Genomic DNA, 288,358 nt, shown 5'->3' with positions numbered 1-288,358 from the left:
CACATAAACACTAATGATTCTTGGATCATAGATAGTGGATGCTCACATCATATGACAGGAGATAAACACAAGTTTGTTATATTAGAAGATTATGATGGAGGCTATGTTAGATTTGGTAATGATGCACCATGTCCGGTGAAAGGTAAAGGATCTATAACACTTCTTGACAATGCAAGATGCAATGATGTTTATTGGGTTGAAAGTTTGAAATACAATTTGTTGAGTGTAGCACAGATAAACAACACAGGTTACAGAATAGAAAGTTAGCTGCTACCGGGACACAAACAAAAGGTAACACATTTCACCTTCACTCAACTCGTAACAAGTGTTTGTATGCAAAGATAGATGATACCTGGTTATGGCATAAAAGGTTTTGTCATGTAAATTTTGATAATCTGATCAAAATAAGTAAGAAACACCGAGTAAGAGGTCTACTGAGTCTTGAAAAACCTGAGAATGCTATGTGTTGAGGATGCCAGATGGGTAAGATGACAAGGTCAAGCTTTACAAGTAAGTCTTACACTTCTAAGGGAATTTTAGATCTTGTGCACACTAATCTTTGTGGTCCTATGAAAGTTCAAAGTTATTATGGTGATAAATATTTCATATTATTTGTGGATGATTATTCAAGGATGATGTCAGTAATGTTTTTAAAAGAAAAATCAAAAGCTTTTCAAATGTTTAAATGGTACAAGGCAAGAGTTGAAAATGAAACAGGAAGACAACTGAAATGTCTTAGATCAAATAGAGGAGGAGAGTTCACATCTGATGAATTCAACTTATTCTGCAATGATCATGGTATTAAAAGAAAAGTCTCTGCACTGAGAACTCCACAGCAGAATGGAATAGCTGAGAGAAGAAATAGATCTATTGTGGATTGTGCTAGAACACTGATGATTGAAAAGAAGGTGCCACAAATATTTTGGAGAGAAGCAATAAGCACAGCAGTTTACACCCTGAACTGAGTACAATTGAAGAAAGGTACTTTGAAGACACCATATGAAATCTGGTATGATAAGAAACCCAATGTAAGTTATTTTAAAATCTTTGGAAGTAGATGCTATGTTCACAAAGATGATAGAAATGGCAAGTTTGATCAGAAAAGTGAAGAAGGAACATTTCTAGGTTATTCCTCTAGAAGCAAAGCATTTAAATGTCTGATCAAATCATCTAAAACAATAGTAGAAAGTGCAAATGTGAAAATTGATGAATTTGCAGAAAGAAATGATGAAGGAAATTCCAAGGAACCAGAAGACTATGATGAATTTGTCTATGTTCAACCGAGAAGTCTTACTGAGAAGACTGTTGAAGAAAATGAAGAAAATATCCAATTACTGAGTGATGAAGAAGATCATACAGAGCCTACCGAGCCTGTATTAGCCAAGTATGTCAAAAGACATCATGCACCAAGTCAGATTGTAGGAGATAAGGATGATCCAGTGATGACAAGGAACAAACTAAGACAGAACACATGTTTGATATCTAAATTTGAACCGAGAATCGTGAAAGAGGCATTTAGCAGTGAAGATTGGATAAATGCTATGACAGAAGAGATTGATCAAATCAAGAAGAATGACTCATGGACACTAATCCCAAGACCGAAGGACAAAAATGTAATCAATACAAAGTGGATTTTTAGAAACAAGCTAAATGAAAAAGGAGAGGTCATTTGAAACAAGGCAAGACTAGTTTGCAAAGGTTATGCTCAAGAAGAAGGAATTGATTATGGTGAAACTTTTGCACCTGTTGCTAGACTTGAAGGAGTAAGAACATTGTTGGCATATGTTGCTTTCAAAAACTTCAAGGTATATCAAATGGATGTCAAATCTGCATTTCTGAATGGAATATTAGAAGAAGTTTTTATTGAACAACCTGAAGGATTTGTGGAAGACAATAATAAAGATCAAGTATGTAAATTGAACAAAGCTTTATATGGTTTGAAACAAGCACCTAGAGCATGGTATGAAAGATTGCGCTCTTATTTGATTAAGATTGGTTTTATAAGGACAAGTGAGAACAGTAATATGTACATGAAGAATGATGAAAATGGAATACTGATCTCAGCCATATTTGTCGATGATATTATATTTTGTGGAAATGACTCTTTATGCAAGAAATTTGGAAATGAAATGAGCAAAGAATTTAAGATGTCATTAATCGGTGAGATAAAGTATTTTATAGGTTTACAGATACTACAAATGAAAAATGAGATTTGTATTGCTCAATCCAAGTACATAAAGGAAATCTTGAAGAAATTTGGAATGGAGGATTCAAAACCAGTAAGTACTCCTATGACTACCAACTGTAAATTATCAAAAAATGATGAATCTGCATCTGTTGATGAGACACTTTACCGATCCATGATTGGAAAGCTACAATATGTTGTTCACAGCAGACCAAACATAGCACATGTAGTAGGTATAGTTGCAAGATTCTCTGCAGATCCTAAGGAAACACATATGACAGCAATCAAAAGAATTTTTAGATACTTGAAAGGCACAAAGGATTATGGCTTAGTATATCAAAAAGGAAATGATTTTGATTTAAAAGTTTATACTGATGCTAATTGGGCAGGCAACATTGATGATAGAAAAAGCACAAGTGGAGGAGCTTTGTTTTTAGGAGAAAGACTAGTGAGATGGCTTAGCAAGAAACAAGGATGTGTTTCACAGTCAATAGCAGAAGCTAAATATGTTGTTGTAGCATTGAATTGTACCAACATTGCATGGATCAAACAACTGTTGGAAGGTATAAATGAGAAAGTTGCCAAGCTAGTAACTATATTCTGTGACAATACTAGTGCCATTAACATTTTAAAGAATCCTATAATGCACTCTAAGACAAAGCACATCTCTATCAAATATCATTATCTTAGAGAAGAAGCTCAAGAGAAGAAAGTGGTGTTGGAGTATGTAAGCACAAAGGAACAAATAGCAGATATCTTCACCAAGCCATTACAAAGGGACACTTTTGAATATCTCAGAAGTAAGTTAGGGGTCCTACCCCTATCTTCTACTCACTGACCGAGATTGGTGAAAGCATCAATCCGATGACTCTTTTGAATATCTTTTAGGAGTTGATGTTGATTTACACACTTTAGGATGTTTTCTAAAGGTGTACAGGAAATATTACAGGAACCAATACAGGGAACAAGAATTGAAGACAAAATGCTCTGACCGAGACTGAATTGACACATTATAGCAAGAATTCACTTCATACAGGAAGAAATTATGTTTTAGTTCTTTACTTTCTGGCATTGTTGTCAAAGGGAGAGAAGACTAATATAAAGGGGAGAAAACTGAGAAGACAGATTGAGAAGACTGAGAAAAGAGGAGAAGTCTAATGTATGGGGGAGAGCATTTCAGCATTTCAGAATCACAGCAATTAGAATCTTTTAATGTCAAATTAATTGGTTTTTCCATCAATGCCAAAGGGGGAGATTGTTGGCAATATAGCATTATAACAGACAATGAAGGATTGTTGACATTTCAATAAGGATATTGAGAAGGTTGTTGACGATTATGGATATAACTGATTAAGGATGTTTACTGTCTTGATATTATTATTTTGTCATTGATGTCAAGAAATTTTTTTTCTAATTTAGTATGATGTTGCCATATCTTGAGAAGTATGATTTGAAGAATATAAAGATGTCGGTAAAAGACACAAGAAAGATTATAATGAATAAGAGGATGAATAAGGTATTCAATGGGCAACTATTACCGAGTTAGACAATGATGAGATCATTATGTTTAGATTTTTTTAACATCATACATATGTTGTAAATTCCAAGGTTAATACTATACTATGTCACCAAGGAAAGAACCTAGTCGATAAACCCTAAGGAACCTAGTCGGTTAACCCTAAGGTTATCGCTATCGGTTAATGAAGGCGGAATGTCTACCGAGTAAATTTTAGTATCTACCGAGTTGTAACCAAGTTGTAACTGAGCTATAACAGAATGCATTAAAAGGTTACATGTGATATTTAATGAAGGAAGCTGATGAGCTAGAACTGATTAAATGATTGGTATGTCATGCATGAAGTTTGTTAATGAATCTAAGGCAAAGGAAAGTTGGCATGAAGATCTACAACGCAGATTGAACCACAATACCCTAGCACAAGTTCCAAGAAATATATGCAAGTTCCTAGGCGAGGTAAAACATTTTTAGATCGAAAGATGCATTGAACCTGGACAAGATTGATGATCTGATGGCTATGATTGATCATGGCAAATGTGATCAAGGAGATTACGTTGTTAGCTAATTGTTTATAAATAGGGAACTGTTGATAAACAATGTATGTGGGCAAGTGTATGCACAGGGATGCTACATAGTGATTACTGAGCACAGAAGCTTGAAGACCTATTTGAATAACAGAGTATAGAAGCCCAGCAGATGGACAAGATTAGTTCTATGTCTAGATTGTATTGAACATATAAGAATTTGCTTTAGCATTTTAGATGTGAAGTTGTAGATAGATTTTTATTACTATTTTTTTGTGAAAGTGACAGAAAATCTCTTAACCAAGTGGACTTAACAGTCTTATTTGTAAAACCCTCTAGCAAGGTGACATTCTGATTGACTGTTTGAAATCCTTTAACAAGGTCACTTCTAACAAGGTGAAGATCCTAACAGATCTGAGGGAAATCCCTTAACCGGGTCACATCTAGCAATGTGTTTGTAATCTTTAATAGGATTTGTTTTTAACTGAGCATACTCTAGAAGAGTATATTTCTTAGTGGGTCCGAAATCCCACAATGGTTTTTCCCTATTTGGGTTTCCACGTTAAATCTGGTGTTATGAGGTTTATGATGTTTATATGCTTTTGAGTTTGCATGTTTAATAGTTTTGGTTATATTACTGAAGTATATGTTACCGAGGTTGAATTTGATGTTTTTATAGAAGATTAAGTTTGTATGATTCACCCCCCCCCTCTCATCTTGTTGGCTATTGGATCTATACTTACACTTAGTACCAAAACTATCATATGTATCTATAAAGACTCTAACAAATTGATAGGATATGAATCTAATGAGTCCGCTAACAGAAAAAGGGAAGAGGAAACTAAAGAAGAAGAGAAAGAAAAAGAAACTTGGGATGCTCCAGTATCGACATCCAAAATCCTAAGGTATGTACAAAAGATTCACTTAATGGATCAAATTATTGGAGATAAGAATAGAGGAATTATTACAAGAAGTAAAGAAACTCAAGAATAAGTTCTATTATGTTTATTATCCAAGACAAAACAAAAAACAATAGAAGAATCTTGCAATGATCAAATTTGGATAAAGGCAATGAGAGAAGAGCTAGATCAGATTGAGAAAAATCAGACATGGGAACTAGTTCACAAACCGACAAAACAAGAATATAGTTGGAACAAAATGAGTATTCAGGAACAAGTTGGATGAGGATGAAAAATTTGTGAGAAAGAAAGCAAGTTTGGTTTGCAAAGGTTACACACAAGTTGAAGGCATTGACTTTGATGAAACATGTGCTCCTATTGCCTAGATGGAGGTTATCATGATGTTTTTCACTTTTTCAGCATTTAAGGATTTCAAGATTTATTAGATGGATTTAAAGTCAACATTTTTTAATGGAGAGTTGAAAGAAGAAGTTTACAATGAACAACTAGAAGGATTTATGTAGAGAGATGATCCAAATATTGTTTGCAGATTGAAGATGACTCTATATGTATTAAAATAGGCTCCTAGAGCTTGGTATGGAAGGATAGACAAGGACTTGATTGATCAAGGTTTTCAAAAGGGATTTGTTGATAGTAATCTATTTCAAAACTAACTCATTCAAAATCTTGATTGTTGTAGTGTATGTTGATGACATAATATTTGGAGGAAATGAAGGCATGTGCAGAAAATTTGCTAATGAGATCCAGAAGGAATTTGAGATGTCCATGATCGGTGAGTTAAATTTCTTTCTTGGTTTCCAAGTAAATCAAAATAACAAAGGAAATTTCATTGACCATCAGATGGAAGTTAACAAACGATGATAAATCCCCTAAAGTTGATGCAAATTAGTACATATCGATGATTGGAGGATTGTTATATTTGATCGCTACCAAACCGATATTATGTATGCAATTTGTTTAGCGGCTAAATTTTATCAAGAACCAAAAGAATCACGTGTTGTGGTAGTAAAAATAATTTTTAGATATTTAAAAGGAACATAAGAGTTTGGTTTGTGGTATCCCAGAAATTCAAAATTTATTTTGATAGCTTATACAAATGCAGATTGGGCTAGAAGTGTTGATGACAAGAAAAGTACAAGTGGTGGAGTATTCTTTCTTGGCTCCTGGTTGGTTGCCTGGTCAAGTAAGAAGCATGAATCTGTGTCTCTATCTACAATTGAAGCAGAATATATTGTAGCATCTTCATATTGCACTTAGATACTATGGATGAAGAAAACTTTGAAGGATATCAGTGTATTGTTTAATAAACCCATCTTAATCATGTGTGATAGTACTAGTGCAATAAACATTTCTAAGAATCCAATACAACATTCCAAAACAAAGCATATATCTATTCACTATCACTTCCTAAGAGAAAAGGTGTTGGACAATGAAGTAAAGATTGAGTATGTACCTACAAAAGAGAAAACTATAGATATATTCATAAAGGCATTGTGTAAGGATACTTTTGAGTATCTTCAATAGAAGTTAGGAGTATTACCCTTTCCTAATTTGAACTAATGTATATTTGGATGTGCATTGGTCTAGTGAAGTGCTTGAATATTATTATCTAGACTAATTCTTGGGTGCTTCCTCTTAGGGGGAGAAGAGTAAGTTTCATAGGGGGGGTTATGCATGTCTTTGTCCTTGATGTCAAAAGGGGAGAGATGTTGAGATGTGTAGAAACATTGTTCTAAGGGTTATGCATGTCTTTGTCCTTGATGTCAAAAGGGGAGAGATGTTGAGATGTGTAGAAACACTGATCTGATGATGCAAAGAGAGTTGTGTGTTTGTCGTTGATGTGTTAATGATGGATTTATGGATGTTGTCATCAATGACGAAGGGGAATATTGTTACAAATGTGATGTTGATGGTTTTCATTAATGATTGTCATTGATGTCAATATATTGTTTTGGGATTGGCTCCTTAAGGTTGGTAATCTGGAAGATGTGAACTCCCAGAATTTTTGGTGTTCCTGAAGATGTGTTATAGTTTATATTCAATGTTGTTTGTTTTGATGGTAATTTAGATTTCTTTGTTTACCAGATATAGCTTGATTGATTGTATTCATGATTATCTTGGTTTTATTCTTTTTTTTCTAAGATGGGTAGTGTTATTTTGGGTCCAATTCTATCTGGAATTGGATAATGTGTAACAACATTTGTGTAGCGTATGAGTCAAGATTTGGGTCTAGTATTTATAATGGATGTAACATGTTGATCTGTCCAATGAAGTGTGTTGTAGTATGGTCTACTTCTCATTTCTTCCCACCACCAAATGTTTAGTGCTAACCTATTTCAAATCTTTATTTGGGCGACTTAGAAAATTATGTGGTCTGGAGATAGTATCAATAAGATGATGATTCAGATGAATAATGGTAATGGCATAATGAAGATGTGTGATATTGAAAAGGAAAAATCCAATTGATGTTGATATGTGTAGTGTGTTTTTGCTGAGAGGCACTAAAAGTAGTTCTGCTATGACAGATTATGTCTCAGTGGTGGATTCTCTTTTCTTTCTTCTTCCTTTGGCAATGAGCCACCCTTTTGTAAAAATCACCTTAACCAGTGCTATATATTGAGAATTAACATTCTTTGTGGTTGTTTCCCTTCTTGGGTTTTCCATGTCATGTCTAATGTTCATTGTGTGATTTGTTTTGTGTGTGTATTTTTATGTTATATTTTCTTTAATCTATTTTGTTGGTTATTACATATCTATGAAAGAATTGAATAAAAAGTTTAGTTGTCAACTGATTCACCCCCCCTCTCAATTGCTTGACTATTTAACACATAGGAGAGAAATGAGAGATTGTATAGCTCCCCAATATTCTGATGCTTGTAGATGCTCGATATTGGATGTTGAAGATTATACATACTCATTGAATAACACCACAAATGTGTGCAAGATGACTTCCCATTTTGGATATGTAGGAAGTAAGATCAATGTCTTTGGAGTTTGCACATGATCCAAAGACTAAATATCGTGGTTCCCAAACCTATAGTGTTGAAATTTTTTACACTTATTTTTTTGCAAGGAATTACTCATACTTTCTATGAAGTATTTTTGGATTCATATGTAGTAACAATTATTGAGATTGCAATGCATGTCAATGGACTATATTGTTCATATTCATATAATGTAGTTGTCATTAATAGCTTTTCCTATTTGAAATATCTTCAAAGTTTTTGTAGTTGCAATTTTGATGATTTGTTTTTTACCTTTTGACTTCTTAGATGTTCCCATAGAGCTTTGCAAATGCTTCAATGGGTTTCTTCAACCTCAAAACTTCCCAATGGGTGTTTTCAAGGTCCAATTAGAGGTACTAGGAATAAATACCTACACACTCTAAATGTCAGTGTGTGATTGAAAAATTTGAAAGATAGAAGGAAATGATAAGCATTGACAACCCCCTTTGATGTAATGTTTGGTGATGCCCCTAGATTTTGGCACTTTATATTTTAGTGCTTTTACAATGTATCTGTAGCATCCTAAAATTGCGACACTTGCAATTTCGACTACATTTCGGTCTTCACGATGGCGACGCAACACGCAACCTGAATGGAGACCCTGAAACTTGCTCACGACACTGAAAACTGCATTTTTCAAGCACCCTGGCCTGAACCTCCTTGCACCCTGCTGTCTCGGGAGGTGGGACCAGAGCGCCCAGCGCCCTAGTCCCTCAGGACCAGGGCGCCCAGCGCCCTGGTCCCTGGGTCCTATTTTGGGCCCGGTCTCCTAAGGGGCTCAGGTCTTTTTGTTTGCAATTTGGAAATTAACTTTCCCTGGTCGGCCTAAGGTCGGGAAAATCAGTCTATCAGCCCTAAATGACAAGTATATAAACTACATTTTCCTCTCTCATTTGGGTAGATGGAAAAAAGGGCGGAAGCAAGATTCAAACATTCAAGCATTCAAGCATTCCTTCTAAGTCTCCATTCAAGGCTAAGTGTTGCATTCAAGTCAAGGATTCAACCATTGAAGAGGAGATCACATACAACATATTACTACAACATACAACATACAACATCTAAACCTTCGCATATAAGGATACCAACATCCTTAGAACAAGGTATTAGTACTTGTTTTACAGTCATTTACATTTACAGCTCTTGCTCATTTCTTGGTTAATTCCAAAACCGGGGTTTGACCTAAAGGCAAACCCCCAATCCCTAACCCCCCAATCATCTTCGCTTTTCTGTGTGTAGGTTGCAGGCACACGGCTGAAATTGAAGATCTGGAATCCTTGTGCAGAGACGAACAGATCCCCCTTCGTTTCGCGGATTTTTCGGGGGACCGTGGCGCCGGGCGCCATCGTCCCGACAACTTTTGCTCAAATTTGCAGGACAGCGCCGTATCGACATTTTACTGCTAATTCCAGGTCCGCAGCTTCATCCTATAACCCGAACTCAGTTTATAAGCGAATCTTTATGACTTTCTATGCATGTTTAGCTTAATTTCCTTAACAACATTCTTTACAAAAGAGGGTAGCCTTGCTTTCCTAACCCTTGAAATTCATTTAGCATCCAATCTTGCATTGCGTGGGATTGGATCTTATGAGTTTCAACCCCTCTTTTGAATGTAAAGTCTCTCCCCTAAGTGAAAACCATCGAATCCTAGCGAACCTCCCTTCTCTCTCCTCGAAGTCGGAAGAGGGGAGAACAACTAGGGTTTGACCGTGATTTTCCGCTTTACATTTTGGTGAACCCGACGTGAACATCCTTTCTGATTTTTCATGCTTATTGATTACATTTCCATGTTTGATCTTTTGCAAAATTTTAGAGGTCATTGCATAAAAACCCTAAATTTTCTTTTTAGTAATTGAGCTTGTGAAATGTCTAAATGTTAATGCCTGTTTCAGATCTGCCCTTCTATTACAAATTATCAATTTATATATGTGCTTTAATTCTGAAAATTAAGTGGTTAAATGTCAAAACCCTAATTTTTGAAACCCTCTTAATTCAACCTTTGTCCGACAATTTGACCAATCAAAACATCTCCAAATCAGCTGTAACTTTGGATTCTGCAATAAAATCACAATATCCTTCATCCCTGAAAATTTGGAAAAAAGTTGTGAGGACCGTGTTGCACTCCGAGCGCCATCGTCCCCGACATTTTTTCCAAAATTTCGGGAGCAAGATCTTGCTGTATTTTCCTGCTAAAATCCAGAATTTTGGCTGATTTTGTCAATTATAACACTTTCAAAATTACAGTCAAAGTTGATCTTGTGATTGCTTGGATTAAGGCTTCTAAACATTTAAAAATCATTGAAATTGAAATTCTGTGTCAAAATTGCGTTCTTACTGTCATAAATCTGAAAATTGTGTTTACATTCATTCGAAATTTCAGTGCTTTATTCAAATTCTTGCATTTTGTGACTTTTGAAATTAAGTGCTTAATTACAACAACTTTGATTTCCGCTTTCAAAATTGAATTTTGCGTGAAATTGAGTCAATTTTCAAATTTCAAAATTTGCATTGCTCTTGACATTCCCTCTAAAATCATAAAATTCAAAATTTCAGTTTCCCTCTCTTTTTCAAAATCCAAATTTTGCATTTTTCGACAATCTTGATAGGGTTCAATTTTGAATTTGCAACTTTAATTTGGCCTATCTACAGATTGTAAAATCACTCAATTTTTTCAGATTAGCTCTAAAATCATCATACCTTTCATCCCTGCAAATTTCGAAAAAAGTTGCAGGGACCGTGTTGCACTCCGGGCGCCACGGTCCCGGACTTTTTTTCCAAAATTTCGGGAGACTGTTGTGACTGCATTTAACAGCTTAAATCCAGAAAATTGGCTGATTTTATTGAAAATTACTACCTCTAAATTCAAAATCTTCTCTCTCTTTCTAGTGCATGAGTTTTACAACAATAAGCCCTACTTACACTATTCCCGTTAAGTCTTTCCGAGGTTTAACTACTGAGGAGATGGAACCTAATTTGAATAGCCTTTTTAACGAAGACATGGGTAATTCCTCTAATCCTCCTAATGATGAAGAAGCTCCCCATGAAGTCTCCGTTGAACAACTTTCGAAGTTGGATAACCAATTTGATGATTTTCACCAATGGATGTCTCATGAGTATCCCGATAGTCAAGCTCTTCCTTTAATTGAGGGTCTAAAATGCATGCTTCAAAGTGATAAGAATGGAATTGATGTTTTGCGTGGTATTGCACACATTGTGGATTCGAATGTGATGCCTATGAAGAGTTGTGCTGAAAATTTAGGTTATACACAACCTCCTACACAAGTCAATCATTCTATTCCTTTGACAACTCCTATTGCTAGTATACCTACCTTTACATCAAACATAATGGCTACCTCTATACAAGATATTCCCCCTGTGATCACCAGTCATGGGGGCAACCCTTCTTCTTCAATTAACCCTCTTCCTTCATTCAATCCGACTTCTTCATTCATTCCTTCAATGAGTGTCCCTATTATATCTCCACAAATGAACATGACGCAAGGGGGCAATTCATTCAACCATTCCATTCCTCCTTGTAGTGTTCCTCCTATCCAATCCTCTCCTATGGCTAATTATCATAGGGTCCCACCACCTTACTCTCTACCTTCTTTCAATAACATAACACCTCCATCTCAATCTAACACATCCCATATGAACTCTTCGACTGAAGCGACCATTAGCAATCTTGCACAAACTGTCTCTTCTTTACAGCAACAAATTGCCTCTATGAATCAATCTAAGTTCAGTGTGATAACATTTGACGTTGCGAGCCCACTTTCTCTTGACATTGTTCGAGTTATCCCTCCTAAACATGTTGAAATCCCGCATTTGGAGCTTTATAATGGTAAAGGAGATCCTCTAACACATGTTAAGACTTTTCAAACAATTTGTACTGATTTTGCTTATGACCAAAGGTTGCTTGCAAAACTGTTCACTAGAACATTAAGAGACAAAGCCCTACAATGGTATTGCTCGTTGCCTTCTTATTCTATTACTTCTTTCGAACAACTTGCAAATGCTTTCATTCAACAATTTCAAAACAATATAAGTCCTAAAGTTACTTTGATTGATTTAATGCATTGTAAACAAGGTGTTAAAGAAAAAGTGACTGATTTCATTGGTAGATATAAGCATTTGTATGCTCAAATTTCTTTTCCAGTGCCTGACAATGATATTCAAAGAATCTTTATTTCTAATTTACAAAAAGATATTCGAGACAAACTTCTGTTTTCTGAGTTTACTTCTTTCCAACAGTTGTGCGCCACTCTTCACAATTATCAACTGACTGTGAGTCAAATGGAACAATCACATCCTATGGCTCCGAGTGATAAGGGTGATAGCAGTCAACAACCATTTGGGAAGTTTAAACCAAACAGAGATTCCATCAAATTCAATGAAAACATCATCAACAACAATGTGAATGCAGCATCAGGTGTGCCTCCTATTTCTAAATTTTTCAAGAGAGAAAGAAAGTATACTCCTTTGAATGAATCATTGCATGGTAAAGGGGAGATGTGAAGAGAGGGACTAAAATAGTGTTGAAAAACTATTTTCTACCAAATGTTGAAGGGTTTGACTTGGTCTTCACACCAACTAGAATATACTCTTGAGAATGATTGCCAATAATGAGCAAGAAGACCTATGTGGAGGAGAACCTTTGATTTGGGGGGTTATTTGAAGTGGATCTAGCCCACATGGCAGTGAATGCAATCTCCCACCAATGTTGGAGTTGGAGTTATGGAGAAAAAAAAGGAACATTGTTTGTTTTTGTGGGGCTTGAGAAATCTATTGTCAATAAAAGATAAAATAAAATAAAAAACACAATATTTTCTTCCCTTTGATGAAAGATGATCAATAGAGAAATTTTATGCCTACATTCTATCTTCAAATCCTCGTACTTTTCTAAGCCTATAATTTTTTTATTCATACAAAAACTTGAGATTATTGCTTGTTGATTTTAAGCTGCCAATGAAGGGGTGCAATAGAGAAGATTTTTTAGGTCCATATAAGGGGGAATAGAGACGTTGTAACTGAGAGAATTTGAAGGCTTTTGTTGAATGGTGAACCAAACAAGTATATTTGGTGGTGTGGAAGCTCCAATAAATTCAAAACAATGGCTAAAATCTAGCAATACATAATCTCACACATGCAAAGGTCAAAATAACATAAGAAAATCAAGTCTACAATTAGCCCTTTTATGCTAGATCTAGCCTCTCAGAATGAAGTGGCCTTCCAAGCTATACAAATTTATATAAACAAAGCACATGGATATTCAAATGACCATAGGATCCTTTTATATACCTTGATTTGAATAAAAAATTATCACAGATATAGATTGATAGCCTCTCACCATCAACTCAAAATAAGACCCAAATACACACAACAACCAAATTGCATGCAATCAACTTGTAGAATGGTACTATGTTGAACTCTTAACTAGGTTAGGTATAAGATTTTGGGAAGGTTTTTGATAGCATGGCTAATATTATGTTGGGATTAGCTAGAATCTAAAAGAAAAGACCAAACCACAAACCATTACCACACAAAAAGCCAAATGAATATTATCAAGATTTAACTAAAATGTACACAACATACTTGCATATATAGTCAAGCAAGTGAAGTAATAAGGTAGGGAACAACTATTGACTACCCCTACATAGATATGAAACTTGTGAACAAAGTGGTCCATATGCTCATTCAAGTGGCAAGATAAGATGCAATTGCTGAACACTATCAAAACTTGAGAGGGGGAGTGAATCAACATGTACAAAAACTTGATCTCATTAAGTTACTTAAACAATAACATTCATCCAAACACTTATGCATAAAAGTAAGCAACTAAATCATCAAAAACATCCACACAAGAACACCAATATTTTTACATGGAAAACCCAAAATGGGAAAACCATTTGGTGAGAATCTAACTCACAATTTAGATCAACTATTTAAAATGAAAGGCTTCCTTTCGAAGAGATTATATCTCTAAACTTGCAGACTAGGTGTACAACCTTGGGAAAGATACAAAATAAGGACTAGCACAATTGAAGATCACTTCTTTAGATCAATTTACAAACTACTATCCAAATACAAAAATAATAGATTGAACTGTATACAAAATAGTATCTGTCAAAATGCAAATAATAGTTCACAATTTTATACTCATTTGTCTGCTCTGCACAACTTTTGAACCACTGCTACATCATATTTGCATTGCAATCATGATACAATATTAAACTATATCAATACACACTCTCTCTCATTTCTATTATCCCATAAACACAACTAATCTATTCATTATATACCAATCAAATTCTCAATAATCTCTACTAGGTTGACCAAAAGAATAATGTAATGTGTACATAGCATCGACCTAAAATATATCATCCAGAAGGTAGAGAAGAAATGTGAGGGCTCACACCAAGTTAGCACACCTTCCTATCATCATCAAAAATATTTGCATGCAATCACTCAGAGCAATATGCATAAGCCAATACAAATTGATCTGCTAAATCCAAAAAGTCTTAACCTAGACCCAAAAATAGAATAAATTGTTGGCAATTAACACTCATTGGATTCATTTTGTTGTCATTGATGGCAACAAGATCAGATAGAAGGAAACAAGACTTGATGGAAGTCACAAACTGGCACTAGGAGGCATATACCGGTAGATATCAGCATTGGAAGCATTCAGAGCTACACCGACACCGACACTGACACCGACATCAGTACTTCAAGGAAGCTGGCATCAAGAAAGATTTATTTTAGTAAATCATTTTGTAATTATTGTCAAGACCAACATTGAATATTCTTTGTAAATGAATTGTAAGCTTACATAAGGCATATCATATGTAATAGGTATATAAGTTAGTCTGCTAGGTCAATTTAAAAAAAGAGATGATGGTATTATGATAATACAAAGATAGACATATAGCTGAACTGTGAGATGCGAAATATATGTATGGAGATCATTTTTGTATGCGAACATTATATCATACAATGAGCTACAGATAGTGAGGAAAGTACTCTTGGAGGAGAAGTAATACCGGTAATAGTTCAAGATTGTGAGCCGTACAGAGCAAAACTAGAACCGGAACTCTATTTGGCATAGCAGATGCATTCTTGAGTTCATTTTAAGTAATTTACTTTAGCAGAAAGCTTGTATTCAGTGAGACTCTTTAGTGATGAGCAATATTCTCTAGGCAGTATGCCTTCCTGCAAGTGCAGGCCCCTGTTTATGTAATATATTTTCATATGGCCAGTGAACTGATATTGTGGGTCACAAATCCCACCATGGTTTTTCCTCATTGAGGTTTTCCACATATAAATTCTATGTGTTATGGTGTTCATTTATGTGGATGACTTATTTGCTTCTTTTTATATGCTTGTTTGTTTACTGGTACATACATGCATGGTTTAGAAAGTTAAATATTGTTGATTCTGGTAGAACACTGATTCACCACCCCCCCCCTCTCAGTGTTATCAGATCCCAACAATTGGTATCAGATCTTGGTAGCTCAGAAGAAGTTTAACAGCTTGAGGAAGAGCCTGAAACCAAAATCTTTGAACATGGCTATGGAGAAACAACTTGAGATGGCTCTTGAGGATTATGATGCTGAAAGGATGAAGAACTTGAAATTGCAAGAAGAGCTAAATTTTGCAACTGAATCCATTTCTATTCTACAAGAAAGGTTATCATCTCCTCAAGTCAAAATAAAAGAACTTTTGCAACAACCAGATGATGAGGAGAATAATTCTCTTAAGGAACAATGTCAGAAACTAAGCCAAGCAAATATGCTCATGAAGAATGAAATGCAAGATCTGACCATGAGGTTATCAAAAGATATTGAGGATAGAAAGAAGAAGGAAGATATTATTACTTTATCTTTGAAGAACAAGTTTGATGAATGTGGAAGATTGACTCATGAAAATAATCTATTGAGAACTGATTTGGCACACTCTTGGAACAATGAACAAGAACTTGAAAGGAAAATAACTACTCTAAGAGATGATCTGACTACTGCAAGCGAATATAAAGAAAAGTTTAGGATCAGTGTTGCACAATTGGATAACTTATTGAAAAGACAGATTGATGATTCTAGAGGACTTGGATTTGTACAAGGTGAAAGCTTTGGTACTGCTAATGAAGATCAGAAAACCAGTATGCAGAACTCATCAGAATAAAGGAAACCGGTAAGGCGATCTAATGCTTATAAATTCAATGGTAGATGCTTTGTTTGCAATAAATTTGGGCATATGGCTAAATAATGTAGAAATAAGGAAAATCAAAACTAAAATTGTGTTCCTGATCAATGCACAAACTGCAAAAAATATGGTCATAAATCATAAGACTGCAAAATGAATGTTAAATGTCATGCATGTGGAAAGTTTGGACATTTTGCTAATCATTGTAGATCAAGAAATAATAATAATACCAGATATGTCAAAGAAATTCAGAAGAACAATGTTATGTGTTATGCATGAAACAAAATAGTTCATATTGCTAAGTATTGCAAAAGCAAGGCTCAACCGCCTAATAATGATAAAGACAATGAGAAAGGGAAGCAGAAGGTAGATGAAATACAACAAGATCATACCAAGAGATGGGTTATAAAATCTGAAGAACAAAGTGGAGATGGATCTATATTGGTATATCTAATGGTAGAATAGGGTAATCCTCCACCGGCAGGAAATTCCATCAGTAACTAAGGCATAAGCCTTAGGGGTTGGCAAAGTCACTGCTAAATTTTGCATATTACCCTGAAATAGATCTAAGTGTTAGATTCAATGACAATCCCAAAGACACTGAGAGGGGGGGGTGAATCAGTGTCTAACTAGTTAGCAGAATATTTAAACTTATTTATAACTTTGCAACCCAAAACAATGTACTAGTAAACAAGAATTAATGCAGTAAACAGAAATAACAGAGATAGCATAGAAACACACCATAACACAAGATATTTAATGAGGAAACCCGATGTGGGAAAAACCTTGGTGGGATTTGTGACCCACAATATTTACTCACTGGCCAAAGAAAAAATACTACGTACAATAGGGGCCTGCACATGCAAGGAGGCCAACAGCCTAGAGCTCACTGCTCAATGAAGAGTCACAATGACTACAAAATGGATAATTAAATCCAACGCAATGTACTCCTCAAAACATCATCTCTAATGCTAGGTTCAGTACCGGTTTAAGCTCAGATGGATATCTCATCCAAAAACCTTCATTTTCACTAAACAATTATTTCTACCATACATATCATCTCTCTCCTCACAAAATGACCTATAAGATCTCATACATATATGAGTATTTTACAATATACCATGTTGTCTTACAAAAGATAATTATATCACAATAAACAAAAGTTTATCCCATGTCAGCTGGAGTGTCGATATGCTTTGTTGTCGATGTAATCTGAATGTCAGTGCCGGTGTATGTCGGTGTATGAAGTTTGTAATGTCGATGCATGTAGAAACCAATTGTCGGTGAGTTGCCAATTGGTTGCCATCAATGACAATATCAACTATTCTCATAAGAGTGTAGAATGCCAACAATCTCCCCCTTTGGCATTGATGGCAACACTCATGAGAAAAATCAAAACTGTTATCCCAAAAACTGAAATCCAAAAAGATGTGCTCCCCCTGAGCAAGTGATCTCCTCTGTACATGTATGCATTTTTCTCTCTAATACTTCCCCTTTGACATCAATGACAAAAGATGTCATAAATAATCAAAAGAGTGCAAAAATGCTACCTCAAGATCTGTAACCGGTTGGTTACTATCTGAAAGATGTCCGCCAAAACTAGATTCAGACTCTGCATAAACTTGTTGATGTCAGTTAGAGTTGCCTCAGTCTATTGGATCATATTGGTGAGATAGTGCATTTGTTGCTCCGATGTTCGTTCTCCTTGAACTATTGCCTTAGATAACTCAACTCTCTGAGTAATCAGATTATCCAACCTCAGACCAAGTTTACTTTTAAGTTCCCAGGCATTGGACCTTATCCTTGCCTTCTCTTTCTCAAGTTTCTCCAACTTTTCCTCAAAAACTGTCATTTCCTGCTCAAAAACTAATATAAGTCCAAATGAACCTATTATATTATCCGCAATGTCATCAATTTCCTTTTGTGTCTTTTTAATCTCTTCTTCAATGTCCTCTGTCAAACAGCAAGGCTTACATGCTTCTCTATATAACTCCTTATACTCCAAAATTGTAGAATTGAGTACCGGTAAAAGTGTGTCCAAGTGATCGGTACATTTCTTTATGGTGTTATCAAAGAATGTATTTTTCTCTTTGTCAACTCTCTCCTTAATGGTATACTCATTCACTTTATCTATAGTTATTACATTATCAGCAATAAATTTGGACAATGTGTCCAATTTCCCTAAAGAATCATTAATGTGATCTATCTTGCAATTAGGTGCAACCATCTTTAGAATAGGTAAAGTGTTATCAATTGCCTTAAATGCGAAGGCATTGCAATCAGTAATCCTCTTAATGGAATCCAAAAGAACCTCTGTAATGTTAGTAGGTCTAAATTCACCTGTAGATGTGCTCAGTTCTGCTATAGGTTTCTTCTCAACAAATGTCTGACCAATTGCCTTCACTATATCCTCTTTACTTCCATCAGATGCATCCACTTTACTTACAGTTTCTTCTGGTGGATCTGTCTGTGTTTGTACCTCTACCTTTGATGGTTTTTTAGTTTGATTAAGCTCCTCAGCAACTGTCAATTTTCCAGACTCAACATGAACCTCTACCTCAGATTGTTTCTCTGTCTATACCACTGCTGGTTTCTCAGATTCTGGTGGCCCTGCTTGGGCTGGTATCTTAGTTTCCTGAGAGTCAACAGTCTATGTCGGTTTCTCTGAAATCTTGTTGTCCTCAATACTATCTACCTTAACCTCTATAGTCTCTTTGTCCACAACAATGTTTATATTTTGAGTATCTACATTCATTGTAAAAAGTATCTCACACTCTGGGTTAGTATCATGGGTTATACCTTTAGTAGCCATATCCAGTGGATTAGCTGTATCAATCGGTGATGAAGGTTCTAATGGAGGGGTGTCCTGAGGTGGTGGAGGGATGTTATATGTTATTTTTATAGAAGGTACACCACCTATTTTACCTTTTCCCTTATCTTTCTTATATACTTTGAATGTCTTTTCCACTTCACGTCTGCTTCTTTCCTCTTGCTTTTCCTTCTCTACAAATAATATGTCCCATTTATCTGCAGTCTCATCTGCAATTTCTTTAACCCTTCCAGCCATTAGGCTCACTTGTCAGTGTCCACTATCAAATACTGACCGGTTAGCTTCAGAAATAAGCTCATATATCTCTTCCTTAGAATTTACTAAATGTACAGCCAAGAGTGCTTCAACTTTCAACTTCTTGTCCAGTTCCATCACAAATAGCCTTTTAGCTTCCAATCTCATGTACAAATCATTGGGTAACTCATCAATCAAGTTCTATCAAAAATTTCTTGTAAATATCTAAATGTAGAATAATGCTTTCTTCAATGGTGCTTTTGTCAGAATCATTGGAAGAACTATACCATTTATTTACATTTACCAAATTACCTTCCTGTGTAATTTTTGGCATATGTGCAGAGTTTGATGACATGATGATATTGTATGTTGTCATTGATGTCAATATATTGAAGCAAGAAAACTGGCAAGTGAACCGGTATGATGGTATGAACCGGTATATGCAAAAAGTGAACTGGTATGTTGGAGTGTGAATCGATATATGCAAAGTTTGTACTGAGGTCTCATTTGATATGACTACCGGTTGGTAGTCTCAACTTCAGGGTTTTTGGTTGATGCATTCCAAGTCTATGTGATTCGAATGATGATATCCTATGATGAGTCAGCATTGAAATAAAGATTAGATAGTGTTGCCATGTCAGCCTTGTGTACGTGAAGAATCTCCTTGAGGATCTTGCATGAAGAAGATTGATTCTATCTACCTCACAAATGTGCAAAATCTTAGTAAACGGTGGAGAGCGCATGATGGGTTATCAGCTTCCAGAAGTGGTGAAGAACGGACGATGGAGAACGTCTTGAGATTGGTTCAAGATTGTTTTACCCTATTTAATGTGTTTAAACAGTCAGGATTGGACCGACTGTATTGTTCACCTAGATGCTTAGGGTTTTAGGTTTTGGTCACCGACCTAATTGTTGTCTATAAGCTTGATGATGATTTTCATTTGAAGTTGTTGGCAAATGAATGTATGTGAAGTGATTCTTGCCAGCCTGGAGAAGTGAGTAGAGATCTGTAGAGTTTGATTACAGATGTAAAGGAACTAAAGCGGATCTGCCTTGGCATTAAGTGTTGTTATCAGATCAATGTATTACCTGTTGACTTCTAACCATTTCAGCAGATGGAAAATCCCTTTACCGGGTAGCTTTAATAGGATTTTTGTAAATCCTTTAACAGGGTGACTCAAAATCATTGATTTCTTCAAATCCTCTGACAAGGTAACCTTTAACATGGTTTTAACCTCTAATTGGGTATTTAGCCATCCCTTAACTGGGTGATCCCTAGCAAGATCAGTTCCTAGCAAAACCTATTGTAAAGTCTTTAACCGGACTAGGCTCCTAACAGAGCAGACTTTAGAAGAGTTCAAGAACAACTTGTGGGTATTCATCCCCACCGTGGTTTTACCCAATTGGGTTTCCACGTGAAAAATTAGTGTGTTATGTGTGATTCTTTTCATGTGATGTTTTAGTGTCTTCTGTTAAGCAGTAATGCAAGTTGATCCAATGGTTATTGCATTTCTGATGTATTACTTGCTTAAGAATATGGGTGAAGTTGAGATGAGATATTAGGTTTCGAGAAGATCTAGTTGTTACCCGTTTATGTCTTTCATAGTCTTACTATGTTTAACCGATAGTGCCTTGATTTAGATCAGTGATATTGTTTACTAATTAGTACAGTATTTGTAGTTTAAGTTGTTTAAGAAGTTTTTGGCTATACTGATTCACCCCCCCTCTCAGTATCGGTTGGGTATTTACTATTCATCATTATTAATCAATTAGTATCAAAGCATCCTCCAGGTTCTCTGTGTTATAAGCTTAACCGCTTGAGGAAAAGATCCTATTCTAATGATGAAGAGGGAAGGTCCTAAGTTCAATAGAGATAACTTTAAGATATGGAAGCATAGAATGAAGATCTACATTAAAATCATGGGTGCTCAACACTGGAACTATGTTGAGAATATTTATGTTGTCCCTACCGATACTCTCATCGATGATCAAAGAATAGAAATTTAGGAGAATGGGCAAGTCATGGACACTCTTATCAGCAGTCTATCTAATATTAAGTGTAGCTAGGAAATGTGGAAATCATCAAAGCAAATCAATATTAGTCATAGCTCAATCACAAAAGCTCAAATGCAATGATCAATCCCAATTACATCCAATAGAGATATGAAAACAAGATATTCAAGATTGAAAACTTAAGAAAACCAAATGCAGACTTGAATGTCTCCTTCATGTGGCTCCATTGCCCTTCTTTCTTCTTCAAATAGCTTTGTTTGTGGATCTCACCTACAAGTGCATACACATGAGATGAAAGAAAGTAGACAAGATAGTAGCGCAAGAATACTCGAAGCGTGATTGATTTGACAAAGTGATTCGAAAAAGTGATTAGTTGGGATTGAAGAAAATCATCCAATTTATAGACAAATTGGAGAGAAGATCAAATTAGCATGAAGAGATTCGAATGGAAATTGCAAATCAAGAATGTCAATTATGACAAATTATGACAAATTTGCACTTTCTATGCAAGATTGATTGATTGATAATTATGACAAAATTATGACAAATTTCTATGTCAAAATTGATTGATTTTCAATTATGACAAATTATGACAAATTTCTATGTCAAAATTGATTGATTGTCAATTATGACAAATTATGACAAATTGAAATGTCATTCCCATGAAATTAGGAGAAAAATAGGAGAGAATTGAAAAATAGATGAAATAGAAATTAGGAAATTAGGAATTAAGAATTAGAAATTAATGAAAAATTAGGAAATTAGGAATTAGGAATTAGGAATTGATGAAAAATTAGGAAATTAGGAATTAGGAGAAATTAGGTAAATCAATTAATAATTTGTCGTTTATTAATTAATTCACAAAAAGAGGAATAATTAATTAGCCAATTAAATAAACATTTAATTGTGACATGAAGACTTAGGATAAATAAATTATTTATTAATCCTCGAGGGGTCCTCGAGGGGGGAAATGACAAATAGGTTAAATGAATAAAATCATGAAACCCTAAAAGATGAATTAGAAATGCAAGGATGACAATTAGGTCCTGACAAAAGATAATTGATGATGATTCAATCATGATTCTGACTTGATAAATGACCAATGCTGATAAATGATTTGATTGAGAAATGCACCAATTGACGAGGAACAATGACTAATTGATCCAAATTGACATGATTGAGAAAGATGACGATCGATGACAAATCGATCGCAAAATGACAAAATTGACAAGAGAACAAGGATTGATGACAAAATAGATTGCAAAATGACAAGATTGAAAATGTCAACGATCGATGACAAATCGATCAGAAGACGACAAGATTGATGACAAATTGATCAAAGGACAAGGATTGATGACAAATCGATCGCAAGATAATAAGATTGAAAATGACAACGATCGATGACAAATCGATCGCATGATGACAAGATTGATAAGATGACAAAACCCTAATTAGGATTGACGATGTCCAAAATGATGACAAAAGAATATGCACATTGATGCGACAGGATAAGATTGACCAAAATCATGACAAATATTGCTATCGACAAGACCAAATTCGAAAGCAAGACAAATGAAGAATACAGAAGAAAGACTCTATGCTCGCAAATGATAAAGACCAAGTGAAAATCATAGGAGAAATGTTAATGCAACGCAAAAACCTTAAAATAAGGCAATGCACAAATGTTAAAGTATGATTCCACAAGCATTGACCATTTTTAGATGTCTACATTTTGCCCCTCTTTGAGACAATGCGATTTTAAGCGTTGTTTCAAAGAACAATAATGAAAATGCCCTAGACAACTAACAATGACATACGCATGCCCCCTCGATGAATTGGCCGGAAACATGCAGAAAAGAGGCCAATTGATCGATGATAGGATCGAATGGACCGACAATCGGAGATCGGATACACAAAGGACAAGCAATTGATGATGCAAAAGACCGTGACCAGCATAAGATGGAGAGGGTGCACGTCCATCTATGCACTGACAAAGATCTATAAATGAGACAAAGAGAATGAAAATTGCTCATTTGCACTAGCCAAAGAGGAGGATTTGTTGTTCTGGAAAAGGACACGTGCAAAGAGATGGTGAACATTCCAAGGGTAGATCACCTTGGAGAACATGTATGAACGTACAGACAATCGGATGATGCGGGAGCAGCGGTATGTATCTCAAAAACCCATATTTTCAATTTTATGAATTTGACTTGCTTGCAGGACATTGCGGGGCCCACAGAAAATGCAGAAAGTGACTTTTGCGCTTGTGTAGGGTGAATCCTATGCTTGTGTAGGGTCTTCTACACTTGTGTAGGGGACATAGGTGCAGGTTGTGTTACACAGGCGCAGGAGTGAGCACACAGGCACAGTTGTGCATTGGCAACCCTAATTTGGTCAAAATTGGCATGCGAATGATCCCAAAAAGGGGGATAAGAATAAGATAGGTCAAAATAGAGTAAAAACACCTTGATTTGGACATGAAACAAGGAAATGCAGCCCATAGGAGCAAACCCTAAAACTGACAAAATGTACCCCAATTGTGATGCAGAGTCGACAGTATCCATTGATCACGCGGGAGAACCGACCTAACTGCTTCATGTTACGACATAGACTCAGGAGCACGGATAGAGATACATTAGTAGGACTTGGGATATACTATATCACATTCATGCCTGAGATTAGGGCAAACATAGGACTGCTTACCGCATTGGCAGAGCGATGGCATTCGGAGACCTCCTCATTCCATCTAGCGACTGGAGAGGCGACTGTGACACTAGAGGATGTATGGCGTATCCTCCACATTCCGATTCATGGAGAGATGGTAGAGTATGACCCAGTGATAGGGAGAGATGCGTTGTGCAGATTATTTGAGTGCGATGCAGATGATCTAGATATCGTAGAGAGGGAGACCGACTGGGAGACCATGGCATCAGAGTACGATCGATGATATGTGGTGATAGCAGTGGTGATAACATGTCTACTAGCAGGAGATAGACGAGGACATGGATTCCCTATTGGATGGGGAAGAGTGCTGGAGTGGATGGCGATAGAGGGGACGGTGTACGCATGGGGACCATGTGTGCTTGCTATGCTATATTTTTAGTTGCATCAGATAGCATATCAGGGAGTGCAGACTTTGAGCTGTGGAGTCACATTGTTACAGGTATGGGCATTCGAGCACATAGCCATATGTTGACCGATTGCAAAGAGTCAGGTATTACCACACTAACCATATGTGTATTGCTATGGAGGAGCACTGAGACAGGGTCCTTTCGTATACATATTGTATTCGCGACACGAGCTAGACAGACTGAGAGAGTTCACATGGAGGCCATATTGTGATTGCCCCGGATGGTCGGATGATAGTGATGAGCTACCATATTGTAGATAGGAGATGTACCTGATTGGGTGACTAGTGAATCACCAGAGAGTGATTGAGATGTACCTACCAGAGAGAGTCAGACGACAGTTTGGAGAGAGACAGGATGTACCTAGAAGGACTGCACACTTTGCCCGATCTCACAGAGAGACAAGTAGTGGGGGAGTATGATTCAGCCACACATAGCATATGTTGACTTCACATAGCTACAGCAGAGACAGTGGGATTGGAGATCAGATGTGGAGGATACTGAGTTGATAGAGGAGTATGAGAGATGGTTTGCACGACGACGGCCAGTGCCATTGACAGATCCTAATATTCCAGTACCGAGGAGACAGGAGGACTTCCCACTCATAGGAGAGGAGGAGGGAGATGATGAGGACGAGGAGGATGAGGGTGGTGATGAGGATGAGGGGGATGATGAGGATGGAGATGATGATGGGAATGATGAGGATGAGCCAGATTCAGGTGAGTAGGAGGCATTGCAGGATATACCCATAGAGCCGGAGACAGCCAGGATAGAGGAGATGGAGATGTGCAGGGCTACCATGGTGAGTCAGCATGATCACATTGCGACTTTAGAGAGACAGAATGCCATCTTGAGGATAGAGTAGGATCACTTCAAAGTAGAGATAGCCAAACTTACTGCAGCTTGAGATACAGCAATAGCTCAGGCACAGCGAGAAGAACAGAGAGTCGTTGAGTATATTGGGTCGATTAGGGATGCTAGTGCACGTGAGATGGCACAGATGTTGGTAGAGACCAGAGAGGAGATACGCCATTGGAGGACATTATATGAGAGTGCAGTCCCACCAGAGCAGAGAGCAACATCATATTGGGCACAATCGAGGACAGAGAGTAGGGCATGCTCTCGGAGGTCAGTAAGCAGCATGGGGGTGAGTGGACCTATGAGACCGCCATAGCCAGGACTAGGAGGGACATCATCCTTGAGACATGGCAAGGATGAGGAGGATAGAGGGAGCACCCAGTGATAGAGGCACATGCTCCTTATGACAGACAGATGACATTATGTAGTTTGACATTTTGTAGTCAGCCTGTGGGCCATACTTAGGACAGACAGTCCAATTTTGTACTCCGATATTATTTTGATATATGATATGATATGCATCTATATGATGGGATGCAATGTGTTATGACTTATGTTATTTTCCATGTATGGATGACTCATGCACTGTTTATTGTGGAACATGTATGGATGGCGTATGCACTGTTTATTGTGGAACATGTATGAATACATTTTGATGTGTTTTTGATGCATTTATAATATGAAATGGATAAAATGCTTGATGTGATGCTCGATGTAATGCAAATGTACTAACCAAATGGATGCAGGATGCAGCATATGTGTGTGGGGGAATCGGAGCACTAGACCAAACTGACTATTCGAACTAACAGAAGAAATGTTAGTAAGAAGAAATGAGACAGAAGACAGTTAGTGACGAAGAAAAACTTGCTTTTAGTAATGCACTTCGTAGGTGAGAACCTTTATTTTAATGTAGCAAAATGGATGCGTAGCATCATGGCATTGAAGGCCAGAGCTGAAATGCAACCCTTTTTGCAAAAGACAGACACATCGCAGACAAACAGTAATCACAACAAAAAAGAAAGGGACCATGAACCATCCCGGTCACTCTAAATCACTCAGTGGCATCATCTAGCAACATAGGAACATGATCGAAGCCAAAGATAAATTGGTAAAAAGATAAGATGCACAAATTCCAACAAGTCAAACAAACATCTTGATCTTTATTGTCAAAAGTTGAAAGTGCTGATAGGACGATCATGCTGTCTGGTTTCAGGACATGCGGTACCCCGTCTAAGACAGGACACAGTCTGGTTTCGAGTATACCACACCCTATATAAGACCCATGATAGTAGTGATAAGGACAGATGATATTGATGTTGATTGATATGACAATTTTGATCAGTTTGAATGTCTGGTTTGAGTGAAAAAGTTTATCTGTTAATGCATGATTGCATTAAAGCACAGCATTGAATTGCGTGTCGTTGGAGGTATGCTCAGTGATCTGTCTATGCTCAAAGGGATCATTTATTGCACAATGCTTGTTTTTGGATTTTTTACCAAAAAAAAAAAAAAATTGTGTGCATTTTTTTTCAGGACTTTATTTGACTTTTTAGGGATTTTTTTTTTCAGGACATTATTTGATTTTTAGAGATTTTTTCAAGACATTATTTGATGTTTAGGGATTTTTTTCAAGACATTTTTTGATTTTTAGAGATTTTTTCAGGACATTATTTGATGTTTAGGGATTTTTTTAAGGACATTATTTGATTTTATTTTATTTTTTATTATTTCAGGACGTTATTTGATTTTTAGGGATTTTTCTCAGGATATTTTCAATTTTTATAATTTTTTCAGGACATTTTTCAATTTTTATGATTTTTTTCAGGACATTTTTCAATTTTTTTGGATTATTTCAGGACATTTTTCAATTTTTTTTGTTTTTATTTCAGGACATTTTTCAATTTTTTTGTTTTTATTTTAGGACATTTTCAATTTTTTTGTTTTTATTTTGGGACATTTTTCAATTTTTTTATTTTTTTTTCAGGACATTTTCAATTTTTTTGTTTTTATTTCAGGACATTTTTCAATTTTTTATGATTTTGCCCCCAGTGTCTAGCAAGGCAAGGAATATGACAAGTGAATAAATAGGCTCTTTGAAATGTTGGTGGATAGAGGGAAGACAAAGGCCTTTTATTATGGAGACAACGCAGATGCAATTTTCAAGGGCTATTGCGTGATGGGACAAGAGACTGGATATGACAATGTAAATCAGTGACATAGCATGAGGGACATGTCAAGAGGTTTTTGAAACCATATTTAAATTTTGCATCCTTATGTCAGATCAAGATCAAGGAATGAAAAAGAGTGTATGGATAGTGATAAGATGTGAATAGGATAAGCAAGACCAAGAATGGATAAGGGACATGGACTGAAAGTCGAGATTGGCTAAGGGATAGTGGCAGAAAGTTGCAATAAGCTAGGGAATATGGATGAAAGGTTATAATAAGAAAATGGATAAAGACCAAAAGCTATGATAGACTAAAAGCTGCAAACAAGATGCATGATGCTCATGATGATCCTCAGCCTTGTCAAGATCAAAGGTGGAAAGGGAAATTGGACATGAGGGACAATAGGATATGAAGGGTAATGACAGGGGTTCAATAAGATAACGAAGGGCAATAGGATATGAAGGAGGAAACCTGCCCCCAAGTGTGGTGTGGAAGAAGTTCATAGATTACACATGATGCCTGTTTGCCAGGTTTTCATCACGGTACTTGCCCAAGGCACCTGTTTGCCAGGTTTTCACCAATGGACGAATTATTTTTCTTTACTTTTTTTCTTTTGTCTTTTTTTTTTCACCTTTTTTTTTTGTATTTTGACTTTTTCAATAGAAGATGGACACATGATAGGGGATGGAAGAAGGACTCAAACATCTTTTTGTTGGGATAATAGCCTTGAAAAAAATGGATCATGACCTTTAAAAGCATGCTCAAAGACGTTGGTAGGATAAGGACATGGAAAATGAGATGAAACTAAGGCAAGGATTTATGCAAAGGATTGGACTAGAGGGATCGAAGGATGAAAAATATTTATTGGATAATGGATAGGGTATTGGAAGAATTAATCTTGATCAGATGGAAATGAAGGCAAGATCAACATTGGCACACACCTTGACGGGTGGTGGACTGATGGAGGAAAAATGTATCTCAGATTGTGAGATTTGGATGGAGGAATAGCTTGGGATATTGGGACATAAGGGCCCAAAATAGATGAAGAAGGTGATGGAGGAACAAATTTTAAAGGTTTGGATGGAGGAATAGCAACTTTGGATGCCAATTGTGATGTTTCTTTAGGCTTTTGTGCTTCAAGAAGCCTCTTAGGTTTTTCATGCTTTTGTGGTTCCTTGGAGTGCATTGCCAAAACAAGGGATTTAGGAACCCATATATATTTTGAATTTTGTTTTTGAGCAATGGTCCTTTGTGACCTTTTGGATATTTCTTTTTCTTTATAGATCATATTGTTCTTTGTTTTGACATGTCAATTATATTGGACATGTTGATCCTTGAATACATGTGGATTTTTAGACTTATGACTTTTATACTTGGCATCCAAATTGCTTGGAGGGGGAAAGGAATGCATGGATGGATAGGAATGAAGTGGACTTCTTTTAGATTGATGAAATTTACTCAAGGATGTGTGCCTTTGCTGACCTTGCATAGAGGACGAAGGAATATAAGGACCTAAGATGGATGGAAAGTATGATGGGGAAGGGATATGTTTGGATTGTGATGGAGGGATGTTTGATTTACTAGGGGTATCCACGTCTTGAGGAATTTCACTGAGGCCATGACCCTTAATATTTTCTTTAACATGAAGGGATTCTTGCTTATGAAGATTTACTCCTTTGCCTTTATGAATATCTTGACTTGTAGGATACTCTTTTCTTTGGGAAGAAGACGCGAGTCCATAATGAGGTGGATATGATATGAGAGAAATAATGAGATCTTGAAGTGGATCAGATTGCACCAAAGTAGAAGAACCCATTGTTAATGTCAGGGGTTCATGAACATCTTGCACTGACACATTAGAATCATGAGGGGGACTAGGATTGTGTAGTGGACATGGTTCAATGACAGGCTCTTCAAGAGATGGAATGGGAGAAATAATGGGATCATCAAAAGAAATGAGATCTTGGAGTGTATATGGAGTATTAAGACAAGGAGATGGAGAAACAAAAGGATCTTGCGGAGGATCTGAAGGAATGATTTGATCTTGACAAGGAGGAAGATCATTGGAATCCTCTTTAAAGGTGCTTTGCTCTTGACTTTCAATGGGATCATCATAAAGGATGGAAAGGATATCTTGATCTTTCTCAAGAAGTGGAATGTCAATGGGATTTGAAAGGACATTGTGTTCATGAAATGGAAGGGGATCATTTGGGATTGGATGAACTGGGATATCTTGATCTTGCCTAGGGAATGGAGTGTCAATAGGACTTTGGATAGGATGGACAAGAATAGGGGAATCATCATGAGTTTTTGGGAAGATGAGATCCTGGTCAACAATTGGATGGGATGATAAGGTTTCGAGATCTTGATCTTGATCTATTTTAACACGCGTTTCTTTATGCTCTAAATTATCCTCTTGACATGGGGTTAGACTTTGGATATGCATGGGGGATTCTGACAAAGGATCAATGGTTTGGCATGAAGGAAATGCACTTTGAACATTTATGATGGATTCTGGCAAGGAATCAATGCTTGAACATGAGGAAGAGGGACTTCGAATGGGGTCCTCTAAAATAGGTAATGGCAATAAAGTGCATGGTGGCATTGGGTCTTGTATTTCTAAAACATGACAAGGGTGTGCATCATGAATTGGATTATCGTGGCAATCAATTATGGATAGCCTTTGGGTAATTTCATCCTTGGGTGTATTGTTTGATGAGGACAATATGGAAGGTTCTTGTGAAACTTCTAGAGGTGTAGGGATAGATGCCACTAGAGAGTCAATTTGCTTGCGAGGGGATGAAGCATTGCTAGACATAATTGTATTATTTTGATCTTCCTCAAAGAACTCACTTGGTAATTTCCTTAAGATCATTGCAATAAAGCCACCTTTCTTTCGAGGTTTTGACATAGTTGTATCTGGAATTTGAACTTGTTTGGCAAGGAGTTGGTTCTGATCTAATGTCATGTTTTGATATTGGACTTGGTTCAATTGTTCTGACATGTTTGAAACTTGGGTTGGTGTGTGCTGCAACCTTTGTTTTTGAATGTTTGGTTGTGGTTGTTGATATTGATATTCCACCACTGGTTGAACCATTTGTGGACATTGTATAGTTGGTTGGACATATTGTTGAAATTCGACCATTGGTTGTATTGGTTGTATATGTTGAACAATTGGTTGAACCATTGGTTGTATTGGTTGAAAAACTGATTGATAGTAAACACCTTCTTGTTCTTGTTGTGGAGGCACATAATGTTGAAATTGATGTTGTCTCCTTTCTTGAAATTGTTTCATCATCTCTATTTGGGAGAGGAGAGCTAGTATGTCTGATCATTCAAGAAGAGATCTTACATCAATTGGCTCAATCTTTGGATTTCGACCAGGAAATTTTTGAAACATTTTGGACATTTGTGATCTATTCTTCTCAATGTTTTTCACTCTTTGTTCCAATATCTCCTCTTCTTGAGCTAGTTTCTCCTCTAGTTTTTGTATTTGGACATTTACATCATCATGATAAGTTTGATCCAAGTTCTGAGACATGTAGAGATTGGATTGACATGATTGATTGCTCAATTGTGATGACATGGCTTCGTAAGAAGGTTGAGACCTCATTTCAACAAACATGTCACTATGCAAATGCAATATTTTTGGAATTTTTTTTTTTCAAGGATGATGTATGATATGCAACTAAATGCAAACTAAACAGACAGAAATGCAATCTATGGCAAGAATGCAACCTATGCTTTTGTTCGTTTTTCAAGATTTTGACAAACTTATGAATGAAATTCTAAAAATGAGACCCTTAGGAAATTGAAATGATGTCTAGACCTCAAAGGACAAAGGACCAAATGACAATAGGACAAAATGAAAATGTCTCCCCTATATGCTTGGATACTAAGCTAGGTTTGACCAAATGACATTGAAGACAAAAAGACAAAAGTTTGATAAGGTCTAGACTTCTTAACAATTACTTAGGGTTTATCAAAGATTTGGATTACTCAAGTATGACAAAACCTAGTTTTGACACTATATGCAAAGGGAAAACTACTATGCAAATGACCCTAATATGATATGATAATGACCTAAGCTTAATGAAGAGACCTAGGGTATGCAAATATGAATGTAGGACAATGGTATTACTCTAATGCAAGAGGACACATGCAAATGAATGACCCTTATTGATATGCAAAGGAGTATGACCTAGGTGAAACTTAACCTTGGTAATTGACAATGAATTTGCAAAATGCAAACCTAAGATGAACCTATATCTAAGTGACATGAATGTTGAGACAATATTTTGAAAAATGTTTGACAACCATGTTTGAAGATGTTTTGAACTTTGTTGGATGAAATGTTCTTGTGTTTAGCCTTGTTTTGAATAAATTTGTCTTGTTTTTGAAATGAGATGCAATTCAACTTTTGACAAGCAAAGAAGACAAGATATTTCAACTTAGACTCAATACAATCATGCTCATTCACACATTTCTTATGGTAGGCAAGGACATTAGATACTTGAGAGGTAGACTCATTATGGGATTCAAGGAGAATGCATAAATGCTTGACCCCACGGGCTCCCCTCCATGGCACTCACTTCTTAGGGTAGCCAAGCATCAGTCCCCATGGAAATCTCCCCATGGAGAACTTAGTATCTCTTCCAAGTATCCGAACTTGTCCTTCTCAAGCAACTAGAAGGATTTTTGGCCTCTAAATACAAGGTGTTTAGTTAGGATTTCTATTAAGTGTTACTCCTTGGTGTCACACAAGCATGATTGAGACATTAAGCCCACCAAGATACCAAACAAATGTAGTTGTGCAAGCACGATTTAGACCTTAAGGCCCTACTTAGATGTTGATATGAGAAAGAGTTCAAGGGTCATCATTTCCCAAGTAACTACAATTCCCACGTAACCCTTCCTTCAAAGCTTTCGCCCATCAGGTATTTGTTTATAGTGAGTTAGAATGCCAAGGTATTCTAGTCATACTCACTTTGAGTCATTCCCTTCTCACAATTGTCACTTGCTTGCAAAAGCAAATGGTCGGGAAGGCAAGCCCTTTAAAGGTAACACACAATCAAGACAATGAGAATGGTATTGAAGATCTATCACCCTAAGAAGGATGAGAGCATACTCTCCTACTCCGATGTCAAACTCAACAATCAAAGAAAACATACATTCATTCCATCCTATTTAGAAATCATACTAGGTGCCTAAATATTAATTAATAACACAAAGTTTAGTTGTAGCCCAAGGCAACCTGCAAAAACCCAAGTCAGAAGTTTGATATGTTTAGTCTTTGAATATCGAACCTGCATAAAATGTTTTAGTAGTTTCATTTGTTGTCTTTGTCATGTATATGCCAAGGTGCTGCATAGAGAATCAATACCAAAAAACCAAAAAGAAGAAACATGCAAAATAGAACAATTTGCAAGTAAAAAAACACTGCCTTTTACCTCTATTTCTGTCCCTACACAGGCACAGAATGCTTGACACAGGTGCAAAATGCTTGACACAGGTGCAGATTGTCCTTGACACAAGCGCAGATTGTCTCACACAGGCGCAGAAGTTCTCAGAAAACCCTGCATTACCCTGTTTCTTGGGTTTTTCACCTGCAAATCAACTCAAAAGCACTCAAAAGCATGATTTAGGGGGTTAGTTCACGTCGAGTTCACCAATTAATGTAGCTAGGAAATGTGGAAATCATCAAAGCAAATCAATATTAGTCATAGCTCAATCACAAAAGCTCAAATGCAATGATCAATCCCAATTACATCCAATAGAGATATGAAAACAAGATATTCAAGATTGAAAACTTAAGCAAACCAAATGCAGACTTGAATGTCTCCTTCATGTGGCTCCATTGCCCTTCTTTCTTCTTCAAATAGCTTTGTTTGTGGATCTCACCTACAAGTGCATACACATGAGATGAAAGCAAGTAGACAAGATAGTAGCACAAGAATACTCAAAGCGTGATTGATTCAACAAAGTGATTCGAAAAAGTGATTAGTTGGGATTGAAGAAAATCATCCAACTTATAGACAAATTGGAGAGAAGATCAAATTAGCATGAAGAGATTCGAATGGAAATTGCAAATCAAGAATGTCAATTATGACAAATTATGACAAATTTGCACTTTCTATGCAAGATTGATTGATTGATAATTATGACAAAATTATGACAAATTTCTATGTCAAAATTGATTGATTGTCAATTATGACAAATTATGACAAATTTCTATGTCAAAATTGATTGATTGTCAATTATGACAAATTATGACAAATTGAAATGTCATTCCCATGAAATTAGGAGAAAAATAGGAGAGAATTGAAAAATAGATGAAATAGAAATTAGGAAATTAGGAATTAAGAATTAGAAATTAATGAAAAATTAGGAAATTAGGAATTAGGAATTAGGAATTGATGAAAAATTAGGAAATTAGGAATTAGGAGAAATTAGGTAAATCAATTAATAATTTGTCATTTATTAATTAATTCACAAAAAGAGGAATAATTAATTAGCCAATTAAATAAACATTTAATTGTGACACGAAGACTTAGGATAAATAAATTATTTATTAATCCTAGAGGGGGAAATGACAAACAGGTTAAATGAATAAAATCATGAAACCCTAAAAGATGAATTAGAAATGCAAGGATGACAATTAGGTCCTGACAAAAGATAATTGACGATGATTCGATCATGATTCTGACTTGACAAATGACCAATGTTGATAAATGATTTGATTGATAAATGCGCCAATTGACGAGGAACAATGACTAATTGATCCAAATTGACATGATTGAGAAAGATGACGATCAATGACAAATCGATCGCAAAATGACAAAATTGACAAGAGAACAAGGATTGATGACAAAATAGATTTAAAATGTCAACGATCGATGACAAATCGATCAGAAGACAACAAGATTGATGACAAATTGATCAAAGGACAAGGATTGATGACAAATCAATCACAAGATAATAAGATTGAAAACGACAACGATCGATGACAAATCGATCGCATGATGACAAGATTGATAAGAGGACAAAACCCTAATTAGGATTGACGATGTCCAAAATGATGACAAAAGAATACGCACATTGATGCGACAGGATAAGATTGACCAAGATCATGACAAATATTGCTATCGACAAGACCAAATTCAAAAGCGAGACAAATGAAGAATGCAAAAGAAAGACTCGATGCTCGCAAATGATAAAGACCAAGTGCGAATCATAGGAGAAATGTTAATGCGACACAAAAACCCTAAAATAAGGCAATGTGCAAATGTTAAAGTATGATTTCGCAAGCATTGACCATTTTTAGACATCTACATTAAGTTTATAGATGTTTAGGATAAAGACAATCCCAAAGATGTATGGGATACTCTGGAGACTATCTATGGCAGTGATGAGCATGTGAAGCAAGCTATGGAAGAAATCCTTAGAGGAAAATTTGAAGACATGCAGATGGTTGAAGGAGAGACCATTCAACAATATGGGATAAGAATTAAAACTGTTGTTGGAGATATCAAGAGTGCAGGAGGTACAATGGATGATCCCACCATTGTTAGCAAGGTTTTGAGATCCTTGTTACCGGTCTATGCAATAAGGGTTGTCACTATTTAGGAGTTGAGATCTATTGACAAGACAAAGGTATCCCTAGACTCCATCATTGCTAAGTTGACCGCATATGAGCTAAACAGTTATGATGGCAGTGTTCAGAAGATTGAATCAGCCTTTAGAGCATCTGCTACACTATCCAGAAAGGGAAAAGAGGTTGGTACTAGCTGTGAACCCAGACAAAATAGAGATATGGATGATGAGGAGATCCTGATGGAATTTGAAACTATTCTTCCCAAGAGACTTCCTAAGTGAAATGGATAATATAGAGGTAAGCTCCCTTTGAAATGTTTTTCTTGCAATAGGATAGGACACATTGTTCTCAAGTGTCCCAACAGTGATAATAAGGACAAACCAGAGAATTTTAAAAAGTTCAAAGGAGGAAATAGGAGAAACTATCTTGTTGCAGTCAATGGTGTCACTATTGATGAATCATAAGATGAAGAAAGTGAAGACATAGTGTTTGTAGTCATTAAGGAAGATGTGTCAGACAAGAAGGCTCTTGTCTCCCACTTTGATAATTCTAATGAGTGGATTATTGATAGTGGATGTTCTCACCACATGACTGGTGACCGGAGAAAGTTTCTATCACTGAAAGAGTACGATGGAGGTGTAGTCCGATTTGGTAATGATGCACAATGTATGGTAAAAGGAAAAGGGTCCATCTCTCTAAATGTAAAAAGTAGTGCTGATAATGTGCATTGGGTAGAAGGTCACATGCATGACCTTTTGAGTTTTGCCCAGCTGAACAAAAAAGGACTCACTCTGGAATTTAAAGATGGAGTGTGCAAAATAAAAGGAAAGAGTGGTGAACTGATGACCACCGGTATGCAGACCAAAGGTAACGTATTTCAGTTAAATACAAATATCAGTCAATATATAATGGCTAAGTTTGATGACAGTTGGATATGGCATAGGAGACTCTACCATGTAAATTTGATAATATTGTGAAGGCCAGTAAGATCAAGGCAGTTAGAGGATTGCATGTCCTGAACAAACCAAAGAATCCTTTGTGCAGAGAATGTCAACTGGGGAAAATGTCTTCTTCAACCTTCAAATGTAAATCTTTTACAAAAGATAATTTACTTGATCTTGTGCATATTGATTTGTGTGGTCCTATGAAAACTAGGAGTGTTCAGGGAGATAGGTACTTTATGATTCTCACTGATGATTTCTCAAGAATGATGTGGGTCACATACTTGAAAGACAAGTCTGAAGCTTTTGGAAACTTTAAAGCTTTCAGAGCACTAGTTGAAAAGGAAAGCGGTGAGAGAATCAAATGCCTTGGAACTGACCAAGGAGGTGAGTTCACTTCTGGTGAATTCAATAAGTACTTTGAAGAGAATGGCATCGAGAGGCAACTGTTTGCCCCCCAGACTCCATAATAGAATGGCCTAGCAGAAAGGAACAACCAAACTATAGTTGAAGTAGCCAGAACAATGTTGATTCAAGAGAAGGTTACTCACACTTTTTGGAGAGAAACAGTGAGCACTGCAGTCTACACTATGAACCAGGTACTCATCAAGAAAGGTAAGGATAAAACTCCTTATGAGTATTGGACCGTTAAGACTCCAATAGTAAGCTACTTTAGAGTGTTTGGTAGAAAGTATTATATCAAGAGAAGTGAACACCAGAGCAAGTTTGGTGCAAAAAGTGATGAGGGAATATTCCTAGGATATTCCACCAAGAGCAAAGCTCTCAAGTGTTTTAACAATAGGACTTAGAGAATTGTTCAAAGTATCAATGTTAGAATTGATGAAACCTCTGAGAGACCTGAGAAAACCAACAGCGAGTGAGCGGTAGATGAACTGGATGTAACCTTCTGGGAACCGGTTGCAAAACAACCAAGTATAAGTAACAGTTCTCATACACTAGTAGATGCTAATGAAGATGAAGATGAGGATGAAGAGGAATCAGTTAAGATCATTCCTAGGTATGTAAAGTTGCATGATGATCCAAAGTAGATCATAGGGGATAAGGATGCAGGAATACTTACAAGAAGAAAGGTCAGAGAGAATTCTTGCATGATTTCTAAATTTGAGCCCAAAACATTTAAAGAGGCACACAAAGATGAAGATTGGATTAAGGCTATGGAAGAGGAACTTGACCAGATAGAAAAGAATGGTACATGATCTTTGGTACCCAGACCTAAGCACAAAAATGTTATTGGCACCAAATGGGTATTTAGAAACAAGTTGAATGAAGATGGCACAGTGATAAGAAACAAAGCAAGATTGGTGTGTAAGGGATATGCTCAAGAAGAAGGAGAAGACTATGGAGAAACCTTTGCTCCAGTAGCTAGATTGGAAGGAGTTCGAATGCTACTTGCATATGCAGCCTTCAAGGGATTCAAAGTGTATCAAATGGATGTGAAATCTGCATTCCTGAATGGAATACTTGAAGAGGAAGTGTATATAGAGCAACTATATGGGTTTGCCCTATCAGAAGACAGTGATATGGTGTGTAGGCTACATAAAGCCTTGTATGTATTGAAGCAAGCACCTAGAGCATGGTATGAACATTTACACTCCCATCTTGTGAAGATTGGATTTGAAAGAACAAGTGAAGATAGCAATATCTATCTGAAGTTAGAAGGAGATCAGATTTTGATCTGTGAAGTGTTTGTTGATGACATAATTTTTGGTGGAGATGACAAGATGAGCCATGTGTTTGCACATGAAATGAAGAAGGAATTCGAGATATCACTAGTTGGAGAGATTAAGTTCTTCATTGGACTATAGATTCAACAAATGAAAGATGGTATCTTTATCACTCAATCCAAGTATGTCAAAGAGGTGTTGAAGACCTTTGGCATGGAAGACAGCATACCAGTTGGTACACCGATGATAACCGGTTGTAAATTGTCAAAAGAAGATGACTTGGTGTTGGTGAATGAGAAGGAATACCGGTCAATGATTGGTAAGTTACACTATGTAGTACACAGCAGACCAGACATTGCACATACAGTGGGCATTGTTGCATGTTTCCAAAAAAGTCCAAGAGAATCCCACTTGGTAGTAATCAAGCGGATTCTTAGATATCTGAAGGGATCTATAGATTATGGATTGTGGTATCCATACAATAATGATTTCAATCTCAAAGTATTCACAGATGTTGATTGGGCTAGTAATGTGGACGACCGGAAGAGCACAACCAATGGTGCATTATTTCTTGGTGGTAGACTAGTCTCATGGATGAGCAAGAAGAAGAGTTGTATCCCTCAGTCCACTGCAGAAGCAAAATATGTAGCAGCATTTATGAACTGCACTTAGACAATTTGGATGAAGCATGTATTAAGTGGTTTCAAAGTCCCTGTATCTAAACTGGTGAGTATATTTTGTTATAACACAAGTGCAATTAATATTTCCAAGAATCTGGTATTGCATGCTAGAACCAAGCACTTCAAGCTCAAGTATCATTTCTTGAGGGAGAAAGTTCAGAACAAAGAGGTTGTATTGGAACATGTTTCCAGTAAAGAGCAGTTAGCAGATATATTCACCAAGGCTCTACCAAAGGCTAAATTTACCTATTTAAGAGGTGAATTAGGGGTGCTACCCCTTCAAGAGGTGAACTAAAGGTATGTGCTCAACATCAATCAGATATTGCATTGTCAAATCTTTTTAGGATTTATGTGTTGAAGGATGATACTCCTCAGGGGGAGAAACATAGTAGATCATGGATGTCTGTGCCTCCACTTTGGTATTGTTGTCAAAGGGCGAGAAGATGTGAAGCAGAGAAGATATCTGCAGTATTGAAGAGATATAATATGGAAGAAGATATAGAGATATCTTTGTGTATTGCCATCAATGCTAAAGGGGGAGATTGTTGGCATATGTGCATAGTTTGATGACATGATGATATTGTATGTTGTCATTGATGTCAATATATTGAAGCAAGAAAACTGGGAAGTGAACCGGTATGATGGTATGAAACGGTATATGCAAAAAGTGAACCGGTATGTTGGAGTGTGAACCGATATATGCAAAGTTTGTATCAGGGTTTCATTTGATATAACTACCGGTTGGTAGTCTCAGCTTTAGGGTTTCCATTTGATGCATTCCAAGTCTGTGTGATTCGACCGATGACATCCTATGATGAGTCAGCATTGAAATGAAGATTAGATCTTGCTGCCATATCAGCTTTGTGTGTGTGAAGAATTTTGTTGAGGATCTTGCATGAAGAAGATTGATTCTATCTACCTCAGGAATGCGCAAAATCTTAGTAAACAGTGGAGAGCGCGTGATGGGTTATCAGCTTCCAGAAACAGTGAAGAACGGATGATGGAGAACCTCTTGATATTTGTTCAAGATTGTTTTACCCTATGTAATGTGTTTAAATGGTCAGGATTGGACCGACTGTATTGTTAACCTAGATGGTTAGGGTTTTAGGTTTTGGCCATTGACCTAATTATTGTCTATAAGGTCGATGATGATTTTCATTTGAAGTTGTTGGCAAATGAATGTATGTGAAGTGATTCTTGCCAGACCGGAGAAGTGAATAGAGATCTGTAGAGTGTGATTGCAGATGTAAAGGAACTGAAGTGGATCTACCTTGGCATTAAGTGTTGTTATCAGATCAGTGTATTACCTGTTGACTTCTAACCATAGCATTTCACATTCATTCTTCAATTTTCTGAATTATGACCAACTTTGTTGCATTTGGAACATTGACTGGTGGGTGAGTTTGTATTCTGATTATTTCTAAATCTACACTAATTTTCTCTCTGACCATATTTGTTTCAATTAAAACATTTTCCATTAAACTTATAAGCATTAGGTTGTCTTGCCAGTTTGTTCTAATCTTGATTATTTGCAATACCAAAACTTTCTCCAAGTTCAAATCCAAGTCCATTTGTATCTCCATCAAGTTTATGTCTTTTAAGCATATCATCAAGTTTTTTCTGAACTTTTCTTGAATTTGTCTTTGTGTTCATTTGCAGTGACCAACTCATTTTCCAAAATTCCAACTTGTCTCACAAGCTCATCTTTATCATGTTGCATGTGAATCAAATCTATCTTTAACATATCATTTTCATGACCAAGTCTCAGATTTTCATTTACTGCATCATTAAGTCTCCTAGTCAAGTCTTCTTCATTCTTCTTCCTATCTTCAATATCCTTACATAACCTCATATTCATATCTTGCATTTCATTCCTCATATTAGTGTTTTCTTGTCTCAACTTATTTGCAATATCTCTAAGAGTTTCCTTTTCATCATCATCATTCTGCATTTTCTCATGAAGTTCATTTCTCTTATTTTGTGCTATAACAAGGTTCTCTTGAAGTCCTTTAATGAATTCATGTGCAATCCTCATATTATCTTCAAGTTTGATATTGTTCAAATTTTTTACATCAAAATCTTCAAGAGCTCCTTCCAACTATTTTCTTAAGTTCTCCATCTATACCGGTTTTAGAATCTTCCTCAAGTTGTTAGGCTTTTGCAAATAGAGGACCAACCTCTGATACCAATTGTTAGATTCAATGACAGTCCCAAAGACACTGAGAGGGGGGATGAATTAGTGTCTAACCGGTTAGTAGAATATTTAAACTCATTTATAACTTTGCAACCCAAAACTATGTACCAGTAAACAAGAATAAATGCAGTAAACAGAAATAACAGAGACAACATAGAAACACACCATAACACAAGATATTTAACAAGGAAACCTGATGTGGGAAAAACCTCGATGGGATTTGTGACCCATAATATTTACTCATTGTCCAATGAATAAATACTAATTACAATAGGGTCTTGCACATGCAGGGAGGCCAACAACCTAGAGCTCACTACTCAATGAAGAGTCACATTGACTACAAAATGGATAATTAAATCCAATACAATGTTTTGCTCAAAACAACATCTCTAATGCCAGGTTCAGTACTGGTTTAAGCTCTGATAGATACTGTATCCAAAAACCTTCGCTGTCACTAAACAATTATTTTCTACCATACATATCATCTCTCTCTTCACAAAATGACCTATAAGATCTCATACATATATGAGTCTTTTACAATATACAATGTCGGCTTACAAAAGATAATTATAACACAATAAAAAAAATTTCTTCCCGTGTTGGCTGGAGTGTTGGTATGTTTTGTTGCCAATGTAATTTGAATGCTGGTGTAAGTGCCTATCGGTGCTGGTGTCTATCGGTGTATGAAGTTTGTGATGTCGGTGCATGTAGAAACCAATTGTCGGTGAGTCAATAGTTGGTTGCCATCAATGACAACATCAACTATTCTCATAAGAGTGTAGAATGCCAACACTAAGGAAATCTAGAAAGAAATCTGGAGAACCATGTTTATCATCGATGAAGGTTACCCTGGCACTTAACTATGAAACCGGCATCCGTAGGGTTCTTGGTGAAGCATTAATAATAAAAATTGGGGTTTTATTCACTGATAAAAGAAGATAAGTGAATTCATTTTCACTCATCGAACATTCAAGCAATCAGAGCGAAGTAAAGGTGAACTAAGAGCGAGCAAAGAATTGAGAGAGGATTTTGAGCAGTTATTAGAAGCACTCTTTCACCAGCATTCACTCAAGTATTTTCCAAAATGGCATCTGGATCTTTCATTCCTACTTTTATTGCAAATCTGACAATCATCAAAATTAAGGATAGGTTAAGGCCAGTCTTTAAGGAGGTTCCCAAAATTGCGAAGAAGGAAGACTCTACGGGAGCATTTTCTAGGGTTCTTGAAGGAGTAATGTATGTTGAAGATGTGAGGGCATACATCCACTGCACTCTTGAGGATCTAGGCACCAAAGACATAAAAACATGTATCAATCAGTGATACTAGGAGACACCGGAAACATAAAACCAAAATTCAAGGCAATTGAGGATCTAGGGTTAACCAGTATTTTGTATTTACCAGAATTCAAGAATGAAGTTATCAAATACGTCCTGAGCAGGGTTCACAGTGAATTCATTTGGTTAGACAGACCCTACATGATCACAAAGGAAGCTATTCAAGCTGTCACCGGCTTACCTAGGGTTGGACAAGAACCTGGTAAGAAAAATTCCAACACAGAGGTTCAAAAACTCACTGGTTCCACACCGGATAATAGATCAATGAGGATAAGCACAATCCCTGACTCAGACATAAAATTTGCAAGCATGATCATAGGATATAAGGTAACTCAATCAAATCGCTTGAATTTTGTTGCAAGTTCTATTGGCATATGCACACTCCAATGAGACATTGTAGGTGATTGAAGGTTTTGTCATTGATGGCAACCTTACAATCCTATGGCACTGGCAAGGCATTACACTGGCACTAGCAAGATCAAACTCTACACCGGTACTCAAACCACCAGCACTGGCAGAGAAAGGAAGCATACCGGCACAGAAGCCGACATGATTTTTGTTATATTATATTTTATTTATTATTGTAAAATCTTTGTAAGCCGACTTGGCATCATTGTAAAATGACTCTTATATAAGAGAGATCACTATAGAACATTTGTAAGAAAGTGAGAAGATTATATTTAGGTGAAATAAGGTAGACCTATTATGTGAATTATAGGTTAAGGGTTTATGTAAGAAGCAAAGTAGAAACCGATACTGGATCTAGCATTATAGATGTTGTTTTGAAGCAGTACAAGATACTAGATTTATATAATCCATCATTGTAAGTTAGTGAAACTTCCCATTGAGCAATGAGCTCTAGGCAGTTGGCCTTCCTGCATGTGCAGGCCCCTCTTGTAGCAGTAATATTCTCTTATTGGCCAGTAAGTGAATATTGTGGGTCACAAATCCCATCGAGGTTTTTCCCACACCGGGTTTCCTCGTTAAATCATTGTGTTATGGTGTGTTTTTCATGTGGTTGCTTTTAATTTTGTTTATTACATTATTTCTTGCATACCGGTACACTGTTATAATATGTTCTACATGTTTTAAGTTAAGAAACTCAATTCACTGGTTAGATACCGATTCAACCACCCGCCCCCCCCCCCCCCTCTCAGTATTTGTGGGAATCCTAACAATTAGTATCAGAGCTTGGTCCTCTATTTTCAGAAGCCTAATAGCTTAAGGAAGATCTTGACACCGGTAGATATGGAAAATCTAGTGAAGCAACTAGAAGCAGCTCTTTCAAACTATGATGCAAAGAAATTGAAAAATATCAAACTAGAAGATGATCTAAAGGCAACCCAAGATATCATTCAGGAACTTCAAGAAAATCTTACTATTTCAAGAAACAAGCGAAGAGAACTTTGCGAAAAGATGCAAAATGAGAATGATGAAAAAAAAACTCTTAATGATATGATAAACAAGCTGAAATAAGAGAACATGACAACAAAGAATGAGATGCAGGATATGAAAATGAGATTTTGTAAAGAAATTGAAGATAGAAAGAAGAATGAAGAAGATTTGACCAGAAGACTAAGTGATGTTGCAAATGAAAACACAAGACTTAGCTATGAAAATGATTTGTTGAAGACAGATCTGATGCATTCTCAGAATGACTCCAATGAACTGATGAGGCAGAAAGAAGTCTTAGAAAGAGAACTAGATACTGCAAATCCACATAAAGAAAAATTCAAGAAAAGCTCAGAAGAACTTGGTAACTTGCTGAAGAATCAAACACCTAAAGGTGACACTTCTGGAATTGGCTTTGAAGTTGGTGAAAGCTCTGGTACTGCAAATACATAGGATCATAGCAAACCGGTAAGGTAACCTAATGCTTATAAATTCAATGGAAAATGCTTTAACTGTAATAAGTATGGTCATAGAGCAAATGAATGTAGATCTAGAAATTATCAAAATATCAACACACCCATCAGTCAATGTTCAAAATGCAACAAAGTTGGTCACAACTCTGAAAAATTGCAGAATGAATGTGAGATGTTATGTTTGTGGAAGATTTGGACACCTATCTAATCAATGTAGAACACAAACCAGCATAGGTTATGGGAAAGCTATTCAAAAGAATAATGTGACTTGTTATGCATGTAACAAGATTGGGCATATTGCAAAATTTTGTAGAAGTAAAGGATCACCGGCAGAAAACAAAAGTTCTAGCTTCAAAAAGGTAAAGAAAAAATTGAAGAGGTTAAGCAAGAATTCTCAAAACAATGGATTAGAAAGTTCGACCTAAATATTGTTGGGAATACTCCTCCACCGGTAGAACCAATCAACACTTCACTGGCAGGACAGAGTGATGTTTCACTGGCAGGATAGAGTAATACTTCACTAGCAGGAAGCTCTTCATCAAATTGAAGAAAATTTTCTTGAGGGTTTGGCAATCAATGAGACATATGCTATAATTTCCTTGGTTAATGGTGAGAAGTTGGAAATTACTTCTATACCGGCAAACAATGTTAAGTGACTACTTAACCGACATACATTAAATGTGGTAGATGGTAAATAAACATTATAAATTTGTGGTTTTGGCTCCATTTCACTTCACTAAGATTTCAAACATTCAAAGAGCGCAAAATTTGCAGAGCTAAGGGATTTCAAGAAAAGAGGCAAAGCACTTCGGCAATCAATCCAACCAAAGGTAGAAAAAGGTATTTATCATCATGGCATCCTCCTCTGTACCTGAATTCATAGAAAACCCTATAGTAGTCAAGGTTATAAAATGCCCTAGGCCCGTATTTCAGCTGGTTCTTAAGGTAGCTAAGAAAGATGACAATGTAGGTGCTTTTTCCCAAATTCCAAAGGGAGTTGTTTTCGCAAAAGATCCCCGAATATATATTCATTGCAACATAGAGGAATTAAGAGATGAAGAAATTAAAAGTATGTATAAGACTGTTATATGTGACAATTCTGGTAATTTAAAACCTAAACATAAAATTGTTGAAACCCTAGGATTCACTGAAATCCTCTACATTCCTGAATTTCCCAAGGAGGTGATTAGGATAGTTTTAAGCAGGGAACATGGTTCATTCTTTTGGCTTGATTCAGTACACAAAATAACAAAGGAAGCTATGAAAGCAGTAATAGGGTTACCTTCCACCGGTAACAAACCAGACAAGACTAAGAAGGTCTCCAATGACCTAGTAATGAACTTAACTGGTGCAACATCAGACAGAAGGTCTTTGAGAGTTAATGATGTGACCAATATAAATGTGAGATTTGTTAGCATGATTTTAGGGTACAAAGAAACTCATGCAAACATACTTAACTCAGTTTCCAGTTTATGCATTAAAAGTGCTTATGACATGGTTAAAGACAATGTAAAAATTGATGTATATGAATGGTTAAAAGATGAGTTGACTGATAACTTAGGAAAAATCAAGAAGGATAAGAAAGGAACCTTTAGATTTGGAAATCTATTTGTATGCATGATGCTACACATAACCAAATAGGTTCCCGGTATAGGTAGTAAGAATCTTGGATTTTATATACCAGTAGGAAAACAGTTAACAGACCTATTCAACAACATGGGTGAAAATAAAGAAAAGAACATTCATGACTATTTTCAAGCACTAAATGTTAGGATGAACAAAAGAATCAAACTATCACAGAAAATTGTCAACAATTACAAGGATGATATATGTTTTGTAATAAAAAAGGATGAGATCTGGATGGAAGCAGTCATCCCTAGAACAATTTGGGTAACAGGGATGGGTTATGAGACTGATGATCATATAATTGAAACTTATGCTAAAGCACTTCTGGAAGCACCAAATGAACCAAAGGAAGAAGTATTTGGTAGTGTTGAGACCATAGAAAAACAAATTCAATCTAAGAAGAGAGTGAAAAAGGTTGAAGCAGTTGTGAGAAGAGGTTCTAGACAGGCTAAGGCTATTAAAGAAGATGTCTTAAAACAAACCGGTATCACCAAGGATGAGTTAGGAACATAGCCTGAGACTCACCTATCACCGGTAGCTACTTCTTCAGAAAGTGACATGCCTATAGCTTTCAAAAGAGTTGTAAGGAAAAGGGATCCTTCACCAACATCCACACCTTCTCCTAGAAGGACTAGACAAAAACAACAGGCAGTGAGGTCTCCGGTTAGAAAAACAACACCAAAGAAAAAGTTGAGACCAAAGAAGAAGAAGACTAAACAAAACATGGCCCCTCTTGACAAATTGCTATATGAAATCACAGAGGAAGGGAAACTCAAAAACATAGGATACGATACACTGTCAGCAGATGACAAAGAACAAATTGAAAACAGTGTTATTTTACACATGGACATCTATAAGAAGTTCTTAATGGAAGTAATAGATGATCTACCAGATGAATTGTTCAAAAGACTGGAAGCAAGAAGACAAGTTGTTGTAGAGCTTGATAAGAAAATCAAAATTGAAAAGTTACTTGTTGTTTATCAAGTAAACTCACCTAAGGAGATACATGACTTAATTGCAAAAGCCAACCGGTCAATATTCTCTACTGCACACCGGCATATTGCATTAATGGTTGGAAGAGTGAATGAAGTAATAGAGGAAATAGAAAATGCATGGGACATATTTCTTGTTGAGAAAGAAAAACAGGAAGAGTACAGGAACCTCAAACCAATAAAGGTATACCAGAAGGAGAGAGACAAAGGAAAAGGAAAGGTTGGTGGACCTCCGCGCATCAAAGTAAAAGATAACTTATCCCCACCGCCTCAAATTACATCACCGGTAATAACTACTGAAGATCAACTGGAAGATGAGAGTATGGACATAGAGGATACAAATCCTAATCCTGAGGTACTATACACAGTCGATGTTGATACACAAAAGGTCAACATTGTGATAGACAAAGAAACAACCAGCAAGACATATATGGCTAGTGAGCCATCGGCAACTAACAACATTGACAATACTGAAAGGAAAGTTGAAGTTGATAACACAGAGCAACAGGTAGAGACTCGGACTGAGACTAAAACAAAGCAACAAACAGAGAGACAAGCAGAGCAACAGGCTCCAAAACAAGAATAGGTTCACATGGAAACAGTGCCACTTGCAATAGGAGAAGATCAAAAACCATTGCTAGAAGAAATGGAAACATAGACTAACCTACCAAAGGTCACTGCAAGCTTGGTTACTTCCTCCACCGATGGAATTCAGAGTGTTGGTTCCTCCTCAACAGGTTACAAATCAACAAATGTAACTGAAGTACTTTTGGACTCCATCAAAAAGATAACAGATTGTAGTTCACGGGCTTATAAAGTTATAGATGACACAATCCCAATTTTGCAGGTGATAGCTCCTAACTGTAACAAAGACAATAAGGATTCTTTAAGACAACTTGACACTTTGTGTAAATACATCACTGAGAACACAGTGACTATTGAGCAAATAAAAGAAGAGACATTGAAGGATAAGGTAGAAATTGAAAAGAAAAAATTCTTTGAAGATCAGATAAAGAAGTGTACTAGGGAATTTGACACACTTCTACCAGAACTATGTAACTTATTAAAGGAATTTAAAACTCTGTGCAAAGATACTTGCAAGACAAACTTTTTGACAGTAGACATGGATAAGAAAATGAGCAAGGTATAGGATGAAATCAATAAACTTGCAGACAATTTTGTTAACTCACCTGATACATTATCAGTTTTTGAGCAAAGGATAACAAGTTTTGAGGAAGAATTACTTAAGTTAGAAAGAGAAAAGGAGAGAATAGTAAATAAGGCAAAGCATTTGAGACTAAGACTGAGTCCAAGATTGGACTATCTAGCATCATTACAGAAGGAAATATCTGAGGCACTAGTATAGGGATAGAGAACACCAGCAAAGCATATGCAGCACCTCACCGGTACAGTTCAAAGAACAAAGACAACAATAAAGGACAGCAAGAATTTTATGGAAAGTATAAACTTGATTTTAGCAGATCTTTTTCAAATTGTAACCACCCAGTTACAAGGTTGAGTGAGACTACAACTCTACTGACATCTTGACAACCTTTGTCATTGATGCCAAAAGGGGAGTAGTAGTATGAGAAAATAACCAACAGAAGACTTATCTACTCAGGGGGAGCTCTTATATTTTTGGTAATATATTTTTGGAAACATTTTTGGATTACAATTTTTGGATACACTTTTGAATTTTCTCATGAGTGTTGCCATCAATGCCAAAGGGGGAGATTGTTGGCATATGCACACTCCAATGAGACATTGTAGGTGATTGAAGGTTTTGTCATTGATGGCAACCTTACAATCCTATGGCACCGGCAAGGCATTACACCGACACTAGCAAGATCAGACTCTACACCGACACTCAAACCACCAACACCGGCAGAGAAAGGAAGCATACCAGCACAGAAGCCGATAGGATTTTTGTTATATTATATTTTGTTTATTATTGTAAAATCTTTGTAAGCCAACTTGGCATCATTGTAAAATGACTCTTATATAAGAGAGATCATTATAGAACATTTGTAAGAAAGTGAGACGATTATATTTAGGTGAAATAAGGCAGACCTATTATATGAATTATAGGTTAAGGGTTTATGTAAGAAGCAGAGCAAAAACCGGTACTGGATTTGGCATTATAGATGCTATTTTGAAGCAGTACAAGATACTGGATTTATACAATCCATCATTGTAAGTCGGTGAGACTTCCCATTGAGCAGTGAGCTCTAGGCAGTTGGCCTTCCTGCATGTGTAGGCCCCTCTTGTAGCAATAATATTCTCTTATTGGCCAGTAAGTGAATATTGTGGGTCACAAATCCCACTGATTTTTTTCCCACACTGGGTTTCCTCGTTAAATCATTGTGTTATGGTGTGTTTTTCATGTGGTTGCTTTTAATTTTGTTTATTACATTATTTCTTACATACCAGTACACTGTTATAATATGTTCTGCATGTTTTAAGTTAAGAAATTCAATTCGCCGGTTAGATACTGATTCACCCCCCCCTCTCAGTATCTGTGGGAATCCTAACAAGTTCATGCATTCATGTCATATATAAAATGTTAAGAAATAATGTGAACTGTGACTTATGTGACTGGATGAGGAGTGAGTTAATGTTAAACCTTAAAAAGATCAAAAGAACCAAGAAAGGCACATACAGATATGGAAACTTAATTGTCTATTTGATGCTCTATTTCTTGAATGAGCTACCCAGTTTAGGAAATAAACAATGGGCTCATGACATATCGGTAGTTATGCAAATCAAAATGGCTATCACCAGTCTTGGTACCGGTAGGGATGAGAAGCTCTATGGTTACTTCAAGAAATTTCAGGAGAACATGAGGCAAAGGGAAAGAATCTCTAAGAACATTATGGAGAAGTATTCCACTGGCATATGTTTCATGGTGAAAACTGATGAAACACTCATGGAAGCAGTTGAACCCAGGCAAATTTGGATCACTGAGCTTGGATATGAGGTAGATGATAGTATTTTTGAGCTTTATGCCAAGATGTTGTTAGATGCCCCATTAGATGATAAGATAGAGCACTTTGGTACAGCAGGAGAAAAGGCTCTTCAAGTGAAAATAGGTTTCAATAGAAAAAGGATAGAGAAGAAAATTGATAAAATGTTTGCATATGTGCAAAATGTGATTTACAAGATAGACATTCAGCTAGGTTCCAAATCTAAACAAGTAGTCAAACCAATAGAGGTTGCTATTGAAGAAGTAAAGAAGCCACAAGTTCACATTTCCCCAATCACTTCTGACTCTGACCCTGAGGATAATGAGCCTCTGGCTTTTAGAAGGGTGCAAAGGAAGGATGTAGTAAAACCACCGGTAGAGAAATAAAAGGCATAACCAAGGAGGAGACTTGTCAGAAAGGTAGCTCAGCCTACTACACCTCCACCACCGGTAAGGATGCCTATGCAGAAGAGGAAACCAGTCACAGCAGCAACAACAAGCAAAAAGTAGAAGGGTGATGATACCAAATCTAGTAAGACAACAATGACCTGTGCTGAAATAATTGATGAAGTGAAAAAAGATGGGATATTAAATAATTTATGAAAATATTATGAAGTTTTTGAAGAGCGTGAGCAAAATGAGTTAGAGGAAGCTATTTTATTGTATATAGATATCTAGAAGAAGGCATGAGTTGAAATTTTGAAAGAGATACCTTTATCTCTATACAATAAACTTGAAGCTAGGAGACTTGATGCTATCAAGAGGGATAAGGAAATCAAGGAAGTTGCACTTTTGGAACATTGTGGCATTATAAATATTGAAGAGATGAAAAGATGTATAGATACTGCTAATAGGACAATTTTTAGTAGTAAAAACCGGCAGATAAGTCTTATGATGGGTAGAGTGAATGAGGTGGTAAATGAGACAAGGGGTGGACAAAATTCTTTCAGAAAAAACCCAGACTTTCTCACATTTCAGGAATAATTTGCAAAGGTAACATCCCCTAAAATTCCTGACAAATCAAAAGGAAAGAGTATTTTAGGCAGTTCTACTCCAAATTTGACACAATCACAATCGGTTGTAACTAAAGGCACACATCCACAACCGACAGTCACAGAGAGTGTATAGTTTATAGTGGCACAAACCAATTTTGAGCAAGAGAGTGTACAGGACACTGGAAACACTGTGGATAATACTCCACCGGCAGTAACCGACACTGCACCAAGTGGCAAAGCAACCGGTGCAAAAGAGGTTGAGATGGACAAGGTTAAACCAAATGAGTCCATACCGGCAGGAAAAATAGATTCACCGGCAAGAGTTTTGGCAATTGACACTTCTCAGATTGAGAAGAAATCAGTTTCTAAGTTAAGTCCAACAAAACTAATGATGATGGCCACTCAGAAATTGTTAAAGGAAGGAACTGTAGACAAAGGGTTAATTGATCAATCAGTCTCTGTATTACACAGAATAATGTCTGACTGTCAGATAGAGGATGGAGCAAGCCCTTCTGGTAAGCTAAAAGCTTTAACAGAAAACATATCAAATAACTATCAATCCTTGAGATAGATTGCAGACCGACGGGCTTTGGACAGTTTCTCTACTACAAAAAGAGAAGCTTTTGATCAGCTTATAGAAATTGGGAAGAAGAAGATAGAGGAAAAACTTATCTCTATTGAGGTTTGTTTGAAACAATGCACCAATATTTATCGAGTATGTTGTAATATAGGAAGTCTAATAGCCAATGTAAATGACAGATTGAAAGAATTATATGACAAAATGGCTACTATTGCTAATTCTTTTGATGGGCTAACTACACTAACTACATCTGTTGATGGACAAATTTTGTCCTTGGAAAACCAAGTTTTTGCTTTTGAGAAAGAAAAAGATAAAATACTAAGGAGAGCAAGAAATTTAAGAGGACTGGTGAGTCCAAGACTTGACTATTTGGGTGTTCACAAGAGAGAATACATGGATATGCTAGCAAAACCCACACCGGTCAATACCTAGGAGAAGGAATCACTTTCCCACTTACTTAGTGGACTTGTATCAGTATCGAACACTTGCAAATCAGGTTAGGACACATATCTTCAGTTGCTGCAAAAAGCATACCCAGAAATTCTGAAGATGACTAAGCTCGAATGACTCTAACTGTATTCTTTCATTCTTTACTCTTTCACCGGTCTTTGACATTAATGTCAAAGGGGGAGTATGTACATTTGTGAAAAATATCAGGGAATATGTTATCAGTTGAAGTGTGTTGCTCAGGGGGAGCACACCAGCAGGGAATCCATTTTTTACATGAGTGCTGCCATCAATGCCAAAGGGGAAGATTGTTGGCAATTGACACTCATTGGATTCATTTTGTTGTCATTGATGGAAAAAAAATTAGATAGAAGGCAACAAGATTTGATGGAAGTCACAAACCAGCACTAGGAGGCATATATCGGCAGATACAAGCATTGGAAGCATTCAGGGCTACACCGGCACTAGCACCGACACCGACACTGACATCAATACTTCAAGGAAGCAGACATCAAGGAAGATTTATTTTAGTATATCATTTTATAATTATTGTTGAGGCCAACATTGAATATTCTTTGTAAATGCATTGTAAGCTGACATAAGGCATATCATATGTAATAGGTATATAAGTCGGTCTGCTAGGTCAATTTAAAAAAAGAGATGATGGTATTATGATAATATAGAGATAGACATATAGCAGAACTGTGAGATGCGAAATATATGTATGGAGGTCATTTTTATATGTGAACATTGTATCATGTAATGATCTGCAGATAGCTAGGAAATCACTCTTGGAGGAGAAGTAATACCGGTAATAGTTCAAGATTGTGAACTGGTACATAGCAGAATGAGAACTGAAACTATATTTGGCATAGCAAATGCATCCTTGAGTTCATTTTTAGTCATTTACTTTATCAAAAAGCTTGTAGTCGGTGAGACTCTTTAGTGATGAGCAATATTCTCTAGGCAGTATGCCTTCCTACAAGTACAGGACCCTATTTATGTAATATCTTTTCATATGGCCAGTGAACTGATATTGTGGGTCACAAATCCCACCATGGGTTTTCCTCATTGAGTTTTTTCATGTATAAATTCTATGTGTTATGGTGTTCATTTATGTGGATGATTTATTTGCTTATTGTTATATGCTTATTTGTTTACCGGTACATACATGCATGGTTTAGAAAGTTAAATATTGTTGATTTTGACAGAACACTGATTCACCCCCCCTCTCAGTGTTCTCAGATCCCAACATAAATGGTCCACCACAAAAGAAGTAAAAAACCTTAAGAATAGTAACATTTGACCTACATGATCATCTGAAGCATATCAGGTACAAACATACAATCTGAAACATAACATAGTTCACTGGAGCAGCCAACAATGGTAATAGAATAATTTCAAGGCCAAGTAGGGAACATTCAAGCTTTCGAAAACAACTCGAATCAATATCCCATATCATTTGATCAACACAATATACGTCTGCAAATAACTCTACAACATAGCATCATTAAACCAGATATCTAGATCAAGAGAAAATTGAACCACATATTTCCACTATAGACCTCTTCTGATACATGCTTAACACTGACATCATAATACATATCTGAACCAATATCATCACCAACATCTAAGCCACACTACATAGGTTTGACATCAATGACAACAAAGACACTCACAAGTGCAACAATCTCCCCCTTTGTTATTGATGACAAAACATTAAACTTCTCAAAAGAAAAATATTTCTCAACAATATTTCTCCCTGGCAATATTTCTCCCCCTTTGACAACAATGACAAAGGGAAACTCCTTAAACCAAAAACATATTGAACAAAACTGCAACTCCCCCTAATAGAAATCTCTAGAATGCACAAGAAAAATGAAAAATACCTATCAAACATTTCTAAGCCAAATATCCTTGAATTTTTTCCTCAAACTCGAAGGGAAGAATTCCATGAACAAATATTGGCAATCAAATTTTTGCTCTGATACTCTTAATCAATACACAAGTTCACCGCAACATCAAAGACATCAGCATTAACCACACTTTGTTCAACTTCTTTAGCTTTAACCATTAATCTGAGAAAAGTAGACAATTGTAATTTGATGGTATCCATGAGTCAACAAAACAACTTCACATATTCATCTCTTTCCTTTTGTCACAATAATAACTGAGAATAAAGATCTCAAACCTTAGATCTCATTGCACCATTAGCATCTTTGTAAATATTAAAAGACTAAGATAACTTAGTAAGTTGAAACTCAATGGAGTCTATCTCATCTTTAAATTTATTTGTAGTCATAGGCCACCTTAAGCAATACTTATACAGTCTACAACATTATCCATCATCTTTCTAAAACCAAACAAATTAAGCTTAAGATCTTCATGTTCCCTTAGGCACTTCTTTGCCATTTTCTCTGTCACGTTTATTTTTGTAAAGGGTTCACTAGAATCATTATCATTATTACCAACTTTAGCCATATGCTCAATTAACAATTCTTTCAGCACTTTTGGAAGAACATCAATGGGAACAAGATTATTCTGGAGCAAATATGTTACACATGCATGTTCAATGGTATCTTGGTCATAAGATGGAACAGTAAGATACAACCCACCAACACTTTTTAGGCCATCTGGTCTCCCAAGAAACTCAAGTACTTTGTCTTCATCAAAAGAACTTTCCTCTAAAGAAACAGGGGAAGAAATCACCTTCTTTCTTGTTGCAATATTTCTTTGCACACTAACCTTCTTTGGTTCTTCCTCACTTTCAACAATTATTGCTTCTTCACACTCTTCTCTGACTTGTTTAGATTCCAATGCCTTAGATGCAGAAGAAGAAGAAGCTTCTGCAAATAATTTCCTTACTTTCTTGCCTTTTGGCACATTCTCAATTTTCCTATATTTCTTTCCAACACATCTTCTCATAATCCCATCATATGTTCCAAATATCTCTCCATTCAAATCCTTTGACATTTTAAGAATTATCTCTATAGTACTCATAAATTCATCTTCTGACACTTCATAAGGAAGATTAACCACCCATCAAGTCCTTGAAACAACAGCTTAATGAAATAATTGTATTTGTCAATTAAGAAAGTAATATCATATTTGTACCATTCAACAACTTTTAGAGGAATTTGATTCTTCATAACCAACTCTTTGCGAATACCCTTTAAGAACTTGTGACAAGCAACATCACAATCAACCAAATTTTCCAAATATTTCTTAATCAGAGCACCAACAAAAACATCTCTATTTCATACAATATTATTTATTCCATGCAATGCACTAAGAAAATAAAATACCAAGTGATGCAGCCATAATCCAGAGGGTCCTCAAAGAAAACAGTCCAGATCATGCAGCAAGAGTAACACAACAGAAGCAAAAACAACACATAAACAAAATGCTAATTCAGGAATCTGCAACATCATACATTCACCATAAACCAATTGACATCATCCGGTGTACATACAGATTGTAGTGTCCCTCCTAGACTCACATTTTGATTTATGCTTTGATAGACCTATATAGACACATAGATGATGTTTTGATGATTACTAATGGCTTTACTTCTATTCAGATGAAACTGATGATGCTAGATATCTTATATGGACATATGCTATTTGATGATTCATGATAGTGATGATACATTCTAGATTACCTGATGGATGGATTATATGCACTAGATACTCCTATGTGGATTATATGATTTATGATGTCAAGATGATTCTAACTCCTATTTCATGATTATGGTATTATGCGATGTGTTGATGTTGTATTGTGTGATTGTCTTTATGAAAGGGATGATGCCTTATCACTTGTTGCGGGCATGATAAGGTATTGTGATTCTCTTTTCACTTGCTTCTTTATCATTATGTATATATATTATATATGTATCATATTGTGTTTTAGTGGTGATTGCAAGATTGCAACTACTGGACATCAACTCCACCTGGTCTCACAGGTCTGAGCATGTCCTATCCCAATGGCAAGTTGTTGGAGATGGCAAGAGTTTCTCTCACTCACTCTAGGATTAGTTGTTCACCATGTCAATCATGTTGTGGCATAAGTTGGTGGCTAGTCTTGTGTCTGTGTTTCCCTTTCATCAGATTGCTTGAGTATGTGAGTGTATGATTAATATTTAATTAATTAATCAGATAATGTAATTTATTAAGGTCTAAGTTAATTTATCCTATAGTATGATTTTGGTTATTTTATTGATAATTATTTATTAATGAGGGTTGTATTTATTTAATTAAGATTAATTTAATTGATTTATTGTTTAATGGTTTATTTATTATTTATTTATGATTTATATTTTATTAATTTATTTATTGTTTTGATTTATTTAATTATCAATTTATTGTTGAAGATTAATTTATTTGATTTAATATAGTTGTATTATCTATTTATTGCTTTATTATTCAATTATTATTTAATTTAACTATTTAATTTTTTATCATTGATTAATAATCAATTTGTAATTATATTATTACATTAGTATTGTTTGTATAAACAGATATAATATAAAGTTACCTACCCTTGTATTCGACTGGTTATTTTCGAATGGGTAAGTAAATAATATTTACATTGTATTTTGTAATGGTAGGTATGAAATATTATTTCTCTGAATTTTCTTATTGGTCGGAATTTTTCTATAGTTTGAGGTTTAATTTTTATTTATTGAGCATTCTGTGAACGTTGTCGGGTTACCATACAAAATTTTTCGAGTTACATTTGGGTTTTCTGAGTTTAATTGGGAGCTTGGTTGAAGATTGGATTTGCTTGGTGTGTTAGATTATTGCTCTTCTTCAAATCTACCATTATTGCATTGCAATTTCCAGGTTGGCTTCTTCATCTTTAGCATTTGATTTTGGGAAAGAAAATGTCTGCTTTGTGTTTGTTCAAAGGTTGTCTTCTAGAATTTGTTTACAGATTGTTGGGGAGTATAGATTTGATTTTAAGAATTAATTTTACATTTGAGAGTAGATTTGGAGAAAGGGATTTATTAATGTATTTTATTTTTGGAAAATTTGGATGTGATTGTCGAGAGTACATTTCCTGTGTCTTCCTTTGTTTAATTCTTATTCTCAGATCCTTGTGTTATAGATTGTATTCCATATGTTTGGAGTTTGTGTTGTTATTCCTAGTTGTATTTTGCAACTCCCAGACTCTGTGATTGTGATTTGTCATTTTGGGGAAATTTGTGGTTATTGGGTGTTTGGTTTTGGTCACCAATGATTGCAATCTTTGGTTCTCCCTCTTGTAAGAGTATTGAGTCATGTTAACGGATTGGGAAAGCCCTTTTGATGCAAAGCCAGGCCACAAACTAGGTGAAAACCTTATCTCACCCACAATTACTATGTCCAAAGCAAGTTCTTTTGTTTGTTCAAGGTGTGAACAACACACCTACCAAAATCTAAACTCACACAACAATTTGTGTGACCAGATCCATATTGGTTTAGTGTCTTCTCGTACCGGTATGATGAAAACACTCTACCCTTGTGTGAATAGGTTTAGTATCTTTCGGTACCGGTGGGATGGAAACCTATTGGATTTTGACTATTGGTGTTCCAAACAACACAAAACACCCATAATATCTGGCAATCAGATGTGTTAGGGACCACTTTCCTCACAACTATCCTATTGTCTAGTAGCCCTACAGGTAGCCTAGTAACCCTATCGGTTGAGTTTTCCAAACACAACTTAATAAAATTCCAAAGGAAAAGATAAAATAAAGGTATATTAAAATACCCTTTATCTAGTTACACAATTCTCCAAAGTCTTAGACTCTAACCACAAGTTGAAAGGTATGTACCCTTACTATCTTTCTAGACCTAATTAAGCCAATTAGGCCCAATTTACAAAGCAAGTAACCCTTGTATTAGTCCCCCGACTAAAACAACACTTTTTCAAGGTGGGTTAAGGTTTCAAACCACCAAATAAAAGGTTTCAAGACTTGATCCCATCTTCTTTATCTTTTGCAAGTGATTTCCACTTCTACAGTTCAGGCGGTCACATAGATATGCTTGCCTAGGGTCAATTCAATCTCTTCGGGCTTGGAGTCTCCCTGAAAAACAACACAAAAATATTCTGATACAATGTCCCTTCTAACATTTTCCCACAGGTTGTTTGGTCCTCTAGTGAAAATGTCAGATTAAGGGCATCTTTATAGTGAAACCTTAGGTGTCGGCAAGGTTAATGACCAGTCTCGTTAGATTTGGATGGATCCCTACAAATTGATTGCTAAAAAACCTCAAAATTGATTCAAACTAAAGGTAATAGACTTCCCTAACTCATCCAATAGGTTTTATGCATCCACCAATCTGTACTGATCAGAAATGAACAACAAAAACACATAATTTTAGAAAACTCCAAGTATATTGTATTGCTCCAAACTCTTAAACATCATCAAATTTCATCAACTTCAACAACTACGCCAACAACAACTTGGAATAGATCCAAATGTGCATAATATAGCCTCTCTAATGGTTTACAACCACTTTTCAAACTTTGGAACCGTTGGAGGATTAGTTATCCCTTTTTACAACATTTTGCAATGACAACAAAAGTTATCAACTTGCACTTTTCAAATTTGGTGACTCCAAGGTGTATTCGATCTATTCCAAGGATTGTTCTGATGTTTCTAAGACCAATGTTTATTTTCCTGACTCGTGCCTAGACTCCTACTGACCCACATGATCATTATCCTTGGTGGCTTATAAAATGCAACCATGACAATGTCTTACATCAATTGGGTCTTATTGACTCACAAAACTATCAACCTATTACAAATGATCATTTTCATCTCATGGGTGATATTAGGCTCTTTTAGACTTCATTTGTTTCTTGATTTGTGTCTTTGGATTCTCCTGCACCATACTCCCCAAGTGATTGGATCTCGAGTCCACTTGAGATGAGTTTTGACAATGTAGTCCCATGTTTCTTCATCTGGTCTTCATCCATTCATATTGCATCTGCTTTAGGGATTCCTTGTGACTTGATAAGGTATTGTTTGTAGACCTTATTCCTAGTTTTCTTCACAATCTTGGTGTCCAATATCCTTTCAAGTTTTGGTGTCCCTTGACTTGGAAAGTCTTTCACTATGTTGGTAACATCCTCCACCAAAAATGTATCATCTTCCTACAATGTACCTTTGAATGGCGTTAGATCTGCAACATTAAAGATTGGCGATATACCTATATCTGAAGGTAATTGGATTTCATATGCATTGTTCCCAAACTTCTTGAGTATTGGACAAGGTTCAACCTTTCTCATCATGAGCATTGTGTGTTTTTTATTAAGGAAAATCAGGTTTTAAGGGACCCAAAACCTGCTTACAAAATGAAGGATATGCATGAAGGAAACTATAGAAGACAAAACCAAGACAGAAAAGCTGCAAAAAAACAAGCAGAAAAACTAGCAGCTAGGAAAAAAGGACAGCATAGAGCCAGCGAGAAACTGGCATCCAAAAACTAGCATTACATATCAAATAAAAACTTTAATGGACTCCTCTGCATTCATAACCAATAGCATCATGGCCTTCGCGGCTTCTCTCAGATCATTGTTCTCCTGCTTTAGCTGAATGTCTTCCGTCTTTGTCTCCAAATCACTGGTCATCTACATAGTCCTTCACCTGGAGATTTGTGGACTAGAGCTAGAAGTCGGCAAATCATCATTGATAACCATATCCTTATTTTGATTTTCCTCTCCAAGTGATCCACCAAGGCATTCATATTTTGAGATGAGATCCTCAAGGCCTCAATACTGTGGTTCATAAAATTCTTCAATGCCTTCTCAGTTTTAGCAACTCAATTGAGGATAATTTTGTTATCGGTCTCGGTCTTGTCTTTGACAATTCTAATCACATCTTCTAGGTGCTTCAAGTCACCTTTTATAAGATATTTCTCTGACCAGACCTGCATTTCAATTTCATCCTCTGCTTCGCTAGTTTCCCCCTCCGCACTCTTTTTCCCCGAATTAGTATCCTTGATCAGATTGTGAATCTTATACTCCAGGTCCCTCAGTTTACTTTGTATGTTGGTAATATTTTCAATAACCCACTTCTAAAAATTAAAATACTCCAACATGCAATTTCGAGAAGCATTCAAGATGGTGTTCATCGTGTCCCTTCCCTGCTCAGAGCTTACAGAGTTAGGGTTAGCTTCCTCCATGGAATTCTAGTCAACATTCCTGCTATCCGATGCCATAGGGTTAGAATCAGGGTTTTCAATATAAACATCTCTTTTCCCTTCCTCCTCTTCTCCAGCATCCTCTTTCTTCTCACTTTCTAGATCAATATCTGCCTCCTTCCCCTATTCCTCCTCCATTCCATCAACCACATCTGTGTCCACTTTGTCAATGTTGACCCTTCCTTTTTTATGGATAGGAACATTAGACAAATCATCTTCAGACTCAGAGTCATTACAACTCTCTAAAATATGAGCATTTGTCACCAGAGTATCATATTTGCTAACCCTAGCTTTTTTCTTCAAGTGTTCGTAAATGAGGAGAATAAGCCCCTGATGGGCTATAAGGTAAGATTTGGGCTTTTTGGCATGGTCAGCCAAGCTCTCATTCAAGGAGGATGCTAAATAAAAGGGCAAATAAATCTTAACCCCATGGTGGAAATGATTAAGTATAGCAAAATGATAGTTGTAAACTTTAGTAAATCTACCATCAACAGTCAGGAATTCCATCAAAACCCTTAGCATTTTCTACCAAAAGGACTTTACCTGATGAGGGAGATAGTAAGAAACGTTGTCTTTCTTGGCAAGCTGAGCCTTCTCATCATCAGTTTTCAGGAAATTTTTAATTGCTTCAGTAGGAAACTTTCGGTCTTTGTAGAACTTTTTGCCCTCCTTTTACAATCCCGTGACCTCCGCAACCAAATCCTCATCAATCTTCCAGGTTTCCCCAAACACCATAGCTTTGTTGTTGTTCCAACCCTTAGCAAAGCCTTGAGACACCAATTTTTTTCTTCCATGCAGCTTTTCCATATAGTCTGTGAATCCATGTCTATGGAGCCTCTTCCACACTTTCCGCTCACTTTTCTAGTTCTCACAATCAGATGGCTCATTCCAATTTAGGTTACCTCCCATGTTGAAAAGCAAGTCAAGGTCTTCAGTAGTATATCTCACAAAATGCAGACCAAGACTTAAACACAAGCTCTTGAGCAAAATACTGGATTTACAACATAGAGTACCTTCTGTGGTTTTAAGAGAGTAAATAATAATGGCCACAGAGATCCAGGACTTATTATTATAATTCTCGTCACACCATTGATCATAAAAATGATGCCTAAAAACAATCATTAATTGACATTTCACATACCCCCAATCTCTGCCTTTGATTTCTGGATCCCAAGAGGTAATCATGATTTTAACTTGAACCATTAATACGATCAAAAGATAATTGCTCCCGAACATCCCTTTTACATTGGGCTTCTCCAATGTATTTAGTTTCCACCTCTAAATAGACCCCTTCATTAGCTAAAAGGTCTGCAACCTTATTGCCTTCTCTTAGAGTATGGGTTATGATAATACTTTCATAGTGATTTAATAACTTTTTAGCACTTTCAATATTATTAGCTATATTCCAAGATGAAGAACTAGTACCTTTAAGAGCCTGAATGATATTGAGGGAGTCACCTTCCAACCATATTTTTTAAAATTTGAAACCTTGAGCCAGCTGGAGGCATTTCAGCATAGCCTGAGCTTCAGTAGCATGATTATTTTGAACTCCAAAGGGAGAAGCAATAGCAGCAATGCAGACACCTTGAGAATTTCTGATGACACCTCCCCCTTCAGCCTTCCAAGGGTTGCCTTTAGCAGCCCCATCAAAATTCACCTTGACCTAGTCATAATCAAGAAATCTCTAGACAACATTACCTCTCCTAGTCTTATTTTCAGATTTACAAACTTTGTGAATCAGATTCCATTCAGTAAGGATACCTTTCTCAAAATCATTCATGTCAACAAAAAATCATTGCTTGTTGTTTCTATGGGGAATATTTATGTTTTCTTTTATAGCCCTACAAATTTTATCAAAGACCACCTAAGATGTGCACTTAGCTTCCCTAAAGATTATGTTATTTCTCTCTTTCCAGATATACCAACAATTCATGGGAAGGATCAAGGACCAGAGATTCTTGATGAGAGGAAATTTGGTGGGAAAGGTCCATTGCCAAATAGTTTCCTTGAGACTGTTGTGCATAACCCAATCAACTTTCCATTTCCCCCAAAACTTACTCCAGATTTCCCAAGTGAAGGAGCAATGGATGAACAGATGATCAACTAATTCTTCCTCTTTCTGAAAAAGCTCACACATGTTAGGAAACATAAAACCTCTTCGGGCCAAGTTATCAATAGTTAGAATTCTATTATGAATAGCAAGCCAAAAAAACATGTTAACTTTAGGAATAAGAATTCTATTCCACACTTTTCCTCATATTGGGTTGTTGATTTGGGTAAATATTTTTTTATAGGGTGAGGCAACAGTGAAGTTACCCTTAGGATTACTCTTCCAGAGGAAAACATCATCAAAATCTTTATTAATAGAAAAGGACATCAGATCCTGTTGAAGCAGCGAAAACCTAGCATATATAGCATCAATCCTTACCCATCTATTCTCCTTCTAGTAGTTACAAACCATAGACCCAAACCTTCTTTTACATTCATCAATGAATTGACTATAGTCTTGATTAAAGAGAGGTTCATCTTTTATCCAAGGATCCTCCCAGAACCTAATTTTGTCACCTTTGCCTAGGACCCATCCAGCTCCAGCTTTGGTAATTTTAGTGGATTTGATAAAACTATTCCATATGAAATACCCAACGGGGATGTCATCAGAGTATAGGAGAGACTGGAGAGGCTAACCATGAATATATTTATCAAACCAAACCCGGTTCTAATCTTTCTTAATGCCATAAGCCCTCCATATCTGTTTGGCAAGTAGAGCTTTATTAAAAGTTTTGAGAACTTTAATACCTAAACCTCCCTTTCTCTTTGGCTTACACACTTTGTCCCAGGCAACCAAGGCCATCCTTTTTTCTTTTTCTTCTACCCCTGACCAAAGAAATCTTTTCTTAATCCTCTCTAAAGCTTCAGCAAATTTAGCTGGAATACCAAATAGACTGGGAGCATAGACAGGGAGATTCTGAAGAGTAGCTTGAAGGAGCTGCAATTTTCCTGCTTGATATAACATGGATCCTTTCCAGCCAGCCAGTTTTTTGTTGGGTTTATCAATTAATAAATTCCAGAATGAGTTTGGGGGAACTAATCCCAAAGGGAGACCCAAATAAGTGGAGGGGAGCATTTCCACCTTGCACCCAATAATTTTAGCAATTCTTTGTTGTCTTATGATAGGAGTATTCATGAAATAGATAGCAGACTTGTCCCAATTGACTTGCTAGCCTGTGCCAATGAATATGAGCTAAGAGCGCCTTTAAAGGCAGCAGCCTCCCCAATAGAGGAATATCCCATTAAAATTGTATCATCAACAAACTGTTGGTGAGTACAAGACACATTAGCAGAAGAAGGTTGAAGACCTTTGATAGTTTTATTCTCTTTCATTTTTTGGATCAGTCTACTCATGCTCTCTACCAAGATGGTAAAAAGGATAGGAGATATGGGATCTCCTTGCCTGAGCCCCCTAGAAGATTTAAAGAATCTAGATGGAGACCCATTGATGAGAATAGAAAACATTGGGGTGGAGATCAACTCTTTAGTAATTTTGATTATCTTCTCATCAAATCCAAAGGCCTCCATAATTCTGAAAAGAGCTTGTCATTCCACTCTTGTCATATGCTTTAGCCAGATCCAAATTTATTAGAAATCCTTCTTTATTGGCAGCATTAAGAGAATGAATATTCTCATGCACAAGGATGATAGAATCCAAAATCTGCCTACCAGGGACAAATCCTTTTTGCTCCTCGGAGATGATAAGGGGGAGGATAGCCAAAATTATAGATGTCATAACTTTAGAAATGATCTTATAAAAGGAGTTGCATAGACTTATTGGCCTGAATTTTCCCATGGAATCGGCCCCAGCCACCTTAGGAATTAAGGCAATAAAAGTAGAGTTGATTTCCTTAAGGATTCTTCTTTAACCACAAAATTCTTTAACAGCATTGACCGTATCTTTTCCCACAATATGCCAATATTCTTGAAAAAAGAACATGGGGAAGCCATCAAGTACTGGAGCCTTATCCCCCTGAAAGGACAAGACCGTGTTTTTAATTTCCTCAGCAGAAGGGATAGCAGAAAGGGCCTTATTATGGTGAGGTTCAATGATCTTGGGGATGTTGTCAACCAGATCCTCTTTCTTAGCAAAATCAACCTCCTTACTACCTCTGAGGAGCTGAGAGAAGAAACTAACAGCTTCATCCCCAATGTCATCATCTTTAAGAAGAATTTTGTTCACAACAATTAATCTAGATATTCTATTTGCAGCTTTATGTTTCATAGAAGTCATGTGAAAAAATTTAGTATTTCTATCCCCATCTTCCAGTCAAATAGCCCTGGATCTCTGTCTCCAATAGATTTCCTCCCCAGATATAATGTTGTGAAGTTTGACTTAAATATCATCTTCCTTAGCCTTGGGATACTTTTCATATCCATCTTTCTGTATAGAGTTTTGGATCTATTCTAATTCCTCCTTCAACTTTTTTTTGGATTCAAAAATATCACCAAAGACCTTATTTATCTTTGATGTTTCTAAGCTTTTTGGCAACTTTGTGCATGGTTGTTCCATCCACATCAATATTCCACCAATTGGAAATGAATTTTTCAAAAGAGGGGTGAGAAATCCACATTTTCTCAAACTGGAAGGGGAAACACTGTTTACTCTTAATAGACTCAGCAACAAAAGAAATGGGATAATGGTTCGAGCCTATTCTATTAACAACTAACAGGGAACATCTATGAGAAAGGATCCAATCATGAGTAATAAGGGATCTATCAAGCCTTACCTGAATGATATCTTTTCCATCCCTTTGATTAGACCAGGTGTAAGAAGCTCCAGTGAGATCAGTATCAATAAGAGCATTGACATTAATGAAGTCCATCAAATCAATTCTGCTTTCCAGTTGGGCTTGAGTTCCTCCAAAGTTTTTAGTTCCTTGCAGAGGAGTATTGAAATCTCCCATCAACAGCCAATTGTCCTGAGAGAAAGAGCCTCTTTTCTGTTGGATTTTATCCCAAAATTTACTCCTAGCATCTTTGGAATTAGGGGCATAGATATTTGTAACCACCCACTCCTTTCCTTCAGTGATGCTTTTAACTTTCATAGATATAATATTACCATCTTCATCAATCATATCTCCTAAAATAGTTTTCTTGTTCCAAAACATAGCCACCCCACCTTAAGCCCCATTCGAGCTACAACCACAAACTCCTCCATTTTTAAAGAATTTTAGATTCTCATCTTTTTCCTTAGTCATTTTGGTTTCCTGCACAAGGATAATATCCAGCTTATGATCTCTAATGAGATTCTGTAATATATCATGTTTATTGAGACCCTTTAGTCCTTGAATGTTCCAGGAGATTACCTTCATTTGGAAACCTACGAACAGGATTCTTGTATAGTTTGTTGCCTTCCATCAGCTATGTTTTGCTTACTTTCCTGGTCCCTATGCCATTTAATGGTTTTACGACCCTGAGGAGATTTGGAAAGACCAATATATACTTTAGATCTGGTCCTAGTTTTCACCCCATTAGGGCATCCTGCCTTCTTATTTTTCTTTTTTGGGAAGAAGATGGCGTGTCAACTCCAACATTCTGAAATAAAGAGTTTAGGTTAACCTTAGGCCATCCAAACTTGTTCTTCCTTCCAGAATTAACTTCAGGTCCTACAGAATCATTTGGGCAGTCTTTATCACTTTTCATTACTGAGACTTGAAGGGCCTCATGTTGGGATTCAATTATATCATCAATCTCACATTCTTCAAGAATCTCTTCAATGATTACATTCTCTTCCTCCTGAGTTTGTAAGGCTTCAAAATTATTGACTGTTTTGATTTCAAATCCATTAATTTCATCCTTTTTATCTTCCTTCAAAAGGGACCCCTTAAGAGGGATAGCATTTCTATCATCTTCTGATAAATCTTTTAGGTTACTAGAAATTTCACTTCCTCCTTCCACTCTACTATCTTCCTTAATATTATTCTTTTCTTTCCATACCTGTTTATGAGGATTATTAACCTTCATAGGTTTTTTGGGGTTACTAGGGAAAGCCTTAGCCAAATGTCCAGCTTTCTTACAGGAGAAGCACACAAAGGGGAGGGACTCGAACTCTATTGTCTGTTCCCATAACCCAAGTTTGGAATTTATATCAATAGAACTAGGAAGATCCATCTTCTGCAAGATATTGACACAAATTCTCGCATAAACCAGTCTCTTTCTAGCTGCAGTCATTGGATCTATTGCAACAAGCTCCCTAAAGGAATTTGCTATACCTGAAAAAACATCCTCAACCCAGAATTTCAGTGGTAAGTTGGGTAACCTTACCCAGACTAGAGCAGATTCAAAGAAGGAATCATTGAGTTCCATGTTTGGAGACCATTTTCTAAGGGAAGGGAAGATTTACCAAACATCCATGGTCCACCGCTTAATGTTGCTTCCAAATCTGCACTACAAGAAAAGGAAAAAACAAAGAAACCCCTTGACAGGGCTGAAACATCAACCTGACCTTTCAGCCTCCATTTTCTCTTTACCAAGGATCTAACATCCTCAATATTGGGTCGTGGTCCAACAAAGTTTCCCACTAGAAAAAAAGCCATTAAAGAAATGCTATGATCAATAACCAAATCTGGAACAACAATAACTAATTTACCCATTTTTCTATCAAAGATGTCTTCCACAGAGGGGAAAGATGATTTTCCAGTAGATTTGTTTACAAAAAGACCACTCCAAGGTTTGAGAGCCTTCACTTTTGTAGTCTTTTCCAAGTCAGCTTTCACACCCTCGAGACTCGATTTTGGAGAATCTTTCATCTTTTTACGATCAGAAGGAGGGTCCCGATGTCATGGATCCCCATCTAATCTCCCATCCTCATCATCCAACACTTGTCCTTGAGCTGCAGAGGCAACAAAACCAAAGGAACCAACATCGCTACTCCCTCCATTTCCAAAATTCAAATTTCCTTCTGCTTGCGTTGTTCCCTCCATTGTGTGTTTCTCTTTTGGCAATCTCTTTTTTTTTTTAGATTTGCTCATACCATGTCTCCAACTTGGAATAGCACATCTCTCTTTCTTCTATCAGCCTACTCCTTGTACTTCTTTGTACTTCTCTACAATTGCATCCTAACTTGGTCATGAATCTCCTTTATCCCTTCAGCAAATTCTTCTCCACAAGCACTGATATGTTCAGTTGAGGGTAGATTTCTCAATTCCAGCACACCTCTTGGATTCAGTCCATAGACAATTTGGAAAGGGCTCCTTTCGGTACTCCTACTGACAGAATTATTATAGGCATATTCTTCTTGGGAGATGATGGAGTCCCACTTTTCACCATGCTGCTTGGTGAGGCACCTTAACAAATTTTTGAGTGACCTATTGACCACTTCTGTTTGGCGATCCATTTGGGAATGATAAGCTTAACTAAAAGACAAGTTTGTGCCTAACTTCCTAATGTCCTACAAATTTCACATCTCTATCAGACATAATGCTCAAGGGTAAACCGTGTATTCTTAGAACTCCATTAAAGAAAAGGTTTGCAACATATGGAGCATCACTTGTGCTCTTGCATGGCAAAAAAATGTGCCATCTTGCTAAACCTGTCAACAGCCAAAAAAACATTGTCAAAACCTTTTTGAGTTCTTGGCAAACCCATTACAAAATCCATGCTCACACTTTCCCAAGGTCTTGAAGGAATGGGCAATGGCTGGTATAGTTGTACATTTGTTGTTGTCCCTTTGGCCTTTTGACACACTACACATGAATCCACAAATTTTCTAACATCTGTCTGCAATTTAGGCGAGTGATAAAATCTTCTCACCAACTCAAGAGTTTTGTCTAATCCAAAGTGTCCCCCCATACAACCATTATTCTTCTCCTTAATTATGTTATCCCTCATTGAACATTTAGGAATGCATAACTGGCATCCTTTGAAAAAAAGACCATCTTGAATCAAATAATCAAAATACTCTAAATGATACTCGCTACCAAATTCAATGCATACCTTGTAGATGTCTTTGAAATCTTCATCTATAGCATACATACCCTTGAGGGAATCAACTCCTACACTCTCCAACTAGATTTCCGAAATTGTTAGTGCCCTCATGCTAAGAGTATCTGCAACTTTTTTTGAGACACCTTTCTTGTGTTTGATTGTAAAGGTGTAGGCGTGAATGGACACAACCCACTTCATATGCCTATGTCTCAATTTCTCCTGACTATTTAGGAAACTTGGTGACTGATTATCTGTATACACAACAAACTATTTGGGAAGCAAATAATGCTGCCAATTCTTTAGTGCCTGAACTAATGCATACATCTCCAAATCATAGGAAGAATATTTATTTTTAGCATCATTCAATTTTTCACTAAAAAATGGAATTGGCATACCTTCCTGACTAAGTACTACACCTATTGCCAAATGACTTGCATCACATTCAATCTGAAATATTTTGTCAAAATATGGTAAGGTAAGAACCGGTTTCTATGATACCTTTTTCTTCAACATTTCAAATGCTTCATCTGCCTCCTTGGTCCATGAAAATTTGCACTTCTATCCACCCCTTATGGTCTCTAACATGGGAGCACAAATCTAACTAAAATTCCTGATAAACTTCCTATAAAAGGTAGTTAGGCCATGAAAACTCCTTACATCACCAATTTTTCTAGGAGTTGGCCATGTGAGAATGGAATTCACTTTATCAACATCCATTTTCAGATTTCCTCTCGAATTCACAAACCCAAGGTTAGCCAGTTCTTCTTGAAAAAACACACCCTTTCCATGTTTATTATTAGTTTCTCTTCATTCAACCTTCTCAAGACCATATCCAAATGTTTTAGGTGCTCCTCCTTTGTCTTTCTAAACACTAGGATGTCATCTAGATACACCATGACAAACTTACCAATGAACTCCTTCAACACCTCATTCATGAGTCTCATGAAAGTGCTAGGGGAATTTGACAACCCAAATGGCATCACCCTCCATTCATACAATCCTTCCTTTGTTTTAAAATAATCTTCCCATTCATCACCAGCTCTAATCCTTATTTGGTGATAACCACTTTTTAAATCAATCTTGAAATAATACCTTGCACCTCCTAAACAATCAAGCAAATCTTCTATTCTAGGCATAGGGAATTTATACCTGATGGTTATCTTGTTAATGGTTTGAGAATCAATGCACAATCTCCATGTTCCCTCCTTCTTTGGTGCTAAGACAGTCGGGACTCCACAAGGGCTCAAGATATTTCCTATCAAACCTTTATCAAGCAACTCTTGGATCTGCCTTGCAACTTCTCCATTTTGTAGGGGAGTCATTTTGTAGGCTGGCTTGCTTGGTAAGGTGGCACCAATAATGAAATCAATGCAATGGCTTATCTCCCTTATTGGTGGTAGGGTTCTTGGCAACTCTTTTGCAACTGTGTCCTTGTATTTTCTCATTATTTCATCCACCTCCTCGGGGACTATCATCCTTTTCTTTTCTACCTTGCCATCTAAAATGGGCTCTTCTTCTTGCCTTGGTACTAACATCACTGCAAAAAAAGGTGTTCCCTCTTCCTTGATTGCCTTGAGGAACTCTTTTCCTTCCATGATCATGATCTTGTCCTCCTTCTCCTTCTGATCCTCACTGTTATTAGGCAGGGGTATCAATTCAATCACTTTTTCATCTTTGGTGATCGAGTAGGTGTTCTTGTGTCCATCATGATGGGCCTTGAGGTCATATTGCCATGGTCTCCCAAAAAGAAGATGACAGACATCCATCTCAACAATATCAAACAAAATTTTGTCTTTGTATGCTCCTATTTGAAATTCAACCCATGATTGCTCTTCTACCAAGGTATGTTTTCCTTTAGTAAGCCAAGAAACTTTATATGGAAATGGATGAGGAATTCTTCTCAATTTTAGTTTCTCTACCATTTCTAAGTATACTAAATTTTCAGTTGAACCTAAATCTATTATAACCTTACATACCCTGTCTCCTAATTTGCATGTGGTCTGGAAGAATGTCTTCCTTTGTGGAGAATCAGTATTGCTTGGTACATTCAACAATGTTCTCCTCATCATCAAGGCTTCTCCTCTCTCTAAAATTTTGTAGGAATCAGGTGAATTCACACTCTGACAATCAATGTCTTGAACCAAATGTGTTCTCCTCTCTCCTTGGGAGCTTGATCTAGTCTTCTCAGGGCACTTAGTTGCGGTATGACCTACTTGATTGCAATTGTAGCATCGGAAAGGCTCTGAGCTTATTCCACCAAATCTACCTCTATAATTGGGTCTTCTTCCTTTGAAACCCCCTCTTGTGTTACCATCTTCATGTTGACTTACTTGATTACCCTCTCCTTATGGCCTAGGACTCTATCCTCTACCATTCATAGGGCCTCTTCCTCTGAAGTTTTTGCCCCCTCTACCTCTGTTATTCTGATCATTCTTTCTCTTTAGCTTCTCCTCTGCTCTTAGTGCTAGCTGAAAGAACTTGTTCACTGTCTCAGGTGCTAGTATGCTAATCTCATCTTGGATACTATATTTTAATCAACTAAGATATCTTGCCACTTTCTCCAGTTCCTTCTCATGGTCTTTGGTCCTTAGACTCAACCTATGGAACTCCTCAATATATATACTCACATCAAGGTCTTTTTGCCTCAACCCTTGCAACTTCTTGTATACTTGGACTTCATAGTCTACCAGGATGAATTGCACCTTCACTTTTTCCAACATTTATCCCATGAGGTTATCATACCTCTACATTCCTTCATCCTCTCACCTTGGAGGTAATTCCACCAAGTGAGATTTGCTCCTTTCATCTTGGACTTAGCAAAGATAACCTTCTTATTCTCAGGGGTCTCTTTGCATTCAAAATGGTTGTTCAATGCCTCAATCTAATCCATCACTTCTTTTGCATTCATTTTTCCAGTAAACATAGGGATGTCATCTTTACCTGATGAGGATTCTCTGCTAATGGACTTTAGGACCTCAACAAATTCTCTCTGATCTACAGGTAACTCAGCTTCCTGCCTTGGGGTCTCTTCTTCTCCCCCTTGTTCTTCTTCTTCATCAGATTCACATTCACCCTCCGTTCTTTTGCCTTTGGCCTTCTCTAACTCCCTCACTCTGTTTTCAAACATCTCTTCAAAAAAATTCTTGATGGCATCTTGGGAAATATTCTTAGGAGACAATTTTTTAGCCTCTCCCTCACTTCCTTCCATGGACATACACCACAAATCACTTTCCCCAAGCGATCCAACTCGTACTCCGATACAATATGATGCAAAGCCAAGCCACAAACTAGGTGAAAACCTTCTCTCACCCACAACTACTATGTCTAAAACAAGTTCTTTTGTTTGTTAAAGGTGTGAAAAACACACCTACCAAATTCTCAACTAACATAACAATTTTTCTAACCCGATCCATACTGGTTTAGTGTCTTCCGATATCGGTATGATGAAAACACTCTACCCTTGTGTGAATCGGTTTAGTATCTTTCGGTACCGGTGGGATGTAAACCTATTGGATTTTGTCTATTGCTAGTACAACCAACACAAAACACCCATAAGATCTGGCTATTAAATGTGTTAGGGAATACTTGCCTCATAATTGTCTTATTGTCTAGTGGCCCTACTGGTAGCCTAGTAGCCCTATCAGTTGAGTTTTCCAAACACAACTTAACAAAATTCCAAAGGAAAAGACAAAATAAAGGTAGATTCAGATACCCTTTATCTATTTACACAATTCCCCAAAGGCTTAGACTCTAACCACAAGTTGAAAGGTATGTACCCTTACTGTCCTTCCAAACCTAATTAAATCAATTAGGCCTAATTTACAAAGAAAGTACCCCTTGTATTAGTCCCCTGACTAAAAAAAAATTTTGAAAGATGGTTTAAGGTTTCAAACCACCAAATCCAAGGTTTCAAGACTTGATCCCATCTTCTTTATCTTCTGCAAGTGATTTCCACTTCTACAGTTCAGGCGGTCACATAGAGATGCCCATCTAGGGTCAATTCAATATCTTCGGGCTTGGAGCCTCCCTGAAAACCAACACAAAAATATTATGATACAATGGCCCTTCTAACATTTTCCCATATTTTGTTTGGTCCTCTGGTGAAAATGTCAGATAAAGGGCATCTTTACAGTGAAACCCTAGGTGTCGGTAGGGTTTGTGACCAGTCTGGTTAGATTTGGATGGATCCCTACAACTCGATTATTACAAAGCCTCAAAATTGATTCAAATTAAAGGTAATATACTTCCCTAACTCATCCAATTGGTTTTAGACATCCACCAATCCATATTGATCATAAATGAACAGCAAAAACACAAAATTTCAGAAAACTCCAAGTATAATATTGTATTGCTCCAAACTCCAAAACATCATCAAATTTCATCAACTTAAACAACTACACCAACAACAACCTGGAATCAATCCAAGTGGGCATAATATAGCCTCTCTAATGGTTTCCAACCACTTTTCAAACTTTGGAACTGTTGGAGGGTTAGTTATCCCTTTTTACAACATTTTGCAATGACAAAAAAAGTTGTCAACTTGCACTTTTCAAATTTGGCGACTCCAAGGTGTATTCAACCTATTCTAAGGATTGTTCCAATGTTTCTAAGACCAATATTTATTTTCCTGACTTGTTCCTAGACTCCTACTGACCCACATGGTCATTTATCCATGGTGGCTTATTAAATTCAACCATGACAATGTCTTACATCAATTGGGTCTTATTGACTCACAAAATTGTCAACCTATTACAGATGATCATTTTCACCTCATGGGTGATATTAGGATCTTTTAGACTTTATTTGTGTCTTCATTTATGTCTTTGGGTGCTCTTGCACCACCTTTTATTTCTTTTTTGCTTCCATTACTATCTTGTTGTGTCTCTTTTGTTAGACAGTTCAAATAACCAGAAGACAACTGAGAGGGGCAATGAATTAGTTGTCACCATATTACCGGAACCTTAAGAAATTAAAACTTTAATACCATAACCCAAAAGATCAATACCAGAATGCATAAACAAATTATTGAAATAACAGATAAACCAATTAAGCATAAACAACAATTGAAGAATAAATAACATCCACATGACACCAAGATTTGTACGTGGAAAACCCTGTAAAGAGAAAAACCACGGTGGGAAGCCTACCCATAGTCAGATAATACTTATGAAATAAGTATGTGATTAGAATTGAGGGGCTTTCACTTGCAGGAAGGCCAACATCCTAGAGCACACTGCTCATCACAAAAGGAGTCTCACTAACTACATAGAAATCCAGACTACAATGTGGAGGAAAAAATAAACTGCAAAGATAGCATCTCCTATGCCTAAATACAGTTCTAGTTAAGCTCAATACTAGAGGACTAAATCCTCTTACATAAACCCAATTTGATCACCAATGATCAACCAAATCCTCTGTGTGAATGATTATTACATTACTCTCTCCTATTACATTCTATATCCCTTTCCTATATATTTCATATCATGATCTACAATGAGATCTTACATCATATATATACAAACCCTCGACCATAAACAATAAGGTCGGCCACTAGACAATAAATCATTTACATAATTACAAAACATGTTGGCCATAGACCAAACAAATAATGTCTAACCCATAAGAAATCATGGAAACACATCAAGAAGTCCAATCCACGCATTACATTAAGTTGGTCCGTAACCTAGATAATACTGGGATCCAATATAGGTCCACAAATGCTAAAGAAATGATCCCAATCAACTAAGTCTCGAACATGATCACCATCAACATCTTGAATCTCCAATAGAAGCCACACCAACACCACTTATGCATATAATCAAAGATTTTCAACAAATCTCTGCCGGTGAAACCCTTGCCGGAACAACAAACCAAGCTTGCCAGCATATAGGATAGCATTCGATCACCAGATCAAAACCAACTGACTAAACATGAGCATGAATAAGCCAATTTCATAACCCAAACATACCAGAGCATACCAGATCATGATGATCAAATCCAACAAGAAACCAAACAACCTACCAGGACCGGAAGAATACCAGTAAAGCAACCAAAATAGCTAGTGTTGACATCAATGACAAAACATCAATGCAACACATAATCAATTCCTCCAAATGGCCAACATCTTTTAGCCATTGTGAAATCTAGGTACTCTCATATGCACTTTTGAGTGTAGATATGATCATGTAACTTTTTTGAATTCTCTTGGATTGTTATGATCTTTGTTTATAATGGTGTGTTACTGTTATTTTCCTCCTTTTGCACCTTTTGGGTGCGTAACTTAGTCTATTTACGAACCCAGGAACCACACTGGGAGTTTCCGTCAAGTTATGGGATCATTTTATGCCAAATTTTCTCTCTATTTCAAAGGTGCCACAAAACTTATCAAAGGCACCATCATGTGTCTCAAATGTGCCAAAGTGTGTTGAATGCGCCAGACTATGGCAATTTTTCAGAATTTAGGGTTTTTGTGATCTGGGGTTTGTCAGTTTGATTTGGGGTCCTTCCAGAGGCTTTGAATGATTGATTTGAGGTTCTCAGTGATGTGGATGGTTTCATTTTAATTTTATTATGATGTTTTATGCTTCAGTAAGTGGGTTTGAGCCCTACCATTGAGGAGATTGCATATGTGTTATATTGCTCCAACAAGAGGAAGAATTTCCTGTTTGTTGAGGAGAGCTTATTATAGCTCTTGTGGGATGTGTTATGCCCCACTATTGAGGATTTGATATGGTTATGGAATGGCCTTTACATTATCTTTATGCTTTAGCTCTTGATTTTTATACCTTGGTGAAGGTTTGTGCCTTGTATGTGACCTTACATATCCTTTTATGATCAGTATGTTTTCAGCTATGCTATGAGCACTTTTATGTCTCTTGTGAGCCTTCATTATGTATTTATGATGTTATTAAATATTGTATTTACCTAAGGTCTTGGAATATGATAGAGGGAGTGGGCTTTCATGTGATCATCGGGGTCATTTGAGATAGGTTGTTAAGCACCTAGATAGCCAGGGCACATTGAAAGTTTTGTTGATCATAATAAGTGGTGACAATATTAATCAAATTGATTGGGTTGGAATTCACTTAATAAGATAATAATAATTGGATTGAGGCCATTGAGATGGCAATCTAATCTCCCTTTTTCTCACATAGGTTGAGATGGCTCCACATGTCTATCAGGGATTGTTTTTACCATTTTGTGTGAGAGTAGCTTGTATGTATATCAGGAGTATGGATTACTCTTCTTTGTGATGATAGAATGCATGTCTACTATGGGTTTATATTTACCTTCTTTGTGTGGATATCACATAGAGACTTATCTATCAAGGTTGGCCATATTCCCTTCTTTGTGAGGATAGCATGTGATGACACTCCGATTCTACATATGACCATGGTCCTTATGCATTGATTTGTTCTTACGCCTTTAGCATAGTTCTTTGATTTGTTTTAGCCATGTGGTATGATTTGGTTATGGTTATTGTTGTATATATTTGTATGTCATGTTGTTCCCTTGGTTAGTATGTGTCATCCTAGGTCTTGAGTTTGAGTTGGAACCCCATGTCATCTCCTAGCATGGGGGGTGGTTCCTTTGGTTCCACATGGTCGGGTGGTTTGATGCCTTCTTCCATTGGGATGTTCCTCGTTGGTGTTAGAATTCATGGATATGGATTTTATTGTTCATCATTATGTGAGAAGACTTGTATCTGAATTCTATGTATTGGTATAACTTTGTATTCATGATGTTATTGTAATGTAAAGAAGATTATGTACTCTTATAATTTTAACATCATGTAATATGATGTTGTAAGACTATGATTTGGAATGTAATAAGAGGATGTTACTTCATATGGTTTATGTTATAAACATCTTTATGTATAGATTAAGGTGGACTTGTTATATGTAACCTAGATGGATTAGGAAAGGATAATGCTTGTGGTTATAATTCAAGTATTTGCATATGATTAATAATATTGATGATATGTAATGTGATTCTTAAGGAAACAATATAGTCTTAATCGTAGTAATGGTTGTGTATAGATTCATAATGTATTGCATTGAATGAATGATGTAAGAATGGTAATTTAGGAACATTTTGGTTTGGTGTGGTAAAAATAACTTAGAGAATTGAGGATAAATGGAAGTTAAAAAAGTATTTTATGGAGATGTTACTCATTAAGTAGTGACATTGAGATACCCTAGGGGAATGGATGTTTTTTTATCCTATTTCTGCTTGTGTTATCATGTTTATGATGTACTATGCATTGTTGTAGATAGAAAATGATGTAATTGGTATGTTCATGGTAGTTCTTTATAGTTTCTTATGTTGTTTAGTAGATGTTATTGTTGGCATTATGTGAACCGGTATGAGGACATAATGACATTGTATGTTGTCATTGATGCCAATATGTTGAAGAGGAGAGAACCAGTATATGTGAGAACTGGTATCACTGTGAACCGGCATTTGTGCCAAAGTGAAGCGGTGTGTTTGTTTAAGGTGAACAGGCATGTGGTTATGGGAACCGGCACATGGAAGCTTTGTATGACAACCGGTTGGTAGTCTCAACTTCAGGGTTTCTGGTTGAAGTGCCTCAAGCCTGTGTGACTCAATCGGTGACTTCGTGTGATGAGTTAGCATTGTAATGAAGAACAGATCATGTTGCCATGTCAGCCTTGTGCGCGTGAAGGATCTTGCATGAAGGAGATTGTTCCTATCTACCTCGGGAATGTGTGAAGTTTGTAAACGGTGATAACATGTGATGGGTTATCAACCGCCATGAAATCGGTGGAAAAAGAATGATGGAGAACATCTTGAGATTGGCTCAAGACTGTTGTATTTAATGAAATGTGCTCAACGGTCAGGATTGAACCATTTGAATTGCTTAACCTAACAAGTTTAGGGTTTAGGGTTTAGGGTTTATGCTACCGACCTATATGTTTCCTATAAGGTTGATGTTGTGTTTCTTTCTGAGGTTGTTAGCAAAAGTTGTGTGTGAGTATCCAAGTGAAGAGATACATGATTCTTGCCAGACTAGAAGAGAGAAGTGATACCTACAAAGTGTAAGTGCAGAAGGTGAAGAGGAGCTAAAGCGGATCTGCATTAGCATTGAGTGCTGCTACCAGATCATTGTAATACCTGTTGATCTCTAACCACTTCAAAAGTTGAGAAATCCCTTAACAGGGTAGCTTTAACCAGCTTACTATAAATCCTTTAATAGGGTGACTCAAAACCATTGAGTTCTTGAAATCCTCTAACAAGGTAACCTTTAACAGGGTTTAACCCTTAACCGGGTATTCTAGCCATCCCTTAACCGGGTGATCCCTAATAGGATCGGTTCCTAACATAACCTATTGTATTAGTCTTTAACTGGACAAGGCTCCTAATAGAGCGGACTTCTAAAGAGTTCAAAAATAGCTTGTGGGTATTCATCCCCACCGTGGTTTTTCCTAGTTGGTTTTCCACATGAAAAATCTGTGTGTCATGTGTGGTGATATTCTTGTGATGGTTTGAGTAATTTGTGTCTGAAGGTAAATCATGTTGATCTAGCTGTTTATATATCTTTTGATGATAGATTACTTGTTCATGCACTAGGATGAAATGGAAATGAAGTATTAGATTGTATGAGAAGATAAGTGTCAACCAGTTCATGCTTGTCTTAGTTATTCTGGGTTTTGTCGGTTGTACTCTGTTTAAGACCGGTGTTACTATTTATCTGTCAAAGCACGGTGTCTGCTAACAAACTAGTTTAAGATTGTGTTTTTGTCTATATTGATTCACCCCCCCCCTCTCAGTACTGGTTTGGTACTATTCATTCATCATTGAGTTATTAATTGGTATCAAAGAATCCTCCAGGTCCTCTATGTTATAAGCTTAATTGCTTGAGGTAAAGATCCTAGTCTAATGATGAAGAGGGAAGGTCCAAAGTTCAACAGAGAAAATTTCAGTATATGGAAAGACAGAATGAAGATATACATTAGAAGCATGAGTGCTCAACACTGGAGCTATGTTGAGAATGCCTATGTTGCCCCTACCGGTACTCTCATCGATGACCAAAAGAGAGAGATGCAGGAGAATGGGCAAGTCATGGAAGCCCTAATTAGTAGTTTATCTGGCATTGAGTTTATTGATGTCCAAAATAAGGTAAATCCCAAAGAGGTATGGGATACTCTTGAAAATATCTATGACAGCGATGAGCATGTAAAACAAGCTAAGGAAGAAAGCCTTAGAGGGAAGTTTGAAGAAATGTGGATGGTTGAAGGTGAGACCATTCAATAGTATGGAATAAGAATCAAAACTATAGTTGGAGATATCAAGAGTGTAGGTGGTAAAATGGAAGATTCCACTGTGGTAAGCAAAGTCCTGAGATCCTTATTACCGGTCTATGCAATAAGGGTTGTTGCTATTCAGGAGTTGAGATCAATAGACAAGACTAAGGTATCCCTATACTCCATCATTGCAAAGTTGACAGCCTATGAGCTAAATAGTTTTGATGGCAGTGTTCAAAAGACTAAATTAGCTTTTAAAGCTTCTGTTGTACCATCCAGAAAAGGAAAAGAAGCTAGCACTAGTGGTGAACCAAGATAGAGAAGAGAAATGGATGATGAGGAGATTCTAATGGCATTTGAATCTCTTCTTGCCAGGAAACTTCCTAAAGGAACCAGCAAATATAGAGGTAAGCTCCCTTCGAAATGCTTTTCTTGTAACCGGATAGGACATATTGTTCTAAACTGTCCTAATGGCAACAACAAGGAAAAATCGGAAAGGTTCAAGAAATTCAAAGGAGGAAACCGGAGAAACTGTTTTATGGCAGTTGATGAAGGTGTCCTAGATGAGGAATCAGAAGATGAAGAAAATGAAGATATTGTGTTTGTTGTTGTCAAGGAAGACGTGTCAGACAAGAAGGCTCTTGTCTCCCGCTTTGATAATTCCAATAAGTGGATTATTGATAGTGGTTGTTCTCACCATATGACTGGTAACCAGAGCAAGTTTCTATCCTTGGAAGAGTATGATGGTGGTGTGGTTCGCTTTGGCAATGATGCACCTATATGGTCAAAGGTAGAGGGTCCATCTCTCTGACTGGAAAGAGTAGTGTTGACAATGTGTATTGGTTGATGGTCTCAGACACAACGTTCTGAGTGTGGCCCAGCTAAATGATAGTGGTCTCACTCTGGAATTCAAGAATGGAGTGTGCAGAATCAAAGGAAAGAATGGTGAATTGGTGGCCACCGGCATGCAGACCAAAGGTAACCTATTTCAGTTGAATACAAATATAAGTACATGTCTTATGGCTAAATTTTATGATAGCTGAATATGGCATAGGAGACTCTGCCATGTAAACTTTGATAACATTGTGAAGGCCAATAAGATCAAGGCAGTTAGAGGGTTGTCAGTGCTAAGCAAACTGGAAAATACCTTGTGCAGAGAGTGTCAATTGGGGAAAATGTCTTCCTCGACCTTTAAAGGTAAACTTTTCACTACTGACAATTTGCTTGATCTTGTGCATACTAATTTGTGTGGTCCTATGAAAACTAGGAGTGTGCAAGGTGATAGGTACTTCATGATTCTCACTGATGACTGCTCAAGAATGATGTGGGTCACATTCTTGAAAGATAAGTCTGAAGCTTTTGTAAAGTTCAAAGATTTCAGAGCATTAGTGGAGAAGGAAAGAGGTAAAAGGATCAAGTGCCTGAGAACTGATCAAGGAGGGGAATTCACTTCCGGTGAATTCAACAAGTACTATGAAGAATATGGCATCAAGAGGCTACTGTCTGCCCCCCAGACTCCACAGCAGAATGTCCTAGTAGAGAGGAATAACCGGACTATGGTTGAAGCAGCTAGAACTATGTTGATTCAAGGAAAGGTAGCTCACACCTTTTGGAGAGAAGCGGTGAGCACTGCAGTCTACACAATGAACCGGGTACTCATCAAGAAAGGTAAGGATAAAACTCCTTATGAGTATTGGACTGGTAAGACACCTGTGGTTAGCTACTTTAGAGTGTTTGGTAGCAAATGTTACATCAAGAGGAGCGAACACCAAAGAAAATTTGACACGAAATGTGATGAGAGAATATTCCTAGGGTATTCTGCCAAGAGCAAAGCTCTCAAGTGTTTCAATAATAGTAATCAAAGAATTATGGAAAGCATCAATGTAAGAGTTGATGAAACCTCTGAGAAAACTGAGGAAATCGACAGTGAGCAAGTGGTAAATGAACCGGTTGTAACCTTCTGGGAACCGGTTGCTAGTCAACCAAGTGCCAGTAACAGTGTTCCTACACCAGTAGATATAGATGCTGATATTGATGGAGATGAGGATGAGGAAGAAAAGCAAGAGGAATCTATTAATACCTGTAGACACCCAAAAATGGTCAACGCTTGCGAAGTCATACTTTAACATTTGCGCATTGCCTTATTTTAGGTTTTTGCGTCGCATTAACATTTCTCCTATGTCACGCACTTGGTCTTTATCATTTTGCGAACATCGAGTCATTCTTCTATATTCTTCAATCATCTCGTCCTCAAATTTGGTCTTGTTGACAACATTATCCAGTCATGATTTTGATCGATTTTATCCTGTCGCATCAATGTGCATGTTAATTTGTCATCATTTTGGACATCGTCAATCCTAATTAGGGTTTTGTCCTCTTTTCAATCTTGTCATCATGCGATCGATTTGTCATCGATCGTTGTTACTGTTCGATCTTGTCATCTTGCGATCAATTTGTCATCGATCGTGGTCATTATCAATCTTGTCGTCTTGCAATCCATTTTGTCATTGATTCTTGTCTTCTTGTCGATTTTGTCATTTTGCGATCATATCGTTATCGATCATTGTCTATCTCAATTATGTCAATTTGGATCAATTTGTCATTGTTCCTCGTCAATTGGCGCATTTATTAAATCGTTTATCGCATTGGTCATTTATCAATCCAAAATCAAATCAAATTAAGTCAATTATCTTTCAAGACCTAATTCGTCTTCCAAGGTTTTGTGATTTAATCATTTAACCTTGCTTATCATTTTCTTCCTTTAGGATTAATAAATTACTTATTTATCCTAAGTCTTCTCATTACAATTAAATAATCATTTAATTGACTAATTATTCCTCTTTGTGAATGAATTAATTAATAAATGAAAAAATTATTGATTAATTCACTAATTTCTAATTTCATTATTTCCTAATTCCTAATTTCCACCTATTTCTAATTTCCTATTTTCAATTTCCACCTAATTAACTTGTCTCTAGTTCTCCCTATTTTTGTGCTTCATGTGTCATACTCTTGACATAGCAAGATGTCATAAGGTCCTAGTTCTCTAACCATTGCATTGGAAATATGTCATAATTCATGACATAGAAGGTGTCATAACCTTCCTTTTTCCACTCAATTGTGCCATTTTTGAGATCAATTGCCAAAATATCAATTTCATGCTAATTTGTTCTATCTCCAATTTATCTATAAATTGGATGATTTTCTTCAATCAAATCCCTTCATGAATCCGAATTTCTATCAAACTACCGAACTTACGCTTCTAGTACTCTTGAGCTTTTCATCAATCTTGCTTTCAATTGTGTGTGCACTTGTAGGTGAGATCCACAAACCCATTGAAGAGGAAAGAACAACAATGGAGCCGCATGGAAGAAGCATCCGAATTGTTATATGGTTTGCATGATATTCTCTTTTAGATGCTTTGTTTTTATACCTCTATTGAGTGTGCTTAGAATTAGGTTCATTTCAATGAGTGTTCTTTTGATTGAGTTATCATGTCTTGTGTTTTGTTTTGATCTACTTATCTTGTGATGATTCCTAATTTCTACGCTACAATACCATTCCTCGGTATGTCAAGCTGAATCATGATCCTAAGTAGATCATAGGAGATAAGGATGCAGGAATCCTTACAAGAAGAAAGGTCAAAGAAAAATCATGTATGATCTCTGAATTTGAGCCTAAATCATTCAAAGAGGCACATAAAGATGAAGACTGGATCAAGACAATGGAAGAGGAACTTCACCAAATAGAGAAAAATGGTACATGGTCTTTGGTACCCAAACCGGAGCATAAAAATATCATTGGCACCAAATGGGTTTTCAGAAATAAGCTGAATGAGGATGGCACAATGGTTAGAAACAAAGCCAGATTGGTGTGTAAAGGATATGCCCAAGAAGAAGGAGAAGACTTTGGAGAAACCTTTGCTCCTGTAGCCAGATTGGAAGGAGTTTGTATGCTTCTTGCATATACATCTTTTAAAGGATTCAAAGTATATCAAATGGATGTAAAATATGCATTCCTAAATGGTGTACTTGAAGAGGAAGTGTATATAGAGCAACTAGATGGGTTTGCCCTATCTGAAGATAGTGACATGGTGTGTAGGCTACATAAAGCTTTATATGGTCTAAAGCAGGCACCTAGAGCATGGGATTGGATTTGAGAGAACAAGCGAAGATAGCAATATCTACTTGAAGTCTGAAGGAGATCAGATTTCGATCTGTGAGGTATTTGTTGATGACATTATCTTTGGTGGAGATGACAAGATGAGTTGTGAGTTTGCAGATAAGATGAAGAAAGAGTTTGAGATGTCACTCATAGGGGAGATTAAATTCTTCATTGGACTGCAGATCCAGTAGATGAAAGATGGAATCTTTATCACTCAGTCCAAGTATGTCAAAGAGGTGTTGAAGACCTTTGGAATGGAAGATAGAAAATTGGTCGGTACACCAATGGTGACCGGTTGTAAACTATCCAAAGAGGATGACTCATTATTGGTTGATGAGAAGGAATACCAATCAATGATTGGTAAGTTACATTATGTAGTGCATAGAAGACCAGATATTGCACATGCAGTTAGCATTACTACAAGGTTCCAGAAATGTCCAAGAGAATCCCACTTGGTTGTAGTCAAGCAGATTCTTAGGTATCTGAATGGAACTATTGATTATGGATTGTGGTATCCATATAGAAAGTATTTCAACTTCAAAGTATTCACATATGCTAATTGGGCAGGTAATATGGACAACTGGAAGAGCACAACCAGTGGTGCATTCTTTCTCAGTGGTAGACTAGTCTCATGGATGAGTAAGAAGTAGAGTTGTATCTCTCAGTCTACAGCGGAAGTAGAGTATGTTATAGCTTTCATGAACTGCACTCGGACAATTTAGATGAAGCATGTATTGAATGGCTTCAAAGTTCCTGTATCTGAACCGGTAAGTATACTTTTTGACAATACTAGTGCAATTAACATCTCCAAGAATCCAATTTTACATTCTAGAACCAAGCACTTTGAGCTTAAGTATCATTTCTTGAGGGAAAAGGTTCAAAACAAAGAGATTGCACTGGAACATGTTTCCAGTGAGGAGCAGTTAGCAGCCATATTCACCAAGCCTCTCCCAAAGGCTGCATTTATGTACTTAAGAGGTGAATTAGGGGTGATGCCCCTTCAGGAGGTAAACTAAAGGTATATGCTCCACATCAGTCAAGTATTGCATAGTCAATTTTTTCTTCAAGATTGATGTGTTGAAGGATGCTACTCCTCAGGGAGAGCAGCATAATGGGATAGGGAAGCTTGTGCCTCCACTTTGGCATTGTTGTCAAAGGGGGAGAAGAAGTGAAGCGGAGAAGATATCTGCAAAAATTGGGGGACAAGATGTGAAGCGGAGAGATATCTTTGTATATTGCCATCAATGTCAAAGGGGGAGATTGTTCGCATTATGTGAACCAGTATGAGGACATGATGACATTGTATATTACCATTGATGTCAATATGCTGAAGAGGAGAGAACCAGTATATGTGAGAACTAGTATCATTGTGAGCCGACATTTGTGCCAAAGTGAAGCGGTGTGTTTGTTTAAGGTGAACCGGCATGTGGTTATGGGAACCAGCACATGGGAGCTTTGTATGACAACCGGTTGGTAGTCTCAACTTCAGGTTTTTCAGTTGAAGTACCTCAAGCCTATGTGACTCAATTGGTGACTTCGTGTGATGAGTTAGAATTGTAACAAAGAATAGATTGTGTTGCCACATCAGCCTTGTGCACGTGAAGGATCTTGCATGAAGGAGATTGTTCCTATCTACCTCGGGAATGTGCGAAGTCTATAAACGGTGATAACATGTGATGGGTTATCAATCACCATGAAATTGGTGGAAAATGAATGATGGAGAATGTCTTGAGATTGGCTCAAGACTATTGCATTTAATGAAATGTGCTCAACGGTTAGGATTGAACCATTTGAATTGCTTAACCTAACAGGTTTAGGGTTTAGGGTTTATGCTACCGACCTATCTGTTTCCTATAAGGCCGATGTTGTCTTTCTTTCTGAGGTTGTTGGAAAAAGTTGTGTGTGAGCATCCAAGTGAAGAGATAGGTGATTCTTGCCAGACCAGAAGAGAGAAGTGATACCTACAAAGTGTAAGTGCAGAAGGTGAAGAGGAGCTAAAGCGGATCTGCATTAGCATTGAGTGCTGCTACCAGATCATTGTAATACCTGTTGATCTCTAACCACTTCAAAAGTTGAGAAATCCCTTAACAAGGTAGCTTTAACCAGCTTACTGTAAATCCTTTAACAGGGTGACTCAAAACCATTGAGTTCTTGAAATCCTCTAACAAGGTAACCTTTAACAAGGTTTAACCCTTAACCGGGTATCCTAGCCATCCCTTAACCGGGTGATCCCTAATAGGATCGGTTCCTAACATAACCTATTGTATTAGTCTTTAACCGGACAAGGCTCCTAACAGAGCGGACTTCTAAAGAGTTCAAAAATAGCTTGTGGGTATTCATCCCCACCGTGGTTTTTCCTAGTTGGTTTTCCACGTGAAAAATCTGTGTGTCATGTGTGGTGATATTCTTGTGATGGTTTGAGTAATTTGTGTCTGAAGGTAAATAATGGTGATCTAGTTGTTTATATATCTTTTGATGATAGATTACCTGTTCATGCACTAGGGTGAAATGGAAATGAAGTATTAGATTGTATGAGAAGATAAGTGTCAACCGGTTCATGCTTGTCTCAGTTATTTTGGGTTTTGCCGGTTGTACTTTGTTTAAGACTGGTGTTACTTATTGTCTATCAAAGCACAGTGTCTTCTGACAAACCGGTTTAAGATTGTGTTTTTGTCTGTACTGATTCACCCCCCTCTCAGTACCAGTTTGGTACTATCCGTTCATCATTGAGTTATCAGTTATAAAATTTATCTCAATTTGTGGTTAGTTTGTGTATATTTATCTAGGGTATTTTGGCAGGCATTACACAGGCTTACAAGTCTAGAACAACTTACATTCCAGATTACAATCCATCTGGACCTCCAAGAGGTATCCAAATTACATAACATCAATTCATCCTCATAGAATCTCTCAATGTCCTCTAAGGATCAATTACAACAATGTATATAGCATCTGGAACACATGTGGGTTGGCCACAAAAGATCACATTTTCCAAAGATAGAAAAATGAAACGTGTAAGATAGGTCAAACCCAAAGCATGAAGATCACCTTCACCAAATACAATAACGAAGTGCAAACCACCAAGGAAGGTCGGCCAAGGGCCTAGGAACATTGTACGTGGTGCAAATTAGATCTGCAAGTCGGGAAATGGCTCTGCAGGGGAACAAATCTCCAACTAGCCAATACACTAAAAAATGCTCCGGGAACCAAGTAATAGCCAATCCAAAAGCAATAACTTGCCAAAAAAATTCCAAATAAACTTGAAATCTAGAACAAGGAATAAGAAAACATTTGGAAGCCAATAATATTATCTGCAATGAAAAAGGAACAACTACCAAAGAATAATGGAAGTAACACAGAAATAACAACATAGGACAGGAAAAACTGAAAAGCAAATAGATTTTTGGTTCATGTGAAATTTCTCATCGATCATGGATGCTCCTGCATCAGACACCCCAAGTGGAAAAAAGATGTTCCATGAGAGACAACTCATGAACATCAAAAAGGATTCGGAATATAGACCCCATGCTCAATTCTAATCCAAATGTCTTCTTTGCCTACAAAGTTCTTCCTCCTTACCTCTTTCAATAACTCATCCGAATTCCCCAACTTCTTTTCTTCTTCTCCCCTTTTTCCTTTCTTCTTACTTGCAAATTGTCTCTCATCACTGCTCTCTTTCCTCCATAAATATGATCTATTCCTTCCATTAGAACTCATCTTATATGCCACCACAACTCTAACTTCACTGCCATCCGGTACAATCTTGCTAACATACACATCCACAAGATCCTTCCTCAAATCTATGTCATCATCCTGTATAACCTCTGCATCCTGCTTCTCAACACTATAACTCTTCACAAGACTTAAGCTCTTCACTTCCTTCTCTTTCTCCTTCAAAGAAGCCAATGTAAAATTTCGTCCATCCTTCTCAATGGTGATCAATTTTCTTCTACAATCACAGATAGCTCCTCTATCATACTGCAAGGGTCTACCTAGCAATAGATGACAAGCACTCATAGGCAAAACATCGCACAAGACTTCATCTTTGTATGATCCAATATTAAAATTCACTAAGCACTGCTCTCTCACCTCTACCACACGATCATCTTTCAACCAACTCACCTTATAAGGACAAGGATGGCCAAGCCTCTTCAAACCAAGCTTTTCTACCATCTCCTTTGATACCAAATTTGTAGTACTACCACTATCCACAATAACCTTACAACACTTACCACCTAATTTGCATACATTTCAAAAATGATTCTTCCTTTGTATAGGTCTAGTTTCTTCTTTTCTCTGCTCCACTAAGACTCTTATAAACATAAGGGATTCTCCCTACTCCGGTGCTATCATGCTCTAATCTGCAGCTCCAATATGCAATTCCTCACGTGCTATGAAATTCATTGTGATTCCTTTAGCAATCCCCAAGGTACACTCATAAGATTTGTGTCTGGTTTCTCCATACTTGAAAAATTTGCCCAAGAATTCCCTACTACTACCACCATTCCCTTTTCTTTGTGTCTTTTGATCCATTTTTTTACTCCATTTAGATCTTGACTCATCTTTAGTAGTATGCTTCTCCATACTGCCACTCATCTGCCCTCTATTTATTTCATATCTATCTCTTCCCTTAGGGTTATTTTGTTGTCTTCTTTTCACTTTATCTTTAGCCTTCAAAGCATATTGGTAAGCCTCTTCCACTCTAGAAATCTTCAGCATACTCATCTCATCTTGAATGTTAAACCCAAGTCCATTTATGTATCTAGTCACCTTCTCTCTATCCATCTCTCTATGTCTAGATCTGATCATCACCATGTAGAATTCCTCAATACACTCCTTCACACTTATGTTCCTCTGCTTCAAGTTCTGAAACTTCTTAAACAATTCCAACTCATAGTCCCCCAAAATGAATTTAGCCTTCAATCTTGCAACCATATGTCTCCACCAGGTGATTTTCATCTCACCATTATCCACTCTATCTCTCTGTAACTCTTTCCACCATAAAGAAGGATGCCCTTTCAACTTAGTTTGTGATAACCTAACCCTTTATGGATCTCTAATATCCTCAAACTCAAAGTAGTCCTCCAATTCTCCGATCTAGTCTATCAGGTCTTCCAAATTTAACGTACTTGAAAATTTAGAAACCTCCACTTTATGAACCTTGCTCACTTGTGCCACCACTCTAAAGAGTTTTTCTTCTCTTTCATCTTTCATTCCTTCAGCCTCTTCGACCTCCATCTCCTCTCCAACCTCTTCATACTCATCCTCTAATTCTGGATTCCTCCACAAACCAGCTAGCGCATTTTGGATCTCATTCATCATCTCATTTTTGAAATCCCCCATCATCTGGTCTACCCTTTGAGGGTTCATCCTTCTCAGTGGCATCTCCTCCTTTTCTCTGGTGCAACAACCTCAACTTGGAGATCTGACTACAAGTTTTAATTTCCTCTTTGTCAACGATCTATTGAACACACTTGCAACCTGCCTCAAATCAACGATATGTTCACCCAAAGGAATGCCTCAAGGTTTGCAACCAACTCTGATAGCACTTGATGCAGCCATAATCTAGAGGGTCCTCAAAGAGAATAGTCCAGATCATGCAACAAGAGTAACACAATGGAAGCAACAATAACATAGAGAAAATGCTAATTCAGACATCTGTAACATCATAGATTCACCATAAACCAACTGACAACATCTGGTGTACATACAGGCTTATAGTTCTAGAACAACTTACATTCCAAATTACAATCCATCTGGACCTCCAGAGGTATCCAAATTACATAACATCAATTCATCCTCCTACAATCTCTTGTTGTCCTCTAAGGATCAATTACAATAATATATATAGCATCCAAAACACATCTGATTTAGCCACAAAAGATCGCATTCTCCAAAGACAGGAAAATGAAACGTGTAAGATAGGTTGGACCCAAAGCATGAAGATCACCTCTATAAAAGACAATAACGAAGTGTGGACCACAAAGGAAGGTCGACCAAGGGCCTAGGAACATCGTACATGGTGCCAATTAGATTCACAAGTTGTGAAATCACTCTGTATGGGAAGAAATCTCCAACTAGCCGATACGCTCAAAACTACTCCAAGAACCAAGAAACAACCAATCTAAAAGCAATAGCTTTTCGAAAAATAGTCAAAATGAATTGTAAATCTAGAAAAAGGAATAAGTACATGTCAGGAACACAAGAATCTGATCCGCAATGGAAAATGAACAACTACTAGAGAATTCTAAAAGTAAAACAAAAATAGAAACACAGAACAAGAACAACTGAAAATCAAATATATTTTTGGTTGATGCGAGATTGTTCATTGACTGGGGATGATCCTGCATCACCAAGAATACAATAAGAGATCCATATCAGAAAGGGTACATCTGAGTCTTTTTCAACCTAAGATTGTCCATCAACTATCACCTCAATAATTCAAATAGATCATAATCAACATTTTATCTTATCATTTTATAGGCCACATATACTATCGTGGAAGAATATGAACCTTCCCAATTTTTATAATACACCTTGTATGAAATTCCCATATTCGTATATCTCATTCCCAAGTCAACAATATTATAAATTTGAAGGGATCTCTTATCAAACACAACACCAATCAGTCTATTCACTTCATCATTCTTCAAAGACTTTGAAGCTGGTATAATTTCTATCGAGCATAAACCAGTCATATCCCTTAGGGCTTCCTTTGAAATAAAATATGGTCAATCCAGCCATAAACAATCCTCATGAATTCTACTTAGCACAATCTTAATTGTTTATTCATGAGCAAACACAGATAAATTACTCCAAGCATCCAAATCCTTATGTCGTAGACTAGCATAATTTGCCTTAAATCTATACGCACCATCTACTAAATGAATTCTCTTAAAGCCATTAAGCTTGTTGTGATTATACTCTTCCAATGAAACATGAATGTAGCTAAAAATATGTTCTTCATAAATCACTTTTTCAATAATAATAGAAAATACACCAACAAGGTCACTCATCGCCAAAATAAATGGTTGAATCTCAGCACTAGGTCTTGCTTGATTATGAACACTGATAATCTTAGAATTTGCCATCCAAAAAATCACAAACGAGAGAATTAAATTTGATTGATCTCCTTCGCAGTTCTTTGCACTCTGTAGCTCTTAGATCACATTTGCACAAATGAATTTGAATAAGCAATATATAATTGTCATCTAGGGTTTCCTCAAAAATTCGATACACTGTGTACCCAAAGTCACCAAAATAGTTTCAAATCATCAATTTCAAGTTTACAATCCACTGGAAATGTCTTCCAAATATCTACCATGTTGACAATAACTCAACACCACACCACGAGAAGACAAAAGATAAGAATTAAGATCTCCCCCTCAGACACAACTGTCTAAGCTAGTTACCAAATGAAGGGTCTGCACCCACGAAGGTGTCAAGATCCATCCTCAATATTCTCTTCAATCTTATCATTTGATTTTTTTACCCATTTCATCTTCATCTTCTCCTTCTCTTTATTGATATCGATTTTTTTTTGGATCATTAGGCTTCTTAGTTTTGCTTTTGCAATGTTTCACAATGTGTTCCATTCTATTATAATTATAACATATCGGACCCCTCTAAGGTTCACTGTCATTCATTTTGTCATTTCTAAATCTCCAATTTGTTATGCAATTAACAAATATGTGCCTATAGGATTTGCACATATAATAGTATCCACTAAAATATTGAACACCTCTATTAGTATTGGAATTTCCATTCCATTTCATCTTACTTCTACACTCACTTACTTTATGACCAAAATTATTACAATTATGACAATTTCCATTAAAATATCGATTTCTGATCTAATTTCTACATTCACCGTCTCTATGTACAAATCAATTGCATGAAAACAATTACCATTAAAAGATGAATACTTGCAAGTAGGAACAAGAGGAGGTCTCCGAGAATTCTTCAAATTTTTAAATCTTCAGTTTGGAATAATTTTTTTTGTAATCTTTGCTAGAGTTCTTAAAATTATCATAAATCTTGTCTTTTAATTTATCCCTTTTTGAACATTCACCTTCCTCAAAGCTAAGTCCACTTTTGTATTTACTTTGTTTCTGAGAATTAAGAACAACATCTAACACTTCACTGCCACCTTTGAGTTTCAATCCATTGTCAGTTTGTTCTTTTGCAATTTTTAGTTCCTCCTTTAGTTTGGTTATTTCTTCTTCAATCCTTGAACATTCTTTAGTCTTCTCATTAATTTTTTTTTCAAATTCATCAATAACCTTCTTTCCTTTATCAAGTAGACTTCTCAGAAAAGAAATCTTGCCAACTGCCTTTTTATGTTTCTCTTTGCTATCATCTAGGTCTGTCAATGCAGATCTCAGTTGGCCTTCCATATCGACATTGTCATCCACATCATTCCAATCATTCTGATCTATATCATCCATGTCATTCAATTTTTCTTGAAATATTGTGTTTGAAATCTAAGATCTACCTTAATGGTTAAGTTGTCTCTTCAGGAACCAAGGCTTTGATACAAATTGCTAAACATTATAGAAAGCTAAGAGGAGGGGGGAGGGGGTGAATCAACATGTACAAAAAATTGATCTCATTAAGTTACTTGAATAATAACATTCATCCAAAACACTTATGCATAAAATTAAGCAACTGGTTCATAAAAAATATCCACACAAGAACACCAAGGTTTTACGTGGAAAACCCAAATTGGGAAAAACCATGATGAGAATTCAACTCACAATATATATCAATTGTTTACAATGAATAAGGCTTCCTATAAAAGAGCTTACAACCCCAAACTTGCAAACTAAGGGACACAACCTTAGGCAAGATACAAAATAAGGACTCACACAACTTAAGATCACTTCTTCAGGGCAAGATATAAACTATTATCCAAGTACAACAATAATAGATTGAATTGTATACAAAATAGCATCTGCCAAAATGTGGATAACAGTTCACAATTTTATAATCATTTGTTTGCTCTGCACAACCTCTAAACCACCGCCACATCATATTCACACTAAAATCATCATACCATATTACACCATATCAATACACACACACACACTCTTATCTCTATTATCCCATAAACACAATTGATCTGTTTATTCTATATCAATCAGATCCTCAATAATATCTACTAGGTCGGACAAAAGAAAAAGTAAAGTGTACATACCATCGATCCAAAATATATCATCCTAATGGTAGAGAAGAAGTGTGAGGGTTCACACTAAGTCGGCACACCTTCCAATCATCATTTAAAAATATTTGCACACAACTGCTAAGACCAATATGCATAACCTAGTACAATCTGATCTACTAAATCTAAAAGTCTTAACCTAAACCCAAAAATAGAATAAGCGGTCCACCACAAAAGAAGTACAACACCTTAAGAATAGTAACATTTCACCTACATGATCATTTGAAGCATATCTGGTACAAATATACATTCCAGATCATTATATAGTTCACTAGAGCAAACAACAATGATAATAGCTCATTTTCAGACCAAGTAGGGGACATTAAAGCTTATGGAAATAACTCGAGTCAATATCCCATATCATCTGATCAACACAACATATGTTTTCAAATAAATATGTAGCATATCATCATTAAACCAGACATATAGATCAAGAGCAAATTGAACCACATACTTCCATTGTACATCTGCTCAACATTGACATCATAATTGATGGGAGGCTACCTAGTTTGCCATCAATTAGGTTTCTTTGATGGTTTTCTTCTATCCCTTTCCGGGTTCCAAGTATACCCCTCTAGACTTCTAAGGGCTTCCCTACCATTTATTTTCTTATCTCACCTTCCTCAAGCTCACAAAGTAACCTTGTTCACTAAATCCTTGCAGGGATGAAGGACACACACATTCTTCTCTCTTTGCAAACCCACCCATCTTGTTTGGTTTAGCAAACTTTCCCCCTTTGGTTACACAATATCTCGATTTTAGGTTTGTAGCCTTCTAGATCTTCTTCTAGTTCTCAGTAGTTTCCTTCCCCTGCAAGTTATCTCCTTCAAATTACTGATACCTAGTCGGACTATCACCAAGCTTGCCTAGGCTCAGTATGCAGAAATGGCAATTGCCATTTCCTGGTCTCTTTCAAATGAAAACCTACTGTACATATCTAGCTCTACTTGACAATCTCCAATGATCTTGTGGAGTTTCAAGTCAGAGCCATATGATTATTGAAACCAGGGAACAAAAACTGAAAAGGAAAGCTTTATTTAGAGACCTCAAGTTTATTCACGGGTTCAAATAGTAACTCTTAGAACAGAGAAAAGAAACAATTACATTAATAGTATACGTAAAACGAACAGAAATTAATCTCTAATTGAAAACCAAAAAATGGACTTGTCTATTGCATTTTAGAAAAACAAATGTGTTCTCCAAGGCAACCGACAATCAACGATTAACGATTCACCATTAGCCTCTTATAGATGCCCATTGGGTCTTCTATACATTTACTCCTCTATTGGGAACTCCTCCTATTAGACAAGATAAATCTCATTACCAATGGTTTTCCATTTGCAACTATATCACAAGTTCCATCGGAACATCGGGGTAACATCCAAACAAGGTTACCAATGTCCGATAACAACCTCCAACTCTTTGCACTTCCTATCGGGTCTTCAGCATAACAACAAATACAGGATTCCAATGGTCGATGACAACTTTATGCGCTCTGCACTTCTTATTGGGCGTCAGAGTAACACCAACATGGGGTTGTCGATATCCGATGGCGACACACACACCGCTTTGCACTTTCCATCGAGTCATCGAGGAAACTTTACAACTGGACTTTTGATGGCCGATGGTAAATTAGCACGGGAGTCGGTCTCATCAGATTATCGATGTAGGGTGAAAACCCCTCTTGCTGATCTTCGATACTCCATCCAGCAAACGTGCTCCAAGACAATGTTAACTCATCAGGTCATTGGGGTAACTTGATATGGCTCTTTCCGATACCCGATGGCTTCACTCCACGCCTATGCTTTCTCATCGAGTCGTCGGGGTAACTTGAAACTACTCCCCTCGATACCCGATAACAATACTCTGAGCATTGACGACTTATCAGGTCATCGGGGTAAGTGTGAACCACTCCTACCGATACTCGATAACAACACTCCAAACTCTGGTGACCTCACCGGGATAAGACTTGTCGATCGGGGTAGGTCTTGCCGATAAGGAATTTAAAAAAAAAAAACTGCAAAGAAACAACCATACAAATGGACTAGAGCCAGTCTTTATATATTTACATGACCACTGGAAGGTCTCATAAGCCAAAACTAGTTAAGGGCATTTCAACCCTTAGGTGCTCTTGCACCATACTCCCTCAAAAATAAATAAGTCAAGTAATTGTGCTTGGCAGCAAGGAAAGATCAATTCTCGACTTAACAAAGTCTGATTCAAGGACCCACGTCGCTTCAAAATCAGGTTTATGCTTCCACTTGACCAAATGTTCCATGTAGACCTGTTGTCTAGTCTTCTTGAGAACACGAGAATCCAACACTTTCTCAGCCTGAGGCATGGAAGGAGAAAGTAATGGCAGGTCGGCAAGTGACTGTTGAACATCTGAAACTCATGTATCCTCTTTAGCAAGTTGCCCCTTATAGGCAACCAAGTATGCAACATTGAAAATGGGAGACAAAGCAATATTTGATGGCAAATCAATCTTATAGGCATTAGAGCCATACTTGGCTAAAACTTTACATGGGCCTATTCGCCTCATTTGTAGCTTGCTAGGAACCCCTTTATGAAGTTAAGCCTTGTTCAAATGTACCATCACCAAATCTCCAACTGAAAATTGCACATCTCTTTGTGTGGTATCAACTTTGGCTTTAACTTGTTGTGAAGAATCTTGGAGAGCTCGTCTGACTTGCTCATGAACCTCCTTCATAGATTGAGTGGCATCATCAGCTTGACCACTTCTGTGCGATAGACTACCAAGATCTTGTAATTCCATAACACCTCATGGGTGCATACCATACACTATCTCAAAAGGACTCTTCCCAGTAGACCTGTTAAAACTATTGTAAAGCGGAAAATCGTGATCGAACCCTAGTTGCTCTCCCCTCTTCCAACTCCAAGGAGAGAGAAGGGAGATTCACTAGGGTTGATGGTTTTCACTTAGGGGAGAGACTTTACATTCAAAAGAGGGGTTGAAACCCACAAGATCCAATCCCACGCAATGCAAGATTGGATGCTAAATGAGTTTCAAGGGTTAAGAAAGCAAGGCTACCCTCTTTTGTAAAGAATGTTGATAGAAGAATTAAGCTAGGAATGCATAGAAAGTGAGAAAGATTCACTTATAAACTGAGTTAGGGATATAGGATGAAGCTGCGGACCTGGAATTAGCACTAAAATGTCGATACAGCGCTGTCCTGCAAATTTGAGCGAAAGTTGTCGGGATGATGGCGCCCGGTGCCATGGTCCTTCGAAAAATCCGCGAAACGAAGGGGGATCTGTTTGTCTCTGCACAAGGATTCCAGATCTTCAATTTCAGCTGCGTACCTGCAACCTACACACAGAAAAGCGAAGACGATTGGGGGGTTAGGGATTAGGGGTTTGCCTTTAGGTCAAACCCCGGTTTTGGAATTAACCAAGAAATGAGCAAGTGTTGTAAATGTAAATGACTGTAAAACAAGTACTAATACCTTGTTCTAAGGATGTTTGTATCCTTATGTGCGAAGGTATAGATGTTGTATGTTGTATGTTGTAGCATGTAGTATGTGATCTCCTCTTCAATGGTTGAATCCTTGCCTTGAATGCAACACTTAGCCTTGAATGGAGACTTGAAATGATCAATTGCTTGAAGGAATGCTTGAATGCTTGAATGCTTGAGTATAATTTCCATGCCTTTTCCATCATCATCGAATGAAAGAGGAAAATGTAGTTTATATACTTGTCAATTAGGGCTGATAGACTGATTTTCCCGACCTTAGGCCGACCAGGAAAGTTTAATTTCCAATTTGTAAACAAAAAGACCCGAGACCCCTTAGGAAACCGGGCCCAAAATAGGACCCAGGGACCAGGGCGCTGGGCGCCATGGTCCTCGGGGACCAGGGCGCTGGGCGCTCTGGTCCCACCTCCCGGGACAGCAGGGTGCAAGGAGGTTCAGGCCAGGGTGCTTGAAAAATGCAGTTTTCAGTGTCGTAATTAGGTTTCGGGGTCTCCATTCAGGTTGCGTGTTGCGTCGCCATCGTGAAGACTGAAATGCAGTCAAAATTGCAAGTGTCGCAATTTTAGGACGCTACATTTAGCCCCCACTTTAGCGGGAGTATGTATGCTCATACTTCCGGTAAAGTACAAGGAAACAATATTAAAAGACTTTCACCACGTCAAGGAGGCAAGACACACCAAGCCCCTAGTGGACTAAGGATCTTACGACTTCGATTGACAAAGTAAAAGGGAAGATCACGAGGGAGAACCATGACTGTCAGTAGTAAGGTTCCCTCACTATGAGTCATGCAAGAAAGATATCAAAAATTTTCAAGGCAAAGCTAAATTTGTCAAGAAATTTTCAAGTATCTTGAAAAGATATGAACGGGATGTATGCCCCCCTACGTTAAAGCGATCGCACATGCCTCACCGGGGGTGATTGCTTTAAGGTAGTGATAGATATAAGAAATGAGAAAGGAGCACGTTATCACAAGGATTTAGCCCCCAAGTGTGAGATAAACCCAAGGATAATAGACACAAAACACAAAGCACGAGGTGACTTCGCTTTCCTCGGGGTCAGTATGCTGTATGATAATTCATGTATATATATCATATGTATGTATGCATAATTGTTCTTCATTCCCCAATCAAGGAAGGTCACCTAGAAGAAGGGAACACATGTGTCTTTTGAGTCAACATGAGAGAGATCGAGAGATCTCAATGCTTTGCATCATCCTCAAGTAGACAACACTAAGGACAACAAATAGAAGAATGAGAATAACATATAGAAGAAGTAACACAAGAGAGGAGGAGAGAATCTGCTATGCTAATGTAACTAGTCTAGCACGTCATCTACCCCCCGATCTTGTTGATCAATGTTTCAGGAAGGCAGGGAACACGCTAGAGGAGGAACATCCAACACAGCAGATGGAGCTATCACAAGATCCAAACAAGGGCTATGTTCATGTTCCGAGCCACATTGTTCTTGTCTAGGAGCTAGGATAAGTGCTTTAGAAAATTCATTAGATAAATGGTTATCAATATCAACAAGTTCATATTCACTATCAGAAGCAAGAGAAGTAACATTTTCATCATGAATAACATTTTCATCTATATCATCATCAAGATTTATAAAAATAGGATCTTTAACTCGCACAGGATCAAAACCATCATGCATCTTATGTTTTGGAGATTTAGGCTCAATGTCCGGCTGAGGAGAAAATGGAATAATGTTTGTTGAAGGTGTTTTTGGAGATTGCAAAGTTTGAGCAGCAGCTGCTTGAGCTCTAAGATGATGCTTTCGTCGGCGTTCACGTGCAGAACGATTTCGTCTAGTCTTAGTAGGAAGTGGAGAAGATTGAGGAGGAGGAATGTTCTCATCCTTATCACTTGGGTGTTTAGGTTGTGGTCTCTTAGGCTGGATAATAGGAGAAGAAGAAGGTCTCTTCTCTCTATAGAAAGAAGGAGGAGGGACTGCTCCATACAAAGGAGGAATATTTGGTTTAGGAAGGAGACCAAGTCCATCATGACGAGGAGGTATAGGTCTACTTTTAGAAGGTTTATTAGGCATAGACATAGTCACATCCATAGGGATGGGTTGGGAATCTTCTTGAGGAAAGACATTAGTTTTATCTTTCAGAGGAAGAACTTCCTTCTCAAGAATGATAGGAATATCAAGTTTAGATGTTCTAGGTTCACTTAGAGATAGGATCATATCTGTTTTCCACTTTTGATAAGATTTGAAAAGATGATCACTTCGCGGAGGAAGAGATTGGAATTGTTTAGGCCAAAAGTAATCAAGAGGAATGCTAGAAGTTCTTTCAGTTGGTTTAAAGAGACTATGATTGACAGTAACAACTTCACCATTATGGGGAAATTTCAAACACTTATGAATAGGAGAAGCAATAGCTTTCATGGAAGATAGCCAAGGATAGCCAAGCTTCACACGAAATTGTTCGGATGAAGGAATAATAGCAAAGTTCACATCAAGGGATTTGTTATGGACCTCAATAGGCAATGTAATAGAACCAATTGCAGGAGAAGAAAATGCATCAAATAGTTTCACAATCACATCTGTTTTGTCATAGATAACTTGATTCAATTGCAAAGTAAAAAGAAATTCTTCAGTAATGACATTAACCATACAAGAAGGATCAATAAGCACTCCACGGCAAGGTGTGTTCTTGACTTTTGCAACTATGTATAAAGGACCATCAGGTGCCCTGATAGTTTCACTAGAATCAAATGTGATGGAAGGTTCTTTAGGGTTTTCTTGCTGCTCTACAAAGTTAATCACATTCGGAGTCATAGACACAAGACCATCAGATGAGAGAGAGGAATCATTAGCCTCAATTGCATTAGAGGTATGAGAAGGTAATGGATCAGTGAAAATCTGAAGATTTTGGTTAGGAGGAGCTACAGATGTGTTGCCTTTATCATTCACTCCAGAAACAGAAATAGTATTATTATCAATCAAATCTTGAATTTTACCCTTTAAAGAAAAACATTTTTCAGTATCATGCCCAGGCTGACGATGAAATTGACAAAAAGCTTTGTTATCAAAATAAGGTGAAGTAATCTTTGCAGGATCAATTTGTCTTATAGGAGGAAGAGTAAGCACATTTTGTTCCAATAACTTATTCATAATACTATGCAATGATTCATTCAAAGGAGTATACTTTCTTTCTTTCTTGAAAAATTTAGAAATAGGAGGCACACCTGATGCTGCATTCACATTGTTGTTGATGATTTTTTCATTGAATTTGATGGAATCTCTGTTCGGTTTAAACTTCCCAAATGGTTGTTGACTGCTATCACCCTTATCACTCGGAGCCATAGGATGTGATTGTTCCATTTGACTCACAGTCAGTTGATAATTGTGAAGAGTTGCACACAACTGTTGGAAAGAAGTAAACTCAGAAAACAGAAGTTTGTCTCGAATATCTTTTTGTAAATTAGAAATAAAGATTCTTTGAATATCATTGTCAGGCACTGGAAAAGAAATTTGAGCATATAAATGCTTATATCTACCAATGAAATCAGTCACTTTTTCTTTAACACCTTGTTTACAATGCATTAAATCAATCAAAGTAACTTTAGGACTTATATTGTTTTGAAATTGTTGAATGAAAGCATTTGCAAGTTGTTCGAAAGAAGTAATAGAATAAGAAGGCAACGAGCAATACCATTGTAGGGCTTTGTCTCTTAATGTTCTAGTAAACAGTTTTGCAAGCAACCTTTGGTCATAAGCAAAATCAGTACATATTGTTTGAAAGGTCTTAACATGTGTTAGAGGATCACCCTTACCATTATAAAGCTCCAAATGCGGGATTTCAACATGTTTAGGAGGGATAGCTCGAACAATGTCAAGAGAAAGTGGGCTCGCAACATCAAATGTGGGCACACTAAACTTAGATTGATTCATAGAGGCAATTTGTTGCTGTAAAGAAGAGACAGTTTGTGCAAGATTGTTAATGGTCGCTTCAATCGAAGAATTCATATTAGATGTGTTAGATTGAGATGGAGGTGTTATGTTATTGAAAGAAGGTAAAGAGTAAGGTGGTGGGACCCTATGATAGTTAGTCATAGGAGATGATTGAACAGGAGGAACACTACAAGGAGGAATGGAATGGTTAAATGAATTGCCCCCTTGTGTCATGTTCATTTGTGGAGATGTAATAGGAACACTCATTGAAGGGACGAATGAAGAAATCGGATTGAATGAAGGAATAGGGTTAATTGAAGAAGAGGGATTGCCCCCATGACTGGTGATCACAGGGGGAATATCTTGTATAGAAGTAGCCATTATGTTTGATGTAAAGGTAGGTATGCTAGCAATAGAAGTCATCAAAGGAATAGAATGATTGACTTGTGTAGGAGGTTGTGTATAACCTAAAGATTCGGCACAACTCTTTATAGGCATCACATTCGAGTTCACAATGTGTGAAATACCACGCAAAATATCAATTCCATTCTTATCACTTTGAAGCATATGTTTTAGACCCTCAATTAAAGGAAGAGCTTGACTATCGGGATACTCATGAGACATCCATTGGTGAAAATCGTCAAATTGGTTATCCAATTTTGAAAGTTGTTCTACAGAAACCTCATGGAGAGCTTCTTCATCATTAGGAGGATTAGAGGAATTACCCATGTCCTCGTTAAAAAGGCTATTCAAATTAGGTTCCATCTCCTCGGTAATTACACCTCGGAAAGACTTAATTCTACGACTTCGTCTAACGGGAATAGTGTAAGTAGGGCTTATTGTTGTAAAACTCATGCACTAGAAAGAGAGAGAAGATTTTGATTTTAGAGGTAGCAATTTTCAGTAAAATCAGCCAATCTTCTAGATTTAAGCTGTTAAATGCAATCACGACAGTCTCCCGAAATTTCGGAAAAAATGTCCGGGACCGTGGCGCTCGGAGTGCAACACGGTCCTTGCAACTTTTTTCGAAATTTGCAGGGATGAAAGGTATGATGATTTTAAAGCTAATCTGAAAAAATTGAGTGATTTTACGATCTGTAGATAGGCCAAATTAAAGTTGCGATCTCGAAATTGAACCCTACCAAGATTGTCGAAAAATGCAAAAATTTGAATTTTGAAAAAAGAGAGGGAAACTAAAATTTTGAATGTTATGATTTTAGAGGGAATGTCAAGAGCAATGCAAATTTTGAAATTTAAAAATTGACTCAATTTCATGCAAAATTCAATTTTGAAAGCGGAAATCAAAGTTGTTGTAATTAAGCACTTAATTTCAAAAGTCACAAATTGCAAGAATTTGAATAAAGCACTGAAATTTTTAATGAATGCAAACACACTTTTCAGATTTAGGACAGTACGAACACAATTTTGACACAAAATTTCAGTTTCAATGATTTTTGAATGTTTAGAAGCCTTAATCCAAGCAATCACAAAACCTACTTTGACTGTAATTTTGAAGGTGTTAAAATTGATAAAATCAGCCAAAATTCTGGATTTTAGCAGGAAAATACAATAAGATCTCGCTCCCAAAATTTCAGAAAAAATGTCGAGGACGATGGCACTCGGAGTGCACACGGTCCTCGCAACTTTTTTCCAAATTTTCCGAGATGAAAGATATTGTGATTTTATTGCGGAATCCAAAGTTACAGCTGATTTGGAGATGTTTTGATCAGTGAAATTGTCGGACAAAGGTTGAATCAAGAAGGTTTCAAAAATTAGGGTTTTGACACTTAACCACTTAATTTTCAAAATTAAAGCATAGATATGAATTGATAATTTGTAATAGAAGGGCAGATCTGAAGCAAGCATTGATAATTAAACATTTCACAAGTTTAATTACTTAAAAAGGAAATTTAGGGTTTTTATGCAATTAACCTCTAAAATTTTGCAAAAGATCAAACATGGAAATGTAATCAAGGAATCCATTTTTTTAGATCTAACCATGAATAATCAGAAAGGATGTTCACGTCGGGTTCACCAAAATGTAAAGCGGAAAATCGCGATCGAACCCTAGTTGCTCTCCCCTCTTCCAACTCCAAGGAGAGAGAAGGGAGATTCACTAGGGTTGATGGTTTTCACTTAGGGGAGAGACTTTACATTCAAAAGAGGGGTTGAAACCCACAAGATCCAATCCCACGCAATGCAAGATTGGATGCTAAATGAGTTTCAAGGGTTAAGAAAGCAAGGCTACCCTCTTTTGTAAAGAATGTTGATAGAAGAATTAAGCTAGGAATGCATAGAAAGTGAGAAAGATTCGCTTATAAATTGAGTTAGGGATATAGGATGAAGCTGCGGACCTGGAATTAGCAGCAAAATGTCGATACGGTGCTGTCCTGCAAATTTGAGCGAAAGTTGTCGGGACGATGGCGCCCGGCGCCACGGTCCTCCGAAAAATCCGCGAAACGAAGGGGGATCTGTTCGTCTCTGCACAAGGATTCCAGATCTTCAATTTCAGCTGTGTACCTGCAACCTACACACAGAAAAGCGAAGACGATTGGGGGGTTAGGGATTAGGGGTTTGCCTTTAGGTCAAACCTCGGTTTTGGAATTAACCAAGAAATGAGCAAGTGTTGTAAATGTAAATGACTGTAAAACAAGTACTAATACCTTGTTCTAAGGATGTTTGTATCCTTATGTGCGAAGGTATAGATGTTGTATGTTGTATGTTGTAGCATGTAGTATGTGATGTCCTCTTCAATGGTTGAATCCTTGCCTTGAATGCAACACTTAGCCTTGAATGGAGACTTGAAATGATCAATTGCTTGAAGGAATGCTTGAATGCTTGAATGCTTGAGTATAATTTCCACGCCTTTTCCATCATCATCGAATGAAAGAGGAAAATGTAGTTTATATACTTGTCAATTAGGGCTGATAGACTGATTTTCCCGACCTTAGGCCAACCAGGAAAGTTTAATTTCCAATTTGCAAACAAAAAGACCCGAGACCCCTTAGGAGACCGGGCCCAAAATAGGACCCAGGGACCAGGGCGCTGGGCGCCATGGTCCTGGGGGACGAGGGCGCTGGGTGCTCTGGTCCCACCTCCCGGGACAGCAGGGTGCAAGGAGGTTCAGGCCAGGGTGCTTGAAAAATGTAGTTTTCAGTGTCGTAATCAGGTTTCGGGGTCTCCATTCAGGTTGTGTGTTGCGTCGCCATCGTGAAGACTGAAATGCAGTCGAAATTGCAAGTGTCGCAATTTTAGGACGCTACAACTATCATTGTACGCAAACTTTGCCTGGTGAAGAACCTAATCCCAACTCTGTCCATATTCTTTTGTCAAGCACCTTAAAAGGTTTCCAAGTGTCCTATTGACCACCTCTATTTGACCATCTATTTGGGGATGATAGGCTGAACCAAAAGACAAATTAGTTCCCAGTCTTTTCCAAAGAGTTTTCCAAAAATGCCCAAGGAATTTGACATCTCTATCTGAAAAAATACTAACCAGCAAACCATGGATTCTTATAACCTCTTTGAAAAACAAGTGTGCAATGTGACTGACATCATGAGTAGTTTTACAAGGAACAAAATGTGCCATTTTACTAAATCTATCAATAACAACAAAAATGTTATCACAACCAAGCTTAGTTTTTGGTAATCCAACCACAAAACCCATACTTACACACTCCCATGGCCTTTTAGAGATAGGTAATGGCTGAAAAAGACCAGCATTAGTAGTTGTACTTTTAGCTTTCTAACAAACCATACACTGTTCGACATACCTTTTGATATCCCTCTACATTCTGGGCCAATAGTAGAACCTTCGAACAAGTTCCAATGTCTTATTAAGGACAAAACGACCACTCAAACATCCATTGTGTTTTTATTGGATCAAATTTTCCCTCATCGATCTTTTGGGAACACACAACTGTCCACCTTTAAACAAGAAACCATTCTGTAAAGTAAAATCAACATATTCACTATGAAAGTGATTCTAAAATTCTTGAAAAACCTTGTAAATGGTTGCAAAATCTTCATCATTGGGGAACAAATCCTTGAAGTAATCAACTCCAATGCTTCGAATCTGCACTTCTTGCACTGTTAGTAGCCTTCTACTCAAAGCATCTGCTACTTTATTACACTGTCCTTTCTTATGATTAATAGAAAAAGTCTATGACTGCAAATACTCCACCCATTTAACATGCCTATGACTCAACTTATCTTGTGAATTCAGAAAACTTAAAGCTTGATTATCTGTGTAAACAACAAACTCCTTAGGTAACAAGTAGTGTCTCCACTTCCTAAGAGCTTGGACAAGAGCATACAACTCGAGATAATAGGATGAATATTTCTTCTTGGCATCATTGAGCTTCTTACTAAAGAAAGCTATAGGTCTATTCTCTTGACTCAAAACAACACCAACTGCTATATTACTTGCATCACATTCAATTGTGAACAACTTATCAAAACTAGGAAGAATGAGTACTGGTTGTGTAGCTACCTTTTGTTAGCTGCATTGGTCCACTGAAACTTAGTTTTAACTCCTCCTTTGATGGTATCCAACATGGGTGCACAAATCTCACTAAACCCTCTGATAAACTTCCTGTAGAACTATGCCAAACCATGAAAACTTCTTACTTCACTTGTTGTCTTTGGTGTTGGCCAATTTGTGATGGCTTCCACCTTTGATGTGTCCATCTTCAAATCTCCTCTTGAAACTACAAATCCAAGATAGACAAGTTCCTGCTTCATAAACTCACACTTCTCCAAGTTTATTGTTAGTTGCTCATCATACAATTTTTGCAATACAATACTAAGATGATCTAGATGTTCCTCTTTAATTCTACTGAAAATCAAGATATCATCTAGGTATACAACAACAAATTTACCAATAAAATCTTTCACCACTTCACTCATGAGTCGCATGAATGTACTGGGAGCATTACTAAGACCGAATAGCATAAAAAGCCACTCATAAAGTCCTTCATTGGTTTTGAAGGTTGTTTTCCATTCATCACCTTCTTGTATCCTGATTTGGTGGTATCCACTCTTGAGATCAATCTTAGTGAAATACTTTGCACCTCCCAAGCAATCCATCAAGTCTTCAATTCTTGGGATAGGAAATCTATACCTGATAGTGATTCTATTTATGGCTCTTGAATCTGTGCATAGCCTCCATGTTCCTCCTTTCTTGGGTGCCAACATTGTAGGTATGGCACAAGGACTTATGCTCTTCTTTATCAACCCTTGGTCCAAAAATTCTTGGACTTGTCTAGCCACTTCCTTGTTATGTTCCAGAGTTATCTTATAGGCTGCTTTGTTGGGTAATGATGCTCTTGGAATGAAATCAATCTGATGACTAATGGCTCTAATAGGTGGTAGGGTTGTTGGTGCTCCATCACTTATGATCGCTTTGAAGTTGTCTAGTATTTGTTGCACTTCATGAGGTATTTGAACCTTCTTTTCTTGCTTTGCTTCCTTTGGTTTTACTATAAGAGCAAACCCCACTCCTTCTCCTTCCTTGAGATTGTTAATGAACTCTTTTTCACCTACCAGAAACACATTTGGGAATTTAGTTTTTCTGCCCTCTCCTTCATCACTTAGGGACTGAATATGGTATGTAACTCCATCCTTCTAAAAAGAATAAGAGTTCTTCTCTCCATTGTGAATGGCCTTTCTATCAAACTGCCATGGTCTACCAAGAAGTAGATGGAAAGCATCCATAGGCAGGATGTCACACAAGACTTTATCCTTATAACTACCTATGTTGAACTCAACCCATGTTTGTTCATTTACTACCACATGTTGCTCCTTGTTGAGCCAAGTGACCCTATATGGATTACTATGTGGGATTCTTTTCAACTTCAGTTTACTTACTGCTTCCTCTGACATAATGTTGTCAGTAGATCCCGAGTCTATCACCACTCTACAAACCTTACCAAGGACCTTGCATTTGATTCTAAACAAATCTCTTCTTTGAGTTGGTTCTTCTTTGATTAGTTCCTTAATTAGGACTCTTCTCATCATTAAATTGTCTCCATCTTCAGGAGCAAAACTCACACCTTGTGTCTTGCTGCTTTTGCATCTTCTTGCGCATATGTCACTCTTCTTTCACTTTCTTGTGATGAAGATTTCTCTAGATATCTATAAGCAGGGTGACCCAACTTTTGGCAATTGTAACACTTCATGGTGGAGAAGTAGGATCCTCTTCCTGGTCCACTAGATCTACCTCTTCCTAGGTTGCTAGATGATCCCCTTCCTCTATAACTGCTCTTGTTATGTGAATCCTCACTTTTCTCTATAAGTTTGGACTCTCCTTGGGACCTTTGATATGCTTCTCTTCTATCAAAACTGCCTCTTTGGCCTCTACCATCTTTTCCTCTGCCTCTTCCTCTGTTTCTTTGTTCTTACTTATTTTTACTCTTTTCCTCCACCTTCAGTGCAAATTGATAGCACTTATGCACTATGTTCGGACATAACAAACTCAACTCCTCTTGAATATTCCATCTCAAGCCATTCAAGTATCTGGCTACCTTGATGCTCTCATCCTCTACCACCTTGGATCTCAGACACAACTTCTGAAATTCCTCAATGTAGCTACTCACATCCAAGTCTCTTTGCCTCAAATTTTGTCTCCTCTTGTGCAACTGGATTTCATAATCTTTAGGGATGTATGCCTCTTTCACCTTGGCTAACATGCCCTTCCAAGTAGCTATGGGGTTCTTGCCCTCTTTTTGCCTCTCTTCTGGAATAAATTTCCACCAAGTCAAAGTTGCCCCTCTCAATCTAAACTTGGCCACCTTCACCTTTTGTGCCTCATTGATTCCATCACATTCAAAGTGATTCTCCAATCCCTCTATCTATTCTAGGACTACCTAAAGCTCCATTTTTCCACAAAAAAGCGGCACTCCTTCTAGGGATTTTCCTCCTAAGGCTTTAATTTCTCTAAGGAAAGGTTCTCCAGGTAGAATAGGGTCTGATTTAGGAGTCCTATCCTCTTCTACAACGTCTTTTCCCTTTCCCTCATTGATTTTGATTGTCACTTTCTCAATTTTATCTTCAATTGTGTCTAGTTTTCTCTCCAATTGTAATAACCTTTCTTTGAGGAGCCTATTTTCTTCATCTTGGTCTTCTACCTTCTTGGCTAACTCTACATTGGTCACCATTCTGAGACTGTTTTCTCCTACTGATTCAGTGCCTAACATCAACTACTTTCTTCCCAAGTCTAAACTTTCTCTAATACCAATATGATAGGGAGGCTACCTAGTTTTCCATCAATTAGGTTTCTTTGATGGTTTGCTTCCATCCCTTTCCGGGTTCCAAGTATACCCCTCTAGAATTCTAAGGGATTCCCTACCATTTGTTTGCTTATCTCACCTTCCTCAAGCTGACAAATTAAGCTTGTTCACTAAATCCTTGTAGGGGTGAAGGACACACACATTCTTTCTCTCTTTGCAAAACCACCCATCTTGTTTGGTTTAGCAAACTTTCCCCCTTTGGTTACATAATGTCTCGATTTTAGGTTTGTAGCCTTCTAGATCTTCTTCCAGTTCTCAACAATTTCCTTCCCCTGCAAGTTATCTCCTTCAAATTACTGATACCTAGCCGAACTATCACCAAGCTCGCCTAAGCTCAGTATGCAAAAATGGCGATTGCCATTTTCTGGTCTCTTTCAAATGAAAACCTATTGTACATATCTGGCTCTGCTTGACAATCTCCAATGATCTTGTGGAGTTTCAAGTCAGAGCCATATGATTATTGAAACCATGGAACAAAAACTGAAAAAGGAAAGCTTTATTTATAGACCCTGAGCTTATTCACGAGTTCAAACAGTAACTCTTAGAATAGAGAAAAGAAACAATTAAATTAACAGTATACGTAAAACGAACAGAAATTAATCTCTAATTGAAAACCATAAAATGGACTTCTCTATTGCATTTCAAAAAAACAAATGTGTTCTCCAAGGCAATCGACAATCAACTATTAACGATTCACCATTAACCTCTTACAGATGCCCGTTGGGTCTTTTATACATTTCCTCCTCTATTGGGAACTCCTCCTATTGGACGAGATAAATCTCGTTACCAATGGTTTTCCATTTGCAACTGTTTCACAGGTTCCATCGGAACATCAAGGTAACATCCAAACAAGGTTACCGATGTCGGATGACAACCTCCAAGTCTTCGCACTTCCTATCGGGTCTTCGGCGTAACAACAAATCTAGGCTTCCGATGGCTGATGACAACTTTCCACGCTCTGCATTTCTTATCGAGCATCAGGGTAACACCAACACGGGGTTGCCGATGTCTGATGGAGACACACACACCGCTTTTCACTTTCCATCGGGTCGTTGGGGAAACTTCACAACCGGACTTCCGATGGCCGATGGTAAATTAGCACGAGAGTTGGTCTCATCAGGTTATCGGTGTAGGGTGAAAACCCCTCTTGCCGATCTCCGATACTCTATCCAGCAAACGCACTCCAAAACAATGCTAACTCATCGGGTCATCGGGGTAACTTGAAACGGCTCCTTCTGATACCTGATGGCTTCATTCCACGCCTATTCTTTCTCATTGGGTCATCGAGTAACTTGAAACTACTCCCCTCGATACCCAATAACAATACTCTCAGCACTGATGACTTATCGAGTCATCGGGGTAAGTGTGAACCACTCCTATCGATACCTAATAACAACACTCCAAACTCTGGCGACCTCATCGAGATAAGACTTGTCGATTGGGGTAGGTCTTGTCGATAAGGAAAAAAATAAAAAACTGCAAAGAAACAACCATACAAATGGACTAGAGCGAGTCCTTATGTATTTACATGACCACTGGAAGGTCTCACAAGCCAAAACTGGTTAAAGGCATTTCAACCCTTAGGTGCTCCTGCACCAATAATACATATTTAGATCAACATCATCACCAACATCTGATCCACACAACACAGGTTTGCAATCAATGACAACAAAGACACTCATAAGTGAAACAACAATAGGTGTCTCCAAAAGGGGGTACACATGTCTTAACTAGATTAAGTGAGACAAAAGACTACAATGCCTAATTAAAATTAATCTTATGTTTTGTGAATAGGTCAATCTAGAGAGTGTGTTAGTTAGGTAATGACATAATTTAGACTAACATGTTTCTCCAAAGCATTGGTATTTTTCTTTTCCATTTAATTGTCTTAATCCATGAAAAATATTAAGTATTTATAATCATATTTACTATTATATCAATCCGCACATGTATATGGTGATTGATGCTAATAGTAAATGTGTGTTATAATTTTTATCTATAAAAGTTTAGCTTCATTTTAAATGTTTGTAGTGTCATAAATTGTACTCCTTTATTTATGAGTCCAATTTCACACTCTCCTAGCACTCATTTTAGTTTCCTTATTCCATTAAGCCTTTTAGGACAATTTCTTGTCTTGAATTCATCATCGATTCAAGAAAATGAATCGTATTCTATTTTAAATAATCAACACATGCTTATTTGGATCCTTACTTTAAGTGTGCCCTTTTTCCTATGTCATTTCAAGTCTATATGGTTCATCTCCTATTTTAAAGTTCAATGCACTTTTTCCCCCACTTAAATGTCATCAATCCCAATATAAATTATAGATTTTGTATTAGAGCCTTATTATCTCACTTCTCTTAAAATTTGGGCCTATTTTATTGGGACACTTCAGACAAGTCAAAAGAGTCTTAACACTTTTAGACTAACATTTTGAGATAGTAATGTGTTGGCCTTGATATTTCCATATCTATCCTCAAAGTTGGGATATGATTGTTGTATGTTGGTCAAAAAGTGAAATTACCTTCAAAACTCTATGTAAGACATCATCCTTAATATATTTTATCATTTCTTCAAAAGATACCATTCCAATTCAAGACTAATTATTATTCTTCAAGAGAAAATATGTGTTTAAGGAGCATCAAGCTACAACAAGGTTGTCTTCAGTTATATTTTCACGATGGATTCGTGATGATTTATCAAGTTATTGCATCAACGCATAGAGGATTGATCCGAAGAGTATTGCATCATCAATATCAGAGATAATATTGTTTTATTTTAGAATATTACTTCATATTTAGATTTCTTTACTAATCATCATTGTTTTAGGGTTAATTGCAAATTAAGGTTTGGCTAAGGCAAGCTCCTCTATAGCTTGACACCATTTTCCTCTCCTTTTGTGCATTTGCAAGCTAAGAAATAGGTTTCAGGTTTAATATGAGGATACAAGAGGACTCAAGACCCAAAATTAGTATCTCTCTGCCAATTTCATTAGAAAACACCTGGACACTGGTAACTTTAGTCGTCTAAGACTAGGGCACCTATCATCATAGTCCTCCTCGTTCAGTCTGAAATTTGGCAGGAAGATAGTGTAGTGCCTCAAAGTTCCAAATCTGATTTTTATGATCAATTGATCACCTAAAAAGACTAGGGTGCCTAGCTACAATGTTCACCCAGTTTCAGCTCAAAATTCAAGTGCAGGTTCCTCTTTGCATCCCCTTTTTAGTTTTGTACATGTTAGTTGATTTTTAGATCTACATTTGTTTGTTTATGGTGTTTATTACCAATATTGCAGCATTTAGTGCAGTTCTTGCATCCAACTATCCAATCAATTAAACACACAAAGAGAACAATCAACCATTGTGCTCAGCCCTCCCATGGGTTTGTAGTTGGGCCTATTGGTTGTTCTCCAATTTAATTGATGGTATTGGGTTTGATTCCTACTTTGCACGTTTAGACTAGTGAATACCATCTCCACTACATTACAATAAGTTAATAATTTTCATGTTAATGAGTTGAATTTGTTAATGTTTTCCAGTTTTTGTTGATATTATTGGTTTTAAAGATAATATTAAGCTTTTGTTCTCTTGAAACTCCTACCCCATATTTAATATTTCTTTAAATATGGTTGGACTAGGGGTAGAATAGGAATCATAACGTCTGATTTAAAATTTCAACCAACATGCGCCTTGTTAAATAGGCCACAACATACCATTGAGTTATCTAATGCCATCATGAACCAACCAAATAGATCTTGGGAGGATTGAATTATCATCATTTCTACCTCTTTTGGGAGGTTGAATGGAAACACTCAGCCTATGTTGTGTGTGAGTTTTAGGCCATCAACAAATTAAATATTTTTTCAGTACTAGGCATTAGAAATTGGGAAGCAATATATGGTTTATTATTTGGCATCTTGGAGCTGACACAAGTTTTGACAAATGGAAACTTGCATTTGAGGTTGAAGAAATTGAGGAAAACTTGGTAGAGGGAGTTACATGCACTTCATGTAAGGTAATATCTCTCATTGGTTGATACCCAAATTCAATTTTGGAGTGGTTTTCAATAAAAGGGGTTTTTGGCTTCATTTTGCATTCATTAACTTGTTATTTTGCGAATAAACTTTGATATTTTTCAGAGGCTGATAAACCCGTGGAGAAGGAGGCTCAAGAAAAAGAGTTTAAGGGTTTCTAGGTGGAATAAGGATGGAAGTCAGAGGCTCATCATGGTGTAGTCTCACTCAAATACTACCTTGTGTACAAAAGTTTAGATTTTATAGTTTTTTCAATGTAGTTTGTAAGGGTTTGTGAGTAGATTTGTTTGTTTAGTTGTGGGATTACATTTCCAGATATTTGTAGTGTTTGATAAAAGTATGGTATTTTTTCATTGTTATTATTTAATTTCCTAGATGTATATTTTATCATTAGGTAAATAATTTGTATGTTGGGTGAATTTTATCAAATATTGTGTGGTTCTGCAATGCTTGTTGGCACCTTGTTTGAGAATATTTTGGGTTTTCTTGTAATATAAGTTGCAAGAGTTAATTTTCTAACTCAAGGCCATGGTATTTATATTATTATTTTTTCATTCATGCATGCATCAAGATCATATAGTACAAGTCTGGAAAGTTTTTAGTGTGTTTCTACACATTTCAAGCTTATTGGGTGTATTAGATTTGATAGTTTTGCATGCAGATTTGTATTCAAAATAAATAATAATAAATCTATGACACTCAATAGATTTCGGCCTTACATTTATGGTTATTTTATGATCATTTATACTAATGAGATTATCAAATTAGGTGCAAAGTTTATAAGATTTCCTGTTAAATCTTTGTGGGAATTTTAGTTTAATTTTAAAGAATAAATTTTAGAAGGTTTTGGATTGATTAAGTTAATTTAATTTGTTGTTCCTCACTACAATTTGATTAAATTAATAATTAATTTACTCTTGAATATTACACATGTCTGAGGCAACACTTTCTAAGGAACATGGAGGCATGTGAATGGCTTAGAATTTCCACATTAATGCCACCTTGTCTAGACATAATGAACCAAAAATAGAAATCGATATTCCTCTAGTACTTAGTGAGTCTACAAGACAAATGGTTTTCAAATAGTACACACTATATTACATATGGTGAGTGTCCTACTCATTTCTCCCCAAAGAAAAAGAGCAATTTGAAACCAAAGCAATCAAGTGTGCATTTGGGGAGATACACTATACAAAAGAGCATTAGATGGGACTTTTGTGAGGTGTCTGGATAGAGATAAATAGGAGAAGTTTCTCAATTCATTTCATAATGAAGCATGTGGTGGGAATTACTTTTAATCAGTAATGACCTTCAACCTACTGAGATAGTGCTACTACAAGCCAAACATGTTCAAAGACATATATCACTAGGTGGCCAAATGTGGAAAATGCAAGCAATTTACAGTCCTTATTTAGTAGTTTTTCCTTTCAGACATGTGCTAATTGAAAAGCCATTTTAGCATTAGGATTTGGATTTTATTGGGCCTATCAATCCATATTCAATTGTTGATCACACCCACATACTTACTATGATAGATTACTTTACCAAATAGGTAGAAGCTATATTACTAAAGTACACAACTTTTGAGGTGGTTTTCAATTTCATAAATATCTTGGTACATTTTGTCGTGCCTCAAAAGTTGATAATAGATAATGCTAGCAATTTTTGTCATTGAAAATAGTCTTATTTTTCTATGAGCATGGAGTCACTGTAGCCCATTTGTCATATTATTATCCTCAAGGGAATGGGTATGTTGAATCTATTAACTATAATTTAGTATCTTTCACAAAAAAGTTGATGGATGAGAACTAAAAAAACTAGCACAAGAATTTGTATGTTCAGATTTGTGGGAAGAGAAGATCACACCAAAGAAAGCAATGGGAATGTCTCCTTTTCAATTGGTGTATGGGATAAGAAATGCACTTCCTTTACCATTAGATTTTTCAACCATTACGGTACAAATAGTCATAAAAGATCAACAACTTCAAAACTCCTTAGAAAAAAAGAACATGTATCTTAGCAAGATTGAGGAACAAATAGAAGATATGGTGGACATAATCACTCTATACCAAGCCAAGGTGAAGAATATTTTTATCAAAAAAGCTAGGGTAAGAATTTCATGATTGAAGACTTGGTGTTGTTGTGGGATAAGAGAAGAGAACCTAAAGGTGCACATGGGAAATTTGATTCTTTATGGAAGGGTCCTTTCAAAATTTCTCATGTATGTGGTATAAATGAATTCGCGTTAACCTATCCTAATGATACAACCTTGCCTCTTCCTTACAATGGGCAAGACTTAGAGCCATATCAAATATAAAATGAGTGTTCCTTGTCCTTGTACATGATAGCTAGGAGTTCTTGGTTTCACCTTCGATTTAGTTTTGACTTGTGTCTTTCTCTTACCTCCTTTTTAAGTCACTTTCATTATGAATCTTGACTCTATTTCCCAATAGAAAAGGCTTAACCAAAGACTCTAAGTTAATCATGCATCCTTCTCATCCTTTCTCCCTAGTTAGAGCCAGTTGTTGCATTGGTTTTTGTCAATCCCTTTCATTAAGGATTTTTAGTTTATTAAAACATTAACCAAAGAATTTGAGTTCATCATGCATCCTTCTCATCCTTTGTTCCTAGCCAGAGCTATTCATTGCATTGGTTTTTTTCAATCCCTTTCATTAAGTATTTTTAGTTTATTAAAGCATAGATTTCTAAAGTTTCTAAACCTGTATTGGTCCTTGACCAATTTCTCAAAACCCCATTAAATTTTAATAAACATTTTCATAAATAAATTTTTGTCTTTACCTTTATCTCAACATTCTCCATTGTTTAGAAAAACCATGGTGGTAGTCGATGAGGTTCTCACAATGACATTGACTTCCTATAGAGTTATCAAAACTATCTCAAGTTTTAGAAAACCTTGCACTTAAAATTTTTAAGTCTATTTCTTTTTTATGTCACCATGGATTTGTTTCCAAAATCATGTTACGAGTCAACAAAATTCTCACAACATTGTTAATCTCCAACAAGGTTTTCAAAATCTTTAAACTTGTAATGAAGTGCCACTTATCAAAAGCTCAAAACTCATTTCTCTCTTTATTGTTGATCTTTAAACATGGTTTTGAAGCTGTTGTCAAGATCTAACAAGGTTTTCATAACCACACCATGGCCAAACACATAAATAATAACTTCAAAAGTGTTCAAGCTTTTATAAAGTCAAGTCCTTGGAGACTTGCAAGATTAAGCATTAGACATGGTATACAAAAGATTTTTAAACCTTTGGAGTTCGATAAGGTTCTAAAAATTTATAAAAAGATTGCCCAAATTTTTCAATCCCTTATTTTCTAGAGTATGGCCCGAAGTATTAATCAAAGGAAAATCTCACCATCATCCATAATTAATGCTCACCATTAATACTCTCTAACATAACATAATTGAATGTGAAGGAATTTAAAAGAACAAAACATTCATAAGTACTTCATTTTAACAAGCATTTGAAGGAGATTGCGTAGAGAACAAAGGAAGAAAATAGTAGATGACATGCATAAGAGAATTAAGGTGAAAATTCAAGTTCTCGTATAGGTATGGTAAATTATTAGCTCTCTTATCTCACTATATATCAGAAAACAATTTAAAGGGGGTTTTTTAAATCATTTCTCCAAAAGAAAACATATTTTTAATATCAAAACTCTGTCAATTTGTTTCTCAAGTGGGAATCTTCCTTGCCTTCACTAAATCTCAGCCACCATGAAGTATAAATATCTAGGCTATTAGCATTTATTTGATTTATCTATCACTATGATTCAAATTGGAGATACGAGGTTTAGGCATGTGAATTTGAATAATTTTTAGGAAATGATTAACAAAGAGGATAGACCCTTGATTACATAGAGAATGATAGATAGTTGACTATTGAAAGTAGTTGGTTTCCTAATAGTTGTATAATGCATAGATTTGGTGATTGAATGTATAATCCATTATGAATTAGATACCAAAGAAATAAGAAAAAAGAATAAGAATTTGCTAATCACCATAAATAGAGACACTATTAGTTCATGCTTCCATATACTAGAAAGTGTAGCATCATAAATTGTACGCACTTGCTAAAGCAGTACAATTTCACACCTAGTTTAGCACCCGCCTTGGCGCAGTTTGCATTTTGCATTGCATTTCTCCTTTAGCACTTAATTAATCAAATTAATTAGGTCTAAGGTCCTATTTCATTGTCCTCCACATCATAAAGTTGGGCCCTTTCATTAAAGTGTGCCCCTTTCATTTTATTCCTCCAATACATCATTTAATCAAAAACCCTAATTAGGCCCTATTTTGAACTTGGGGGCTTGATTTCGGGGGTCAAAACATCTCGAAATCACCTGTAACTTCGGGATTCTCTCTAAAATCATCATATCCGACGGCCCTGAAAATTTGGTGAAAAGTTGTCGGGACCATGGCGCCCGGAGTGCACACAGTCCCGGACATTTTTCCTGAAATTTTAGGAGCGCGATCCAATCATAAAATAAAGCTTAACCCCAAGAAATTGGCGGGATATTCAATCTCTAGGTCGGCCAAAAGTTGGAATTAAGACCTAGGGTTTCATGTATAAAGGCTCTCTTTCTTCATTTGAAAGGATCGGAATTTTGGTTTTCAAGGACCTTCTATGCAGCGAAAGAGCAGATCTTTGAAGACTTCAACAACATTCAACATCCATCTATCAAGCATCTATCAATTTCATTCATCCATTTAGGGCTTTGAAGGCATTGAAGAGCAATAAGGGATCACTGACTGAAGATTGGCTTGTACCCCTCCCTTGGGGTTGGGTATGATTTCATGTTGTTTTCATGTCTTTGCATAAGTCTCATTATATCACTTGCATTCATGCTTTAGATCTCTTTACATCTCGATTTGGAGCATTTACATTATCATTTACAAGCAATTAGGGTTTACTTTCTAGGTTGCTCTAGTTTGCTTACTTGCATTTTAGGATCTTGCACACACACAAGGTCTGCACACACACTACTTTTACAATACAACTTGGCCATTCGTGGAGGTGGAAATCACCAAAGCGGGGGTTTGACTAAGGCAAAACCCTATATAGCCGCCCAAAACATCTTTTTCAGATATAAGTGCAGATTTCGGGATTCAGACGACGCCACAAGTTGTAGATCCGAAAGAAGCAGACGGAGACTGAACCATACACCAAGTTTCAGAGCAGAAGACCGGGACAGGGGCGTGGGGCGCCCTGGTCCTGCCAGGACAGTGGCGCTAAGCGCCCTGGTCCCTGGGATAGGGGCACTGGGCGCCCTGGTCCTCCTGACAGACAGCAATTTTTAGCATTCCTGACAGTTTTCCAGGTTGCAAAGTAGCAGTTTCAGGTGTAGTTTCAGGAACAGAATCAGGACAGTGGCGCCCGCGCCCCCGTCCCGAACATTTTCACTTAGATTTTAACTCTGGGTAGGCATCTGCATTCTTGTCTTGTCCTTGTGTTTGTAGCTTTCCATGGTTTAACTTCAATTCTGCAATTTTGTTATTAGTTCATACTTGCACTTTGAGGTTAGGAATTGAACTTGCATCATTTTATCTTTCAATTACAACAGAGGAATAGAAACCCTAATAGGTAGCCCGTGGCTCTCTCTTTCACAAAAAGAAGTAGCCAATTGTGTGATACCTCTAGGCTCTTTCGTATTCCGTAATGTGTGTCAAAAGGTAGGATTAGGACATGTTAGCCTAGTCTCACTTTTTCCCCTACATAGAAAGAGAAGCATAGACAAATTTTATTCTTCATTTTTTATCAACAATTCATTAAGAAGAAATCTCAATATAGGAAGTGATTGCATGAAATTTGTTTTCTACCCCCAAGAAATGAAAATCATAATTGCTAAAACAAACTGTGCATATCTCATTTGTAGAAGAAATCTCAAACATGACAGTATAGATTGAAAGGTAATGAGAACACTCACGATTTTGAAGAATGGATGTACTTATTCATCCAAATAATCAACACTAAAAATAATACTTGGACTAGGTGTTGGATATCATTGGCATATGATGAACCGATATGTTGATAAGATGATAATGTATATTGTCATTGATGTCAATAAGTGTAAGTGAACCGGTATGCAGATTGAAAGAAGTTGGTGAACCGGTATGAAGAGGTATGAAGAGATGTAGTGAACCAGTGTCAGGGTTTCACTAAGTGTGACTACCAGTTGGTAGTCTCGGCTCTATGGTTATCAGTATGGCGATCCAGCTTGTGCGATGCAACCAATGATACTCTATGATGAGTTAGCTAAGAGATGTGAATAAGATCAAGGTTCCACGCCAGCCTTGTGCACGTGAAGGATTGAAGTATGAGAAGATCGACTGTGTTTGGAGTCTACCTCGAGAATGATCATTCTTCTTAGTGGTATGAGAAGAAAGCGTGATGAGTTACTGATTCCCATGTGTGGTGAATAATGAATGATGCAAATTGTCTTGTGATCTGTTTGAAATTGTAATACTCTATGCAATGTGTTTGGACGGTCAGGAATGGACTGCCTGTGTTGTAAACCTAAGATGCTTAGGGTTTAGGGTTTATGCTACTGACCTGACTATTATCTATAAGGTCAGTGATGTTTGTTATTATAGATTTGTTGGCAGATGTTGTGTGTATCCACATGATGAGATACTTGCTAGACCAGTAAGAGGAAAACCGCAGAAGTGGGATTGCAGAGTAGAAGAAATGAAAAGGATCTTTCTTGGCATGTAGTTTTGTTATCAGATCAGTAGTTTTTCCTGTTGTCTTCTAATCATTTCAATAGATGAAAAATCTCTTTACTTGGTAGCTTTAAAAGGCTTATTGTAAAACCTGTAACCAGGTAACTCAAGATCATTGAGCTCTTCAAATCCTCTAGCGAGGTAACCTTTAATAGGGTTTCAACCTTTAACAGGGTATATAGTCATCCCTTAACTGGGTGATCTCTAACAGGATCGGTTCCTAACAGAACCTTATTGTAAAGTCTTTAACTAGACTAGGCTCCTAACAGGGCGAGCTTCAAAAGAGTTCAAAAATAAGCTTGTGGGTATTCATCCCCACCCTGGTTTTTCCCATTTGGGTTTCCACATGAAAAATATGTGTGTTATGTGTTATGCATTTTTCATGTGATGTTTATGAAGTATTTGGTTGAAATATTATGTATACTGAATTAATAGGTTATGGTATTTCTAGTATACCACATGCATATGTTTATGGGTGAAGTTGATGTCAAGTATTGATCGTATTTGAAGTGTTCGAACTTATCAGTTTGCGGTGTTTGATGTCTTACTATGTTTAACTGGTATTGCCATGGTTAAGTTCAGTAATGGTGATAACCAATTGGTATTGTGTTAACTTGATAAGTTGTTGAGAAAGTTTTTGCCTGTACTGATTCACTCCCCCCCCCAATTCAGTACCAGTGGGGTATCTGTTGTTCATCATTATTCATTAATTGGTATCAGAGAAACTCTAAGTCCTTGGTGATATAAGCTTAACCACTTGAGGTAAAAAATCATGTTGTAATGATGAAGAGGGAAGGTCCTAAGTTCAATAGAGATAACTTTAAGATATGGAAGGACAAAATTAAGATTTACATCAAGAGTATGGGTGCTCAACACTGGAGCTATGTTGAGAATTCCTATGTTACTCCCACTGGCACTCTAACTGATGATCATAAGAGAGAGATCCAGGAAATGGGCAAGTCAAGAGAAGCTCTTACAAATGAAGACTGGATTAAAGCAATGGAAGAGGAGCTAGATCAGATAGAAAAGAATGCAACACGGTCTTTGGTGCCCAGACCGAAACATAAAAATGTGATTGGTACCAAATGGGTCTTCAGGAATAAGCTAAATGAAGAAGGCATAGTTGTAAGGAACAAGACTAGGCTTGTATGCAAGGAATACGCTCAAGAGGAGGGAGAAGACTATGGAGAAACCTTTGCTCCCGTGGCTAGACTAGAAGGTGTTCGAATGCTACTTGCATTTGTAGCATTTAAGAGATTTAAGGTTTATTAGATGGACGTGAAGTCTGCTTTTCTAAAAGGAATCCTAGAAGAGGAAGTGTATATAGAGCAACCAAAAGGGTTTGCTTTATCAGAAGATAGTGACATGGTGTGCAGATTACACAAAGCCCTGTACGGACTGAAACAAGCATCTAGGGCATGGTATGAAAGACTACATTCTCATCTTGTGAAGATTGGATTTCAGAGAACAAGTGAAGATAGCAACATCTACTTGAAATCAGAAGGTGATTAGATTCTAATCTGTGAAGTGTTTGTGGATGACATAATCTTTGGAGGAGATGATAAAATGAGTCACGCATTCGCAGATGAAATGAAGAAAGAGTTTGAGATGTCTTTGATAGGAGAAATAAAGTTCTTCATTGGTTTACAGATTCAACAAATGAAAGAGGGTATCTTTATTACCCAGTCCAAGTATGTCAAAGAGGTATTGAAGACTTTTGGCATGGAGGAAAGCAAACCGGTTGGTACACCGATGGTGATTGGCTGTAAACTGACCAAGGAAGATAATTCAGAACTAGTGAATGAAAAAGAGTACCGGTCAATGATCGATAAACTGCACTATGTGGTGCACAACAAACCAGATATTGCTCATGCAGTAGGCATAGTAGCTCATTTTCATAAATGTCCAAGAGAATCTCACTTGGTAACGGTGAAAAGGATTCTTAGATATCTGAAAGGAACAGTTGATTATGGATTGTGGTATCCATACAAAGGTGACTATAATCTTAAGGTATATACTGATGTCGATTGGGTAGGTAATGTGGACGACCGAAAAAGCACAATCGGTGGAGCATTCTTTCTCGGTGGAAGATTAGTATCATGGACAAGTAAGAAGTAAAGTTGTATTTCCCAATCTACAGATGAAACAGAATATGTGGTAGCATTTATGAACTGCACTCAAGCAATTTGGATGAAGCATGTATTGGAAGGTTTCAAGGTACCTATATCTGAATCGGTGAATATATTCTGTGATAACACAAGTGCAATAAATATTTCCAAGAATCCGGTATTGCATGCTAGAACTAAGCACATTGAGCTTAAATATCACTTTTTGAGAGAAAAAGTTCAGAATAAGAAGGTTGTACTACAACATGTTTCCAGTAAGGAGCAGCTAGCAGATATATTCACTAATCCCTTACCGAAGACTACATTTACCTATTTGAGAGGTGAATTAGGGGTTCTGCCCCTTCATGAAGTCAATTAAAGTTGTGTGCTCCGCATCAATCAAGTACTACAGTGACAAATCTTTCAGGATTGATGTGTTGAAGGATGTTACTCCTTAGGGGGAGCAACATAGTAGATTTTGAAGCTTGTGCCTCCACTTTGACATTGTTGTCAAAGGGGGAGAAGATATCTGATGTATGGGGAGAAGATATCTGATGATGCAAATACACTGGTCTATGATGTCTACAGTTGCAATGCTACATTGAGTATTGCCATCAATGCCAAAGGGGGAGATTGTTGGATATCATTGGCATATGATGAACCAGTATGTTGATATGATGATAATGTATGTTGTCATTGATGTCAATAAGTGTAAGTGAACCAGTATGCAGATTGAAAGAAGTTGGTGAACCAATATGAAGAGGTATGAAGAGATGTAGTGAACCGGTGTCATGGTTTCACTAAGTGTGACTATCGGTTGGTAGTCTCAGCTCTATGGTTATCGGTATGGCGATCCAACTTGTACGATGCAACCGATGATACTCTGTGATGAGTTAGCTAAGAGATGTGAATAAGATCGAGGTGCCATGTCAGCCTTGTGCACGTGAAGGATTGAGGTATGAGAAGATCGACTGCATTTGGAGTCTATCTCAGGAATGATCATTCTTCTTAGTGGTATGAGAAGAAAGCGTGATGAGTTACTGATTCCCATGTGCGGTGAAGAATGAACGATGCAGATTGTCTTGTGATCTATTTGAAATTGTAATACTCTATGCAATGTGTTTGGACGGTCAAGAATTGACTATATATGTTGTAAACCTAAGATGCTTAGGGTTTAGGGTTTATGCTACCGACCTGACTGTTGTCTATAAGGTCGATGATGTTTGTTATTGTAAAGTTGTTGGCAAATGTTGTGTGTATCTGAGTGATGAGATACTTTCCAGACCAGTAAGAGGAAAACTGTAGAAGTGGGATTACAAAGTAGATGAAATGAAAAGGATCTGCCTTGGCATGTAGTGTTGTTATCAGATTAGTAGTTTTTCCTATTGTCTTCTAATCATTTCAACAGATGGAAAATCCCTTTACCAGGTAGCTTTAACAAGCTTATTGTAAAACCTGTAACCAGGTAACTCAAGATCATTGAGTTCTTCAAATCCTCTAGAGATGTAACATTTAACAGGGTTTCAACCTTTAATAGGGTATATAGTCATCCCTTAACCGTGTGATCTCTAACAAGATTGGTTCCTAACAGAACCTTATTGTAAAGTCTTTAACCAGACTAGGCTCCTAACAGGGCGAGCTTCAAAAGAGTTCAAAAACAAGCTTGTGGGTATTCATCCCCACCATAGTTTTTCCCATTCGGGTTTCCAAGTGAAAAATTTGTGTGTTATGTGTTATGCATTTTTCATGTGATGTTTATGAAGTATTTGGTTGAAAGATTATGCATACCGAGTTAATAGGTTATGGTATTTCTAGTATACCACATGCATATGTTTGTGGGTGAAGTTGATGTCAAGTATTGATCGTATTTGAAGTGTTCGAACTTATCAGTTTATGGTGTCTGGTGTCTTACTATGTTTAACCGGTATTGTCATGGTTAAGTTCAGTAATGGTGATAACCAGTTGGTATTGCGTTAACTTGATAATTTGTTGAGAAAGTTTTTGCCTGTACTGATTCACCCCCCCTCTCAGTACTGGTTGGAATATCTGTTGTTCATCATTATTCATCACTAGGCACAACTTCTTAGTGAACAATTGTATTCAATGATAACTAATTTCTCATTAATTAAATTATTCTACATGTCCTCCAACTTGTTTTATGCATTATCTTGCACTAGATAGTAGTTGGGTCTACATCTTGCAAAAGTCCATGATGATATTGATCTAGATTTATGACTACTACACAAAACTCCAATTGGAGAACAATTATAAGATGTTTGGGAGAGTGAATGATGTATTCACTATGAAATTAGCAAGGGAGATACAAGGGGATATGTGCCTAAGAATATCTCTTGAAGAAATCCAACTGGTAAACACCTCTGGTAGTTATTTTATCCAATTTAAAAGGCTTACCTATATCATAGTAGGAGATTTTGATGGACTTCTATACAAATCCTAAAGTATGAAAAAGAAAAAAGTTTCCTCATAGAAATATGTAGACAAGTGGCATAAGTAAACTTGAGAGATGTGAGGAGAGAAAAAAGGTAGGCATATAGCTCCCTATTGGCCTTGGCTACTATTCTTGTAAATCCATGTTTGATGCTCTCAACATAGAGAGAGAATTGGTGAAGTATTTGATGTGAATTTATGAAATGATATCTCCTTTTGATAGAAAATATTTTGTAAAGAACAATTAACAATTAGGTCCAACTCCATCATATCCTATCTAGAGGATTATTGGGGAGATTTTTGCTAATGAATATGAGGTGAGAAGGATAAGTTGAATGAGAACGACTTTGAGATAAATTGCAACTTTTAAACTAAATTGGTATATCTCATGTATAGATGATGATGAATCTGATTTGGTGGATCCTATATTTATTAATCATGTGCAAATACAACCAATAATTTCAATTCATTAGAACATCAAAGAAAACGAAAATATTAAAATCAAAACTACAATTTTATTGAAAAGAACACATGAGTGGTTAGTAAAGAAAACTACAAAGAGGTAAAATGTGAAACCATGAGGATCATAAGATGCCATAGGATAGAGTGAAAGAGGTCAAACTCAAACTCCCTTGGCCTCAATCCTAGATTCATCTACATCTCAATAGGTGGACTCTACTGGTGGAGGGGGTGATGGAAAAGAGCATCCAAAAAAGAGAATTGTCACCTCTAAAAGATAAAGGAAAATAAAAAGAGAAGGGGAAGGAAGTGGTAGGACAAGAATTTGTACATGATACCTAATCTAAGTGTCAAGCAGATGATTCTCCTCCTGTTGGCAATTGACACTCATTTGGTGGATATCGATGCTTGATTAATGGTTTAGGGTTGTCATTGATGGCAACTCTTCATGAGAATCCTATCCGGTAGCTATAGTTTTTGGTGAAGTGGTCCAGTAACCGGTAATTTGGCTCTGGTAATTTAGGTTAAGAAGAGCAGTTTTGGTCCGGAAGCTTTTTGGTGATTGTGGTGATCAAATTCATGCATGGGATGATATGAATGACTTGTAGAAGTCATTTTAACATCTTTTGATTGATACACATATGTTTTTGATGATCCGGTTCAAGCCGACTCATGATTACATGTTACATTACAAGTTGACTTGACAATTGTTTATTTTGTGATTGCAAATATATAAGATCGGTGTAGAAGATCTTTTTGGTGTATGGTGTGATGTGATATGAGTGAATAGTGATCAAGAAACATTTTTGGCATAGTTTCACATGCGCATTCTTGATCCGGTGGCTAATTGAGACAAAAAATAGAGTAGGATTGTAGAGAAGATACAGTCAGAGTTTTGCACTTAACTGAAACTCATCCAGGCATTCATTGATTCTATTTTGGAGTTCAATAATTGTAATTCATATTTGTAAATAATTTGTAAGGTAGGGTGCCTTCCGAAGTTGTAGCCCTTATTGTAATTGAGTTGTAATCTCCAAGCACTGTGCTTGAATGCTTGTGCGTTCCCCTTTTGTAATATTGTTTTGCTACTGGCCATAGTGGAATAATATTGTGGGTTCAAATCCCACTGTGGTTTGTCCCATTTGGGTTTCCACGTAAAAATCTTAGTGTTATGATTTTATGGTTGATTAGCTTGTGTGTCTGCACTTTACTTTCTTACATATGCTTCTGGTGGTTTGAAATTAAGTCATAATTTTTTTTTCCGGTAGATCACTAATTCGCCCCCCCTCTCAGTGATCCTTGATTCCAACAATTGATATTAGAGCCTAGTTCCTCTAAGGAAGCCTAACCACTTGAGGAAGGTTCGAGAGATTGAATCAATGGATTCCGGTTTGTAGAGACAACATTTAGTAGCACTTGAGGATCTTGATGCAACAAGAAATGAAATAAGTTCCCTAAAGAGAAACCTAAATGCAACAAAAGACTTCATTAAGGATTTGAAAGATCAGGTCAACACTTCAAGAAACAAGAGGAAAGAGCTGATGGACAAGATGAAGGAGAAAGAAGATCAAAGAATGGAAAATTAAGACAAAGCTAATGAATGTGATAAACTTGATAGAGAGAATGTTGTATTGAAGAATGAAATGCAATCCATTGTGATGAAGCTGACTAAGGAGATTGAAGACCAGAAGAAGAATGAAGAAATATTGACTCAATCATTGAAAGACATATCAGATGAATGCTTCAGGCTTACTTATGAGAATAATTAGTTGAAGCTTGAGTTACAACAATCAAGGAATAATGGTCAGGAACTTGAGAGACAAATTGTTGTCCTAAGAGATGAACTTGCTACTGCAAATGAATACAAAGAAAAATTCAATGCTATCTCAATAAGGCTTGATGAGATACTGGAAAGTCAGAGACATGGAAAAGATATGAGAGGACTTGGATTTGAGAAGGGAGAATCCTTCGGATCTGGACAGGGCAATGCAAAGCCTAATCACAAGAAGAGCAAGAATCCTCCGATAAGACAACCTAATGCCCATAAATTCAATGGTGGATGTTTTACTTGCAATAAGTTTGGTCATTATGAAAAATCGATGTAGAAGTAGGATGAATAATGGAATAAACAATGTGAACAATTTGTTCCTACCTTTATCGGTCAGTGTTTCATATGCAATAATTTTGGTCACAAGTCAAACATGTGCATAGCGGTAATGAATAATTTTCAGAACAAGAGATTATGCTTGTGGGATGTTTGGACATATCTCTAATCAATGTAGGATGAGACCAAATCAAATGAATTTTAGACCTATATAGATAAATGTTGTTTGTCATACATGCAACAAAACCGGTTACATTACAAAGTACTACAGAAGAAAGAATAATGCTTCGGTAAACAAAGTCAAATTAGATGAGAAAGGCAAGGCGAAGGTAGAAGAGATCAAGGACAAGCATGAGAAGATGAGGGTTAGAAAAGATGGATCCAAAACTAAAAATGGATCTGCACCTAAATTTGGTGCAAGATCTTCATTCGGTAACTAAGACTTTTGGCCTTAGGGGGTGGCATTTTCATACAAAATCTTGCAAAACCCCTTGGAGAGATCTATGATCAATCAAGGTTGATTGCAGATGATTGGATTGTAAATGATTGGAGATGATAATTTAGATTCTTCATGTCAATCTTGGAATCTGGTTGAATGGATTATGCTAAACGGGGCATCCTGTTGAACCTGAATAATGCATTTATGTCAACTTAAAACTAGGGTTTGTGAGGTTCTAAAGGGAAAATGTGAATCATTTCTCACATTGTAAGCGAAGAGTTGAAGCAATGCAGAGCAAAGAAAACTAATTTCCAAGGTGATTAAAAGATTGAGGCAATCTGACAAAGGTTATTTTGCATCCGTCAAGAACAAGAGGTATTTATAGAAGCATATTTTGAACCCTAAATTTCTTGAAATGACATCTTCTTTTGTTAATATGCCTTTGTTAGTTGAGGTTTCTAAAAGAGAAAGGTCACAATTCAAGAAACATCCATTTAAGTCAGTTGAGGATGATCCAAACAGTACTTTCTCATCGGTACCATATGGAGTTCTGCATGTTGATGATGTGAGAGCTTCTATTCACTGTGATATTGAAGAAACCAGAAATGATGCAATCCTAGCACTTTATAACAAACATATCTGGGACAAAGATGGAAACCCCAAACCAGAATATGCTTAGTTGCAAAGGAAGGGTTTCATGCAATTTGTTCACTATCCATTGTTCGATGAAGATGAGTGGGTGAGATACATTCTAAGCCGTGTGCACAATGATTTTATTTGGCTGGACAAACCATACAAGATAACCGAGCAAACCATCCATGCGGTAACTTTCCTGAATCAAACCGATGACAAACTTAATTTGAGGAAGGTAACGAACCCTACTATTACAAAGCTAACTGGTGCTTAGTTTGATAGCATATATATGACCATTTATGATATAATAGAGCATGATGTGAGATTTGCATCTATGATAATTGGATATAAAGTTTACCAGTCTAGAAGATTGAATTCGGTCTCCGGTACTGCAAGTTATGCAGCCTATTAGATGGTAAATGAAGATACGCAGTATGATTTGTGTACAATTCTTCTTAAAGATCTTCCAATAATATGAAGAAGATTAAATCTAACAAGAAGCATGTATTTAAATTCGGTTGATTGATTATCTGTCTGGCACTGTACTTTATGAATTAGATTCTCGGAATAGGCAGAGTTCAATGGGCATTTGACATGCTGACAGCCACCCAAATCAAGCAATATTTGCATAGATTGGACAAAAAGGAGAACTAAACAGCTACCTTGTGGAGCTTCTTCAAGACTTTCCAAGGCAGGATAAAGGAAAGGGAAATGTTTCCTAAGGGGATTGTGGAAAAATATGAAAACTCTATCTATTTCATGGTCGACAAGGACCAATGCCACATGTAGGCAGTAGAGCCTAGGACAGTTTGGATTTTGCCAATGGGTTATGAAGTTGATGGCCAAACCCTTGAGGTATATGCTCAACATCTCTTAAGTAAACTGATGGACCCCAAAGAGCCCGGATTTGGTACCTTCAAGGAGAAAGATATGGAGCTACATAATAAGTTCACCCAACCGACAAGAAAAAGAAAGGTATCCAAAATGGCTGAAGAAGTGGTTGTGTAGATGGGATTCACTAGAGAAGCATTCAATAAAGAAAGGGAGAAGCATGCTCAAATGGAAGCGAAGGAGGACTCAAAGAAGCCTAAGGTTGAACCAATTCCTTCCAAGGCAAATCCTAAGGAGACCAAGTCTTCCCCTACTCTGGTGAAGCCTTTTACAGCTCAAAGCTCATATGAAAAAGGAGTTATGAAGCAGAAGGAGAAACCAAAGAGGACTTATGTTGCAGTGTCTCTAGTGACATCTGACACTAAGACAAATGAAGAAGCACTAAAAGCAAAATTTGTTAGAGTAGAAAGGAAACCTCAATCCGGTGGAGCTGAGTAGAGCAAGAAGGCTAAATATGAATCTACTATAATCGAAAGATCTAGGAAAGAAAGAAAGCTTAGGACCAATCTTGATGAAGATCTTGAATTCAGTAATTTGTAAGGTAAATATACCTTTGTTCCCCCATTGACAACAAAGAAATCGATTGATGAAATAATTGTTGATGGTAATCTAAAAAACATTGGAGCACATTATGAAAATATTGTTGAAGATGATCAAAGGAAAGTTGAGGAAGTTATTGTTTTGCATTTACACAACTTCAGCAAATCCTTGATTGAATTGGAATGTAGCATCCCAAAGGATCTGTACAACATTCTTGATGCGAGGAGGTTGACCACCAACAGAGTAGATAAAGAGATGAAAGAGCGTGAACTGATAAATGTATGCACTTGTATCTCTCAAGAAGAAGCACATAAACTCATTGAACAAGCTAATAAGAAGTAATTCAGGAGCAAAAATAGGGTAAACAGGTTAATGATTGGCAGGGTTGAAGAAGTAAGGAAAGAAACTGATGAAATATGGAAAAGGATCATAAAGAACAATCCTTTATATAATGATGCCACTCAAAAGGAAGACACTTCTCATCTGAAAGTACAGGAAGGTGTCCCAGGTGATCAGAAAGATGAAACTCAGACTGAGACACATCCAATAGATCAACAAAATGTAACTCTTGATGCTGAGATCAGTGAGAATCCTCTGGTGGAAGGGAATATTGGAAAAGTTCCTAAGGTTCCAAGGGATGATATTGCACCAAGTGGTGACACCAGTGCACAGGATAAAAGGGGATGATGTAGAGAAAGGAGAACCGGAGAAGACAATGGTGCAGGATAAGGGAAAAGAGGTGGATAAAGGAAAGAAAATTGTTGATACTCCGACAATTAACACTCCAAAGGACAAAGGAAAAAAGTTCCTACCTCGGATTTCAATTAATCTTGATCACCCTTTGGATATTGGGCAAATGTCTCTAGCTAAGAAGTTGATGGTTGCAACAGCAGTTTAGGCCCAAGCCAGTCAAGACCTGGTTAAATCTGAAAGTGAAGATAAAAATCTTATTCATATGTCTATTAATGTTTTGTAAAAGGTGGTACCAGACTTGCAACTAAATCCCAACTCTAACCCTTCTGGTAAATTATTGCAGCTGATTAATAATGCAAATACCAATTTTGAATCATTGAAGAAGTCTACCACCAAGCGGGTATTAGATAGATTTAAGGAGATTCATATGCAAACATTTCGGAAGATGATAGAGGATGACATAGTGAGATTAAACAAAGGTCTGCAAACTATCTTAGAGGCATTAACTGAAGGTGGTAAGATATATAAATCTTGTCTTATTTTGCCCAAATTTACAGTTGATGTAGACAAATAGATTAATATTTATCAAGGCAAGATAGCTAGAATATCTCATTCATTTGATTCTAATGTAGCCCTAACCAACAACACAGAAGGGCAAGTAATGGATCTAAATGATCAAATCTCGAGCCTTAATGCAGAAAAAGACAAAAAAAAATGAGGAAAGTTGGTGAAATCCAAAACCTAATTGCCCCCTGGATGGACACCATGTTGAGTAATAAAGTAGATTGTATGAAGGCTATGACACAACCAGTTTCGACAGACCTAAAGGAAGTGGAAATACATGCCTATATTTTCAGTGCATTCATTAGAATTTTGGAAAACTTGAAGAATGGGTGGGATACCCACTTAGGATTTTTGAAGACCATTTTTGTTGACATCTTCAAGTATGTATAAAGTGTCTGGTAGATATCCTTGTACATAAGTTTTGGACAACACCCCTACTTTGGCATTGTTGTCAAAGGGAGAGAGAGAAGGAGTGAAAAATGCACAATGAATGACAAGTTTTGAGTTTTTGATCTAAGGGGGAGCCTTAGAAATTTTGATCTGGTATCCAGGTTGTTTCAACACTTAGTCATTTTTCATGTGTGTTTCCATATATGCCAAAGAGGGAGATTGTTGGCAATCGACACTCATCTAGTGGATATCAATGTTTGATTAATGGTTTAGGGTTGTCATTGATGGAAACTCTTCATGAGAATCCTATCTGGTAGCTATATTTTTTGGTGAAGTGGTCTGGTAATCGGTAAAATGGCTCTGGTAATTCAGGTTAAGACGAGTAGTTTTGGTCCAGAAGATTTCTGATGATTGCAGTGATCAAAATAGTGCATGTGATGATAGGGTCAACTTGTAGAAGTCATTTTAACATCTTTTTATCGATCCACATATGTTTTTGATGATCTGGTTCAAGTCATCTCATGATTACACATTACATTACAGGTCGACTTGACAATTGTTTATTTTGTGATTGTGGATATATAAGACCAGTGTAGAAGATCTTTTTAGTGTATGGTGTGACGTGATATGAGAGATTAGTGATCAAGAAACCTTTTTGGCACAGTTTCACGTGCACATTCTTGATCTAGTAGCTGATTGAGACAGAAAAAAGAGCAAGGTTGTAGAGCAGATACAATCATAGTTTTTCACTTAACCAGAACTCATCCAAGCATTGATTGATGCTATTTTGGAGTTCAATAATTGTAATTCATCATTGTAAATGATTTGTAAGGCAGTGTGCCTTCCAGGGTTGTAGCCCTTATTGTAATTGAGGTGTAAGTTCTAGGAAGTGTGCTTGAATGCTTGTGCATTCCCCTTTTGTAATATTGTTTTGCTACTGGCCATAGTGGAATAATATTGTGGGTTCAAATCCCATAGTGGGTTTTCCCATTTGGGTTTCCACGTAAAAATATTAGTGTTATGATTTTGTGGTTGATTATCTTGTGTGTCTGCACTTTATTTTCTTGCGTATGCTTTCGGTGGTTTGAGATTAAGTCATAAAATTTCTTTTTTGGTAGATCATTGATTCACACCCCCCCCCCCTCTCAGTGATCCTTGATTCCAATAGTTCCTCCACCTAATATGCCATCGATATCACCACCAAGAGCTAGTCCTACTCCTCCATCTTCACTTTCTAATGAAATTTCTAAAACAACCCCCCTTAGGAGAGTGTTGTACTTCATTTCCCTTGGTTCAAAATTAGTAGAAACACTTCTTCTCCTTCATGGCTTGAAGAAACCATCTCTAAGAAAAGTAAAATAGTGCAAGTGAGTCTTCCAAATAGGGATGTTGTGGGCCAATTGCTACAAAGGACCCTTAAAGTTAAAAAGTTAAAAACCATGTCTAGGCTAATAGAGGACAATAGCCTTGGGAGCTTGTATGTAGAAGTACTCCATCCCTCTGTGCAAAAGATCCAAGCCAAGCTACTTCTAGAGACTTCAATGCAATGAAGATCAATTTGGGGCCAACTAGTAGAGTTTGCAATGTGCACAACTTTTAGGTGACAACTTCAAAGCTTGTGGTTGAGTTGTAAAAATTGGTAAAAATTTTAACTGATTGTTTGAAGTCTTTAGTAAAAATTGGTGACAACTTCAAAACTTGTAGATGAGTTGTAAAAATTGGTAATTTTTTTAGCTAATTGTTTGAAGTCTTTAGTTAATACATCTCCAAAATCAATAAGCCAAGCAAGTGCCTCATTCAACCCAAATTCCACAATTGGAAAATAAATGGTTGGGACAGTTCACAAATATAGATCATATGGAAAGATCACATAATTTTGGGTGAAATATATTATGATCAAGAAAGTCTATGATGATATTGAACCACTGAAAAAGGTTGTTGGTACATAAATTGTGAACACTAAACACGATGAATCTATGTGAGAACAAGAAAACAATGAATTGACAAAAATTCTTGATCGTGGGATAGATAAAGTAGTTGCAGGGAAAATTATTCTGAGTGCTAATGACACCAAATGAATTATGTGGAGAAAGATCACATTATGGAGATCCACATTCTTGAAGGAAAACACCATAGAATAAAATAAATTGTTAAAGGAATGCAACTAAATCAAAGCTGACATTCAGAAAGAAAGACAAAATAGAAGATGGAACAACAAAGGTGTTGAAGAGTGAATTTGATAAAGCAATTGAAGAGTTTTTAATGAACAATCATTTAGCATAGAAAATATCAAGAAAATAGCAATGATCAATTCTACTCTAGGAGAATGTGTACATCATCTAGCAACCTTCACAAACTAAATTGGACAACATTAAATGGAACGAAACTCTTTGAAAATTCTGAACCAAAATTGTTATCATTCCTCAACACGTTGAAATACTAATGATGACTCAAGCACTCAAAGACTATAAAGCCAGGTGGGCAACCTAGTTAGTGTAGGGAGAAGATGACAATGTGGATTCAACAAATGTGCTACCTCAACAATACTCTTATTTACTTGATGAAATGTTTGAAGACTTTAATGTTTTATAATGTTAAAGCTTTTTAATGTTTTAAAAGACTTGTTTAAAGATTCAATTATGCATTTACATTAATTTTTTAAAAATATGCAACCAAAAGATATTACAAAGATTGATTATTATGATTTTTGGTTACATGACTAAGAGATAGACAATGATAAAGTTTTGTCAATTTTTGAAGAAAGTTTGTGATCATGTATGCTTGTAGATTTTGAATGTTTAGATTTTAAGATTTATTGTGGCTTGTGTGCAATGATTAATTTTTGTGTTATCAATCTTCTGTGTGGATGCGACAACTATTTCTAAACATTTAATTTATTCTTGACATGGCAAGCTCTTTGATTTAACCAGATTTTATTTCTCATCTGATATCTTGGTTTATGCTATGAAATATCATTGTGGGATTCATATATTTATGCATAGTAGAATTTTGAATTTTACTTATTTTCTTATTTTGAAGAAGTGTTGGATACCTTTCCTACTTTTTGGTTAAAATCAAATCGTGGTTTTATTATTCAAAAAATTAAAAAAATGATCTTACGAGGGAGCCATGCCTCTAAAATTCGGAGGGAAGTTGATAATCGTACAAATTACCCAACTGTTGGTAGAGATTGTTTTTATTAATAGGGCAAATAGAGTTGAAAAATTATAAATATCATATAAAGACAAATATGTTAACCAAAATGTATATAAAAGATAAAATTTTGGTGAAGGAATTGACATATAACAACTAACTAGTTGAAATTGAGTAAACTTGAACCCACAATAAAATTTACAATTTTAATTTGTAGTTCAAATCCACATTATAGAATTAAACCAAGATAGTGTTACATTACACTTGAAAATTCAACTTGAATAGAGAAATTGATCATTTGAAAACAAAATTTGTTCTAAAGAAATTTTTTTGTTTTATTTTTAAAAATTAATTATAAAAATATTAAATAAAGGTCAAAATCAATTGAAATATGTCCTAAAATAAAATATTTAAAAGACCTATATAAAATTATAGAAAACAAAAGATATGTTCAAGTAGAGCTCACAACAAGCTTAGTTGGGAATGCGGAGTAAAAATAATTCAAGGGGCCTGAAAATCTTTATATTCATTACACAATAAATGTAAGAATACAAAATTATGGGATTAGAAAACTAAGAGAATCCTGTTTGGTTTGTTTGTCACTTTGGTAATCTTTTGTAGGTGTGAAATTTGAGACAATAACATGTTAGATCATAAATGAAGGCAAGTGGAAATAATTAAAAAATATTAAATTATAAGCATCCTCAAAACTAAAACTTCAATTCTATATGAAATTTTATAAGTTGAAACAAGTGCTTTTGCTTTAGAAGCATGATGATCTTGTTGTTAAGCTACCAAACAAGACTCAAAAATACGAAGAATCATTGTTGGCCTAGGCTACTTATTAAGGATAAGCTAGGTAAAAGAAATAACACATGGCTGAAACATAATGAGAAATAGATAAATAAGCAAAACATTAATTTGCAAAAGTATCTAAATACCCATGAAAAAATACCAAAATATGCCTAACAAAAATTTAAAGATGTCATGTGGACAAAACAAATTGGTTGGAAGAAGACTTACTATATTAAAGAATTTAACCCCGCATGGAACAATGATGAAAAATATTATATAGGAGCTAATATTAAGTGGAAAGAAAATAAAATAATAGTCCAATTAAAGACTACTTCACATCATTTTAGTTGTGAAATCGATAAATAGTTGATATTTAAGGAATGAGAATGAGAACATGCCTATTTTACAACAAGGATGTGGTGGAGAAATAGTGACACGTAATGGAAAGAATAACCTCCAACAACATCTATATCAAAACTACAAAGACACCCTACAAAACTAAACATCTTATTTGAAGAAACAAGATTGAATTAAATTATACTTTTTTTTATCAAGATCCACTCCACAACATTGAAAATATTATTAAACCTAATACGTGAGTGAGAGAGAATTCCTCGGGAAGTAATCCCTTGATTGCACCCACATTACTGTGGAAGCTCGGTTCAAGACTATGGAAGCTGCGTCCGAGACGGTGGTGGTGGAAGCTTCATTTTTCTTTTTTTTCCTTGACCGTGGGCCCAAAGTAGTTGCTGGCGGGAACAGGCCTGCCTTTTCTTACTTTCCTGGAGCCGTTTATTTTAATCTTTTCTGTCTCTTTTGTCTCTCCAAATGACACTTTGTATTCCGCATTGCTTCGTGTTACTTTCTATTTGGGGTCTGCAAAACCTTCTTAGTCCTTTCTCTTTAAATGACTTTCTCGTTTCCTGGAATCTATTTCAATCAACAATGTTGGGTTCAAAAATCATGCTCTAGCTTACCACTAGGGTTCACAAACCTTCTCGCACTTGCAAGATGGGTTAGGGTAACCGCAGGCTATCGATAAAACAAAACATGGCTAATTTAGATCAAACGGTAGTAGGGTTTGGAGAACTTTCTTAAACTTGCAACTGGGGTTTGTAAAATCTTCTCAATTTGGCAAACTGGGGTTTGGGTAACCACAGGTTACCTAAGTTAGAACCATCAATGAGTGAAATGATACAAATAGATCTACTAGTGCTTGGTGAATCTTAGATAACCAGGTTTCATGATGACAATAACATTTTGGCAGTTCAAACAACTGTGATAGAGCAACAATCAAGTATAGCAGTATGTGGAGTAAATAAGATCTTAGAATCAAGTTCTGCAACAAATGACAATTTGATAGCAAAAGAAATGTTTCAAAGAGATGGTTTAGTACAAAACACCATTTCTGGTATGTTAAACATGGTCACGCAATCACTTGTCATAAACAGTCACAAAATCCCTGTGCATTTTGAAACCAATCTATTGGGCCAAGTAAAAATTGCCTCACTAGGCAATATTGGTAAATGGCTCTCGATTAATGTGAGATAGTTCAAAGGCATTCTAAAATGCAGACTTGCCAGACTTTCCAGAGGGTCAATAAACAAGAGGTAAGGAAAAAGAGTGGCCTCAAGTTGCCCCCTCCTTCCTACTTAGATGGCAGTGCAACCTTCTGTGTGATAATACTAAATTTGTTGATTCTTTCTATTACAACCCTACTTCTACACCTCTCACTTGGAATTTTGAGTTATATGTGCAAGAACTATTGATGTTCAAGGAGAGGTTATAACTTCTAGAGGCTAAAGAGAAAGAAAGAGACCTTAAAATGCATGTTTTGGCTGCAACAAATAAATCCCTGGTAGACATTAACAATGCTCTAAAAGAAAAAAAATTATTGCTACAAAAATTAATCTCAGCTAGGCAACTTGAATGGAAGATCATGAAGGACGCATGGCAGAATATGCAGGTTTAATGGCAAAATATGAAAGTTTCAATGGAAGCAAATAAAGCTTCAGCAGATGCTGAGGCATTTCATGATAAGGAAAAATCGATTCACCATGCTAGTGTGTTAAGAAAGGCAGAAATTGTAGAGGAAAAAAGAAGTTTCGCAGAGGTTACCAAAACTTGGGATAAGAGTAGTAAACACTATGCTTGTATGGGTGTGGAAGCAAATACTTGCATAGATCATACCCGAGAGAGAGAGAGAGAGAGAGAGAGAGAGAGAGAGAGAGAGAGAGAGAGAGAGAGAGAGAGAGAGAGAGAGAGAGAGAGAGAGAGAGAGAGAGAGAGAGAGAGAGAGAGAGAGAGAGAGAGAGAGAGAGAGAGAGAGAGAGGCAAGTCAGGCCATCTAACATAATTATCAAAGGTATACAAGATTATGGTGAAGGTGAACATACTCTTGATTTAACAAGGGACTTTCTAAGCGAAGTACTGCTTTGGCAAGGTCAAATCTGCAAAGAATGGAGGGTTGGCAAGTTATCTGATGAAAGGGATAGGCCCATAAAAGTGGTTATGTCTAATATCCATGACAAACAAAATCTATTAAGAAAGAAACAACTCTTAAGGGGTTCTCATTTCCTTCTAGAGGAAGATCTAACTATGAGACAACAAGAAGAGAGAAGGGTTGAAGTGGCAAAAATCAGAACAACTAGAAATGAAGGAAAAAGGGCATGGTTTCTCAAAGGTAAAGTAGTTATTGTCCATTTTGGTCAACTTTCCAATGCAGTGCAACAAGGATTTGGCAAAAAAATCTTCAACATGGAACTATACGACAAGGTCAACATTCATTCATAGGGGTGAAAACTCAACTTTGAGTCTTCCACATCAAAACAAATAGAAATTAGACTTAAATCAGGTTCCTTTAAGTTTAGTATGTTGGAATTGAAGAGGTTATCCTTGGAGATGCGGGCTTGAGTTAGGGCCTATTGCGGAAGGCAAAGACATTATTTGTCACATAGAGACACATGAGCATGAAGGATGTAAGACTCCCTTGTTTGAAGGCTATTGGAAGTTGGCAGTTTGGAATGAGGCAACGAGAAATGGTAAAGGTCATGGAGGTATAATGGTTCTAGTGAAAGAAAAAGAAGGACATGTCATTCAGCTGGAAAAGGTTGACTCTAATAAACAGTTCATATGGTTCAAAATCATGGAAAACAATAGTCTTCTCAGGATCGCAACATGTTATTTTGGTCCTCAAGTCTCTAAAACTTATAAAAAGTGCGATTTAGATCACAGAGACCCTTTTGCAGCCTTAAAAAAGGATGTTGTTGTGTTTCGCAGTGAGGAGATGTTCTCCTTGTCAGAAATTTCAATGCTAGAACAACAAATGAGCAGGCTAGTATACTCAACTATAAAGAAAATTGTAATCTTATTTGTCTAATAGAAAAGAGAAAACATCAGTGGGAAAGAGTCTCAGAAGATGCTAAAGGCTGCAATCATTTTGGGGAAGAATTGATCAGTTTATGTGGCACATTTGATTTAATAATTTGCAATGGTTTGTCTAGATGGTCAAAGTTAGGCAATTTCACTTGCAACACTTACAATGGTGCAAGCGTGGTTGATTATGCAATCCATTTGCATAATTTATTTGAGAGAATTGAGGAAGTTGCAATTGGAAAACACATATGTGATCTCAAATCTGATCATAGACCACTATACATAAATTCGTTGTAGGCTAAAGAAAAGCAACCTGGGGCAAAAACTCAATGCCCTCAACAATCACTTTCACAGGGCATAATCCTTTTGACCTCTAAAAATGGTAACATCTTCAAGGCTACACTTGAGAGACTTTGAAAGGGGGAGAAAATGCACGTGCATGATGTTAATAGCCATGCATTAACAAAGCTGATCCATGAGGCTCTTTCAAAGTGCAAAAGAACAAGGAAAAGAAAGTTTGAAACTAATTGTTTTCCAGTTAATGCATGGTTTGATAAGGAATGTAAAATGGCTAGGAGAAATCTAAGAGAGTCAAATAAAACAAACTTTGACATTAAAGCCTACAAGCAGATTCTAAAGAAGAAAAAAGTCGATTTTATGATCACAAGGTGAGAGGAGCTAATTTTCCTTGGCAAAAATAACCCCAAGTTATTTTGGAAGGAGCTTCAACCAAGAAAGAAACACAATGAAAATAATATCACAACCACTCAATGGTTTGATTATGCTAGGAAACTTTAGGAACAAGATGGTGAGGTGGACCCACCACCCTTGGTCAATAGTACGACAAATCTTTTCCCCATGGAGGAGGTTGAGATAGGTATAAAGAAGTTAGGTGTTGGTAAGGGAAAGGACTTTATGGAGCTTCAAGAAGAGTATCTCAAGTGGGGCATGATATCACTTGTTCCTCACATTACAAAAATCTTCAACAATGTCAGCCAACAAGGGTTCCCTAAAGATAGGACCATTAGTCTTTCAATACCTCTTTTTAAGAGTGGTGACGTCAATAACCCCTCCAATTACAGGATAATAATGATTAATCCTTTATTTGCAAAACTATTTGGCAACATGATAGAAAATAAAATCAACAAATGGGCTGAAGAAAATCATAAACGTGCTAAAGGGTAAGCTGGTTTTAGGCCAAAACACTCGACAGTTGATCACTGTATCACTCTGAGGCACATTATCGAAAAGGATGGGAGAACAAAGATGAAACTTTTTGTTGTTTTGTTGATTTTAAAAAGGCTTTCGACACTATCCTTGGGGACAAGATTTGGCTGAGAATGGAAGAGTTGGGGATTCCTATACATCTTAGAGCTGTTGTTCATAGGATGTACGAAGAGGTGAAAGTCAAAATGAGAACTTCAGCTGACATTTCAGAATGTTTTAGGTGTGATATCGAGGTCAAACAAGGTTTCCCTCTATCACCTACTCTATTTGGCTTATATATTGACAAGTTGGAAGAGTGGTTAAACATGCCTAATGGTGAAGGTATCCAGTTGGGAGTATTTGTTATAAGGTTGCTCCTTTATGTAGACGATCTCATTCTGATTGCCAAGTTTGCCTATAGTTTACAAGAACATTTATTTGTCCTCGAGCAATTTTGCAGAAAGGTGGGAATGCAGGTTAATATCAACAAGACTAAAGTCACGATTTTTATAATAGTAAAAAACAAAATTAGCATAAGTTCTATTTTGAAGGCAATATAGTTGAGGAAGTTGCGGAGTACAAATATCTTGGCATTGACTTCAACAAAAAGCTAAGCTGGGAAGGTTGCAGAAAGAAAAGAACGTTAGGCGGATGGAAAGCATTTTATGCTCTTCAAAATAGGTGCAGAGAGGCCGAGGTTTGGGATTGGAATATTACTCAAACTTTGTTTGGTCTTTTAGTTTTGCTAGTTGTCCTTTATGGGTGTGAATTATGGGCTAGAAGCACTTCAACCTCAAAATGGAAACAAATCGAGGGAATTCAAAAGTGTTTGATCACTAGCAAGTTCAAAATCAAAAGTAGTGTCTCATATGATATCATGCTAAGTGAAATGGGGGCTGCCCCTATTGAGGCACTTGATTTGGTGCATCATAAGCTATCTAAAAAGAATCGAACAAATGGAAGAAGGTAGATGGTCTAAAGTGGTCTTCAATGATATATTATGCAAAAGGAAAAAGACGTGGATGCAACAAAACATCAAGTGGATGAGTAAATGGAATATCCATTTTAATGTGTCCCACAAATAACAAAGACATCATAAAGGTCTTTGTTATGGATACATTCTACAAGAGGAATTGGGAAAATGGGTTTGGAAGGAAGAAAATTTATTATATCAATGAGTTCAATCCCACATGTGATCAACTTCAAAAAGCGTACATTAGGGCCAACATTTTATGGAGAGCTAAAATTCTTATTGCTCAGCTAAGAACCAACTCTCATCAACTACGTTGTAAGACTGGGCGTTGGAAGAGGCCAAAAGAGGCTTGGGAAGAGAGAGTTTGCACTTTTTGCAATTCTGGGAACGTGGAAACTGAACAACATTTTAGTTTAGAATTCGATGCTTACAAGGATAACAAGGACAAAATTGTTAATATTTTATTTGATTGCTCTTGGCATAGCCTATTCAGTGAGGAATGCATTGAAAAGTTGGGAGTGCTCATCGTCAACTTGCACAAGAAAAGAAATGAGTTGCCGAAATTGGTTTAACTTGACAGACTGTTTCATAGACTATGTTTAGCCTCGTGAACGTTAAAAAATAATCTATCTATCTATCTATACTTTTTTAAAGATTTTGTATTCTTAAGCTCCCCTTGTGCCTCCACAATCGGCATTTTCAGATAACTGGAATATACAACTCGTTGTATGCTTGCCAAAATTAGCGAGGAAGAGATAAAATATATCATTTAATAAAATATATCATTTAATTACTCCAAGAAACCTCCATAACTAATATTTTTCTAGGTTGGGCGATGGAACCCAAGAGACTAAAAGTTTGTGATCTTTCAGTTTCGTTACATCCGGGTAGCACTATCCGTAGTGTTTCTGTACATAGAAGGGTACGTTAGAGGTGCCAGGTAGCACCACTTGCTTCAACGAAGTCAAGGACATGGCCTCCATGATAATGTCAATACCCTGCAGTTGCAGGCTATTTCCCGCACGCCAACTTCATGTTCAGGTATACATACATTTTAAAGACGTGGATTAGATGCGATCCGATATGGTGGTGATCTATAAGTCCATATCACATATTAATGCAGTGTTGTGTTTGGATATGACAATGATCTATGTGAATGCTGGAATGCTTAGCAGGGCTGGAGAGCAGGAGAGGGGAGGGCTAATGTTAGTGTTTTCTGTACCGCTTCTTCTTCTTCTCCCTCATCACTTAACACTGGTGGGTGCATTCGTTTTATGCCCCTCTACAAGTTTTGGCTCTGTTTTCATACTTTGCATTAGGAAAGAAGAGTCCAATATGAATTCTATTTTATTGGGATAGTTGCCATCAGTGAAGAATTTAATTGATGAGTGCAGTAACAGACACCTTAAATCATGAATGCCCAATAGAAGGACTGTGCATACACTGGTTTGCTACATGCTTTTGATCATTTGCTGATGATCATTAATGTCATTTTTATGCAGCCCAGGAGAAGACGGAACTGGATGCAATCAGTGAGTTTAGTGAGATTGTGCCTGACACGATGATTTTTGACGACTTTGAGAGGTAGACAGCTCATTCTTGCTCCCTATTACTGTAGCAGTGGTTTTAATTTTTTAATGTGATTTTGAACTTATCAGGTTAAGGTCTCCAACACTTCTCCATGCCTATTAGGACTTCTGAGTTTTAAGCTCAGTTGTCGTAAATCTCTCTAGTAGGTTGGTACATACTGGCCGCCTAAGGCAAGGCAATCCCGAATCACAGGATGAATACCCCAGGCCTGCAAACAGTTAAAACCCCATTAGTACTCCTTCTACGTGGCAAATAAGTAAGATGTCTGATTCATAATTTAGTTACTATCTGGTTGATTGGGTTACTGCAGGTTTCCTCCCACAGCAGCCACTGTCAGTTCCTCCCTGCTACTGGGCATTTGCAGCCTTCCGAAGACCCAATTTGGAGTGAGATGGGTTTTGATTTTTTTTTTAATTTGATCAATTGAAGCATGAAGGAGATCTCCTCTCCGTGTTAATTGATACATATCCTTAATATTCTCTATCTCACAGAGTGTGATAGAAACGGCTCTGGCGGACAGCGAATGTTATGCGCGTGAAGAGGGAAGCGATCGGCTGTCCTGTATCTTTAACAAGGTCTGCCCACATTTTATTAGTCTTTAGCATTTTGTACTGGAAGGTACTGGAAAATGTAGCTTTAATATATTCCTTTATTTTGTTCCCAGGCTGTTGTAAATGTGGGAGCTCAATTGGCAAAAGTAGTACCAGGACGTGTGTCTACAGAAGTGGATGCTCGCTTAGCCTATGACACTCATGGAACTATAAGAAAGGTATTACTGGATATAACAACCATACTGTTTGCATTCTAATTCTCTATGCCCAACTCCAAGATTTTGTAGATTGATTAAATTGGCTAAAATATCTGGCTTATTCTCTTGGTTCGTTCATACACACGTAGAGTTATGAGAATCATATCTGGATTCAGTTGACAAGTTGACTGAATTGAGCATATGTAGGGCATTTAACTTTTGCAGTTCCACGGGCGCCTATGTGATTGACAAACCTGTCAAGTGGAAGAAGTGAGTCACTAAATGTTATCTGTGATATAGGTGGCCAATTGCTTATATCTTGATAAGTAACTTGTAACATTTAAGACACCATCAATTAAATGAACCATCGAGCTTTTAACACCTTTCCACTTAGAAGTTGCGTCTGAGGGCTTTCTTATGCACTAAAATTTACTTGGGACTTGATTTTAACAGCTTGAACATTGATAATCAGCATGGCAATAACTCTCTTTTACTACACTACACTGTGGCCAAATAGGCAGAGTTGGCCAAACGTTGGAAGTTGTGTAATCGGACAAATCTTTTACTTATATTCACAACAGCCTACTTCATAGCCCTTTACATTTGCTATTCTGTGTTGTCTAATCACGCAAATCTTTTACTTACATTCACAACAGCCTACTTTATAGCCCTTTTCATTTGTTATTCTGTAGCAAGGCCAGCCTTTGAGACAACCTAAAGTGATTCTTAACTTAGAATAGAATATCTAAAGATCTCCTTCTCAATACTTATGTTTGAAAGATAACTATTGAATATGCCTCAGGCCAAATAAAATGCGTCTTCTGAAATCAGACCTGAGTGGAGAAAGCTTCTCTATAAGTTAAATATGTTGAATGTGTTAATTCCCTTGTGATTATTAGTGGTGTGGGTGGACATACAATTAAACAAACAATTCCTAAATATATACTAGCTTAGGTTTAATATTAACATATCTAGGTTACTGAATTGGCAGGTTTCAAGTGTACCTGGAATTGGAATTTGATTTCAATCATCTGTATATTCAAACAGGATTCAGATTTTTTACATTCAAAATGTTTGGAATTGTCACCCAACAAACCCAGCTGATTTTAAGGCACGCTATGCGATTCTGACTTGATTCGTGACTTTGACAATGATTTCGAAGTGTTTGTTTGACTTTTTGAGTCTTCGACCCCTGTAAAATCCTAAATGACAGTATTGTTTGCTATTTTGTGGGTTTCATACACCATAGAAGGAAAGAACAGCAACAAAAAATGCGACAGATTTCATCAGTACTGACAACGGACAACAGACAAACGGCAAATGCCACTGACTCATAATAGACAAGCATTTATCATTTAAATTTATGCTGAACTTGTCTTCAACGATGACAAATTTATGTTGCCATATTCACAAATAGAATGAATACAAAGAAGTGACAATGGAGTTGTGGGATGTTATGACCCCTTTTTTACAGCCATTTCAACATCTTTGGAATCTCCAACTTTCTTGGAGAGTGCCCTCCTTTTTGGATTGGTATATGCTGTTCCAAAAGGATAAATTAAACGCTAACAAAAATTTCTACTACAATCCATCCTACTCACTAACAATCTGTAGGGTCAAACAGGTTGATCTTACAACCTTGTTAACAAGACAATTTACAATAACCTTCACCATCACACCCTTTAAGTATAGTGTTCAATGTGGCATCAGTTCACTTGGTTGTTCTAAGCTAATCCTTGGGTATCCTTATCAATATGTGGAGCATGGCATTCACGATGGGGGACAAGGCACTAACAAAATTCAAATGTGGTGCAGTCACAGCAGGAGTAAGTCCTCAAAGAGAACAGTCTGGACCGTGCAGCAAATCAAACACAACACAAACAACTCAATGCGATGGAGGCAATGCAGAATCAGACATATTATTTCAAAGAATTCAAATACAACTGGCCAGCAACATGCGGGCTTACAAAATTTGGCACACAGGCCCGATTACAAACATGCTCTAACACAATATCCGGGCTCATGCAAGAATGCGAGCCAACTTCGGACCTCCTCAACTTCGGACCTCCTCGTCTTCAGATTGAACTTCTGTATCTGTTTGATTTATGTCTAACTGCTTGATTACATTGATTTATATGATATTCATAGCTCAAGGATGATCTGCATCGGCCCAAGATGAAAACAATTGCCGATGAAGAAGATGTAAAGTGTAAAACAACAAGGTCGGCCTCTGCCAAAGGAATCGCTCCGGAAACAACATAGAATGATGTGCGGACCTAAGGGAAGGTCGGCCACAAGCCAAGGAATGTTGGAAGCAACGAAGTGAAGCTCCGCAAGCTACGAGAATGATCTGCAAGATTCTCCATTAGCAAAATAGGTCCAAGTGGCTCCAATGCTATGAGCTAGAAAACTATTTCAGATTCCAGAAGCGATAACTTGCCGGAAAAAGATCCAAACGTCCCGCGGATTTAGGATAAGGTAGATGAACATGTCCACAAACAAAATCTAGCTCCACAAGATCCGGTGAACAAATGCGGCAAAACACAGGATGAAATGTTGAACTGAATAGAAAAACAAAACAAAAAAACAAATTGGAATGTAAATGTTTTTGGGTGATGCAAGATTGCCAAGAACCAGTGATGCTCCTACATCAAAATGGATGTTAATGTATATAAGCTCTCCTCTTCATTGTCTTATCCAAACTGAAATAAGTTATATCAGCAAGTACTTTAATATGTTATGCTGTCCAAAAAGTAAAAGAAGATAATATACGTAAGCTTTATTTCACTTCAGTTTTCTTGCATACTTCACCAACCCTATTATGAGTGCAAAGATGAAGCAATAGTTGTGTTGGTGTCTGTTTTATCATCTTCCAAACATTAGAATAAAGTACCCAAAGATAATTTATCCTCTCTTGAAAAATCACCGCGTATGCTAAGATTGCTAGAAGATCATATAGCGATTCCAAGGTTTCTTTTGTCAGGTCTTGACGTGTGGATAAGCTCAATGGGCATTGTGATTTGCTGGTAATACACAAAGGGACTTACGCTTGGATTGTTCATTTCACAATGAAGGTTTAGACAATCAAACTCTATCATTTGGGACTTGGATCATGGAAAAACTGAAAAGGAGACAAGGGTTTAGAAGTTCTAATCTATTCCTAGGAATTCAAGAGACGATATTGGTTTGATGACCTCAATAAACCACACTTTGCTTCGCCTCATTCACGACAACTACACAAAGTGGGTGCAATCTTCAAAGGACGTGCTTATGATTTGGAAGTTAAACATGCACAAAGGAAAGCTCAGACTAACTTTGCACAGTGAATGAAAATCATCCATTCACCAAAAGTATGAGCGGAGATACACCATAAACCAATACCTATCAGATCTTTCATTCATCTAACAACATAAAATAAATTTTAAACTATTGTGTTGAAGAAATTGAAAACCTCGCCAATCATTCAAATAATAGAGATTACAAAGCCTTAAGAGAAAGCACATGAGTAATATATTATCTGAAAATGATCTTCTTGCGACAATGTTTCAAAAACCTCACACTCTCCAAATGAGAGGAGGCAGCCTTATATAGGAGTCCAAAAATTTTGAACGACCGAGATTGAACAATGATCAAGGGCTCAGATTAAAAACTCAAAACCCTAATTAGGGTTTCCCAAAACTAACTACCCTTTGACCAATGAGAAAATTACATTTGGGGACACTTTTCCTTCTTGCTAAATATGAACCAACAATAAAAATAGAAGGTTGTTGCATTGTGAAGTGTGCCATCTAGAAGCTTCTGTGGATAATTCAGGGTCATTGAACTTGGACATGTTGACTTGGAACAATCTGATTGGTTGGAAGATGACAAGACGCTACCTCAGTGTGTTGGATATCCTCCCGAATTCTCCAATTTGTGCGAAGAAATGGTCTAAGTATGGAAATTTGTTTCTTCTTGTCACCATCTGATTCTGATTGGGAGCTTGTCATTAATCTTTCAAGAGATGAAATCCTTCAAGAAGTTGTCCTGATTGCTTCCATAGGTCTGGGATTGTAGATGAAATTCCCCAAGAATTCTGAAATTCTTTTCTATATTTTCACCAAGTCTGAGAACTTTTTTTTCTTGATGCCTTGAGATTCTTTCAAGTGCCTTGAATTTAGGAAGAATCCCTTCGTGAAGTATTTCTCATACTTAGCCAAATTTTGGCCATCTCCATGCTTGGACAAACCTTGCTTGTGGACTTGTCTTCAATTCTGAATTTGTCTTGAAACTCCATTTGTATTTTCTGCAATGATCCCGCCTTAGCTCTCATCAAAAACCTGCAAAACCAAAAGAAATTAAGTTAGAATCCTCATTTTGAGCGTTGATTTTGATGGTTTGATAGCTAAGTATATCATGATTTTCACTCTTTCTCCAATACTTAGCCTTAAAATGGGGTTTTTAAACACTTGGATATTCTGGAAATCTCAAGAAAATCCCTTGAATATAACCAAACTCAGGAAGCTGCATGTCTGATTTCAATCGAAAATCAGAACTAAGTCCAAGACAACTTGATTGAGATCATACTGACTTGTCCACAAGGCAGAAAATGAGAAAGAAGAGAAGGATAATCTGTTGGATTCATTCTTTCTTTTTAAAACTTTGAAGAAAACCAGGTTGAGAACCCAATAGTCTGCCCATAGAATCCATTTTGACCTTTGGAAGAATGAGGAAGAAGGGAAAAGAAGCTTCCAAGGAGGTAAAATCAGAAGTTTAACTCAGAAAATTAATGAATATGCCCCTCCAATCAATCAAGGTTCTTCCAAAATCTGTGTGCAAACTCGTGGAAAATGGTTGAAAACTCAGACTTATACTTGAAATTCTCTTGAAATCTTCTTTCAACCTGCAAAACTCTTAAAAATTCTCTCAAAATGTCCTTCGCCTGCGTAAAACCTCTTAGAAACTCTCTCCACTTGCTATCTAAAACTCGAACTTCATGTGAGAAAATGAAAGAATGAATTGTATTTGTATTGGAGTTCGAATTCTTCACAGAAGATCTTCTAAAATTTGTTTCTAATTTGTCCTTCATACATCGAACTTGGACATTCAGTTAATGAGCTCGATTTGAATCACTTAAAAAGTTTCCAATTTTGATGCTCAGTTGAACTCAGTCCTTTAAAGGCAACTTTTGTCTTCATTTTGAGTCTGACTTGATCCCTTAAGAAACTTTCTATTTTGAATTTTGAGTTGAGTTGAATCACTTATGAAAGTTCTGATTTCTAAAATGAAAGTTTCTATTTTGAATTTCAGTCTGCAAATCGAACTTAATCTTCAAATTTCCATGTTGAAAAACTTTCTAAATTTGCCTTAGTTCAAATTTGATCAAGATCTTTGCTGACATCATATGGGAATATTCCTTTATTCCAAATTTAACAAGTTCCTCATAAGGGCGGACTTCATTGATTTCATTCTCCAAACTTGGGCGGACTTGGTGAATTTGCTGATCAGATTTATCAATGTAGGGCGGACTTAGTCAATCCTTTGCACCTCTTTGCTTGTTGCCTCCTTAACCATTGGGGGGACTTGAATTGCTTCTCTCCTTTTTCACCTTATACATGGCGGACTTTGTGAGTTTCTTTCTCCATCATGGGGCGGACTTCATCAAACCTGTGCACTGTGTGCACCTCTTCAAGGCAGACTTTGCTTGACTTGGGCACCATCTTCATATTGATCAAGGGCGGACTTTACTTGTCTTAGGCACCATCTTCATATCCTTGGGCGGATTTTGTGATTATTAGGAACCAAGGATAAGCGGACTTCAAGAATCTTGTGCACCAAGGTAAGGGCGGAGTTCAAAATGTTGATGACCCACCTCACCTTTTCCAAGGTGAACTTGGTGGATCTCAGGAACCGCAACCTTAACCAAGGGCGGACTTCATCATTGTCAGGAACCCCTTCATCATGTTCAAGGCGAACTTCATGGATTCCACAACCTTGACCAAGGGTGGACTTCATGAACTTCAGGAATCACATGATCAAAACTTGAATTCTCCATAACTTGTGCAATTTTTTTTCAGATTTGCTTGAAATTTGAAATTCGTACATCTTTCATCCATTGAATTCCTCAAGACCCCTAAAATTTAGGAAATTGGCTTTTTGGGTCAAAACTTGGATTTTAGGAGGAATTTGATGATTGTTTTCAGTGCATCTCAGTGTCGGTTGTGCAAACCCTAGATCTCCTTTACAAAAATAGAAAAAAGCAAGGTTCCCTAAAAGATAGGAAAAACTTTCTAAAAAAGGCCATTTCGGGATCGTGCTTAAAGTGCCAAAATGAATCTTCCTAAAAAATAGGAAAAAGCAAAAAAAGTAAAACTTTCCAAAAATAGAAAGTTGTCCAAATTGACCCAAATCAATTGCAATCTTTGTCCTTCGGACTTTCTAGGCACTTTGATGGTGTCTAGACTCTGTTCTACCCTTGGCTTACACAAACTGACTCATGACTTCCAAAACTTAGACCATTCAAAACTAACAATAATGGCAATACTGATGCAGGAAGGTCAAAAGGCTCTAACAAAAACCCTAGAAAGCAAGAAAAAAGGAGGGTCCCCATTTGCAACGGGGCGATGTGTGAAAAAGGTCACAACAAGTTGCAAGAAAGATTCTTCAAGACTATAAAATCCATCTTAGCACTTCCACATGTGGTTCTCTAGCCCAATTGTACCCTACATTGTAATGTCCCCTTCCTAATTTGCTCTAGAATTTGCCATAAAATCACAATTGCAACAAATTAGGGTTAGAGTTATAGATTATCAAATAAATATTTCTTCAATAATGAGATCCTGAATTTGAATCCTGCAATCACAACATGACAACATTGTTGGCCCTCACAACTTGAATGGCAACTAGGTTATAAAAACTCAAATTCAGGGATTGGACATCCTTACTGAACAACTAGCTTTCCTGTAGCATAGGCTCATTTACTTTATCGACTAGGGACGTAAACTTGAAACGGGCCAGCATTGTATGTGCACTAAGTTCAAATCGCAACCGTTCTATCCTACTGTTGGAAAGGAAATTCTCTGAAATAAATGTGCAAAAACATAATGAACTAATACTTAATCAGAACTCACAACTGAAAGTAACTTAAGCAACTGCTACCAAACAATAAGGTTCTAGCTAGTGGATAGGAACTACTTTGCCCGCTGTTTAGTCCTAAATGTATAGTTGGTGAATGATCAGATAACACAGTATTCCCCGCATGTACCAAGTATTCATGAAACAGAACAATTGTACATCATAACATAAATGACAAATGATAATAATTAGACTAGAAAGTTATATCTTTATTCCAGTGTCTAGATTTGTCCATACATCCCCCCCTTGTCGAGGTTCCATCCAAACAACATATAGACCCGACGGTCGGCCAAGTTGCCAACCGTCACCAACTCCCAACTACCCGACGGAAACCTCTCACCAACAACATAAACATAAACACACTTATAATTATTATTCATAATAACATACGTTTTTACCCCTAACATTAGCCCCCCCAAAAACGTAGTCGTCTTCTAGACGACTCAGACAAGAGAAAAAAACATAGCTATGACCGGGAAGAGGGAGGAGGCGTCCCTGTAGTGATCGCAGAAGGAGGCTGCTGTTCGGCCTGGAGTTTCAGGTTCTTTTCTGCCATCGACTGCCATTCCTGTGCTTTCTTTACCATGTGAGCAACTTCCAGTAGCTTTTTATCTTTTTGTTCCAGCTGTAAAGTGAGCTCTGCCTCCTGGGCCGCTAATGCCTGTGCCTCCTTCTCCTGCATGTTGCAACGGGCCTCATATGTAGTCATCTTCATTTCCATCTCCTTTCTTAAGCTCCTCTCCACTGTGGCCAACTGTGCTTGCTTCTCACCTTCCTTTTCTAGTGTTGTTATGTACATCCGTTGAGCCTCTTTTTCCACCTGGTGCTGCCGCATCTATAAGTACACCTCCCGGAAAGCCCCCTCCATGCTGTGGAAGGTGGTGCCCAAGGTGCCTATGCCTCCTATCAGGTGCCTGTGGGTTCAGTTCTGAATCATCTTAGGCGTACTATGGTCCGGCCACCCCTGCTGCTCAAAGTGCTGTGTGAACTCATCCTTGCACCCCTTGGTCATGAAGTGACACAGCTGTGTAGCGTCGGCTGAATTGCCGACTTCCATCTGTCCAATAAGCTGAGCCATGCTGCGTGCAACATCAGAGAGCCCTTGTAGCTCCTCTAGGAATCGTTCGAGTGAGCCTGCTGGGTCATTCGGATCGGGTGATGTGATGTGGAGTCCTGTGAGAGCTCCTTCCGGTCCATTGCTCTGCTTGTCCCTTCCTTGCTGTTCTTGATCAGTGGATCTCTCTCTGTCCAGGTCTGGGACAGTGATATCTCTATCTGTGGTCATGCTTGGCCCAATGGCCATGTTATGCGGTGCAGGGGAGGGGGGAAGGTGTGGGGCGAGTGCGAACTGCCCTAGCCATCCATCCAGCAAGGCGTCTATATCTTCATCTGTCAGAGTATCCAAGGTTGTTGCTGCCTCTAAGTTGCCCATACCAGTTTCTGTTGGTACCGTACCGGTACCTGCTGGTATCATACCGGTTCCTGCTGGTACCGTACCAGTTCCTATTGACATCGTATCAGTTCCTGCTGACACTGTACCAGTTCCTGTTGACACCGTACCAGTTTCTGTTGGCACTGTACCGGTTTCTGCTGGCACTGTACTGGTTCCTGTTGGTACTGTACCAGTTTTTGCTGCAAGTACAACTAGGCTCATTCCCCTTCTCCAATCTTTTGAAACAATACCTCCACTGGTCGTACATCTCCCACTGGGTTGGCTACTGCAAGTGCCTCTTGAGGTACCAGGTGTGCCGAGGATAGTTTCAAGGGTGTGAATTTTACCCTCGTACTTTTCCATTGAGCCCGCAATCCTCCGTGTTGCTCCTCCTCGTCCTCTTCTTCCTGCTGCCATGACTTTGTTTCCTCTTCCTCCTCTACAGCTGTGTGGTCCTAATAGATGGAACCCCTCATCACCGCTTTCCTGTTCTTCCGTTTCTTCCACCTCCTCCGAATCCTTTGCGCTGCTTACCTCTTCAATCTCCACAGATGTGTCCAGTTTCCTCCTCTTCCTTGCTGGCTGCGCTGTGTCGCCAAGGGTGTCCAGGTGGATGTAGTAGTACATGGTGGGTTTATTTGGTTCTACCCTTCTGCGTGGTTCAAATGTCCCCCATACTTCTGGTGGTACCTGCAGGCGTACGACATCCAGGAACAAGCTGATAGCATGATGGCACATGTAGAATGTTTTGTGTTCCAGTCTCAGGAAGTCGTGGATTTGGTTTGCCAGGAGTTGCCCCCAATTGTACACCTTTCCGCATCTGATCCCATTCATTAGTCCTATCATCCATATAGCTATGTCAGAGGCACGGCTAGCTCCCGTAAGGTGGCTTTTGACCAGGTCCATTAACATCCTTCATTCACCAGTTGTGATAAAGGCATGCTTCATTCCTCTGTTGTTGGCCCAGGCACTTTTCCATTGCTCCTCCGTGAGGTCGTCTCTGCACACCAAATCCATCAACCACTTCTTTTCTCTGGTGAGTTTTTTGGTTGGCTTGGCCGCAGATGCTCCTTTCTCCGGTATGCCAAATACTCGCCTGAAATCCTCAGGTTTGAACGAAACTCGCTCTGTGCGCCCTTGGAACTGGATGACTGAAGCTCGTTCTTGTGGATTATAGCCCAATACCATGGCTCGCAGGACTGGCTCGAACTCTTTAATATTGAATGTAAGCATTTGGACGACGTGGTCGACCTGTGCCCTCTTGAGAGATTCCTTCGTCACATGGTCTGGGGGTTTTCTTCCCACCAGGTACGACATTCATTGCCGGTCACACTCTCAAATGCATTTGCCGCTGTGAGTCCCTCTGAGTCCTTCGGTGGCTTCGGTCTGCTCTTGGTTTTCTTGTTGCTGGCTGGCTCTGTGGCAGTCATGGCTACACTGCAACTGCCTTTTTCAGTTCGTCTTCCCATACTCCTTCTTGAGTCGTTATTATAACTGTCTGACAGATTGTCTCGCTAGTTTGTACGACCCATTGTATCACTTTCAATTTCCCTGCCGTACAGCTTCTTCCTCGTGTTCTGCCAGACAAGCCCTTTGCCTCTTATACTTGCGTGCTGTCTCCTTAATTGGCCTGTCAAGTACCTGCCATATGGATAGGGTGTTGCTGCTGTACGTCGCATGCTTCTCTGTCTGCCTTCTTGATACCGTACGCCGTACGAATTTTGTCTTGTGCGAATTCTTCTGCATGTGTTGGTAGGCGGGGACCATACACCGTACGGTGAAGGTATGTTGCTTCTTCGGGCTATGTTCGTACGGTAATACCGTACGCCATATGGTGCCACACATTGGCACTTCCCTGATTTCCTTACGCCGTATACGTACGGCGAAAAATAGCTTCCACTTGCATTTCCGTACTCCAAAGTCTCGAACGCCGTACATGTACAGTATGTGTGGACCGTACGTCGTATGCCGATCTTTGTTGGCACTTGCACGAACTCCATACGCCATACACGCGCTATAAGATTATGCTCTTCCTCCTCGTGCTTCGTACGCCGTACGGCGACTCCTGTTCTTCAGCTTGCTTGTACCCTGAATCCATACGCCGTACGGTGCGATTTGCTGACAACTCTCTACAATATGTACGCCATACGTTGCAGCTTCCTGGCACTCGTGCTTTCCTGACTGTGCTCAACTCCTCTTGGTTTTCCTTGGCGTCTGTACAAGTGGCCCGTACAATTGGCATGTACAATCGGTGTGTTGCTTGCTTCCGTCTGCTCAATTTCGCCTGGCTGCTAGGTTCACCTTGTACTCTCTTTCCTGCGCTGTGCCTAATGGGGTCTCGTGGAAATTTTTATAAGCACTTTTCTTTGCCAGGGTTAGGGTTAGGTATACATGTTTTATTAATTTAACATAAAATAATTGCTTTTTCAGCAGTCTTAATTTTTCCTTACTGTTTTTGCTTGTACTTGCCTGATATTCCAATTTTTTAATATCTGCCCACTTGGACTTCCTTGCTTTTTTCCTGTATTTCTCCTCCTCACCCTTTAAGACCCCTTGTTTTTTCAGTCATCTTCTTTTATCTGACACGACTTTTTCAATATTAACTTCCTTGCCTTTAATTTACCCAGGTACCCCTTGGCCTGATTGTGCCCTCTAGTTGGCCTTCTGTAGGCCACTGGCCAGTTTATTGTGTTTGTTTTTGCAGTCGAAGAGTTTCCCTATCTCCTTTGTTTCCTTCTTGCTGGCCCCTTACCTTGCTTTTTTCTCCATTTCTTCCCTGGATCTTTTTACTTGATGGGTTTATCCTGTTCAAACTGGTGGGCTAGCGTGTCGTCCATTCTTGCCATTCCCTCTTGGTATCTACTGTACTCCGGGGGAAAGGATTGTTCTTCCGTCCTACTGCTTGATTCTCCTATCTCACATATTTGTAGCATGTGACACTCCGGGTGGAAGACCTCATGGTCCTCCATTTGCCAATGAAAAAGTCCCGCCAGTGAACTGGTTCCATCCTCGGAACATCCGTCCAATTCCAACACTCCCTCCTCGTCGGGCTCTTTCCCTCCTCTGTCTCCTTCAGAACCCCACTCCCATCGATTTGAATCTTCTGAGTCGGAGTCCGATGATGTGAGCTCTTCACTAATGGACTGGTTCCTTAGATCAATTACATACTTATGGCCGTCATTCTTGATTGAGAGCGTATTCCTTTTCCAGTTGTGGTTAGCTTTGGCCATGATCAGCCACCCCCTTCCTAGAAGAGCGTCGTACGCTTTCCTTTCCAGTGGAATGACTACAAAATCCAGAAGGAATTGTTGCGTCCCAATTACCACTTTTTGTGCCATGAGGGTACCAAAGGGTTTGATACCGTGTTGATCCGCACCGACCAGGTGCAAGGTTGGTGGCCAGAGTGTCGGCTTTCCGAGGCTTCTCCAAGTTTCCTCCGGTAGTACGTTGACTCCGGACCCACCATCAACAATGGTGTTTGTCAGCTTTTGTCCCATTATGTCCATCTCTACTACTGCGGGTTTCCGTCCGACGCCTACGGCCAATAGCATCGGGTTCATGGCATCCGTACCAGATTCCTTCACCGGGTCCATGCCAGATTTTGCCCTCGTTTGGTGTTCCTGATCGAGGGTAGTGTCCCCGGTTACATTTGTCAGAGCCATCCTTAATTGTGGCATGGTCTGTAGAAGGCCAGACACCCGTACGGGTATTGTGGTTTGTAACATCTGCTTGATGATAGTTTTCTTTGGTTCCGACCGAACTCGTGTATCGGCAGCCAGGTGCGAGGCTCTCTGCTCTCTAGCCATCGCTTGCTCGATATCCGCCCTTGCTTCCTGGAGCCTTTCTTTTAATGTGCGAGGGTCCGGGTACATGGCTTTCTTGTTCTGCAACCTTGTGATTGCTAGTACGTCTTCTCTTGATCCCTCCGCATCGAGCATGTTCACCCCTTTTTGCTTTGGACAATCCATTTCCTCGTGATTTCCTGGACCGCACCATCTGCATAGCAAACTTCCTGCATCATCTTCGTTTTGGCATTCTCGGGCAAAGTGACCCCATTCGTTGCACTTCCTGCATTGAATCATGGGTCGCCCTTCCCGTCATATTGAATTCTACTCCTTTGTGTGTTATTATTGGATCTGTTGTTACCTCGCCGATTGTTTCTGTACCCTCCAGGTGAGGCGTCAGAGTTTGCTGTTGGCTTCGACGGTGTCGCCGATAGTGTGGCTTGGTCGGGTTGGGCGTAGAGCACTTGTGTGCTCCGTGCTTTCAAGTTGCACGAGCATTCCTTAGTGGAATGTCCCATTACTTGGCAGATGTCACAGAAAACTTTACGGGGACAACTTCCTTTAGTGTGTCCTTCAGTCTTGTAGTCAGTACACCATAGTTCTTTTCCTTCCCTACCACTTTCTTTGTCACCTTTTAACTCCTTCATCATCCTCATCATATCCTTCCGGAGTGCTTGCACGGTTTTGGATCCCTCGTCGCTATCTTCGTTCGTGCTGTCACCATCGCTGGTCCGTCGCTTCCCCCGGGATGTCTTGTTTTCACTTTCAATATCCATGGCGCGGTTGTATGCTTCATCGTACGATGGCGGAGGGACCACTTTCATCGTCCTTCTCAGGGATGGTACCAATCCTTCCACAAACCACCGCTTCTTGAGGCCATCTGCCGGCTGGTTCTCCATTTTGTTAAGTAGTTCCCTCAGCCTTTTGTTATATGTGCGCACACTCGTTTTTTCCTTGTTTGGTGTTGTAAATTTCTGCCACAATTTCGTTGTCATCCTGTAGGAGTTTGAATTCTTCCTCGAAGGCCTTCTTTAGATTGCTCCAGGATGTTTTATGCTGAGCATCGAGGTTTGTGTACCAGTCAATAGCTATTCCTCGCAGAGTGGCCGGAAATGCCTTCACCCAGTAATCTCGGTTGTCCTGGCCATTTGCTTCCCAGATGGTGACGCATGTCTTGCAATGCCATACGGGGCCCTCTGATCCGTCGCCCATGAATTTTGGGAGTTTTTGTTTCTCCGGAGTGTGTGCCATCGTTCTTTTCTATACGGTTTTATGCAGTGCCTGGAAATGGCTATATGCTGGAAAGGTACTATGTGTCCAGGAGGTACTGTGCGCTCCTGGTCTGGTCGGGCCCCTCCCAATCGGGCTTTGGGTACCTTTGCTTCTATAGTCCCTCCTTCCCGGGGTTTCTGGATCTGATCTTCCTATTTTGATGCCTTCTGACAAGGACAAATTTTTAATGCCAGACAATGTTGCTTCAAAAATAGTGGCGATTTCCTCGTGCAGGTCTCGTACCGCCTCCTCTCCTTGTTCAGAAAATTCTGATTGGGTGCTTTGTGATTCGGCTCTGGAGTCTTCCTCACTTGACGTCAAGTGTGGGGCCTGGTCGGTGAGATCTTCCCCCACTACATCTGGAAGTGGCAGGTTCCTGGCGACCTTGGCCAACTCCTTCCACGTACACGGTTTTTGCCTCTCCCGACTACGACTTCGACTCACACTCCGACTTCTGCTGTGTTTCTCGGAACTCCTCAAGCCGGCAACCTCCCTTAGTCGCCTTGTTCTTTTATGCGGAGAGATCTCCGTACAGTTCCCTCATTTACTCCTTCGATAGCAGTGGTATGTCTGTCTTTGTTTGGCCGTAGGGGCATCAAGTGCTAGAGGTACGGCGCCGACTAGCCTCCCTCTCCTCTTCCTCCCTACGACTTCGTTCCTCGTACCGTCGAAGAACTTGTTGCCACCAAAGTTACTTTGCCGTTTCCTCCCTTTGGTCTTGGAGTGCAATCAAATTTTTGGCGAGTAACCTTGGAATACTCTCGAGTAGGTCAAAGACGGGGGTGCTGACGGTGAGTTCACCACGTACCGTGCTCTCTCTTGAGCCTCTCGCTGCACATACTGCGTGACCGACACGTCCCACAACTCCACCAAGTCTGCCGTCAACTGATCCTTTCATTCCTCTTCCGCGGTACTCTCTTCATGCGTGTCGCTGTTCACGACAATTAATTGTTGGTTAAATGGTCGGCCCATTAATTGCTTCAGCCTACCGCCATAGTTATCTCCAGGCTCGTTTAGGCAACGACGCCAAAATGTTTAGTCCTAAATGTATAGTTGGTGAATGATCAGATAACACAGTATTCCCCGCACGTACCAAGTATTCATGAAATAGAACAATTGTACATCATAACATAAATGACAAATGATAATAGTTAGACTAGAAAGTTATATCTTTATTCTAGTGTCCAGAATTGTCCATACATCCCCCCCTTGCCGAGGTTCCAACCAAACAATATATAGACTCAACGGTTGGCCAAGTTGCCAACTGGCACCAACTCCCAACTACCCAACGGAAACGTCTCGGCAACAACATAAACATAAACACACTTATAATTATTATTCATACTAACATACGTTTTTACCCCTAACACGGCTGTGGCTGCAGGAACAGACACAGGAATTGTTTCCAGTGGTTGCAGGAACTGTCAAATGCCAAAACAACAACTATTGCAAGATGGAAATTAATTGAAAATCACAAAGGGACTACTCACCAAGTGGGCCCCCCTTGAGTGAGTATATCTAGAATTCTTAGATTGCAACTGATAAGCTCAAAATAACATTGACTTCTTTATTCCAAATTGACTGCAAAATACATAAGTCTGAAAGCTAGGTATTACAAATTCTATGGTCGTTCTGTGTCCTCAAGAGGAGATAGAGACCTTTTATTTATATGGAAACTTATAATAGATTCCTAACTGATCAACCCACATTCCAACAGAATAGGCGAACAGGTTTATTATTCTAAAGAAGAAGTCGGCGCAGAAAAACAGAACAACATCTGTCCTGCAGCTGAGAAGATATAGCATGATTTCCTTCCTAGATTTAAGCTCCACTAAGAACAATTATGAATGTCCCACAAACCACTCTGCTGAGGAAGCGATCAAGTGGTTACGATCTTCTTCAATGCTGCTTCACTTTGACTGGGTTTGCATCGTAGCGGCATATTGATGTTCCTTTAAACCGCCAACTTAGTCTTTCCTTCTTCTTGGTTGACCCTGCATCATGGTGTTAACGTGCACAAAAGCATGTGTATCTACTAATGTTATCATCACATAAATTAAACCACATTTTAAGATTTATTTAGATAATTTGCATAGATGAACCATTTAGAAATTATTATATAACAACCTTAGGTATGTGATAAATCAGTTCCAGAAATACTTAAAAAGGCATCAACTAGGAAAGTCTTCTGACCCAAATATTATCCAGACACACGACCTAAGCAGGAATTCTATGACAAAAATCCATCAAAACAGAGCCATTATTTCGGCTCATCATTGCTCCCCCAACCTAGCTTTTTGTTGATCCTCCAACAACAAGAAAGTTTCAAATTCTAGCATTGATTCTGAAATTGCCAGGGATAACCTGCCCAGAACCTCCTGTAGACAAACTCCAATAGAATCCTTTCATCTTTTCCAATCGTGTCCACCTGGAGCATTCTATTGCTTCATCATATGGTGGGTCATTATTTCTGCATCCCATTAGTGGCCATAGGAGAATTGGTGGCTGGAAACTGAGGGGCAACAAGTGTCTTCCTTTCGTTCTTCCCAAATGTATATATTTGGGTGCCCTCCTTAGCGTTGCATGATAATTTGATAAGGAGTGTGGCTCAGACTGTTTCAACTCATCCGACAGGCTATTGGACCAAATGTCCTATTGCTACCTATCCTTCTCCTGTAGCCATTTGCTCATATTCCTTATATATTTCTTCTCTTAAGGGTAGAATGTCTTTCCCGAAATCTGGCTGATACACAATTTTCTGCCAGTCATAATAAAAGTCTTCTTGGATTTCTTGACTCATCTCTCAACAGAAGTGAGAGATCAAGTTCTTCCTTTCTATGTATCTGGAATTGTTCTCCCCTTGTAATTTCATTTTGAACCCATGACACGAGAGCTCTCAACTGGATATCTCCAATGTAGAGGAGAGGGTTCCAATCAACATCATCAGGAACAACGTAATTATGTAAATAAAATTCACAGAGCAAATTCTTGATGGCTGTAGGAGATGTCTGGTAGACATGATAGAATTCCTTAGGTGTCTTTAAAGAGGGGCTTAGATCCCTAACAATTCTCATCATTTGGAAACAAATATGCTGTTCCTTTAAATACAAAGAGTAAACTCGAGGCGGTGCTCTACATTGCATTAGCTGTAGTACCATGGTGGCTACCGTTTCCACCTTAAATTAAGCTGAGCAATCTCCTCATCTTTCTGTTCATTGATCTTCTTCTGTTGGTCAATAAGCCTCTACATTTCTGCTTTTTCTAATTCCATTCTTGGTAGAAGGCAAGTGCCACTGCATGACTGGTAAGAGAAGATGGTGGTCTATGAATAGGTGCTTTAGGCTTCGACTTTCCAACTCCGCTTCCTGTTTCAACAATCTGCTCTGCGGCAGATGCCAAATTGTTAAGCCCATCAAAGCCTTCTTTTGCCTGTAGCTGCTCATGAGGGTTCTGCAGTTCTTCTTCCTCATCTTTTTCTTCTTCCTTACTGAGCTCCTTAGGTGAGGATGAAGGGACATCATCCTGGTGAGGACTGTGTGGCTCGTGTTTTGGAGAATCAACCAGAATGCTGACATTCGGCTCCTCTGATTGCTTTTGATCTTTAGGCTTTTTCCGAAGTCTATCGCTTCTTCTCCGAGACTTTTCTTTGGTGGCTGCAGGACGGCTTCCTGTACCTAATTCCTCAGCTGCTTCAGTGGTTGCAGTAGAAACCTTTTTTGCAACAGGAGAGGCTAAATCCCCACTTTTTCCTTTCTCTTTCTTCTTTTCTGTGCCAATCTGTTTCCCTTTGCCTTTTTCCCTTCGTGCAACAACCCTAGTTCTTATTAGGATTTGAGAAGGAACCCCTGCTGAGGCTTCTTCTGCTTCAGATAGGGCTTCTCCTTGTGAGGGTTCCTCTGCTGTAGGAACATTTTGTTTTGGCGATATCCCGAAGGTTGAGGGTTCAATAGGAGGACCAAGTCTTTCAAAATTTTCCCGCTCTTGAGATGGGAGCGGTTCCACTGGAACCACATTATCTACCCTAAATCTTCTAATTTTCACAAATTCATCCCAGGACATCGGGGAGACATCTCTTAAAGACCTTTCAATCAATAGCTTAATCAAACAATGATGAGAAACAGAGTGAGGCCGACCTTTCTGCGTTTTTGCTGCGCTAATGGAAAGAAGATTGTACAATATGTTCGGAACATTTATCCTTCTCCCGTGGTTTAGATGACTCAAAAGCTTGAAATGATGGGAATGTAGATATGAGAATCTCCCTTCGCAAGCTAAATACTTCAAGACATATAATGCTATTGCTCTCCATTTAGGCGAAAGAGTTTCTCGTTTGGCCCCCTGTTTATCTATTACCAAAGGTGGGTCTCCGTGTCGTGTAAACTCTGCTCTCGCACTTCGTGCGTCCTTTGATTCAAGGTATTTTTCCCCGTCTGCTGGCAACCCAGTTACTTCCGCAATCTGTTCCTCTGTTGCTACAACTCTCAACCCTTTCACTTGGGCTTCTCCATCTGAAAATGTGCGGGTGAATTCTCTTGCAACCTCCTCATTAAACTCAGTTAGCTTCAGAAAATAATCTAACCACCCACTATTGCAGAATGCTGGCTCACAATCCTAGTCTTGGAGAAGGATATCATGGACTATAGGTTCATGACGAATAGGTAGACCACCCATTGTAACAATGAAACTCTCAACTCACCAATGGCGGAAATATGCCCAATTCTGCAACTTTCAAAAGAAATATGCTCTATTTGGTCAGAACTCAGGTGCAATTCCAAAATAGCTCAAGGCAGACAAAAGGAACAAAGTACATAATATCACATCAAACCAAAAAGTGAAAAATTTAAACTCAATCTGAGATGACATAAGAATTATCTGCGAGAATAATTCACATCGTACTTCCCCCCCCCCCCCACCTAAGGTTTAACAAGTGTCCACACATGCGGAGGATGACTGAAAGAAACACTATGCAAATATCATGATGATATGAAATATGGTTTAATTATATGTATGCGTTGATGTGTTTTTCATGCACATGCGAACACAGAATAAAATACCAAGGTATCTTAGCCTCTCTTGAACAAAGTTTCCCCGAATGCTGAAGATTTTACCTATGGATCAATTGAGGCAACTCCAAGGTTCTGGTATGTAGGATCTCTACGTGTGGATAAGCTCTATTTGGTCTGATGTGATTATGTTGGAATCACAAGGGGACTTACATTCGACTGCTTGAGCGTTTTATCTGCTGGAACTTGAATCCTATCTACTAGCTGGAAGATAAAGAAATATTAAAAGATATAGGGTTTGAAGAATCTAATCTAAGACCTAGAATGCAAGAAGATGGATGAACGACTAGGTGGAGTCCTACTGGGCTAGGTCTTACCATCAAACTGAACAATCCGACACCAACTCAGTGCGATCTTCTAAGGGAATTTTGAAGATGTTCAAATCGTTACACCATTAGACACTGATCACCATTCAAGCTAATGCATGAACAATAGACGCGTAACGACTCGAGATTAAACTTATTCTATGCCAGTTGACCACGCAGGGCGCACTTATAGTCAACAAGAGACTAGTGGTTTTGACTAGGTGGATTCCACACGAGTGCATTAAAAAACTTCATTCAATCTAATTAACCATCATCTCAAATGAAGATTCAACAAGAGACCATGCATATTACAAAGAAACGACACATTTCACCATAACTTCAATGAAATTGGAGTTCATTTACAATTTAGGCAACAATTTCTTGCCTTCTCTTCCTAATCTACTCTAATTGCTATTCTATTTGCTATTCTATCTGCTAACTATTCACTAGTGACTATTCTCTAACTATTAACCTTTTACAAATGAAGAGCCAGAGCCTTATATAGGGAGCTCTTTACAATTTGATGGCTTTGATTGATTTAGAATGAATGGCTAGGATTACAAGGTAGAAACCCTAATTAGGGTTTGTTATAACAAACTCCTTTAGCCAATGATAAAATTACATTCCATGAATGTGGACCAATATATGTTAGGGGTAGGTGCCTCGAAGTTCGTGCCATCATTGGTGAGTCAGGTACATTGAATCTAGACATGCTGAGGTGGAGCTATCTGATTGGAGGAACAGTGACTGGGATGCCACCCTGTCTGGTACTTGCTCATATCTCTTTTGATACTCAATTTGGTGAGAAGCTAACTTTGATTAACTCTTCTGAAACTATCTGCTTCTTCAATGTACCCTTGCACTGACCTTGGTCGATCCTCCTTTGTCTTGTACCTGATGAATGATGTACCTCTCCATGACTCTCCTGTGTTTGATGAGGCCTCTTCATGGTCAAGTCACTCCTCCTCTGGTAGCTCACCTTGCCTTGAAGTGTTTGTAAGCTCTTTCTTTTGATATCTTGTGGTTTCTTCGTGTGGTGGAATGAAGATCTTGAAGGTAGCTTGCAATTCCTCGAACACTTGAAGTCTTTCAACGCTTTCCTCGAACACTTGAAGTCTTCTAACGCTTTAAAAGCACCTTGAGTCCTCCTCCATGCACTTGAAGTATCCTTGATGATGATGGAACTTGAATAGGTCCTCCTTGTCTGGGCCTGATCCCCCTCCATCTTGATTTTATTAATCTGCAAAACAAACAAAGGATGATTAAGTATACATGATATATTTGTTCTAACATGATATTTCTCACCTTAAATCATCAACAAGAGGGCATTAGAATGAAATTCGCTCAGGATCCTCTCCAGGTACAGGCCCTATAGTGAAAATCGCTCTGGACCCTTTGGAAGGGTCAGGAGTGAAATTGGTAATCTCACTTAATTCCCTATTCATAACCCCTTCTTCTAGGCATTAAATCTCATAATTGTGGTCCATTGAAGAAGTTTGCTCTAGACACTTTGGAAGGGTCAGGAGCAAAATTCTTCCTCTAGGTTGAATTCCTCCTTCTCACTTCATTTTGCCTTGATTTTCACCTTTCAATCCCTCTCTCATGAATACATCATTTATTTGACCGCCAGGAAGGCCTAAAAGAAGGATTTTGCTTTGGGCCTTGGCCAAGGACAGGACCTATAAGGAATTTCGCTCTGGACCATTTGGAAGAGTCAAAAGCGAAATTTGCATTTCTGGACAAACTCTTCACATTTTGTGATCACAACTCAGTCAAATGGATGCCTAGGGTTAACTCTAAGTTTAATCAACCTCCATCAACGTTAGGCTTGACACAAAATTGGGAGAAAAAGGAGGTTTTAGGAATTTCGCTCTGGACCATTTGGAAGGGTCAGGAGCGAAATTTGCCATTTAGTCTTAATTCCATCATTTCCTTTGCTCCAATCCACCTTGCAAGGCAAATATGCACCAATCTTCCCTCAACTATGCCATAGGAACTAAGATTTTGACCTCAAACAAGGAGAAAATAGGTGTTTAAGAAATTTCGCTCTGGACCCTTTGGGAGGGTCAGGAGCGAAATTTGCATTTTAGGCCAAAATCCTTCACCCTTTCACCCCTCACTTGCTTTCAAGCCATGATGACATCCTAGCTAAGGCTTCAAGGCACAAAAATTAGTTCAAAAATGAAGCAAAGAGAGGATTCTATGAAAATTTGCTCTAGACCCTTTGGAAGGGTTAGGAGCGAATTTTGTCATTTAGGCTTAAATCCATCATTTCCTTCACTTTCATTCACTTCTTAAGGCAAGAATATATCAATCTTCTCTCCACCATGTCCTAAGAACAAATATCTTGGCTTGAACAAGGAGCAAATAGAGGTTTTTAAGAAATTTCACTCTGGCCCTTTGGAAGGGTCAGGAGCGAAATTCTCCCTTAGGCTCATTTCACACTTCTTTTCCTCTCAACTCACCTCAAACTTGACTTATCAAATCTCCTCTTTTCATAATCAAGTCAATTCGCCATCTATTTAGCTCAAAACAAGGTCCTTTTAGTGTATTAGGCAAAATAGAGAGTCAAGGAATTCGCTCTGGACCCTTTGGAAGGGTCAAGAGCAAAATTGATGTTTTAGGCTCAAATTGACTTCATTGACTTCACTTCCAAACTTTCCCTATCAAAACAAGGTGCTTTGCTTTCAAAATTGCAAGGGAAAAGGATTAGTTCATAGGTTTGAGCAAGGTAGAATGCTTTATGAAGAAATTTGCTCTGGACCCTTTGGAAGGGTGAGGAGTGAAATCTTGCTTTTTCGGCTAAAATTCCCACCTCTCATTACTTCACTTAGCTTCACACCTCAATTCTCTCTTTATAACGTCTTAAGGACAAGGTTTTTGATGCAAATTAGGACCAGGAAGAGAGATATTAGGAAATTCGCTTTGGACCCTTTGGAAGGGTCAGGAGTGAAATTGAGGAATTAGGCTTAAATACCTTCCAAACACTCAATCTTCACCCTTTCTCACATTATTTTCTCCTCAAGACATGCCAACAAATCACTTCAAGGAGGTGCCTAGCTCAAAAAAAGTGCATTTTAACCACTTCGCTTAGGTACCTTTGGAAGGACAGGACCTATCCAAGAATTTTGCTTTGGACCCTTTGGAAGGGTCAGGAGTGAAATTCATGTTTTGGGCTAAATTTTCTCATTTTACCCTCAACTTTGTTCTTAGACTTGGTTTTTAGATCCTTCCTTCATCTTAATCAAATCCATTTGCCTTCAAGGTGATGTCAATTCAATGCTTTTGATGACAAATTAGGTCTTACTAAGGATTTCGCTTTGGACACTTTGGAAGGGTCAGGAGCGAAATTTGTCCTTTAGGCTCAAATCTTGACCTTTTCATCAAATTTCCACATCCAAGCTTATCCAAGGCGTCTCCAAAGGTGAACTAAAGCTTATTTCCCTCAAATCCATGCCTTAAAGTGAAAGTTTTGTCTAGGATAGGAGTCAAAAGGGAGCTAAGGAAGATTTCGCTTTGGACCCTTTGGAAGGGTCAGGAACAAAATTTGCAAAAATGTTGCAAAAATGCTCAAACTCTTATCCTTTTTCCAAATTTCAAAGTCTAGGCTTGATCATTAAGTGTTTCCAAGTGCAAAATAGGCCAACTTCACATCAATCAATGCCTAGAACTTTATCATTCATCAATTGGACCAATCTCAAACCCTCAAAAATGATATTCACTCACAAAACTTAATTGACTATCTCAAACTCAAACAAGACATCACCTAGCAACAAGAGCAAAGCCTGACCTAGAGAAGGCTTTCACAGAGAACCTGATTTAGACCACCTACTGACTCACTTCAAGTTACGCAGAGCCTGCTATCCTAATGATCTCTCTGGCAACTTTCCAATTCAAAGGTTAATAGCCAAGACCAGGCAACCAAGCAAACTAAACTAACCCTAGCAAGCAAAAAGCAGGGGTCCCCATTTACAATGGGGCGATGTGTGAATACGTCACAACAACATGTAACAAAAATAAATACACACGAGCGTACCTGACATTGTGCGATAATGACTGCAGTTGAAGAAATTTATTATGTAGGAAGTTGACCCGCTATGCACGGAAAGCAAGGTGGAAATGAATGACGGGAGTGGAAGGGAATGAGCGAAGGCAGAAATGGAATATTTATTGTGCAAAAATGTACTTCCATCGAATATGGAAGTATTTATTATGAGCATGTGGCAAATATTTAGGAAGAAGATGTAATGGCAAAGCCGCTGCATGTTGCTACAGGAATCTTGACATTTTTTGGATTAGTGAACTGCTGCAGGAATTTCTCCTTGGAAAGAGGCTTATGATAGAGGCGTAAGCGATGACCATTTACTAACAATTTGAATTTATCAGGATCAATTGTGGATAATCGTACTGCACCGTTAGAGAATGTTTCAATCACCTCATAAGGCCCTAACCAGCGTGTCTGCAGTTTTCCCAAATTGTTTTGATACCTTGAATAATAGAGAAGGGCCCAATCGCTTGGCTTGAATGGTTTGTCTTTTATATATCGATCATGCCACTTGATGCGCTGATTTTGAATTGTTTCTCTGTGTTGCAGGGCTGACTTTTTGATTTTGTAGGCATTAAGCTGTAGGAGCCTTTCCTGTTGTGCTGCAGAGAGAGTCATATCCAAGGCTATGGCTGTTCTCAAGGTTTTATGCTCAAATTCCACAGGCATCATAGCTTTTGTCCCATACAACATTTCAAAGGGTGTAAACCCTTTTGTGGTTTTCTAAGTGGTTTGATAAGCCCATACTGCTACAAATAACCTGCTAGACCAATCCTTACGATGAAGAGCTACTGTCTTGGTTAATATAGATTCAAGTTCCGTATTGGTGATTTCAGCTTGTCCATTTGCCTAAGGATGGTAGGGAGTGGATTTCCTATGCCTTACATTATATTCATTGACCAGGGTGGTGATCAAAGTGGAAGTGAATTGTGCCCCTTGATCTGTAACAATCTCTCTGGGAACTCCATATCGAGTAAAGATCTCTTCATATAAAATTTCTGCTACCTTATTATCCTTGGCATGTTTGAATGCTTTGACCTCAACCCATTTTGTAACATAGTCAGTACACACAAGAATGTATGACCTACCATTTGATGATGGATCAATTGGCCCAACAAAGTCTAACCCCCATTTGTCAAATGGTGTAACTACCACTTGTGGATGCAAAGGCATTTCATCAGATCGAGTTGGTCTTCCCATTTGCTGACATCTGTCATATTTCCTAGTATACTTGACTGCATCTTTGTGCAAAGTCAGCCAATAATATCCTGTAGTCAGTATTTTGAGAGCCGTTCTCTTGGCAACAAAGTGACCCCCACAAGGCTCATCATGGCAAGCATGAAGGATATCATAAGTTTCATCTTCTCTAACACATTGCCTCATAACTTGATCTGGCCCTGTATAGAATAAGCAATCTGCTATCCATGAGAAATTGAAACTCTTTTCTACCAGCAACCTTCTTTCTTTGGGCGAGAAATAAGGAGGAATCTTGTTAGCTGCTAAGTAGTTAGCTATGTCAGCATACCATGGAATGTTCACATTAATTGAAAACAAATGCTCATATGGAAAGGAATCATCAATGGTTTTAGACTATCCCATGTTTGAATTTTGGATAGAAAGTCCGCCACTACATTTGCCTTACCTAGCTTGTCAATGATAGTGATGTCAAATTCCTGCATTAACAACAACCATCGTGCCAACCTACCTGTAATGAAACTTTTATTCATAAGGTACTTGATGGCTGCATGATCGGTATGCACAAAGATTTGATAACCAGTGATATAGTGCCTGAACTTATTGAGGGCATAGATAACAGCTAACATTTCCTTTTCGGTGACAGTATAATTTAGCTTAGGTCCTTGCAATTTTTTGCTGATATAGTAAATTGCATTCTCCAAAACTCCTTGTTTCTGCCCCAAGACTGCTCCAATTGCAAAATCTGATGCCTCTGTGTGAATGTGAAAGGGAAGAGACCAATCAGGTCCTTTAAGCACAGGAGCCTGGGTTAAGGCTCCCTTAAGTTCAGAAAATGCCTCTTCACATGTTGGCATCCATTCAAACTCAACATTTTGTGTTAAGAGAGAATACAAAGGTCCTACCATCTTATTGAAGTCCTTGATAAATCTCCTATAGTACCCCGCATGACCTAAAAAACTTCTTACATCCTTTTGTTTTGCAGGGGTAGGAAGGTTAAGTGTTACCTCAATTTTGGCTGGATCAACTTGAATGCCTGACTGAGAAATACGATGCCCCAACACTGTTCCTTCTTGCATCATCATGAAGCATTTTTCACTTTTTAGGGACAAATTATGATCCTCACACCGCTACAATACTTTGGCAAGATTTTGCAATGCTTCCTCAAAGGTGGCCCCATAAGCAGTGAAATCATCCATGTAAATTTTCATACAATCATGGGAAATATCTGAGAATATACTGAGGACAGCCCTTTGAAAGGTTGCAGGAGCATTGCATAGACCAAAAGGAAGAACTGAATAGGCATATGTTTCCCAAGGGCAAGTGAAGGTGGTCTTTTCCTGGTCTTCGGGAGCTATTCTGATTTGATTATAACCACTAAACCCATCCAAAAATGAAAAGTATTGCTTGTCTGCTAGAGAATCTAATACTTGATCGATGAATGGAAGTGGAAAATGATCTTTTTGAGTAACAGTGTTGAGCTCTCTATAGTCCACACAAACTCTCCGTTTTCCTCCTTTCTTAGGGATTGTAACTAGGGGAGATACCCATTGACTGTCTGAAATAGGGTAAATGAATCCTGCATTAAGTAACTTTTGTAATTCCTCCTTGACTATTTCCCTTAATGCAAGATTAATCCTTCGCTGAGGTTGTCTAATTGGTTTACAATCTTCTCTGATATAAATTCTGTGGGTACACAATGTAGGATTTAATCCCTTCATGTCATGATAATCCCATGCAAAGGCTTGTTTTTGGGTTTTGAGTAGTTCTATTAATGACAACCTTTGGTCTGCTGTAAGTTGACTATTGACGTTGAGGTTCCTTCCTGGAGCAACCTCTACTTGAGTGATTGACTCAACATTAGATATTTCAGATAAACAAGAGGTTTGGATTGCCTGCGGCAATAAGGTATGAAATATATCTGTGGCTGCAGGAGAATCCAAAGAACTTGTGGACGGAAGAAGAGTATGCAAAGGACTTGTTGGTATACCAGATGATTGTTGAGCTGCTCCATAATGATTTCCTATGATGTTAGAGAGTACCTTATCATCTTCTTGGAGTTCTATGAATGGTTCCTCGGCAACGGTGCCAAAAATGTTGGTCCTCACAACTAGAATGGCAACTAGGTTATAAAAACTCAAATTCAGGGATTGGATGTCCTTACTGAACAACTAGCTTTCCTGTAGCAAAAGCTCATTTACTTTATTGACCAGGGACGTAAACTTGAAACGGGCCAGCACTGTATGTGCACTAAGTTCAAATCACAACCATTCTATCCTATTGCAGGAAAGGAAATTCTCTGAAATAAATGTGCAAAAACATAATGAACTAATACTTAATCAGAACTTACAACTGAAAGTAACTTAAGCAACTGCTACCAAACGATAATGTTTTGGCCAACAGATAGGAACTACTCTAGCAGCTGTGGCTGTAGGAACAGACACAAGAATTGTTTCCAGTGGCTGCAGGAACAGTCAAATGCCAAAACAACAACTGTTGCAAGATGGAAATTAACTAAAAAACACAAAGGGACTACTCACCAAGTGGGCCCCCTTGAGCGAGTATATCTAGAATTCTTAGATTGAAACTGATAAGCTCAAAATCACATTGACTTCTTTATTCCAAATTGACTGCAAAATACATAAGTCTGAAAGTTGGGTATTACAAATTCTATGGTCGTTCTGTGTCCTTGAGAGGAGATAGAGACTTTTTATTTATATGGAAACTTATAACAGATTCCTAACTGATCAACCCACATTCCAATGGAATAGGCGAACAGGTTTATTATTCTAAAGAAGAAGTCAGTGCAGGAAAACAAAACAACATCTGTTCTGCAGCTGAGAAGATATAGAAGGATTTCCTTCCTAGATTTAAGCTCCACTAAGAACAATTATGAATGTCCCACAAACCACTCTGCTGAGGAAGCGATCAAGTGGTTATGATCTTCTTCAATGTTGCTTCACTTTGACCGGGTCTGCATCGTAGCGACATGTTGATGTTCCTTTAAACCGCCAGCTTAGTCTTTCCTTCTTCTTGGCTGACCCTGCATCAGGTGTTAACATGCACAAAAGCATGTGTATCTACTAATGTTATCATAACATAAATTAAACCACATTTTAAGATTGATTTAGATAATTTGCATAGATGAACCATTTAGAAATCATTATATAACAACCTTAGGTATATGATAAATCAGTTCCAGAAATACTTAAAAAGGCATCAACTAGGAAAGTCTTCTGACCCAAATATCATCTGACACAAGACCTAAGCAGGAATTCTATGACAAAAATCCATCAAAACAGAGCCATTATTTCGGCTCATCAAACATATGCAAATATACACACACACATGTATATACTTAATTGTTAGGGTTAGGCAAATCAATCATAATTATAGACTACTAAGCACATTAGAGTTTAGAGGAAGAGACATGATGGGTCTGCTTGAAGCCATTTCTACACCAAGCCCAAGGGGATGTCAACGACAGCCTTCTTGCTTGCTTGGCGGCTTTTACTTGCTTTCCCCATTCATGTCTCATCTTCTTGAAGACACATGCCCTCTTGCAAGATCGGTGGGAGATTGTAAGGGGGTTACTTGACTCTATAAGTACCCTCTTTGTCCTAGGTCGCAATGGTCCTACTAGGACAGCCTCCTTACAAGCCTGCTCGCCACCCATTTCTTACGCCTCAGGCCTTCTCTCACAAGAGGGATTTCAGACAAGTATATCTACCCTATATTCTTTCATAGGAATATATACTTAAACATTACCTATTAAGCAAAGCAACATGTATACCATATATATATGTAATTATTTTACAAATATATATAAACATTATTTATACCCGAGAATATAGGGAGATAACGATAATCTAATGAAGTTAGAGGACTGTTGCAATCTAGTTCAGTCTGAAGTCTCTTCCTTCCAAGGGCTGTTTACCAATCTGCTGCTTTGCAATCTTGCTCTTGTTCAATCTGATGCTATTGTCTGATTTTGTATTGCTGCTGCTGTGAAATTATTATTTATTGATGCTTCCATGATTTGATTGCTATATGTTTTCTGGTCTGCCTTATCATCCTGATCTGATCTTTATTTCCTGATTCAATTAGACAATCCTCCTGATTGACCCTTTATTAATGGTCTGTAATTCTGTTCTGTTATTCTTCTCCTTCCCTTTGGGGTCTGTCTTTATTTTCTGGATTTAATTCCCAATTCTGAATTCTTATTCCTTGATCAATCTTTTCATAGGACTTGAATTACCGATCTGCTAATTCCATTTCCAATCCAGATTTTTATGCCCTCCATCCCCTCTCCAATTGAGTTTTTGCTCCCCTTTATATCAGGGATTACACCTCTTCCTTCATATCTAAAGAGTCACACCTCTTCAAAATGGAGCACTTCCTTTTACATGCTATTTTATTTAATTATAATCATCACTGACTAATCCTAGTTGGCCCTCCTTTTCTTGGTATTTTAGCTCTTTAATTCTGGTCGGCCTTTTTAGTTATTTGCTATTTTCTTGAGTTGGGCCTATCATTTCTAAGAATTTTACTGCCTCAGTTTATTATTTATAATTGTTTGTGATCTGCCTTAAACTCTACGATTGCCCTTACTTGATTATCACTTCTGTGACTAGGGTTTAGTCTATGATGAGGCATGTCAATCTGCCCTTCTCGAGATTGCTTGTGCTCAAGAAAATTCAGATCGATCATGGAGACTAATTGTAATCCACCTTTCACTGCACTACTCTGATATTATCGCATGTTGCAAATGGAACTAGTTAACTCAACAACAAAACCAAGAGTTGGGAATTGGCAAGGTCCATGAGTCTTTAGGAAGGAAGACCATCAATTCTGAGAATTGATCACTTATGTTTGCAAGAAACTATCTGATTTGATCCACCAGCTCTTTGGAGTCAAGCAAGGGATGGGCTTCTTTTATATCACGATGACGATTAGCAGCATGACACCATCTATGACCTTACTTTGGCTGTTTCCCATGAATGCATGCTGTTCTAGAATCCTTCATCCGAACATTAGATACTTGGTTTTCCTTGAATTAGAAAGTAGCCCAAACATTAATCATGTTGAAGGACGCGACTGAGAATTACATAAAACATTTGAGGTTGCACATGCTCCTGACAGCAATGTTTATTTTCTGGTATCTTGACCTTAAGTAATTTGAAGGCACACTGGAATCCCTTATCTACTACTGATCCTAGTGACTACTTGTTGAATGCCATACACTTGAATTCCAAAATAAGTTTGTATACTTGTCCATATCTCTTGCTGTCCCAACAACTTGTCTCCTTTTGATCAGCTATCTTTCTTAATAGTGAATAATCTGATCTCATTAGACTGACATTTCAGTTTGGATACTGGGGTGTTTTTATGTATCCGACTATTTATGCTGACCCATTTTTCTAATGGTGTCATTTACGCACATTGTGACCTTTGCCATTGTTACTTATGGTGAGTCATGGCTATCATATGTTATTCACCTGTACCTTCACAAGGGTGTCACTGCATTTGATACTACCAGGAGATGTTATTTTCATCTTTGTTAAGTATGCGTAGAATCATAAGACAACAAGCGTACATGAGAACGACACACTTGTAACACACATGGGATAAACATGCTGAAAACACATTAGACACAAAGCAAATACACATAAGTTATGAAGCATATGCAAAACACAAGGCATAATTTAGAAAGGCGCATACACACATGTAGTAAATACACTGGAAAACATGTCAGACATAAATATTTGTAAGACATGAAGCATACACATAGATACACATAAGTCACGAAGCATAAACATTCATAAGATATGAAGCATACACATAAATACACATAAATACACGCAAATACATGTAAATACGCGTGAGGTATGAAGTCATGTAAATACACGCGAGGCATGAATCATGCATGAATCGTCTATGTAAGGCATGAATGCACGCAGGGCATGAAGTATACGCTTGAATACATGTAAGGCATGTATCATACACATGAATACATGTAGGGCATTAATGAATATTTAAAGCATGAAGTATACACCTAAGGCATAAGCATACATATAAGGCATGAAGTATCCACATAAGACATATAAGGCATGAAGCAATACGTAAATACACATGAATACACATAAGGCATGGATCATATGGATACACGTAAGGCGTAAAGCATGATGTAAAGGTATGAAGCATACATGCGAATACACGTAGCACATGAGCATGAATTCACTTAAGTTATGAAGCAAACACATAGCACGTAAAGCATGACGCATACACATGAATTCAATTAAGTCATGAATCATACACGTGAATACACGTAGCACATAAGGCATGAAGCATACACATGAACTCACATAAGTGATGAAGCATTCACGTGAATACATGTAGTGCATAAGGTATGAAGAATACACATAAATTCACTCAAGTTATGAAGCATACATGTGAATACACGTAGCACATAAAGCATGAAGCATACACATAAGTTCTCTGTTATCTTCATTGATGATTTTTAAGGGATGCTTGCAAATATTTATCCCTTGATGATGGTTAACCTATCGACTCCTTACAACTTGAACTATTTTGCTTCTCTTGGAGATCTGAAGTCTATTTATAATTGTAGTAGATATGCAACTAACTAAAAATACTATGTACAATATGCTATTCTCTAACTCCTAACTAATTGTGAATGCTATTAAGGCTGCCACTCCTGATCACATGATTGTTTATTGTTTGTTAACTTCTAGGTTAAAGACGGGGACATTACAGTTTACTACAAAACATAAAAATGGAACCAAATTTATTCTGGAGAAAATTCCTTTCCCACCACCATAGGTTCCATATTTAGTTTTCAAGCTCTAGGTGGCAGTTTGTGACAATTTTTTGTAGGTTATTGAGAAACTAGTAAGTCACCTTGCTGAGGGTACAATTCGTTTAATGTTGAGTTGAATTCAAAACCATTAATGTGTTAAGAAGTTTGGGTTATGCTCTAGACCAACCAAAATGGCTTAATTCATATACATTTTGGCTGGAAAACTTTTTCCCGCAAGAAATGCTCTGAAAGGCTTTGGAATTGTGAATAATGAAGCAACAAAGCCTTTTATTCATAAATTATTCTGTGTGTATTTGCTATTTTGATTTATTCATGGTTCATTTCAAAGAAGCAATAGTCTGCAATAAAATGCGATTATACCTGATTAATCCTGAATCCTGGAGCCAGCTGATTTATTCCTTAAGAATCCCGATTCATGAAAATATTGTTGACCCAATTTCCAACCATTTTTTGCATTTAAATCACGTTAAAATCATGTTAAAAACCCCCAAAATTGGCAAAAGAAGTGAAAAAAATCGTTGTTAAAACTCCCAAAATCCTAGAAAAACTCATGAAATTATTGAATTGCTAAGAAATAGGGCCGATCCGAGACGGAATTAGAGTTAATGTGGAATCAACATTGAAACAATTTGTTATTTTGTCCTTTAGTTTTCTTTCCGACCTTTGAAAATCCCTAAAGAAGCGGGAGGAGCAATGGCAGTCATCAATCGAATTTGAAAGGGCCTCAGTTATCTTGAATTGTGGGGGGGCATATGAGATAGTGTCGAAGCAGCTAGCAAATCTGCTCTAAACTGTGCCTTTGATATTACTCAAGTTCTCTGCACACTCCGCATCATGGATTCTGATGCGAACAAGTATATAATTAATATTGTACACTAGCTTTAAAATTAATATAATTATGCACTATTATAGGCGACACTTTGACGGGGAAGGAGCGAACTCCTATAGTTTATAATTAATACTATAAATTCTAAAGTAGTTTAAAAAATTTAAACTATTATAGACTATGAATGTATATTAATAGTTTATAATAAACTATAAACTAAAAATAATGTAAAATTTATAATATACATATTTAATTTTTAATATTATATATATACAGATTTTTTTGATGGAGGAAACTTAGGATTTTAGCTTGGTCTAATCCCAGAGAGACCACTTATAGAGGATCTCTTCCCACAAGGCCATTTTCGGGGGGTTCATCATTCCCCACAGTTCACTTGTTCAAATTTGTGAGCTCAACGACCCAACAAAGGTAGAAGGCCTGTGAGTGTTTGAACCTTGGTGGCTGCCTCACCAACAAAGTGTTTCTACCGGGACACTAAACGTCCAAAGACATATATAATATATATAGATATAGATATATGATTTATAATTTATAATTTATATTTGATATAGTTAATTTTTGCTCAAACAAAGATATACAATTCATTATGTGAGCAATATATCCAAAGTGCTCCATGAAATAAATCTGAATGACAACAAACAAGCTTACATACTTGTAATAAAACAGCCTCCAACACAATCGTTAAAATTTGTCTCTACCTAAAATAGTAGTTGCAGGCTAGGTATTGCTAAAATCAATAGCTTGCTAATCTTTTACTTCAACTAAACAAATGGCTTTTGTTGAATTCTACCCCACATAAAAGACTTACCAATTGCCATCATGGAATTTAAAGGATTGCAACTGTGGAATGTGATTTAATAAACTTTCTCAAATTTTGAACTACCCCTAGAAAACTCCTTGCCTCAATCACAATGAAAGTCTTCAAAATGGTTTTTACTTTTACTAAATTCCTAACAATAACTGGATAGCTGTCTAATAAATTTTGATCTTAGCTACTTCATAGACTTAGCTAATCTTTGATCTCAAACTTAGACAACATTTGGTGTATTTGGTGCTACCCTTTTAAAAAGTTAACACTCGCTAGGCCACCAAGGTTCAAACACGTGAACCGAACACTGGGTCGCGTCTCTTGCACCGGAGACCCGTTGGGAGACATCTCTGGACATAGGAGACTCCACGTCAACAAACCCTCCCATCTCTCGCCGTGCCCTACAAACGTGGCTTAAAAAAACCTAAAAAACACGTGTGAAAGTCAAAAATTTTGATGCGACCGAAAAAAAACCCTGAACGCATGCAATAAAATTTGATGGGACGCATGGGCAGAAACAAAATCTGCCGACGCAACCTCCATTTTCAGACATTTGTATGACATTTTGATTTGACTCATTTCACATTTGTGTACTTAAACTTCAAAGTTAATGTTAATTTTTGTTTTGAAAGTTCAATGTCTTTATATTTTTCAGGTTTTCTATAAATTATTAAATTATATTATAAAAAAATTTGGCGTCTCCAAGTACCCCCGGTCTCCTATTTTGAAAAAATAGACGTACCGATACTGGTACCAGTCTCCGGTGTCTCCAAGTATCCCTTGTTAGGGGCAAATAACGTATGTTAGTAATAATAATATTTATAAGTGTGTTTATGATTATGTTTGTCGCCGAGAGGTTCCCGTCGGGTACTTGGGAGTTGGTGACAGTTGGCAACTTGACCAACCGTCGGGTCTATATATTGTTTCGTTGGAACCTCGGCAGGGGAGATGATGTATGGACAACTCTGGACACTGGAATAAAGATATAACTTTTCTGGTCTAATTATTATCATTGTCATTTATGTTGTGATGTACAATCGTTCTATTACATGAATACTTGGTACGTGTGGGAAATACTGTGTTATCTGATTATTCACCAACCATACATTTAGGACTAAACATTTTGGCGCCGTTGCCTGAATGAACCTGGAGATAACTATAGCGGTAGGCGGAAGCAATTAATGGGCTGGCCATTTAGCCAACAATTAATTGTCGTGGACAGCGACACGCACGAAGAGAGTACCGCAAAAGAGGAACGAGAGGATCAGTTGACGACAAACTTGGTGGAGATGTGGGACGTGTCGGTCATGCAGTACGTGCAGCGAGAGGCTCAAGAGAGAGCCGTCTTGGAAGGCACAGTACATGGTGAACTCACCGTCAGCACCCCTGTCTTTGACCTACTCGGGAGTATTCCAAGGTTACTCGCCAAAAATTTGATTGCACTCCAAGACCAAAGGGAGGAAACGACAAAGGAACTTCGGCGGCAACAAGTTCTTTGATGGTACGAGGAACGAAGTTGTAGGGAGGAAGAGGAGAGGGAGGCTAGTCGACGCCGTACCTTTGGCACTTGATGCCCCTATGGCCGAACAAAGACAGACATACCATTGCTATCGAAGGAGTAAACGAGGGAACTGTACGGAGATCTCTCCGCATAAAAGAACAGGGCGACAGGAGACGGCGACTAAGGGAGGTTGCTGACTTGAGGAGTCCGGAGAAACACAACGGAAGTCGGAGTGTGAGTCAGAGTCGTAGTTGGGAGAGGCAAAAATCGTGTACGTGGAAGGAGTTGGCCAAGGTCGCCAGGAACCTGCCACTTCCAGATGTAGCGGGGGAAGATCTCATCGACCAGGCCCCAAACTCGACGTCAAGTGAGGAAGACTCCAGAGCCGAATCACAAAGCACCCAATCGGAATTTTCTGAACAAGGAGAGGAGGTGGTACGAGACCTGCACGAGGAAATTGCCACTATTTTTGAAGCAACATCGTTTGGCATTAAAAATTTGTCCTTGTCAGATGGCATCAAAATAGGAGGATCGGATCTGGAAACCTCGGGAAGGAGGGACTATAGAAGCGAAGGTGACCAAAGCTCGGTTGACAGGGGCCCGACCAGACCAGGAGTGTACGGTACCTCCCGGACACATAATACCTTCCCGACATATAGCCATTTCCTGGCACTGCATAAAACCATACAAAAAAGAATGATGGCACACACTCCGGAGAAGCAGAAACTCTCTAAATTCATGGGCGACGGGTCGGAGGACCCCGTACGACATTGCAAGACATGCGTCACCATCTGGGAAGCAAATGGCTAGGACGATCGAGACTACCGGTTGAAGGCATTCCCGGCCACTCTGTGAGGAATAGCTATTGACTGGTATACAAACCTCGATGCTCAACATAAAATGTCCTGGAGCAATCTGAAGAAGGCCTTCGAGGAAGAATTCAAACTCCTATGGGATGACAACGAAATTGTGGCAGAGATTTACATCACCAAACAAGGAAAAATTGAAAGTGTGCGCGCATATAACAGAAGGTTGAGGGAACTACTTAACAAAATGGAGAACCAGCTGGAGGGTGGCCTTAAGAAGCGGTGGTTCATAGAAGGATTGGTACCATCTGTAATGGGTACCCTAGAATGCCCAAAAACTAAACCAACTGCTGATAGGAATTTAGTCAAACAGTTTGCATCCAACTCTTTATTTCTCCGTTTAATGTTTAAACCCCTTATGGCTTCGGAAATGAAATGTTTGTTTGTTTTTAAGTCTTTGCATAGGTTTGAAATCACATAACATGAGCTAGAAGGAAATTACAATAATATGCAACATGAAGATTGAACTACTGCTGATATGATATTATTTCCAGAATTAATAAAATCAAATACATAGCAGATTTTTCAACTCACTAAATACTCCAACTTTTTTGACATAATGTCCCAACAATGACTTCCCATCCCGCTGCTACAGTAACATGAATAGTGCCATGCTACAGTAACGTGAATAGTGCTGCGCTATAGTGATGTGAATAGTGTCGTGCTACAGTAACGTGAATAGTGCTGCGCTACAGTGCTGCTATAGTATTAATTAATCTTCAATCAGTCCAATATCTTCATAAAATCATCCCTTCAAAATGGCATAAGCATTGGACAAGAAGTGAAGAAGGTATGAGCAAAACACCAAATCTGCCTGTAGCTGGAGATGCACCCAATCTGCCTGCTAATGAAGATGATAGCAATGGATTCCAAAGGCCAAACCCCAAAGGAATGACGTCTAGAATGTCACAAAAGAGGATAGACGTCCCCTAATGCTAAGAACGGATTTGCAACTCACACATCAATTTCTTCTCATATTCAACATGCCGAATGAAGCCACAAAAGCTTCCTTTTATTCTTTCTCCAAGGGTCGACCCAACTCACTTGAGCAATGTGGGATAAAAGATGTGCAATATAAAACATATTAAAATATCCACTTATGTCTCCCTTGGGTGCCCCTTTGATTTGCACACATCCCCATAAAAATAAATATTGAACAAAGTTGCATGGACACGGATGCGGTATCGGATACGGATAAGGTATTGGATACAAATACCGCCATTTTTTAAGACCCCAATATGGATACGGCCGAATACATCATTCATAAAAAAACACACACACATATTTAACACAGTTTTCTAAGTTATTTGAGGAGATTTTCATTACTTCAAAAGTAATATAGACACATAATTGCTACATAAATAATGATAAGTTGATTTACCATTTTACAATATGCAAAAATAGTAGAGTTGCATTGGAAGATAACCCCAAAAACGGGTCACTCAAATAGAAAAACATTTCATTTGTCTTTCACATTGGGTGAAGGTTTTGTTTATACCAAATATATATTTTTTAAATGCATGAATGAAGTTTATATCAAATCACATAGTATCTAGCATGGTTAGAAATCAAGGTTTTCTGGGCACACGTGGGTACATTATTCAATGTGTATCCGGGCTGTATTGGATACGTATTTGTTTCGGATCCGGGAATGGATACGGGGATACTCATGCCCAGGGAGGGACAAAGGAGTTTCCGGCTACTCTGATATTAAAGTAACACTTTAATACTTTACAATTAAATTAAATGTTACTTTAATAACACTTCAGGTATTAAAATATATTAGCAATCGGACTCCGAATAGTGTGAGTAATAGCTCGTCGGAAAGCTCTCGCTAAGGAGTATCGAATCCAATCACCAAAGCTAGCCTCCGTTGTGTCCTGCTGACTCACTAAAAATAGTAAGTACGCCTGAAACTAAGTAAATCAACTCCGTTTTAGCCCAAACTAGAAATGACTAGGCCAAAACACTCCAGGATCCCCTTAAACCCTTTGTTAGCCCTCGGGACCATGTAGAGCTAGGCTAACGCACATACACTTGGTCAACTGCTAAAGTGGGGACATTACACCATCCCTTAGAAGGACAATGAAAGTGGTCCCTCCGCCATCGTATGATGAAGCGTACAACCGCGCCATGGATATTGAAAGTGAAAACAAGACATCCCGGGGGAAGTGACGGGCTAGCGATGGTGACAACACGAACGAAGACAACTATGGGGGATCTAAAACTGTGCAAGCTCTCTGGAAGGATATGATGAGGATGATGAAGGAGTTAAAAGGTGACAAGGAAAGTGGTAGGGGAGGAAAAGAACTATGGTGCACTGATTGAAAGACTGAAGGACACACTAAAGGAAGTTGTCCCCGCAAAGTGTTCTGTGACATTTGCCAAGTAATGGGACATTCCACTAAGGAATGCCCGTACAACTTGAAAGCACGGAGCACACAAGTGCTCTACGCCCAACCTGACCAAGCCACACTGCTGGCGACACCTCCGAAGCCAACAACAAACTCTAACGCCTCCCCTGGAGGTTATAGAAACAATCGGTGGGGTAACAATAGATCCAATAATAACACACCAAGGAGTAGAATTCAATACGACGTGAAGGGGCGACCCATGATTCAATGCAGGAAGTACAACGAATGGGGTCACTTTGCCCGAGAATGCCAAAACGGAGGTGATGCAGGAAGTTTGCTGTGCACATGGTGCGGTCCAAGAAATCACGAGGACATAGATTGTCCAAAGCAAAAAGAGGTGAACATGCTGGACGTGGAAGGATCAGGAGAAGACGTACTGGCAATCACAAGGTTGCAAAACAAGAAAGCCATGCATCCTGACCCTCGCACAGAAAAAGAAAGGCTCCAGGAGGAAGTTCGGATGTTGAGCGGGCGATGGCTGGAGAGCTTAGGGCCTCGCACCTGGCTGCCGGGACACCAGTCCGGTTAGAACCAAAGAAAACCATCATTAAGCAGATGTTACAAACTACAATACCCGTACGGGTGTCTGACCTTCTGCAGACCATGCCACAGTTAAGGATGGCTCTGACAAATGTAACCGGGGACACTATCCTTAGTCAGGAACACCAAACGGTGGCGAAACCATGTAGTACGGACCCAGTGAAGGAACCTGGTACAGATGCCATGAATCCTATGCTACTTGGGGTGGGCGTCGGACGGAAACCGGTAGTAGTAGAGATTAATATAATGGGACAAAAGCTTACAAACATCATTGTTGATGGTGGGTCCGGAGTCAACGTACTACCAGAGGAAACTTGGCGAAGCCTCGACAAGCCTACACTCTGGCCACCAACCTTCCACCTGGTCGGTGCAGATCAACACGGTATCAAATCCCTCGGTACCCTCATGGCACAAAAGGTGGTAATCGGGACACAGCAATTCCTTCTGGATTTCGTAGTCATCCCACTGGAAAGAAAAGCGTACGACGCCCTCCTAGGAAGGGGGTGGCTGATTATGGCCAGAGCTAATCATAACTGGAAAAAGAATATGCTCTCAATCGAGAGTGACGGTCATAAGTTTGTAATCAATCTAAGGAACCAGTCCATTAGTGAAGAGCTCGCGTCATTCGACTCCGACTCAGAAGATTCAAATAGATGGGAGTGGGGTTCTGATGGAGACAAAGGAGGGAAAGAGCTCGACGACGAAGGAGTGCTGGAATTGGATGGATGCTTTGAAGATGGAACTAGTTCATTGGCTGGACTCTTCCATTGGCAGATGGAGGACTACGAGGTCTTCCACCCGGATTGCCACATGTTGCAAATATGCGAGATTGGGGAATCAAGTGGCGGTATGGAAGAGAAGTCATTTCCCTCGGAGTACGGTAGGTACCAGGAGGGAATGGCACCGATGGATGACACACCAGCCCACCGGTTTGAACGAGACAAACCCATCAAGTACGAGGAAAGGGATGTGAAAAAAATCAATCTAGGCAAGGACGAGGACTCGTAGGTGATACTCGTAGGGGATGACTGGAACCCGTACTGGATCACTCGTACGACGTACGCTAGTCGAGGGAGTGTTTGAGTTATTTGTACGACGTACGATCGACCAAGAAGGGAGACTGGCAGTGTTTGAGTTATCTATATGGCATACGGTCGACAAAGAAGGGAGACTGGCATAGCCCGTACGGTGTACGACTAGCAAGGGGACGAATACTGTACGGCAGAACATTGCACCCACAGGAAACTAAGTCATATGATCTTGTACGACTACCAGTGGATAAAGGAAAAAGACTGTACGGTAAGAAAACAGACATACCGTACGTGCAGGATCCGTACAATCCCCTCCTTCGCGGCGTTCGTACACGCAGGGAGCAGTTGTATAAAAAGTTTGAGGGTATTTGTGCAGAGATTTGTGCCATCCATGTGGAACTGAGTGAAGAGTCGGCACAGGTTGAAGAGGCCGTACGACCAGGGAGCGGAAGTGCATGAGTTAATCCATATGGTGTAGAGGCAGCAGTTGGTCCAATGGTTTGTACCAGTATGGCAGACCAGACAATGGCAGAGGAGGCCGCACTAGGGAAAAACGAGGTCGCCGTACAAGGAATTGGTACTAGTACGACATGTTCAGGTACTGGTACGACGAGCACTAGTACAGTACCAACAGGTATTGGTATGGTTCCAACAAGAACTGGTACGATTCCAACAAGAACTGGTATGGTACTAGCAGGTACTGGTAAGCCAGGTGCTAGTACAATAGGTTCAAGTACTGGTACAACGATCATTGGTACCCGACCGGAAGGACAATTTCTGGCAGAACGAATTCATGTTTTTTTCAAGCTGGAACACAAGACATTCTACATGTGCCATCATGCTATCAGCCTATTCCTGGACGCCATACTTCTGCAAGTACCACCAGAAATGTGGGGAACATTCGAACCATGCGGACGGGCGGAATCTAATAAATCTACCATGTACTACTATACTCACTTGGACACACTAGGTGACACTGTGCAGCTAGCCAAAAGGAGAAGAAAGTTGGACACGTCCGTAGAGGTTGAAGATGCCAGCAACGCAAAGGATTTTGAGGAGGCAGAAGAGACTGAGGAGCAGGAAAGTGGTGATGAGGGGTTTCATATGGCACCTCACACAGTTGCGAAGGATGAAGGGGAAGCAGAGTCACAACAGCAGGAAGAGGAGGATCAACATAGAAGGTTATGGGCACAATGGAAGAGTACGAGGGTAAAGTTCACACCTTCCAAATTATCTTCGACACACTTGGTACCACAGGAAGCACTTACGGTGGCCAGCCCTGTGGGGGGCGTATGACCAGTAGGGGTGTTGTCTTGAAAAATCAATGAAGAGGAACCACCAGCGCAGTGACGGGTATCATTACCACAGAAACCAGTACTTGCGTCAGAAACCACAGAGGGTACTAGTACGGTAGACCAAACAGTGGCAGGGGAGGCCGTACCAGGAAAAGACACAATGGCCGAGCAAGGAATTGGTACGACATATCCAGGTTCTGGTACGGAAGACATTGGTACGGTACTGGTACAACATCAACATGTATTGGTACAGTGTCAGTAGGTACTGGTACGGTTCCAATAGGTACTGATACAACTTCAGCATATACTGGTACAGCTCCAACAAGTACTAGTATGCCTCCAACAAGTATTGGTACAACATCAGTATGTACTAGTACGTCTCCAATAGGTACTAGTACGGTTCCAATAGGTATTGGTACGACTCCAACGGGTATTGGTATAGTACCAGTAGGAACTGGTACAACATGAACTGGTACGGTACTAGATTGCCGGTTCGGGTCCGGGTTCGAAGAACCCGATACGCCGGTACGACAAAATTTTGAAAAGGGGTTTGGGTTTGTTAGTACAAAAACATGTAAATTTTTTTTTTATTTTTATATATATATATATTTTGATATTTGTGAAGCCTATAAGCATGAATTAAAATTTGCATGTCACATAGCATCATATAAACAACAAAACAAACATAAACTTGTAATCATAGCATCATGATCATACCATAATAGCATCAAATACATCAAGTTTAATATCAAAATGACAAAATATTCAAGTATCATTGTTTCAACTTTCAACAATATAAACTTAAAGTTTAATCATCAAATGGATCATCTAATTCATCCTTCTCCTCCTCCTCATTGACATTGACATTAGATGAGCCAATGCCACTTGCACTTGCACTATAAGTTGGCTCAATTTCCGAGTCATCAAGTGTCAATGCAAGAAGCTGAGAAGCAGGAGCATCCAAATCAGTATGCTCTGGCTTTATATCCCACATCTTTGTTTCCCCTTGTGTGTAGTCATGTTGTTTGTGTGAAAGAAGACGTAGGTTGGAATGCACATATACTAAATTCTCTGCTCTTTTTGATAGCAGCCTATTGCGCTTTACAGAGCGGATGAAAGAGTATGTGCTCCAATTTCTTTCTGAAGCAGATGAACTAGCAACCTATGAAGAGAAAGTAAACAATTAAAGTTATACATTAATAAAAATAAAATTACTTGCAACCTATGAAGACAAAGTAAACTATAAATAAACTAAAACTTGTAAATTAAAAATTTTAATTAATTAAACTTACTTGTGATAAAACTTTTATAGCAAGGGGTTGTAGGTGTTGGAAGCATGTGCCATGGAAGTACAACCAGCTATGAGCATCCTTCTTGGATCTATGACGAAGTGCATCAACACTTAGACCATTCCCATTTGCGAATTCTATGAACTCATTTGTAACAACATTTTTTAAATCATCATTAGGATATAGTCTAAGAAATGCTGCCTTGTACCCATCAGATACTTCTAGATCTCTCCATGGTGAAATCCTTCCTGGTTTATCAAGAAACTGATTGCTATAGTACTTAGGTGTCAAGGCATAGGCAAGAAGGTACAAAGGAGTGGTCATCTTATTCCACCTTTCTACAATAATTACTTCCAGTTCTTTGAACAATTTCTCCTGAGGGTCATTCTCTTTTTCATTTATAGTGACCTTTATTTTTTCAAGCATTGAGTCAATGCCATCATAAATCTCACCTATGCAAGGCCTATCCATGTCTGTATAGCGAATCATACTCATGATGGGCTCAGTGATACTTAGGAGATATGTAACAAGATCCCACCATTTCTCACTCAATATTCTATCTCTAATTTTTTCTGCCCTCTCAGTGCTACTTTGCTTCCATACAGTCTAATTGGTGCTGATCATCATATTGCATAGTGCCACTCTAACTTTCACAAGTCGTCTTAAGACGATTGTGTTTGATGCAAAACGGGTCTCAACAACCTATAACACAAATTAATGCCAAATGATTAAAAAATAAAGCCAAACTTTAAAAAAGAATACACAATATAGCTTACACAATGATATTATGAACATTGAAAATTAAAAAAAATCAGAAAATGTAAAATTAAATTACTTTTTCACTTACCTTCAATAGCTCCAAATTCGAATAGGTTCTAAAAATCCCTTGAGACATGTGGTGGTTTGTGATGAACATCTGGATGTCCTCAGCCTCTGCATACACATCTTTGATCCATTTTATTTTTTGTCCAATCCTTTGTAGCATAAGATTGAGTGAATGTACCGCACAAGGTGTCCAAAAAATGTTTTCATAGCATTGCTCAACCAACAAACCAGCAGCTCTACAATTTTTTGCATTGTTCGTTATGACTTGGACAACATTACGGGATCCCACAGACTCAATGGTAGAGATGAGAATTTCTGCAATAAATTGGCCATCTTTTATTTGGCCCTCACAATCCATAGCTCTCAAAAACATTGCCCCTTTAGGGGACACCGCTATGACATTGATCAAGGGACGGTTTTTAGCATCTTTCCACCCATCTGAAACAATTGTTACACCTGTCTCAACCCATGAATCCCTTATGGGTTTCAATGCATCTTCAACCCTCTTCACCTCTTTCTCCAATAATGTTCCACGTACCTTCTCATAACTGGGGCCCTTATACCCTTTTGGAGCCTCATTAACACTTTTTATCATTTGCTTCCAATATGGGGAGCGAACAACATTGAATGACAACCCATTTGCATAAATGCACCTTACTATATCTTCGTCAGCATTGTCTCTACTCTCATTTTGTAATGCGGTTTCTAAAGGCCCCTTTGTTCTTTTACATGTCAAGGGTGGTTCACTTTGAGGTTCATTTGTGGCAAAGAAGGGGTGGTCTTCTACTACAATAGTGGGATTAGAAGGGCCTTGCATTCTCATCTGGTATAGGTTTACCATTTTTTCCGGGGCATTTTTTGATGCCTCTTCCTTTTATTCCACACAAATGGCCTACCACCTGATAATATGAACTATTACGTTCAATATCACATCCATGGCATTTCCAACAGAATCCCCCACCTCCCGGAAGTTGTTTTATAATGTCCACATACTTCCATAAGGGAGAATTTGGATCATTTCTTTGTTTTGCAATTATTTGTTCATTGCCAATGGAGGAAGATGTAGATGCCATTCTAGTTCCTATGGCAATAAATAATATAAACATATTCAAAAACAAAAACTAAATAATGAAAAAAAATTCAAGTTTCATGTTTGACAATTTGTGAAACAAAAATAGTTGGAAAAAAATGTTTAAAAACCTACCTCTTGCAGCCAATGGAAGCTTGAAAATGTATGGAAATGATGCTGCAACACTTGTTGAAGCTTCAAAAATCAGTTTTCAACTCCTTCTCTTTGATCTTGGAAGCCAAATTTTGTTCACCCTTACTTCAACCTGCTCTCATAAAACTTTTGTTTGCAACACAAACGAGGTGAAATGAGTCAATAAAATGTTTTAGAAGTCAATTTTAGGTTATAACTTTCACTTTTTACAAGGCGGAATTGAAAAAAAAATTAAATTTGCATTGTTTTTTGACTTTACGGGCCGCCCAGCCGCTCGGGTTCGACTCGGTCCGCTCGGGTTCGACTGGGTTCGATTAGGGTCGAACCCACTCTGGGTTTTTCGAACCGTGGTCAAACCCAGGTCGAATCGGATCCGTACCACGGACTCGGTCGAACCCGGACCCGTACCAGGGGGCCCAGAGGCGAACACGGTAACCTAGGTACGGTACTAGTGTGGCTCCAACAAGTGCCGGTATAGTACCAATATGAACTGGTATGACAAGAACTGGTACGATACCAACATGTACTGGTACGGTGCCAACAGGAACTGGTACTGTGCCAACAGGACATGGTACAGTGCCAATAGGTGCTGGTACGACAAGAACTGGTACGGTGCCAACATGAACTGGTACGGTGCCAGCAGGAACTGGTACGATACCAACATGTACTGGTACGCCAGGTGCCAGTATAGTACCATCAGAGAAAGATGAGGCAGGGGATGTGAGGTGCCAGGTCGGAACCTCACAGAGGGAGCAAAAAGATAAGAAACTGTTGGAAGCTGCCCACATGGTAAAGAAGGCACGGGAACGACAGCTGTTGGCAGAAAAGAACCTAAAACTTCACACTGGACAACAACCTTCTTCTCCGGCCACTACAGGGACACCTCCTCCCTCTTCTCGGTCCTAGTTTATGTTTTATATTTCAGCTCTTATTGTCTTAGTCGTTTGGAAGTCGACTACGTTTTTTGGGGGGCTAATGTTAGGGGCAAATAACGTATGTTAGTAAGAATAATATTTATAAGTGTGTTTATGATTATGTTTGTCGCTGAGAGGTTCTCGTCAGGTACTTGGGAGTTGGTGACGGTTGGCAACTTGACCAATCGTCGGGTCTATAGATTGTTTGGTTGGAACCTCGGCAGGGGAGATGATGTATGGACAACTCTGGACACTGGAATAAAGATATAACTTTTTTGGTCTAATTATTATCATTGTCATATATGTTGTGATGTATAATTGTTCTGTTACATGAATACTTGGTACGTGTGGGAAATACCGTGTTATCTGATTATTCACCAACCATACATTTAGGACTAAACATCCCCGTACCCATGCAACCTTGGTAATTAGCAATATGGATATAAACAACAAAAATTTATTCTCTACAATTCATGGGTTAAACTCTATTTTATTTACTCTTTGTATCTCTATGCTATGGAAATGACCTTTTTAAAAAAAAGTAGTTTGTGTCTATTTTTCAACAATTTTTCAAAATCCATTTTTTTACCCATTTTCTCAAAAAATCAAGTACTTTTGGTTTGCTGATATTCTCTCCAGCTGATTTTTGCTAATGTGACATAAAGCATTGCAATTGTGGAATATGATTTGATAAGCTTTCTAAAATATTGAAACAACCCTACAAAACTCTTTGCCTCCATCACAGTGAAATTCTTGGATCACTTCAAAATGGCTTCCACTTTTACTAAATTCCTAACAGTAGGTGGATTGTTGTCTGTTTAAGTTTTGATCTCAGTTACTTCATAGACTTAGCTAATATTTGATCTCAGACTTAGACAACTGTTTGGTGTATGTGGTGTTTGCCCTCTTAAAATGCTATTTGAATATTTTCCTATGCAATCAGCAATATGAATATAAACAACAAAAAATTATTTTCTACAATTCATGGGTTAAACTCTTATTTGCTCTCAATATCTCTAAGCACTCCTGCCTGTAACATTGTACTATCCCCAAATAGGGGTGCTAAAAAAAGAACAAAAATTTCTGCAAACTAGGGCACAAAATCTGGAAATTTGTTTGCATATAAATATGTTCATTTCAATCCTAGAATTTTGATCAGATTTCAGATCAAAAATACCTGACTGGTTCTGAATGATTTCCAAACCCTAGCCGACCCTCAAAGTGGCTCTAGGCTCCCAAAATGGGCAATGCTAAGTCTGTTTCATGTGCTCCTTTGTAGCCATCCACAAAGTGCTCAGAAATTGATGGTTTGCAGCTATACATGATTCTAGATCTGAGTCTTCAGCACTGAGATTCTTCCAATTCGGTCTCCAAACTTGATGAATGCTTACATCATAGAAATAATAATGTGCTAGGGTTTCACAAACTGGAGTTCTTCCACCGAAACACACTGTTCCGACTAGGGAGAGCCCATATGTCTCACTGAAATTAGGGATACTTAAGGGTTTCAATCCTCGAGCCAAGATGCAGCAGCAATAAACAGAAATCTTCATCACATAATGCTCTCAAAATGAGCCCATAGGGTTTTTAATAACAACCTCTAAAAAGATGAATCAATCTCCACCCTTGATAATCCAAGGCTCCAAAATAAAAACCTAAAATGTGCACCAAAAAGAACTCATGAAGTTGGGCACTGTTGATGTGTCTTTTGTACACGACCAAACACAGAATAAAATACCTAGAGGTATCCTATCCTCTCTTGAATAAAGTTCCCTGAATGCTGAAGATTTCGCAGAAGGATCAATCGGAGAAACTCCAAGGTTCTGTTATGTAGGTTCTTGTAATGTCCCCTACTAGGTTTAGTCTTGTTTTAACCATAATTAATCCATATCAATGTACTTATGATTAAAACCAAATTGATTAGGAGACAAAACTATTTTAAACATTACATTTTTTTAAGAGACTGATAGTCATAACAAAGAAACATAACCTTCTAGTTGATATCAAATTGATAATTCCATCTGATTTATAATCTTATATTTACCTACTCATTCAATTTCTATATATATATATATTTATATAAGTATATTTATTATTTGTTATTTATTTTCAATTAACATTAATATATATATTCAACTAGAGAACATCCCTTATAAAATATTATAATAATTACAACCATTATATTATTCTCCATAATTATATTATTACTTATTTTAAATAGTATTGTAATATACATTGTAATTCAAAGCAGTTCTTATAAACTATGATAATAATTATAATATTATTATTATTATAATTATATTATTATTTTTATCTAAATTTATACCATTATTAATTCTGCGTAAGAATGTCATGGGATTTCATATATTAACATTCATATTAGGTTATGTTAGCAGTGTTAATATTAACAAAGTCAGATTTATTATTAGTGTTAATTACATTCTTAATACCAAGCAGAATTAACAGTCCCATATATTCATACTTTACCAGTCCGTATAGCTGCTGCATTAATAGTATTATATTTTATTAATAGTATGATATTATGTTAACAGCATCATAATGTCCTTCAGTTGAATTGATGTTAAGCAGTCTTAATTACTTATCGTTATTTATAACCATTGCTTCCTTCATCAATCAAAACGTTACCATCATTATATATCCGATTTCTAACCGTGATAATCTTTTTGTCCTCTAAGGGAGTCAACGAATCCGTGTCATGAATTACCTTAAGGTTTGTTGTTAGCTGGCATACGTTGTAACTCCTATTACTTATACTGCCCGTGTTGTTGGTCAACTATCATATGACTATGTAAGTCGGCTTCAAAAATCATCTTATCAATGTTGCTAAGGCTTTTGTAGCAGTGTTGATTTCACGCTTTGTTTTATTGATGTTTCTTCAAGTATATATTATTCTCCTTATGATAGATTCACACCCTTCATAATGATCGATTCCCCTTTTTTTTTTTTTATCCCTCTCTTATACCATCCAAGAGAGGTATTTGTTCCTTTACAAGACATACCTCTTCAAAAACTCTTCATTACACCTCTCTTTCGATAATTAGAGATTGCTGTCTTATGGGTTTTGTAATGCATCCCTCCGCATAGTGTTTGGTTGCCATTTCCCTAACATATACGGATAGCATAGATCACCCCCTTTTTGGATAGTCTACAATGGTTATAGTCCTTTTGAAACTTATTATCCATTTCTTAATCGTCTCCTCATATAATTGGTTCGCTGCCTATTACTAATCACTATGCCAGGAGTATTTTAAGAACAATAGTAGAATTATGAAATGTAAACAATAATATTATTAATAATATAATATTATAACATTGTTTTAATAATAATATTTTTATTAATATGTAATGCTTATAATGATAATATTGTTTTGCTCTATTTGAATATTTTCAGAATATTATTATTAATGAATACTAATTAAATAATGATATCTAATAAATAAACAACTATTTAATAATTTCAATTAATCTTTCATTAATAAATATTAAATTAATAATAATTATTTAATTTAGGTTTTATATTCGCTCTTCTTAAGTGTGGTTTAAGGAGAGCATAAATAATTTATATTGTATATCGGTTCTATTAATGGCATTGTATTAATACGATATTATTCCAAATAATACTTATAATGTATTTTGACAATTCATGTTTATATTTTATATTTATTAAATAACACGTTATATGGTAAGTGTAATATATTCAATATATCTATTTTATGTTTTAATAGTATTTTATGGTAAAACTTCTTTAATAGTTAATATAATATTAATAATTGAAATATGAACGTTACATTAAAATAAAACAATAATAATAAATAATAATCATAACAAATAATAAACATTAATAATCATATGTTAGAGGAAACTCGTGAAGTCTCATAAATGAGACGATTTTCCAATATCATTAAATGTTAATTAATAAATGTTTTAATTATCGTATTTATTTAATCCAATGTCCAAAGAGGGGTTATGACAGTTCTCTACTCGTGGATAAGCACTAGTGGTTGTTGTGTTTGCTGTTTTACAAGGGGCCTTACGTACTTTCCAAGAAAGCTTGTTCTTGCAACTACTTTTCAATGAGGAAACTGAATTCTCCTAATACTAACTGATGTTTCAAAAAAGGCAAAAGATAAGTGTTTTAAGGAGGCGATACTAAACTACTCCTAGGAATGGCTAAATGAGGACTGGTCTTGATAAAACTCTACCAATTTTAGTATTGCCAAAAGATTACAACTCTACTGGAATTGGTGCGATCTTCTAAGGGGATTCAATGATTTTCGAATCATCAATGGGATAGATACTACCACTAAGATACATATCAATATCTCCAATAATGATTGAACTCTAAAACAATCTTAATATCTTCAGTTGACCACACAAGGCATGCTTACAATCAGTAAGAAGCTAGTGGTTTGGACTATGAGTTTTACAAAAGATCAAACACAATATTCGTCCTTCAATCTAATTCTAAGACTTAAGTACTATCTCTACTAAGAGTGATTCAAGAAGATGAACAACCCTGAAGATAGCTACAAGGATTGCAATAAAACATGTAATAACCCCTACAATATCACATGATGTAAATTTATTAAAATTTTTTAATATTCTAAAGAGGAAATAAATCATTAAATATTGTTAATTAAATAAGGTTAATATAAATAAACGATTAAAATGTTAATGTATTCAATATATAAATAATAAAGTAAAATATTATTAAATAAATGATTAAAATGTTAATATGTTTAATATATAAACTAATAAAGGAAAAGTATTATTAAATGATTAAACTGGTAATATATTTAATATATAATAATAAAGAAAAGTATTATTAAAGTGAACGATTAAAATGTCAATATTTAGTAATAAGAAAAGTATTATTAATCAACGCTATAGAATAATTACTAACTATGCAAAATACCGAAGGAGGCCCCCCCCCCCCCCCCCGATTACCCCCCCGCACGAAGTGGTGCGATGGTAATCACAGCCTAAGCTGCGACCACCATCGCATCCCTTCGTGCGGAAGGGACCCGTGGAGGGATGCAACCCTTCACGGGGTATAAAGGAGGAACAATAGCGCAGGGCATAGGGGGGAGACATCAGCGCATGGTGTAAGGGAGGACCTATGAAGTTACAGCTACGTAGAAAGAGGAATAAGATAACGGTGACTGCTGCGTAGACAGAGGAAAGGGTGAAGGGAGGAAAACAACAAAAGTGTCACAGGTACGTGTATGTGTGTGCCACACACACACATACAAATATACGTTTAGTTGTTAATAGTTATATCAATACTATTATAATGTGTAGTACAAAATTATTATAATGTGTTTTTAATGGTTATGACATAATTATTATAATATGTATGTACAAAATTATGTCATCATTATTACAATGTTGTAGGTTACAGAATTTTAGCATAAAGTTGTATGTCACAAGATGATAATTTAAGTAATAATGATAATATGAATTATAATGACATTGATAAAATGAATTGTTATGAAATGCGTTTATCAATGAGTGGCAGTAATATGATTATATGATGGAGGCTATTGGGAAGAAATTCCCGTAGCCTAATTCAGGGATTATGATAATCCCTGGTAGGCAGTATATACTGAATATCTATATGCATATATATATGGCTTGGTTGACAAAGTTCATCCAAGAAGAGACGGATCTGGCCGGTCCTCTCTGGTAGACTTGGATGATGAGATGCATCATCCAAGGCAAGGAATTGATCATATATGATGGTCTTCCTTGGCATGGCTTGGGTGTAAGAAATTACATCCAAGACAGGAATCGATTAACCTTCGATTTCCTGGATGGCTTGGTTTCTTACACCCAAGACAGGAATCAAATTAACCTTCGATGTCCTGATGGCTTGGGTGTAAGAAATTACATCCAAGACAGGAATCGAATTACCCTTCGATTTCCTGATATGGCTTGGAACCAAGATGGGTTCCAAGAAGGCGAGCTCAACAGCCACCGAAGGACATGTCCCAGTGCTGCACTCGTATCCTTTTTAAGAATTGAAATTAGTGTTAATTAAGTAATTGAACTTTAATTGCAAATTAGATTAGTTATGTATATATTTTTGTTGTGTTCTAACAATCTGTTTTGCAAGACAATGATCTCTAACTAGTAGGGACATTACAGTGGTATCAAAGCATAATCCTGCCAACCTGTGGGAAGGATTCTCAGTTTATGATCACATATCGGAGAAAGAAAGGTGCAAAAGCAATGGCCGATCAATTAGCCAAACAACTTCAGACTTTCATGGAACAAAACAATGAGAAATTCGAAAGAATGAGCCAACTTATCCTCCAAAGTACAAACAACAACAATAGAGATATTCCAAACCCTAGAAGGGAGACCCACTCTAATCATGCCGATAACGAACGATCTCCTCAAAGTTCTCGACAAACAATTCCCGAATTTCTTCTTGGAGAAGAACATGTGGGAGATGAAGAGGAACAAGCCAAACTTGGGGTGGAAGAAATCGCCCAAATTTATGCTAGATTAGAGCCAGAAGTTCAGAGGGTGGTTTCCTTCAAGGACTTCTGTGAGTCCAAGACTAATGAAGGTAGAAGGAGGAAGCCTATGGGTAAAGACCTCAAAGCTAAAGTCAACAAAATGTTCCTACCATGCTTTGACGGGTCAGGGAAGGATATAGCCCAAGCTTGGGTCCAAAAATTAGATACATACCTTTCATACAGCCCCATGACTGAAGGAGATGCTATAAAATATGCCATACTCCATTTAACCGGAGCAGCCCATAATTCGTGGCATAACGGTCTCATTACCCTAGGACACAAAAATATCTCCACCTATAGTGAGTTTACCCAAAAGCTCATCAGCCGGTTTGACCAGAAGGACTCCGAATGGTTCTTCGAAGAGTTAACACACCTTAAGCAATCAGGAACCATTGAAGACTATGTAGACCAATTCCAAAACCTATCAATGATGGTCCCCGATCTATCCCAGAAAAGGCTTACTTACATGTTTTTAGAAGGCTTGAAAGACTATTAAAATTTTTGTAAAACCCGTGGAACCTCATAATTTAGTAGAGGCCATTAAGAAAACTAGGATGGTCGAATTTAGTGCTCCCAAGAACACCTCAACCAAAACATTGCATAGGAATGAGGGACCCCAGAGGGACCACCAGGAGAGGCCCTGCCGCTTTTGCAAGAAACCTTGGAGTTTGAATCGCCAATGTAAGGAGAGAGGAACTCATGGAGAAAGGGTTATGTTTCAAATGCAAGGCCCCATGGGGGAAAGGCCATGAATGTAAAAGAGGACAGTTAAATAACGCAGAAGAAATACGGGATGAGGAAAGACCCTATAAAAGGGCCAGGTTTGAAAGCAACGAATGAGGCACCTTGGCAGTCATCACACAAGGAAGTGCGAATAGATGCTTCAAACTCAAAGGGATTATCAAAGGAGAGAAAGTAATCGCTTTGGTAGACACAAGAGCCTCACATGACTTCATTAGCAAACACTTAGCAGCAAAAGAGAAGGTTAAAAACTCAAGAGTTTGGAGGGTTTGAAGTGATCATGGGCAACGAAGTCGTAGACAGGTGCACTAAAATTATACCTCAATTGGAAGTCACCCTGGGGGGGCATACAATTAAGAGGAACGTCTTTGTGGTGAACCTAGAGAATGACATCATTTTGGGGATGCCATGGATAAACTCATTGGGATGGTTCACCATGGTTAGTCCAAACCAGGAGATATGCTTCCGACATGAAGGGAGAGAGATAACATTAAAAGGAATTCCCGATGGCTCTCTAAAGATGGTATCATGTAATCAAATGGAGAAAATCCTTAGGCATGACCAAGGAGATTGGGTCGCCCAATGTATGGTCTTGGATAAATCTCCGACCGAAGGTCAAATCATTCATAGTGATATACAACCCATCCTTAGGAGACACAAAAAAAAAGTCTTCGAAGACATCCCCCGGGCTTACCCTAAAAAGGGGATTTGAACACTCCATTGAATTAGGAGGAGCAAAACCTGTCATTACCACTCCTCACCGCCACCCCCACAAATAAAAAGAGGAAATATGCTTGAGGACAAGCAAAATTGAGACGAAGGGACTGTAATAATGCCTACGATATCACATGATGTAAATTTATAAAAAAATGTTAATATTCTAAAGAGGAAATAAATCATTAAATATTGTTAATTAAATAAGGTTAATATAAATAAACGATTAAAATGTTAATGTATTCATTATATAAAATAATAAAGTAAAATATTATTAAATAAATGATTAAAATGTTAATATATTTAATATATAAACTAATAAAGGAAAAGTATTATTAAATGATTAAACTGGTAATATATTTAATATATAATAATAAAGAAAAGTATTATTAAAGTGAACGATTAAAATGTCAATATTTAGTAATAAGAAAAGTATTATTAATCAACGCTATAGAATAATTACGAACTATGCAAAATACCGAAGGAGCTCCCCCCCCCCCCAACGATTACCCCCCCACACGAAGTGGTGCGACAGTAATCGCAGCCTGGGCTGCAACCACCATCGCATCCCTTCATGCAGAAGGGACCCGTGGAGGGATCCAACCCTTCACGGGTTATAAAGGAGGAACAACAACATAGGGCATAGGGGGGAGACATCAGCGCATGGTATAAGGGAGGACCTATGAAGTTACAGCTACGTAGAAAGAGGAATAAGATAATGGTGATTGCTGTGTAGACAGAGGAAAGGGTGAAGGGAGGAAAACAACAGAAGCGTCACATGTACGTGTATGTGTGTGGATGTGTGTGCCACACACACACATACAAATATACGTTTAGTTGTTAATAGTTATATCAATACTATTATAATGTGTAGTACAAAATTATTATAATGTGTTTTTAATAGTTATGACATAATTATTATAATATGTATGTACAAAATTATGTCATCATTATTACAATGTTGTAGGTTACAGAATTTTAGCATAAAGTTGTATGTCACAAGATGATAATTTAAGTAATAATGATAATATGAATTATAATGACATTGATAAAATGAATTGTTATGAAATGTGTTTATCAATGAATGGCAATAATATGATTATATGATGGAGGCTATTGGGAAGAAATTCCCGTAGCCTAATTCAGGGATTATGATAATCCCTGGTAGGCAGTATATACTGAATATCTATATGCATATATGTATGGCTTGGTTGACAAAGTTCATCCAAGAAGAGACGGATCTGGCCGGTCCTCTCTGGTAGACTTGGATGATGAGATGCATCATCCAAGGCAAGGAATTGATCATATATGATGGTCTTCCTTGGCATGGCTTGGGTGTAAGAAATTACATCCAAGATAGGAATCGATTAACCTTCGATTTCCTGGATGGCTTGGTTTCTTACACCCAAGACAGGAATCAAATTAACCTTCGATTTCCTGATGGCTTGGGTGTAAGAAATTACATCCAAGACAGGAATCGAATTAACCTTCGATTTCTTGATATGGCTTGGAACCAAGATGGGTTCCATGAAGGTGAGCTCCATAGCCACCTAAGGACATGTCCTAGTGCTGCACTCGTATCCTTTTTAAGAATTGAAATTAGTGTTAATTAAGTAATTGAACTTTAATTGCAAATTAGATTAGTGATGTATATATTTTTGTTGTGTTCTAACAATCTGTTTTGCAGGACAATGATCTCTAACTAGTAGGGACATTACAAAACACCATAACTTCAATATTTCATTGATCTCATAGCAAAATAAAACAACAATTGTTCAACTTTCTTTCTTCACTACTTCTTTCTCTGTTGCTAACGATCTTAATCTTTTCTCTCTTTTTGCTCTAACTCTAACCCCCTAAAATGAATGGAGTGAGGGCTTATATAGCACTCTCAAATACAATGAACGACCTGGATCTAAAGGAGATCAAAGGCTGAGATTTTGACACCTAAACCCTAATTAGGGTTTATTACAAAAAAGACCCCATTTACATAAACATTATCAATCCATAGCCAATATAAATTGGCACAAATAACGAGCCAATGGGAATAAAGTTGCCACATCATTTTACAACAACTTCTCATCTAGAATTTTGTTCCCTTTTCTATGTTCTTTTCTAGCATATTCAATGAATCTGGACGTAATCCCCTCAATTTCAGCAATGGGAATCTCATGCAGGTTCTTCATTCGCTCTTCCAAGTGAAGGACTTGATCAAAAGCTGCGAGAAGGGTCATCTCCCATCCAGGCTCTAGCTCTTTTGTTTTCTCGATCAGGAACATAGGAGCATACATCTGATCTCGCTGCTTTTCTGTGACCATGTTCTCCTCTTTGCAAAAAATAATCTTGATCCTGTCTTCCAATTCTTGGACATCCACATCTGTTTCGATCTCTATCCTTCTATCAAGGATTGTACACAATACATCAAACACCTTATTCTGAATAGGGTGGATAGTTCCTTCAACTCGGTTGCTTCTGTTATTGATGTCTTGGAAAATAACTTCCTTCATTTGGAGCAAAGTTGACCATTGCAGAAGGTTATGGGTTCCTCCCTCCGTTATCTTTTCTTGTGCTAAAATCTGCCTTGGCGTCCTTCTTATCACTTGTAAGACCGGGATGACGATGTCTCTAGTGTGAGTGAGTGCATCCACAATTATCAATAGATTATGAATGATCTCAAGGACTTGGATAGCCCTGTGGAATGTCTTCATCATTCTTGTTACAAATTCATTGGCTACCTTGTAAGATTCATCAATCCAAGAACTCATGAGTTGGGCTAAGTTCTTCATCCTTTTTGCCTCATTCAATGATTTAGGAGGAAGTGCATGCAAAGGTGATATTGCTGGATCCTGTCGCCTTAATGGTTGATTAAGGTGGCTAAAATAATTCCTCCAAGCGCTAACCTCCCTTTCTAACCTCTTATTCTTTTCCATTTCTTCTTTGAGTTTATCATTAAGTGCTCTCACTAAATCAGTTGCTTCTTCCATGGCCTGCTCGAAGGTAAGTGGATCAAGATCAAATGTCTCTAGATCATATTCCTTTGCCATAATCTCATCCTCATATATGTCCATTACTGGTGTGGCTACTTATATCTTCCTGGATCTTGCATCATCTCTAATTACCTTTGACATCTTTGTAGCCTTCTTCTTTTCGATTTCTTCTTGGGAATTTCCTATGAGACTTTCCAAATCAAATACTTGTTCTTCCTCTTCAACTACAACTACCCTCGTCAGTCTTTCTTTTAGCCAATCTGGAATGGAAGACTTTCTTTCCTTTACCTATATTTCCTTAGGCAGAGGTGTATCGTCTCTGAAAGGAGATGTTGCTTCATCATCATTCTTTTCTTCTTGTTGTTCATTAGCACCAACTTGGAGAGATTGACTTGATGAGTGCTGAGGTGTTTGTCCTTTGCCTTGTTTATCATTCTGCACCATGGATTCCATAGACTCATCAGTTTCATACACTATCTCTCTTTGATCCTCTCCTTGACTTATCTCCTTTTCATGTCTAGAAGACGTACTCAATGGATGATCAGGATTCACCTTTTGTTTCTTCTTGGAGGGTCCCTCTTCTCAAGTCCTTTTCTCTTCGACTCTTTGGAATGAGAAGTATTCCCACTCATGCTTGCTTCTCCTTCTTCTGTTCTTGTTTCTAGGGTGAATGTCATGGCTATATTCTGCTCCTTCAATTTTTGATGCTGTACGTCCACCCATCTATGAGTGCAATTTAAAACAGGGTCCATCAATGCTCTTAGGTCCGCAACTTCTTGCTCATTCCAATCTATCTTCACTTCTTTATCTTCCTTCTCATAGGACGATTGGAGATATCTACCACTATCTTGTGCTTGATCGGCTACTCTATAAACCTTACATTTCCGGATAAGATCCAATGGTAATCTAGAATGCATCTTTCTTTTCACCTGTACATCATCTTGGACATTCATCTAGAAGTCCTCCACTTGAAACTCATGTCTGTACTTCTTCCCAACTGTCTCTTCCATATGACCATGAGGATTGAAATTCTCTCTTGAGGCAAAGGATGTGAATGAATACAAAGATAATTCCTTTTTTGCATCTTCCGCGGCTTGAGAATTAGGACACACTTCAATTGAGTTTCCCAATAAAATAGGTACAGGGATACCATTTCCATGCTTATGTCTTGATGCTTTAGCATAAGCTGCCAATTGTCTAGTCACTTCAAGTAATATTATTTTGTCTGTAGGATACCTTGGTAACATATAGGGAGGTGAAGGACATCCATGGACCCTGATGTAGGTAAATTTTGGAAATTTAATGAACCATGCACCATGCTTCTTCACAAGCTCCTGTGCCTCCGGAGACAGTCGGTGGTGAATCCCTCCTTGCAATGTCCTAGTGATATACATTGTGAAGGTTTCATTGACTAGCTTGTAGTCATTCCTTGGCGGATGATGTAGTTGAACATAAGAATCACATGCTCTTATCTCTCCTGTCCCTCTCCCAACGACTCCTCTATGTGGTAGCCCTGCATACTCAAAACTTCTGACTAAGGAATATATAACATATGAACTCATGTGGAATGATTTAGTAGGGACTAGCCTCCTCAACTGCACGTCTAGGTTGTTGCTAATGATTCTAGCCCAATTGAGCATTCCTTTTCCTTGGACGATCACTTGAATAAAGAAGAACATCCACTTGTTGAAGAAGAAGGCCTGAGAGGCACCTATAACCCGATTGAGCATGGTTATCAAGTCTCTGAATTCCTCTTGGAAATCAATTCTATGTGGCGTATTAGGTATCTTGTTCAAGCGAGGCCTACTTTTGAGTAACCAATTCTCATTGATGAAGTTCAAACAGGTATCAGGATCATCTTCGTAGATAGACCTAGCTCCTTCCAAGCTCTTATATATCATATCTCTCGGCTCCGGGAGATGAAAGGCTTCACTTATAGCTTCTTCTGAAAGATAGGCTAGGACAGTTCCATCCTCGGCTACGATCGTCCTTGAATGTGAATCATAGTGCTTGGCACATTCGATCATTAGTTTGTGACATCTAACTGCAGGAGGGAAGCCTGCGGCCTTGATTATGCCACTCTCAATTATCTTCTTGGCTATGGGTGATGGCTTGCCGATGTAGGGTGCTTCTCGAAACTTCCTCCAATTGAAGTTCCCCAAGTTGGTGTCTCCAATATTGCTCCATTTGGACACGATCCTGGTCTCCAAATCATCGTTCTTTTGATCTTCTTTGATGAGAGCCTACCGGGTAGCGGATCCACTTGCCTTTGGGGTCGTCATTTGATACCTACAAAAACAAGCTTAAGTTAGGTTTAAGTGAAGAATTTTAACTAGGTGACTTGAGACTCATTGAAAGATAAAACTTTTAAAAATTGAGAATTCTCAAAATAGGCATCACCTAGAAATTAAACTTGATATAGAAAACCTAACCCTAAGAGAATTTAAAAAAAATAGAAACTTGAATTAGATCTTCAATACCTTGCCCAAAAAAAAATCAGATTAAACACCTTACCTCGATTTCCACTTATTAACTTGAAAAGATGGATAAAAATGGAGATTTTCTGCCGGATTCGCCCTCCTTTCAAGTGGTATTCAAAGGGTTTGAAAGGTTTCAGGTCTGCACTTCAGGCTTGCCTTTGCAAATTCAATTCCTAACCAGCCTTCCTAGATCAGAAATTCGCCTTCCTGCTGCAATTCGCTTTTCCAATTCGCATAGGAAAAAATACAAATGAATGAATTATGCTTTCAAACCATCTTACCTTTATATGGCAATTTCACCATTTTACCAATAGGCCGACTTCTTAAATGCATAAATAAAATAAAATAAAATCACCTCCAAGCTGGCCGACTTAGCAATAAAGCTAAAAATGATATAATTGGGGGCCAAGGAATTGATTTTTCTTTTTGAATTTCAGAGCTCAAAGGTCAGTTTAGCCAATTGAACAATTGTTTAGTTAAGGCGGATTTGCTTTATTTATTCAAACATAAGGCTTAATGAGTGATCTAAGATAGGAAAAATGTGCCTTGAAGAAATTCGCTTGTGGATTCTTTAAAGAGACATAGGTAAACCTAGAAGATGCTCGAGTTTCTTCAAAATTTGATGAAGGCACACTTAGTCTTAATAATCAATAGAATGTTCATGATGTGAGAAAGGCTTAAACCACCCCCAAGGAGGCTTGCTTGAACATCTCACCTAGCAAAACATTTCTCTTCAAGGAAACGTTCGCTTTGGACCCTTTGGAAGGGTCAGGAGCGATTTTGCCATTTTAGTCCATTTACTTCATCTTTCCATACCTTCACAATCTTGATTTTTCACTATTCCATGTTCTTGTCATCATGACCTTGCAACTTGCCTTTGCCTAGCTCAAACAAGGTGAAAAATAGGCATTTCAAAGGATTTCGCCCTGGACCCTTTGGAAGGGTCAAGAGCGAAATTCATCCCTTAGCTCAAAATCCTCACTTCTTGCACCCACAACCTACTCAAATGCATGCTTGTGGCAATCTTTAAGTCCAATCCACCTTGATCACTGTCCTGGCCTAGCACAAACTTGATGGAAAAATGATATTTTGTGAATTTTGCTCTGGACCCTCTAGAAGGGTCAGGAGCGGAATTCAAGTTTTAGGCTTGATCCTTCATTTCCTTTACTTCAATTCATCTTGCAAGGCAAAATAACATCACTCCACCTTCAACCACGCCCTAGGAATCAAAGTCTTGGCTTCACACAAGGAGAAAATAGGTGGTTTGAAGAATTTCGCTCTCGACCCTTTGGAAGGGTCAGCAGCGAAATTCTTGACTAAGCTCAAATTCCATCATTTTATTGTTTCAAAATGCCTCCAAGACAAGCATATGCTAGTCTTCTCTTCACCAAAGCCTCGGAATCCACAACTTGACCTTCATCATGAGCAAATTAGGTGGAATTGAAAATTTTGCTCTGGACCTTTTGGAAGGGTCAAGAGCGAAATTCCCGACTTGCTTGTTTTCCTTCACCTAGGTCTATCCCTTTCACTTTCCATACCTGGACTATCATCTTTGGATTCATCTCTCAACATGACTACACTTGCTTGGCCTCAAAATGACTAGAAAGGAGAATTTCGCTAAAAAACCATGGCCGGGGACAGGACCTATTTAGGATTTCGCCCTGGACCCTTTGGAAGGGTTAGGAGCGAAATCCTTGTCCTAGCCTAAAATCTTCATTTTTGATGGCCAAAACCCATTCCAGGACAATCCTAGGAGCATCTCCCAACTTCTCTCACCTTGGTCTAGGCTTGACTTGACACATATTTTGGAGGATAGAATAGGTTTTAGGATTTTCGCTCTGGACCCTTTGGAAGGGTCAGGAGCGAAATCCTTGTTCCTGGGCTCATTCCTTCATTCCACCACTTCAATTTACCTCAAAGGTCAAAGAAACGCTACCTCATTCCTTCCTAGGCCATAAAAACCAAAAGTTTGACTTGTTTTGAAGGGGAAATAGGTGATCTTAGGAATTTCGCTCTCGACCCTTTGGAAGGGTCAGGAGCGAAATCTTAGTTTTTGCTCAATTCCTCCAAATTTGTTGATTCCTAGCAATTCAAAGACATGCCTAAGGATATCCCCAATCTCAATTCATCCTGACCCACACTTGTCTTGGCATAAAATTGAGAGTAAAAAGAGGTTTTGGGGAATTTTGCTCTGGACCCTTTGGAAGGGTTAGGAGCGAAATTCCCATCCTAGGCCTGATTCTTCATCTTTCAATGCGTCCAACCACCTTTCAAGGCAAGAACATACCAATCCACCCTCTAACATGCCTTAGAAACCAACGCTTATCCAAAACAAGGAAGGAAACGAGAGTTATAAGGATTTTCGCTCTGGACCCTTTGGAAGGGTCAGGAGCGAAATCCTCTTTCCGGGCTGATTTTGCACTTCATTCATCCAATCCTTCCTCAAAATTTATCAAACCCATCTCTCCTCACCATAATCAAGTGAATTTGCCATCCACTTAGCTCAAAACAAGGTCCTTTCAATGTCTTAGGCAAAATAGAGGGTTAAGTTGAGGATTTCGCTCTGGACCCTTTGAAAGGGTCAAGAGCGAAATTCCTATTTTGGGTTGATTTTGACTACTCCATCACATCAATCCAATTTTCAAAGGCAAGAACACATCAATCCTTTCCAACCATGCCTTAAAAGTCAAAAAACTTGGCCATAACAAGTGGCAACATGGAGATTATGTGAATTTCGCTCTGGACCCTTTGGAAGGGTTAGGAGTGAAATTCTTCCTTGAGCTCATTTCACACTTCTTTCCTCCTTTCTTTGCTTTGGACATAACTTCTCAGGCCTCCTTTCATCTTGATCAAGCTCAACTTGGCATTCATTTGGAAACTTTGTGAATAAAATAGGGTTTTACAAGAATTTCACTCTAGACCCTTTGGAAGGGTCAGGAGTGAAATTCACCCTTAGGCTCAAATTTTGACTTCATCTCCCACATTTCTTCATCCAAACAAGTGAATTGCCTTCGATAATACCTGGGACATGGGTTAGCTCCTAGCTTGGGTCAAGGTAGAATGTCTTATGGAGGAATTCGCTCTGGACCCTTTGGAAGGGTTAGGAGCGATTTTCCTAATCTAGGCTTAATTCACCTTGAAAATGTCTTGACTTCGCCTTAGACTCAATCCTTTGATGCATTTCCTTCCATATCCTTGCCAATTCGCTCAACAATTCCTAAAATCGCATCATGAATCTTCCCTTTGCCACTGGCTTTGCCTAATCGACTTCGACTTGACGGAAGACAAGACTTTGACATGAAAACCAACAACCCTGACCTACCCTGACTTGAGACTTTTATCTCTTTTGCACAATTTATCCATCTTCAATCTCCTAAAAGGTAAGATTCTTCTAAGATAACCCTAGGGTTCAAGGCAGACAACATACGACTTCCCCAAGTCCAGGTTACATTTAGCTTTGAAAGAAACCCTAGGATGAGCTTTCCAAAGGAAACCCTAATCTACCCAGCCCAGGTGACCATTAACTCACTCAAAACACCTAGCAAGCAGAGAAAAAAACCTAGCTGAGGGAAAGCAAAACCCAAGAAAAAAGAGGGGGTCCCCATCTTGATGGGGTGATATGTGAAATGGTCACAATAGGCACCCACCTTGGCTTTTGTCACATGTTTTAAGTGAGTCACTTAAGTACATAAAAGAGGGGACAACTTAAGTCCCTTGGCCAAGCATCACTTAAAATTGCCTAAAAAGACGTGCCCAACTTAAAAATAACTTAAGTTCACTTAAGTTGCATCAAAAGTCGTGCAATCAATTTAAAATTAGAAATTAGAACAAGCCAAGGACTCCATATTTTACCCAATGATGCTCTACGTCATCTTCCTCTTGCGTAATCCAAGGAAAGAACAACCAAACTGTAGTTAAGCATCTTGATTTGACTTGGGGACATTACAGTCCTCCCCACCCAAAGAATGCTTGTCCTCAAGCACTTGAAGACTAGGATGCTTAAGAATCTCCTCTCCTTCCCATGTTGCATCCTCTAAGGGTAAGTTTTTCCATTTGATAAGATATTTAGAAATTACCTTATTCCTCAATCTTTTCTCCCTTGTAAATTGTTTTTGGAATAAGTATCAATTTACCCTCTTCATCCATGGGAGGTAATTCCATAGAAGGTGTCACATGCTATCCAAGTGCCATCTCGAGGCATGATGCATGGAATAGATTGTGAATCTTGCTGGTAGATGGCAGCTTCAGCTCATATGCCACCTCACCAATTCTCTTAGTCACCTTGAAAGACCCATAAAATTTGGGTTTAAGCTTTTCCAGTCCACTTATCTTCAATGAAGATTGTCTATAAGGTTGAAGAGGCACAAATACCAAGTCTCCCACCTCAAAAGACCTCTCAACACGATGGCGATCAGCATATTTCTTTTGCTGTTCCTGTGCAATCTGAATGTTCTCCTGGAGTGCTTTGACGATATCTTGATTTTCTTTAGCCCACTCAAGAGCTTTTGGGGCTCCAGAATCTGAAAGGATCAAATCCACAAATGTAGAAGCTTCATACCCATACAGAGCTTTAAAAGGAGTCATGCCAATGCTCATGTGATATGTAGTATTGTAACAAAATTCTGCCAAATTTAACCATCTCGCCCATGCTTTTTGCTGATCCGAAACATAATTCCTCAAATAGCCTTCAAGCCACTTATTTACAATTTCGGTTTGACCATCCAATTGAGGATGATAACTAGTGTTATGATCAAGTTCTGTTCCAGCCAGCTTCATCAATTCTTGCCAAAAAGTACTGATGAATATGTGGTCTCTATCACTTACAATCCTCTTTGGCACTCCACGCAGTCTGAAAACTTGCTCAAAAAATAGACCAGCAACTTGTGGTGCTTTAAATTGGAAAGGCATAGGCATAAAATGAGCATATTTTGTAAGTCTGTCCACCACAACAAAAATACAATCCTTAACATTTGCCTTATGCAGTCCCGTAATAAAATCCATAGATATTTGCTATCACTTCTGATTAGGAACAGGGAGTGGTTGTAGCAGCCCTACTGGAAAAGAAACTTCAGCCTTGTTTCTTTGGCACTCTAGACATTCTCTCACATGCTTAAGAACATCATCCTTCATACCCTTCCATGAAAATCTTTCACGAATGTACCTGTATGTCTTCAAATAACCAGGGTGACCAGCAAGTTGATTGTTATGAACAGCAGCAAGAATTTTGTGTTCAAACTCACTTTCGGGCACTAGGTAGATTCTATCTTTGTAACAAATGATATCAATAAGCACCTTATACCTCTCATCATCAATTTTACAATCTAAAATATCACAAGCATGTTGATTTTTGGTGTATTCTACTAATATGTGATCCTTCCAAGTGGCTGAAATTTTTGAAAGTGAACAAAATGTAGGATTTCTAGACAATGCATCAGCAACAACATTATTTCTCCAGTTTACAAATTCAATAACAAAATCATACCCTTGTAGCTTACTTACCCAACGTTGTTGTCTTTCATTCAATTCATTTTTCTCCATGAAATACTTGAGGCTATTATGATCAGTCCTCACCATAAACTTGCTGCCCACAAGGTATTGGCAAAACTTTTCAAGTGCATGCATGATTGCCAACATCTCCTTATCATATGTAGAGAATCTCCTTTCCACTTCATTCAATTTTTGACTCTCATAAGCAATGGGATGCTTGTCTTGCATTAGCACAACCCCAATACCAATACCGGATGCATCACACTCAAGCACAAAAGATTTAGAGAAATCCGGTAAAGCCAAAACAAGACAAGTACTCATTACCTTCTTGAGATGATCCATGATCCCTTGAGATTCATCTGTCCAATCAAAAGTATCCTTCTTGGTCAAATATGTCAAAGGAGCGGTTAATGAAGAAAGGCCCTTTCCAAACCATTTATAATATGTGCATAGACCAATGAAGCCTCTCAATTGTGACATGTTCTTTGGTGGTGGCCAATCAAGTATAGCCTGAATCTTTTCCCTATGTGCTTTCACTCCACCATTCCTAATGACATATCCAAGATACAATAGTTTGGTCATACTGAACTCACACTTAGAAGCTTTTGCAAAAAGGGAATTAGCTGCCAAAATACTCAATACCTCATCAAGGTGTTGAAGATGCTCCTCCCATGTCTTGCTATGTACTAGGGATGTCATCAAAGAAAACCAACACAAATTTCCGCAATTGCTTGTTGAACACATGGTTCATACAAGACTGAAATGTAGTTGGAGCATTTGATAATCCAAAGGGCATTACCAAATACTCAAAGTGTCCATAGTGGCATTTGAATGCTGTTTTGTGCACATCTTGCTCCCAAACTCGGATTTGATGGTCTCCTGATCGAAGGTCTATTTTGAAAAAGTAAATTGCTCCCTGTAGCTCATCCAACAACTCATCAATACGCGGAATAGGAAACTTGTTCTTGATGGTCTTCTTATTAAGTGTATGATAATCTATGGACATCCTCATAGTACCATCCTTCTTCTTCACAAAGACTACAAAAGAAGTGAAAGGACTAGAATTGGGCCATATATGTCCTGTATCCAACAACTCCTGAATAGTCTTCTCAATCTCATCCTTGAACTGCTTGGGATGATGGTAAGGGTTTGTGACAACTGGCTTTGTAATGTCCCTACCAGTTAGGGCTCACTGTCCTGCAAAACAAATTGTTAGAATACAACATATACATCAATTGTTTTTAAATCAACTTGCAAATTAATTTAAGATTACTTAATTAACACTAATCACAATTCTTATCTATAAAAAGGATACGAATGCCATACAAAGGTATGTCCTTAGGCGGCTGTGAGGCTCGCCTTCTTGGAACCCCTCTTGGTTCCAAGCCATCCAGGAAAACTAAGGTGAATTCGATTCCTGTCTTGGATGTAATTTCTTACATCCAAGCCATCCAGGAACCAAGGTTTTAATTCGATTCCTGTCTTGAATGTAATTTTTTACACCCAAGCCATCCAGGAAATCGAAGGTTAATTCGATCCCTGTCTTGAGTGTAATTTCTTACACCCAAGCCATCCAAGGCAGACCATAAGTCAATTCCTTGCCTTGGGTGATGTATCTCATCACCCAAGTCCATTTGAGGGGACCGGCCAGATCCGTCTCTTCTTGGATGAACTTGTCAACCAAGCCATTCATATATGCATATAGATCATCAGTATATATATATATATACTGCCAACTGGGGATTCACGTACCCCTCCATTAGGCTTAGGGAGTTTCCCCCCCTTATGGCCTTCATTATTTAATCATCTTTATATTGCATTTGACAATTTAATTATTATTTCCCATTTCGTAATTCACATTATTAACATATATTCTTAACTATTCATTAATACGTATTTGTTAACATATATTTCAAATATGCCTTACTGTCATCATATTGTTATTAGTTTCCTTTATCAAATCTGTATTAACATGTTCATTCCCTAATGTGTTAATTTGGATATTGTATTCATTAAAAAAGTAAATAGCATTAACATGCTGATTACCTACGTTCCTTTAACACATTACTTATATTCATTATTAAATAAAGCAAGTTGTAGTAGCATACTAATCCCTATATTCCTTTTGCATATATTAATATAGTAATAAACATTACGTGAAAAACATATAAACACGTACCTGTTTGTACGCAGCCAATGTCTCTCCCTTGCTTTCCACCACTGGTCCTCCCTTCTCCTCCCCTTCTCCCTTCCCCTTGTTATTTGTATCCCGTGAGGGGTTGTACCCCTTCACGGTTCCCTTCCGCATGAAGGGGTGCGGCGGTGATCACAGCCTAGGCTGTGATTACCGTCGCACCTCTTGTGCGGAGGTAATCGCGGGGGGGAGGGGGGGCATTAAATGCTTTCGTTTATTTATTTTGCTTTTGTTTATTTAATCTTATTTGCTTTTGTGCAGAGGTAATCTTATTTGCTTTTGCTTATTTAGTTTTATTTAGTTTTTAAAAGAATTATTAAATATTAACTAAATCACACTTGTCATATTTAAATGTATTAAATATTGATTGACATTTATTATATATTAAATATATTTTATTAATTTAATCATTTATTCATTTAGAACTTTATTTAATTAATCTATATATATATTGACATTATTTAAATACTTTTACATTATGTGATACCTTAAGGGTTATCACAGTCCCTTCATCTCAATTTTGCTTGTCCTCAAGCATCTTTAGATCTTCCTCTTTTTCCCAAGTGGCATCCTCATGGGGAAGATTCTTCCATTTAATCAGGTGTTCGGTAATGGTCCGGTTCCTTAGTGCCTTTTTCCGTGTATCTAGAATGACCTCAGGGTACAAGGTGAGTTTCCCTTCATCATCTAAGGGTGGTAGTTCACTGCACGGAGTCAAGTGTTGCTCGAGAACCTTTTTGAGGCGGGAGATGTGGAACACATTATGTATTTTACTGTCTTTGGGAAGTTCTATTTCATAAGCTACTTCCCCATTCCTTCGAGTTACTTTATAGGGTCTGTAGAATCGGGGTTTCAATTTTTCAGCCCCATTCTTCTTGAGGGAAGATTGCTTATATGGTTGTAGCCTTAAAAACACCAGATCTTCGATCTCAAAAGTCCTTTCTGTACGCTTTCTGTTTGCATAGATCTTTTATTGATTTTGGGCTTGTTGTAGATTCTCTTTCAAGGTCTTCATGATATCCTTACTCTGTTGAACAAAATCTTGTGCTCTTGGTACTTTACTTTCCTGGTTTATTAGTTCTCCAAATCTTGTGGCCTCATAGCCGTACAAGGCTTGGAAAGGGCTCATCCCGATTGACATGTGGTGTGTCGTGTTGTAACAATGTTCTCCTAGGTGTAACCACTTTACCCATGCCGTCTGTTGCCCTATAACATAATTCCTTAGGTAGCCTTCTATCCATTTGTTCACTATTTCGGTTTGCTCGTCCGTTTGAGGATGGTAACTGGTACTAGGGGTCAAGACCGTTCCTGCCATTCTGAAGAGTTCCTACCAGAATTGGCTAATAAACTTGCTATCTTTGTCACTGACAATATTCAGAGGGAGTCCATGGAGTCTGAAAATTTCCCTGAAGAACAAATCGGCTATTTGATAGGATTTGTATTTGGTGGAGACTGCAAGGAAATGGGCATACTTCGTGAGTCTGTCTACCACCACAAAAATGCTATCTTTCCCTTGTGTTTTTGGCAACCCTGTTATGAAGTCCATCGCAATGCTCTCCCACTTCTGTTTGGGAATAGGTAATGGTTGAAGCAATCCAGCTGGGTGAGTGAGTTCGATTTTATTTCATTGACAAGTTAGACACTCTTGTATGTATGTCTGGACATCTCTTTTTTGATCTTTCCATGCTTACTTTTCTCTTATGTGTTTATAAGTTTTATAGTATCCTTGATGTCCTACCAGGGGGTTATCATGGAATTCTTTTAGGAGCTTGTGTGTGAATTTGGTTTGAGGGGTCAAATATACCCTTCCCTTGTACAAGATGAGGCCTCCCCTAACTTTAAAGTCTTCATTGGGAAGGTTTCCCTCCAAGACTTCCTTGGTTTGTGGATCTTGGTTATATTCCTTTAGGATTTCTTCCTTCCAGTCCTTCGAGATGCTGGTAAGGGCCTTGAGGTGTGCCCTTCGGGATAATGCATCTGCTGCCTTGTTATTCACCCCTTTTACATATTCTATATCAAAGTCATAGGCTTGTATTTTGCTAACCCATTTTTGTTGCCTATCATTAAGGTCCCTTTGACTCAAGAAGAAGTGTAGACTGTTATGATTGGTTTTCACACCAAACTTCCCACAGACGAGGTATTGGCGAAATTGGCCAGGGCATGCATTATGGCTAGCATTTCTTTGTCATAGATGGAGTAGAGTCTTTCTGCTTTGGTAAGTGTACGACTCTCAAAGGCTAGGGGGTGTTTCTTTTGCATGAGGACTGCCCCAATTCCCTCCCCAGATGCATCACATTGTAGTTCAAAAGGTATAGAGAAGTCAGGAATGGCTAATACTGGGTACGAGCTCATGGTTATTTTCAGTTGTTCAAAGGCCTGTTGGGCTTGGTCATTCCATGTGAAGGCTCCTTTCTTAGTTAGGTCGGTGAGGGGTGCTGCTATTTTGGAAAACCCTTTTACAAAACGTCTATAGTAGCTGCATAGTCCCACAAACCCTCTTAGTTGTGTTAATGTTCTAGGGGTGGGCCATTCCTTGATGGCCTTGATTTTTTCCTCATCCACACTTACTCCTGCCTCACTAATTTTGTGTCCTAGGTAGATGATTTCTCTCATCCCAAATTCGCATTTGGAGGCTTTAGCATATAAGGATTCAGATTCAAGAATATTTAATACCTCTTCAATGTGCAGGAGATGTTCTTCCCATGTCTTGCTGTAAATGAGTATATCATCGAAGAATATTAGAAGGGATTTCCGTAATTGTTGCCTGAATGTATGATTCATGCATGACTGAAAAGTGGCCGGGGCGAGTGAGGCCAAATGGTAGAACCAAAAACTCGAAATGTCCATAGTGACATCTGAATGTTGTTTTGGGTATATCCTCCTCTCTCATTCTAATCTGATGATATCCCGACCTTAGATCGATTTTAGAGAAGTATTTTGCTCCGTGGAGTTCATCCATTAGTTCATCAATTCTTGGGATAGGGTATTCGTTCTTTATAGTCTTTTTATTCAAGGTTTGGTAATCTATGCACATTCTCATTGTCCCATCTTTCTTCTTGACCAATACTACTGATGAAGCAAACGGGCTGCTGCTTGGCTGGATGTGTCCCATTTCTAATAATTCTTTTATGGTTTTTTCAATTTCTTCTTTGAATTTGTGGGGGTGGCGGCAAGGAGTGGTAATGATTGGTTTTGCTCCTTCTAAGTCAATGGAATGTTCAAATCCCCTTTTTGGGGGTAAACCAGGAGGAATGTTTTCGAAGACTTTTTTGTGTCTCTTAAGGATGGGTTGTATATCATTTTGAATGATTTGGCCTTTGGTTGGAGATTTATCCAAGACCATACATTGGGCGACCCACTCTCCTTGATCATGTCTAAGGATTTTCTCCATTTTATTGCATGATACTATATTTGGAGAGCCGTCGGGAATTCCCTTTAATGTTATCTCCCTCCCTTCATTTTGGAAGCATATCTCCCAATTGGGACCATCCATGGTGAATCGTCCCAATGAGTTTATCCATGGCATCCCCAAAATGATGTCATTCTCTAGGTTCACCACAAAGAAGTTCCTTGTAATGGTATGTCCTCCCAAGGTGACTTCCAATTGAGGTATAATTTTGGTGCACCTGCCTATGACTCCGTTGCCCATGATCACTTCAAACCCTTCAAACTCTTGAGTTTTCAACCTTCTTTTTGCTGCTAAGTGTTTGCTAATGAAGTCATGTGAGGCTGCTGTGTCAACTAATGCGATTACTTTCTGTCCTTTGATAGTTCCTTTAAGTTTGAAGCATCTATTCTCACTCCCTTGGGTGATGACTGCTAAGGTACTTGGTTTGTTGTTCTCAAATCTGGCCCTTTTATAAGGTCTTTCCTCATCCCGTATTTCTTCTGTGTTATTTAATTGTGCCTTTTTACATTCATGGCCTCTCCCCCATGGAGTCTTGCATTTGAAGCATAACCCTTTCTCCCTGTGTTCCTCTTTCTCCTTACATTGGTGATTCACACTCCAAGGTTTCTTGCAGAAGCGACAGGGCCTCTCCCGGCGGTCCTTCTGGAATCCCTCATTCCTATGTGGTGTTTTGGTTGAGGTACTCTTGGAAGCACTAAGTTTGACCATCCTAGTTTTTTTAATGGCCTCCCCTAAATTTTGTGGTTCCAGGGGTTTTACAAAATTTCTAATAGTCTTTCAAGCCTTCTAAAAACATGTAGGTAAGCCTTCTCTGAGATAGGTCGGGGACCATTACTAACAAATTTTGGAATTGGTCTATATAGTCTTCAATGCTTCCCAATTGCTTAAGGTGTGTCAATTCTTGGAAGTACCACTCAAAGTCTTTCTGGTCGAACCGGCTGATGAGCTTTTGGGTAAATTCATTGTAGGTGGAGACATTTTTGTGTCCTAGGGTAATGAGACCGTTGTGCCACCAATTATGGGCTACTCCTGTTAAATGTAGTATGGAAAATTTTATAGCATCTCCTTCGGTCATGGGACTGTATGAGAGGTATGTGTCTAGTTTTTGTACCCAAGCTTGGGCGATGTCTTTCCCTGACCCATCAAAGCATGGTAAGGACATTTTGTTGACTTTAGCTTTGAGGTCATTACCCATAGGCTTCCTTCTTCTACCCTCATTAGTCTTGGATTCACAGAAGTCTCTGAAGGAAACTACTCTTTGAACTTCTGGCTCTAACCTAGCATAAATTTGGGCAATTTCCTCTACCCCAAGTGTGGCCGGTTCCTCTTCCTCTCCCACACGTTCCTCTCTAGGCAGAAATTCGGGAATTGTTTGTCTAGAACTCTGAGGAGATCGTTCGTTATTGGCGTGATTAGAGTGTGTCTCTCTCCTAGGGTTTGTCATATCTCTATTGTTGCTGTTTGTACTTTGGAGGATTAATTGGCTCATTCTTTCGAATTTCTCATTGGTTTGCTCCGTGAAGGCCTGAAGTTGTTTGGCTAATTGATCGGCCATTGCCTTTGCACTTTTCTTCCTCTGATATGTGATCATCAACTAAGAATCCCTCCCACAGGTTGGCAGGATTATGCTCTGATACCACTGTAATGTCCCTACTAGTTAGGGCTCATTGTCCTGCAAAACAAATTGTTAGAATACAACATATACATCAATTGTTTTTAAATCAACTTGCAAATTAATTTAAGATTACTTAATTAACACTAATCACAATTCTTATCTATAAAAAGGATACGAATGCCATACAAAGGTATGTCCTTAGGCGGCTGTGAGGCTTGCTTTCTTGGAACCCCTCTTGGTTCCAAGCCATCCAGGAAAACGAAGGTGAATTCGATTCCTATCTTGGTTGTAATTTCTTACATCCAAGCCATCCAAGAACCAAGGTTTTAATTTGATTCCTGTCGAGTGTAATTTCTTACACCCAAGCCATCCAGGAAATCGAAGGTTAATTCGATCCCTGTCTTGAGTGTAATTTCTCACACCCAAGCCATCCAAGGCAGACCATAAGTCAATTCCTTGTCTTGGGTGATGGATCTCATCACCCAAGTCCATTTGAGGGGACCGGCTAGATCCGTCTCTTCTTGGATGAACTTGTCAACCAAGCCATTCATATATGCATATAGATCATCAGTATATATATATATTGCCAACCGGGGATTCGCGTATCCCTCCATTAGGCTTAGGGAGTTTCCCCCCCTATGGCCTTCATTATTTAATCATCTTTATATTGCATTTGACAATTTAATTATCATTTCCCATTTCGTAATTCACATTATTAACATATATTCTTAACTATTCATTAATACGTATTTGTTAACATATATTTCAAATATGCCTTACTGTCATCATATTGTTATTAGTTTCCTTTATCAAATCTGTATTAACATGTTCATTCCCTAATGTGTTAATTTGGATATTGTATTCATTAAAAAAGTAAATATCATTAACATGCTGATTACCTACGTTCCTTTAACACATTACTTATATTCATTATTAAATAAAGCAAGTTGTAGTAGCATACTAATCCCTATATTCCTTTTGCATATATTAATATAGTAATAAACATTACGTGAAAAACATATAAACACGTACCTGTTTGTACGCAGCCAATTTCTCTCCCTTGCTTTCCACCGCTGGTCCTCCCTTCTCCTCCCCTTCTCCCTTCCCCTTGTTATTTGTATCCCGTGAGGGGTTGTACCCCTTCACGGTTCCCTTCCGCATGAAGGGGTGCGGAGGTAATCGGGGGGGGGGGGGGGGGGGGGGTAATCTTATTTTCTTTTGCTTATTTAGTTTCATTTAGTTTTTAAAAGAATTATTAAATATTAACTAAATCACAGTTGTCATATTTATATGTATTAAATATTGATTGACATTTATTATACATTAAATATATTTTATTAATTTAATCATTTAGAACTTTATTTAATTAATCTATATATATATTGACATTATTTAAATACTTTTACATTAAGTGATACCTCAGGGGTTATCACAGGCTTGCTATCCACAAGCTAAATGACATGTTCAAAACCTTGATATGAAGGTAAACCATGTGGTAAATCTGAAAACACTATGCTATGCTCATCCAACAAGCCCTGTATGTTAACATGATATCCTGGCTGTCTTGAATCTGTGGACTTATTTGTAATGAAACACTGCACTACCCACTCAGTCTCTGAATGCCAAAATATTCTTGCCATCCTCTTAACTGAAACAACTCTAGGTGCATCTGAAGATAGGTGCCTCGATACAACTTTTTTACCATTTGCTGTAAAACTCAATTGCATAGTTTTAAAGTCCTTTAAATATGGACTTATAGTATGCAACCACTGAACACCCAACACAACATTAGCTTCCTCAATGTCAATCACATAAAAGTCCTCAGTAAGGGTGTAATTACCCAAGGTCATACTCAACTGTGGAACAAGATTTGCACAACGCAATGTGCCATTCGCCATCCTCACACGAAAACCTTCATGTTCCTCTACTTTTAGACCCCTCTTTTTCACATAGGCCACATCAATGAAGTTGTGGGTAGCCCCACTATCAATTAACACAACAACTTGTTGTCCGTGCACAACACCCTTAACTCTGAAAGTACTATAATGAGGAGTGGTAGAGAGTTTGCCAAATCATTTTGATGCTCGTCTGTGCTTGAATCTCCATCCATCTGCTCCTGTTGTGCATCTTGAAACTGTCTCTTCCAACTCATCATCACTAGATTCTTCAAAAACCTCAATCCAATTTGTTTTGCCCCCACTCTTACACCTATGTCCAGGTGTCCAAGGCTTACGGCTATCAAAACAAGGCCTCTTCCGTCTCAATTCATTCTTTGTATCACGAGTTGCCCCATGAGTTGGTTTAGATATCTCTCTTGCTAGTTTGGTATATTTAGGTTTCTTGTCCTTTTTCTGTGGCCAATTCTGTGGTGAGGATCTTTGTGGAAACTTGCTAGGAAACCTAGCTTGTGGTGTGGATAACTCCATATTCCTTGCACGTTTGATGGCATCCTACAAGGATGGTGGGTCAAAAGCTTTGACCCAACCTTTAAGAGGTTCAGCCAAACCCTCCATGAACCAAAATGTCAATCTCCTTTCGGACACATTAATAACTATAACTGATAATCGCTGAAATTCTAAAATATATGCATCAAGTGTGCCAACTTGTTTCCAATGAGCCAACTCTCTAGAATGTGCCTTCGAATCCTTTCGGTCAAATCTCTCCATCAATGTAGTGCAAAACTAGTCATAAGAGACTATGGCACCATGTCCTTGTGTTACTAAACCGTGATACCACCATTCATGTGCAGCCCCTTAAAGGTAGAGTGTAGCAAATTTTATGGCATCACTCTCCTTCATTTGGTTCAAGGCAATGTAGGTGTCCAATTTCTGAATCTATGCTCTAGCTGTACATCTAGTTGATCCATCAAAAGTAGGTAGAGACAAATTTCCCAACTTTTTCTGCAGCCCATAATTTTGTTTTCCTTGATTGTTCTGATTTTGTCTAGGCCTTGCGCGTTTGGTGACTTCCAAGTAGTCCCTGAAAGAGACGGCTGACTAGAAATCTGGTCTCAAGGCTTGATATTTAGCTAGTATTTCGGCATCCTCATTTTCCAACATAGATTCCTCTTGTGCAGGTTCATCTTCTTGTATAAAAGCAGGCAGAAATGGTCTAGACTGTGAGGATCTGCCTGTAGAATGTGCCTTATTGTCTACGGTTTTTTTGCCTTCTCCTTTTTCTGTATGCACCAATTTCCTACGGCTACCATTAGCCGTGTTATGAGGCGACTCAAATAGAGGTTGTTATCATTTATTAGTCTTATCATGTCTGAAAACATCTGTTTTGCTTCTTCACTTGATGATGGTGGCTGATTTGAACCTGCCATTGTTACTTTGAGTTCCTCCAGGCTGTGATTACTTTTCCACACATGCAATAAAACCAAGCAGGTTGCCAAGTCTTGCAGCTTTGATACCACTGTAATATCCCCAAATAAGGGTGCTAAAAATGAACAAAAATTTCTGAAAACTAGGGCACAAAATCTGAAAATTATTTGCATATAAATATGTTCATTTCAAACCTAGAATTCTGATCAGATTTCAGATCAAAAATACCTTAGAATGGTTCAGAATGATTTCCAAACCCTAGCTGATCCTCAAAGTGGCTCTAGGCTCCCAAAATGGTTAATGCTAAGTCTGTTTCATGTGCTCCTCAGTAGCCATCCACAAAGTGCCCAGAAATTGATGGTTTGCAGCTGTAGATGATTCCATATGTGAGTCTTCAGCACCGAGATTCTCTTCCAATTCAGTCTTAAAACCTGATGAATGCTGATAGCCCAGAAATAATAATGTGCTAGGGTTTCACAAACCAGAGTTCTTCCATCGAAAGTTGAAACACACTCTTCCGACTAAGGAGAGCCTATATGTCTCCCCAAAATTAGGGATACTTCAGGGTTTTAATCCTCAAGCCAAGATGCAATAGCAATAAACATAAATCGTCATCACATAATGCTCTCAAAATGAGCCCTTAGGGTGTTTTATATAACAACTTCTAAAAAGATGAATCAATCTCCACCCTTGATAGTCCACCTCTTAATCCAAGGCTCCAAAATAAAAACCTAAAAAGTGCACCAACAAGAACTTTTGAAGCTGGGCACCCACCTTGACTTTTGTCACATGTTTAATTAAGTCACTTAAGTACATAAAAGAGGGGACAACTTAAGTTCCTTGGCCAGGCATCACTTAAAATTGCGTAAAAAGACGTGCCCAACTTAAAATTACTTAAATTCACTCATAAATAACTTAAGATCACTTAAGTTGCATCAAAAGACATGCACTCAACTTAAAATTAGAAATTACAAGAAGCCAAGGACTCCATATTTTACCCAATGACGCTCTACGTCCTCTTCCTCTTGGGTAATCCAAGGAAAGGATAGCCAAACTTTTGTTAAGCATCTTGATTTGAGTTGGGGACATTTCAAACACATTATGTTTCTGCAATTTAGTGTGTTTATATAAGATACCTTATGTGACCCATATCAATCACAAATGCTAAAATCCTGAGGATGGTGATGACTAAGAAGATTTCTCAATTTATTGGTGACAACCTCCTTATCCTTGATCTTTGAATGAAACTGCTGAATTTTAATATCTCAAAGAATTTTAATGTCAGCGGGGACTTTTTTTGAGGCAGCAAATTCAGAAGCTATGAGGAAGATAATTACTTGTAGAACAAATGGATTAATGCAATAAGAAAAACAAAAGTCTGTATGAGGCCTACAGTAGATGAAGAATAGCAATGCGTACCCATCTGAAACCTCCAATATGGATGTCTATTTGATAAATGGAATCTTCAAGAATGGGGCTTGTGAGACCATCGTATTTGCTCACTCCCAGCTGCAGGCAAGGTCCTAATTACTTCCAAGATTTGCTAAAAGTTTGTTCCTCATGGGTTACAAACTTACAAAACTTAAATAACATCCAGGTAAAGTGAAAATTTTCTGTTGTTTCCATAAGAGGGTCCCATACGCTAAGTAGCTGTGCATGATAGGTCAGAAATTAAAGTTTCTCCTCTACTTTCCTTTAATTATTGGAAATTGCTGAATTATCAGATCAAATATTTGAGCTGTACTGCCTTTCATTCTGTTTTATCTAATACCAAGGAGCTCCTTTGATTAATCATTATATTATTGAATGAGAATGTTGTTAATAGAATATTAAAATATGTTAATTTTAGTATTAATGCTCATTCAGTGTATATTCTATTTTAGAAAGATCGTCTTCGATCTTCTCAGCAGTTTCTTTTAGAAACTTGCTATTCTTGTAAATAGCTTGTATTATTTATGAGCGTTTTGCTCATTCTGTTCATTCAATCAATTCTTTGAAATCCATTGCGTGTTTTCGCACTGTATTATGGTATCAGAGCTACAGGGATTTTTTCGAAAATTTTTTAATCCTAATTTCCAATTAGTGGAAATTTTCGAAATTATTTTGGAAATTTTTTTTTTTCTGGCTTCTGGGCGGGATCGTTTTTTTGGCGCGAGCTGCAGGGGTGTCGCGTTTTTTTTTCGCGATTTGTGTTCGGTTCGTGGTTCGTAACCTATTCCCGGCGTCGTGTTCTATTTTCGGCGTCGATCTGCCCTGCAACCTCCACTGTTCGTGACCTCCGGCGTCGCGACCTGCGTCACTTTGGCACCTGCGACTTGTCTTCGGCGTTGATCGCGACCTGAAACTCTCTACACACAGCGTCGCGACTTCAACTCTGGGCTCGGTTCGGGTGACGCGACTGTGCCTTCCTTCTCCGGGCCAAGGTTTCTTCAGTCACCTGCAACTTGTCACTGTATCTGAGAAAACAATGGCGCCCACGGATTCTGCATTTTTCGACTGAGGTGTTTACCTCCATTTTTTTATCGAAAATATTTTTTTCTTACAGATTCTTGGTGGGTTTTTCGAAACCTAATCTGGGTTGTTGTTCAATTTTTCTGGGTGCCTCGATTTTCGTGCCTCGATTTTCGAGCCTGCAAATCCAGATTCTGACAGGAGAATCCTTCTGGGTTTTTTGCACGCTTTTCTGGGTTGTCCTTGGATTTTTCTGGGTCAGCCAGGAATTTTTCTTGGGAACCGTGCAAATGGCTTCTCTCACCAATCTGATGCTCGAAGGCAGTCAACGCTTTAATGGTCATAACTACAACATCTGGAAGCAGCGTATGTTGACCATTTTTGAATATAGGCGTCTTGACCAGCTTGTTTTGGGCAAAGAACTCAGTCCTGGTACACCTGGTGCAGATCAAGATAAGTTTGATGAACGCAATCGGGAGGCAGTCATGCTTCTCAAACTCTCAGTAACTGATGATCAGTTACCGCAGATTCCTTCCGGCAAGACAGCTTCTGACATCTGGAAGCATCTGAAGGAATTGCATGAGACATCCGACAAGAGCCGAGCATTCTTTCTGAAGAATCAGTTGTTCTCCATTATGATGGACGAACGTATGTCCTTACAGGAGCACCTCACGAGGATTAAGGACATTCGAGATCAACTCGAAGCTATTGGTCGGACTATGGAGGAAGAAGACATGGTTGTAATCACTTTGAAAAGTCTTCCGAAATCGTATGGACACTTCATTGAAACCCTCAATATTACTTCCACTAATGTTGATCTGAAGTTTTCAGAACTGTGCACCAAACTTCTACAGCAGGATCGCTGGAAACAGCAATTTGGTAGTGGTACTACATCAGCCTCCTCGGAAAATGCCTTCACAGCTCAATCCTTTCAGAAGGATAAAGGCAAATTTCAGTCCTCTCAGTCTTCTCAGCAGAAAGGCTCTTCTCAGACACAGGATGGAGCTAAGAAGAAAAATGTGCAGTGCAATTACTGTCACAAGTACGGCCATATGAAGAAAGATTGCCGTCAGAGGCTCGCTTCTGAACAAAAGAAGCAGGGAGGGTCACACCAGAAGGCGCATGTTGCAGAACATTCCGAGCAGAAGGAGTCCGCCTTTTATGCTTTTATGGCTAAGAGGTCTTCAGATCATGCCAGGTCTTCTGCTTGGTACATCGATTCTGGTGCATCACGTCACTTTTCTCATCGGCGTGACTGGTTTACAGACTTCTCACCTTTCAGTGATTCCGTTGTATTTGGCGGAGGTGAGGAGTATACAGTTGTTGGCAGAGGCACTGTTCAGATACAGTCTGGTGGCAGGACTCTTCTTTTTCTGAATGTGTATTATGTTCCTGGAATGGAACTTAATCTGCTTTCTGTCAGCCAGATTATGAGGAATTCTCCTCAACTAGATGTGGTGTTCAGTGCTCACAAGTGCTCCATCATTGATCGGGAGACTCGTCTTACTGTTGCTGTTGGTCTAGAGGATCATGGCCTATATAGGCTCCTTGACACTGGTGATTCTCCTGAAGTGGCTCTGGCAGCTCGTGTTTCTCCTCTTAGCACTTTGTGGCATCAGCGATATGGACATCTCAACATTCAGTATCTCTCTCAGCTGTCTCGGGAGGGACTTGTTTCAGGGTTACCTGATATTCAGACTCAGCATCTTGGAGTATGCGGCGCCTGTCAAGCTGGCAAACAGCATCGAACTTCATTCCCACATGGAAAGTCTTGGCGCGCATCTAAGGTACTTCAATTACTTCATGCTGATATTTGTGGTCCTATGAATACATCTTCTGTTACTGGTTGCAAATATTTTTTGCTTATTGTAGATGATTTCAGTAGAAAGATGTGGGTGTACTTTCTTAAACATAAATCAGATGTATTTAGTATCTTTCAGAAGTTTAAGTCCTTTGTTGAAAAAGAGTCTGGACAAAGTATCATTACTCTTAGGACAGATAACGGGGGGGAATTTTGTTCTTCTGCATTCTCCAACTTCTGTGATACCCATGGCATCAAACGCCAGTTGACTACACCCTACACTCCTCAGCAAAACAGTGTTGTCGAGCGTCGCAATCGTACGGTTGTTGAGATGGCTCGTTCTATGTTACAACACAGGAGTGTTCCGAATAAGTATTGGGCTGAAGCAGTATTTACTGCTGTCTACCTTCTTAACCGTTCTCCTACTCAGGCTGTTAAGGGGAAGACTCCAGAAGAGGTTTGGTCTGGTAGGAAGCCTCAGATCAGCCACCTGAAGGTTTTTGGCTCTGTTGCCTATGTTTGGATTCCAGATGCTAAGCGCTCCAAGTTGGATTCCAAAAGCCAGAAACTTATGATGACAGGATACAGTGATCACCATAAGGCCTACAGACTGATAGATATAGACACTGAACGTCTTATCTTCAGTCGTGATGTTGTATTTGATGAAGACAGAGGATTTTTTCAGTCCCCTTCTTCTGAGCAGATTTCTGATGGTCAGCCTCACAGTGTTCTTATTCCATTAGGTTCGCCTGATGGGAGGGATGATGCAGAATCTATTTTCGATGATGCACTACCTGAGTTCCCTCCGGAGAATAATCCTCCTCTTGCTGCTCCTGTTCCTGATCCTGAGCCTCTTCCAGCTCCTCCAGATGTTAGCACTTCTACTCTCCGGCCTAAATGGTGGGCCAAGACTATTGGTGATCTCAGGGATACTGAGCTCATTGAGGGTAGAACCTCCCGTAATAAGAGCAAACAGCAGCATACAGTCAATTTTGCTCTCATGGCTAACATACACAGTGTTTTTGAACCTCAGACATATTCAGAGGCTAAAGGTATACCTGAGTGGGAACAGGCTATGGAAGCTGAGTTCCAGAGTCTTCAGAAGAATCACACTTGGGCCCTTTCTGATCTTCCTTCAGGGAAGAAGCCCATTAGCTGCAAATGGGTGTACAAAGTAAAATACAAAGCTGATGGAACCCTAGACAAGTATAAGGCTCGTCTTGTTGCTCGTGGGTTCTCACAGAAAGAAGGCATTGACTACGAGGAGACTTTTGCTCCTACAGCCAAAATGAGTACCATACGGCTCGTTCTTGCCTTAGCAGCCCAGTTCAGTTGGAAAGTCCATCAAATGGACGTAAAGAGTGCCTTTTTGAATGGTGACTTACAGGAAGAAGTCTACATGACGCAACCCCCAGGATTCAAGGTTGCTGGTCAAGAACAGAAGGTCTGTAGACTAGTCAAAGCACTCTATGGTCTGAAACAAGCTCCTCGGGCTTGGTACATGAAAATTGATAAGTACCTGACAGATCATGGCTTTCAGCGGAGTCCATCTGATGCAAACCTGTATATCAAGCATACTAGTAATGATATTCTGTTTGTAGTTGTCTATGTGGATGACTTAATCATTACTGGCAGTTCAGCACATTTGATCACTGGGATCAAACAGGATTTGTGCCGCACTTTTGATATGACAGATTTGGGACTTCTACATTACTGCTTAGGAGTTGAAGTTTGGCAGACTGAGACCAGTATCTTTCTCTCTCAGTCCAAGTATGCCAGAAGTCTTGTGGACAGGTTCAGAATGCAGGATTGCAAACCTGCCTCTACTCCTATGGAACCCGGGCTCAAACTTTCAGCTCAGTCATCCTCACCAGTTGTGGATGAATCTCTGTTCAGGCAACTAGTGGGCAGTCTCATCTATCTTACTGCTACTAGACCTGACATCAGTTTTGCAGTGAGCTACATTTCACGCTTCATGACAGCTCCCAAGGCTGATCATTGGTTAGCAGCGAAGCGTGTGCTGCGTTATGTGAGTGGCACTTCTGATTATGGACTTCTGTACACTCGGAGTTCTGATCCTATACTCAGTGGTTACACAGATTCTGACTGGGCAGGTTCAGTTGATGACCGTAAGTCTACAGCAGGGTATGTGTTTAGTTTGGGATCTGGTGCTGTCACATGGACTAGTAAGAAGCAGCAGGCAGTGGCTCTCTCCTCGACGGAAGCAGAGTATCGGGGAGCAGTTAAGGCATCTTGTGAGGCGGTTTGGCTTCGGCGAATGCTTGCGGATATGCATGTCTCCCAGGCAGGTCCTACTCCCTTGTTCTGTGATAATCAGGGAGTGCTCAAACTCGCCAAGAATCCAGTCTTCCATGAAAGAACCAAGCATGTGGAAACGCATTGTCACTATATTCGACAGCTGGTTGAAGACGGATCCATCCAGTTGCTGTATGTTCCTACCTCGGAGCAGCCAGCAGACATATTCACCAAGCCCCTTGGTCCTGATAAATTTGTAAAATTCAGGGGGTCTATAGGTGTAGTTAATAGATTGAGCATTAAGGGAGGGTAATAGAATATTAAAATATGTTAATTTTAGTATTAATGCTCATTCAGTGTATATTCTATTTTAGAAAGATCGTCTTCGATCTTCTCAGCAGTTTCTTTTAGAAACTTGCTATTCTTGTAAATAGCTTGTATTATTTATGAGCGTTTTGCTCATTCTGTTCATTCAATCAATTCTTTGAAATCCATTGCGTGTTTTCGCACTGTATTAGTTGTCAGGTCTTATTCTATGAATTGGTGAATGTTTTGCACCACTATATCTGATTTATTATGTTAGAATAGAACAATACAAATGCTCACTAGGAAGGCTTACCATAGACTTTTATCTAAACAGGAAAATCTGAATTCTGTTATTAATGACATAATGCATATCGTGTATCCTGTGCTGATTTTACATTCTTACAAATTTTTGTATCAATGGATTGAAATCTTACCTAATCTTATTGCATTGAAATTTTTGAAAGGTACATGAACTTTTGAAATTGTATAAAGAGGTGGAAGTACCCCAGGAGCGTTTACTATTCAAAATTCCTGCAACTTGGCAAGTATGTTTCCTTCTTTCAGTTTTTTCAACAGGAAACTTGTACTACATGAATAAATTTTGAAGTTTTCCTTCTTGTGGAATCATATCAACACAATTTCTTTTTATTAAAACTTCAACACATACGATATGTGATTTATGCTTTGCAAATTGCAGGGAATTGAAGCATCAAGACTGCTGGAAGCTGAAGGAATTCAAACTCACGTAACATTTGTGTACAGGTGATTGAAATGAGAGTGGTTGGTGTGAACTTCTTAGCTTGATTTTGGGGAATATAAATTTGAATTCTTTGTGCATGAAAAGAAATAGCTGGAAGAAGGGTTTCCTGCATTAATACTCTGGTCGTTGATAAAATATTAAATAAAGTTATTGAAATTACTGATTTTGTTCTACATTTTGTCCTGAATCATTTTCCTTTTTCTGTTCTTGTGATTTCTATTACTTTATTTTAGGTATGGGATGGGCTGGTAGTAAGCTGAAGATCTTTAGGTTAATGGAGAAAGCGACATTACTCAAGGATTATGTTAAATTAAAGATTTTAGATTTTCAGAGTCAACATAATATCATGTATGTGGATACCAGTGTCTCCAACATTTTAAGTCTCTTTGAGACCTCTCTTCAGAAAAATTATAAGATCAGTAATGTTAATTGTTATGAATTTGAATTTTATACAAGAAACGACATTTATATATAAGATTTTTAGTGCCTTTATGGTTAATTCGAATTGTTTGAAGCAATTGTAATCTATGCCATACGCCAAAACATTCCCAAATGGATTTACACTGTGATGAAGGTTTTATTTGGTTGGAGTGCATAGTTTGGGCTTCATGTCTCCACATTATCAATGAGGTATCTGTATCAATTATTGCTGTGTACTTGCAGCTTTCCTCAAGCAGCAGCTGCAGCCCAGGCAGGCTCATCTGTGATACAAATGTTTATTGGTCGTGTCCGGGTAGAACTGAATTACTTTAACTGAATGTTGATCTGTTATGGATTATTTTGGAATTAAATGGTTTTTTATCTTAGATGTCTTTCTTTAACAGGATTGGGCTCGTAATCACAATGGTGATCAGGAGATAGAAAATGCTCTCTCAAGAGGAGAAGATCCTGGGATAGCTTTGGTAATGTTTGCTAAAAAAATGTCATTGTTGTATGATAGCTATTTCAATTCTTTTTAATGAATCTTACTGCTTGTACAGTTATGCCCAGAAAAATGTTGGAAACCTGTCTCAAATTTGAGAACTAACCTTTTAGTAGGTGATTAGAAATCTCAAATTATATTTATTATGCACAGCCTGCTTAAAAATTTATAATTATTTTCAAATGTCCATTTTAGGAGATATGATGAATAATTTTCTAATTCATGATTGTTGTTTTTAGATAAATGGTTTATAACTTTATACTAATATAGTAATATTCATCTTGACAATAGACAAATAACAGAGTAGAATATCTCAAGTAATAGAGACAAAAAGCAGTAGGTATGCACCTATCTATCATTGCCATTTTTAATGCCATAAAATGCAATAGACCTATTTTCATAATATCTCTACTAAGAGAATTATCAACAATAAGCCTCTGGGTGATAAAAAATAAAAGACCATGAAGGTCTAAAATCACTCTGGAAAGTATCAAATAAGTCCATGATTAAGACATATAGTATTCAGCTCAGAGCCCATGATGAATAAACCCTTCAAGAGGAACTAATAAATCATCCAAGCTAGAACAAAGAAGCATAATGAATATCCTACCAATCATCAACAATGAGTCTTGGAGCGATTGAAAACAAAAGGCCATGAAGGTGGTCTAAAATCACTCTGGACATAGTAAATTATTCTATGATTGAGACATGCAGTTTTCAGCTCAGAGCCAATGATGAATAAGCCCTTCAAGAGGAACTGATAAATCATTGAAGTTAGAACAAAGAAGGCTAATGAATATCTTATTATCAACAATGAGCCTAAAAAATAAAAGGCCATTAAGAAGGTCTAAAATCATTCTGGAAACTATTAAATAAGTCCATGATTAAGACATATAGTGTTCAGCTCAGGGCCATGATGAATAAAATCTCCAAGAGAAACTGATAAATCATTGAAATTAGAACAGAGAAGGCTAATGAGTGTCCTGTCAAACATGTCACAAATTCAAACCCTTCGAGAGAAACTTTGTCTAAGATAAGGCTTTTGCATGTGGAAAAAACTCAGCTTCCTCTCTGCCCTGCACAGAGACATAATATGATGCCTTAACAGTGCCCCGTTTTCTTCTCCATCACGCTAAATTTGACATAAATAACCATAGTAGAATAGGACTGATCCAGAGTCTAGAATATATCTGGGACAGCAATCTAAAATGCTTGAAGTCAGATATGTTACGTCCAGAAAGAAGATACAAGAAATCAGAAATGTTCATTAATTCATAAGACATTGATATAGAACTAGGGCATAATCTTATTAATTTGAATATTTATACATGATTTATTTTTGAAAGGGATTAATGGTTGTCTATCTTTGCTCCTTAATTTGTAATGCTCCTTAATTTGTAATGTCCCTTAGGGAAAAATGACTGAAAATGCCCTAGTTATGGGTCTTAGTAGGAATTGAAAGTAAGTACCTTAGTCTCTGCTGGTCCAAACCTGCAAAACAAAGTTAGAAGATAGATTTCTAATTACATCATATGAAGGATTACTAGTTAAGAAAGATAATTAAAAGAGGACAGAAAGAAACTAATTGTGATTGTTGAATCAGAGAATTGCAACTAAGAATTACTATAATAGAATTAGTCCGTTATGGAATTAGAAAGTTCTGATCTATAATTAGAAGAAATCCAATTGCCTTGATTGGGTGTCTTATCATACGGTTCTCCCAAGTCAAAACATACAGTGAGGGTGTCTTAATGACGGTTCTCCTTCAAGAAATACAGTGAGAGTGTCTTAGTGAGGGTTCTCCCTCAAGAGATACAGTGAGGGTGTCTTAGTGATGGTTCTCCCTCTGACTGTAATTAGCATTTGAATTCTTTACCAGTACTTTAATTTACTGTATGTATTCAGATTATTATTAACTAGCAGTTGCACGTTTTTTTTGCGTGCAACGGAAAGCCGATAGGCAGGAAAGGAACAGGATGTGCAGAGCATTTATTGATGAGACTCGAAGAAATGAGAAATGCATGAAACTTGCAATCTACATAACAATGTCATATAACAGATATATCTAGCTGATAGTAACATTCAAAATGTATAGAAATTTGACAAAGAGTAAATGAATGTAGTGTTGTATTTGTGCAATGTCAACTGTAGAACCAGACATGGCCAAATTGGAGAACAGTTTAAAATAAGTACAATAAATGCAAGAGATATATTGTGACATTAATAATTAATAGAAGGAATTAATGTCTGCAATGTGAAGTTCAGTGCAAGAGAAGGGAACTTGTAAAATTGCTGTATGGGTCCTTTGGGTACCTGAAAAAACAGAGACAATTTGTAATCAATGCAGTGTGTATGATATGCAATCCCGTAGAGAAGAGTATGTAAAATGAAAAGGTGCAAAAAACATGGTGCTGTAAGAAATGATAAATGTAGAGATTAGTTAGCGGGAAAATTACCAATAAAGAGCAAAGAGCAATCTTAGAAAATGTGTAGGAAGAATTGAATGTAGGAATGAAATATCGTGGAGAGCGCATTAAGAAAATTTCCCAAGGACAAATGTTCCTGCAGCGAGAAGCGAAAATAAAATAATGTTAGCATGTAAGATGGAAGAAAGGAAGCTGGCAGCAATTATTTATTCAAGTGAAATGGTAAAGTTAAGAAGAGTGAAAATTAGAGCAATGAAAAATATATTGATTGAAATTTATAACTCACATAATTAGTGTGATAAAACTGTAACGCAGCGAAGTTTTAAAACATCGTGAAGTGGATTTTGTGGTGCCTGCAATTTTTGTAAGGACAAAACAGGCATAGGTTTACGATATAGATGGATGAAGTACATGTGCCAGACAAAGAGTTTTGAAATGTAACGATGATTAAAAAGGTGCAAGCAATAGAGTTGAAAAGGAGAGAGCTTATTGCAAAATTATTATATTGACGGATGTGGCCAGTGAAGTTTGGATACGAGAGTAATGCAAAGCACCTGTTCTTTGTATTTCAGTGACAGGAAAACAAACTGTATAAGGATGAGAATGTAGGCAAATGACAAACAAAGAGAAGAGGAGTATAGTATGAGAACGAGACGAGAAATAACGAAAAAAGAGGAAAGAAGGTGCAAAGAAAACTTACAATGCATGAGAGCCGAGGCTTGAAAGTGCAAGGTAACCAATGAAACATATTAGCAATCCTGTCAGTGAGATTAGTAACATTTGGCATAGCAACATATAGGATGTCCCAAAAAAGTGGATATAGTTGTTAGAGATGAAGATGCAATTAGAGTGAGTTGGATATTAAAGAATTCACATTAAAATGTAATTATATGTTTAAACTTTGAATGTTCGATAGGCATGTATACCTGCATTGTTCAGCACGAAACTGCATTGAACTGTTGATTGACAACGATTGAAGTGGACAGGCAATGGGTTGCAGATATCTTATAAAGAGGCAAGCAAGGTTAAAGCAAGATAAAGTAGTTAGTGAGTGAAGTGGATGGGTAATGTGATGCAACTGTGTTATACCTGAGATAGTTTTATACTTACAGGTGTAGAGGCCTGGAGAACAAGAGACTTTAAAAACTGTATATCGCCATGTAATACTTTTTAATGCCTGTTTCAAATTATAAGTTGTGTTGGATTTATAACCAAAGTTGACATCAACTCATAACAATATAAAAACAGTAAAGAGTAGTCAACACAAAAAACAACAAAGAGGAACCTTAAAAAATGTGTAGGAATAATTGAATGTAGGAATGAAATATCGTGGAGAGCGCATGAAGAAAATTTCCCAAGGACAATTGTTCCTGCAGCAAGAAGTGAATTTTTTTTAATTTTTAGCATGTAAAATGGAAGAAAGGAAGTGGAAAGCAATTAATTATTCAAGTGAAATCGATAAGATAACAAGAGTTAGTTTTATAGTTATAGGTGTAGAGGCTTGGAGAACAAGAGACTTTAAAAATTGTATATCGCCATTTAATGCTTTTTAATTTATAAGTATTATAGATTATATAATGAAAAGCAATAAATAGAAAAATTATTACCTGAGAAAATGTGCAGGTCATATGCACAAAAAAATCACATGTATTGATGAAGAGAGCAAGATGCCTGTTTCAAATTATAAGTTGTCTTGGATTTATAACCAAAGTTGATATCAACTCATAACAATATAAAATCATTTTGAGTTCATACTTCTTATGCATTGTGTGTGTGGGATTTACTGCTTGGTTGGACAGGTGAATCCACACACTCATCAAGTCAAACTCTGTGACTTTGGAAGTGCCAAAATTCTAGTAAGTATATTTAAATATATAAGAAATAATCTGAATAATAATGTTAATGATTTTCTGAGGCTGCTGAAAGCTATTTGTTTTAGGAGTTCTTGGTTGAGTGTAATTGTATCCTTAGATTAAACTGAGTTTACATTGCAACATTGCTATAAACAAATGTAAAAACTAACTTACTAGCTAATGTTATTGTTTTGAAAGTTGAAATTTGAAAACCAATTTTGCTTCATTTAATTACCTTGTGAGAGAGCAGTCCAGCACTGGATATCTTGTGCAGAGCAATTATATCAGACATCTCATATTTGTATTTGGTTGCTGGCATTCAAGATATTCCTCTGATGCATAACATTTAGCTGGTCCAGTAACTGTTGGATTGTAAATGGTACGGAATGGGAGTATAGGCATGTTGTTTTCTGTTAATAGTTATTTCTGTAACAAAAAGACGAGTTATGTTCAGCATGCGCAAGGAAAGAAATGTACGAACGTGGAAATTTTTTAAATTGACAGGAAATGGACTGTTATCAAATATAAACACCATAGATTATATAATGAATAGCAATAAATAGGAAAATTATTACCTAACAAAATGTGCAGGACATATGCATAGAAAAATCACAAGTATTGGTGAAGAGAGAAAGATCCTTGTTCCAAATTATAAGTTGTCTTGCATCTATACCCAAAGTTGACATCAACTGATAAGAAAATAAAAACTTTAAAGAGTAGTGCTCAGATGAAAGATAACTGCAGGGTCTAAAAACGAAACTAAAATTTTAAACATAGGCAATAAAAGAATGATTAAATAAGGTAAATTTGAACTATAATATATGTTAAAAACAAATTTTGCCACATCTAGTCAGTCCCATATGGGCAATGACATGACAAGATGATTTGAAAATGCTCTATTTCTACAAAAGAGACCAATGCATTGATAAATTACATATTAGTTATTATAACTCATTGGCAACCTTTTGTAGACGACATGGAGCATTCAAGCTATCTTCTGGTATATGATGAAACACTGCAACAATTGAAGTGGCGTGGCAAACAAAACTATGATTATTAATTAATTTGATTGGAAGATTTGTTATAAAAGTGTCTGTTGCATTTGAAAGAAATAGGAAAATACAACGAATCTACAATCTGTACTTATTGTCTAAAGGAATGAAAGTTTAACCGTTATAGTAAATATTAGATCTTACCCCAAGGAAGCACCTCTAACCTGTGCGTTATTTGCCTTTAAAATTACCACATAATGAGTAGAAAAGTGCAAAAAGAAAAAAATATTAGGTAATACACAACTTTGTTTAAGAATGGCATGAATAAAAGCTCTTAAACTTTGCATAGATATATAATGTCGGAGGAGCAGCAGAACTAGGATGATGTTTCAAATTAGATTGTATCAGAAATGTTCCCTATTCTTTTGTACTAGGTATCAATGTATACAGTAAAACTGAAAAGAATTTTTGAAGGGAGCATTGAATATGCCTTGAAAGAATTACATGGCCACATAAAAAGAAGAGAATGTAAACTTTGTATGTTTGATAGGTATGCATACCTGCATTGTGCAGCAGAAAACTGTATTGAATGGCTGATTGACAACAAGTGAAGTGGACATGCAATGTATTGTAGCTGTCTTACAAAGAGGCAAGTTAGATAAAAGGGAGATAAAGTAATGTTGGAGCATTAAAATTTATGAACTGAGTATATTTAAAGCAATAAAAGTTAAATATCATACCTGAGAAAGTTGCACATGTCGGAGCAGTGAGCGATGTGGATGGCCAATTTATTGGAGCTGTGTTATACCTGACATAGCTTTAGGCAATCATTGCAGACTGTGTAGATAGGAACACTTGTGTGTAGTGTTCAATGCAACATGGAGGATGTCTTAGAATGAGTGCAAACTAAAATGAAGAGTGACGTGAAAAGAATTAGTACTAGGGACGATTAAGAATGCATATATTTTGAAGTGATAAGACCATGTAAAATTGTAATTACCTTGTTGAAAGCAGAGGAATGTAACAAAGGTGGTTCTGGACTAGTAGATTTTAAGTTGAATAGATATTTGTTTGGCTAGACAACAACTGCAAACGAGTTTCTTCTTTCTTTCTGATGGTTGTATAAGCATTATTTTGTAGTTTGGAATACCTTTCAAAAGAGAATGGTGGTTCGATCTGTATCCCATCAATTGACTTCACTCTTGAAATAACTGTGAATGTGAGTCCTTGCTTTTCAGTATTACCTATGTCTATTGTAGCTCTATCTAATGTAAGTCCTTGAGATTTGTGAATAGTGATGGCCCAGGACATTGTCAAAGGTACTTGTGTACGCCTGCCTCATATTATTGGCAAAATGGGTATGTCTTTTGGATGTGCTATATCCCATGGAGGTCCATTATAATCTTTGTATTGCACGACCACATACTTTTGCAAGTCTGGTGGTTTTGTATTGTTCTCATATACAATTGTTTTTATGAGACCAATAGCTCCATTGACAAGGCCAACTTCAATCCACAAGTTAGCTATTAACATCACTTGCTGATTTATGGAAAGCAATACTTCTAATGGTAGTTGTTCATCGTTGTCATATTCAGCATTTGTTTGCTTACCAACTTTAGCTAAACTTACAGCGATAGGTAAATTTAATTCTTTGAGCATTTTCCTGCTATGCAACCGTGCAAATTCATTTGTTGCAAATAAATGGATTGATGAGCTGAAATCTTTCTTTTGTTGAATAGTTAATGTTGCATTTGTCTGGTGCATCAGAAACTGCCAATCATGTTGCAGTGCTTGAGCATTTCTTAAGTTCTGAAGGAGTGTTCTGAATTGCTGTTGTCTTATATATGCACCTTGTTGCCGGAAAATAGTGTCCAATGTTATGACAGTAGTAAAAGAATGCCATAAATTGAGGGCTGTAGAATGAGATGCATATATAGGTTTATCCATTACAAGGGGGAGCTGAGCAAGATCACCTACAAGAATCATGGACACTCCACCAAAACTTTCATGCTGACTGTCAGGGAATGCTTGGCGCAAACGACTATCTATCTTTAGTAGTAATTTTGGGCCTAAAAAGCTCATTTCGTCTATCAAAATATATTTAATATGTTTCAATTGTTCTTGCAATGTCATTAATGACTGCCTTGTCAAAGGATGCATTTCTCTTATAGGTATGCGTAACCCTGCATGGATTGTTGTTGCTTGTATATTAAATGCAGCAACACCTGTTGGTGCCAAAACAAGCAATGGGTTTTGCTTGACAGTTGTAGACATGTTCAATTGTTTCCTAATGCAGTCTATTAAAAATGATTTACCAGTGCCTGCGGTGCCTTGAACAATCATTCGTAGAGTTGCTGTTGTAGATTGTTTATTATGATGTTGCAGAACAATGTTGAGCGCAACTTTTTGTTTAGGCGATAGCTGATTTTTTTGTGTGTCCTGAGTTGAGATTTGCATGCTAGTGTGTTGGAATTGTAGCTTGCTTGCAGCTATGAATTGAAGAGCAGTACAGTCTAATTGATCATCCACAACAGTTGTACCCCACAAGTAGTTAATATCGTAATCACGACGGCCTAGCATTTGTAGATCATTTTGGGCAAAGTTATTTGTAGCTCCCATTTGTGATAGTAATTCCCACTCGTATAGATTTGTATCATCTTGATTTTGAGAACCGTTATTGTCACTGTCATCTTCATTTGGAGGGCTGCAATCATCTATAATTTGTTGGCTGTGGAGACGGTTGTAATTAGTCTTTTTAAAGCTTTTCCAATTCATTATAATTTGTTCCTTTGAAGTTCCTATCTCTGTTGGGATGTCACGAAACGGTTTGTATAGCAGCAGCTCAGACCAACAAAAAATCTCGAAATCATCTGTATCTTCAGCTAGAGGTTCTCTAAATTGAGGATATACAGTCACAATTGCTTTTTTATCCCTGATTTGCCATTTTGTTTTTTTGCATTGAGAATTATATGAGAACGCTTGTGCTGATTGTAACATACTTGCTGCATTTAATTTAAAAGGGCGCTGCATATAAGCATGGATATAAGTTGTGGAAAGGTCAGTTGCATTATTCGATTTTATGACACGGTGTAGTATTTTTCTGCCAACATTTAGAGAGACAAACTGTCGACTACAACTTACAAGAGGCAATTTCTGTAACATATGGCAAGTTTCTTGTGCACTGATATCACGGTCTGCTACTATGCCCATCATAAATTTCTGATATGTTAATAAGATGCTATCTTCAGATTTAGTTGTATTCACTATCGTTTTCAGCATTTCAATATAGGATTGTGATTTGTTTTCTGATTTGGAAGCATACTTTGAAATGTATTGGAGGACAGCCTTTTTTGAAGTGACTGGTTGACAATCAATATTAGCTCTCCATAGTGAAAGCATCCAAGCATTATGAATATTCAAATGATCATCATTCCTTGCAGGTTTATAGCATGGGTTGTTGTCTTTGTCAACTGTCAACGTAGACATCTCTTGTTGAACCCATGGAGCTTTGTAATGACATTCGAGTGTGGGACCTATTTTCTTGAGGCATGTATGTTCTGTGCAGTTTGTGTGCTTCTGTAAAGTATTAAGTAATGCCTCATAATCCAATGTAGGGTCTATGGAGAAGATTTTTTTTGTATCAGCTAGACATGGATCATCCAGTGCAGTGTAGTGTATTGCATTCATGCGGTCTGCTGTGCTGCGAGGATTCCAAGCAGAAACATATTTGTCAAAAAAAGCTTTTGCCATTTGGACCTCATTATCATTTGTCCAATCAATGGTTTCCATATTTGGTGCTCTAGGGAGCCATAAGAAGCCATGAATATGTCCTGAGCCTGATGTTGCCATTCATGCCTATACCAATGATCCTTTGCTTGGAACAACTTTTGAATAACTTCTTCACTAAATATTGTAAATCTATTGTGAAGGTATAATGCTATTATATGTGGATTGCAGATCACATGGTCTATAAGTTGTTTTCTTGTAAATTGTGTGTTTTGGCTATCATTTTCAGAGAAAAGCCTATGCAAATCAGGCATTTAGTATCAGCTGAGCTCAATGTAAAGAACAGTGTTGGGCTCCCCAATTGGAAGATCATTGCAGTAAGCTCTTTTCTAGATTTACTCCAATATGCGTGAGTGCCTCGAAGTGTTGCACCAAATCGCAACAATTGATTTGGCAACTAATCATCAGGAGTGTTTTGCAATCCTTCATGAAGCGCTTGCATAGTGGATGGAATAGGCTCTCCCAAATTAGTTCTAATGAAGATTGCGGAAGATTGTTGCGAACGATGTCTCATAATCAGATTGTAAATGTAATAGCGAAATCTGACATGCTGTCCAAATCTTTGATCAACATATCTCATTAAGTGGAGAGCATATTCATGTAAATGAACATGTTTGGCACGTGGCTGCAGGGGGAGTGCAACTCCATATGGGAAAAGGGTTGGGAATGCCATGCTTAACAAGCCTATCGTATTATATTCATTTATCGGGGATAAGTTTATTTCAGGCCAAGGGTCATTAGTATCAGTATCAACATCTAACTGCAAGGTTCTCTTAATTGTATCTAGTTTGCGGGTTGGAGCAGGCAGTTTTGGAATAAAAGATGATGAATTTCTGCATCATATTCATTGCAATTGTCAAGTTCTTCTGTTGGTGGAATAGCTATTACATTAGTATCTTCTTCTAAAGACTGCAGCATATTTGATATATCTGTAGTAGTATCAAGAAGCAAGTTGACAGCATCAAAGTCTATGACAACATCATTATAGTACTAGTCATGTTGAATTTTATAGCTCAATGCATCCATAACATGAAATTTATTTACATAGCAATCGTATTTTTTGCCTTGTATATTACTTCGGTGGACAATAAGGACTTCAAGGTCTTTTGGTTTTCGTGGCAAAAGCTTTGCAATTTTTGAAATATCTTGGGGAAAAATTATAGTGTGACCAGTGTATTTGTACTGGCCACCTCTTGCATGTCTGACTTGCAAAATAGGAGCAACCCAAGCTATAAGCATCTCCTCTACTTGGGTAAGTTTTTTTAACACAAGGGGTTGCTCACCCGGGTCCAAGTTATTTGCCAAAGAGAAACGATGAACACCACTTTCAGAAAAGCATCTCGAACAGATAACATGTTGTTGGTTCTTGCGTATTACCATTCCAATATATCTTTCCTTACAAATACTACATGTTTGAAGCATGGACAATGAATCAATGCGATGGCGGAAGGATTGCAATGTTTGAATGTACTCTATAGAAGAGAAACAATTTTTTGCACATTGATGTGTTGTTGTAGTCTGCAATATTGTCTGATGGTATAGAGGTTGCGTGTTTTGCGCTGCATGTTTCTGTTGTAGTTTGCTACTATTCAAGCAAGGTTCTTGTATTTGATGCGAAACAATGTTGGTTGGGCTACATGATAAAGGAAGGTTTTGATCTAGAATAAGTGAATCTGAATCTATCATCTGTGGGGTTTTGCATGGTGCAAGCATAGGTAAAAGCATTTTGTGTTTCATTCGTTCCAGCCGATGCTTTTTAGAGATTTCTTCTCTATGTTCTGCATAATAGCGACAATTTCGTTCTCTCTTTTTCGCTTTCCTAAGATTGCATTCTTGGGTTGTGGTCTGCATTAATATTTTAGACAATTTAAATGAACAGAGCATATTAGAGTTTGACTGTGCAAGAAACAACTGTTAAAAACAATGTCTATGTTCTAATCTATGTAGTTTTATTTGAAACTTGAGTTTGATGCAATCTTTGAATTGAATATGTTAAATACTTTTGCACAAAATTTAAGCACATACCCATACATATAACCATACATGTATTGATACATGCATGCACATAAAAGTATATGGATAGTCACAAGTTTACTTACAATATGTAGGCACACAACTTTCAAGATATACAACGTTGTGTATGTGCATATATATCTACCGTGAGTACCTTCCTTTGTATGTACATGCATGTATGTGCATATGTGATTGTATGAATGGGAGTTTGCAGCTGCACAAGACCATATGTATGCATATGTATTACATGCATGGAAGTTTGTAGCTATGCAAAACTATATGTATGCATGTATGTGTATGCATTTTTTTTTATAAATGTATATACCAATTTCTATGATATACACATACATGTGTATGTATTTCTACACAGGAGCATAAACCCATGCATATAATCATTTATGCATTGATATATGCATGCACATAAAAAATATGTTACACACAGATTTACTTACATATGCAGATACAAAACTTTCAAGATATATAAAGTTGTGCATGTGCATATATATCTGTTGTGAATGTTTGCTTTTGTATGAACATGTATACAGGTGCATATGTGGTTGTATGTATGCGAGTTTGCAGCTGTGGAGAACCATATGCATGCATGTATGTGTATGGAAATATATGTAAATGTATATAGCAATTTATATGTATCTTTGTATATCGTGATACATAGATGGAGATGTAAATATTTATGCATATTGGTAAACGCTGGAGAGAACATATAAGGCAACAGAATTTTGCATAAATTGAATGAATACAAAGAAAGTATATGAAAGTTGTTCGTTGCAAAAGAGGAAAAGGGTGGTGAACCTAAGTTTTAACTGTGTGCCAATTGGCAAGGATGCTCAAAATTGTAATTTCAATTTACAGTTCAACAATAATGAGAAGCAGAAGTGTGTCTAGACCAAGCATTAGAACATACCTAAAAGGATTCAAAACAGCACAATAAAAAAAAGAGATAGGTCAACTAAATGCTTTGAATATTTAATAACAGTAAACATAAATACATAAATAACATCATACAAGTGATTGGCATTGCAGATTATAATTTCAATTGGATAGATGTGCGGTGGAGTAGCATAATTTAGAAATTATGATTTGGAGGTGAAGGAATTTGTTAAAACAACATAGATTGAAGCGATTGGTTCTTGTTTTAATATTTGCGCGAATGTCCATTCTGTATGGTTTCTTTCTTATTATGTTTTTACAGCATAGTATAAATACAGATATACACATTAAGAATATCTGGAAAACATGGATGTTCAATAACAACACAACATAAAAAGGCACAAAAGGATATAAAACAAAAGATGCAAAGAAGCAAAACTGCATTCGATATATTTTAGATGCATGGAAGCATGGTAGAACAAAACAATAATTGGTTTGACTAGGTAAGATGAACAATTCTAGCAAACATAAACAACTTTAAGTAGAAGCAACTATTGGAGAATTTTAGATCAAAAGCAATGTCGAAAACCAAAAGTTTTGGACAGCCCAAAAAAACATGAGTTTAGATAGTGTTGATACACACAACCATCAATAATTTAGTTCTATTTGCCGATCACCAACAAAAACTAGTAACAAGTTATCTACTCTATGAAGATCAAAAGGCCCATGAAAAGCATCACTATCTAATTGGTCTGGAACGCTGCAGCTGTACTCATCTGAGCAATCTCTGCAAGCAGAAGAGTACATTCAGCTTGGAAATCAATATTCGCGACTTTGGTAATTGTTGCTTTGAGCCTAGGCACTGAATTGTACATGTCTGTTGTAACAGAAAGTGTGAAAACAAAGCAAGATAAAAGGACACCCTTAATAATAGTCTGAGGTGTTCTCTCTGTAGTTAAATCGTACTACAACATGTAAAGGTCCTTGGCAGATATTTGCAGCCAATTTGTACCAACCTCATCAAAGGTAGTAGCCCAAAGAGTGCCTGTATGATCTTGGAGCTTCATCTGCAATAAGTATTTGTAATTGCATTCTGGCACATGAGTTTGGCATCTTGAACAAAACCATACATTATCATTTTGCTGGACACATTTCTTTTTACACTCTTTGCCACTAATTTTCAAATTGCAGGCTGGATAGCAAAAAGAATCAGTTTTAATGATTCTCACAACAGCCCTAATAGGAGTTTCAACTGTTTCAGAGAGAACACTTGTACGTTCTAAAACAACTGCGATTGTCATCCTGCTGTATTGTGAGTTAAGTTGTCCAACAACACAAGATAGTGGTAAAAGGTCATCTGGAATGTTTCCTCTTGATATGAGTGTCTCTGTTTCAGGGGTAGAAGGGTTTATATCTAGAGTTGTTGCTGTGGTTGTGTTAATAACCTTTCCATTGAAATAACCAACACGAGCATTTTTGACTGCAAGGACAACAGCTGTTTGGGTTGCATGCATGTTCTTCAAATCTTCACCCACCCCTTGCCATGTTGCTCCCCATAAGTTAACATTGATAGTAAAAGTTGAGATATCATTTATTTTAACAATTCTCTTTGTTACTTCGCTGCCATCTTTTCTGCGAATGAATGAGGGTTCTCCAACAGCAACTACAATACCAATAACATCAACTAAAGTGTTGTTGGTGCAGTAAGTAATTTCATTAATCGGTGTGAATCGCGAATTATTTCCTTGACTATCAACAACAGCATCACAATGCTTCAATACTGAATTGCTTGTTAGTTTTCATGATCAGATTATCCACAATAAACAGAAAACTAAAGTTGCACAGTAAAGCATACAAATAGAGAATCACACAACACAAGACTACCCTGGGAAAAACCTCCCTCTAGGAGGAAAAACCCAGCAACTACAGATCCTCAGATCTGATTATGTTATATTGAATTTGTAAGTACAATAACAACCCAGCTAGGGCACAATTGGAGCAGACTTATCTGAGACTTAAGTTCTGATCTGAACTTGATGAATCTCCAAAATGATGAAGAGCAGACCCCTAGTTCATGTTCACAGTTTGCAGGAGCAGATTTAGGCAAATATCTTCTACACAAATGTTAGCCCAGCATGAGGAGAGATTCGCTGTCCTTTAGGAAGAATTCGCTGTCTTCTGAAGTGCAGATCAGAATTCGCATCTAGCAGAGGATGATTGCATGAAAGTACAATATCTGTTTTAAGCCTTGCAAGTGGCTGGTATAATATATGAGGTTCATCCTTTAATTTATCTCTAAGTTGGCCCATTTAACCTTGGGCGCTAAAACCTTTTACATATTACAATGATGGATATGTCCACACGTTTGGAAGCATGAGTCGGCCCTATAATGATGGATAGGTCCACACGTTTTACATAGACTTAACTTCGCACAAATATAGGGTCGGCCCTATAAGGAAGCATGAGTTCTTTTATGTTTGGCGTGAGGATATAGAGGGGCCAGCCCTATTTGTTTTACACATAAATATAATACAATAGATAGGGCCCTGCCCTATAAGGATTCGGATGATGCCTTAAGGCAATCCGAATCCTATTTAATTTTCTAACCTAGTTACAAAATCAACACTCCCTCTTAACTAGGAAGGAAAATAAATACATAACCAAATTCACATGAACAAATCCATGGCATGAACATTTACAAGTTTTAGGATTAGGGCCCAGCCCTAATCGTTCAATCAATATACAATTCGTGATTTGATCACGCAATTACATTACAATGAACCTTTACATGATCTTTTCTAGCAATGCCTATAGAGGAAGAAGCCAACGCTTCATAACTTCACACTTTCCTGGGAACTTGCATATAACACCATTATCTTTCATATAACACCATTATCTTTCAATATACACATCCATAGAGGATGAAAGAGACCTTTCCATATGCACACCTGCAATAATTAATACTCAAAGATATACATAACCATATAACATAAATCATGCACAAGCGCAGAGGATACATAAACTTCTCCCAGAGAAGGACAATTTGTCACCTTGCACACAACAGAGGGTGAACTCACCTTGCACTCCGCAGAGGGTGAGAAATAACCGCCACCTTGCACTCCGCAGAGGGTGGGAAATAACCGCCACCTTGCACTCCGCAAAGGGTGGACTCACCTTGCACTCCGCAGAGGGTGAGAGAGAACTGCCACCTTGCACTCCGCAGAGGGTGGATGATACACCTAGTGTATCATGGTTAGTATCATCATAAAATAAACATTTTGCAATAATCAAGTAATTCATTTAGACATATCAATTTCATTATCTGAAACACAATGATTAGAACTCAGCAAAATCAAGAAAACATGAGGCTCCCTCTAAAAGCCTGTCCACAACAAATTTCAATCCTAAATCTAAATAGAGTTCATCAAATTTGTATCCTTAATAATGAGAAAGTTAGAGTAGACTTTCAAATCTAGATCTGAAGGCAATGTCGGAAGTGGGCCCTTCATGGATCATGCTTGTAAACCAATAGTCAATTGTAAGGATTAGTTTCCTAATACATTATTACTGAAATAAAACAACAAGATCAGAATTTTAACTTATGGATAGATCAACGAACCAATAGATCAAAGGAGGAAATCTTCACGATTTGATACTTCATTTATGTTTGCATCTTCTTGCTCGATCTGAGTTTGACAGTCCCTTGCAAAGTGGCCAAGCTTGTTGCATCGGAAGCATCGGATGTGAGATAAGTCTCATGGTCTCTTCCTTGAATGAGGGGTAGCAGATCTGAAATCAAAATTTCTCTTGAGATCATTCTTATTCCAATGGTTGCCTTCTTCTTAGCCAAGAGGACATGTTGCTCATCATAGGGGTTTTTAATCTTTCCTTTTGCAGCTAGCCGAGACTCTTCTTGAATGCAATCTCCCATTAATTGATCAAACTTAGGAAGCTCAACTCTGGCATTGATTCCTTGAACAAACGGTTCCCAAGAGGGAGGAAGACCATTTAGTGCAGTCATAGATAAGTCACTGTCTTCAACACTCTTCCCAACTGTAGCAAGCTGATCTCTTAGCTCAGAGATTCTCATGAAGTAAGCAACAACAGGTTCTTCTTTCTCTAATTTGATGTAAGAGAGTTGATTCCTTAGAGCAAGTATGTAGCTGGTATTGTTGACTTCGTACATCTTTTCCAATGTGGTGAACATCTCCTTAGTGGTTTTCTTCAAGGAGATGGATGGCACCAAGTGATTTTTGATGGAGTCTATTATTATCCTTTGAGCTTGGAAGTCCTTCTTCTTCCAAGCTTCTTTCTCACTTTCATTCTCAGGTTCCTTTGCATTCTTGCTAACATATTCAGCAAGATCATTCAATGCCATCATTATCCTGACCTTCCAAGAAGAGTAGTTTGTGTGACCTTCCAACCTATCTTCAGCCCTAATATAAGAAGCCATGAGGACTAAACTTTTAAACAGCAGGTTAGATAGTAGCGCAAATCTGATCACAACCTCTATACGAACCTAGAGCTCTGATACCATGTTAGTTTTCATGATCAGATTGTCCACAATAAACAGAAAACTAAAGTTGCACAGTAAAGCATACAAATAGAGAATCACACAACACAAGACTATCCTGGGAAAAACCTCCCTCTAGGAGGAAAAACCCAGCAACTACAGATCCTCAGATCTGATTATGTTAAATTGAATTTGTAAGTACAACAACAACCCAGCTAGGGCACAATTGGAGCAGACTCATCTGAGACTTAAGTTCTGATCTGAACTTGATGAATCTCCAAAATGATGAAGAGCAGACCCCTAGTTCATGTTCACAGTCTGCAGGAGCAGATTTAGGCAAATATCTTCTACACAAATGTTAGCCCAGCATGAGGAGAGATTCGCCGTCCTTTAGGAAGAATTCGCTGTCTCTGAAGTGCAGATCAGAATTCGTATCTAGCAGAGGATGATTGCATGAAAATACAATATCTGTTTTAAGCCTTGCAAGTGGCTGGTATAATATATGAGGTTCATCCTTTAATTTATCTCTAAGTCGGCCCATTTAACCTTGGGCGTTAAAACCTTTTACATATTACAACGATGGATAGGTCCACACGTTTGGAAGCATGAGTCGGCCCTATAATGATGGATAGGTCCACACGTTTTACAGACTAACTTCGCACAAATATAGGGTTGGCCCTATAAGGAAGCATGAGTTCTTTTATGTTTGGTGTGAGGATATAGATGGGTCAGCCCTATTTGTTTTACACATTAATATAATACAATAGATAGGGCCCTGCCCTATAAGGATTCGGATGATGCCTTAAGGCAATCCGAATCCTATTTAATTTTCTAACCTAGTTACAAAATCAACATTGCTGTCCAAAGTTATCTCAAGATGACTGTTAAGCTTGTTCCATTTTGTGTCAGCTTCTTTAATGCAACCTTTCGATACAGTATAATATGTTCTTGCTTCAACCCTATGATAATGCATCTCTGCTACATCGCCAAAGCAAGTTATTCTAATTTCAGTGCCTTCATCATCTATCATGTCAAAACTAAACACTTGGCCAGTGGACTTTGGTGTACTATATTGATGCATCTTCCTCTTGTTTGTTACACGCCCTTTAATCGTCCACTTATTTTGATAGGGTTTCAAGGCTTTAATCGGGCTGATATTAACAGAAGATTCGTGTTGCACAGGTGGGAGGTGTATTCCAAATTTAAGGGAACGTTTAGTTGTGGCAGGTGTGTCCCGACCCAACATTTGTTGTTCTTGCTCTTTAAACAGGTATCTAGGTTTTCCAAGCAATGGAGAATTTGTAAATTTGACAGCAAGGCTGAATATTACTATAGTCCTCTAAAACGAAGAAAACAAGAGGTTGAATAATTTGGATAGTGTGCAAAGGGAGACTTCAAAAGCCAAGAGCAAACCATCAGACCATATAGAGGGCCCTACCTCGAGTTCCAAATATTTCTACAAGCATAAGCTGTCAATGATAGGATAGAGCCTATCTTTAATGTCTCTGAAAGCAACAAATCACTGTACTTAGGCGGGAGGATCGCCAATTGCATGTGTGTGGCATTAGACAAAACAACCCTATATCGGGCACTGTCATCTTCATCGGCTGTCAATTTTTCAAAAGACAAAAACTGAAGTACTGGAGAGGGGACATCATCTCCAGCGTTGATGCACAAGATTGCATGCGGGGTCAATTGTAGTTGTGGTTGCACTTCCTACAAGGATAGTAGAAGACAACCAAATAGATACACAAGGTCATGTACATTCATATGCGTAGGCATGGGTATGGCAACCTTTTTTTTTTTGGAGCTTCCAATTTGTATTACTATCTATGTGTGCCTTTCTTTATAGATGTTCTTTTGTGTGCATGGACAGATTATAGATTGATGTATTCACTCATGTAAATGTGCAAGGACAATGCAGAGAACACCTCAATCAATTTATTTATATATATTTATAAATATATAAACAGATCTAAAAAAAAACTTGAAACAGTGACATATGTTGATATATGCACTTACATCGATGGATGACAATGCTTCGCAAAATAAAAGAATAAATAGAGATATAATGATTGTAGTTAAGATGAATATGAGAAAACATATGAACGAATAAGCTCACCAAAGTTTTTGCAGAAGGCTGTTCTGAGCCATCAGGAGAGGCTGTCGCGGATGACATTGTGGAAACTATTCTCTAGAGATGAGGAAATGGGGCTCTATACGGTGAAACAGAAAGTCTATGTCACAACAATAAACATAAGCGATCATATTTTAATGACAAGCACAATTCGTATTACACTTGAGAACAAGAGAAGACAACACCCAAAAAAAATGCACAATAAAGTTTCAGCTATACCAATTTGGATCAGTAACACACATGAATGCATCCATGTAGAAGACAACATTTGGACATACATATACAACCACAACTAAACAAATGGATATAGACATTCCACATGTGGAAACCTTTGAAAATACATACATATCAATATAGATGCACACATACATATAATATATATATACACATCTATATATATGTATTGCCTTAGCGTGAAGATGGTCTCTTAATGAAGCAGTTGGGGAGGATGCAAAAGACTGAACGCATATATGTTTTGTTAAATCATTCATTTGTATTGGATGAAATTCTGAAGTGTATGAGTTTGAACCCTCTCGATATGTGTCTAACATAGAGATCCCAAACCAAATCTTCAGTCCAACCAACATATGCAATTCAAATCAACAAACATCATGCTGATATGATAAACTGAGGCACCAAAAAGAATGCAGCAATGATTTTTCATAATCAATAGTTGGAATACAATCTTTAAACTATTTGACTTGCTTATTATTTATTTGACCTGATCATAACTGCAATTATCTAGAATCAAATTAAGAAACCTGAAGTGCAAATGAAAAATGTTTAAGTATTAGTACCCTAAATTTTTGGCACTTGTTCCAAAAGTATATTTCTACCAAGCAGAATAAGGAATGCAGCAAAATAATGAATAGTATTTATCAATTAAAAATGTTGAAAGAAACATCATGCTAATACGATAAACTGAGGCACGGAAAATAATGCAGCAATGATATTTCATAATCAATAATTGGAATATAATCTTTAAACTATTTGACGTTAACATGTATGTTCCCAAAAGTATATGCCTACCAGGCAGACTAAGGAATGCAGCAGAATTATGAATAGTATTTATTTATTAAGAATGTTGGAAGAAACATCATGCCAATACGATAAACTGAGGCACCCAAAAGAATGCAGCAATGATCTTTCATAATCAATAGTTGGAATACAATCTTTAAACTATTTGACTTTAACATGTATGTCGAAAGCAAGAGTGAAAGCAAAAAATGAACATTGCAACGCTGAAGAGGTCACAAGACATACAAAATTTTTCCCTTTGGGCAGCCAATTCTCAGGTTGTTTGTTATGGAGATAAAGAATTGCAACTTTAGGCTAATAAATCCTAAGAAGAATCCACAACAAAGTGCACATTGTTTTCTATATATATGTATATATACACAAAGGAAAGCAAGATTTTATTCTCCAAGCACTAATATTTGATGTATGGAAAATTTTGATCAAGCAATTTATTGCAGAAAACTTGAATTACAGTGAGATGCCTTTTATGTATTGTTGAGAATTTTGGTCTCCATCTTACAATGTATGGAAAATTTTGATCAAGCTATTTTTTGTAGAAAACTTGAATTACAGTGAGCTGACTCTTATTTATTGTTGAGAATTTTGGTCTCCATCTTACAATGTGGTGTTTTTTTTTGTAAAACTTAGTCTGGAAATGCATCAGATTATACATCTAAGTATTTACATAATCACCGAAAGAGGCCTTTACTGATGGCTAAAAGTCTATGCATAGATATATATGCATACATATACACTTGTATTGCACCAATCACCAGCCAATATACAATGTATGCTACTCTTAGAGTAGTCTCTGTTATAAATTGTTCTGAAATGGAATATATAGGATGTATGTTCATTTTAGACAGCTTGCGATATATGCGCGCGCGCACACACACTGGATAATTTCCAATGTATTTTCGATTTCGAATTTTGGAAAGAAACCGGCAATTTTATCAGTCAACCAGCTGGGTAGGGCGAAGTATCTATGAAGATTATTCATAAATTTGTAAGGCTTGACAAATTATCAATTTTATAAAGAGGCATACAAACAATACCATTTTTCCTGTGACCCTTCCATACACAGATCAAGATGTCGCAGAGAAATATGTTATAGCGTGTTTTCCATCTTTGGCAGGGAATTGAAGGAGAAGTTTGATCAATGAAATAAGGCTTGTGTAGAAAAGGTGATCAACAATAGACATGCCTCGCCAGATGGTAGGGAGTAAATAGGGGTGGTGTAGTTTTTCAAGAATTAGGTTTGATATTGTGTTTGGTATCTCTGTTCAGGTGTATATGTTGGTTGTGTTATGGTTTCTATGTCTGAATACGTGTGTTGTCCAGGATTTCAAGAGGTTTGCTGCCATGGAAATTTTTAACAGTCTTTGTATAATCTTGCTAGATCGCAGCTGTTCTTCGGTGTAGATTTTGATAGTTGTATCTATGCGATCAGAAGTGCTATGCAATTGTTTTTATATCAAAGGCGCATGTACTTGAAACCATATGCATCTATGAGTACAATTAACAGGAACTTACGACATACATGTTATGGATTGAGCTCCACAACCTTTGTTTAACAAAATCATCTCTAAAACAATTCCAGTGTTTTGAGTATAAAAATAATATCTACAAAAAATGACAGATGTGCTGGATAACGGTAACATAACAAAATGACCCTAAAAAGATCTGTAGGGAATGAGATTATAAACAATACTAATCAAAGGAAATTATGCACGCTCAATACCAGAGAACCTTTTTTTTAAAAATAAATTTACAGATTACATAAAGGAAAAGTTCAGGCTACAAGTATAACTGTGATCAAACATCAAAACTAGAACACACACCCCAAAAAAGCCCAAGCAAAGTTGCGATCGTGAAATTCATGATAGAAAAAGATAATTATGTAATGAGTGATAATTGTTACAGTTTTAGTGTTCAATGATACAAAAGCAATTGAAACCCCTTTGCAAATTCCAAGCATTGGGAAAATGCAATTCACAAATAAAATGGTTGTTTAACTTCAAAATTAATCTCCTAAAAATGGACAAAAATAAAATTCTGTAAGAGCTCAAGAAAAGACAGGACCCTCAGGGATCTGATCTGGTCAACTTTAGTAAAAGTTTATAGAACTAATTTGGGGTCAGGGTTAAGGGTTTAAGATCCCCTATGGATATGTTGTACACACATCTGTGAACTTCTAAAGAAAAGTCGATAAAAACAATAAGCGTCCTATTCCAGTATTTACACATTCACCACAAGAGGATTGAGTGGAAAATTGGGTGAACGCACTCTTCAAGGAAATGCAATACAATTCTAATTGTGAATAGTAAGAAAACAACCTAAGTTCGTATCTCTGTTTGGCTCATTCAAGTCGGCTAGATCTAAAAACCTACGAAACCCGGGGACGTGTCCCCTACCTGAAAACCCCTGTCCCAGTCCCGGGGACGTTTCGGGGACTTGGGGACGGCCAGGAGATGTCCCCCCCCCCCCTCCCCAAATTGCCAGAATTTTAAGGGGACGTCCCCAAAACAGGGGGATGGCTTCCCTGGCTGTGAGGGACGTCCGTACGTCTCGACGACAGCTGGGGACGGATTGGGGACGTCCCAGCCGTCCCCCACATCTAGGGCTAGGAAAAAATATTAAAATAAAAAAAGTCGTATTTTCATTTTTTTTTAATGATGTTTTTTGCGTAATTGAGGGAGTGAAATATCTCATGAAGGGTTTTTTGCCAATAGAAAAATAATACCTGACACCTAAATAAAATAATAAAAGTATTTTTGGCCTCACGGGGCGCTGCCCCTCGACCCCGCCCTGCCCGCAAGGGGCAATGCCCCTTGACCCCAACTTGGGGGCGCTGCCCCCAAACCCTCGTTGAAAAATATTGGGGGAAACTGCGCTGATGGAAGTAGTGAAAATTTAACCTCCGAGTTTGATTAGGCTCCATTATGTATGTTATTTCTTTAATATCTATTATGATATGCATATTGACAATGTGAATGAATTGAAATTCTGAATTATGAGTGCATATTGGGTATTGAGTCTATTGATAATGTTGTATGTTCGATGTTTGCATTCTAAAATGTTTTCATAGTATCATACACATGCTATATCCATGTTTTCATATGAATATAATGTATAGGTGCATGCTTTATCCATGTTTTCATATGAACATTTAGAATTTTCCTATATATTTTAAATTTTCCCTATATTTTATATAGCCGTCCCCTTTGCCGTCCCCCCCCCGTCCCCAAATTTGGCAAAAAAATTTGCCATCCCGGAAACTCGTCCCCCTGTCCCCCCGTCCCGGAAACTTGGGGTAACGTAGCTAAAAACTTGAACGAGGCTTAAATTAACTAATAATAACTTAAAAAGGCCACCGCTACATATGACAGGGATCAGCTTACCATAGTGGAGTAAACTCATTCATGCGATTCATCGAGAATAAGATTTGAGGCCTGATCAAAGCCCCTCAAAATACCTCGCATATTATGTACTTTCAATTCTCCACCATAGATACAAAGCACATATTTGAATAATCTTTTTAACAGAAGAACCCACCAATCCAATATAGCCAGGCCCACCAATGAAGGCGGTTCTTATAACCCCACCCAACGAACGTAAGCAATGCACTCGGGACACTTGTGGGGTGTTGAGGGAATGAAATCTAAGCTAGGTCAGGCCGGGTAAGGTGGTTCAGTATTCCAGGTCAGGTAAGCCAATTGGGCAGACAGGTCCCTTCAAGGCGGCCGGCCATAGATCTATAGGGCAACTCCCGCAGCCAAGCACTGGCATTTGTGGGGAAGCTATATCTCCTTGCATGCAATAAGCAGCCCAGTCGAATGATCCATCAGTTGAATAACCAGCAATAAAAAAGTCGGATTCAGTTTATCAGATTGATTCAGTTGCTTACTATGGCAAACCCGTTGATTCACCAGTTTTAGATTATCTAGAACAAGAGTAAGAAGCAGTACAGAAGCGAGCAGGGCTAGTACCATATATAGTGCTTCCTTTGCTATGGGGTTTCAACTGCAAAAACCTATGGGTATTACTATGGTTTACTAAAAGCTAATAAAGCAGATAAGATTTCACAACCCATTTCGTTGTTGAACTCAGACATAGAATTTGCTCTTACCTGTTTTGAATCCAGTCCTTTTGAGGATTTCTTCTTTAGCAGCAGAAACAAATGGCTCGCCCAAATAGAGTCCTCTTTCTTTTCATTTCCCTTCAAACCCAAGGTAAGCAACCTGGCTATGGAGATGTGGACAAGGAAACGTATCTGCAAGCAAAGAGCCAGAAACCAATGTTTTATTCTGAAAAATGCTTTGGGTAAACCCTAATCACTTCCAGCAACAATAGCTCCAAAAACAATCACTCCCAAAATACGATTCCCAAATCTGAATGCATACAACTTGTATTTCGTCTGAATGCAGACAACTTGCAGTTTGTACGAATGTATTAAAGAACATTAACTAACCTCTGCATACGGTGCAACCGCCTTTTTTTCCGATTCTTTTTTCCGGATGGCTGACACTTTCCCGGCAAACAAAACCTAATACTAAAAGCCTATCGGCTTAATTATTCGTTACCATTCATTAGTCATGTAATTCTATTATCATTATTTATCAATTTGAATATTTATTAGATTCCAGTATACAGTTATCCATTATTATCAAATGCGTGTTATTGATCAATTTACTGTAGATTTTCCAGTTCATTATTATTTGTCAGTTAGAGAATTTTATATTTTCAGTATACAGATGTTATTAGTGAATTTATTCATAAAGCCATATATCACAGGGTGAACTGATTACTGTTCTTCAGAATTAATTTAATTACTACAGATTTTATTCTTATTGGCATTCACAATATCGTGGGATACATGTATATATATATATTAGAAACATTACAATGTCTGCCATATACTTAATATCACAAACCAGAGGAAATCATAAATGCAGGAGGATATGCATATAGAAATTCATACCTGAGGGGAATGCGATTACCTTGAGCGTGTTGTTGGGTGTATTTTCTGATTCTCCAAAAATCTTGCCTTTATTCATTCCCCGAGTTTCCTATTTATTCTCCTCTCCACATCTGCAGTGGGAAGTCACACCAATTGGGAGGAAGTTGGAAAAGGCAGTGACTCCTTGGAAAATCACTGCTTTCCATCATTTGATACCAAAACAAGAAACACCTACTTATTAGCGCTGACTTATTAATATTTGATAATCGGTGTAGATTCATAATCACTAAATACTAATTTACTAATATTCTCATTTTCAAAGATATTTAACTGAGTTACCGGGTTCGGCTATATAGGCCCCTGTATTGCCCAAATATGGTTCGTGGTTTGTGGTCTGTATACGGTTCGTAGTTCGGTTCGGTCACTCAGTTCGGTGAAATTTTTATTATGTTCTGCGCTTTGTTTTGGCTTCCTGCTGCTGACATCTCATCTGACTCAGCTGACATGCCACAGCCCTTGGGGTCTATTTATTTTTAAGTTTATTTATTTTATAAATTGAAATTCAATGATATATATTATATAATATAATAATATAATAATGGCAAAATTTTATATATATATATATGTATATATATATGTTTTAATTGTTTTTGTACTAAATGAACCCAAACGAGCCCAAACCCCTTTTCAAAATTTTGCCGTACCTGCATACCGGTTCTTTGGGTAAATATATATATATATATATATATATATATATATGTATATATATATGTTTTAATTGTTTTTGTACTAAAAGAACCCAAACGAGCCCAAACCCCTTTTCAAAATTTTGCCGTACCTGCGTACCGGTTCTTTGAACCCATACCAGTGCCCGAACCCGAACTGGCAACTTAGATATTTAATAATCAATGCAATTAATGAATAATATTTTATTATTATTTGTAAATTAATAATCAGTGAGTATTATTTTAATATTATTAACAATAATCAGTGAATATTATTTTATTATTATTTATCTGAGGATACATTAATATACAGAAATTGGAGGGAACATGACATAATTCTACGTATGTATTTCCATATGAATAACAATGGATATATTGGGAACTTTTTCTATGCTTCAAATTTTAGTGAATATAAAATGATGAAATGATACTTACGACCAGTATTTGAATAACTGTAATCATAGCCAAGGAATGGGCATTGGAATAGATAATGTTGTTGCCAGAATCTGGGATAAGTTGTTGCTAAACCCATCTGATTTTCCTCGTTCATTTTTAGCCTTTTATGAATAACTTTTGCTAGATACTTCCTTGTCATAGAGTTTGTAAATTCTTGAACAAATATTCCAATAAATCTATCACCAGGTTCCCAGTAGATTCTGTGGGGACTTGTATCTTCGCTTCCTATTTCTTGGTGGTCCATTCTTTGGCAATTCATTCTCCTCAGCCATAGTAGAGGGCTGATCGGGATTTCTTTTTCTTCTTGATTGGAGACAAAGGCCTTGAACTCCAGCTTCGTGCAGTATATTCCATTGTTAATTCTTGGCATCATATAACAAGTTACATTCTTTCTCTTGAGAACCATTCTCATTGTTGTTACTTGCCATGGATGTTGTAGGAGGAAAGAAAGCTGAAAATCAACACACTAAATGACCCCTACTGAGAAAGGAGGCAGAATTGAGATAGATTCAAGCTGCAAACTTTTGGGCTTGAAGAGTAGGAAGAGTATAGCTTCAAAACATTGATACTACTTGCAATAGCTCCATTGAAGCTCAGCCCAGACCATTAATGATAAACTAATAGATAAATTCCCTCAATTAGAATATGATAATGGTGTAATAAAGTGTATTCACACTTTAGTGAACTTGGGTAGTGTTATCACCAAGGTTTACACCCTTGCTGAGTTCACAAATCAGCAAGTTGATGATACATGGGATGCCTTCTCAAAGTGTGGGCTTTGATAAATAGAGGGCTGGTTCACTTGGATACCTCACCTAAAACTGCAGCTACTGGGAAAAGGGAAAGAAGATTTCTTAAAACAAAACTAAGACTAAGAGGTGATGCACCAAGCTGGTATTCAGACCCTATACTCGCCGTTTTATCACACAATTTGTCTCAAAAACCAAGATTTTTCTCACACAACTCAAGCTCCACATGTTTATACATCATTGTTTCATAGAAGGAAAAGAGGGAGTTTTCACAACTAAGAAATGATGAAAGAAATAACACAAACTATAACCTGTATAAAAAATGTTATTTCTGCATTAAGGTACTGTTGGAAGAAAGACATATTAAAGGATTGACATATGACTCACTAGAAAAACATAATTCATCCAGGTTGCACACAAAATATAGATTAGAGAAGGTAAATACTTAGTCTTTATTGATCAAAAAGATGTTTACAAACTGCATATAAGTCCGAAATAAAGAGTTACATACAAAATCAGGCCAAAAAGAGCCTTATTTCGGTTTACAATCTTGGCTGATTAGCAAGAACTCCCTTTAAAATGGAGCCTAAGGTTGAGCTCTATAGCTGCAACAATTTGCTACAACAAAGGAACATATGCTGAGAAATAAATGACAAGAAGAATGCGTGACATTGATTTTGCTTGGTCAATCCTTCTTGGGCGTCCTAGTTGTTTGTTGCTATTTTTAGGGCTCCAAAAGTGCTCCAATGCGATGTCTTCATGAAGAAAAGGCTTCAACATTGGTCCCCTTATTGATGAGGTTCATCAATCAGCTCCTAAATGCTCTCAAAAGTCTAGAAAAAGTCTTCAAACTGCCTTCCTAAATCTGTTCAACTACTTGCTAAGGTCTTCCAGTTGTCCTAGATCTTCTCAACCACCTGACAAGGTTTTCCAACTGTCCTAGATTCTCACCTTGACTGTTGCAAACTCCTTCCATGGTAATAGGGCATGTGTTTCTTTCAAAGAAACGTGACTCAGACTCGGCAAGGCCGACTCAGACTCGGATTCGGGACTCAGAGTCAGACTCTACTAGACTCGGTAAAGTGAAACTCAAGAAATTTAGAGATTTTTAAAGATTTAAAACTTGTTTCATGCACCCTTTATTGAATGCACCTTAAAGACACAATAACATCATCAAACTCGGCTCATTTGATAACATACACAAGTATACATCAATCACATAAGCATAAATGCAAATTATAGCTGAAGGAAATAACAAACATAGATATATAAATATTGTCAAATGTATACAATATTACAAAACTCATGGAATAAAGAATCCATGTCATCATATGATCATCATCAAATGTTCCACACAAATACCAAAGGTAAATACAACTACAAGCCTATGGCTCAGAGGAGCATGCACCCTCTGGCCCCAATCCCCTGTGAAGGCATCTAAGGTAGGTCCTGGATGATTCGGCAGCCATAGCCACTCCCCGTGACACCATGTCATGATCACCAACATCAGGAACATCTGTGTCACTATCAGTATCTGCTTCTGAATCTCCTGTCTTTGCTCGTGCTCTCCGCTCCTTTGCCATGGCTACAGCCTCAACCTCTATATCTACCTGGTCAATCCAATCAGTTTCGTCATCGCTAAAGACAGCTACAGGATCTGTCTCAATGGCCCACTCTGCATCAGGATCAACCTCATCTAGAATGATAGGGGAGACATGTCAGCTAATGCATTCTTTCTCATTCTCGGGCGGAGGTTGTAGTGAACAAAGACGAGATCATTCATCTTCTCCACAAATAATCTATTGCGCTTCTTGGAGTGTATGTGCTCAAACATACTCCAATTGCGCTCACAACCAGATGCGCTGCATGGTTGGCTCAAGATGCGAATGGCCAACTTTTGAATATCTGGTGTCATTGGCCCAAAAAAGCTATACCAATTATCTGAGTTTGAAATGAGAAAAATAAATAAAATCAGTCTCACTCATAAACACATTTAACAATATACAATAAAACTAAAATTAAGCCTTACAATTTATTTTTACTTGGCATCATAGTTGTCCTACTTTCTTTGGTGATAGGACGAGAGAAGGTCTCCCCCTGTGCATTTGAGAACAACTGTAACTCTCGAATAAGCTCTGTCTGAGTAGTACCAGCAGGTACCATCTTCTCCATGATTGAGTATAGCCCATTAAGGACCTCCACATCAGCGTTGAAAGAAGGGATAAAATGGAATTCCGGATTCAGATAATAGGCTGCTGCATGGATGGGCCTATGAAGCTGATGATGCCATCTCATATCAATGATCTCCCAAATGGGACCATACTTGCTCTCATCTCTTTCATATACAGATTTGATGCCCTCCTTAACCCTATCCATGCCCTCATATATGTAGCCCATTGCGGGCTTTTCTCCATCCGCAACTCGCAACAAAACCACCAAGGGCTTAACAAATTGAAAATTTGAAAATATTGTGTAATTTAGAAAAATGAGCAAATAAGAGAATATGATGCATAAGTTATAAAACAAAAAGTTAAATTGTAGAATTTATAAAAAAATTACCTTCACTATCTCATCACAAGGGACCAAAAAGTCTCGCTCATAAAAAATGCAGTTTGCCATATCTTTCCCTGTAGGGGTGGCAGCATAGGATGAAGAAGACCACTCATCACCAACAATCATACGTCTCAAGGCCGACTTACAGCAAAGCATGGACTGCAATGTGATTCCTGAATGAGCTAACTCCTTCTTCTCTGTGTATTTTCTCATAAGAGCCAACACCCATGAATGATTATATACAAATTTGCACACATTTCTCACCATTTCTACACATCTCTTAACCCATGGGAGTTTTCCAATATCCTCCAACATGATGTCAATGCAATGGGCAGCACATGGAGTCCAAACTATAGATGGGTGCCTCTCCATCAATAGTCTACCTGCAACAACATAATTTGTTGCATTGTAATTAATGAAGTTACAAAATAGTAATTAATTTGCAAACGAAATTAGTTTGTAATCAAAAGTTTACCTGCAACAACATAATTTGCTGCATTGTCGGTCACCACCTGTACCACGTTCTCCTCACCTAGCTCATCAATCACCTCCTCTATCTGCTCACATAGGTAGGTGGCATTCTTGCAATGGGCGGAGGCATCAATGGACTTGATGAAAACGGTGCCCCCTGAAATAAAAAATAAAGCAAGATCAATGATCATTCAATAAATCATTAAATAAAAACTAAAAAATTAAATGGCTAAATGAAACTAAAATTAATCAATCACCTGTGGAAGAAACAAGAAAATTAAGGAGAGTTCTATTTCTCCTATCCGTCCAACCATCAGTCATGATGGTGCAACATTTAGTGCTCCATAACTGGCGTTCTTCACCTAATTCCTTCTTTACATCATTCACCAATTGAGTCAAAATGGGTCCCCTCAAATCAGATCAGAAGGGGCTTTGAACCTCGCCCCGCATATGGTAAGGGCATCAACCATTTCTTGCCAATAAGGAGACCTGTCACAAATAAATTAAATGAGATAGTTAAGTATGTACGAGAAAAAATAAAACGAAGAATCAAAGTATTAAAATTAAAACAATCAACCATAAAACATTCACCTGGCTGTAAAGAATGGAACATTGCTGTAGACCCAAAACCTGCTAACTGCCATTTTAGTGGCATCATGGACCTCCTTGTTCCAACCCATGCTTTCAAGCGACTGTTGGGACCTAGGAGTAGTGTGAGGTACAAAGAAGGTATCCAACCTAGATTTACGAATCCTAGGTCCAATGCTAACACTCCCACTACAACTACTAGTGCTAGGAACATGAGAAGTGGCAGTGGCACTACCACTTACAGAAGTAGATGCGGAAGCACCAACAACAGCAGTAGCAAACTGAGTGGGACGATATGAAGGTAAGGAAGAAGGGCCTCCAACACAATCTAATTGTGTCCCTCTTCCTAAAGTTGGCACTCTTCCAATGGCCGCTCGATCCTCCTTTTGCTTCTTTTTCCTCAACCATTACATAACAATCACGTACGGCCTTAGGGAGTGCTTTTAGGCATGGTTCGACATCATGTCCATGCAGACCATAAATATGGTATTTTAGTCTATATATACGTCCATGGAGTATTGTTTTGCAAAATGTACATTTTGTTTGCCCCTTTCCTTGCCCTAGAAAATCCTCTTGATATTTCCAAGCAGGGTCCTTTCTAATGGGGGGTCTAGAAGCTGAAGTAGACATTGTAGGATAGTTTTGTGAAACTTGAAGTTGAGGCAAATAAGAAAGTGAAGTTTGCTGCAATAAAACATTACAAATACAAAATGAAATTAATACATACATTCAAAAATACTAAGGTAGGGTTTGTAAATTTTAAAAAAATAAAAGTTGTAGGATTTGTCAAACCCTACTTTTAATTTTTTTTTTAAACAAACCTTACATAGTACATAGTACATACAAACATACAAAAGATTTTGGAAGAAAATGTAAAACTTTTAAAATAAATGAATAGAAAATGGAATTTTTGCATACAAGAAACAAAAAAATCTCCAAAAAAACAATCTTACCTCTTACAAGCAGCTTGAAATGAGCTGCCAACTCTTCCTATCCAACTCTTGATGCACCAAATCCAAACACAATGCAGCCCCAATGTGAAAAATTGAAGAAAACTTGAGCTTTCTCCTTGCTGGTTTTTCTTCTATGCACCCTTGTTTTTCTTCCCAACTCACTTTACTCCTATTTTTGCAAGTGAATGAAATGAAGTTCACTTTTAGGTGTTAGAGATAAATAACCAAAAAAAAAACTTTTTAAAATGTTTATTTTTTGCTTTTTTTTTACCCTGCCGCTGACCGAGTTTGAGGTTCGGGACTCGCCGAGTTTTTGCCAAACTTGCCAACTTGGCGAGTATGGCGAGTTTGCTCACCAGACTCGGCCGAGCCCGAGTCTAAGCTCCAAAGACTCGGTGAGCATGTCTTGGGCTCGGACTTGCCGAGTTTGGCAAGTTTCGGACGATTTTCTAATCTCTGGTTTCTATACTTTACTTTGAGATGAAAAGGTCTTGGGTCGGATGGGAATGAAATAGGGCATTTAAGACTTCCAAAACTACTTCAAACTATGTCATTATAGCCCCGAACTTCTCCTTGAATGCATTCATAGCCATAAAGGATATTTTCACATGTTAAAATGACACCTAGAGTCCTAAAAACTGCTTTTTTCCTCTGCATTTTATACATTTTTTAGTTGTCTTCAAAGGACCCTTTTTGACAAGACTACAGCATTTTAGAACTTTATTTATATATTGAGGCTCCCTTTTAGAAGAGGAATAACATGATTTATGGCCTTGAACATAAATCAAACACCTTATTAACCTTTACACTTGATAACATTTAATCTTTTGCAAATGCGAGGACCAAACTTAAGACTTATTGAACCTTGAGAACATGATGTTAAAGGCTATTGAGGCTGTAGGGAAAAATAGGCTAACAGGTAGTTAGGTGTAGGCTATTGAATAACGTTGTTATATAGTTGTAGTTGTTGCAGATCTTAATCAGCCTATTGCACTCTCTTAATATGGTAGATGTGGCATTAAATGTGGTAAACGAATTCTATATAATACTGCTCCTCTTTATGGAGGAAGCCCTTCAAGTCAATTTCTCTCATCACATTTCTTTGCATTCACTAACATTAGTATTAGAGCTCTAGATTAGGGTTCTATGTTAGTGTTTGTTTGAGCTCATTGGTCTATGCATTTTACAGTCTCATGTTTCTCCCTCTCTAACACAATAACCCCATCTCGTCTTTTGCATATATCATTAACTTGAAGACAAAGCTAAAAAATAGTTTCTTGTCGAGGATAAGACAATAAAATGTAAAAAATAAGAAAATATAAATATGTACCAGGTATAAGCATTCACAGACTACTTAAGTCAAAGGTGGGGCACACAACTGATTATGGAGATTGGTGTCCAGATAACTTGAGTCTGTAGCTAGTTTGTTCAGTTATAGAAGCTTCTGTAGTTTAGAAACCAACAATTTTTTAAAAATGGTTAAAGCTTAAAAGATGTCTGTAACTGCTGAGAAAATAGAAGTATTGCAACTGGATGCACAATTTTTTTTCAGGAAAAAAGGAATTAAAATAATTTTTGTTATATATATATAATTATATAAAGCATTTACAGACTACTTAAGTTAAAGAAGGGGCACACAATTGATTATGGAGATTGGTGTCCAGATAACTTAACCTGTAGTTAGTTTGTTCAATTATAGAAGCTTCTGTAATTTAGAATCCAACAAATTTTTTAAAATGGTTAAAGCTTAAAAGACTTGTGTTCTAATTTATGTGTGAAACTAAAATTCATCATCACCTTTTACTTGGTGTATCTAAGATACTGTGTTTCTTTTAATCCATTGGCTGTAAGTGTGATAGCCAAGAAAAATATTCTTGTATTATTCTTTCTGGATCCACCTCTCTAATTCTTACAATCAAATCTTCGCTGAAGTATCGAGACCTGAAATTATGCACCATTACATGAATTTAATAATTTCCAACTCTCCATAATATTAGTGGGTCTTAAGTGTGTTTATACTGAAATTCATATCTTTTAAATTTGTTTGCATTTTTTGCAAATCAGAATGGTTATCAGAGCATGGTTTTTCTGACTTTTCTGCTCCCATTCCTGTTGAAACATTTGGGCCATTTTCTTTCCCACATTTTCAGCTGCTGCATCTCATGAATTGTATATATGCAAAAAAATAGTATAAGCTTCTTAAAAATGTGAAACTTATAAATCAGATTTTATTATATCATAAAATGAACCGTATGATTGTTTCCAACAACGAATGAGAATGAAATATCAAGAAGATCAAGCTTTTGGTGTATTAAACTCCATGCTTTTTTTCAACCCAAAAATTGTTAGGGGTTGGAAAGTACCAAAAACAAGGGTTGAAATATCATAACAAAGTTGTTTCTGGAATTAAATTACTTACACAAGAGAAGAACATGAGAAAAAAGGTTGTAATTACTTGATTACAATAAGCCACATTAGGGGGACAACCTCCACAAAATTTGCAATAAGAACGAAACTTGCAATACAATGCTAAACAACTATTAATTACCTCCTATCTATAGGCATCATTGGTCAATATTAATACCTTAGTTCAGATGAATAAATGTACTCAATGACTAAGAGATGACTTACATAAGGATTATGTGAGCCATAGTTGATTATCACATATCCCAATACAATCAATAGGTTAAGGGTGTAGCATCCCACCTCTTAGACAAATGTTGTCTCGAATGTGGCTCAACTATGGAGGCTTTTGTATGAAGACTTCATCTTCCCTCATAGCATATTCAACAAGAAATTTCTTCCACTTGATGAGGTAATTTGTGATTGTCCTAGTCCTTAGATTCTTTGTGCATGATTGGAGAGTTACTTTAGGATCCAAGATAATTCTCCCCTCTTCATTAAGCTTTGGTAACATTCTGTGTATTGAAATCTGTTGTACAATAACTTTTTTCAAACAAGAGACATGGAATTTTGGATGTATTTTTGTTACTGGAGGTTTTAGGGAGTTGAACTGGCTGTTTTTCCAAAAAGATGCACCTGTTTAGGGAACCGCTACCATTCCAATTAAGAATTTCACAGGATGCTCTGAACCATGTCACGAATCCCAAGGGGAGATGCTAGATATGTTCCAATAATCTGCCCCTCAACGTTACTAGAGGGGATTCGAACTTGTGATCTCTCTCTGATACCACTCGTAGGGAGTTGAGCTGGCCATTTTCCCCCAAAGATGCACCTGTTTAGGAAACTGCTACCATTTCGGTTAAGGATCTCATAGGAGGCTGTTAAACCATGTTAGGAATCTTGAGGGGAGATGTTGGACATGTTCCAATAGAGGTAACTCTAGCTTGTATGCCACATTGCCAATCATTTGCAATATTTGATAATATTTTGGGATAGAACTTGTTATCCTTCATTTGCCGCTTTAGTTACATTTTCCTATACGAGACCTCCAAAAGACCCAATGTCCCTCTTAAAAGTTCCTCATTTTGGTGTTGGTCATCTTGTTGCTTCACTTAATTTGGTGCCATTATGAGATTCATCTTGGGAGAAGAAAGTACTTAATTTACTTTGGGTGGTGATGTTGGGGTCTCCAGAGAAAATAATTTTGCCTCAAAACTTGTTAAATTTTTTTGGGTCACTTTTTGCATTTGATGAAAGCTTAGCATTTATGGTTCCTTTGCATGTAATCCGCTTAACTCAAATGTCTTACTCTTAGAATGAAAGTGCATGAAGAACCCTTGGACTCCTAATACTATATTTACATTGTTACACCCCCCATAGAAATGGCAAATGTAGGGCTGGTCAAAAGGTCGTGTGCAATGGTAAGTTTGATACTGTGACATTTTCCAAAACAACTAACAATATCCCCATTTGGAATCATAACTTGAAATTATAGTTCTGGAAAAATAAAGTAGTTGAAATGTGGCAAACTTTTTGTTGATGAAATTGTGAGTATAGCATGAATCAATTAATTTTGTCAATCTTTATTTAGTGATCACACTACTTTGAGGGTTTGTGTAGTTGATAGTGCATGGAAAGATGTTGGTCTGGGCTCTTGTGATGATTCCTTTGATGCCACTTCTATCTCTATGTCTTCTTCTTCATTGTTTGTTGCTCTTTCAATATAGAAAAGCTTCTTCTCTCCATATTTGTATCCCTTACTATATTTATCGCCACAGTCAACACAAAACCTCTGCCTTTTTTTTCATTTTGTTGGGGCATCGACTTAGTAGCTTGAGGGAAGGTTGGTGATGGGGAGTAAATATTTGAGATTAATAAATTATTGTCTCCTACTAGCCAAAAGCTTTTCCTTTACCTTCTTTGCCATAATAATTGATTTGGAGATAGAATTTGGATTAAACATGTATACCTCATATTTGATGTCATGTCCTGTCTATTAACAACCCTCAACTGTTTCAAGCATGGAGAAAAACAGAAAACAAATAAATAAAAAAGACACCAGTGACTAGAAAATCGTCTCATTTATGAGACTTCACAATTTTCTGGCAACTTAGTTTGAACCACAGCAACACAAAGGATTGAATGGCTATGAGGATCATGATGTTCATGGTTGAGGAGTATAACACTTTAATGAATCGCTTTCTCTCCTAAATGACAGCGAGCATACAATTAGTGAAAACAATTGGCTAAATGCATTATTACTAGGCAGATTGGTCAACATATAATTAAGGCGACTCCAAAGGTAAGCATTTAGTTATTAAAGGGCCAGCAGTTAAACAATGAAGAGTCGTGTCCCCCTCTAGCAGTACAATTGCAGGAAAGAGACATGACTTCCCATCACTGATAGAGGGATACAAATAACCATTCAAACACCCAAGGAAGAGACATCAAAGAGATCAGATTTGATATCGATAATAAATTATGGCATACAGCAATTCAATCATATTCTGTGATTTTGGTACGAGTTTCTTGTGATATACATAGCATAATGAATCTTGTTTATGACTGCTCACCGCCGATTAATCTGCATAAAGTTTAGAAACATGATTACCAAAGATAAAGGGATTACCAAAGAGCAAGTTGAGGCTGCAAACAAGGTACTGAAGACACCAGGTGCTCCAGCATGGGATGTGGTTAATGATCCTAACATAGTACCTCCACTGGGTGCCTACAACTGTGACATGGCAGAGTGTAGTAATAATATTGTTGGGTCATGGGATTAGGATGACCCATTGATCTCTGCTTTTTGTATCTATGCTGTTAGTTGTTGGTTGGAATACTGTAACATCCTTCATACACTCTTCGATTATGGTAGTATGAGATAAACTCTGGTGAGGCTGATTTTTTTGATATTCATCTATACTTCTGCTAGTGCAGACCTGACATATATTGTAACCTTTTGGTATACTATATTCAATAGAAAAATTATGATATTTGTTTATATATATATATATACACACACACACACACGCACATGCCATGATATAGGATTTCTTATTTGTTGGCTTAAATGTCATAATCAGTCATGATAGGGGTAATAAGGGGTTATTGTTGTTAAGTTTTCACACATCGCCCCATTGCAAATGGAGACCCCCTACTTTTTAGGCCCTTCCAGTCTTTTGGCTTTGTTTTTTTGGGTCTTTTCGCAGCAGTCTCGTCAGTTTCTTCGCTTTGTGAGTGTTTGGGGGTCAATTGGTTAGGTCTGCTTTTCATTTGAGTGAATTTGGTGAAGTCTAGGCCCTGTTTCATCAATTTTAGGGTTTTTGCCTTTAGTCCTAGATTTTAGGGGTTTATGCTAGGGTTTTGGAAAAACTGAACTTGGAATTGGAATCGGGACCCTTCAAGGAACCTCCCAGTAAAATTTAAGTGAATTCTGAGCACTTACCATCTTTAGTAAGTCTATTTTTAGTAAATTTCACTGCATCTCGGATTGGTCTAATTTTGCCAAAAATCAAAACTTACCATTTTTAGTAAGTGCTTTTCTGACCTATTTTGCCCAAACCTTGACATTTTGAAACACTTACTATTTGGGAAAATCTATTTTTGGCAAGTTCTTCACAGGAAAACACTGAAAACCGAACGCCCCTCAAGATGCTGAAGATTGAACGTTCCTAAAGACCATTTCTAAATCCGGAAGAGTCAGAAGGCAGACAAGTTGGATAAAAAATGGTTTAAGTATGGAACTCCTATTCTAGAAGAGGAAAGCATGCAAAATCATCTAAGTCTGGAAATTCACATTAATCCACCAATATCATCTTGATCCAGAAATGGTTTGAAACTTGACTAAGTCTGAAAATTTAAAGGATCTTCTAAAATCCAGAATTTGCATTATGGTTCCTAGGAACCTGAAACCACTCTCAAACAACTTGACAATATATATGAAATATAACTTAAAGTATAAGTGGCATCTTCAATATTATACTTAAATGTTATATTTCATATATATATTCTGATAAAGGAAAATTCCTCCATGGTCAAAATTCCTTCCTCCTAGCAAAAATCCACCCAAGACATTTGCATGGCGCCAAGTTAAGGTCAACATGGAAAATGGAAAATATTGTGAATTCCAAAATCCGCCCAAGAAGGTCATAGGGCGCTAGAATGAGGTGACCTTGGAATTCATAGAAATGCATTGAATCCTTGGCAAGCACAAAATTCCACCCTACTCCTCAGGAGGGCGCCAAAGTGGAAGAGTCATGGAAGGAAGGAAAAGTTGTGAATTCCTTCTCCTGGGTGAAATAGCGCCCAAGAGAGGGAAAGAGCGCCAAATTCACATGGGCTTGGAATTCGTAGTGAATCAAGGAATTCCCTGCCTAAGTCAAAATTGCGCCTAAGCACTATGGAGGGCGCCAAAATGGTATGCTCATGGACAATGGACAAAATGATGAATTTCTTCCTCAGGTGAAAATTCCGCCCTAAGACATGGAAGGGCACCAAAGTGGAGTGCTCTTGGAAAAGTTGAAAAATGCAAGAATCCATGCCCAGGTGGAATTTGTGCCCTATTCTTTAGAAGGGCACCAAGACTTGATGACCAAGGAAGATTGCAAAATGAAGAAGTTCCTTGCCTTGTGAAGAATTGCATCCTAGACCAAGGAGGAGCATTAAATAGAGGTAAGGATGGAAAATAGGGAGAAAGGATGAATTCCTTACCTTGAAGGAAATTCCGCCCAAGAAATTGACAAGGGCACCAAATAAAGGAAGACAAGAAATAGTGAATTCTTTCCCTGCATAGCACCCAAAGTGAAAGAAAGACACCAAAGCACACAAGGCATGGAAAATCTTAAAAAGCCAAATTCTATGACAGGAAAGAATCAACGCCCTGGAAAGGTATTAAAATGGCTAAGGCAAGGATGAAATGATGAATTCCACCATGCAAAGTGAATCCACACCCAAGCTGGAAAACTGAGGAAATTGTGTAAGACATGAAAATCCAAGGGTCAAGGAGGAATGGAAAAGCGGAAATCCCCTCAGGAAAAATTTTGAAATTTCCATTTTTGGACACCAAAACTTATCAGAATCTGAAAATTCTTGCAGATTTGGAATCATGAGAGAATTCTCTCTCCTAGACCAAAACACTAAAATTGTGGAAATTCCTAAAAAATAGGAGATGGTGTAAAATTGTTGAAAATCTCCTCCAGAGCAAGGAAAGTTCGAGAAACTTCAAGAAAATTCTTCATGGATCAAATTCTTCTCTCCTGAAGTTTTCTCTCTCCAGGGTTTTTTCTCGCCAAGTAGCAGCCGAGTCAACGGACGCTGAATTAATGAAGCATCTCTTTGCATGCAACCATCACATTTATGGGATTATGGCAGATCCCTTCTGCATGCAACCGTCACGTTCAAGAGATGATGGTGCATTTATGGCATCATGAGCAATTTTTGCATGAGGGTACATTCATTGCATAGTGGACACTTTTTGAATGTAATGGTTAATTAATGCTTTATGGGTGCCATTTTTGGCAGGATTGGAATTGATTGTATATGGGTTTCATGGGTATTAATTGCTGATTCCCACCTTGTTGCATCTTGAGTGGATAATCTTTTGGGGAAACCCTAATTAGGGTTTTGCATGTAGCCAAGGCCAGAAGCCTATATAAAGGGGTGACCCCCCCTCATTTGAAAAGGAGAGATTATTGTCTGAGATTGTTGCTAAGGATTGTTGAAGTAGCCAACTTATTACATTGTTCGAATTTGATGGTGTATTCTTGTTATATTTTAGCAATTTGCATGGTCTTGCTCTCTTCATAGATTAGATTTGCTTTCATGTTGTTAGAAGAGCTAGATTTGATAGGACTACTTGTTGCAAAGTCCAAGCTCATACTTTTGGTGTGCAGTTGATTGTTGCATACTGTGCAAAGTTAGCCTGAGCCCCCTATTATGTGTGTACGCTTAACTCGATTATTGGTGAAGATTGTTCGATTCGATGGTCCACATTGGTGATCTGAAAAATCTCTACACACCCTTTGAAGATTGCACCACCTTCGTGTAGTTGTGCTCTGCTGGTGAAGTGAAGCGTGGTTTGATTTTGCATGAGTGATCCCGTCTCTTGTTCTTAGGATTAGATTAGCTTTAGCATAGTTCTCTCAACCCTACTCCCATTTACTTTCAGCATATTTCGAAAATTCAAAAAATCCAAAATTAGGGCTTTCATTGCAAATCATTCATATAGAAATCCTTGAGCTTGCATGAGTTTATTATCCTCTTCAATTGAACACACATAAGGCCCCTTGGGTTAACAACAAACCCATCAATCAACTGAGTCACGTTCATGCACTGGAGGAACCTTGGAATTAGCCGTTTGAACTTTTGTGCAATCTTAGCATACAGACTAATTTTGATCAAGAGAGGGTAAGGTGACCTTTGGTAACTTTATTCTGTGTTCAACGCTGTCAAAAAACACGTCAACAGTTACGAGGAGGGTAAACAGCGTTGGGATCCTCTTCTAAGTACACCACCTCATGGTGGTGACTGGGGGTCCCATGAGGCCAAGGGGTTACAAGGAGTGTTGCCCTTGGGCTTAGAAGGGAAGGATTTCCGGGACACCCTATTGTAAAGAACCCCAACCCTCTATCATGGTGGATCAGTATGCTAATAAATCCAATCATAGGAAGTGGAAAGGATGTCATGATGAAGGGGAACGGTTATAGGATACTAGGTACACCACTTCATATAGATGGCAAGGGTCGCTTGAGGCCAAGAGGGATGGTATATACGCTCTTGGGCCTAGGGTAGAGGATCTCTAGGGCACCTTATCAAGTCACCTTATTCTAGCTTCCCTATGATCGAGTTTCCTCAAATAGATTAAAGATATCTTATGATTAAATTAATATATCTAATATATACTTTTGATGTTCTTAATTAAGAAGACCTATTTTATGAATTATTGGTATAAATGGTATCTAACCTGTTTGAAGGGTCTCAATCAGGTAAATGATATCACTAATCCTATTCCATTTCTTGTTCTATTTGGAAATTGTGATTTAGGTCAGAAACTTGGGCATTCACAAAAAGGGGACATTACATTCGATGTGGTCCTCTAGTCCCCCAAGATATGGTTGTTTCAAAATTTCCTCTATAACATTCCCAACTTTTAAAAGAAAGATCTAAAATTATTGAGCATTGCCTTTTGATTGTACTTGTTTGATTTAATTTGGTGAGCTTGCTGAAATAACAGTTTGTAATATTATTGTTGTAGCATGCGATGAGTTCTTGGAAAACAAACTATGTGACAACACATCCTTTCTTTTTCTTCTGATCACATAGTCAATAATACAAAATGAATTGATTTTGTTCCAATATATGAATGCCATGGCAACCTTTTGTTGACATGGAACATGATGAAGATCAAATAATTGCTTGCTCTTGGCAGAGCCAATTAGTTGGATCCTTGTCATCAATCTTATGCATATCCATCTTTGGCAAAGTGCCTAGAGGCTGAAATTGGGTGTTGGTCTTGGTTTAGATTTAAACTAGCTTACTAGGTTCGCCCCTAGACACCCCTGGTACTGGTCCGGTCTGGTCCGGGTCCCTGGTTTGGGTTCAGTCTGGCCTGGGTTCGACCAAGGTTCGAATTTCTCAGAGGTGGTTCGACTTGGCTTGAACTTGGGCGGACCAAGATGGAACCCGGTCGAACCCGGGCGGACTTAGGTCGAACCCGGGCGGCTGGGCGGCCCAAAAAGCAATAGATTATGCAAAATTTAATTTTTTTTTGGAATCTGCTAGGTAAAAAGTGAATTTTATACCCTAAAAGTGACTTCTAAAACATAATCTTGGCTCATTTCTCCTCATTTATGTTGCAAACAAAAGTTTTTTGATAGCAGGTTGAAGAAAGGGTGAACAAAGTTTGGCTTCCAAGATCAAATAGGAGTTGAAGACTGATTTTTGAAGCCTCAACAAGTGTTTCAGCATCATTTCCATACATTTGCAAGCTCCCATTTGCTACACGAGGTAGGTTTTTTAACATTTTTTTCCAACTATTTTTGTTTCACAAATTGTCAAACATGAAACATTAATTTTTTTTCATTATTTTGTTTTTGTTTTTGAATATGTTTATGTTATTTCTTGCCATAGGAACTAGAATGACATCTACCTCTTCCTCCATTGGCAACGAACAAACAATTACAAAACAAAGAAATGATCCAAATTCTCCCTTATGGAAGTATGTTGACATTATAAAACCACTTCCAGGAGGTGGGGGATTCTGTTGGAGATGCCAAGGATGTGGTATTGAACGTAATAGTTAATATTATCGGGTGGTAGGCCATTTGTGTGGAATAAAAGGAAGAGGCATAAAAAAATGCTCTAGAAAAGATGGTTACCCTATACTAGATGAGACAGTGATGAAATATATTAGGGAGCATGAGGAGGCAGAAGAGAGAGAAGCCTGTAGATTGAATCAAATTGCACCAAAGAAAACAAGGGGAATGCAAGCCCCATCTAATCCTGATGTTGTAGTAGAAGACCACCCCTTCTTTTCCACAAATGAACCTGAAAGTGACCCACCCTTGACATGCAAAAGAACAAAGGGGCCTTTAGAAACCGCATTTCAAAATGAGAGTCGAGACATTGCTGACCAAGATGTAGCGAGGTACATACATGCAAATGGGTTGGCTTTCAATGTTGTTCCCCATATTGGAAGCAAATGTTGAAAAGTGTTAATGAAGCTCCAAGAGGGTATAAGGGCCCAGGTTAAGAGAAGGTACGTGGAACATTATTGGAGAAAGAGGTGAAGGGGGTTGAAGATGCATTGAAACCCATAAGGGATTCATGGGCTGAGATAGGTGTATCAATTGTTTCAGATGGGTGGAAAGATTCTAAAAATCATCCCTTGATCAATGTCATAGCGGTGTCCCTTAAAGAGGCAATGTTTTTGAAAGCTGTGGATTGTGAGGGCCAAGTAAAAGATGGCCAATTTATTGTAGATATTCTCATCTCTGTCATTGAGTTAGTGGGACCCCGCAATGTTGTCCAAGTCATAATGGACAATGCAAAAAATTGTAGAGCTGCTGGTTTGTTGGTTGAGGAACGCTATGATCACATCTTTTGGACACCTTGTGCGGTACATTTACTCAATCTTATGCTACAAAGGATTGAGACTAAAATAAAATGGATCAGAGATGTGTATGCAGAGGCTGAGGACATCCAGATGTTCATCACAAACCACCACATGTCTCAAGGGATTTTTAGATCCTTTTTGAATTTGGAGCTATTGAAGGTAAGTGAAATAGTAATTTAATTTTACATTTTCTGATTTTTTTAATTTTCAATGTTCATAATATCATTGTGTAAGCTACATTGTGTATTCTTCTTTACAGTTTGGCTTTATTTTTTAATCATTTTGGCATTAATTTATGTTGTAGGTTGCTGAGACCCATTTTACATCAAACACAATCGTCTTAAGACGATCTGTGAAAGTTAGAGTGGCACTATGCAATATGGTGATCAACACCAATTGGACTGTATGGAAGCATAGTAGTAGTGAAAGGGCAGCAAAAATTAGGGACCAAATATTGAATGAGAACTGGTGGGATCTTGTGACATATCTCCTTAGTATCACTGAGCCCATTATGAGCATGATTCGCTATACCGACATGGATAGGCCTTGCATTGGTGAGATTTATGATGACATTGACTCGAGCTTGAAAAAATGAAGTGCACTATAAATGCAAGAGAGAAAGACCCCAATGAGAAATTCTTCAAAGAAGTGGAAGCAATTGTTGTTGAAAGGTGGAATAAGATGGCCACTCCTTTGCATCTTCTTGCCTATGCCTTGACACCAAAGTATTATATCAATCAATTTCTTGATAAACCAGGAAGGATTCCACCATGGAGAGATTTAGAAGTATCTAATGGGTACAAGGCAGCATTTCTTAGACTATATCCCGATGATGATTTGCGAGATACTGTTACAAATGAGTTCCTAGAATTTGCAAATGGGAATGGTCTAAGTGTTGATGCTCTTCACCATAGATCCAAGAAGGATGCTCATAGTTTGTGGTACTTCCATGGCGCATGCTTCCAACACCTAAAACCCCTTGCTGTCAAAGTTTTATCACAAGTAAGTTTAATTAATTAAAATTTATCACAAGTTTATTTATAGTTTACTTTGTCTTTATAGGTTGCTAGTAAATTTTAATTTTAATTTTATAAATGTATAACTTTAATTTTTTACTTTGTCTTCATCGGTTGCTAGTTCATCTGCTTCAGAAAGAAATTGGAGCACATACTCTTTCATCCACTCAGTAAAGCGCAATAGGTTGCTATCAAAAAGAGTGGAAAATTTAGTATATGTGCATTCTAACCTATGTCTTCTTTCACACAAACAACGTGACTACACCCAAGGGGAAACGAAGATGTGGGATATAGAGCCAGAGCATACTGATTTGGATGCTCTCTCTTCTCAGCTTCTTGCATTAACACTTGATGACTCGGATACAGAGCAAACTTATAGTGCAATTGCAAGTGGCATTGGCTCATCTAATGTCAACGTCAATGATGAGGAGCATGAGGACGAGGAGGAGGATGATGAATTATAAATTTAAAGAATCCATTTGATGATTAAATTGTTGAAAGTTGAAACAATGATACTTGAATATTTTGTCATTTTGATATTAAACTTGATGTATATGATGCTATTATGGTATGATCATGATGCTATGATTACAAGTTTATGTTTGTTTTGTTGTTTATATGATGCTATGTGACATGCTAATCTTAATTCATGCTTATAGGCTGCTCAAATATTAATATATATATAATTTACATGTTTTTGTACTAATGAACCCAAACGAACCCAAACCCCTTTTCAAAATTTTGCCGTACTGGCATACTAGTTCTTCGAACCCGAACCGGTGCCCAAACCCAAACCGGCAACCTAGGATTTAAATTGAAGCCAAACCAAGAATCATTATTTTGCTTAGAAGATACATTTGCTTCCCGAGTCTTGTGATGTGAATCCACCTTCAAGGAGTTCATAGCAGTCTTTGGAGAAGATAGCTGAAGATGTCAAATTAGAGATCTTCAGTATCATCTATCTTAGCTTGTCTCTTTCAACTCCTACCGTGGAGCCATCATCAAATGAATTTCCTTGTTGACTTTGTGGTTGCTGTATTCAGAGTAGATTCAAAATCAGAGTAGTTAGACCTAGTGGGCTTTATCTCTTCTAATATTGGATCATCTTTGTTGGGAGAGTTGCTATGTCTAGATTGCTTCTCTCGCCTCTTGGTGAAGCCCCCACTATGATGTGGCCAGAATAAGTTCTATAATTAACTTATTCAAAACAAATCAAAATCTATAGATATTTTTTTTCTGTAACTTGAGTCTTGTTTTGCAAAAAAATTTCCAGTAAATCAATGTTTTGCAGCCTTTGAAGCAAATTTAGTGAAAACCCTAATTTCAAAATAACTCAAAAATGCTTCAAATTCCCTTAAATCTAGACTATAGCGTCCTTAATATGTCTTTTATCACCCCTCAAGATTCTAGTAAAAAAATTCACAATAATGAGAGATATATGAGTTTGACAACATGACCTAAATTGATTTTGTTTTTTTCCCATTTTTCACCTTAAAGGTGCCAAGATTATGCTTTGATACCACTTGTAATAAAATTATTTAGCAGAAGAAAAGAATATAAGAGAAAATAGATACAAATAATTGATTTTAATGAACTACTTCCAGGGGGCAATCTCCAGAAGACCTATGATAATAACAAAATTTGCAATACGATGCGAAACAATTACTCATGACCTCCTATGTATAGGTATCATTGGGCAATATAATAAATATTTTTGGGCACTAATAATAAAAATTTCTGGTCACTAATAAAGGACTTTAAGTATTATGTGAGCCATAGTTGGTTATCATATATCCCAATACAATCAATGGGTTAAGGGTGCAGCAGTTTCCTTCTGTAATTGTTATCTAATATACTTCCTTAGGTTTCTTCAATTCTATTTTTGATATAATCAGTTAACCACTTTCCCAACTATGAACATACGCTTAAGCTGGTGGCTGCTGAGAAAACTTTTATATGGCCATTGTTTTATTTTGTATGATGTGGCAGCTCAATATTTCCTGCAGGTAACCAAGTCCTTCAATTACATCCACAAGTATGGTCACAAGTCAAAGCTTATGGCAGCTGCAATTCGGAATAAGCAAGATATCTTCAGCCTTCTTGGGTGAGACTTTCCCTGTTTGAGCGAATATTATATTATGGTTGTTATCATTGAATTATTATTCTGTAACATATTGCCAGTGATTGTTTTGCTGTTTAACTGTTTAGAACAGTAGTAAAATGAAATTGTATGCTTTTTGATCTTTACTTAATATTGTTTCATATAATCAATTGATTTGTTTGCAAGGTATAGTTTGACAAACAAAAATTAGCTTTTTAACTGGAGTTAAAATAGTTAGTTCGGTTGTTTATAAATGATGCTTCTTGGCCATTGTTCCTTCTAAAGAAAAAGAGCTTTCTGATTTTTGTTTTTGTGTCATGTATTTAAGATACTTATTTGCTTGTATGTGACAATGGGGTTTCCAAATTCAATTGGTTTTATTCTTTCTATGATTTATCTGAACATTAAATTTTCCTTTGCAGGGTTGATTACCTAATTGTACCATTGAAAATATTACAGTCACTGAAAGAGTCCAGGACTCTTCCCGACGATAAATATTCCTTTGTAAAGCGATTATCTTCTGATACAGCACAGGGTTACAACTTCACTGCAGAGGAGGTCAACAATTACTTAATGATAATATAATTTCTCCTTTTTGGCTAAGGAAGAAAATACTAGAATAGAGTAGATGTTTCTTCCAATAGATTTCTCTTTTCTAATTTCTCAACAGCAAAAATTTATTTAGCTTGATGCAACTTCTGATATCTATTCCTTAATGCAGCTAGTCACATGGGATCAACTCACCTTTGCATCAGCCATGGGCCCGGCAGCCGAAGAGCTTCTAGCTGCTGGGTTGGATGGATATATGAACCAAAGCAAGCGCGTAGAAGAATATTTCACCAAGATCTGGCCACCACCAAATGTTTGAGTTCCGTCTCTTAAGTGAACTGATAGGAAACTGTTGCATATAAGTTTTACATAAGTGCTAATAGGCCTTAATTGAGAACACAATACCTTGGATGGACAACCATTTTCCTATCCTGTTGGAAGCTTAGTGAGTACTTGGTTTTTCTAGCTATCACCAAGTAAGCTGTTTTATTTTAATAAAGTATTATTATGGTTATGAAAAGATATCATCAAATGTTCATTTGTTTTTTGTATTGAAATATCAATTATGTTGCATTTACAGCTGTTATTTGCATAAATGTCTATTCAAATACTGCTGTTATATTACTTGCAATTCTTTCTCAATGAGCTGTTAAAGAACATGAGTATAGTGTTTTTGTCACCATTGATAAACAATAGGCATAATTATTGAGATATCAATAATACATGAAGGAATAAACAACCAAGGCAAAACTAAGGGCACAAGGAAAGCTCTAAGATGTAGAGAAAGAATCATTCATGTTACGCTGATATTACCAAATCCCAGTGTTGGAATAAACATCGATCCATTGGCAGTGCCTATTGGATTTTTGTATGTATTGCAAGCTCAACCAGAGGATGGGTGGGAAGCGATGCTAGTTGCCAGGAAGGAACGCACCTTTGATGATTACCTGTTTATGTTCATTTATTTTAAAATGAAATATCAATTATAATTGCAATTTTTAGTTGTTATTTGCATGAATAGCTCTATTCAAATACTGCTGTTACATTACTGGTGCTTTCTGAATAAACTGTAAAAGAACACGAGGAATGTTTGTTTGTCACTGTTTGTAAACAACAGGTATGATTGTCAAGAGTGTGATAACAAGCTAAGGAATGAGCAACCAAGTAGAAGCTAAGGAATATAAGGAGATCTGTATGATATGGAAAAGAAACATTCATTTACAATCTATGCTATGTAGCATGTCGGGGATGGGGTTGGTAACTATATATACCCTCGAACACCGTGCAATATAGATATTAAAAGAATGGTTCTGAACACCATTTAACGTAGATGATAAATGAATGCTTCTATTTACACACACAGGACGTTCCTGTCCCTGAAATGCCTTGTAAGATAGATATTAAAGAAATGCTTCTTTTTCGACATCATACAGCTTTCCCTGCATTCCACAGCTTCTACTTGGTTGCTCATTCCTTAGCTTGCTATCACTTTCTTGACAATCATACATGTTTACAAACAGTGACAAATAAAGGATTCCTCATTTTCTTTTACAATGTACTCAGAAAGCACAAGTAATATAACATCAGTATTTGAATATGTTTATCTATGCATAGTACCAAAGAAACGGGGCTCGGACTCGGACTCGGACTCGGGACTTGGAGTCAGACTCGGCTGGACTCAGGAAAGTGAAATCCTCAAAAAATTTAGAGATTTTTAAAGATTTAAAACTTGTTTCATGCACCCTTTATTGAATACACCTGAAAGACAATAACATCATCAAACTCGACTCTTTTGATTACATACACAAGTATACATCAATCAAATAAGCATAAACACAAATTGTAGCTGAAGGAAATAACAAGCATAGATATATAAATATTGTCAAATCAAAATGTATACAATATTACAAAACTCATGGAATAAAAAATCCATGTCATCATATGATCATCATCAAATGTTCCACACAAATACCAAAGGTAAATACAACTACAAGCCTATGGCTCAGAGGAGCATGCACCCTTTGGCCCCGACCCCCTGCGAAGGCGTTTAAGGTAGGTCCTGGATGATTACCAGTCATAACTGCTCCTTGTGACACCATGCCATGCTCACCAACATTAGGAATATCTGTGTCACTATCAGTATCTGCCTCTGAATCTCCTGTCTCTACTCGTGCTCTCCACTACTCTGCCATGGCTGCAACCTCAGCCTCTATATCTACCTGGTCAATCTAATTAGTGTCATCATCACTAAAGACAGCTGCAAGATCTGTTTCAGTAGCCCACTCTGCATCAGAATCAACCTCATCTAGAATGATAGGAGAGGTATCAACTAATGCATTCTTTCTCATTTTCAGGTGGAGGTTGTAGTGAACAAAGACAAGATCATTTATCTTCTCCACAGATAATCTATTGCGCCTCTTGGACTGTATGTGCTCAAACATACTCCAATTGCTCTCATAACTAGATGCGTTGCATGGTTGGCTTAAGATGCGAATGACCAACTTCTAAATATTTGGTGTCATTGGGCCAAAAAAGCTCCACCAATTATCTAAGTTTGAAATGAGAAAAATAAATAAAATCAGTATCTCATAAACTCATTTAACAATATACAATAACACTAAAATTAAGCCTTACAATTTATTTTTACCTGGCATCATAGTTGTCCTTTCTTTGGTGATAGGACGAGAGAAGGTCTCCCCTTGTGGATTTGAGAACAACTGTAGCTCTCGAATAAGCTCTGTCTGAGTAGTAGCGGTAGGTGCCATCTTCTCCATGATCGAGTATAGCCCATTAAGGACCTCCACATCAGCCATGAAAGAAGGGATAAAATGGAATGTCAGATTCAGATAATAGGTTGTTGCATGGATGTGCCTATGAAGCTGATTATGCCATCTTCTATCAATTATCTCCCAAATGGGACCATACTTGGTCTCATCTCCTTCATAGACGGATTTGATGCCCTCCTTAACCCTATCCATGCCCTCATATATGTAGGCCATTGTGGGCTTTTCTCCATCCGCAACTCGCAACAAAACCACCAAGGGCTTAACGAACTGCAAAATTGAAAATATTGTCTAATTTAGAAAAATGAACAAATAAGAGAATATGATGAATAAGTTATAAAACAAAAAGTTAAATTGTAGAATTTATGAAAACATTACCTTCACTATCTCATCACAAGGGACACAAAAGTCTCGGTCATAAAAAATGCAGTCTTCCATATCTTTCCTTGTAGGGGTGGGAGCATATGATGAGGAAGACCACTCCTCACCAACAGTCATACGTCTCAAGGCCGACTTACAACGAAGCATAGACTGCAATGTGACGAAGTTTGTGGCAAATCTTGTGATTTCTGGATGAGCTAACTCCTCCTTTGTGTATTGTCTCATAAGAGCCAACACCCATGAATGATTATATACAAATTTGCACACATTTCTCACTCTTTCTACACATCTCTTGACCCATGGTAGTTTTCCAATATCTTCCAACATGAGGTCAATGCAATGGGCGACACATGGAGTCCAAACTATAGATGGGTGCCTCTCCATCAATAGTTCTACTTGCAGCAACATAATTTGTTGCATTGTAATTAATGAAGTTACAAAATAGTAATTAATTTGCAAACATAATTAGTTTGTAATCAAAAGTTTACCTGCAACAACATAAATTGCTATTGTCAGTCACCACCCGTACCACGTTCTCTTTACACACCTCATCAATCACCTCCTGTATCTGCTCACATAGGTAGGTGACATTCTTGCAATGGTCATAGGCATCGATGGACTTGATGAAAACGGTGCCCCTTGAAATAAAAAATAAAAGCAAGATCCATGATCATTCAATAAATCATTAAATAAAAAATAAAAAATAAATGACTAAATGAAACTAAAATTAATCAATCACCTGCAAAAGAAACAATAAAATTAAGGAGAGTTCTATTTCTCCTATCTGTCCAACCATCAGTCATGATGGTGCAACCTTTAGTGCTCCATATTTGGCGTTGTTCACCTAATTCCTTCTTCACATCATTCACCAATTGAGTCAAAATGGGTCCCCTCAAATTAGAATCAGAAGGTGCTTTGAATCTCACTTCGCATATGGTAAGGGCATCAACCATTTTTTGCCAATAAGGAGACCAGTCACAAATAAATTAAAGGAGATAAGTTAAGTATGTACGAGAAAAAATAAAACGAAGAATCAAAGTATAAAAATTAAAACAATGAAACATAAAACATTCACCTAGCTGTAAAGAATGGAACACTGCCGTAGACCTAAAACCTACCAATTGCCATTTTAGCGACATCATGGACCTCCTTGTTCCAACCCATGCTCTCAAGCGACTATTGGGATGCAGGAGTAGTGCAAGGCACAAAGAAGGTATCCAACTTAGATTTATGAATCTTAGGTCCAATGCTAACACTCCGACTACAACTACTAATGCGAGGAACATGAGAAGTGGTAGTGGCACTGCCACTTACAGAAGTAGAAGTGGAAGCACCAATACCAATAGTAGCAAACTGAGTGGGACGATATGGAGGTAAGGAAGAAGGGCCTCCAATACAACCTAACTGTGTCCCTCTTCCTAAAGCTGCCTCTCTCCCAATGACCGCTCGATCCTCCTTTTGCTTCTTTTTCCTTTCAATTTCCTCAACCATTACATAACAATCACGTACGGCCTCAGGGAGTGCTTTTAGGCATGGTTCGACATCATGTCCACGCACATTAGAAATATGGTATTTCAGTCTATATATACCTCCATGGAATATTGTTTTGCAAAATGTACATTTTGTTTACCCCTTTCCTTGCCATGGAAAATCCTCGTGATATTTCCAAGCAGTGTCCTTTCTAATGGAGGGTCTAGAAGCTGAAGTAGACATCGTAGGATAGTTTTGTGAAACTTGGAGTTGAGGCAAATAAGGAAGTGAAGTGAAGTTGCAATAAAACATTACAAATACAAAATGAAATTAATACATACATTCAAAAAAACGAAGGTAGGGTTTGTAAATTTAAAAAAAACTAAAATTGTACCCTACATAGTACATAGTACATAGTACATAGTACATACAAACATACAAAAGATTTTTTTTGAAGAAAATGTAAAACTTTCAAAATAAATGAATAGAAAATGAAATTTTTGCATACAAGAAACAAACAAATCTCCAAAAAAATAATCTTACCTCTTACAACAAGCTTGAAATGAGTTGCAAATCCAACTCTTGATGCACCAAATCCAAACACAATGCATGCCCAATATGAAAAATTGAAGAAAACTAGAGCTTTCTCCTTGCTGGTTTTTCTTCTATGCACCCTTGTTTTTCTTCCCAACTCATTTTACTGCTATTTTTGCAAGGGAATGAAATGAAGTTCACTTTTAGAGGTTAGAGATAAATTAAAAAAAAGAAGTTGAAAAAGCTTTTTAAAATGTTTATTTTTTGCGTGTTTTGGGACCCTGCCGCCGATCGAGTTTGAGGCTCGGGACTCGCCGAGTTTGGCGAGTTTATGCCAAACTCACTAACTTGGCAAGTCTGGCAAGTTTGCTCACCGGATTCGGTCGAGCTCGAGCCCAATCTCCAGAGACTCAGTGAGCATGTCTCGGGCTCAAACTCACTGAGTTTGGCTAGTTTAAGACGATTTTCTAATCTCTGATACATACTGTGCCTGTACGCTAACACCGTCAACATAGATATAAAATTTAAAATTGCACAATATATATAGAGAGAAATTTACTTAAATTTTTACATGTTTATCTCTAGTCAACATCAAAATTTAAGTCTAGACATCCATAATTCACTGATTCAATGATTCATGCAATGTATCTAAAGAAATAACATGTTCATTGATTTGAGTATAGCAGAACATTTGATAGTTCAATAGACTACTAAAATGTAATTGAAGTGTACAACTAGTCTTCATATGGGCTATCAAAATAAAAAAGATGTATGATACTAAACCACTATATATCATCCAATGGAATGTCAACCAATCTTGGTTGCTATAAAACTCAAAGCCAAAATAAATGTATACACAAACAAAGTTGAAAATGACACAAGGAAATACATACGTTTAAATGGAAATCAACTAGTTAAATACAACTCACTAGACGCTTGTATCATAAAAGGTTTTCCTTCAACACTCGTAGGCATCGTAGTATGCAAATTAATCACTTTGATGATTTTGTGACACTATGCATGATCTTGTTGTCACTTTGTACCATTGGTTTCTTCTCGAGGGTTTCCTTCACAAAGAAATCAAGTTGGCACAAAGGTTTTCATCCCCAAGTGTCAAAATTATTGAGTTTTTGGTTGATTTTTAAAAGTGTCAATTCATCCCTAAGTGCCAAAATTATTATAGTTTGTGCAGTTTTGAGGGAAAGTAATTGAGTTTTTGGTTGATTTTTTAAAGTGTCCATTCTTTCCTCCAACGCTACCTATATTCATTTTTTTGTGATCTTCAATCATATGCAGTAACACCATAATAAGTGATAGCTAACTGATTGTCTGTCCTATGATTGAAGGTTCTAACTAAAAGTTATGAATGAATTGACAGTTGATAAAAGATTCAAATTGGAAGACAAATTGGAAGACAAGACTCAAACCACCTTATTCTAAAAAGCAACATTAATTGAAAGAAAGTATGATTTTACCTATTTAATTGTTACTCTAAGAATCAATAGTTACTAGAAGAATTGATAGTTATTTTAGAAAGCAATCTTAACTAAAAGAAACTACAACGTTGACTATCTAATAAATACTCTTACATTGCTAGTACAATTAGTGCATTGTCTTATTCCATTATTTTACTTTCCTAATTGAAAGTGCATACAATCTTGTCTAATTGTTGAAAGTAACTATGTTGAAAGTAACTTATTGGCATAGATTAGAAAGGGGACATTAGAAATCCAACCTTTTGTTCACAAGGAATGTAGTGCTGAATGTTTAAATATCTCATTCCTCTCCCAAGAAGCATCCTTTATGTGTAAGTTCTTCAATTCTACAAAACACTCTATGACATTCATGCCCTTTAGTTTCTTTTCTCATATGTTATGATTATTGTGATTAAGGAATCTCAATCTTTGCAAGCCTTAGCATTTAATTTAGTGATTATTCAATTATCTTATTTTAAATTTATTTGCCCACTCAAGTTAATTATTTGTGCATACAATGATGTCATTCATGGGAGTAGTAATATGAGTTGCTTTCATACATGATGTGAAATGAGATAGGTGATAAGGTTCCTATGTTTTAGGAGATAAGAATCTCACTTTGTGTGAGTTGATTGGAGTGATATTTGATAGTTATTGTTGAGAACACGGTTATATTGAGGGGGGCAAGGAGAGGAGAGGAGTGGGGGTGAGGTGAACCAATATAACAAACTTTTACTTTTTTAACTTAATAACTTTATCTGAAAACATATTCATTGCATACTAACATTCACATGACATCTAACTATTATGAACTCTAGATATATATGTGGAAACCTTTACGGGAGAAAACCAAGACAAAATAGCTTCCTTATATACAAGAAACTCTAAATTACAAATTCATAGGTATAATCCACTAGAGGCACCAACCCCTCATTCTAATTCGTGAACACTTACCCACTAGAAGCAACAACCCCTTATTCAGATTTCCACCTTTTAATGGATTATGGATGATGCTATTCTTCACAACTTGTGCTATAATTTTTCCTTACAACTCAATCTTCAAATCTGCTATGAAATGACTATAAGACTACAACAAAATTTGCTTCACAACTTTGTCATAATGTTGGCTCTTATACCACCTTAAAATCTGCCACTAATAAGACTACAATCTCCTCGTAAGTTTGTTATAAAATTCTTCAAAATCCCCTCGTATAATTTGCAACTAATCTTCTTATAATTTGTTCTTCATCTGCTGGTACATATGTTGTATTTATTTGTCTTTCAATCCACAACTCACACACAACTCCTCACACGCTTTCCTCACAATTGTATCTCTATTTATATCTACCTTTAATGTAAAGCCATGTTTCTTCGTATATAGTCACAATGTTTACATCAACCTTTTCATTAATTAAATGCATCTCTTTTCTTGTAAAAATTGCATCACTTGATAACAATAATCCCACCTTCAAAAATCTTTATTTCTTTCCTCTGAAACAACTTTGACCAAGAGTTGATTTTGTTTATTACTTCATAATACAATGGATCGCTGTCAACCATAGTCTTTAACCAAGGTGCTGCTTTCCATAAATTCTATACGTTGTCTTTAACTAGTATTAATCGATGCATCCTCTAAATCAATGTCTTGACGTTGGCATAAACTAATCTCTCCTTTTTTAATGGTTACTTGCCTTCCAAAAATAAACTCATACGTTGCCTTTAATCAAACACAAACTCTCACTAAATTATCATTATTTGGTGTGCTTTTGATTGTTGTCTTTAGTCGTTGCCCGAGAATATATAATCATTGCTATTTGTAAATGTTTTATCACTGCACCTAATTATATCTATTGCACTTCTTTCATCGACCCTTTAGGATAGTCGTTGTTTTAATCTTGATGAAGTCGCTGCTTTCAATTGACTTGAAGTAGGTAGCCATAGCAAATCTTTGATGAAGTCGGCAATCCTAGAAACTCGTCCATGATGAAATTATGAACCGCAGTTCCAAACTCGAGCTCTGAATCACAAATTTCTATACTTAGAATGCAGTCCCAAATCATCTGTAAACAAGACTTGTGTTATTGCATTTGATCTTTTCTCGAATGCAGTCCCAAATCATCTGTAAACAAGACTTCTGTTATTGCATTTGATCTTTTCTCATCCATGGTGAAACACTCCACTGAAAGTGTGGCGTAGTCCCTGCTTCGTGAAGACTTGTGAATTGCTTACCTTGTTTCACTGCTTAGTTGGCTATTTACCATTGTATCTTATTATAAAAACATTTCCATGATACCAGCAATATGTATATGGATCTATGGATTGGTTAGACCAATATGGGACTACCTCGTATTCCTTGCAGGACTACAAATGAGGCATACATACCTTACCTCTTTGTGGGATTTGAACTTGTGACCTTTTTTTCAAGAGCACAAGTTCTCCACCACTAGGCTAACTCAGGTTGTATGATATTTGTGATAGAAGTCAATAATTGTTTTCCTTTGATAATGCAATGAATCTCGATAGGCTTCATTCTAATTGATGCCTTTTGACTTTGAATAAGACAAAGTGTATTGTCTTATGTAAGTTGTTCTTTTCAAAGTGTAAGTGCTACCTTAATATATATATCTACCATTGATAATGATAATCGCGACTCTTCAATATCGCTAACTTCTATTGTATCACTGCCATTAATCAATCCATAAATATAATGAATTTCTGTTTCTTAACGTGTTGCCATTAAGATTTGATCAATGGGTATGTGCACAAAGATGGTGGTCAGAAAAGTGGACACCACAAAAAAAGAAAAAGAAAAAACAAGCACCGCGTACGTGGTTATAAAATTTGAAATCACCCCGTATGCGTTTAGGTCCGTTTTTCCCAAACCTAAAAAAGGTAGCGTGTACGCGCTGCTTTTAGGAAAGTGAGCACGTACGCGCTCATAAGCTTTAAAGAACCGTGTACGCAATGCCTATCAAAAAAAAGTTTTTTTAAAAAAAATTGGGTCTTATTTTCTCGTGACCACGACGTTTTTTCCCACATTTCCTCCACGAAACTATGAACGGGGTGCCTCATTTCTCCTCCAAATGCTATGGATCAAGGTTAGTTTTTCTTAATTTTTGTTTTTCTTTCCCGTTTATTCAATATGACCTCTAATTGATTAGTTTTTTTAATTTTTTGTTTCAAAAGCCAGATTTTGATAATCCACAACAAGAACGACAAAATGTACCTCCTGAAAACCCACAAGATACACCCCCAGTTCCTCCTTTTGACTACACACTTGAAACACAAGAGCAATTGATTAATCAGTTAGGGTAAAACACGTCTAAAATAAATAGACTGATTAATAAATTGAAAACATCTGAACTTGAGCACCATAAATCCCTCGCCACTAGCCTATAAACATTAGCTAGTGGTGCCACAGCCGTTTCCACACAAATTATAAAATGGGGAAACTTTAGGGATAAGTGTCCTCAATACTATGCTGATGGGTTATCATATGAGGGAGTGAAAAATAAAAATATTAGTAAACAACAAATATTTGCCCTTTTTGTTGATCCTAAAATTGGTGAGTCGTTACCTCTTAATGCAAAGAAGTTTCCCATACATTGGTGTACCAATGTGCAGATGAAGAATCTTTTTTGGTAGAGGTGGTGGATGGTCTTTGATGATCTACCTTGTAATAACCATGAGGCACCATTGTATTTTTTGAGAAAAGTATATTGTGAGTTTGTCCTCAATGTGCGGCCAAACTATTTTGACATGAGAGAGTTCCATGGTAGAGGTGGGGGTTCTGCCCAAGATAGACCTGGAGCCCATAGGCGAGTAGCTCCGGAGAGTCGTCGCCCCTTAGCACCCAAACCCAAGGTGCATCAGGCTGTCCCTGTAGAGCTGAAAGAGTCGATGAAGCTACAGACTCTTTAGGCAGCCACACCATTGACTGGTGTCATCATCCAGCATGGGACATCGTTAGAACACCCTATTGTACTGAATAATGAGCCATTAGTTGCTTCAAGTAGCAACAAAGAGCCCATTCAACATATGTGTGTTAGTTGCTCGAGGATATGCTCAAGGACGGATGACGCAGCCGTTGCAGATGGATCCACATCTCATTCGTGCACGATTTGCGGGAGTAGATGTTAGGCCTGCACGACTGAGGATTTGGCATTGACAAAGGAGTTGATGGACATGTTGTTTGCCCATCAGTGACAGACACAAGTGTTTTGATTTGAATTCATAGCATTTTATTTATTAGTCACTTTAAATTTGTAATTACATAAATGAATTTTCATTTATACATCGATTTAAAATAAGACAAATAATATGCATTTTAGGATGCAACAATGGTATCCCATACTCCTCTCGCAGTTACTATAGCTGCAACTTCAATGCCCGAGGTATAGATTTTGTAACATGTTAAAATAGAATAGTACACTTTGAATTCAAAAAAATTACAAGATATACTGACTATCTTTAATGCTTGGTCCAATTTTTGGTTTGTAGGTGTTGACAGGGGACCAAATGTCCCAGATTGATGACATCACGCTCCCAGCGATCGATTTTGGTCTACAAGGCTATACGGTATCATATTTTGTTCAACCTTTTTTATGTATTGTTTTGATGGAATAAGCAAGTCATTTCATTTTAGATTTTTTAAATTATGTTTAATATATTATCTGTACTAATATCTCATGTTAATTTTGTTTTTTTAGGGTACCCCCTCTGCGTCTAGGCCTCGTCCTAAGAAAAAGAATTCCTCGAAGACGCCAAAACGTGAGAAGAAAGTAATTGAACACATTTTTAGTTGTACAATTGTTTGAAAATGTTGAAATCAAGTCATAGTTGGGGTTTGTAGATTGATTAGTGTTATTTGTCTATTTTATATGTACAACGACCATTGAGCTATGTGGATTTGTTGAATGCACCTAATTCGCTCGTGGATAAAGAGAGGGCAGATGTATGTATTTCTACTTTATTTTCTTGATTTCATGATTATATGCATGTGTACATGTGAACTTGTAATAAATTATAATCTTATAATTTTTTCATACAAGAAATATCTATAACTGCTTCATCAATGACAGGCCCTCCTCCATGCACTGGAGAAGCATCTCAGGATCTGATACATTTTTGTTTGATATATTACATTAATTGTTTTTAACCTACAATACTTATCATTATATTAATTGTATTTAATCTTGATCATTTTTTGTATAGGTAATAGCGATAGTTTTTCCATCGATGGTGAGCCATCCTCAGTCCATTGGAGAAGCATCTCAGGCATTAGTACGTCATTGTTCTCTATATTATAGATTTTAATTGTTTTTGATGTATTTATGTTAGTACATTGTATTAATTGTACATTTAATCTACAATAGACCCCTTCGCAGTTCAGCCATAACGTGGATCCTTTTAAGTTTGTCTTCAATAAAACTTCTAAGAGTGACAAGGAGAGGAGAGCAAAGACATTAACTCCGAGATCAACCGATGAGGTGATTTACATTTCAATTGCAAAGGAATTATAGTTAAATGCATAGTTATGTTGTTAATTGTGAACTATTTTCTACAAAAGAATTCTAACTTGGCTTTTGAATTGTGGTTTTGCAACCATCTACAGAGCCGCATACTGCATCGAAGAGGCTCGATTTTGATGATCCACCACAAGTTTAAGATCATATAGTGTTAGTTGTGGTCATAGAACATGTAGATATATTCTACATTTTTATTGTATATCGATTTGGACATGACATATGCCACATTTTTGCAATACTTGTATTGACTTGGCAGACATGCCTTTTTTTGATATATAAAAATGTTGACATTCGATCCAATAAATGTGTATTGAGTTCATTATTGTGTATTTGTTGTATTTCATGGTCGTCTTTTTATAAAGTTAATTGATTATTTGCCTATGTAATCAACAATATGAATCTAAACAACAAAAATCTATGATATAAACATTGCAATTGTGGAATATGATTTGAGAAAATTTCTAAAATGTCGAATTAACCCTATAAACCTCCTTGGATTCAGTTCATTATAGTGTATTCACTGTATTTGGTGGCTGCCCTTTTATAAATTTAAATGAATATTTTCCTATGCAATCAACAATATGAATACAAACAACAAAAATCGACAATATGAATATAAACAACAATGTGTGTGATGCGAGAGCACACTCACTCTCGCAATGGTTAAATTTTGGTTCTCGTGTGCACAAACCGATGTCACGAGTGCGTCGAGGTGGGCAAGATTATGCTAGGCATGCTCCTCTTGTGCATCCCAAAGCGTCGGAACGTTGAGAGTCATACCCTACCAATGCGATCTCTCAACTGCCTTGAGTCCAAAAAATTGTCAAACTTTGATGAACTATTTCTTCCAATCCAGGACACATGATCGATCCATTTGAACCTGTGGGGTCATGTGAGGCTCCTCTACGATGACCTATCTCAGTTTTTGATGACTCAGAGCCATTTTCAATTGGTAGCATTTTTTTGCCTGCTGCAAAAACCGTCAATTGCATATAATTCAAAGTTGCAAGATAGGATAGAATTGATTCGGTTCGTCGTGTGCACAAATCGACGTCACGAGCATGTTCTAGTGGGCAGGTTTATGCTAGGCATGATCCTCTTATGCATCCCAAAGCCCCAGAATGTCGAGAGTCATAACTTACCGACGCGATCTCACAAGTGCCCTGAGTCGAAAAAACTGTTAAACTTTGACGGATTGTTTCTTCTGATCCAGGACACATATGATCGATCCGTTTGAACTTGTGTGGTCATGTGAGGCTCCTCTACAATGGCCTATCTCGGTTTTTTACGACTCCAAGCCATTTTCAATTGGTAGCATTTTTTCGCCTACTGCGAAAATCGTTAGTTACATGCAATGCAAAGTTGCAAGATAGGCTAGAATTGATTCGGTTCTTTGTGTGCACAAACCGACTTCACGAGCACATCTGGGTGGGAAGGTTTATGCTAGGCATGCTCCTCTCGTGCATCCCAAAGTGTCAGAATGTTGAGAGTCATACCCTATCGGTGCGATTGCTCAAGTGCCCTGAGTCCAAAAAAAAGTCAAACTTTGACGTACTGTTTCTTCCAATTCATGACACATATGATCAATCTGTTTGAACCTATGGGGTCGCATGAGACTCCTCTATAATGGCCTATCTCGGTTTTTTACGACTCAGAGCCATTTTCAATTGGTAGCATTTTTTCGCCTGCTGCAAAAATTGTCAGCTGCATGCAATGCAAAGTTGTAAGATAGGTTGTAATTGATTCGGTTCGTCGTGTGCACAAACTGACATCATGAGCGCATCCGAGTGGGCAGGTTTATGCTAGGCATGCTCCTCTTGTGCATCCCAAAGCACCAAAACATCGAGAGTCATACCCTACCGACACGATGTACAAGTTGCTTGACAACTTTTTTGACAATTGTTATGACAATAATGTCAATTTTTGCTCAAATTGTATCTAGACTCAATCTATGACTCCTATGACTCGATATGGCTCAAATAATTCTCCATGACTATACTATAATCAAGAATGCTCATGATTAACCTTATCACATTACATAAACTCAAAACATAGTCACAAAACATAGACACAAAAAATAGTCACAAATTGTCACATATTATTCAAAAAATTGCCTTTAAATATGGTCAAATCAGCTCTTGGCTATTCATATACAAAAAAATATCTTACAAATAATCTCATGGGCTTTTACACAAAATTTGGCATTACAATATGTGTGATTCAGCTCATCACCATTTTAATATACAAATTTTGGCATCTAAATATGTACAAATCATCTAAATTTTGTGGGGGAGAGGAGGGTGGGAGGGAAGAAGGGGTATGGAGGAAGAGAGAAGGGGGGAGAGAGAGAGAGGGATGAGGTATGTAGGAAGAGAGAAGGGGAGAGAATCAAGTCTCTATTTTTCACTTAACTCTCTCTCTCTCTCTCTCTCATTCTTTATCTCTGAAGTCTCTCCCTCTCATCCTCTATCTCTCTAACTCACTCTCCCCTTCTCTCGGGTGTATCTCTCTCTCATTCTCTCCCTCTCCTCCCCCTCCCTCTCTCCCTTTCTCATTACCTCTCTTTCTCACTCTCCCTCTCTCCCTCTCTTTGCACCTCTCTCTCTAGTCTCTTGTACTCTCATTCCATCCCTTCCTCCCTCTCACTCATACTCTCTCTATCTCTCACCCTCTCTTTCTCTCTCTCATCTTCCCTCCCTCCACCTCTTAGGTCTCTCTTTCTCTCCCAATCCCTCTATTCAACTCTTAGATCTCTGGCTCTCTCTATCTCTCACCCTCTCTTTCTCTCTCTCATCTTCCCTCCCTCCACCTCTTAGGTCTCTCTTTCTCTCCCAATCTCTCTCTCTCTCTCTCTCTCTCTCTCTCTCTCTCTCTCTCTCTCTCTCTTTTAGTCCCCTTCTCTGTGTTTCTCTCTATCTCTATCTCTCCCTCTATTTCCCTCTCTCTCCCCCTCTCCATTTCTCTTTCTCTATCTTTGTCTCACCCTCTCTCTCTCTCTCTCTCTCTCTCTCCATCTCTCTTTCTCTCATTTATCTCTTGTCTCTCCCTCTCAGTCTCTATCTATCTATCTCACTCTCCTCCTCTATTACGTGTATCTCTCTTCCATTCCCTCCCTCTCCTCCTCCTCTCTCCCTCTCTAGGGTCATATGGTATTCTTAGGGGTCATATGGTATCCTAGGGATCCATGCATGTGTTCTAAGGGGTCATAGGACACCATATGACTCCTTAGGACACCATATGACCCATACTGACACATAAGAGGTCATATGGAGTCCTAAGGGGTCATAGGACACCATATGACCCCTTAGCACACCATATGACCGATAATGACACCAAATGATGTCCTAAGGGGTCATCGAACACTATATGGCCTCTTATGATACCATACGACACATAACAACACCATATAGAGTCCTAAGGGGTCAAATGGTGTCGTAGGAGACTATATGACCCCTAATAACACCATATGGTGTCATAAGGGGTCATAAGGTGTCCTAGGGGTCATAAGACACCATATGGTGTCCTAAGGGGTCATAGGACACCATATGACCCTTAGAACATAATATGACCCCTAACAACATCTAAGGGGTCATAGGGTGTCCTTAGGAGTCATAGGACACTATATGATCCCTTAGCACACCATAGGACCTATAATGACACCAATTAGTGTCCTAAGGGGTCATAGAACACCATATGGCGTTGTTATGGGCCGTATAGTGTCCTGAGGGGTCATATGACATCCTATGACCCCTTAGGACACCATATGGTGTCGTTATGGGTCATACGGTGTCCTAAGGGGTCACAGGATACCATATGACCTCTTAGAAAACAATATGACCTCTAATGCCACCTAAGGGGTCATATGGTGTCCTAAGGGGTCATAGAACACCATACAACCCATAATGACACTATATGACCCATAACGACACCATATGGAGTTCTAAGGGGTCATATGGTGTCCTAAGGGATCATAGAACACCATATGACCCCTTAGGACACCATATGACCCATAATGACACTTAAGGGGTCATATGGAGTCCTAAGGGGTCATAAGACACCATATGTCCCCTTAGTACACCATACGACCCATAAAGATTATCCAACCAATACATCCACACGATCCAAAGAAACTGTAGACACCTAAAATTGTCATGTCTAATTAAATAAATATTTTATTTATTTAATTATCTTAAGCCTAATTCTTCTATTAATTAAATAAATCTTTATTTATTTAATTAATTCATTTATCCTCTTCTAGCCTTATTTCTCATTTAAATAAATACATTTATTTATTTATTTAAATTATCATTTTCCTAAATTAAATAAATATCTTATTTATTTAATTGATCCCACTTCCTCTATTAATTAAATAAATCTTTATTTATTTAATTAATTCATTAACCTTTTTTACCCTATGACACATGTCATTCATCTCTTAATTCATACACTACTACCCCTTTCATTATTTTATTATTTTCTTTACCTACCCTCTAATCATAGCTGACCTCTTTTACACCTCTCAATCTTATCCCTCCATTTCATATAGTGTCTTCTATATAAGGAGATGCTTCCTTCATTATCAAACCCTGACTGGCTAATCAATTTATGCATTTGACTACACTACGTTTTTCATATGAGATCCTACTTGCAACCACATTTCGTTCTTTGTTGAGCTCTTGTGCACATAAAATCTGAGAGCAAATATATCAAGCAAGATCAAAGGAGATAGGAAGAATGGAGATCAAAACCCTATTGGACATGTGATGGTATAATCTTTGTGATTTCATTTGATTTGCATTGTCTTAGGTAATCTTCATATGTTATGGTGGATCTTTGTTGTTGTTAGGCTAGGGTTTTGTGGTTGAATTCATTTAACCTTTCAAACATTGTTGTTATCCATTTTCACCATATACATTTTGGCACGCCCGATGGGACTCTTGTCCCTTTTGCATTTAACATCCTTGTTGCAGGTTTTATGTTTTGAAGTTGCAGATCTGACATTGTCGACAATATTTTTCTATTTTCACGTCTGCATACTTTCGGATTGTGTTTTTGGTTTTCAGCCGCGTCTGCGACATCTAGGATCGCGTCCACATCCTTGACAGTTTTTTTTTTTTTGCAGATTCTGGAAATTGCATCTGTGTTCCCTAGTCGCGTCTGTGGGGTTTTCAGGCACGTCTGCGTCCAGAAGCCGCTTTTGAGTTACTGAGCTGCATCTGTGTTTCACAGAAGCAAGTCTGCCTCTAGAAGCCGCATTTGTGTTTATGATACCCGCGTCTGTGCGCACTGATTTAGTTTTTTTGGAGATTTTCATTGATTCAGTTTTTTCAGTCATTCAATTTTTTTTAGGTCTAGTTTATTTTGAGCTAACATTTGCAGATCTAGCTAATGAAATTGGTGCAACTTGTCTTGGAAGCAAAATCATTTTGTTGAAGGCCCCTATTTTCACAAAGTCTTTTGGATCTAAAATTTACCTAACTTGTGTGCTTGCAGGAAGGGGTGATTATTTCAAACAATTCAAACTACTAACAAATCTTTGTTGCAGGACCTTGGCAAGGGTTTTTGGATTTTTATTATGTGCCTTATTTTCATAGACTAGAAAACACTTCAATTGGTGCCTTAAAATTGAATCATTGTCTTTTGTGTCTTGAGCAATAGGCTCTTTTTGTTTAATCTTTAGAGGGCCTGTCTCCCCGTGTGGTCATTAGGACTACTAGTGAGGAGGGAACGACCCAAGTGGTAGCAAGAGAAAAGCCATCTTCTTCCAAACCACTATAAATAACTGTATTCATGGTGAAAACTATGAATAATGTGTGCTGATTAGTTCATACCGACACTATGTCTCCCCATAAACCCATTTGATCAAATTTATTTGATCATTTATAGGGCGTAACCCCTACTGGCTGGGAGCCTTCTGTATTTACAGAGTTGAAAGTGCCGCATGTATGGCCACATGAGCGGATGCCCTTACTAACACCTTTTTGTTTTAGAAGCCCAAATCCTTCTAGTTGTTGGGGCAGGAGGTCGAACCTTTGGTAGCGGCCCACACACATACGGTTCTTAGTAGAGATACAAAGTTCGCTACAAGGAGTTTTTGTGGGGACTGATGCTTGGCTGCCCCGAGAAGTAAGTGCCGAGGGTGGAGCCAATGGGGTCAAGCATCTAAGTATCCGCTCTGAATAGCGTAGCCTCGGGGGTAAAACCCCATGTGGGATCAACAACTATTGTCTTGGCCAGCCATAAGAATTGTGCTTGACTTATTTTAAACATTCAAACATTCAAGACCAAACAACAAAACATTGTGTCTTCAAGTGTATGCAAAACAATTTTACATCAAACAACACACTTTTATTTGAGTCATTTTTGCCTAGACACATGCAAACATTGAGTCTGCATCAACACTGTGTCATCTTGTCACGAAAAAAAGAAGTCAAACCGCATTTGTGAAGGGCAGAAACACGTCTGTGTTCTCAGAATCAACATTGCATTTACAAAATCTCAGACTCGCGTCTATGTTAAATAGAACCACGTCTATGTCAGGAAATCGCGTCTGTGCAGTATACAGGCATGTCTGTGTTTAGAATTGAAAAACTTTTACAGTTCAGCAAACAAACACAGTCAGTTTTGTACTTATTGAGCTTCCTAGGTTATCTCTTCAGGTTTTCATCAAGCATTCAACCTATCTTTGGGTCTCACAAAGTCCATAATTTCTTTACACCTTACATTACATTCACATTTTCCAAAACTTGAGTCAAAAGGTCACTTGCTTGTCCTCATCATACTTTGTCAACACACTACATACAACAACACTTTGCTAAGTGGTCCCTCATCAAGGTCTATCACCTTTGGGTTTCATTTGGTCTTACTTAGAGTCAAGGTCAACTTACCTCATCAAGAGAAACTATCATCTCTTTGGAAGTCACACCTACTCTACTACATACATACTTGGTCTTACATTTTGGACATTGCAAGTACACCTCAGATTCATTTACATTCCATCCAACTCTTGGTCTTTCATACTCTTTGCCATTTTCATCTAATCTCACACATCTTGGTCAATACCTAGTTCATGGTTGAAACTCGTTCCCAAAAATCTAGGAGAGAAACTAAAGAGGCTCAAGAGTCCGCAAACATGAGTTCTTATGAGTATGACAATGATATCTTTTTCAATTCTGATCATACTACATTACCTGACATGGATGCCTATAGAAACATTCCAAATGTTGAGCACATGGACACTACAAACAACAATGATACACACAATGACAGTATGGACAACATCTCAATACATTCAGCAGAAGTGGAAGACACCATTATGAATCCTCATTTTAATTGATTGGTTGAGGAAATAATGAGGGATAGACAATACTTCCTACAAGTGATGGCACAAAGTAGAACCAAGATCCCTCATGATTTTGACATGTCTCAAATAATGGAAAATCGACCTTTGCAACAAACTCACTCCAACATGG

The 288,358-nt window shown here is 37.7% G+C and overlaps 1 protein-coding gene and 1 long non-coding RNA gene across 5 annotated transcripts; both read left to right on the top strand.

Moving 5' to 3' along the window:
- Window positions 1-138,341: 138,341 nt before the first annotated feature.
- LOC131066538 (uncharacterized) lies at window positions 138,342-269,253 on the top strand. Of its 4 annotated transcripts, none has more exons than XM_058001316.2 (14): window positions 138,342-138,567; window positions 138,702-138,783; window positions 139,029-139,110; window positions 139,427-139,502; window positions 139,608-139,691; window positions 139,781-139,885; window positions 221,237-221,317; window positions 221,470-221,534; window positions 222,196-222,265; window positions 222,357-222,434; window positions 226,680-226,736; window positions 268,072-268,169; window positions 268,589-268,724; window positions 268,888-269,253. In XM_058001316.2, the coding sequence occupies exons 1-14, from the start codon at window positions 138,499-138,501 to the stop codon at window positions 269,032-269,034; spliced, it is 1,230 nt and encodes a 409-aa protein (XP_057857299.1). In that variant the 5' UTR covers window positions 138,342-138,498; the 3' UTR covers window positions 269,035-269,253. The 4 variants fall into 4 exon arrangements, with proteins under 4 accessions (XP_057857299.1, XP_057857301.1, XP_057857298.1 ...); XM_058001315.2 differs by having other exon boundaries at window positions 138,347-138,567; window positions 138,699-138,783; XM_058001318.2 differs by lacking the exon at window positions 226,680-226,736.
- A 10,605-nt stretch (window positions 269,254-279,858) lies between these two features.
- LOC131066529 (uncharacterized) lies at window positions 279,859-281,092 on the top strand. Its single transcript, XR_009111687.2, has 5 exons — window positions 279,859-279,936; window positions 280,068-280,312; window positions 280,573-280,641; window positions 280,734-280,847; window positions 280,973-281,092. It is a non-coding gene; the product is annotated as an uncharacterized LOC131066529 (long non-coding RNA).
- Window positions 281,093-288,358: the final 7,266 nt, after the last annotated feature.

This window comes from Cryptomeria japonica, chromosome 3 (genome assembly GCF_030272615.1).
Source record: "Cryptomeria japonica chromosome 3, Sugi_1.0, whole genome shotgun sequence".
Classification (NCBI taxonomy): Eukaryota; Viridiplantae; Streptophyta; class Pinopsida; order Cupressales; family Cupressaceae; genus Cryptomeria; species Cryptomeria japonica.
Note: the sequence above shows the minus strand (reverse complement) of the source record. Positions and strands in the feature narration are given on the sequence as shown.

What these genes read in the sequence shown, in the direction of transcription:
- LOC131066538 (XM_058001315.2), top strand. Translation starts at nt 138,499, where the DNA reads ATGGCCTCCATGATAATGTCAATACCCTGCAGTTGCAGGCTATTTCCC. An exon ending in TCCCTCATCACTTAACACTG is followed by an intron (nt 138,784 to 139,028) that starts GTGGGTGCATTC and finishes ATTTTTATGCAG; the next exon opens with CCCAGGAGAAGACGGAACTG. An exon ending in TTGGAAGTGCCAAAATTCTA is followed by an intron (nt 226,737 to 268,071) that starts GTAAGTATATTT and finishes TATTTCCTGCAG; the next exon opens with GTAACCAAGTCCTTCAATTA.